At 42.5% G+C, this 243,582-nt stretch overlaps 5 protein-coding genes across 25 annotated transcripts; 4 read left to right on the forward strand and 1 right to left on the reverse strand.

Annotated features, from left to right (window-relative positions):
* The first annotated feature begins 9,329 nt into the window (after positions 1-9,329).
* Positions 9,330-84,001, forward strand: hipk2 (homeodomain interacting protein kinase 2). 3 transcript variants are annotated; one of them, XM_069161985.1, is made up of 15 exons: positions 9,330-9,666; positions 27,108-28,287; positions 60,593-60,716; positions 61,375-61,494; positions 62,956-63,042; positions 67,213-67,397; positions 67,531-67,693; positions 69,749-69,974; positions 70,533-70,654; positions 73,542-73,672; positions 74,602-74,781; positions 74,931-75,254; positions 76,059-76,303; positions 76,407-76,567; positions 77,641-84,001. In XM_069161985.1, exons 1-15 carry the CDS (start codon positions 9,648-9,650, stop codon positions 78,100-78,102), a joined length of 3,729 nt encoding a protein of 1,242 aa, XP_069018086.1. In that variant the 5' UTR covers positions 9,330-9,647; the 3' UTR covers positions 78,103-84,001. The 3 variants fall into 3 exon arrangements, with proteins under 3 accessions (XP_069018086.1, XP_069018087.1, XP_069018088.1); XM_069161986.1 differs by having other exon boundaries at positions 73,545-73,672; XM_069161987.1 differs by having other exon boundaries at positions 69,845-69,974.
* A 2,285-nt stretch (positions 84,002-86,286) lies between these two features.
* LOC138205799 (UPF0606 protein KIAA1549) lies at positions 86,287-127,924 on the forward strand. 2 transcript variants are annotated; one of them, XM_069162065.1, is made up of 21 exons: positions 86,287-86,408; positions 87,857-88,137; positions 101,490-103,517; positions 103,618-103,706; positions 104,531-104,690; positions 104,827-104,957; positions 106,237-106,429; positions 106,606-106,665; positions 106,766-106,911; positions 110,572-110,749; positions 111,367-111,551; positions 116,242-116,477; positions 118,117-118,253; positions 119,626-119,831; positions 120,330-120,559; positions 120,698-120,842; positions 120,934-121,257; positions 122,513-122,565; positions 123,277-123,425; positions 124,245-124,399; positions 125,334-127,924. In XM_069162065.1, the coding sequence occupies exons 2-21, from the start codon at positions 88,005-88,007 to the stop codon at positions 125,571-125,573; spliced, it is 5,178 nt and encodes a 1,725-aa protein (XP_069018166.1). In that variant the 5' UTR covers positions 86,287-86,408; positions 87,857-88,004; the 3' UTR covers positions 125,574-127,924. The 2 variants fall into 2 exon arrangements, with proteins under 2 accessions (XP_069018166.1, XP_069018167.1); XM_069162066.1 differs by lacking the exon at positions 86,287-86,408 and having other exon boundaries at positions 86,831-88,137; positions 125,376-127,924.
* A 1,492-nt stretch (positions 127,925-129,416) lies between these two features.
* On the forward strand, positions 129,417-214,751 carry mical3a (microtubule associated monooxygenase, calponin and LIM domain containing 3a). 17 transcript variants are annotated; one of them, XM_069162064.1, is made up of 49 exons: positions 129,417-129,512; positions 170,836-171,245; positions 172,224-172,431; positions 172,580-172,696; positions 172,845-172,946; positions 173,992-174,147; positions 174,486-174,586; positions 176,198-176,455; positions 176,599-176,714; positions 177,106-177,232; positions 177,434-177,527; positions 177,667-177,696; positions 178,242-178,389; positions 180,096-180,292; positions 180,467-180,585; positions 180,685-180,747; positions 180,891-181,067; positions 181,987-182,088; positions 182,404-182,487; positions 184,778-184,879; positions 185,303-185,365; positions 185,568-185,681; positions 185,819-185,917; positions 186,228-186,341; positions 186,674-186,775; positions 187,907-188,020; positions 188,474-188,660; positions 189,502-189,596; positions 189,854-189,950; positions 192,539-192,734; positions 193,061-193,341; positions 193,674-193,766; positions 194,438-194,599; positions 195,073-195,135; positions 196,305-196,379; positions 196,510-196,623; positions 196,716-196,795; positions 196,877-198,932; positions 199,174-199,268; positions 199,782-199,958; positions 201,084-201,134; positions 201,901-202,008; positions 203,160-203,253; positions 204,116-204,166; positions 205,167-205,217; positions 208,733-208,798; positions 211,419-211,518; positions 212,466-212,539; positions 212,633-214,751. In XM_069162064.1, the coding sequence occupies exons 2-49, from the start codon at positions 170,967-170,969 to the stop codon at positions 212,815-212,817; spliced, it is 7,737 nt and encodes a 2,578-aa protein (XP_069018165.1). In that variant the 5' UTR covers positions 129,417-129,512; positions 170,836-170,966; the 3' UTR covers positions 212,818-214,751. The 17 variants fall into 17 exon arrangements, with proteins under 17 accessions (XP_069018165.1, XP_069018148.1, XP_069018151.1 ...); XM_069162047.1 differs by lacking the exons at positions 195,073-195,135; positions 199,782-199,958; positions 201,084-201,134 and having other exon boundaries at positions 129,419-129,512; XM_069162050.1 differs by lacking the exons at positions 195,073-195,135; positions 199,782-199,958; positions 201,084-201,134 and having other exon boundaries at positions 129,419-129,512; positions 186,680-186,775.
* Positions 214,752-216,283: 1,532 nt separating this feature from the next.
* On the forward strand, positions 216,284-226,166 carry ttc38 (tetratricopeptide repeat domain 38). Its single transcript, XM_069162815.1, has 14 exons — positions 216,284-216,394; positions 216,865-216,942; positions 217,748-217,829; positions 218,821-218,992; positions 219,691-219,864; positions 220,520-220,595; positions 220,973-221,092; positions 221,234-221,293; positions 221,517-221,555; positions 222,092-222,173; positions 222,615-222,780; positions 223,834-223,993; positions 224,446-224,519; positions 224,912-226,166. The coding sequence occupies exons 1-14, from the start codon at positions 216,365-216,367 to the stop codon at positions 224,997-224,999; spliced, it is 1,401 nt and encodes a 466-aa protein (XP_069018916.1). The 5' UTR covers positions 216,284-216,364; the 3' UTR covers positions 225,000-226,166.
* Positions 226,167-226,268: 102 nt separating this feature from the next.
* tspan33b (tetraspanin 33b) lies at positions 226,269-238,461 on the reverse strand. 2 transcript variants are annotated; one of them, XM_069162817.1, is made up of 8 exons: positions 238,281-238,461; positions 235,000-235,057; positions 234,361-234,410; positions 234,032-234,106; positions 230,530-230,625; positions 229,999-230,127; positions 227,658-227,819; positions 226,269-226,369 (listed from the first exon to the last, which is right to left on the reverse strand). In XM_069162817.1, exons 1-8 carry the CDS (start codon positions 238,374-238,376, stop codon positions 226,301-226,303), a joined length of 735 nt encoding a protein of 244 aa, XP_069018918.1. In that variant the 5' UTR covers positions 238,377-238,461; the 3' UTR covers positions 226,269-226,300. The 2 variants fall into 2 exon arrangements, with proteins under 2 accessions (XP_069018918.1, XP_069018917.1); XM_069162816.1 differs by having other exon boundaries at positions 234,283-234,410.
* Between the last annotated feature and the right edge of the window lie 5,121 nt (positions 238,462-243,582).

Below are 243,582 nucleotides of genomic sequence, written 5' to 3' on the forward strand. Positions count from 1 at the left end.
GTTTGTGCGCACATGGGCACACATAATAACAGTGCCAAAAGGGAAATAATAACAGCGCTTTTAGTAGGAGAGTAAGTTGGATCAAAAGCGTTCCTACCGCACACAGCTTCCAGCCAGCTGAAGGAAAAGTGCTACATCTTAAGTGGTTAATGTTCATCCCACAATGGAGGAATTGAAACCTGGTGTGTCTCTTTAAGATACACCACACACAGCAGGCACTGTGCTTGCAAATAAGGTTTGCTGTAGCACTCAACAGTGTTCAGAGAGAAAGAAAGACTGCAGGGGGGGCTGCATTTGCTTCTTTGTCTTTTTCCAGTGGTGTGATCAATCGTCCGGGGCATGTTAACGCTGATTAAAACCTAGTTAACTTTTTCTGTCTTATTCAGATGCAGTGAGGTTGGTGTTGGTCAGTCTATACTGATTACAGCAATAAGTAGATTTAAGTAAGTAAGACTTGGACCCTGAATTCTCCTTTACAGCCTTGTCTGACATGCTGGCATGCAGATTCAATTCCATTTCCAGAGGTCAAAACACAGAGTGTGCTCAATAAATATATATTGTGCTTTTGGGACAAAAGCTCATGAGCTGCACATAAGGCCTTTCTGTATGTGGTGTCTGCACTTTTTGCTGGCATGTGCTGTGTTTGACATTATGGACAGAGCCTGTGGTAGTAGAGAGGAGTGATGTCACAGGCCTGTTGCCTGTTTTTTGGCTCCAGTCTCACTGCCACGCGGCAGCTGGCTTTGCTGGCTTTAATGTCGCTGGTCAAATTGATAACCCATCACAACAGTGACAAAACATTTACCAAGTGGCAGCCTTCTATGTAACAGAGCTGAATGTAATGGGCAGAGTACCAAATTTGTATCATTTTATGGCACCGACCAAATTGGTTCGGTTGTATCTAGCATGAAAAATGCCTTGTCATTCGGTGTCAAGTTTTGATTCATACGCAGCATCCTTCCCAACATGCTTTTGTTTGAAAACGCAAACCTTTTTGCCCGGTTTAAATAGGTGTCATTGGTGTCAGAGAGCCACAGCATTTACCATACGTAGCCCCTCACTCAGTTTCAACTTATGTAGCTTAGATCTTATATTACAACATCTCATTTCACTATTTTTAAATAGAGTTGTGCATCGCTGCAGTAACTGGAGGCTTCTCTGTGTGCAAGCAGAAAGCCAGCGTCTACTGACAGCATGTGAGGCGTTTATGGGACATCAGTAGATTGTAGCGCCGAGTGATAACTTGCATGTGAGACATTTAGGGGACATCTAAAAGAACCTGGTGACATTCTCCCCCTCTAAACTGCATGAAAAGTAAAAGTTTGTACTACAATGTAATTTAAACAACTTTCCTTCTCTTAAAATCAATTTGATAAATTGCTGTCAAAAAAAGTATAATTTAGGAAGTCCACATACTTAATACTACCACATACTAAATAATTCATAATGATGGATTTACTGGTTCTACTCTGACCATCTTTGGTTTATGTAATGACCACAGGGGGATATATATATCCAGTACCAACTCAAATAGTGTCAGATCATCAATGTCCCCCAGAGAAACAGCTCAGACCAACAAAAAGCAGCTGGTCTCGGCTGATTTTGCCAGTTAGCTCCAGGGTGAAAATGATTTACTCACCTGCAGAAATCTACGAGAAAGATGAGGAAGAGTTTGATGGACAACACACTGGACTCGCCACGGAATACATTTAGAAATCAATTACAGCCTCCATTATGGAAGAAAAACACCCCTAGATGTACATCGAAGAAAGACAGAAGGGGAGAAGACAAAAGATTGTTGTGAGAAAAACGTTGTTGCATACATGTCAAAGAAACTACTTGTAGTTTTGCATGTGATTGAAAGGGAAGAAGACTGTAAAGCAAAAAGATCACAAGACTGAAAAAAAACCCAGAATGAGCTGTTTATACTTCATGTGTCAACATTTGACAGATGACTGTGTAATGATTATGTAATGACTCAGCTATTATATTTGAAGTGTATTAGTAATAGCATGTACCGTACCTAACAAGCAACTTCTCGCTACTTGAAGCGAAGACAGTAAACGCTACTTTCATTCAGGTCGGGCTACATCTGATTGGATTGTGCTACGAGGCAGATTTGTCTCAATGCAGATTAGTTGTTTGGTTTCCGTGGTAACCTGTCCGTTATTTGTTGCAGCAGCTTTATCTGAAGTGCGGTAGAGCTCTGCCCCTCCTCCTCCCCCCCCCCCCTCCACTGTGACCCCGCGAGATCACGTCCGTCCCGTCCTGAGAAACATCATGTCAATGATAAACCTGTCAGGAGCATCCACAGTCCGTCACGGGCTGAGCAGCAGCAGCGGGAACAAGAAGCGCTAAAGAGGCACACGGAGACACGAGACAGGATGTTGCAACACAAAAAGAACACTTTGAGAAATACACTGCTGAACACTCAGAAAATGAAAAGAAAGAGAAGCAATTCAGTGTGCTCTAGATTTCATAAGGCATGACAAATTGTTCGGTTGTTGAAAAGTAGAACTGCATGCATTGGTGCGTGTGAAGCATATGGGATAATCATTTACAGCTTTAGGTTGTAATTTATGCAGCTTGTTTGTTGTTAAAGAAATACCGTGGCTCAATCAAAAAGGTACTGAGAGCCAAATTCATTGTCAGGCAGATCTAAATTCTGTTTACTCTGCTGAGACGCCTGGTAAACCACCAGTTCTCACAGGCAGGAAAAACATCACACTCGAACACACCAACAAAAACCACAAGATGGTCTTTGTACAAAAGAAAACAGCTTTTGTGTATAACTGCCATACATGCTTCAACTTAGATAGAAATTCTTGTACTTTGATTGTTTTATATTTCCTCTTTAAAAATAACTATATCCTCATAAGCATTGATGATTGAATGAATGTTGACATACTGTAAGTGGAACCCTTTTATTGAGAGGAAATTCATCAAAGTAACTCAATATTATACAACTAAAGCTACTCCACCCCTTTCAACGTCAACAAATGTTTACATTTCAGGGTTTATCTGAGAATCATTATCTTACAAATCTTACTTTACGTATGCATGGTAGCCAGATTTATTTGTGCTACACACAGAAACAAATTCCTTGGGGCACTGTGCCAAACTGGAATTCATCAGGCTTTTGTTTAGACATGTTTTTTCCTCAAACAAATCTCAAAACATTACAAACCAGTTAGGGAAAAGGCAATTCTCCCTTGGACATGTCCATTTAGAAGTGATTGATTTCATGCAGGTCATTGAAAAGCCCAGTCTCATTAATGTGTAATAGCTTCTTTGCTTATCACCATAAAACTTCCTCATTTCCCAATAATGACTCTAGAATTGTGAGATGTCTAGTAAAATTGACTTAATCATGAAATTTTAACCTCTAAAATAGTTAGTTCACTTAAAATGTTTCAATATAATCAGTTTCAACTATTTTTTTTAAGTTATAAATGACCTTATTCGGTTTTACAGTGTATACGTTTGAGACTGGGTTTTCGAAGACGAAGGTCATGTGATGGAGTAGAAAGAGTGACCGTGAAGGGAGGTAGGTCCGGGATGATTGGGTGGATTCATTATAGGACTTTCACCTGGAAAAGCGGAGTTCATTCAAAAGCCAAAGTCAATGTGGTGTTGCTTTTAAGTAGCGTATTAAAGTTATGTATTGTAACTTAACTTACGCCAGTAACATACTTCTTTAAACTCAAACCATGATCTTTTCCAAAACATAACTAAGTAGTTTTGGGTGCCTGAACCTGACCTAACATCAAGTAAACCAGACCTGGCCTGACTAAGCCCACACATTTTCCGTGATTATAGTCAGGAAACTTTGTTCGCACGATGGTTCGCTCAGTCTCCTTGAGGGGCGGACCAATCGGGAACCCGTGGCGGTCCACACTACTTGTGTAAAGGCTGCTTCAATAGTTTCAAAATGAACCTAAGGTCTATGCCCGGTAGGACGCAACGACTGGAAACAACTGTCAATGGAGAGTAGCCAGACCTTATCAATTCAACAAATGAATTTGGTTCGAGTAATTCCAGGCTAACCCATACCATGATCTTTTCCTCATTTACCTAAGGCACCTTATGCACATACATGACTGAGACACTAGCGGGCTTCTTTATGGTCACATGACCTAGATAGAGGCCAACAGAAAAAAAAAATAGGGCAAGAAAAACGTAGCCATCTTACAATCTCTGAGCCATTATTGTGAAACTAATATGTTTTTGTGCTGTGCATCAACGTAGCTAATACACAATTTGATGTGAGACTGGGTTGCATTGAACCAAAAACAAAAAAAAACAACAACCCTGATTCTAATATGTGTGCAGTGGTAATTGGACCTGTGGGACGCAGCAGTGGAGGGCAGCAGTTAGGGGTCTGAATCAGCACAGGTCTGCGATTTCAGTGCTAAACAAAAGGTTAGAGGTCAGTTACAACTACATTTTCCACTGACACAGGAGAGGCAGAAGGGGAAGAGATGATAAATGATTGGGCTTCTGGACTTTTAATTAATTTAGTGAGCATGAGGCCTAAATAACAAATTGCAAGATGTATTTATATAGGATCATCTGTGTAACTCAATTTTAGCAGATAATAAACACCTGAACTGGAACCGAGCAGTAGAAGATGGCCTGCAGTATATGAAACACACTGTACAGGTTATTCCTGCACAAAATAGAGCTGAAAGTGGATTCACACTGAATATTACTTTATTTCTTTCTCATTCAACACTTAACATTATGCATCGAAGTTATTTTCATTTTGTTTGATGTCCCTTGAGCGACAGGCAGGTTCTTTTGTGTACCCTTGACACAACCATACTCTAACCACACTTAATGTCTGTCTAGCTCGAGGCATATGTGTTAAAGTGTGTTGTCTATCTCTGCAGGCTTCACTCCATCCTGTCATCACAAACAGGAGCGTCCACTACTCACTCAGTAGAACTCACAAGTGAGTAAACACACACGCTATAAGTCTCCATAATTACAGTGGATTTAATTCTATCTGCTGTGTATGTTCCATGTTTTTCATTCTTAATAACAGTTTATCGTCTTTGCTCTCCCAGAGAGTACGTGTCATATGTCAGAGAGAGAAAACAGATCTTACTAGTAAGCTGTAATTGAACTGGGGAGATGTGTTTAACCAAACACGCTAAATGGAAACGTAAAAGCAGGTCTTAACAAGCTACAGTTTTATATTGTCACTCGTCTTGTTGTGATATTTGGTGCCTGCATACTGGACACAATTCAGTGGCCCTGGTTAGGTTTAGGCACAACAACTTGGATTGGTTTAGGGAAAGATAGTGGTTTGGGTTAAAATGAGGACTTGAGACATGATGTGCATTAAAGTTAAAACTTCCCTAAAGTTATGCAATCTTCGTTGTCATGTGAACAGTAAATGTAGTTTTAAAAAACTGTCCCGACTTGTGGGTTGGAAAGGGGAAGCGAACACCGGTTTCCTGGAGCAAAGTCCATCATTGTTTCTGATCTCATACCCAACCCAAAATATAGACATCATCTTCCCCGACCACCAGATTTTTGTTATTTATATGACTGCTGGGGGTCACTTAACTTTGAAATTTAGCTGCGGTTCCTAAAAAGCTACCTGACCTACGGTATGGTGTTATTTTTGGAGGACAGACTCACCTAATCACGTGTCCAGCAATGTTTTCAATTCATTTATGTTCAATTACTCAATTGGAACTCTTGTAAACATTGAAATTACATATATAAAAAAAAAAGAATATGTAGTGGCCAGTTGTTTGGTTACATTACCGGTGCATGATTATTCCTATTCTTTTCAAACACTTGTGTTTTCCATGGGACCCCGGTGCAGATGTCTTCGTTAAGCGCTCACCTCCTGTCACAACAAAAGTTTTAATCTTTTTGCAGGAGTCAAGATCAATCAAAAACTTCCAAATAGCGAGAAGACATTTCTGTGACAGAATGATAACCATCATGAAAATGCAAATACACTTTAAGACCATAAGTACCATACATAATGCAGACAGGTGGCGAAGATAAAAGATGTTGTATACAAGTAAGAGACAGTTTGCTCTCAAAGTGTGTTGTGTATGACGAATGAACCAACATTAATGATGGCCCTTAAAACGTAGTGACTCATTAACTTTTAGTTTGAAATAAAAAAAACTGAAATATTCCAGGAACTTCTGGCTAGTTTTAATGGTCAACCACCATCCTTTTATTAGCTATTAATCGACCTGATTTGGGGTGGAGTATAATAAATGAAAAATGTAACTCATCAACCTGTGTGCTCTCATCACACTAGGATTCGTAGCTCTGGCTCAAAATTGTCCGACATAAAGAACCTAGAGGAGATGCAGTAATCCAATGTAATTGCCCGAGACCATCTGTCTGTCTTTGTTCAACAATTCATCATATGTCCATCTGCTCCACACAATGTCTTCGACACCGCTGACTGGATTTAAATGAAACTTCTGGGCATGATTGCCGTGTTAGACCAAAGTGGGGTGCTGTAGCATTGGTTTAATTACCTGTTGCACGCCTTGTGAATGAAATCGTTCCAATTTTTTTTTCACAGCAGGGATCTTGCAGCTCCTGCTATTGTATCCCACAGCAACAGTAAAATGTTACACTCAAAAACGTTTCTCTGTTGAGTTACATTGTGGGAAACAACACAAGCAGTCCAAAATATGTTATAGAAGTTGCCAGTTTCACATAAAGCACATGTTGGGAAGTGACGGTTGCAGAGCTACATCCTGCCTCAACCTTGTCCTTGTGTCTACTTACATTGTTTAGAGTGAACACAGTTTTGCAAAAACAATAAAGGCCTGTAATCAATATTTCTGAGTGTCTTAACAGTTTTTTAATCTCTGAATAAGTGGTCCAAATAATCATAAACATTTAAGGTAAGTTAACCAGTTGATTCAAATATTATTAAAAACAAAAAATGAGTAAATACAAAAAGGAAAAACTTTCCTTTGTCACCTGTTTCCTGAGTTTAGTTAGTTCTTCAAATTGTGAATGAACTTGAGAAACATACATAAGAGAAGAAGGGAAGGATATATTTAGCAATATGCGAAATGAAAGTGGAAGTACTCGGGGGAGGCACAATGGAAACAGAATTTATTTGGTAAAACACAAGTAATCAAATGTTTCTGACTAAATTTACAGGAAAAAGAAGAATGATTTGTCACATTTCTCTATTTCAGGGTTTCCAAATTTCCTAACCGTGTGTTGTTGTAAAGTGCCTTTATACCACTCACATTTCCTGAAATGTTTTTAATTCTTCCGCACAACCTGTTGGTTTCTGCTTCAGCCTCAATTGAACTATAAAAAATAAAGAAAGATGTGTGACAGCAATTTCTTTGTTGTGAAAAAAATAAGCCCACTTGGTAAGGATGCTGGTTCCATGACGCATGGGTGAAATCGGTAGCGTCATAATCCAGTAAATAAAGTCTAACTGCGTCTTTCCTCACAAAATGGTGCTCTTTTACAACAAGAAAAACCAACAAGAAACCTGTAAACAGTTCAGGATTGATTAAACAACTAAGCTAAGTGATACATTCTATATCTCATATTCTGCTCTCGGTATTATATAGGCTCAATTATTATTTGATTAACTTTATGCACATGCTCAGTAAACTCAGCATTGAAGAGTTCACAACTGCACAGTATAAAGTCGGTCCTTTCAGAAGCATTGTAGTGTTTTTCCATTGAAGTATCATGAATAAACAATGCACTGCTAATGGGAGAATTGCATGACTTGGTATTTTAATGCTAAACAAATAGGTTTGCCCACCTCTTGGGCTTCATAGGCCTAATGTTTATGTCTATATCTTGCAGTTACATCATCACTTAGACATGGCGTGGTCAGTATGATGTGCTCAGGCTGCAGGCTGTGTGACATACTTAAACTGAATGAGTAATTGCATAACTCGTCGCAAAGCTGTATGGCCTTGGACTCGCACAGCATCTGCTGGAAACAACTCATCACTGATTGGTTTTTAAAAAATTACACAATGGAAATCTTTGAAATAGAGATATGAGTTGGGCCTATTTAGTTCTACAACTTTTCAACTTCCTACAACGGTGGCTCAACAGTGGATTAATTTATTTTCAGAGGACTATAGGCTACTTTTTGTCAGAGGTGCAGAGTGAAACTGCTCAACTCTGTGCACTAGTATGTTAACAACCGCCCACATGTCCAAATCGACATGTTTAAATTAGAGGTTGGTGCACGTATTGCTGTGAGTGCAGGATCGCTGGTAAATGACAGATTACTCACATTTGTGTGAGCCCATGTAATCCGATTCGAGTTCATTCTGTGCAAATCTCATGTCGTCATACTGTAGCCATCAGTGGGAGCGCTTCAGCTCCGCGCAGACGTGATTAAACGCCGACCGAATCATCCAACCCCAGATGCACTTTGCACGGAGACATCTGTTTTGACTACAGATCAACAGAGACTCGAGTCGCATCATGTCCGAGTAATTGCATCAGGTAGCATCGATTACCATATTTAGAGCTGGTGGAAGATTTGATTATGAGACTGTGTGTTTATCCTGCTGCCACTGCCACAGAACAGCTGTTCAAATCAGTACACCACATTGTTTATATTTGTCAATCATCTTAATGTAATATTCAACACAAAGTATAAACAAATACAACTTGTAATATCTCTTCCAGGATCAAAAAGGAGCCAGGAAACGAGAAATATCAATAACTCAAATCTTATATTTATTATTTTTATATGCATATTTGATAATTTCCTCTCAATACATCGTGGCTGAAGGCTAATTAGCTGCATCCCTGGTGTATTCTTGCATTTGATATTGATTTATATTATATTTGTTTTATTTTTCCAAGCGATCCTATTCTTAATACAATTTGCTTCCATTTTGTAACATTTTATTTCTTTTTTTGTGTCGTAAACATGATGATTATTTTTCTTCTTAAATAAAGCAATTTGAGCTGCCTCCGTGTTTGAACGAGAATATAAGCCATAATAAATTTAATAATAATAATTTAGTGGTCATAGAAAGGTAGATTATGTTATCGTTTCCCCTTATGTAGGCTACTTCTTTTTTTTTTTTTTTTTCAAGGCACCAATCATGTAAGCCTATTTGATTTGTTGTTGTTGTTGTTACTGTAAGATATTAAGATGATCATCTCTTTGTATTATATGATCATTTGGTGTTATTTTAGTCGTGGGTTATTTGTTTTGGAGCCCAGAGATTGATGCGTCTCCTCGCCGCCTCCCATCGACTCGCTCGTCACTCGACTCGCTCACTGTACACCAAACTCGCTGCGCTCTGACCACTGCAACTTTTGCAGAGACTCCTCACTCCACAGACATGTCGCACAATAGCTGAAGTAAACCTGTCATCGTGGCTCATCCTGTTGAGCCCGCAGAAACACGCCGCAGGTGGAACTCGAAGTGCACGGCCTCTCCTTCTGTCGCTTTTCCTCGCATCGGACCCTACGTTTGAAACCGCCTGGATATGAATTATGAGCATTTTCCTCACTAATGAACTGGGCCAGTAATGCAGGAGACCGCGGCGACCCTCTCATCAGTGTTTCAAGATGGCAGATTTTTATTGAGTTTTAAACAGAAATCTCGCTTTATTTTTTTGCCATGAATAACAGAAATCCTTGCACCGATGGCCCCTGTATACGAAGGTAAGGTGGTTTTGAAGATTTGCTGTTTTTCTCCCCCCCCCCCCCTCCTCCTCCTCCTGTGCCGCTGTGTACTGTATATCAATTGTGGCACAATTGAATCGCGGCTCACACGGAGGGGGGGGGGAAGAGATGCGTTGTAGCCTCTTTCCTTCTGTCAAAATCTGACATCAGCTTTACATTTTCTAAACCTAACGCAAGTAGGCTGTCAGATTCCCTGCAGCTTTGTGCGTTCGGCCACAGTTTACGAATATTACTGAATGCTGCTCAGTCAGATCGGAGTGCCAGTCTGTAGCTGTGTCCGGCAGAACAGCGCTGATCAGCCTCCTGAATGAGGTCAAAGACGAGCCTGTGTTTTTAAACATGCACCGGTCTCCATATGTCCCCACACCTGGGAATGTTGTGTTTTGCGCTCACGTCGGTTCCTGGTGGAAATTATAGCTCTGCCTGAAGCAGGAGAGGAGAATGAAAGAAGGTCGGAGACCGATCGGTCCAAGTCTCGCCTGTATTCATTCTCAATCTCCCACCTCCCGTTTATTCACATCAATTTAAGAACTATCTGACTTTTAATCTTTCCAGTTCCTTGATGCATTGATTCATATGTGTTGGTCTTCCCGGAAACGGAGCTTAAATACAGCATATTCGTTGTCGCTGCAGCATTGTGCCTGTGACTAATCCAATTGAGAGAATGCTACCCCGCATGCTTCTCTAAATTATTTGCTGTCATACAGGTTCTTTTTCTTCTTCTTTCTTTCTTTTTTTTTTTTTTAATTCTAAGAGACACAAACACGCACACACTGTGTTTGTTCTTTGCAGTGTCGTTGCAAGGTGGGTTATAAATGTAAAACAATGCAAGCGTCATTATAATCCGTTGCGTGATCGGGAGGTTTGTGAACGCTCCAACTGCAACTGTACACAAATAATACCTAAAGGTTAAACTGCGTGATAAAACAGAGATGGCAGTGCAGCCAGATTTCGTGAAATCTTGAGTTATATTTTTGATTTCATTCAGTTATGTATCATTCAGAAGTACTGTAGCCTGTGGAGATGCTCCTCTGACACACAGCAGGACAGAAAACCTCCAACAGTATTTATAAAGGAGACAGACGTGCTGATCAGATGCTTGTGCAAATTGAGTAGTAGCACAAGCAAATGATGAGCTTTGATGTTTCTCATTTATTTTGGAGCATGTTTTAATATCGTCTTGTCTACTCTATAGTCCCTCTGCTGGCATTAAAGGGAACCCCTGCTTTTCTGTTGCAAATTGAGAAAGAACTATTGAAAAGTAAGACTTTAACACATGTAAAAGTGACATGATAGAAATATCACGAGTGTAAGTGAGTCCTAATAGGGATATTTTGTTTTTATGATAGGCTCCTATGTGAGATACAGTATTGTGAATATACGATTGATACAAACTCTTCTCTAAGTGCTGTTTTGTCCCTATAGGAATATTGTAGTGATTTTTCATTAGGGGCGTTGAAGCTTAGAGGCATAGCCCGAGACGCCGGCGCTTCAACATGAAAAGGAAAGTTGAAATGAGACTCCTATGCAAAAGGTAATTAGTGTAAATTACATTCCCTGGCTTTTCCCTTCACTGCGAAGAGGAGGAGAAGGGAAGAGAAAGAGGCAGCAGGGGGAATTAATTACCTTGCCTGTCCTCCTCAGTGTTGGAGAGGGCTGTTATGTAGAGCAGTCATGGAAATGACCAAAGTCTCCGGTGGAAAATAGGTTTGGGGGGCCCTTCACGTCGCACCGGCTATTATGGTAATCACTCACCCATGGCTACAGGGCAGCTCATAACTTAAATCGATATGATTAACCACTTCCTTTGATTGTTTAAAGTTGAGCTTGTTGAGGAAAAAGACCTTGTATATGTTTGCTGAAGATTTTTTTTTTTATATTCATAATAGATTATATTTGTTTAAAGAATATTTTCAGGGGAATGCTCAAACTGATTACATTGTGTTTGTGTCAATTTGTGTCCTTTTTCCAGTTGGTCCTGCTTTTTTTTTTTTTTTTCTTTCTTTCTTCTTTTTTACATGTTTGCTTTTGGTCCCTCTTGGCCCAGACAGAAGGCCATCAGGCAGACCTGCTGGCAGGAAGGGTAGTGGTGTGATCACCCTGGGAGCCCGGTCTCATAACCCAAACTGACACCTTGATGGATGTCTGATGAACGAAGCCGGTCCAGGAGCCCCCAGCTGTGGAAAAGCTAATACTCAGACATCGCCAAAACCCTGCCTTCATGCCCGCCTGCCCTCTTTTGCCTGGCTCGATGTGGGTGTTGCGGCGTGCTCATCCGTGCATGCGCATGTGTCTCTATCTGTCTGCGAGTCCCCTGCATGAGCACCGTTGCCCGTTTGTAGGGCAGGGCCACGGGAGGATTACACAGCTGCAGAACTGGGCACCAGGCAGGAAAGGCAATTTCATTTGCAGATCTGCCTCTCACAGGTCAACCAGTACTATTCCAAAGTGGATTCATTCATTCCCGCCTGGAAAAATGAACAACATATGACTCAGAAGCTGATGATGGTGGTGGCGGTGGTGGTGGTGGCGGTGACAGGCGTTGCAGCATCACGAGCAGATTCATGTTTTGTCCATCCACACGGCCATTATGTGTTAATGCGACTTTGAATTACCTTGTGGTTTCCGAGTATTGGGGGAATTCACCCCGCCCTCGTCGAGTATAGAAGTTACTCCTCAGACAGAGAGAGCAAGACTTTCTCAGAAACTGCCCTCAACTCTCCTCGTCTCCCTCCCTCTTCCCCTCACGTTTGTTTGGAGCCGCTTGATTGATATCTTCCTCACAGACCACGACCCGGCTCAGGCTCCAAGGCGGCAGCTTTTTAAACTTAGATTAGAATTGCAGGAAGAACCCCGGGGGCCTTCGGGGGGCCACGGCAGGGCCACACCCCGTGGCAGAGTCAGGCGGAGACGCTGAGGGTCTCTCTTCCTGATTGTTATGACAAGCAGGGTGGTGTGTTTAGCGCTTCACTGTCCACGGTGAAGAAAGAGACAGGCCTGGGGAGGGAGGATAGAGCTAAACAGTTACGAAGAAATGGGCTGATGGTTAAACAGCTTGCAGGAAAGACCAGTCATCACTCTGCAAATCCTTATAGGTGCAGTTGTGAATGTTCATCTCTTGTGTTTCTCTTTCACTCAGTGGCCATTTTGATCTTCCTGTTGACCCGATTCATCATCTTATGGCTTGTTTGGAAGAGGGTTTGCTCGGAAAGGGTTATGAAAATGGATAAGATGTCTTTTACAAGTATCGCTTTTGCATTATTCAAAGCTTCCTATCTGAGAAAGTGAAATCCAGTGTTCGGGGATTCTTTGTGCTATTGAGTTGTTGAAGCATTTAGTAGAAGCTGAGGCTTTGGAGGTGGGTAGAATGTTTTATATGAAGACGGGGGAATATGTGAGCCCTCTGATGTGCTGAAATAGTTCACAGGTGTGATCTGAGGGTTTTGGAAACAGATGTGTGTGCGCGCGGGAAGAGGAGGGGGGGGGGTGGGGGGTGGGACGGGACTGAAATGACAGGTTAGTGGAGGCCAGACTGACACAGGAGGCCCAGCCTTCAGTATGAGCAGGATACTTCTGGCTATTTCGACAGGCTCAAATTTTCATGCACTCTTTTCAGCAAATTTCTCCGGAGTAGAATTGCCTCCAGTGCTCTCCGGCACATCATTCTTCCGGCTTTTTGTTTTTTGTGCATGGAAGAAATTTAATTGAGATGCAAGGGATCTTTGCAATTCTCATTTTCTCCCTCAGTCAGTTAGCGTCCTGTTTTTAGTGCCTCTGCCATATGCTTCAAACCGCTCTCAGAAACGACTCTGAAAGCTCCAAGGTCCTTGAGCAGGGGGGACCACATCAGTTGCTGACATTAGTTAGTTTTTTTTATCAAAGAGGAAGACGGAGATTGGCTGGGATGGAGCCTCAGCCCCTGTCGACTGCTTACACAAGGCATTTCCGTGTTGGTTGTCGTGCATGTGTGAAGGCTCTTTTTTCCCCCTGCACTTTTGTTTCACATTGTGTGTGGTGTCAGCTTGTTTGGAACAGCTGCCTCTGGCTCTGACGAGCGGTGTAACGACTCCAGGCTCTGTTAGGGAGGAAACTGGTGTAACTTGCATCTTGGAAGTTGCTTTAGCTGGATTTTTGCTTGGATTTAAGTTGCAGAAATGGGATACGTGCATTGAAACTTGATGGTACAAAACCCAATACACAATATTGCAGGTATTTTGTTGATTGCTTGAATTGCCACTTTGAATATAGAGAATCTATTGTATAAGACATCATTTTGCAGCTCTCGGTGACTAATGAGTCTTTCCAAAAACAATGTGTACCTCATGTACCACATGTCGGTTAGCCTCCCGAGTTTTTATTTCTGTAGCATCATTAGTTTAAACCTCTTGGCTGTGTCTTACGGCCATGCTCAGGAAAAATCTTATCATTGGTAGTACTACATAAGAGGTCAGCAGGCCAAAGGCGAATGTAGAAGTTGTCCACCTTTCAGTTAAATAATCTACTGCTATACCGTTACCGGCCGGCGGCGCCATTAAACGTGAGGATTTATTCACCGGGAGCTGGAAACTGGCAACTTTCGGATGCTCTGTGGTTCACGCTGTTTGTGCACCGAGGCTAACCGGCTAGCTCCTTGGCTAACTGTTATACGCCAGCTTTTATTACGCAAGCACAGTGTACGTCATACATTACATATTGACTCAGGAATCAGCGTATCAGTTTAGAAATGGTAAAATAAATCCTAATACTTTGAAGTCAATCAATCACTTCTCAGTGGGGAGGCATCATGCCTAAAAATCAATGCAAGAAAAAAAAAAAAAAAAAAAAAAGATACATGCCCATTTAGATATAAGAAACCTCCTCTACATGTAACATGGTAACCGCTCCTGCATAACTCCATCTGTGTAAGAAAAGCGTGATGCTGCGTCTCTGCACCTTATGACACATCCATTGCCTTGATCCGCCATGAGAGCCACGGTTCAAACAAAGGTTCACATTTTACTTCTTCTCAACACGGTACAGAGTGAATAAGGCCTTTTGTTAGCTCGGGCCTGTTAAGCAGTAATTAGAAAGGGATTCCTCGAGCATAAAGGGCACTTTATATGCTGACGATGTCAAATCATTTTTCATATACGTGAATAATATTGCTCGGTGCACCATGAGAACGATCTTCATTTTGCTCACATACCATTTATTGCATGCTCACTTTGCAATCTCTCATCATCCGCCAATGACCCCCTCCGGTTCCCACCCTGCGTTTCCCCGCCCCCCCCCCACCCCCCCACATCTATCTCTTATCTGTCCTTCCATCCCGCTCTGTTTGTTGATAAACCGAGAGGCCACTGGCCAGCACACATGGTGCCCATGTGACACTTCAGCAACAGCATGATGGCCAGATTGGAAGCCCCCATGTATGTGTGTGTGTGTGTGTGTGTGTGTGTGTGTGTGTAATTGAAGGCTGGTCTGTGAAGAGGTCTGGCTACTGTAGCTTTTTTGTTCTCCCTAATCATGACCTACCCCCCCCCCCCCTCACCCCCACCACCCCCACCTCCCACCCTAAAAGCCCTTAGACTTCACCCCCATTACTTTCCCGCCTCGCTCGGTCCCCTTTGGCTTGTCTTATTGCCTCATCCCCCCCCTAAAGCAAACCACCGGCTTGTTTTTGGTGCACATTGTCCCAGGTCTTAATCCTATTGTTTGTGATAATGTCCCGCCATACCAGTCCATTTTACATTGCACTCTCTGGAGGAGAGCCGTATTTATCACTGCCTCGTTTGGCACGTCGGCTTGACACGTCATAATGCACATGCACACATGATGCAACACAAAAACAAAAGTTAGACAAAGCCTCGAATGCCGTGCAAAGACAGCAGACGATGTAAGGTACTACATCTGGATGGTGAGCACCGCCGCCACACTCACTGCCACTTCATTTGAACAAAAGATCCTAACCGTCTCTTCATATCACATGAGCGCGGGGTGAAAAATGGTTTGCAGTTTTTAATCAAGCTTTTCATAACCTCCAAATTTTTTTCTCCCTTTCTGAGGGAAAGAGTAATGGTGGGCGGGTGAGGATAGAGAGGAAGAGGAGGGAGAGTGTTTACAGGCAGATATTAAAATGAGCAGAATTACACAGTAAGGTTAGGGCGCTGAGGTTGGGGTTTTTCGGAGTGTATGCGCTCGTATACCTCGCCACAGCTATGGGCTCCACCGGCCAACATGGACTAAGCACCACTGCCAGCCCCATCGCCACTCCTGGCTCCGGCCCCTCTCAGTCATGGAAGGGAAGCGGAGCGATGGGCGGCTGCTGGCGGCCCCTTCACAGATGGCTGCAGGTACAGCGCTACGCTTGGCTGATAACCAAAGGACTTCAAAGCCCATATGAGTGCTCAAGCCCATTTCTGTCCAGAGAGCCAGGAGGCAAAAAGGCACAGAGCAGAGAAAGGAGACAGCAATAGACAAGAACTGGGGGGTAGTCAACAGGCATGGAAATGAGCAGCATTAGCCTTTTCCTTTTCTTCCACGTGCTTTTGCTCTCGTATCCTTTCTCACAGTCATTCTCCGCTTCCTATTCAATCATTATAATCGCATAATTTTTTTCTCTCTCCTTCTCTACATGCTGTGTTTCTCATTATTCTGTTACCATGAAAGCAGTTGTGATGACACATCCTCACGTTTGCAAGAAATGGAAATAAAATGTGACGGCCAGTGTTGTAGATATGTCACCCCTCCCTCTCAAGTAATATCTTTAAAAAAAAATGTTGTTCAGATCGGGGACTTTCTTAGAATTCCTGTATTCCCAGTGGAATATCACTTTCAATAGGCGGTAAACTAACAAGTTGCACAGCAGAAGAAGCAGGAGACAAAATGATGAAATGTGTTGATGGAAATGCAGGGAAATATTCACGTATATGGAGAAAAGGATTTCCTCGTTACCGCTGAAGGCTGGAAACCAATCTTTTATGAGCTTTTAAGGGATAATGTAGCGAAGGAGAGATGATAAAAAGTCATTGATTCAATTAGACATTCCAGTGGCTCCTCTCATAACGCTCCAGCCCTGACATGAGAAAAAGCTGAATGTCCCAACTCTAAGAAATCTGTCTCCATGGCTGAAGCACTGCATGACATTTAGTAAAAATTCAGTTGCAGCATTAGTGAATTATCATGGGAATTTAATGGCAGTTTTAGCCTTTTTATTGAAGAACTGTAATATTTAAGACCTTTTGAATAGTTTGAAGAAATAATTATACTGTTGCTGTTCCGATGATTTTATTCTGAAAGATCCAACAAAGTACCTTTTCAGTCATCTTATTATTATTAAGACTTTTAGTATAGAGCCTGCACTGTTTGTTAAAAGACTTTTGTACCTTTTCAGTCATCTTATTATTATTATTATTATTATTAAGACTTTTAGTTTTGAGCATGCACTGTTTGTTAAAAGACTTTTGAGCTCACAAAACAGCAACAACAGTGACATTTATTTGTGTAAATGCTGCTCATATGGGTCTCATTTATACTCGGCCTATAATTCAAAAGTTTGAACATGTATTCATGGTAAACATGACGAAATAGAATCCAGTTATTGTTTATATTTCTGGGCCCAAGTGTGTTGCAATGTAGAAAAACAGGCTGCACACCTTTTAGATCCACTCCTCACTTCAAAGCCTCGGGCGCATTATGGCCGGCCGGCAGCTCTGCCTGGCAGCCTTTTGAACTGACCCCTGCATTCAGCGTGAGAGACAGAGATGGAGAGGGAGAATGGCAGAGAGATCGGGAGTGACAGAGCTCGGAAAATGAGGCAGAAATTGAAGGAGGGGAGGCGGCGGAGCCCGGGGTCGATGAGATGAATAACTTCTTCTTTGGGGCCCGTGAGCTTCAGCGGCACAGCCAGAGGTCAGGGGGTGTGGGGTGGTGGGAGATTGGTGCTTGTTTGGATGGGTGGGTGTTGTGGGCTGGGGGCTTCTTGGGCAGGAGCTCAGAGGGAGGTGGTGTTGATGGCGGCAGTGTTGTTGGGGGTCGGAGATCTCACCCTTTGTCTCGTTTAACCTGCCTCCTTCTTACATCTGGGATCAGTGTTGTCCAGCGAGGCGTCTGTCTCCTCAGCTCCCCTGACAGAGCCCAGCAGCTGCCAACACACACACACACACACACACGCACACACACACGCACACGCACGCACACACACACACACACACACACACACACACACACACACACACACACACACACACACACACACACACACAACTTGTTTGCACCCCTCCAGCACTTTTAGAGAAGGCTGGCCCAGAAAAAGGCCAAAAGTTGACCTTTAGTTATGAGGACCTGTTCTATTTCCTCCACTGCTCCACAACAGCCCAGGCCAGTTTTTTTTTTTTTTTTTTTAATGTTTTTTTAAATAGTTATTTCCTCATAGCATTGAGCTCTGCATTTGTAAACTTAAAGACATTTGGGAACAAACATGGCAGTATTAAGTTTCATTTCAATAGCCTGGAGAAAAAAATACCTCTCAGTAAAGCATCTTACAATACAATGAATCATTATTTACTAATTTACCATCTGTTAAAATCCCTATCAGCTACAGCAAAACTGGGAGCACAGAAACATCTCAGATCACAGCAGCAGACCCAAACTGGGCAAATTCTTCCAGGGCACGGATGTTGTTTCATGTAATTTACTAAACAAAGTTTATCGCAGTGTGTATGTTCGTAAAACACAGCTCCTGTTCTCTTTATGCAAGCCAATTGAAATGTGCACCTCCCTTCCTCAGCGTGTGGTTGTTAAACTGATGGTCCGAATAGCCATTTCCTGCCTGGTTTTGGCTGCTATTTGTGACTCGGAGGACACTGTAAATATAATCAGCTGAAGCCCTGATTTTCACGGTGAATCAGACGCGGAGGGCTGAGTTGGCCAGCCATATTTATTACCTCAGCTCCGTGGCCAGAAGGACTCAACAGCCATGTTTACGACACTCTGTCAGTTGGATTAAGGACACATATGCCTTGCTAAATTGGTATGAGAGCACGTGTTTTATGTGTGTGCGCGCTATAATCTTTTAAAAGCTGTTTGAATACATTGTGTACTGGGCCTCACTTTGTCAAAGGCAAAAACAGACAGGCCAAGAGAAGCTGGAAGACGTTTTAAAAGAAGAGAAGAGAGATTAAAACAGTTTATTAAGCATGCATACTGATGAGTCACCTGCAGTATGAAGGCAGGAGTACAACATGTCGAGGCATCTTAGAAGGAGAAACAGGCATATAGCCTAAAATATGTCTGATCTGTAGCCTTAATAGGCCCCAAGCACCAGATTCACACACACCCCTGAAATATCACACACTCCTGTTGCCTTTGGGAAGCATGTGCATCCTCCCCAGCTTGGATTTGATGGGGAGGTCGTATACTTAGGGAGGTGACGGAGAAGGAGGAGGGAGGGGGGAGGGGAGGGTCCAACCACATGTGGGGGTGATAATGATGTGAGATGGAAATTTGCCTGTTCCTTCCTCTGTCTGTCATCTCGGAGCCAGTAAAAAGTGGATTTCATGCACCGACATCCGCACTTATCATTATCAGACACACGTACTGGTCTGTATGCCACAACTTGCTGAAAATAACTGTCAGAGCTTGGTAGTTGTGTTTTTATTTTAATCATTGTGTTATCATTCAAACAAGAAAAATAAGATATGTCCAAAACAGCTATGAGTTTGCTGTTTGAATACAGCTGTGTTTTGGAAATACAGGAAGTGATGGCCCTGCTTGTGTGTGATTGGTCCCCAGGCGCCTGGGCAGGTTGGACTGGTTCCTCTGTTGTTGGGGTTCATCGCTTGGTCTCAAACGGGTGGGGCGTCAAATTAATCCCTCTGGGGGTGTGTGTGTGTGTGTGTGTGTGTGTGTGTGTGTGTTTTGGGGTGGCGGTTGGATGCTGCTCGTTACCACAAAGATGTCTTTATGTCAGACAGTCTTCAGATGGTCATAAAGTTACACGAGTGAACGCACATGGGGAGTATCAGAAATGCATCGATGTCTGAAGACACACACTTCTACACAAATGCAGTGCTCAGCGGGCGGTGTTGTGCACATCCGTGGTGGAGGTGAGCGTGTTGAGCCAGACAGGCTTTAGTCCAGCTGTCTCTGTTGGATATTAATGCAGCAGCAGACTCTGACCCCTGACTTCAAGCACACACCCAAAACCAATAGTTAGTCGTCTGTTCCCTGGGACGGGGCCGGGTGGCAGGGTGGGGAGATGATGCTGTCTCTTCTGAACACTGTCCAAGGCAAGACTCCCTCCATCTGACACTCCCCTCCCCCCCTCCACCACCACTGTCTCTGTCTTTCACGACTGAAATGAGTCCAGTTTACTTACTGCAAATACTTTCCACTCGTTTAGCACTTTGGGTTTGACAATCATACCGGGGTTGATACAATTCTGAACTTCACAAAGTGAATACCTGTTCAGAATACATTTGGCGTCATGTTGATTAGGGATAGGCATTTCAAGAATATATACTATTTGATATTTGCCAGGAACAAATGGCTATAATGTGCAGACCTTAAACTTATTTTTTTCTGGTGACAAAACTAACCTTTGATTGTAGATTAGATGTATAATATGCTAGCTGCAACTCCTTTTCATTTTTAAAATGTTCTTTTTGAAGGAGTTCCTCAAATAACTTTTTGATGGTTGTTCTCGTCTTTGCGTGTTTCTGTTGTTTGTATATTGTATCTAATCTCACAGCGCCACACAGGTTTTACTTGAGCCTGTTCGCAACGTATTCTTGACAGTTTTCAAACAGCTTTAAGGTGCATTATCGCCACCTTTTGACGGTAATAACACATTACTACCAGGCACTGGAACAGGAGAAAAAAATACAAGACGATAGTTGCATCAATGATTTTATATTTTATATTTCAATCATGATTGGAAAATACGAAGATCGTGACCCATCCTTACTGTGAATAACAAGAATTTCCACACAATGAAAATTGTGGTCAGCACTTTTTAGAACTTCTTTGCTTTTTCTCTATCTGTCGATCGTTTTTGTCTGAGAATGTAATTATGTGTATGTGACCAGAGCCTTTAGAAGTAAAATTAAGGTCTCCACCTATAAAAGGTTCCACAAGCCTCATTCTACTCTGGGCCTTTTGTCCCTTCAACATTAGTTTGAATAATGACTAAAATGTTGATAGAAGAGGAACCTGGCTCTTTGTGTTTGTGCATACGGGTACATGTGTCCCTGTGTGAACCTCTGCATCATTTCATTTCATTTTGTGTTTGTCTCACTCTGGCTTTTGTCCTTTCCTCACTGAAGTGCCATCCTTTCAAAAGCTCAGGTTGAGGTGCGCTGAAAGACGGGAAAACAAGGCCACCGTTCACATTCGCACTAAAAACCTCATACTGTCTACAGACTAGGGCACAACACACTCAGCAGGCAACAAAATCCATACTGCTCTGGATCCTCTCAGATCAATTTGCTATTGTACAATGTTTTCCCTAACATTGCACTCATCCGTGTGTCCTCCCCCTTTTGTTTTCTACGTTAGCCGACTGTTTCTTGCCTGTCGTTGTCATATGTTGATCTCATTATAGCACATTGTGTCCGGCTGTCACTGCGCGCTCTAATGACACAAGAGGAAGTGTGCTGTATTTGGGTGTTTCTTACTGTGTGTGAATGATAAGCGTTGTGGAGAGCGGCTGCTTATCAGGTGTGTGGCCCTGCGTGGCCCTGCGCTGTGTTTGCAACTGTAGTCACTGCAACTCAACTGCAGCTTGATGCATACAGTAGATGCAGTCAGTGCATCTACTGTGTAGTCTGGAGTTAACAGGTGTTGTTGGTTTATGGTTGGATTGATTGATTCTTTCTTTTTTTTCTTTCTTTCTTTCTTTCTTTCTTTCTTTCTTTCTTTCTTTCTTTCTTTCTTTCTTTCTTTCTTTCTTTCTTTCTTTCTTTCTTTCTTTCTTTCTTTCTTTCTTTCTTTCTTTCTTTCTTTCTTTCTTTCTTTTTCTTTTGTACACTTACTCCCCTCGTGATTTGATTAATAAGAAATCCAGCTTGAGCAGAGTGCTTCCCCCCCACCCCCTGCGCCTCCTCATGCCCCTCCTCATCTCCCGTTCCTCTTCTTGGTTCAGTGCCTGGTTAGGCTGTCCTGGCAGTATAAACAAAGCTAATGTTTTTTCTGACACCAGCTGTTTTATGACCACATTTACAACGCGAATAGTGGCTTCCTTATCTAATGACAGTTGTCCCGGTGTACAACGTTTTTCACCTTTGCAATTGAAATATAGCATTGGAACTTAAAAGTATCGTGGTAGACCATAAGAAATTGATTAGTATAGTCAGAGTTTGTGTGAATACGTGTAGCCCTATTCACTTCTCTGTATCTGTGCTCTTGTGTGCCCTTACATGTGGACATTTGTGCGACAGCTTGTGTGTGTCTGATTGCTTGTGTATCTATGCATGTGCATTTGAACAAGTGCTGACTGCACATGTTATCTCACACACAGCACGTCGCATCTGTGGCTGTTAGCTTCGAGGAAAGGGAACGTTGAGGGAGTGTCACATTTACAGTAGGCATGTTGTTGGTTTACAATCCTAATATTTAATATTTTTTACTGTTATTTTATTGCTTTCCTGTATCTATAAATGCTGCTGTAGCGAAACAATTTCCCCTTGGGGATTAATAACCTTGGGGATTAATAAAGTAACTATCTATCTATCTATCTATCTATCTATCTATCTATCTATCTGTCTGTCTGTCTGTCTGTCTGTCTGTCTGTCTGTCTGTCTGTCTGTCTATCTATCTATCTATCTATCTATCTATCTATCTATCTATCTATCTATCTATCTATCTATCTATCTATCTATCTATCTATCTAACAGTCCTGTGTATGTATTCCTATGGAACACCATTCATATTTGCTTTTTGGTCTGTCCATATGTCAGATGGAAATTCATCCTCTTTTTTTCTGTTTTGTATTGTGGACTGAAATCATGAGGCGATTCCAACTAGTCGAAATACTGTCGTCAGGAAGAGCATAAAGTCTGATGACCAGCATGACAGTATCTCCCCGCTAGCTTGTCGGATGCATTATTCTATAAATAAGCAGAGATGAGAGAGCTAAAAAAGCCGACAGGATGGTCAATAGTGGCCTTGAGAGGGAGAGAAAGGGAGAAAGAGGGAGGGGGGGGGGGACAATGTCCAGCTCCAGCTCCCCCACAGAGGACAGAGCTCAGGCAGGCGGCAGGAACACAAGGCTAAACTGCTCTGTATGGACAAGATGTTCCTCTTCACTGGTGTGTGTGCACTTTTCCATTTAACCCCAAAGTCTCCCCACAACAGGTTTCCCACCAGTGGATCTGTTGGCCATGATGCCTTTACACATGTGACATCACTTCAATTAAAGATGTATGTACAGATGGGGAACAGATTTGAAGTAGACCTGGTTTAATGAGCTGTACAGGGACTTATTGAATGATTTGATGACTACAAACATAGACGCAGTATGCTGTGGTTTATCAGTCAGATTCAGCGCTCTGCACTGCCATCAATAAAACACTAATTGGGGGAATGTGTTTTGGAAGAATGATGTTCGTTCCTTCATAGGTTTCCAGACATTTGGGGAATCTATGAAGGGGGAGAGTTGAACATAAGGTACAATGTTGGTCTTTTCTTAAAGTCTGTCCTTTATCGGTATGTGTCAGTGCTGAGAAAAAAAGAACAGAGGTGCGGCAACCAACCAACCAAGCAGCAGTGACGAGTGAGATAATGCTTTGTCTAGACGCTCAGAAGTCATTTCATTAGCCAGCAATTTGTCCCCCCCCCCCCCCCCCCCCCCCCCCACCACCACCACGAGATGCCCAGTAAAGAGACAGGGTCACTGGAGCGCCTGTGCTGATGTTGGTAGCCATTATGCCTCAGGAAGTAGTCCAGATCAATCCAGGTCAGGGGACATCGATCAGACAGATTTGTCTCGGGATAGTCTCCTGTAGATGATGTGCTATGTTCTCGGTATCGTGTCTTTCCACTCAGACCTTTTGGCGCAGACTGAACACTGAACAGTTTCTGTAGTGATAGATAAATATTCAAACTTACTAGCCTGATTTTGATGCAGTGCAAAAAAAATTAAATCAATTTATTTATATCTCAACCTGAAATAGTTTTAAAGTCGGATTTGTCTAAAGAACAGAACTTTGAGGACAGGCCTGGGTGAGTTGAATGAGAAGCAGGTTTTATATTAAAAGGCTATTTGTACTTACAAAGGACTACTTGGCAGGTTTTGGTGGCATCTAAAGGCGTCCTCATCAATACTCTGTCATGTTGTCAGCGGAGTATAAATGAGGGGTTTTAATAAAAGACAGCAAATAAGAAGCAGGTCACGGCGAGAATGTGAGGGCCACTCACAGCCCTGCTCTCCACGCTCTATTCTTCTTCCCTCCCTTTCAGTCCATCTCTCGCCCTCACATGGCATGCAGAACTGCCCTGATCCTCCCAAAAAGAAGATTAACAAACCCCTGACAGAGAAGTAATCTCTCTAAAAACATTGACTATTACCATTTCAACATGCTGCCTCTAAACAGTGGAAAATGGCTCTGTGGTATGCTTAATTGCAGTGTTTGGGACACACAGTGTTCCTTTAGGTATGCTAAATGGAAAGCCTTGGCTACTGAAGGCATTCCAACGTTGTAAATGTACAACAATGGACCTTTACAGTTTTGCGCTTGGCATAGAGTTCAGAAATGCAAATAAACTTCAAGGGGACATTTTAAAGGGAAGGTATTTTGCATTGTGTTGGTTTTGACAGCAGTACAGAGGGTTTGCTTGTTTAGATTTTAGATCATACATAGGTTTGAACTTCAATTTGAGTGAACACTTGATTCATGAGGACTAGCGGAGCTTTCCCAATGTAGTATAATTGGTCACATTGTTGCCTGTGTATGTTCTCATGAGATAACATTCCAGCCATTTGACCTCTTACTTTTGGTTCATTTAATTACTTATCTGTGTTCTGCACAAGGCTCTGAGCCGTGCTGCTGCTTTTAGTGTTGCGTCCAGACCAGCTGTGCAGAATTTCTGAACAAGCAAAAGCAGAATTTCAAGAGTTTCCTGTGCATTTCTAAAGATTTTTGTCAGCTATGATTCTGAGCTCTTCCCCAATGTTAGGGGAGCATGTGTGGCCTTCAGGCCACTGAACTGTGTAGGCAATGTTAAATGAACTCTTTGACCACAGTGCTAAAACTGACAGAGAGTCAATGACTGACTAAGATCAGGGGGTTGAATTTCTGTGATACAAATGCAAAGAGCAGGAGGCCTCAATCTGGCCTCGTAAAACCCCCGAGCTATCCATAATCATGCTGGCAGATAAGCAATGCTGGAATTTTCCATAAGAGGAACAGGCTGGCTCTGTGTCCGTCCATCCATCTTTATGTCCATCAGTCTGTGCTTGTGATTATCCTGTCGGGCTCTCAGTCACACACTGTTGACACTGCTCTGTGACGCAACCCATCATTCAAATTATTTTTAGAGTAAAATCCAGGCACAGGAATTGGTAATCCAAGGAGTGACATCTGGCCTTCAGGGCTTATGTGATTAGCAGAGAGCCTTGCCCCTAATAGCCTAGCGGACGTTCTTCATTACCTCTCTGGACCGGCCATACCTACGGCACTGAAGTGACCGGGCGTGGGCACTTAAAGCACACCCTGAAAAAAAAAGGTCCGAAGGATTGTTCAGGCACACACTGTGTGTGCAGATATCATGGTGCAGGCTTAAATAACTGCTACAGGAAGCAGGGAGGTGCTATGCTATATCAGCTACTGTGCAACACTCACCGAGCTTACAGTGAGCCCTCTAATATGCACCGCAGCTTCAATCCCGCCGCATTAGGGCTAAGACCAGATGACCACAGAGATAACTAGTAAGTCTAAGCAAGTCCAACAAAATTCAGACAACTAGGTGGAAGAGGTCGGGAGCATGTAAAAAAAACAAACAAACAAAAAAAACAACAACTCACAATTGAAGCAAAGTGTAATGGAGGGCTGCCAGCTTCAGACTGAATTAATCATCATCACCACTGAAAGTGCTAATAATGACAAAGTGACCAGGCATGTCCCCTCCTCTCTGCTCTCAACAATTACAGAAGTGGTCCCATCTCGGAGGGAGTGTGGTCCTTTAATTATCTTTGAACAGAAGAAAACTTCCCAGCTTTCAAGATGTCTAATAAACACACAAAAGCAGCAATTTCTTCCAGCTGTAAACAAAGTTTAAGGGCTGTTTGCATGAACGCTGTTAGTGTTTGTGTGCGCATTATAACATTCTTTGAATTGTGCATCAGTTGATCAGCAGCTAAGGCCTAATTGTGTGTGTGGGCGTCGGCGCGGCCAGGTGGAAGCTCTTACGTTTGTTAGCAGTAAACTTAATTTTGGGTTTTACTGGAAGCTGTTGAAACATAGCATTAACTATAAGTCTCATATAAGCCTTCCTTGTGCTGTAATAATCATTTCAATGCTACAAACAACAAGCCTGTTTACAAAAAGAGAGAGATAAAGAAAGGGACTATTTTTGGGCAGTTGTTTGCTTGGAGAAGCTTTTGCTTATTCTGAGGCAGCTCGTTCCCAGGAGTTCAGAGCACAGCCTCGCTGCAGTTTTGCTTTTGTTTTGTTGTCTTCAGGATCTATGGTTGAGAGGGAGTTCAGTGCCCCTTTTCTGTTTTCATAAGTTACTTGAACAAAATTTCCTCCACCATTTTTCCCCAAAGTGAATAATTGTGTACCAATAAATGCGAAGGCTTGGTTGCGTAGTGGGGAAGGAAATTGCAATCAGTCACTCAGACTGTTTTTGCGGTTGCCTATTTTTGTGTACGATTTTCTGTTGCTTTTTTGTCTCCATGGAGTGTCCTTTGAAAGGGTATTCTTTTAGTATTCACTCAGCCTATTTACTTTGCCGCAGATGGGAACAGTGGGGAAATGGCATTTCCTTTGCACGAACCTGTGGTTTGCATAAATACTACTCAGTCTAAATCTACTGATGTTTTAGCAAAACCATTTATCTCTATAAAATATCAAATATAAAAAGCAACTTTACCCTATATTATATTAACAAAAACACCCCCTTCTCGTGTTTTAATGACATAGTATTTATGATTTACGAGGAAGATACTTATTTATCGCACTACTCAGAAATAATTTACCACCAAAGCCACAATTCAGAAAGTTATTTTATATCTCTGCGATGATGTTAAAGAGTTCAGGGGGTCAAACTACTGAAGCAACAGCATATGCTTGATGTTTTAATGACCGACTCTGACCCAAGCTGTCTTTATTTAAAGCTTCTGGCTGCCACTCGTGTTTCAGACACTCTCAAATTCCTAACCTCTCACTTTCATTCCCTTCCTGTCTTCCTCACTCCTCCCCTCTGTTCCCCTCTTGTCACAGGTATGGCCTCGCAAGTGCAAGTGTTCTCCCCTCACACTCTCCAGTCAAGTGCCTTCTTTAGCGTGAAGAAACTGAAGGTGGAGCAGAGTTGCAACTGGGATATGACAGGGTACGGCACACACAGCAAAGTCTACACCCACAACAGCAGCAAGAACGTGTCGGCCACCAGTGGCCCCCTAGGCATCAACAGCTCCCTGCAGGTCGCCAGCTCCACCCTGCCCTACGAGCAGGCTCTCATCTTCCCAGCCAGTGCGGGCCACATCGTGGTCGCCTCAGCCAGCAGCACTTCGGGGGCCGTGGGGTCTCTGCTGGTCAGTGGGGGTGGAGGCAGCAGCAGCAACAGTAGTGGTGGTGGAGGTGGCGGGGGCGGCATTGGTGTGGGTGGCGTGGTCGGCGTCCACAACCTGACGCGCCGCAGCACGGTCAGTCTTCTGGACACCTACCAGCGATGCGGGCTTAAACGCAAGAGTGAGGAGCTTGACAACAACAGCAGTGTGCAGATCATTGAGGAGCACGGCCCGCCAATGATCCAGAACGGAGCAGCCAGTGGAGCCACGGTGGCCACGGTGGCCACCGCCACCTCCACAGCTACGTCCAAGAACAGCGGCTCCAACAATGAGGGGGACTACCAGCTGGTGCAGCACGAGGTGCTCTGCTCCATGACCAACACCTACGAAGTCTTGGAGTTCCTGGGACGAGGAACCTTCGGACAGGTGGTTAAATGCTGGAAGAGGGGCACCAACGAGATCGTGGCAATCAAGATCTTGAAGAACCACCCGTCGTATGCACGGCAGGGCCAGATCGAGGTCAGCATCCTGGCACGTCTGAGCACGGAGAGCGCAGACGACTATAACTTTGTGAGGGCCTACGAGTGCTTCCAGCACAAGAACCACACGTGCCTGGTATTTGAGATGTTGGAGCAGAACCTGTACGACTTCCTCAAGCAGAACAAGTTCAGCCCTCTGCCGCTCAAGTACATCAGACCCGTGCTGCAGCAGGTGGCCACAGCGCTCATGAAACTGAAGAGCCTGGGGCTGATCCACGCTGACCTGAAGCCAGAGAACATCATGCTCGTGGACCCATCTCGACAGCCCTACAGGGTCAAAGTCATTGACTTTGGCTCAGCCAGCCATGTGTCCAAAGCAGTCTGCTCCACTTACCTACAGTCCAGATACTACAGGTAAGAGCAGCAACTTTGACCACATAATGAAATGGATACGAAAGACTTAAATTAGGTCTTTTATGTAAAAGGCACAAAAATGTGTCCATCTGTTGGTTCCTGTTCGCTCTGTTTGGATGATCATTGTGCTTCCCGCATCTTGTTTGATTTATCACTGCTTTTATAGGAATGTTTTCATAGTTGAGTTGATTATTTGGCCAAACATCCAGCCAGATTTGTTGCCAATGTTATGAGCTGCTCTCTTCGTCTCAATTCTGTCTTTACTCCCCTAGTTAACCCTCTTTCAACGTGATACAGGGCAGTAAAACTCTCGCTGAGTAGCCAGCTTCATATTGTGGTTAATGGGATAAAATATGCATGTTTTAGTCCCACTTTGATGATTACAGCAGACCTGTTTAGTTACTTTGCAACTTTTTGAAGCTCTGGTAACGGTGTGATGGACCACAGGGAATATTTGAAGCTCTGACCTTGTCTTAGTGTCAGGGGAAGAAAGTGTATTTTCAAAAGAGGGTTTTTGAAAAGCTCTCAGAGAAACTCCCATATAAGAAGAAGGGCGCCAATCATGTAGGGTGGCAGTCTGCCCACAGGCCCCCAGACCCTCAGCTCCCCATAACCGTGGCTGGCTCCCATTTCCCTGAGGATAGAGATGAGGGGTCAGCCCGAGTTCTACTGTAATATGTGCTTGTAATCCACACCAGCGGGCCCTGCATTAGAACCAGATGACTCTCTGGGAAGACCTTTCTTTCTTCTCCCAGTGCTTTTAAAAAAAAAATAATAATAATAATAATAATAATAAAAAAAATAATTTGCACCCATAGCAAACAGTGTGTTTAGGTTTCAGCAGAGGCAGCATTTGGGGAAACTGTGCAAGGAATCGAACAGTGTCTGCACACAGAGAAGCTTTGTTTGGGGCTCGGGCCTGGTGTCGAAGGAAGAACAGGTGTGTGTGAGCCATGCTACCGCATACGTAAACACACACACACACACACACACACACACACACACACACACACACACACACACACACACACACACACACACACACACACACACACACACACACACACACACACACACACACACACACACACACACACACACACACACACACACACACACACACACACAGACAGACCAGGTGTTGGCTCTGCAACTATGCATAGTGCAAAGAAGTTTGCGGCCTCCGTTTAGTGGATTCTGTTGATGGAGCAGTTTAGATTTGTTATCTTTACAGTTTATCTCTGGCTTTTTAAATGTGCTCCACTGAAGACCTGCTGTATCCACAACATTAAAACGTTTTATCACACCTGACAGGTGTATTATTTTAACCTTCCTATCGTGTTTATGCTACTCAATTTTACAAACACTTTTTCCTCCTCTCTTAAAACTGTTAAGATATGTGCATGGGAACTGGATTGTATCCATGCCAACAGGGCAGTGCTGTTATATCAGTTTAAATCTGTCATCCTGAAGTAAACAGCACCAGTAGCTGTTGTTGCTCCTCGCTGTAGGTCAACAAGCAGGTTATAAAATGCTCCTGTTTGTTTTCTCTGGGAGTGACGAGCGGAGGAGAGCGGAGAGATCATCCCTTCATTTCCTCTCGGGGAGCGGAGTAGGGAAAATAAAGGCTGACATTGACCAGAAAAGTATCCACCACCAGCCACTAAAACCTACACCAGGGACTTGTTGACCCTGGTTCGAAGCACTGGGAGCAGTGAGAGAGAGTGTGTGTGTGTGTGTGTGTGTGTGTGTGTGTGTGTGTGTGTGTGTGTGTGTGTGTGTGTGTGTGTGTGTGTGTGTGTGTGTCTGTTTGTCATGGATCTTTCTGTACTGCATAATAACTGTGTGTCAACAGTGTGTGTGTGTGTGTGTGTGTGTGTGTGTGTGTGTGTGTGTGTGTGTGTGTGTGTGTGTGTGTGTGTGTGTGTGTGTGCTTTACCAGCATTCATTGTGAGGAATGAGGCAAGTCTTACAATTCGATTCAAAGAATGAGCTCATGGGAGATGAGTGCTATGGGTGTCTTAACATTTCGGGCAGCAAACAAACTTTGGCTGCGGGTGGAGTTCACGGGGAGTTCAAAAGCTTAGAGGAGAACATCAAACCATCTTTGATGATTTCAGATGAGGAGATACACAGTCGCAGGGTACTTTCTGTCTGCCTGTATACCTTCACAGGGTGGAACCTACGTACAGGTGTGCTCTCCCGGCTCCAACTACCGGACGCTGTGTTACTCTATATCCTCCACAATAGCAACCACACCCCTGCGTTGCATTCTTTAATTCTTGTTGAATAAAATATTAGTTTGTCCTCAGCCTGTTTTTGATTGATGAGCTGATATGACCTCAGAAAATGAAAGCAAAGAGGGATTCTGAGATCACTGTGTTCCTTCTTCACCTCTTTTTCAATCTTTTTATGTCTACTGAAGTAATTTGAAACCTATTTCAGACATTATAGACCTACAAAAGCCATTATCACTCACTTTCATCCATCCATTTGGTGGGAGTTTGATATCCCCCCCCCCCCCCCCACTCACACACTCACACACACACACACACACACACACACACACACACACACACACACACACACACACACACACACACACACACACACACACACAATGCTGTTCGCATTTCAGATGCCACAGATATTATTTGCCATTTGACGTTGCGTTTGCAGTAACGGCTTTGCAAACGAGTCATGGATTTTCCACAAGGTTGACTCATGCAAATAAAACACCCCTATTCAAGGTAAACAAGAGCAGCAGCTCCCAGGGTGCTTAGAGTTTCAACTTTGTTCGCTTCACTGCTTTGCGAATACAGGGTCATGTAGCCGAGCTCATCGATCCTTGTCAAACAGGCCTGTCTGTGTAGGACCGCTACACTTGGTGATACTGTGCTTTTAATACAGACAGTCTAAATGTATTATTACTTTAAACTGTTTAATCTGCTGCAGCATCTCTCTGTCCTGTTCTTAATGATTCTACGGTGTTTACATCGTCATTACATCACCTTGTGACCTAACTCTGGTCCTACTTTTTTTGTATTTTTGTTTTTTGTATCCTCCTTTCCTGCTCTTCCTTCTTCCCATTTCACCGTAGCTAATGATGTAAGAGGTAAGCTGTCTAGTCAAGCTTACCTTATGCCATATATAGGGATTGTTATTTTGTCCTAGTTTACCATTTTTGTCTTATTTATCTCATCGTGCAAAGGACGTTGTTTAGGTTTGTGTACAGTTTCGTGAGGCCGTGCAGCTGCTACGAGCGAGCCTCGCGGCGGCAGCCGGTAGTGGAAGGGAAGTGAAATGTGCTAACGGAGGGAGGGATTGGAGGAGGCACGTGCTCTCACCCTACATGACTGTCTGTCTATTAAGAGGTCTGCACGGGACTCTCAGACAAAACTACGAGGTTTCCTCAGACCAATATTGTTTTTAAAAGGGTCAATTCATACAAATGACAAACGCGTATCTACACTATCTACAGCCATGTTGGTTTTGTTTCCCAGGTTTTTGAGTTTTCTGTCCCCGGTACAGTAGAGATGAATGCCGTGCCGTTGCTTTGGATAATCCGACAACAGTCATTTATTTTCACGGAGACACTCTTTTTCTACGCTTTTGCTTTGGATAATCCGACAACAGTCATTTGTTTTGGTGGAAAGTAGCTCCAAAGAAAATCGTTCAGAGTATAGATATGTGGATTATCTGGAGTAGCAGGAATATTGTTTCCCATGAATAATAACGTTGAGGGCCACTAACAGAATTTTGTACCAGGGTTGCAGGCTGTAATCCCGGAGGCAAATGTTTAAAAACCACAGCGAGTAAAACCCAAAGAGGCTGTGCCATACTGTTAGTCTTCTGTCGAAAGACATTACTAGGACCCCCCTTCTTTCCCCCGGCTACATTTTAAAGTAAAGTGACCTCCAGCGCTCGTATAAATAATGACAATCTGGTGTCCAGGAGAAGTTACACCAGATGACATCTATGTAATGTGAGTTTTTCTTTGGTAGGAGGAAGCAGGTGGGCTGGATGGTCTGATATAACAGCAGACTTGAGGGCAGGACACCGCTGTTCGCATCCCATTTCCAATCACGAGGCAGGACGGTTTACTGTTGCCATGACGATAGAGGCTGCGTGGCTTCAAGGAAGTAGTCGCAACAAAGATCAAGTCATCATTTTAACCCAAACCTTTATCTTTCCTTAACCCTATCCAAGTGGGTTTTGTCCCTAAACCTAACCAAGCTAGTGCAACACTATGAATGCCTTCCAAGAGAAGGTTTTCCTGCACACACACACACACACACACGCAGTTTTCAAGCAGGTAGCTCAGTCCGTCATTTCCTGTAGTAATTAAACATTTTAATATTAACAGCGCCGGAGCTGTATTGAACACACTGCATACGTGTCAGCAGCTTCCAGCTTGTACCTGTTATTAAAATGCACATATCACAGATCTCATAATTAACACATGAATGAACAACACATATGGTACAGCTGAGACTTAATAGGTGCAGGTATACTGCAGGTACAGCCGGGGGAATTAGTCTATTAGACATTGCGAGTGAAAGGATGAGTCAACAGCGTCTGAAAGGGAGGAATAGGCTTGTTGATGTCACCAGTAATCTGAAGTGGCCAGAGTCTGCACTCTCAGTGTTATCTGTGAAGCGAAAGGCCTCCAGCGGAAGGGATCTTAATGCATCCAAATGGAAACTTCACAAAAAGCCCTTATTACGGAGCTCTGTGCGTTTTCTCCTTCTACTTTTAGAATCCATATTTTTTTTTTTGTTCATGTTGGCAGTAAAGACGAGTGCAGCTGATGCTACACTCAGATCCCCGACGCCCCCGGGCTTATGTCCTGGCCTTAATAACTGATGAAATATGTATCTATCTCCATCAGGAGATGGGCGCAGTCTCTGCTCGGGCTGAGGTGGCTGAGTGTAAGACGAGTCTGTGCCCCACCTGTCTGTCTGTCTATCTATCTATCTATCTATCTGCTGTTGCCGCCAGATAGACAGGACAGGCGTTCCAGCACATTTAGCCTGCCTCCGTGCGCAACTTCAAGGGGTATTTTAATGAATGAGGTTGCTATTAGTTACTGTTCTGTGAAGCGTGTGTTAAAGCTTATGTGCCAGAGAGAGGGAGAGAGAGACAGAGACAGAGAGACAGAGAGAGAGAGAGGGGTGGGCAAACGGCAGGATCAGGTTGCTCCAGAGGAAAAAAAGATGAATTCGAAAAGGAAGGGAAAGACAGATCCGCTCAGTGGCGACGGCGCCGGTAATATTGCAGGCATTGTTTATGGATGGGAGGGGAGAAAAAATGAGGGAAGAAGAGGGCAGAGGGGACGGAGGTGGGGGGTGTGCGCAAGGTTGTTGTTTTGCATTCCTCACCAGTACCTGGAACAGTGCGCTCTTTCCCCAAGCAGTGGCAGATTATTACTAATGCAGATGAGCTTTCATTAGCTTCAGCCTGACGGGTTGAACGTTGGTACTTTTTTTTTTTTTTTTTTTTTGGCTGACTTTCAACACGTTTTATATTTAGCTTTATATATTTTCAGCTTGCGGCCACTCAGGTGCCCGTTGTTGTTGTTGTTGTTGTTGACTGTAGATGTAGTCATTGTTTATTATGAGGCATATATAATAGAAAGAACCCTAAAATGCTAATCACTGCACAGTGTATTCACTATTGTGCTTTTTTTTAATTTTTTTTATGACAGTCATAACACCTTAGTATGCACGACAGGATCCTAATAACCTGCTTCTCATTTATAATTTGCCTCTGGGCAGCTCTTCCATGTGTCTCTGCTGAGCAGTCAGCAAGCAGGAGACATGTTGCAGCTAAGCTAATTAACTACCGGTAGTCGAGCATATGCATCGGGACATATACAGCAGTCTGCCGCTCACAGTCGTTTTGCCGAATAATGAGTGTGAATTATTTAACTCTTAGGGAGGAATGTGAACTTTGCCACCCAGCTGATGGATACACCTATCAATACACTCTGACAGGCTGCGCAGGTGTGCGTGCGTGTGCGCACCCCTGCTGGCGTGGGACCGTGTGCACCTACGATAAGACGGAGCTTCACTGAGTTTCCCCACATCGTTTTATCCTGGCTACTCGTCTTTGTTCTCCCTCACAGTTCAATTTCCATACATTTCCCAGGATATTAAGCTGACGGAAATTAAGCTGCCTTGATAAAACACAGCGAGTCGCCCACTCAGGCTCACCAAGGCAGCAATCTCTCTGCTCTGTATTGATTGGCTTATTCGAGACACAGGGTTTTTCCTCACCTAAGCTTTTTTTTTTTTTTTTTTTTGGTTGGTGTTTAGCAAATGATGGCAGCACCTAGGTTAAGTACGTGTTTGTAGTGTTGCTGCACAGCTGCGTAGGCTGGAATCACTTGAGTGGAAGGGTCATTAACGTGTCCAGGCTGGCAGGCTTGGGACCGCAAAACAATGGAAAGTATGAAAATTATTAACAGTACAGGTGAAATTTCTCACAGTAGTAGTGGTATATTAATTTTTCTGTTTGCCTCCAATTTGTCTTTTTCTTTAGCTGGAGTCAAGCGCCAGTGGGCTGGCAGGGTGATGGCTTGCCATCAGCGTCTGACTGGTACAGGTGCCCCCGGGTCTAAATAAATCATGAGGCCCTCCTGCTGATCACCTCCCCCCCTCCCTCCACCATTCCTGTACGCCAGCTATCCCTCCACAGGGAGCTACCAGAAAAGGGGGTAGCCCCCACCGCAGCATGCTGCCTCGGCTCCTTCCCACTCTCCTTCCCTTTCTCTTCTTTCCCCGCCTCCCCCTCCTCACCTTCCCTTAACCCCCCCCCCCCCCTCACCTCTTCCATCCACTTACATGAATATTTAAAAGCTAACACCACCATGGAAAATATGCAGCAAGGGCAATGAAGACTTGTAAAAGAAAGAAAGAAAAAAAAAAAAGGAAAAGAAGAAATGTTCATTTTGGGACCCTGAGTTTCCCTCATTTAAGGCAGGTCATGGGATAAAATTCAGAGCGGTCTAATTACAGAGGGAGAGAAAGGCAGTGAAAAACAGAGGGCAGGAGAGACAGGGAGAGAAAGTGATCCAAGCAATAGCTGTCCAGCTGGGGAGAAGACAGGGGGGATCGGAGAGGCCCGGCGGGGACCTACAATTGGCTCCGTCCTGGCTGTGTGTGCGTGTGCGTGTGCGTGTGCGTGTGTGCGTGCGCGTGTGCGTGTGCGTGTGCGTGCGCGCGTGTCCGGACTCGTTGCCACTGTGACAGAGAATGCCTGGTGTGCAGAGGCCCATGCAGGCTCCCATGAAGTTTTCCACAGAACAAAACAGATGCATTTGTTTTCTCAATTGGAGGAATTTGCTAATGTGCATATATGAGGGTAAATAGTTTGGCTAATTTGAGGCAGGCAAGTGGGCAGAGCACTCCGCCGCCCAGCCAGCCAGCCAGCCAGCTGGGGCCCCTGCATAGAGGGGGAAAAAAGAGGCTTTGATGACCCCCCACTCCCATATCCATCTCTCTTCATTTTAGCATTTAGCACCACGGCTCGGCACAATAATTTTATTTTCCTCTAACTACCATTTTAACAAATTTATCCGCTCGCTTTTATGTCCCGCCTCTCCCTCCCCTTTGTGAGCGCGTTCGGTGCGTTTCATAGAAGATGTTCAACAGCCCAGTTAAACATAGCTCACATTCACGCTGACAGTTGTTGCTCCATAAAAAATGTTGCTGTTTTTCATTGCAGATGGCAGAATTAAATGAGGCTCTGTTCTTACCACGCAGGCTATTTTCAGCAGCACTCACAAAAAGTCAGAAAAACAGCGTCGCCATGTGACTTTTAGATTCCGATTATTAATGCCACACTTTCCTCACATTTGTGGCACTCAGTTTCAGATCAGATCAGGAATTTTTTTTTATGGGGATTACATGGAAATGAACGGAGTATACAATGAAACTACAGTCTAAGGCATCTCAAGTCTGAAGTTTCTGCTTTATTATTCAAGTCATTTATGGGTCAACAAAGAGGCAAAAGGGAAGTTCATGACTAGATATCTATCAACACAAAGGATTTGATGTAGCCATCTTTTAGTGTTGTGTTGTCATCATGTGAAGTCTTACATGGCGATCTTGTTTAGATGTCACAAGGAGGCCCTTTCCACATAACTTACGTCAGCATCGCCATTCTTTGATTGAGCTCGTGTCTCCTCACACATGAACGTCTCCAGGGATTTCTGAAGATGAACCGGAGGAGCTTTTCATCAAAATAGTCTTTTTGTTTGGGGAATATAAAGGCCACTTTAGATTCTTTTGAAGCTCTTTGCTCATCATAAAACGGGTCTGAAACAAATCCTATTTCACCCAAGCTTGATAAATAATTTAAAATGACTAATAGCGCCTGGTGACAGAGAATATATCGCTGTGGTGTATCAGATTGCGGTGGTTTCGGCCCGAGGCGTAATTTGTTTGGAAAAATAATTACTCCTGTATTGGATCCTGGTTAAATATTAAAAGGGTTAGCATTAGAAATGGGGCAGCATCCAAGAGTGTTTTTAGTCTACTTGTGACATCACCGCTGCACGCAGGCTGCCACAGAAGTGTTGTGTTTTATTGCTTAATTCACACGACTACGTTGCTAAATTTCATAAGGAAGAGCTCTGCAAACTAATGAACTTTCTCTGTGTGCTTAACCACCGAGCGTTGAAGACTAATCCCTGTGTTTTATGAGCGAGGAGCGTCAGATTGTCTGTTGAGTTCAGCTGGTTATTGAGTGCACAAGCTGGGAGGCTCCAAGAGAGCATTAAGGCGCTATATATCAGCCCGTGGAGGAGACAACAACAAAAATGTGTTCCAGTGAGATTGTAGATAAAAAATAAAAATAAAAAAAAAAGAGGAGAAAAAAAAGAGGAGAAAAAAAGAAAAAAAACAACAAGAGATCAAATTAATCAGTATGAATGTGAACAGGAGCTGCTCAACCGTACTTGGCATTTTGGCGTGTGTGTTGTGTGCTAATTAAACAGAGGATATGTCCTGCACTGCTACGCAGAACTCCCTCCATGTTCCTAGAACCACCTAATGGTCCTGCATCATCGAACTGATTCACAACACATTATGAAGGTTTTTGCACGTACAGTAAACACATGCGACGTGACACCATGTGCGGCTCCACCTCCGGTCGCCTAGCTGAGACGACACGACATCTCAGTGTGTATTATCAAGCGTGGACTGGACATAACTCACATTGCCCCTTTAAACACAGCGGGGACGTCAGGGATGCAGCAGCACCACCACCACCACCACAGTCTTTCACTACAGCCACAATCTATATATCATCAAACAGATGGCTTCTCTTTAAACAAAGACAGTTGTCCTTGTACCCAGCGTTAGAGAATTACATGCATCCCCCTTCCTCTGTGGTTTGTTTTATGTTGGTATTTCCATATTCATACTAGCTTCAAGTAGATCTGCCATCAACGTACACACCATCCTTGTTTGTAGGATTTCACAGGTCAATTACCAAAAAGTGGAAGCCTGGATCTGGCACAAGCTGCTCTCAACAGACAAATAAACTAAAGCACAACGCTCTGATCTGAGTGAGAAACGTATTGAACGTCAACGCCTTAAATAAAATGTCCTTGCGTCCTTTAAAAGTGTATACAAACCGTTTCTACCGCCCCTCTTTTTTTTTTTTTTGTCTTTTTTTTTTTTTGTCTTGTGTTTTTTTGCTGAAGTGAATGAAAAACATTAACATGCATCAATTCTCGAGTTCTAAAAAAAGGGTCTCTCTGTTGCGGCCGTCGTCATGGCAACCAAGGCTCTTGTTCCAAAAATGGTCTGTTTGCCTCTGAAGGTCCAACACCTGAACTAGACCGGGGCGGTTTTGATCTTCCTGCCTGCCCCAACTGACAGCTGTGTACTTTAGGGACAGGGAGGGCCCTTGAGCCACACTCTCATCTCGCTGCTATTGTTTGCCCAGGTGGGCCAGAACGCCCCGTCTTCCCCTCCCACCCTCACCCTCTCCCTCACTCTCTCTGCCCAGCTCTCCTTCTCCCTTTTCTCTATCGTATTCCCACTCGCGATCTCTTCCTCTTTCTCCCTTCGCTTCTCTCTGCCTTTGTTCCACAGGGACCTGTGGTCCAACTGAAGCTCTCGGTTACACAAAGAAAACCCAAATTGTCTTTCATCTGTAGCCTGTTACCACCTGTGTACATTGTGCATTTGTGCTCCCTGTCTGTGCAGAGAAAGTATAGATTTTACCCATGACAGTGTTGTTATTATTGGCTTTGAGTCATAGTGCTCCCTGCACAAATGCTTCCTCTCTTGCAACTCTTTCTTTAATTTCTCATTAATGTCTGTGGCGTGTCTTTGTGCTCCCTTTTATTTGGTTTTGGAAGCAGGTTTAAAAAGCAAAAGTACGATGATGCTGAGAAACCTTCAGAACCCCATACTTCCTTCATTCTTCGTCAATTTGTGTGCCAAGCTCTTGACATAACACATGTAGGTGCTGGAGGAGCACAAAACCCCCTAAAGGCCTAAAGTCCCAAACCAGCCCTGTTATTCACAGTGTCACCATGGTGACAGTGAGGCTTCAAGTCAGAAACAAAGATGTGTTGTTGTTTTTTTTTAGGTGTCCTCCTGCCTCGTTCCCAAAGTGAAATGTGTGAAGGGGAGAAAAAGATGACTCATTTAGCTTCACCAGAGTTGCCGGCCTTGTATACAGCTCTGCTCAAGTCACAGAGAAGAACAGCTGAGAAAACAGCAGGGAACTTCCATTAGTGATCCCTACCCCATGTCCCCTTTTCCCCCCACTCTTTGCTTCTTCTTTACAACTTTCCATCCGTCCTGCTCCTCCCTCCCTGCTTCTGTCCATCCCTCCCTTCCTCTCTCCATTTCCTCCGTCCTGACCTCTTGTGCCCTCCCCGCAGATCTGCCTGGCATTTCAATCACTGCACCCAGAAGCCATATAGGATCTCAAAGCCTCATCCCTCGCAGCTGGCCGTAGGGGCGGAGAGATTCAAAATACGCGACGGTGCAACATTTCTGCATGGAGTCGTTGGATGTTTGAGCAGAGGCTTTGCATGAGCATGTTTGAGAACAGTCGACAAACCCCGGGGCTGTGAGATGCATTAAATTTCAAGGTTAGAGAAGAAATATCTCATTGAAATCTTTTAATCTCTTTACGTACAGAGCTGTGTGTTATTACATTGCACGGAGTAGTTGCAGATCACATGTAAATATGGGTTTATTCTTTCCTTTTTAGCACAGTAAACAGGTGGTTAGGGGGAAAAGGAGGTCAGATACTTTATTGTGCTTTCCTTTTGTGTATGTGTGATAACAGGTGTACGCTACACTGAAATATCTGTACCCACAAGCATCACAGGCAGCCAATGCTGCTGACGGAGTTAACTCCGCTGCTCTTGAATCAGTCAAAGGTGAGTGTTACTGCAGGAGGAGATACTTTAACAGACTCGTGCTCGTCGTATGCGCTCGTCTCTTCTTTTTAAATCGTCGGCACACAAACTGCAGCTAATATCAATCATAACTGCAGCACCTGTTCTGCAGAAATGCCCACATCAGTTAAAAAAAAAAAAAAAAAAAGGCCCTCTGTCTGTCTGTTTTGTTTGCCTTTTCTTCGCGGGAGCAGGGGGAAAAGGAAGGAGAATGCATGACTAAGTGCAGTGAATCATAAATGATTTGAGGAGTGTATCGGTGCATGGGAGAGGAGGAGGCTCAGTGTGTGGCACCAGCTACCTGTCACATTTCTGCTCTCTCTTCTTTGTTTTCAACCTAAGAAAGCTTCCCTTCTCTCTTTACTTCACAATCTTTACAAAGGCTTAATTTAAGGATAGAAGCCCTTTTTTGTGGGGCTAAATGCATAAAGTCTGCTGCTCATGCATCTGAGTACTGTTTGGAAGTTGAAACAGCCCTTTTAGATATAGAACTGGCAGCTGAAGCAGCACTGACCCTGGATCAGGGCAAATTATTGGTCACAAATGTTGAGCAGATGATAAGCCACAGTTTGCTCCCACCATGTGAGTCCAGTATTTATTTTATAGCAAGCTGGTTGAACTAGAACAGTGTAGTATAAGAAAATAACGAGGAGTTACAGATTATTTCCAAACTGTGTTCACTGCAACAACCACAAAGTAAAGAGGACAACAGCGAGCTCTGGCACAACTCCCGCCTCCTCTCTCCCATTGTTGAGCTGGATATGAGGAGTGCTATTTTGCATTACAAGGTTCCTGTGGAGCAGAATAAAACGCAGACAGGGCTGTGAGCAAAACGAACACTAATTGCAACCGGGGTGCATTTACTGATTATAGTTAAGTGGTTCAAAATGGTCCCCTGCTTTTCTGTCACATTGACCCGCTCCCTCTCCTGGTGGACGTGGTCAATAGCAGGCCTGTTGAGATGCCTTTCCACTGAGGGAAGAGAACACTGTCTCCTCGCCTCATCTCCCCGAAGCAGACGGGGGTGGAGGGGGGGGGAGGTTTGGCGGGTTGAGAGGGAGGAAGATTTCAAACCGGAGTTTACAGCAAGGTTGAACAATGAAGTGGGGACATCAGGAAGAACATGGATGCCATTTTTCTGACCTGACAAGCCTGATGATATACAATTAAATTAAGCTACTGATACCACATTGATTCTGCTGCAGCAGCTGAAACGCAGACAGTTTTTTGTGTTCCGTGCATCATCCGTCTTCAGTGTATGTGCAGCTCATGACTATTCATGTTGCCTTTGCGAAAACACGCAAGTGTGGTCAAATGGAAATTAATGGGATGCAAAGTGGAATGTAAATGCAGTTGCGGTGGGGAGGAAATGAGATCCCGGCTGAAGATGCCGGGTCGGCCGCCTGTGTATAAAGATGGAACCGGGGTCAGTGTGTTTTTGTATTCCCTCTCTTCCCTGTTTGCCTGAGTGGTAACAGGAGGTCCCGCAGTGGGAGAGCAGGCCGGGGGTGATATGACAGCCACTGGATCACACAGGCTTTGATCAACCTCCCCCCCACCTCCCGGAGTCCTGTTCGTCTACAGGATAGTCTTTAGGCCCACTGATGAGGAGGTGGAGATCTTACACCCCCTCTAGTGCCGGCTCACTAGCAGGTCCCATATCTTTGGCCTGCATATCAGTAAGTTGTGTTCTCTTGGGTTCTGGTTTGTTGTTTTCTTAATTCACATGCTGAAATATAAAGTGATGCAAAAGTTCAGTCTCATTCTGTTTTACTTGATTGTGTTTCTTGATGCCCCGAGCAGAACTGAAACACAAAGAGAAACAGTCTTGTTTAGATAAAAAAGGATGTGTGTCTCTCTCTCTCTCTCTCTCTCTGTCTCTGTTTCTTTTAAGGAGTTATCTCCTGTGTGTTTTTCTCAGAGAGTTTGAGTCTTACAGCAGGTCTGGTGTTTTTACATAACCCCGACACAGTGACGTAATTCCTTCTCCCCCTGAACGCTGGTGTCAGAAACACTCCTTTGTCCCTCCAGCAGTACAGTCTGCCCTCGTGTCATAATCTGTCTCCTGCTGGGCCCGATCCCGATCCAATTTACGCAATTAAGTGATGTCACTGCTCTGGATTGCTCACAAAGACCGTATCACTGCGGCCCTGATTTCTTCCAAAAGAAACAAATACTCGAGGACCTGTGGTCTATTAAGGCTGTTATTCACATAGCTTACAGTTATATGAGGGGAGATATTAAAGTCAGAAAATAACAAGCCCCATTACATAAACATGGAGAAGTAATTGGGGTAGAAAAAAAAAATTGTCTTTCATTATAGGAGCTAGAAACATTACTACATGCCAATTAGAGAGTTTTATGAGTTTGGCATGCTCACGTGGGGGGGATTTGTGTGTGTGCATATGTGTGAGAAAGAGGTGAGCCTTGTGTGACTAAAAACAACATACAATCTGTGCACAAATACTAACAGGAGCACATAGCAACCAGGGCTACGTCGCTAAAAAAAATACTGCTATCATAGCTGGCTGGGACTCCTTTTGTTTGTGTATATGACTGGCTGTTTGCACTCCTGTATGCACATCTGTGTGTACACGCACAAACAAACATCCAACTGTGCTGGATGATTACATTTCCTAGCCATGGTCAGTGGCTCGTGTGAGTTCATGCATCCATACAGTTTGAAGGGAAGGCACGCTTTCACCTGACCTACAAACAGTCAGACAGGCATGTAGACAGATGCTGAAACCAGACAGACCAACAGGAAGACAGACGGACAGACGGACTGACTGGCTGGCTAGTAAGGAACAGACAGATAGAGGGCAGGGTCTGGCTGCAGGGAGAGACAGGCCTTTTCAATGAACATTTAGGTTAGACAGGCTTGGTGAATGTGTCAGGCTTCACCAGTGCCCTCAGACATAGATCAAACATGGAACCAGCCATCCAGGGCACATCACACATCGCTCAAGGCCCAGTGCTGGCCCTCCAGACTGGGGCAGGGTGTCTGCCTCCCTCCCCTAGTGGGGAGGAGATCCAAGGACTTCTTCCCAAGTTTCCATGGTTGCATATCTCAGCTAGATCCGGCCTCGTTTGTTTTTTCGCCTGCAACATGCTCCGCTGCACCGACCCACATTAATGAAGTGCTCGCAGACTTAACCCTGAGGTGGCCTACTAGACGGCCTGAGCCAGCACGCACAGTTACACAGCACAGACGCCATTTGTTCTGTGTTCTCATTTCATTGCTGTGTGACATTTTAGCAAGCATGTGATGGGAAATGAGCTTGGTTTGTGTTTCCCCGAGTCCCATACACCGACACCAGATGATAATGAGGGAGAGAAAGGCCAGAGGAGAGGGGTGGGGTCAGTATGCTAATAGTGGGTGTACATTTTGATGCCTCACTACCAGCATGGAGAGGTTTTGGAGATATGGACTATCATTCTCCACCTCCTTTCCCCCTTATTATCGCCCTGCGTCTCTCTCCATCTCTGTCCTCCCCCATCCCCGGCTTTTCTGCTCTCATCCCTCTCCATGCCCTTCACTATCTTTCCCCCTGTCTCCCCACCCTCCCTCCTCCCCCTGCTCCATCTCCCTCCTGGTAGTATTCTCCGCCAACCCCCTCCCCCCTCCCCCCCAACCCCCTCACACACACACCCCCTCAAACGCCTCTCTCCCAGAATATGAGATACATTTGTTTTCCTCCGCCGGGCTGCAAGAGTGCGACTCGTGGCGTGCAAAGTGCTGATGTGTTGGTTTCTGGGTAATTATAACATCCCTGGTCTCCAAGAAAACTCTAAACTAATGTTTAATTTGCCTCCCCGCTCAAAGGAAGCCCTCCTTTTGTTATTGCTGTGGCAATTAGCCGGAGCCAAGGCCCAGGCATTTCCTGTGATTGTTGTGATTTGCATAGAGAGCGAATCAGAGAGAGTATCAGGCCCTATACCCCTCTTAGTCTCTCGCTGCCGTACATACAGCCACCACTCCTCCCTTTTCTGGCTCTCCCCTCCTCTCCGTCTGTCCCTCCTCACGGGATCTCCATCAGTGGCTTAGCAACTGACACTTCAACCCCGCTCGTCTGATACCTTTGTGCATTGTGAATGATTGACAGGGACGGAACTGACAAACCTGCAGGGCATCAGCGCAGTGTTTTTATTTTTCTCTCCAAAATAAAAGTGTCATCACTGTCTCTTACCTGCGTGATCCCGAAGGTCAACCTGTGTAGTTTCAGCCAGCAGCTTCTAATTAACTGCCTGTTTGGAACGTAGCTGGTGGCACTCCGCTGAGGACGGCGCTAATGGAAGCTGTTAATTGAAGGTATAAACATACTGTCTGCACCGTAGATGACGATGTCACGCCACATATGCAAGGCAGCCGGCCTTATACGTGCGTACTGGACACACGCACACACCCACACACACACAAAGGAGTGTTTTAAATGGGGTGCCGCAGCATGGAGGCCTGTTTGTAGTTAATGGCATTATCAGTCAAAAAGTAAACAGCTGCATGTTGGGGAACGTGCTGTTTTTTCAGTCCTGAGGGGAAAGCATTAACTAGCATTGCTACATCATGGTAGCTATTGTATTTTCTGCTCAGGCCACATAAGAAATTGATTCCTCCTGACTTTTTAATCTCAGGGTGAACGCAGCTGCCGTGTTTTATTACGTGCGTCTACGTGTCCAAATAATTCACATCTGGCATGTATTTCTTTCAGTGATATCATTGTTCCTGAATCTGAATCTCTGGATTTGAGTGTGCTAAAACTAACCTTAATGAACTATCCTTCAATGCTTAATTTCCATAAAAAAAAAAGCCCCCCCTGCTTTAGAAGCTTTGCTGAGCTTTACTTTCATTAGAATACCTGAATGAATTTGCATTGTCTTATCAGTACCTGCCTCTGTGTCTATGCTTACTGTAATGGTACCATTGTGCGATATGATATCTACATTTCCTGCGCTGCATCAGATTATTAGAACTGGTATTTTCCTCATTTGTGGGTTTAATGCTGAGAACTCGTGGCTTCAGGGAGCCTATTTAGCAAAGAAAGAGAGATAGAAAGACGAAGCAGGAAGAAAGCAAATGAGAGGAGGGGGGGGGGGAACTAATGATGAGATAGAGGGTAAACTGCGGGGGCTGTTAAACCTGAAGAGTGGTTTAATCCATGAGACAGCACTCTGCGCTCCTCTGCTCCGGTCTGGGGTGGCACGGTCGGCGAGTGGCACACCAGGACCCCAGAAGTCAAACATAGCCTCCTGATCTATATTTCAAAGCGGAGAGGAGAGAGGAATTCAGTAATGAGCTCCCATCTTCCTTTTGGTAGCAGAAGACTCTCTTTGTGGAACTAATTGAAAGTGGCATGTGGAGCACTGGGGAGCTCTTTGGGGGCTGCGCTGCATTTCAAGGGATGTGGAGAGATAAGCCTGCATGCCACTGTGGCTTTTGTGTCACAGGTCTGAAATAAACAGGTCTCTTCGAAGAAAGTGATGCACTTTACAGCTGCAAGTGTGTGTGGGGGAGTTGTGTGTCTTTTTTTTGTGTGTTTTTGTGTCTTTTGTCGCCAACAACCTGTGTCCATCGCTGAAATTTCACCCTCCCACATTCTGCATCTCCTCTCTCCTTCCCCTTAATAAATCTAGTTTTCTGTGTCAGCTCATCAGAGATGCAGTGTGTGTGTGTGTGTGTGTGTTTGTGCGCTTGTACATGCGTGCACATGCATTTTGTGCAGGCCAGCATGTGTTATCTGGGCTAGGTGAGTGCGACAGAGGAGCAGCCCTGATGGGAGATGGGCTTTCTCTATTACAGATATGGAAATGGCCCAAGACGTATGCAGTTAGACTGATATACTGCGTGACATTTACGGAAATGATTAAACACACCCTGGCCTTAAGTATTTACAGACACACACATCCAAGAACGGAAATTTATGCATGCAGACGCGCAGACCTAATTCGGAGAGGTGTAAATGTTTGGAAATGTACTGCCAGTGCTTTGCAGGTTTGTGGAATTAGCTTTCTCTTTTCTTTTCTTTTCTTTTCTTTTCTTTTCTTGTCTTTTCTTTTCTTTTCTTTTCTTTTCTTTTCTTTTCTTTTCTTTTCTTTCTCTTTTTAGTATATATAGAGTTTCCATTTCTCTCTGCTCATTTGGATATTAAGAGCTTCTGCTTTGATTGATAATTTAGGAAATTAAGAAATAATTATAACTCCTACCTTCTCAGTGTCTCTGCTGAGCTGGTAGAAAGATGGTTAGACCTGTGTCAGATCCCCAAACTGAAGTTTTGATGATCCCTTCTTAAGATCTTACCACGGTCCTCTTTCTGCGGAGGCTTCACAACTTGTCTCATACATTTATTTATTGCATTATGAGGTTGGTTTCATATATCGACTGCTGTTCACCGGCAACAAGATAGCCTCGCAGTCACAGATGTTATTCGATTATGTACTCTTGTTTGCTGACATGTCTTTTTCCCCCTGTCAACATGACACATCTTTAAAAGAAACCGACGCTGCAAGAGAATTAAACGATATTCAGTAAGAACTAAATTTGAGAAAAGGAGCTAATTAACATTCTGGCAGCTCTTTGTCATCTTGATCCACTGTTGTTATGGCCTCGGCCACTTCTGTCTAACCTCATCATATAAACTGTGAATGAGCTGATGGGAAGCGAGAGCAGGTCAGTTTCTCCTCCAGTACAATTTGAAAGGGTGAAAGAGGGATACGTTCTGTTTTGGGGTGTGTAAAGATGGTGAGCAGGAGGGAGGAAGGCGGTGGTGACGGTGAAAGTCTGCCAGGGAGGCAGAGAACAGCCCAGCTCAGTGCCCAGCTGTGGAGCTCCCCCTGGGGCCTCGGGAGGCTGTGGAATGTGGCTGATGGGATTCTGGACGGGCTGGAGATAGCAAAGGCCCGGGGCATGCAGCTGTGAGCAGTAATGTCTGGGAGAAGGGTGTGTGTGTGTGTGCGAGTCCTACCATCTTGTTAAAAAGAGAGGAAACGTAGAGATAATTTGTGGGTGCATTCATATCCTCCTGCCTCTGTGTGCATGTCAGCTTATGGGCATGTTTGTATTTATTCAACGCAGTGCTGTTTATGACCCTCTGCTGGCCACAGCTCAGGCCCCGTCCCAGGCAAAGGAACAACATTCAGACTCATTTCCTGTTTGAGGGTTCAGGTCACACTCTCGGGCCTGGCTCACCGGAGACGTCTGGAATGTGAGACAGGACCAGATTACAACGAGCTACCTCCCTCAAGGACTGGTCGGTCTTTGCCAGTCAGCTGGGAGCAGCTTTGTTCAGAGTGAGGCTGTCAGGAGGAGATGACAGCTCGCTTTTGTTCTGGAGATTTCCTGTCCTGTCCTGGGCAAAGGGTCGGTTAAAGTGCATTGAAGAGCTGTATAGCACTGCTCCCAAGTTCCCTCCCTCCCTCCCTCCCTTTTTCCCGCCATTTGAATCCCCACTGGTCATATTTCCCACCCACTGACCAATTATGCCGCCCTATGTGTCAGGGAGAAGTGATCCGATTGGCTGTGTGGAGGTGTCTGGGAGGTCAGATCTATGTTCATTTCACACTGTGTCCTTTTGGACTCCTTCCAGCAGCGGCACCCTCAGAGTGCTCAGACAGCGGAGGAATAAAAGTTGAGAGAGTGGAATAAAAAGGAGGAAAGAGGGACACAAATATAAAAGAAAGCAAGTTTTTCTGCACGCAGCCTTCAGTGCGTTATGATTTCTTGCCTGAGAAATCATAAATGTGTCATAAAATTCACATTGACTCCAGCAGGCACCTCCAGTGCTCCTGCTGCTACTGCTCCTCCTGCTGCTCCTCCACAATTTTGTTCTTGTACTCTAAAAATGTCTGTTGCCTCAGAACTCCACAACAAAAGGAAATGTTCAGAGCCAGAATGCCTTTGTTGTGTGTGTGTGTGTGTGTGTGTGTGTGTGTGTGTGTGTGTGTGTGTGTGTGTGTGTGTGTGTGTGTGTGTGTGTGTGTGTTCACTGAGAGGGGACGGTCTTCCCTCTGGGCAAGGTAAACGAAGACAGGAAAGCCCCTGGTTAAGAAAGGCAATCATCAGTTGTAGAGCTGTCACAGGACACACAGATGTGGAATGTCTATATCACACACAAACCATGATGAAAGCATATTTGTCATCCTGTATGTCATGGCATGAAAAAAGTATGTCTGTGTCCATGAAAAGAGTTGAACAATCTGTCATTAGACTCCCGAGAGCAGCGGCCTTCATGCTCAGGGGTTGCTATCAGTTCCTTTTGGCTTGTAAACATGACCTTTCCCCGTGTCTGTATCAATGTTTATAAGTTTTAATGATGAGGGGGGAAATAAAAACCGCAGACTGTCACGCTGAAGGGCAGAAAAACACCACGTTTTCCTCCATTCATTATCTCGCACGTGTTTTTGGCTGTGACTCAGTTAAGTTAAATTAAGAGCTAATCGAGTGGTCTCATTATCTAACTCTATATTGTATATAAATGAATCATTTATCAAGAAGAAAATGTGCAACGTTTCCTCGTTCCAGTGACTCCAATGTGAGCGTTTGCTGCTTTGATAATGGAACCGATAACGAAAGTCATCATCATTTGCAGCCCTGATCCTTATAGCTCTCACTTTCTAGTGTTAACCTCATGATCCTCCTCTCACTTGTCTTTACAACTGTGAACCCACTCTGTGCTCATTCTTACATGGATTTCCCCAACCCCGTTCTCACCCCAGACTGTGAAATGCTGCCGTTTTATCGCAGCCTGCCGGCGTCTCAGAGATGCGCATGCGGTGCTTTTGGTTTAAACACCAAAAACCAGGTGGTTAGTTTTTAGGAAATGATCATGGTTTGGGTTAAATGTCACACCGTCGCAGTTTGGTTTGGTTTACGCACCAAAACTAATGGCTGAGCAAAGGAAGATCTTGTGTGTATCTCCCTGATGCCATTGGTTCTGACAATATTTGTTGCCCTGATAATGAGAACGGGCTGGATTTCCACCACTGATATTGACGTGGCAAAGCCTAATTAAGCAAATACATGTCTGTCCCTTCCTGCCTTAATCAGACACATAAACATATCTTCAGATCCCTCTCTATGGAACAGCGAGGCAGCCTGGATAGATGGTGTAATCTGAGTTCTGTTCAAATTACTATTTAGATGAAATCAACTCTGTCTGCTGTCTCCTTGAGTGAAGCCCAACCAGCAGAAATAACATCACTTGGTCCATTATAATTGAATCTTCAAGTAGGGCTACATGAAAAGGATAATGCCATATTGATTGTTGCTGTACAGTAATTGTTTTCCTTCAACAGACAATGTATGGCATATTAAATGCCGAGCAGTGCCTTCATTGTTTGTCATAGACCGTATAGAGGAGGGAGAAAATGAACACTTTCTATATGACAGAGGGAAGGAAAAACAATACGGGGCTATTGTCATTGAAAGGTGATTAACTGTGACTATACTTACAAATGACTGCAGGGCACTGTTGCTTGGCCAAATTAATTACCTGTCATTGTGACTGATTGTTTTTGAAGACAGCTCTTATTATTATTATTATTATTATTATTATTATTGCCCGCTCTAAGAAAAGAGGTCACAGCATTTCACCATGCGTAAGCAGCACAAACACAAATGCTAGTGATTAAAGGCAAAATTACTGAAAATGATCAGACTGGTTTATGTGTGGCTCACACACACGCACGCACGCACGCACACACACACACACACACACACACACACACACACACACACACACACACATAGGTTAATTGTTAGTTTAAGAGGGACAAGGAAATCTGTTTGTTGTTTCTTAAAGGAGTGTTGCTTCGATTGAATGAACATCAGAGGCATTATCTGACTTTGTTTAACTTGTAAATGCATACGTGTGGGAATAAATTTGATTAATTTGGTAGTTTGTACACAAACCACGCGTGTGAGTGTGTCAAAAGCTTTGAGAAAGAAAGCTCAAACACCTGTCCGCTGCATGACTTCCAAGGCTCACCTCGACGCAAGGAACCGGAGCTCTCGGTGACGAGCAAACAAAAAAAAAAGCTCACCTCACACACAGCGATATCAGCCTCCCTTCATTTGTCCTAGAAAGGAAGCCGGTGTGTGTGATGAGGCTACGAGCGGAATGACCTATTTGTCCAAATTTCTCACATAAAGCCTTAATAATCCTGCTGTTGTTTCCTCTACGTGATGACATTTCTAATTCTTGTCAGGGAAGAATGCAGCGTGTCAAACTGCGTTAAGAGTGTCTGAAGGCGCAGCAGGCAGGCGGCACGCTGGGGCAGATAGAGGGACGCGAGTGTGTAGGATCTCAGGAGGGATCGACGGAGGCTTCAACTTTCCCCAAAGGACGCTCTGGAGGACACGCACACGTCGCGTTCTTCAGGATTTATGTATTTCCTTGCATGGTTACGTGATGGCTGTCATGCATGTGTGACGTTAATTGTGGCAGAAGAAGGTCGTCGAGGGGTCAGTCAGTGTGTTGGATTAAGACTTGACCACATCTGGGTGACAATCTGGATCAGCTGCAGTCAGTCTGTCCCATCCACTCTCTAATTAACAACAAGCCTGCTGCACTCCGGGGACTCACTGAAACACACACACACACACACACACACACACACACACACACACACACACACACACACACACACACACACACACATACACACACACACACATACACACACACACACACACACACACACACACACACACACACACATAGAGCACAAAGAGAAGAGAGTAGCAGCAGATAGACAGACACTAAGGCAAGCAGAGAAACAGGCAGATCGAAGGAGGAAGCCTGGGGAATCACATCCAGGAGGTCTTTCCCCGTGTTAAATTTTAGAGGGGCACGGTGAGCTGCTTTCTTCTATAGGACCGATGTGAGGTTTAGTTACAGCTCTCTGCAGCTCTGTAGCTTGTCGTGAAGCAGCGCAGCCTTAGGCGCTGAGAATTCATGTCACACACAGCGGAATTTGATTAGGCAGGAGATGGTATTACTGGCTGACCTGGCGGGAGGAAGGAAGAGGGTAGTCAAACAAGGGAGAGTGATGGAGGGAGGGGAGGGGTGAATGGCGGGGAGGTAAAGAAATGTAGCGCATGTACTGTATGTCAGTGCATGCCAGGGTGGGGGTTATATAAGGCGGGTGGGGTGGGGTGGGGAGCTGGGTGGGGGGGGTTTCAGTCTGCCTTGCAAATGTCTCCCCGTGCCCTCTTTCACTTTGCCCCAGAAATGAGGAACTAGTCAACCAGAGCAGCATTTATGATTGAAAGTGTGTACGCGCATGTGTGTTTTGTCTGCATGTTTGTTTGTGGCAGGGAGACGTATGTCATTACGACGGTAGGACGGCGCCCCCGTGGCTCCTGGCTATATGTTCCCAGGCGCCGCATTTCAAATGGATTTTCGGCGTCTGTTGTTTTATCACATCTCCAGTATGCACGGCTCCACCAGCCGACCACATCGACTGTGCCCCCTCTATCACTTGATCTCTGTCTTAGTCACCCTAAATCAACAGAATGGGGACGAGCCGACGCCGAGCCTTGCAATTTCTCTCCTCTGGACTGGACTGGACTAAAGCAACTGCTGAAAGGAAACTAGACAATACAATGACAATAATGCCAGACAACAGAAAATACAGACCAACCACAAGTGAAGGAGGGAGACAGACAGTCAGTCAGTGAAGCAAGCAGATGAGAATGTGTTTGGTTTGGCCAGCATTTTACATAACTGTCACGCTGGGTTTTTCAACTGAAAGGCTGCAATACAATATTATGATATGATATGATATTATGATATATGATATTTTGCAGTTTCTGGACTGCCCTGTTGTGGCTTGCTCTCTGCTGGACGAATTTCCTTTTCTTTTGACTGTGCGCCAATCTCAGATGGAGCTGAGGAAGGGAATAGATCTCGCTCACTGAATCCCTCGTACACTCCAATTTACTGAAGTGATGAAGCTCTGGTTTAAGCATCCCTCAGCCGTGAGCACACGCAATCTCCTCTGCCTGACTTACCCGCCTGCGCCACGTCTGTACGGCGCGTCTCGCCGCCCACTGTGCTGCTTTCCTGTCTGTTTCCGTGAACGTCTCGATCTTGGTGACGGGCTCACCGGCTGGTTAAGCTGGTTGACTGAGTGACTGTGCGTTAGGATGTGTTATCATCGGTCTGCGTTTCTGCCTTTTGTTTGGCTTTGCCCTCACTTTGCAAGTTCTCTTTGACCCACATTTCTCCTCTGGGTTTGTTAACGGTGACTAACAGACTGTGAGGATGCCATGGCATCATTCTGAAGGGTCAGCAGCTGCAGTTTAATGCTCTCCCAGAAACTTGCACCTGTTTTTATTTTATTTTTCTGAGATGTACTTTTTACTGCCAGAATGTGATGGCTATTACCAATTTTGTTAGGTTATTATTTGGAGAATCAAAGGAAAGTCTGATTTTCATGAAGGCTCAAGTTTGTCACAGCAGAGCTGCACATGCCTGAGGGTCGGGTCAGTATCATGCCAATGTCCGCCTGGCTGGCCTAATAATGTCTGACTGTCAGTCCACTACCCTAATAGGACTGCAGAGACTTGAGGCTCCCTTTCGGCATCCCCTAAATCTTCTCTCTAGGCTGTCTCTGCACAGTACCACTGTATGACAGATACCCATCATTTACCGATGGCAAATCCTTCCCGGCACTCTTCCCTTTTGACGAGAGAGGCAGAAGGGACAGAATATGTGTGGGTAGCTGGGTGTTGATCAAGAGGGCATCCATCTTCCATTGTTGTGCCCACCCCCGCCCTCTCCAATTTTACCCTCCCTCCTCTCCTTTCTGTCATTTCTCCCTCTACGTCCATCCTTGTTGAAGGAGTTTTGTCCCTTTGACCCCTGCACCAGGCAGCAGGGGGTTGGGGGCTATAGCGGGTACTGCTGGGAGATGCGAAGAGCCCCCTCATTGCAGTTGGAAATGAGATGTATTACCGCTGCATGCTGGAGAATAATAATAACCACAGGAAAGAGGTAATTACCTGCTGGGAACGAAAAAGCAGTGCACAGACGCCTAAACGAACTACTGAGCTTTGCTCTAGCTGCAGTCATTGTTTGGTTTTTGTACACGTTAGCATTACTAATCAAAGCTTTTGCGAGCAGACGGAGGAAGAAAGATAGCGGGCAGGTGATAAATGGTACTACACTGCTTCTCCAAGGAGGGACGGGAAGTCTCCATAGCAGCAAATATATTACCAGGGCAGTAAAATATGTGTTGGATGTTTTATGTTTCTTAACAGTAAATCTGATATGTTATCTAATGCTGCTATGAGCCAAAAATCATTTGAAAAGCAGCCTGTATGTAATAACAAAGGGTCATGGAGTGTGAGAGAATGTGCCATATCCTGTGTGCTAATATTGACTGTGCCATGCTGCGACAACAGGGCTCCATGTGACATGTGTGCCACAGTGACAGGGGTGGCTCACTGCCCACTGAATATTTCATTATATAAAATGCCTCAAAGAGGAGGGAGGTGTTCAAATGTGAGACTGGGAGAGGGAACAGAAAGGATCTTTGATTGTGCAAATGCTATCTATGTTAGCTCTCAGTTACACTTTACTCCCTCTGTGGCTAGTGACCTGAACTGTTCTTCAGGGTGTGTTGAATCAGCACCAGCACACACCCGGCTGTCACCCATATTTTACACTGGCCTGCTTTGATGAATTTGAATTGCTGTAATCACTGTTTCTGTTGGAGCGGAGTTGTTTCTGCAAATTTCCACATTGCTTTTTGCATTTTAATAACCGTCCTTCTTTTGATGTTGATCCCTCCCTTTGTAGGGAACATCCTCTCTCCTACTGTCTATCCATGAAGCTTTTCTTTTGCCTTGTTGTAATGTATCGCCAGACCCACAGGGAATGCTAATACTTTAACAGGTAAAACAGTGGCAGACTTGTCAGCGCTTTTTTCTCTGTGCATTTTTCTGAGAAAGAAAAAGAGAGAGGGAGGCCTTTTTTTTTTTTTTTCAAGACCTTGAACACCAGGAATGTCGCCCCTGCTTTAGGGAGTGAGACAACATTTCTCAAGGACTGTGTTAAAAAGTTTTCCTTGTCCAGATACCCCTCCTCCCCTTTCCACCTCTCAACCACCTGGAACATCCAAGCTCTAAATTTAAATGACATCAGCAGTCGCTGCCTGCATAAATGTGCATTTACACAATCTCTGCATCCTGTGTGCATGCCTTGTGCGCCGTACGGCAATTTCTGATGTGATGAGGGCAGGTGGAGCAGTTGGGGAGGTGTGTATGTATATGTGTGTGTGTGTGTGTGTGTGTGTGTTTGTGTGTGTGTGTGTGTGTGTGTCTTGGGTTGGAGTGAGATTCTACGAACCACAGGTGCACGGCAGGGGATGTAACTCCGCACATTGATTTCACAGCCAGCGACCACCGTGCAATATATCTAGAGAAGTGTTTCTCTACGGTGCGTCTTCAAAGAGGCTGTGGAGGAACCTTTGAGGGTATAAATATGTAGATGAATACCCACGGGGAGGAAGGGAGTCATTCACAGCACCAACCCGGGTCTTTTTACATTTAGCAAGGGCAAAGCGTGGGACGGAGAGCGGGGTAGAGGCAAAGAGAAGGGAGGAAAAAGGGAAAGAAGAGAAGGAGAAAAGTCAATGGCAGCCTCTTTTCTCATCAAGTGCTTTTTCCTGTTAGCATCGGACAGCTAGCTCTCTCCACAAACATCACTATGTCATAACAGTGCTTTTATTTTAGCCAGTATAAGATTATTCTGGCCAAGTTGGCTATCATACTTATTTACCTCGAGGATACTTGCTGCTCTTTACCCATAACTGCCTGGCTATTGAATAAAACATAGTTACATAAAGGCCAATGATGAAGTCTTTGCAACAGAAAGGAAAAAGATCAAATCCATTACCACGGACTGGTTGACCTGTGTGTGTGTGTGTGTGTGTGTGTGTGTGTGTGTGTGTGTGTGTGTGTGTGTGTGTGTGTGTGTGTGTGTGTGTGTGTGTGTGTGTGTTTGTGTATATACGTGTTGTGCATTTATGTCTATATAAATGCTACCGGGTTGCAGGGATCCATCAGTCTCCCCTCTGGAGCCGAGCTAAGGGAAGGTCAGCCTGATGGATACATCCTGACATGCACACAGCCTGTGATGTCAGCTGTGTGCATGTATCTGTGTGTGTGTGTGTGTGTGTGTGTGTGTGTGTGTGTGTGTGCGTGTGCGTGTGCGTGTGTGTGGGCTGGCAGGCCAGCCAAGCGCAGGCACAGTTCAACAGAGCAGAGGGTGGACAGGCGAGTGGAGAGGGGGAGCGCTACAGCCCGGCGTCCTAGTTTGAGGGGGTTTAGCTGGCAGAGGGGTGGTGAGGAAGGGGGCGGATGGTAAAGCAGGGTGAGGTGTAGGGGTTGGCTGGGCTGGCAGAGGAGGGTGGGTGAAAGGGCTGAGGTGTATGGGTGGTGGAGGAGGGTTGCTGGGGTGGCAGAAGAAAGGCTCCATTCATGAGTCGTGCCATCTCTGGCTCCCAAGGGGACTGGGGCTCATCAATGACCAGGCCAGCTGGGAGGATGTCAGCATGCAGACTCTCTCTCTCCCTCCATCCCGCCCTCCCTCTTTCTTTTGTCATGGGCCAGTGCTGTCAAAGGCACTAGCCAGAACACTGAGGCCTCTCATGCACTTGGGTCCCCTTTCAAATTCAGTGAAAGCTCTGGCTAGCCGGTGGTTTGCACACCGTCTGTACTGTATGTCACATGTATGGTGTGGAGGGAGAAGCTCCGCCACCGCCCTGAAAGAGGCACTGTGTGTAACTGTCATACCAGATGGAGATGAGCTACTATAGGTGGTGTGCAGCTCAGGAGGTGATAAATCAGCAGTGTCATCTGAATGGAGCATGCCCAGTTAGTGTATCCAATTCTGGATGACAAGATGTAGTCCTCTGTAGAGCCAAATCCAACTGGTTTGGCCCTACAGATGGCAGTACGGTAGCCTGGTATTACCAGACCCCAATTCACTGCGTGAATATATGGGTCTGGTCACGCTCCATTGAGGTTTGTTTCCAGTCGTTGCATCCTAATTAACCTCGGGTTAATTTGGAAACTATTGGAGCAGCCTTTAACCAATTGGCATTGACCACCATGTACCATATGTTGTGCGCTGAAACTCTACGACATTGTTAATACTACTTCAACATCATCGGAGCTTGTCACACCCACTGGTCGCTGATTGGCTCACCCAACTGGCTGAGCAGAGTTTCCAGGCTATAATCACAGCGAAGACTGAGCTGTGAGCCCGCCCAGCAATGTGGTGCCCTGATTTTCCTTTAGCACCATGAGATTTACATTTGTGCCCAAGACTCAAATGTCTCAAAAGCTGGATGGATTTCCATGAAATTTGGTAAAGATTTGCATGTCTACCTCAGGAGAAAGTGTAATGAGTTTGAGGGTTGTTTAACTATCATCTACGACCACGACTTCCTTTTTCATTTTTCTCTGGTATTGTTGACCAAATCCCTGCAAAACTAATACCATTCCCATTAGCATCAGCTGCACTATGTTTCGTGATAATCAGCAAAAAGGAAGCATGCTGCTGCACTTAACTAAGATGGTGATCCAAATAAACTTCATACCTACTAAACAACAGTATGTTAGCGTGCTGAAATTAGGACCACTGCGCTGAAATGCAACCTCACAGAGGTGCTAGCACGCCTGTGGCTCTACATTTTGTTCAGTGATTGACCCACAGGGAGACGATGACAGTCAAAACTGTAAATTTTATAGGCTTGGAGTGAGACGTTAAGGGGGGGGGGGGGGGGGGGCAGGAAAGGAGCAGGGTTTGCTGCGCAGATGTGCGCGGTGTTTATCATTGCCAGTGAAATGCCTGCATCAGCAGCAGCTGTGGGGCGCTTTGCATGCAATGGCAGAGGTGCATTGGTAGGGGCAGATTTGCATTTGTGGTTTCATATCACCAGCAGTGAAGTTACTCCCTCTCTCTTCCTTCCTCCCTTTCTCTCTCCCTTTCTCTCTCTCTTTCTCTCTCTCTCTCTCTCTCTCTCTCTCTCGCTCTCTGTTTCGCTGATCCGGAGGAGCTTTCTGTGAGCGGCAGAGGAGCAACGAGAGCAGCCTAAGTAGAGCATTGGAGCATAACCCGGAAAGGTTCAGGCTGAAATGGATCCAAGCATTACAACAACACTAGTAAATCTCTCAATCACACACAGGGGCAAAAGCCATGCTGTTGTCACAAACACACACACACGCATATTAAAAGCTAAACAAATAGCAGTAATTGCACTCTTGTTATGAAAGTAGTGACCGCATGTCAGCTCCTCTGTTTCTGCTTTGCTTGTTTGTGCGTATGAATTATACACAATATAGTGATTGATGTTGGAAGTTTTATGAGTATAAGTTGAAGGTCCTGTGGCCGCGATGTGTCACAGTGATCTAGAGAACTATTTGATGAAAGGGTTTCCTGCGTCTTTCATCTTCACAACGAGTTTTGATGGTGGAGAATTTCCTCAAAAACAGCCTCGACTTTTTCACAGCTGGCAGTGATTCATGCACATTTTTAGTTTCCTCAAATTTAAATGAGGTTTATGGAAAACTCATACTCATGCAAATAAGGAGGTATATGTTTTGTGCTTTTTGTGTCGCAATATGTGAATCCTATTTAGATGACAAATATACCACAGAACTGCTGGGTTGCTATATTGGTTTCATTTTATCATGAAAAAATGCATAGGTAATAATAATAACACAGTGCTGCCTGTTTCTATTATCAACCTCTTCACAGACAGTGTGATAAGCAAAAAGCTGAAAGTGCAAATGATAATATGGGATTATAAACAGAACACAATCCTAACAAACTTCTGGATATTGTTCTGCGTTTGTCAAGTAGCTTTTGCTATGATACAGTGTTTAAGTGACTTAAGTTCAGCGAATACTTCAAATTGACCTGGACTCTGAAACAGTGCTTTATAATACAAAGCTTTACAGTTCAAGTGTTTCACTCGCATTTGCAGCTAAAATAGATATGTGCAAACCTGAAACCGGATTTAGGAGTGCAGTGAGCGAGTAAAGATTACAACCTGATGTAATGAATCAGCTAAATACAAGACAACAGTGATTATTAAGTGTGTAGTGGTAACATAACCTCAGGCCTACAGCCTACAGATGTGTGTCTCTCAGAATACGCACACACGTACACAGACAGAGGGTGACATAAGAAACTTGTACCGGAGAACATGCTAAAATGCGGTGTTACTATTTTGTGTTCAATAAAACTTTCCAATGTAGTGCTCAGCGTTGTAAAAAGCTGTGTTATTGATTTAAACAGTATTCAAAGTGCCTAATTTCCTAAAAATCTGTTTCAATGCGTCAGATAGCTTTGTCAGTGTTTTTTTGTTGTTGTTTTTTTTTTAAACCGAGGCATGTGTGTGGAGTAGATACTGCAGTCTTCCACTGTCATACTCCTCCACTGGTTTTCACATCATAATTGCGCACAAGGAGAAAGAGCACAAACACACACATGCATTGAAAAATATATATTAAACTCTGTGTTAATTGAAAATTGTTCTCTCTGCTTCTAAATTTGTGTGTATGTGTTTTTTTCATTTAGGAACACATATTCTCCTTGGGAAAATGGTTAGCATTGATAAAAGGATGGTTAAGTGTGTTTATGAGCATGTGCATATGGAGTTTGATCAAGCTGCATCTTTTTCTGGATGTAAAGGGATGCACTTCTTACAGTTTAGACCTTTTTTCAGTGTGCCTGCCACCCTGTGTGGTGGCGTACTTGTCTAGACCTGGGAGCAGCTGTTATTCTTCCCCTCTTCCTCATGTACTCGGTAAAAACTCCAGCCAGCCTAACAAGCTGTTATAGCAGGATCATGCCGACCCCGGTCCTGGTGTCCATCTCTTCCCTTTTTCTACCTTCAGCAGACCTCGTCGTTCCCTCTGATATCACCTCCTCGCAGGCTCCTTTATGCCTCTTTGGCAGCCTTTTGACGGCTGTCTCGGCTCATTGTGTGTGATGTTGTCTTTGTGTTGGTGTGTAATGGTGCTCTAAGATACTGTTGCAAGAGTCTTGTCTTGGTGTCTGTTCCACTGCTGCCCTTGAGACCTCAATAACCACCTTCTGTGACAGGAGCTCTTCACTGAGCAAAGCACTGCCCCCACTTCTTCCTCTTGCTCCTATTTTGTGCAGAATCCCATTGTCTATCCTTGTGGTTTCATCTGCCTCTATACATTAGCCATATCCAAGTGTACAATGAGTCGCCTGTGCCCTCTCTTCATTTCACCCAGCATCAGCGACCAATGAAGCGGGGGAGGAGGGGGTCTACAGTGGGAATTTGTTTTTAAGTGTGTAAGATATGTTCATTCACCCCCCGCCTGAACCACTCACCCATCACCTCCCTACAGGTCTATAAAGTACTATAGCGTCCTCCACCACCCCCCATGCTGTTTTCCACATTCTCTGTTCTCTTGATATGTACAGCTCCAGCGGGCCGAAAGCCAGCAGACCCCCTCATTTCTCTCTCCATGGCCAAAACCCTGCCAGAGCCCGCCTCGGCCTGAGGGGTGGGGACAGGGGGATGGGATGGGATTTAACCATGGTCATGGCAATCAGCATTGTGAACTTGAAACTTCCCAACATCAGCCTTGAGCTCTTGTGAACTCTGTGTCATGCTGTTAATACGTTATTAATGGATAGAGATTTTCAGTACTTCAGTGTGGATTTACTTATTTTTTTAACCTTTTTTGCCCACTCACACACACATACACGCACGTGCGCACACACGCACGCACGCGCGCGCGCGCACACACACACACACACACACACACACACACACACACACACGCACACACGTGATGACAGCCAGAGAAACCTCTTGAAAGTGCTTTGAATTGTTAGCAGAGCAGAATCACTGTGTTCTTGGTTATTTTAAGTCCCATCAGAGACAGAAGTGCAGTAGTCTTTCTGACAAGACATCAAACGTGTTAAATGAAATTCAGGAACTGTTTGGGACGGCAGCGCTGCTCAAATAACTGAAACAATATTTCTTCTTTTTCATCAAATCAGAAATATTTATGTCTTTTACAACTGAAACAGTCTTTTACTCTTATTACTCTGTTTGTGTCTATGTGTGTACAACTTGGAAAAAAAAGCCTGTTTGGAAATTAAGGATTGGCATTTTTAATTTGAGTGTAGCTCACTAAAAGCCAGCATGAAGCGTGATGCACGGTCTGGTGAATATTTAGATTGGTTTTAATTTTCATGGCATAATTGCTTCCATATTGCTTTATGGCCGTGGACTGTGAAACTTTGTAAACATGTTTGACTCCCAGAGATGGGGCTCAGTGATTGGTGCTCCACGCTACGGTTATCAATCAGTTATCTGCAAGGTGCCACCTTGGAAACTGCCCAGACAAGAGATATGGAAAAGGGAACACCCTGCTGACTCCAACACCAGTGAAAGTAAACCTCAAGGCTGCACCGAGCGATCAATGTTAAGTTAACAAATCAGCCTTCAGACATTGTAGATTAATTGAATTGACTGCCTTGGTGAGGAACTGTATGTGTGCAAAAAATGTACACCTACTTTGTGTGTGTATTTTGTCCAATTACATCGTATTGGCTTTGGGATTGTTGCTCAGATTTGTGAACAGTCTCCAGCTCCCTCCCGCATATGCAGAGTGCATTATTTTACTCTTCTGACCTGCGTGTACCACACTGGGCTGCTCCCCATGAGCTCATATGAAGTGTGAAAAGAATATGACTTTGTATTGAAAACAAAGTCGTGTCACAATTTGTGTCTTTGTCTACTGGGATTGGATAAATACATTTTGTACAAGATAAAAGCATCTGATTTCTAACTGCGCTGTGTGTTTTCTGTCCTCAGGGCTCCAGAAATCATCCTGGGCTTGCCGTTCTGTGAGGCCATAGACATGTGGTCCCTGGGCTGTGTAATAGCCGAGCTCTTCCTGGGATGGCCCCTCTACCCGGGAGCCTCAGAGTACGATCAGGTAACACTGAATGATTGCCTCTAAACTGCCTCCTGACCTCTGAGCAGCTCGTGATTGCACGTGTTGTGGGTGCCAGCACACCCACAAACTCATTCATGTGCAGTTTTGTTTACGTGAACACATTTGTGTGTGTCCTCTCTCCATGTGAGTGTGCTTGGGAGGCTGAGATGCTTCTCCCTGAAATCCCCCTGACAGCCCCTGATGATTCTTGCGCAGCCTCCCTGTTTATCTGAACAGATGCCACAGAGCCACTAGTCCAATTAGCGCAGCCCCTGTGCTCCAGAGCAAGACATTGTCGCGTTCTTCTCTCGCTATCAAGTCAGATGGGGCTCAGTGGGGAAACCTTGAGCAAGTTGTGCTCCATCTCGAAACAAGCTTGTCTGATTTTTCACAAGCTCAAAAATTTAGCATGTCTGATTTACAAGTCTCAAATCAGTCCTTCACTCTTAAGCTGAGGTCATGTTTGACTGCTGTGCGTTTTCCTGCCATAAAAGTTTGGAGCACTTCATATCAGCTTAGATTTTCAAACTGCCAAAAGAACATCCATCCCAAAGTATTAGAGTTTTTTGTGTCATCTGCAGGAAATATTCCCAGTCCTCCTCAATTAAATGCAGCTTATGGTTCAATGATGCATGTCAAAATCTCTTCTGTTCTGCAGATCCGGTACATCTCTCAGACGCAGGGTTTGCCCGCAGAGTATCTGTTGAGTGCAGGGACGAAGACCACCAGGTTCTTCAACAGAGATCCAGACTCCACATATCCTCTCTGGAGACTTAAGGTACAGCTGGAGCGACACGGATGCATTCACAAATACACACAGAAAATCTGAGCCGGTAGAATTAAGTCCATCCTTCCAGGAGCAGGTGATGGTTTCACGAGCAAAAGCTTCACCGGTAAAAGCTGTTGTTAATATTCCAGAAACTCCGCGTACTGTGTGAGGCATTGACTGCCCTGTTGCTGGCTATAAACAAAGTGAGAGGGTAATGAGAGCAAAATGGATCTGTGTGCGAGGATTTGGCAAATGAAAATGCAGCCTGATGAATGGAGTTCAGAGGGTGCTCTAACCCCCTCTCACTGTTCCTCTATGTAGGCCACTCAATAGGAAACTCTGCTCTCTCTTTTTTTTTACCCTCATTAACTTCATTTGAACTTTTGTGTGCCACACAGAGATTTTGCACATTTAATTTGTCACTGTATTGAGCTGCAAATACTGATACTTTGCTGCATGGTATGGGGATGTTTCTACTCGCCGTTGATGAAGAGTTAAGTGCATTTGTTTCTCATGAATTCCAGTAACATACAACAACCACTGACAACAACTGATGATGGTGAATGCCTTTTAATGAATACAAATAGTAAAAGAGAGTACATAGTGCTTCCTCGTCAGTGGGGCTGCCCACAGGCTTTTAGCAGCTGTCAGCTAAAAGTTGCGCGTTGAACTTTTTGCTCAAATTTAAGAATTTTTCAGTCTTCTCTGGAAACTGTATGACCTTTGTGCCTCCGTGGCTTTTTTCAAAACACCTCATTGTCAGTTCAGAGCGGGGTGTTTTTGAGTTCCTCGCCATAACAGTTGACAGAAGCATTGTTGGGAAGATAGAGAGATGGATTAATAACTTGCACTTGACACCACTGCTGTAACGCCTCATGATTTTCTAGGGCCTTCGGTATGTGGAAAATCAAACATCAAGCTATCCTGAACACTTTTTTTTTTTTTCCCACTGAACAGTGTGTGCTCAGCTTTAATTTGACCTTGCCATGTGTTTCCATGTAACAGCAGCTGTATTGCCTTGCTGACTGTAATTCAAAATATTGTGTGTTTAGTCAGGAGGTTTCTATAGTCAGGTCCACACACATATGTTTAGTGTACTTCTGCATCCTGTCAAAGAGAGCAATCAAGTGTTTTTATTCTTGTCTGTGCATTTTCATAAAGTCACCAGAAACTAGCACAATGTAAATCATCTCAGTGTGTGTGTGTGTGTGTGTGTGTGTGTGTGTGTGTGTGTGTGTGTGTGTGTGTGTGTGTGTGTGATATAGCGTGTGCCTCCATATGCAGTCTCGCCAGTCGTTCTTGGCTGTTAGATGAGTATTTGTGTGCTACCCCGGGGTTGCTCAGAGGGTGAGCCGAGTCCTGCTGCACATCAACAACAAGAGGCCGTAATGAGCCAAATGTAAATAGTGCGTTTCCAGAGGGGAAGTGTCACGGGATTTGAGAGGAACATCTGCTTCTTGTCTCCCGCAGACTCCGGAGGACCACGAGGGTGAAACAGGGATCAAGTCCAAGGAGGCTCGCAAGTACATCTTCAACTGCTTGGACGACATGGCGCAGGTATGTCGTTTCAGTACCACAAAGATCAACTCTTCCTCTTGCCCCAAATCAGACAATAGATGTATTATTTGCTTTTTCTCTGTCTATTTTGCTTCAATCTTATCCACCTGCCTTTTATTTGAAGCCTCTTTGATGGGGCTGCTCAGGTCCCGGGCCAGTTTGATCCATCACATCCCGAGAATTATCTATCAGATATTTGAAATCCTTTAAAATATTTATCCTGCCAGGGTCTGATCTCCAGCTGCAGTGTAGCTTGGCTGCTATTTAGAACTTTACAGAGTGAAACGAAAGCAGCTGTTTGCCGAAACCCCTCCTCAACCTCAACCTCTGCCTCTGCTCTTCATTTTGCTTAACCACTAGCTAATAACTTACAGACAAGACATTTGAGCGGAACATGTGGTGTGGCTGGTTAACAGGTTTGATATGTACAGTTTGCTTTCTTATTTAAGCTGCAGTGCGTGTTGTGGTTATGTTCTCACTTTGCGAATTTTGCTGTACATGTAAGCAAGTCGAGGGCAAGGGTATAAAGTGAGACACTTACTCACACTATTCCATAATATTCCAACTATTTTTCCGGACTGGTTCAGTGGGATCTACAACACTCAGCTGGGTAGCCCCTCTCCCTGCAGCCCTGCATTTTACCTGTGGGACTGTGGTTGTTTAGAAGTTCTTACGTAACCCATGGAAAATGGTATGTACGACTTATGAGGTTGGATCAAAAAGTTCTGAGACTCTCCCTGTTGCGCACAAATGGAGCGCAGTACAGTGACGAGCAGGGGGAGGCCATTACCGTCGTGAGTCAGAGGTCCAAGTTACGTTTCTTGATCAACCACAGCACCTGTGATACACAAGTTTTTGTGACCACTGCTATGTGCACATTTACAATGACTTGAGCAGAGAGCGCAGATCAAGTTTCTTGTCAAAGTCAGGAAACACAGACCCTCGAAATGCTTTAGAAAATTTACGGCATTGAAGCGACGATTCGGGCGAGGTGTGTTGAGTGACATTCGCATTTCGAGAGGGGCAGAACGTCACTGTCCGAGATCAATAAATGTACATCAGGTCAGAACTGCAATTAGGTGGGTTTTCTTTGACATTCGTCCCCCAGGGTCAGACTGTCAAAGCTGAGTTCTACTGTGATGTTCTGTCGCGTCTGAGAGAAAATATTCAGGGCTAACAACCTGAACTGTGATGCGATGGCACTTAGGTTTTCCAACATGACAATGCACTCGTCCATCAGCACTGGAAATACAGGAGTTTCTCAGCTGCAACAACAAAACGGTCGCTCCCTTCACCTCTACTTACCAGATTTGGCTCTCCGCGAGTTCTTTCTGCTGCCCAAATATTTGACACAAAATTTGACGTGCTCTCTCTGCTCAAGTTTCACACACATGATGTCATCGCAAATGTGCTTAGCACCGGTGACAAAAACTGCTTCCCTTTACAAAAAAATCCTTATTTCAAATAGTACAAACTCTAACATTAAACATTTCTCTGAACATGCTGAGCCTCGTTCCTACGTAACAAGAACAGTCGGAGCTTTTTGATCGCACCCTCGTATACAGACTGGCTTTATTGAAGGTGTCTATATGTCCTTTATGACTCGGAATGAATTAATCTCTCCGTGGTGGGAAAGTTCACATGCAGCCATGACATTTTGATAGGACGTGCCTGACAGTGAGTGATAGTGAGTGTTGTTTTGTTCACTCTCACTTGGCCAAATACTGGTTCTGCTGGTGATTAAAAATATCACACTGATCTTCCCATGGCCCTTCGAATTTCTGACACTCATCATGCTCCTTGATCACGCCCCTGATCATGACTGTAGCCAAGCGATAGGAGCTAAGCAAGGGATTATTTTTTTTTATTTTTTTTTATGGACTATGGTCATCTTGATTCCCAACCAGCAGCCTCAGGAAATTGTCCATTTGGATACGCAACACATGTAGCTGCTTAAGTGATGGAGACAATTATGGTTGTCCAGTAGTGCCCAGGGCCGCTGTCAGGCGTGTCTGGAGTAACATGCTGTCGGCTGGGACAAGATTGTATCGCATCCCTGGGCTTGTTGAATTTACAGTTAACACACATACTCAAACACACACACACACACACACACACACACACACACACACACACACACACACACACACACACACACACACAAAGCACAGCGTTTAATGAAACCAACCTGCTCTGGTATGATATCCCCTGGGTCATCTCTGTCTTCCGTGCTTCAAGCTCTGTGTCCTGTCTCCCTCTGTTTGCAGCCAGACTCAGCTCAGTGCAAAAACACAGAGGAGATACCGGAGAGCCGCGCTGGCTTAATGTGGGAGAAAACTGCCTATTTTGCCCCATCTCACTATCCTGACCATATAAACAAGCCAGCATTGTGGACATCTGCCTCTGCGTGTATAATGGATGATATAGCTAAAGGCCCTGCAAGATAGAGGGGCTGGGTGCCAGGAAGAGATAATGAACCTCCTCTCAGTCGTGGGAAATGTGTGGAGGCTTTAGTCACAAGTATATCTAATTTGAGTAAATCAGACACCAACTTACAGCAAATGCAGGACCCCGCTAAGGGCATAATGTAGATGGAAGGAAGGCCGGAACGGCTCCAAAATGGATTCACTTTGATCTGCGAGCCTTCCCTATCTCTGTTGATAGGAGTGAAGCCTCAGCAGGAAGAGCAGCGTGGTCTTCACCTCATCTTTCTTTTATTATACACACTTGAAAATAGACCTTTTCTTTTCTTCAACTGCCCCTTCTTCTGAGACGTAAAGTGTTAAAAGTTCTGGATAAATCTGCTCGTGTTGTTGGAGACGACGGTCCTGCATCCTGCATGCCTTGTTCCACCTCTCCTGAGGCGCAGCCCAATCTGTCCCACTGCTCGACATCTGCCGTCCATGCCCTCGCTCCAGAGTGGCATGTCGGTGCTCCTCGCGACGCAGATGTGGTTCCATTAAAAAACAGGCATTTACATGTCGGACGCGCAAGGCTGGCTGACTTGAAGCCCCTTGTTTTTATGTTTTTCAGTGGTTTTAATTGAAAGAAAATGAAGTATGACGAGATCTTTTCCATCTGATAAATTCACATATCTTAATTTAATACATGATAGGAAACCTCTTTCTCCTCTTCAGGCTTTTTCTTATCCTGTCTGATAATTGTGGCACCGAACTGTGTACATTTTCCCAAAGTCATCTCTTCCACCAGCAGAGGACAGTGTGATTATTTCTTACCTCATTCTGCAGATTATTCCTTTATCACGGCCGGTGAAGATTGCAAGCGGAGAGGAATGGTTACAGAACCTGAATAACGTGCATGGAGAAAGAGAGAATTGAATCAGATTTTGCAGTGTTGACTGGCAGTGCATCTGATAGCCCCTGGAGCAGGCCTACAGATAAGGGTTGCGTCTTTTTGAAAAACAGGCCTGCTGCCGCTGCACGGCAGTCACAATAAACAAGGCTGCCTGTCCTCTGTCCTTTCGCTGCCTGACAATCTGCTTGTTCACCGAGTCCAGACTAGCTAATATCACGACCTTGTCCCACTTCCCTCATTCCTCAACTCCAAAAGCAAACCTAAACATCAGAATCAGTCCGCTGCCTAACAAATCAGTCCCTGCTAGCTACGTAGCATTGCATTAAAGCAGAAAATCTGCTGCTTTGCCAGGTATTTATCTAAAGCCTAAACCGCAATGTTTATTACAGATGAAGTAACACGATGCTCTGAGGCAGCTCCCCAGAAGATATTTAGGTTGAGTTGCCCCGTGGCAGCTTTTTCACTCGCAAAATGGGGTCCTGTGTGAAAGGGCTATTTAATGAACAGCTAATGGTTGTGTTTATTGGGCTCTTGTTTTTTGTTTGTTTTCACATCGCAGGAATAGATAAAAATCTCAGTGGAGGCGCCAGGAAATATTTCAAGTGGTGCTATGAATACCAGTGCAAATGTTTATAATGTCACCAAGGTGCAAGGTTATCACTAGTCTCTGTGACACACACAAACTGAAACCCTAACTTACAAGGCCTTCTGAGTGTTAGTAGGTCTCTCTATGGGAATAAGCTGCAGGAGAGATTTTTCTGTCGTCTGCAGGAACATTAGAGACCTTGAACAAAAAGCCATTGAAGAGGTGTTTGAAATGTTAAGTCGCTCGTGTGTTTGTTGTTGTGCCTTCAGGTGAACATGACGTCAGATCTAGAGGGGAGCGACATGCTGGCAGAGAAGGCCGACAGGAGGGAGTTCATCGACTTGCTAACCAAGATGCTGACCATCGACGCGGACAAGAGGATCACGCCTATCGAAACGCTCAACCACCCCTTCGTCACCATGTCGCATCTCCTCGATTTCCCGCACAGCACACAGTACGACCTCAACAGGCCCCTGCAGCTGTTGTTTATACACTCACCGCTTTCAAACAGCGTACGCTACATCTGTCTCGATCATGAGACGCAGTGCTCACTCCTTCTCTGTCTTCCTCATTCTCTGTCCACGCAGCGTGAAGTCGTGCTTCCAAAACATGGAGATCTGCAAGCGTCGCGTCAACATGTACGACACGGTCAACCAGAGCAAGACGCCCTTCATCACCCACGTGGCCCCCAGCACCTCCACTAACCTCACCATGACCTTCAACAACCAGCTGAACACTGTGCACAGCCAGGTGAGGGAGGGAGTAGACCTCATTCCTCATTGCTCAGTAAGCCGTGAAGTGACCGCTCATAGTGATGTTGGGATTCAAGTGTGTATGGCAGCTTCCAATTAAATTATGAAAGAAAAAATTATAGGTGGAAAAAAGGTGCAGGTGAAAAGAGGATTACATATGACTGTCAAAATAGAAGCATAGAATATAGTTTATAGAATATTTAACACCCGTATAGTAAGTTAGTATGTTAATGTGTCACAATAAGTGATTTAAGTAGAGCCAAAAATATGAACAATGCTGTTTTAATCAACTGTCAGCGGTTAGCAGCCCGTGAGTGGCTGTTTGTGCCTTTGTTCTTTTTTTTTTTTTCTGTCCACTCGTCCTGTTTGTCTGCCCGTTTCCATGCTTACTGGCCCGCCTCTCTGCCTTGGTGCATGTATATCTCTCTGCCTGCATTTCTGTCTGTGCCCCAGGTCCTGTGGGATTGTCACAAAGTGCTGATTACACACATGACAGGCCCCACTTCCTGCTTGCCTTGCATTCTGTGGCTTTCAGGCCTTAAGAATCCCTTTACCAGGCTTCCTCTCTTTTCCCCCTCCTCTCGCTGCTGTCCTCCTCTGTCTTCTCTTCTTTCCTCCCAATTCCCCGGGTTGAGCCCGTGGTGCTTTACCGCGACGCTCCCGTACGGTTTGTGAATCGAAACTGCTGACTTTTGGCTTCTGCCGGAATCACAGAGCGTCTGGTTGGAAGGTTTTTCCAGATTGTGCTTAGTTACAACTCCTGCTCTCCCCCCGCCTCGCCCCTGTCTTTAGTAAACAGACTTCTTTATCACCAACTATATCGAGCCAGCTCACACTGTGTAGCATGCGACAAAAACCCCCATCTTGCTGTGATTTAAATGGATTAACATTCCCTCAGCTTGTCTTTTTCTGCGCCCGGCTCTCAGGGCATATAGACAGACTTAAGTTAGTGATTTATTCAGCTCGATTCATTTGCGAGACTGGAATGCATCTTTGGCTTGTGTTTTGCTGCTCCCCGTGCTTGTTTATGATGAATGCCACAGTGGCGTATTGATCATGTTCTCTCCCCTGGTGTTCATCGAACACGCTAAAGAGAGCAAATGAAAAATGAAAGCTCTGTCTATGTATTTCCCTCCGACCCTACATACGCCTAATGAAAAGGGCTAAAATTAGACAGCGTCTCGCGGAGCAAATACTACTTACAAGCAGAGCAAACGGTGTCTCTTAAAAGCATTTGTTTGTATCTAGGATGTTCCCAGGCGGTCTCAGTATTCCACATGTCTTATTAATGGTCAAGACATGCTGGAGTCACCTAAGCTTACATAATTATGCAACGACTGCTGGCTGTGAAATATTACTCCTGTCAGGCGTAATTGATCTGGAGGCTGGATAGTGAAGTTGTGACACGAAATGTCAGAATTTGCTGCAGCTTTTTACATCATTATTCAGCAACATTTCCATTAAAACTGACTGATTATAGAATCTCCTGATGACTTTTACACCCATCATTTTAGTGAAGTGATAATAAGGGAGGTACTTGTGCTGCTGTGTGGTTTATGTTCAGTATATTGTCACTAAACTTCCTGTCTAGCAGTGCAGTATTCTAGTTGAGGTTTGTATGTCGGTAAACACTGAAAAATTATCAGTCTAAATTTGCACTCGCGGCATTTTGCTCATTGATAGCTGATTATTCTTAGCATTGTAGCATTGATTGCATCTCCACTCACCTTCTTTCTCTCTCTCTAATTAATCAAATCAACAGTCCGCATATTTTAAGACACGTTCAAATCATTCATCCAATTTCCTCATTCTTCCATCGGCTTTCATCATTGCTGGGTGCTTCGCTATCCATCTTCCTTTGATGTGGTTATTTTGCATCTTCATGTCTGCATTATTTTTGTTATATTGTTTCCTTTCTGTGTATTTAAAAAAAAAATTTTTTTTACCATGCCTGCTCTTCAGCCTTCCTTCCTTGGAGCGCTTCCACTTCCCTGTCATTCCCATCACTACCTCCACTCTCATGATTTTTATTTTGGTCCCATCATTCCTTTAGGCCACCAACCTGGCTCCCTCCTCCACCAACAATGCCACCCTTTCCTTTGCAAGTCCTGATGTCTCCATACTAAACTACCAATCTGCACTCTACCAGCCCTCCGCTGCCTCCATGGCAGCCGTGGCCCAGAGGAGCATGCCCCTGCAGCCGGGGGCTCCTCAGCTCTGCGCTGCCCGGCCTGACCCCTTCCAGCAGGCGCTCATAGTCTGCCCACCTGGTTTCCAAGGTAAGGAGGTCTCACCAGTCAGTGTGCATTTGCATAGATTGATGGGATTTCTGCTAATCTATGCAAAACATAAGATCTTAGCCGTGAGCACCTGCACTAGAGCAGTCTACGATATTAGGATATCTGGTACCACGCATACTGTGACAGTTTTAGTTCTATCTCTGTGCACAGACAGTCCTTTATTTATTTGCTAGCTTTTTGTCTTTTTGTTTTGCTGCACCTGACAGGCAGCGTCAGTTCCACCATACAAACTGTGATTCATTGATAACTTGAGGCAATTAATCCTTCGAGAGGAAATTGTGTGTATTTGTTTGTTTTACAATTTCCATGACTACTGTTTTTGTTTTGCTAAGTAAGATTGCTGTATTTGAATGAAACAGAAGGATTTCGATGTCTGTTGAATGCAGATAAACCACCTTGAATGTATATGACATTTTAATCTCTTTGAGCTAAGTTTACAGATCCCGTAAGCAATATTGTTTATAGGTGATAGATGTGTGGGGTAGTGCTGCACTTATTTGTTGACATCCTCCATGCATTTGCTTTATTTATGCACAGGGCTGCAGGCATCCCCTTCCAAGCACACCAGTTACTCTGTGCGGATGGAGAATGCTGTTCCCATAGTGACGCAGGCCCCTGGTGCCCAGCCACTGCAGATTCAGCCTGGCCTCCTTACACAGGTAGGACGGGACTCAAGAACCACAGAGAATGAACTAATTGAGATATTTGGATCGTCGATTACAGTGCTTGTCAAGAACATTTTTGAACTTTGAACTGCTCACGCTCAAAGCAAAGCTTTCTGCATTCCTTTCTTTTTGATATGCTTTCACAGAGAATAGTATCTATCGAAGGAGGATGGAAATCACTCAGTGTTCGTGGCCCTGCCCCTGCTGGCAGCTGTTTTTTTCCCTGAGTGCATTCAGGCAAGCTTTCCTGTGCATGGCTCCATGCCTCTCTCCACTCATATTCTCTCCCCCTCGCTTGCCCCCTCTGCTGCCCTGCTCTCCTGGAGGCTGAGGCTGCCACGGTCTGATGCACTCAAAGGCAGCAGCCTCTCACACAGAGAAGGCCTTTACTAGAGCCTGCATAGTGGGGCCAGAGCTTTAGTTGCTAATATACAGTTGTTGCAAGTAACACAGAGTGACTGTGCATCACTCTCTGCGCACACGCACGCGCACACACACACACACACACACACACACACACACACACACACACACACACACACACACACACACACACACACACACACACACACACACACACAGACTGTAGACCACTTCCATTGCCACACCACCTCTTTCCCTATGGAAATTTCCATGAAGGCTTTAAATATCCCTGAGAATCCAGGGAGTTTGAAGCACTCCCTTATCTCCAGTTAATCATGCAGTAGGCAGGCAGGCAGGCAGGCAGCAAAAGCACTGTGTATGTGTGTGCACATGTCTGCGTTTCTATGGTGGGTTAATCTGTCAGATACCAAATGGTGATTAGCTCCACGGCTGCTTCCAAGTCAGGCGCTCCAAATTACAGGCCTCAGAGGATCCTCGGAGGTCAGGGGAAGCTTGGATGAGGCTCTGCATGACCAGAGGACGAACAACATCACCATATCCATGGATACCATGTATCTAACAAAGGAAAAATAAAGTAAAACATCTACGTCTTAGGAAGGAAAAAGTCAAATGTATTAATTGAAGTGTGGATCACACATTGATGCCATGCTTTGCAGGTATTCACTGTAACCTCCGTCGGTACACATGTTAAACAAAGACAGGCAATAGTTAAGCAGATGGTTTATATAAGCCGCCAGTGAACCGCACACCTAATAACTAGGTGTGTGGTTAGTGTGTTTCTCTGTGTTTATTCCTTTGCTGTGGGAGGTCTCACAGGCTTGACTGGGTCATTGTTCGCCTCTCGGTTGCACTCTCCTCACCTGTGACTTCATCCACCCACCATTCACTGTCACCCATGTACGCTTTGCCCACCTCAGACCCATACCAAGTTTAGCCCCGAGCCACCTGGGTGTGCCAAGAGAGAGGGAGAGAGAGAGCGAGAAAGAGAGAGAGAGAGCGGAGTGAAGGAGGCTCCAAGGAGGGAGGCAGGGAAACCAGCGGGTCCTTTATCTGGAGCAGGAATGCAGAAAATGTGGAAACAATTGAGGAGTGAGAGCTGGGGCTTTGAAAGCCCCGAGGTGACAAAGGGTTTTCACCCAGAGAGTGTAGGTCGAGGTGGGAGGCGGTGGGCCGCTGATAGTGATGGTAGGCTCTGAGAAGAAAGAAAACGGCCTCTTAACTGGGTTACCATTTCAGGGCAGACAGGCTGGTTACACAACGCAGATGCCTAGTGAGAAAGGCATGTAGAGTGCCAGGAATGGAGATAGAGTGAGGAGGAGGAGGAGGAGCAGGAGATGGATGGACGTATTAGAGTCTCTTAATGGCATGTTGATAAAAGGCCTTGGATGTGGTCTGAGATGTAAAGACCATCTCCAGCACCAGAATGTTCCATTAGAGATGTCAGTCATCAGTGCACAGACAAGGCAGCCCTGCTAGCCTGCAGATGCCCCCTGCAGCACTGGACTCTGCATCGTGCCTCAGACAAAAACACTTCCACCGGCCTGCAGCCAGAGTACATAACGGAAAAGTTACTTAGTGTCAGAATATAATGGAAACAGACACAGCAAATCAAATGTGAATATAAAAGTAAAGGTTAAGATAAAGTTAAAAGATAAAGTTGCTCTCTGCTCGGATTAGCTGCTTTGCATTTTGTTCGCTCTCTTTCCTCTCCGTCTCTCCTTTTCTCTATTTAAACGTGTGTGTGTGCTGCGGCACATACTGATGCTGTTGTAAATAGATGTGCAAATGGTATTAAAGGAACAATTCATTAGCCCTGACATTAAAGTGCTAATCAATAGAACTGCATTAAACTATTAGGGTTACACACACAGTAACACACAATCGTGTTCAGGCATGCATGTACGCACACTCAACTTGGCACATCGCGGGACATATTATGCCCGATAGTCCTCGTGTTCTGCGTCAGAAATACAAAGTAGCCCCTTTCAGAGCAGCTTGAATAGACCTACGAATTTAATTAGAAACATAGGTTGATTTGACTCAAGTCAAACACATAATCGTACCACACACACACACACACATACGCGCGCCTCGCTCACTCATACGAAAGCACACAAAGAAAGGAGCTGCTGTACATCTTTATTAGGTCCTGGTCTTATCTCTTTTGTCGATGGATGACTCCTTAAGCTGGCGGATTTCATTTTACATGCCCAGTAGCAAGTTTAAATCAGCTGCTGTGCACTTTTGAAAATATACTGTAATTTATCACAACACCCACAAACTACTCTGCCATGTCCAACTAGTTTCCTTTGTTCATGCATTTATAATATTTTGAACCAAAAAAATGACAAAAAACACATTTTCGGGTCCTGCGACAGACGTGACAAAGTAAAACTCCAAGTTTAGATGCACATGGCAGCTGACTGTTTTTCTGTGTCTCCTCTTTCTGACCTTTAAATCTCTGTTTATCCCCCCGCTCTGTGTTCTCCTACCTCAGCAGGCCTGGCCCAGCGGAACCCAGCAGATCCTGCTGCCTCCGGCCTGGCAGCAGCTCACCCACACCTCAGTCCAGCATGCCACTGTCATCCCCGACTCCATGAGCAGCACACAGACTCTCGCCAACTGGAGGTGAACAACGCTGCGTTTTCTTTTCGTACTTTGATTTTTACTATTGCAGACTACAGTTTTTGAACCTGCACGACTCTCAAGGATTTAGCTGGATAAACAAATCTAATAATATATTATTTTAAAGCCTTTAAAAACAAAGTGCTTTGTTTCATACACATACGGTATTACTATGATCAAATCTGTAGCTCAGGTCAAATGAATGTATTTCAAAGAGAAGAAGTATTTTTTTTACTTTAATAGGTCAGAATGTCCGATAGAAAGATGGTATGGCATAAGACTGTACCTCCCTGACAACTCGTCCTTTATCTTCAGTGAATCACAGTCTCCATATGAGACACTGCTGCTTTTCTAAGCACAGATTTACCCCGGGAAGATGGGATGTGGTATGTACATGTAGAGACATCATGTTGAGTATAGCCTGTCACTGATGACTTGATAAATGGATGGATAGATGGGAGAAGGCAATCTGCAGGGAGATAAGGAGGATGCAGGTATATAATGTGCGTGTGCGGATGTGCTGCAGGAGCCATGTATGCTCGGATTCATTTGGAGCTGTCCATCGATGACAAGACGCCATCCTCCCCGTTTCTCCCTCCCTCCCTGTCCAGCGGCAGCTCTGCTGTCCTCAGAGAGACGATTGGGAAAGTGTCGCACTTCCTCTGCAGAGCTATCGCTCCACAGCTGCTGGTGTCAGCTCCTCTGCCCTCCCTCTCTGCTCTCTCCCTCACTTACTCCTTCGCCTACTCTCGTCTTCTTTACAAAAGTTAGCTGCTGCCACCCACTGGCCTCTGTGGGAAATACTTTTCCAATGTTGGTTTATTTTGACGAATATATCAGAGTATTTCTCAGTGTTTCATGCATTCCTACATCAGCTGAAGATGTCGTATTGCTTTCAAACTCTGCTAACGTAAAATTGTGTTGCATTGCAGGAATTCCCACCCTCATGCCAGCCATTATAATCCCATCATGCAGCAGCCGGCCTTGTTGGCTGGCCACGTCACGCTCCCATCCAACCAGATCAATGTAGGAGTGGCACATGTTATGAGGCAGCCCTCAACCAATAACAACTCCTCTTCCAAAAAGAACAAACAGCACCAGATGACTGCCAGGTACTTAAAATGAATCTTAGACTTATTATAAATCATCTTTCAAGCACCTACAGATCACTACAATAAATGTATTCTTTAATTTTAGGTGTTCAATCTTTTTGTCTTTTGCCCTCCATAACCACTCACGTCTATTTTTGTCTTCCTATAAGGAACATGTCAGCCTACGAGGTGTCGTCCTCTCAAGTGGTGCTGTCTCCGCAGCGCTCCAAGCGGGTGAAAGAGAACACGCCCCCGCGTTGCGCCGTCCTACAGAACGGCTCCGCCTCCAACTGCCCGCCCACGCAGGGTTGCGGGGGCGGAGGTTGGGGGGCGAGCGAAGCAGAGCAGGCTTCCAGCACCACCCGCGACCATCAGCACCAGCACCACGTCCCCAGACAGACCATCGTCATCCCCGACACGCCAAGCCCCGCAGTCAGCATCATCACCATCAGCAGTGACACGGATGAGGAAGATGACCACAAACAGAACAACAGGTCTGCTGATTGATGTGCTTCTGTTCAGCTGACTTACAGGCTAAAAAGTGTGTTTATCGTTGTGGTCACCAATGCTTTTTTTTTATGTTGCTGTGAATTGCAACTGATTAAAGAGGTTTGTTGGCTTGTTGTTTAAAATGAATGTAGTCTTAGATCAGTCCAGATAAAGTCAACAATTGCATCTGCTTTGACTCAGCTGGATGTAGATTTGTTTCTGATATTGCCAGCAAAGCTGGGAAGTCAATTTTCAATCATCTTATTTGTTCTGTCTTCCTTTATTTAGTAGTTTATATAGTAATTCAGGCACATTTTCAGTACCACATCCCAGTATTTCTGTTAGCAGCTGACTGTCTGACTATAAAACTGTGATGTGATGTAAAACCATGAGGTGCAAACTGGGCTACCCAAGGCCAGCGGTAATATCTTGGGTGTTTTGTGATGGTCTATCGATTCAAAATTTTATAGAGTCATTTGTCAGTGACATGTCAGTGACAACGCCTTAATAGTGTGATATGCTTTACAAAACTAGTGATCAAGAGTGGGAAGGGACAGAAAGTAAACCAGCAAAAATAACAGTAGCTCTAAACCTTGCACAAACAAATCAGATGTACTTTGTAACATTACAGTAATGCATTTGATTATTGGGTCAATTTTAGGCTGCAGGGTATATGATTAATATACGAATGTACAGATAGCGTTATAGTAAAATATCTTACCCATTGTGGTTTTAAATAATCCCAATTGGAACTGATTTGGTTGATTTCAGAAACTAACTTCTCTCTGTTCCCTTTCTATTTTCTGCAGCTCGTCTTCGAAACAGAGAAAGAATGTCATTAGTTGTGTGACGGTCCATGATTCACCAGACTCCGACTGCTCCAGCAACAACAGCCCTTACGCCGTGGAGTCGAGACCCCCCAACAACAACAGCTACGACACAAAGACCACCATCCTGGACAACTACAACAACGGGAACCCCCGTACCATCATCATCCCCCCTCTCAAAACCCAGCACAGTGATGTCCTGAATGAGTGTGGGCGTCTGATTCCAGGTGAAGGACCGATTCTTTCGAAAACACCGCCTGCTGCATTCGCTAGTAGCTGTTGTGTTGTTAGTATTTCCAATTAACCAAACTTGTATCTTCTACCGTGCAGATTCAATGAACCATCAGAATTCAGCTTACAAATTCAAATCCTCCAATGGAGTGTTGTCTGGCAATAATCACATACCAGGGGGCATAACTGGAGGCGGGTCCTACCGACAGCAGCGCTCAGGGCCACACCCCCTTCAGCAGCAGCCTCTCAATCTCAGCCAGGTACGTGAAACACAACTAACCACTGTCAGTGTGTGACCATGTGTGCATGAAACCTCAGCTCTCCAAATCTTACTTTAAAATAAGAGTCTCTTAATTAACTTTATTTAACGCTTAATTAAGCGTTAACTAACAGTTAATTAACAGTTAATAATCCTCTATTAAAGGAGATCATTTTAATTCAGGTATTAATTTATACATTATCTAATAGTTAATAAAGATGCTGTTGGCATTAGTAAATACAGTAAATGAAAACCTTACTTAACATGAACACCATTAATAGATGATTATTTAGACATTAGTTACGTGTTAATTAACTGTTAGTTAACGCTTATATGGTATTAACTACGGTTAATTAATGTATCCTTATGGTAAAGCGTTACCGGAAATTTTTTTTTAAAGATAAAGTTCAACATTTTGGGAAATAGATATATTCACTTTCTTGCCAAGAGTTAAGTTAGTAGCTCGATAACACTTTCATGTCTGCAGGATAAAGTAAAAAGTAGCTAATGTCTGTATCTGGTTAGCTTAGCTAGACCAAAGTATTACAGTTATTCTGAATTGCTAAAACACTAAACCCCCTTCTCTAAACCAAACACTCAGTAGCCTGAAACCATTTATTGAACTCTTCTGGCAAAACTTTATTCTTCACTGTACAAAAATGCCGAATCTGCTGAGTTATGAAATTTGTATGCTATTTTCATGGCATGCTGCATGAATTGTGTTTTCTTTTTTTTTTTTGATGCAATGTGTAATGATTGCTCAGTAGTGTTTTAATTTTGACTGGCTTGGGTGGGGCCTGATGTGACAACATAGTTTGGTCTAGAGCACAGATGAAACTGTTTTCAGGCGAAAGTTCAGTTTTGCAAGAAGAGTCAGAGGTTTTGTGAATGTAAGTTTGAAAATTGTGTTTTGTGCTTACAGTTTTGAGAAAAGGATGGGGGAGGTTTCAAGAAATGTGTCTTAGCGATTGTGAAAAACTTTAACAACAGGGGGAAACTAATTGTCTTGCTTTGTCCAAAAATAACAAAATCAGCCTACCAACACACTAAATCTCTCATCCTCTCTTCATCCAGGCCCAGCAGCACATGGTAGCCGAGCGAAACGGAGGACATCGGCGCCAGCAGGCCTACATCACCCCCAACATCGCCGCTCAAGCCCCGTACTTCCATCACAACAGCCCCTCTCACACAGGCAACGTCCACCCGCACCTGGCCGCCACACACCTGCCCAGCCAGCCCCACCTCTACGCCTACACAGCCCCCGCTGCTCTGGGCTCCACCAGCACCGTGGCACACCTGGTGGCCTCACAGAGCTCGGCGCGCCACGCGGTCCAACACGGAAGCTATCCGCCAAGCATCGTCCACCAGGTTCCCGTCAGCATGGGCCACCGGGTGCTGCCCTCGCCCACCCTCCACCACAGCCAGTACCAGGCCCAGTTTGCCCACCAGGCCTACATCAGCGCTTCACCCGCTTCCACTGTCTACACTGGATACCCGCTGAGCCCCACCAAGGTCAACCAGTACCCTTACCTCTAGAGAAGACACTGACTGACCCTGGAGAGCCTGACCTAGCGCTGCTGCTTCCCTCAACCCCCCGCCCCGCCCTGAGCCCTGTCAGCATCCCAAACATCCTCTCCTCGACCTCAGACATAAACAGAGACAGAGGAACATGCAATCCTCATGAAACTGTCACGAATAACTTGAACGACAGAGAGAAAAAAATACGATTCACAGCCTCTCGAGAAGGGAAAGATGGGGGTTGAATTTTTGAGGGGTACAGTTCAAGAAGTTTTCTTTCGATTTTTTTTCCTTGAAAGGGCCAGTTTTCGCTTTTATTTACCTATTCTTTTCTTTACCTTACGAGAAAAGTGATGTCTCATTAGTTTTACAGGGAAGTTTGAAGCAGGCCTTTTTGGGACAGTGGAGGTTTTCTGGTTTGTTTTCTTTTTAATTTCCCCTCTTGTATTTGGGAAGTGACTGTTGAACAGGGGTTACTGACTGGAAGTTTGGAATCCCAAGAGATTTTGGGAAGAAGGTGAAATACGGAAACCTGCTGCTCTTCAAAGAAAAAAAAAATATTGATGGCCTTGAACTGTCTTAGTATTTCCAAATCATTCATGGTGTGGGGAGAAAAAGAGAGGCAACTCCTCCCACTCCACCTTCTCCAGCAGAGGAGGCGTCTGGAAATATAACCAACAGAAGACAACAAACTTTTTAGTGTATTTATAGGTATTTTTTTCCTTTATGTTTCACCTTTATGATGATACTTCAGTTTTTGCTAGGTGTCTTAGCTGGGCCCCGTTCTTAGAATGTAGCAGTCTGCACTTGTTTGTTTTTAAGAAGAAAAACTTTTTTTTTTTTTTCCTGATACCAATAGATTTATTTGTTCTTCTTTTTTTTCTCAATGTGATTGCACAAAGTGGTTATAATAACATAGGCATGTACAACGTGATTGTCTGTGTGTGCTACTGTCAGCCATGCGTGTGTAGTCCACCTCCTCGAAACCCTCTTCGTCGTTAGGTTTTGACCATTGTTCCCTCGTAGTGCCTTACAGATATAACGACACAGTTTACTTGGCTTGGATCCTGAAAGCCACAAGAGACTCTAGCTATACTTAGAGAGACACGTTTCCCTGGTTTGACATCCTAATCGGGGCAGTTGTAGCTCTCTTCCAGGTGTAGGCTCAGCCCTTGCTGTTTCTTGTCCTTAATGACAGCATACATAGATGATGAAGATTAATGTCAGAGCTGATATCACGCCGAACTATTTTATTATGTGTGCATGAGATAACTTGCCTGGGGTACTTACCAAAGTCATAGATAAATTCTTGTTACATTTGCTCTGGATATTCATGTAAATATGAAATTGTACAGTATGGCTGTGGCTGTAAACCTCTTATCACAGTGACACCCAAAATGTGGCTTTAGTTTGGGATGTATTTGTTTCTTTTTAATCATACAAGGGAATTGGGATTACGGAGCAAAGGTATAAGCTCAGTTTTCATGTACAAGGAATGAGTTACAGTATAATGTTTGAGACACAGTAGAGGTCGTTTTTTTAAGGTTAAAAGCTAGTCCGAGAGAAGGGCCTGACAGAAAGTGATTGTTGCCATGAGGAGGGTGATTCTGTGAGGCCAGAGATAGCCTGGCTGCAGCAAAGAGGCAGAGTGTGGAGGGGTTGTACAAGAGAGATACTGTGTAGGCACAGAGCTAAGGGGCTGGTTGAAAGCGTAGGGTCAGTTTAGGAAGGGACCGCGGAGTGCAGGTTGGAACTCTCTATCTTAAATGGGACTTAAAATGGTAGCAAGTTGGCAATGAGCAGGTTGATAGTAACACTGAGCCTAGGTGGGTGGTAGGAGCCGTGGGGGGCACTTACCTTCCCTGAGTGCACACTTAAACTCTGACATTTCTTTTGTATTTTTATTGTTGTCATTAGTTGCTGTTTGTTTCTCCAGCAAGGATAATTTGGAAGTTCATTTGTTGCGCTCAAGGTTTTTGGGTAGCATCTCAGAGCTGCAAGAACAGCACAGAAGGGAAACGCCGCAGCATACACCTGGAAGGGCACCTTGTGGGATGGTTTTGTTGCCACTGTCCATTTGTCTTCGAACCAGGTACACCACAGACATCGCCACGCCAGCCAGACGGGGATACCTGAACACTTAGAGAACCAATAGGGCTGTCGCTTTGTGTGTTTGCTGCTTGATTTAACAGACTTCATTTCTCTCATAGCCAATAATACAAATAATCTCCCCTGTTTGTTTTTTTGTCCTCTTGAACGTGGGCACATCAGAACTGCTGGTGGTTTTAGTGAAAGCCTTCCCCTCTCCTTCATGGTATGCCATAGTACTTGCATTTGAAGTGATTTTCTTTCTTTTTTTAAACATTATCTTGAACTTTTTCACATGGCTGTAGTACATGTTGTGTTTATTTTTAGAGATTGTTGCAATAATTCTTGTGGATGTTTTATCAGAGTGTGTGTGTGTGTGTGTTTTTATTATATGTCCGGCTCATTTCTATTTTGTAACCTGGGGGTTGATGTACAGTAATATTTAGTATTCCATGGAGGTGGGTGCACCTGTGTAAAAGTGTTGCAACACTGCTGAAGACAAGTAAGTGTTGAGTTGATGATGATCCACCGGGGCCCTTAGAGATACATACTTGGCTTGAGGGTGCCACATCCAGCTTTTGGAATCTAACAACCCCTCGATGAGCCCCGGAGTGGTCGCTCTTTCATCCTGGTACTTTCCTGAAAAACTCTCCGCTCCCCATCAGCATGCGAGCCTCGGGTCCGGGCACTCAAAGATGTGATGACATACAGTAGTATGTTGCTGGTTACATCATTTGTCTGTTTTGTTGTTGTTTTTTTTCTTTTAATTTTATTTGATCTACTTAATTTCCTCTGGGTCATTGGGGCCTAAGCACACACGCATAAGGGAGATGATTTTCCATTGAAATCTTTTGGCTCCTCTGTTATGAGACAAACTACTGAAACATTCCACTGTTTGAGGGAATTTGGCATTACCCATGCTACACTGCTGTCCTGCCCCCCCCCCACTCTTGTCAGCATGGGGATAATGTTGTCACACTCTTGACTTTATTTTTATTTTTTATTTTTTTGCTCGTCCCACCAAAGAATTTTAACAGATTGACCATGTACAGCACAGCACGGTAGAGTAAAAGCAATCCTTCACAGCGTTGCTAGAGCAGTAAGGCAATAACTTCTGGTCTCATCTTTAAAAATGCTTTACAGGTGCTTGTTTTACCACCATGAAATACATATGTGTCTATAGTATACAAGTTCACCGGGAGGATTTAACATGCTTCATGCACACTCATTTGTTTTTGGACGTTCAACTATGAGAAGAGCTGCAATCTCTTCTAAAGCTTTTTTCAGTTTGACTTTCATGCATCCTCTCACTTTTGGCCCCATGTCTAGATTTAATCAGTAATCAATAATTGCCTAAACTCTCTCCAAATTATTTTCTAAGCCAGTTAGTTTTCAGTTTGTTGATGTTGTAGCTTTATTGGTGTTGCAAGAAAAATGAATTTGTAAAAAAGAAAATATGAAAAACAAAAAAAGTTTGTTTCACGATAGCGTGCCATGGAATAGAGTGAAATTAATTCATCAAAAATGTACCAACTATACCTTTAAAACCATGGTCACCTGCACAAAATGAATGTAATATTTTACCTGTGACATCTGAAATGGCTTTAGATCTCTCAGTGGGTGACCATTCATTTAATTTCTACACCATTTGTGGCCATGCATGATGCAATAATTATCCATCTGATCTCCAGCAAAAACCCATATGAGATCAATAATGTCAAATTGCCACTATCCTCATGATTAGAGGATATCAAACAATTACTATTTTCTCAAATAAAACGTCCAGTTAAGAGAAACCCTGTATACGCTACATTATGGGAAATAAGTTGATGTGTATGTTACTTTTGTCCATCATTGTTTCACATAACCAATGTTTTGTGTTTATTTAAAAAAAAAAAAAAGAAGGGGGAAATCAGAAATGTGAGCATTAATGTAGATTGAGTGACCTTACAATTACCAAAATGTGCTTAAGTAGAGTGTAAAGATGTTTTGTGTCGCTGAGGTGAGTGTAGCCTTCCCAGCTAGCAACTTTATTGTGAAGTACTGCCTTCCAAATAACCAACAATACCTCCAAAGCTTTAATGTGACATTTAAATTAGAGAAAAAAAAGACAAGAAAAAAAAAGGCAGCATCTCACACTCTCTCTATGAAGCCTGGCATTCTCCTATGAAATACACTCAAAACTTCCAGTTGTACTCATGGTGTTATTGTGCATACTCCTCGTCCTGGAGCTTTGGAAACACACTGAGAAACATTCCTGAGAGCATGGCACACAGTGCTACATTAGTCTTCTTCGAACAAAACTCCTCTAAGGTGACTTGAAGCTTCGCAAACAAAAAGACGACCTGCAACGTCAAAACCACACACTTGTAAGGTGTCGCAGCTGCTTCCAAAGGAGTTAAGGACAGGTGTTAGGTGGATAAATCATGTGCTGATGAGCTTTCTGTCACCAGGAAATTCGTAATCTCATTCCACTAGCATTCTCGAAGCCCTTTTTGGATTAGAGTGTATGTTTTTTTTTTTTTCTTCTTTTTTGTTTTTTTGTTTTTTAAACCTTCGTTAAGGGGATCTGTTCCTTTTGCTGGCTATTCCGTGGGAGAATTCAGGGTGAGGTGGTCATGGTTTGATGCCATCACTGATAGAGGGTGTCAGGTTACTGCAAAGTATGAATTTAAGAACCAAAACTAATTCAAATATGATTTCATTCCTGCAATCTTTAGTTACTACTAATTTGTGTAAAACCAGGCAAGGATATGGATTCATTTCTACCAGCTCATTTCTTCAATTTGCTATTTTATGCTACATATTTGGCTCCTATTTACTTCATTTGAAAATGTAGCACCTCCCATCTATTTTCAGTGAAATATCTAGATAAGAGGAGTTATTTTTGTGGTGTTAATAAGTGAAATCTGGACATGGTAGACCAAAGCTACATTCAAAGCCAGTTTTCTTGCTTACACTGCAAAAATAGTTATCATAAGATTGTTATGATCCCTCAAAAGGAAACAGTGAATTAGCGTAGCTGTAGCTACTTGCACAATACCATTTATGAAAGTGATAATTCAGTTTGCTTACATTTTCTAAAGACCTAAGAGTGCATCAAACCCTGACCCCCTTTTGTGTCCATTGCTGTATGGTTTCTCAATGGTGTAAAATCTCATTCTTTGTCGATAAAGCTAATGTGTGCTGCAGTATTTCCAAGTATACTTCTCTGTTAATTGTCTTTTCTTATTTACTTTTGTTTATTGGAGTGTGATGTCTCATTATTTCAATCTGTTGATGTAGCGTTCTATGTATACCCTGTTCCTTAGCCTAATATTATTAAGTATGTTATGAGAATGGATATTTTACTGGCTTTATAGAATGTTTAAATAAATATAATAATGACAATAAGAAAAAGGATTAATTAAACCTCCTAACAAGTTGAGTACTTGCTACTAAGCGCTTGTGTTACCATTATGATGTTGTGTGCTTCTCTTAATCATTTTCGTTGTAGAAAAATGGAGTGAATTTATATTAGGCTTCGAAAAAACTAATGATAGCATTGTAAATTTTACAGGAGGATTTTAACAGACAAACAGCTTCGTCAAATAGGAGAATATAGTTATTTTAATTGTCCTCTTTACTAACTGTAGGGTGAGAAGGGGCTCGCGTTGTGGTGAACTATGTTATAGCTTGTTATTCACTGTTACTTTTGATCATTTTTTCGGTCTCCGAGGTGAATCGAGTTATTAATGAGAATTTGTATGCTCACATATGCATATTGTATATGTGTAGAAATGTAATCACACTTTGTCTTGGATTTACATTAAACTGTTAAGTCACGGCACCAGTCTCCTGTTTTCTACTATGGTGTATGTGAATGCATGATTGATGTTTGTTGGGTGCAGCTATAAGCTTGTCATACATCAGGGAGATAAATTATGCAATATACAAGCAAATGTACTTCATACTCTTACCCCAAGATGATACATTGGTTTAGCATACATTAACACTTAACAGGCATCAGTGCAGCAATTATTGTGTTTTTTGTGATGTTGTGGTAAAATGGCCAAATGAAACATCCCTCAGCTGAAGTTTGCATATTGTCAAGTTGAAATAGTCTTGAGCAGGACAATGAATCTAGAAGTGGAAAAAGTATTATCTGGCCTTTAGTGAAATTAGAAATATTATCATGTCAAAGAAAACCTTGTGTAAAAATAGTAAATTATTAGGAAAAGTACTGAATTTAAAAGTAAAGAAATATTATCATCAACAAGAAATCTTGGCCCAAGGCTGTTCCAAGCATCTGGGAGAACTTTCTGTAGGCATTCCCAGTGTTTTCTGCCTTGTCATGTAACCCCAGACTGTCTACATGTTGTTGTGATCAGGGCTCTATGGGGGCCATACTGTCAGCTGCAGGACTCCTGTTTTCTGCTGGTTACTGAAACAGTTCTTTGTGACTCTAGTTGTATGTTTTGGGAATGGAATCCAAGGGCCTCCCTGATGGTATTGCATCTTCACAACAAAGAAGTGTCTAAAATAGTGCTGTAAAAATGACGATGTTAATGTTTGCCATTAATTTGGAATATTTTCTTGATTTACATTTTTTTTTTTTTATAGTAATGCATTTAATGCAGCTGCATTTTGTTTACTACCTGTGGCTGCTGACCTGCGACCTGTGCTACGGTGTGACGCCACGATTCCTCACTTGCTAAAGATGGAGAACCAGGAACTTTTAGGGAATGTTTCACTTCCCACAGTTTGCGCAGTTGCAGAAATAATTTGTCTTTGACATGTCACCTGAAAGCAAAACACCCTACTTAAAATTATCATGGGCCAATATACATTACAGGAGTGTTTTACTCATGGGGGAAAAACAAAACCTTTAAGTAAGATGGTAACTGATGATTTGGCTTGTTGAATATCTAAACACTGTCACCCAATTAACTGCATTTGAATTGCATCAGGTTCACTGACTGGAAACTACAATCACCAACTGTGAGTAGGGCTCAGGGAATGTGTTGATTATTTTCTGGATGGTTCAAAGTGACAGTAATTGAAATTGCTCTGGCATCAGCAAACATTAGTCGTACCCTACACTACCACTAGGTGGCGGTGTGCACTAAACCTTTCTCATAGAAACGGGCACTGACGTGATTAGGTTATACTGATCATCTCCCATTTGTTTCCCCAAAACCGTGCTCTGCACGATTTTTACAGGCTGCAGCAGAAGCACGCCATATCTTAGTTAAGCCGTGAAATCAATTTCTAATTTGGAGCGTTCACTTCCTCACAGACATGCATTAAGCAGCAATAGAAACGAACATTGTTATTGCTGATTATGCACACAGTGCGCCTTAATAGGCTTATAAATTGTGATGGAACTGCACATTAAAAGGCATAAGCGTACACGGTATTATTAACCAAAAATAAATAAATAAAATAAATTCAGAATAATAGCCATATAACTGTCACTAAAAGGTACAACTCTATCCAGTCAATAAAAGAAGCTGACACGAGTATATCCATCCATCCATCCATCCATATATATTGTTTAGCGCTTCGTTGCATGAGGCAACGTTGCCGTGGAAGCCGTAGACGCCAGTCGAGTCGGACCAACCTAATTTTAAAAGCCCACTCTGACAGATAAGAGCTTCAGCCAATGAGAGCGAGCGTCCATAAATTAGAAGCTAATCAGATCTGTCAGGGGGCGGGGCTAACACGTCCTCAGGACAAGAGAAGGTAACCGCTACCAAAAGAGTGTCAGACGAAAGCGAGCACGCGCCGCGTAAACATTCACGCTTGAAATAACTTCAAACGCGGGCAGGTGGTCGCGTGAAGGTTGATGACAAAGCTTCATCCGGCATTTCATTTCTTCCAAGGATATATATATATATATATATATATTTTTTTTTTTTTTTTTCCAAGACCTTCGCTGAGGAATTGACAGAGTTGGGGCTTCGTTTTTTTTTTTTTTTTTTTTTTTTTTTTTTTTTTCGTGTTGGTAAGTCTGTACGCAGCTATGAGCTGGCTGACAGGAATGGCAGGAGAAAAGGAGGAAAAAAAACAACTATGTTAGCACACCAGCTTTTAGCATTTTTTTTTTTTTTTTTTTTGCTTGTGACGCTCGTACGAGGGACGTACCTTGTGCCTTGTCTTTGCTTTATGAGAAGCCGACATGATCGTTAAAAGCTCCGCAAGTAAACGGGACGGGATGTAGGACAAGAGGCTGTACCGTACCACGATGAGACCCAGTGAGAGAGCGGCTCAAAGCTAACCAAACAACCGGGGGGGGGGGCTCTGCTGGCTGGCTGGCTGGCTGGCTCTACGTGCGGTCCTCTTCGGCCTCATGTGGAGTACATTTGGGTTTTGTATTTGACGGGGTGATGGTCTCTCGTTTGTGTTTTATTTCAACTGATGTTATTAAGATTTGAAATTGCAATTAGAAATATCAAATGTCAACGTTTCTTTCATAAACATAAACAAAACACTGCACCCCCCCCCCCATAATGTTATTTATTTTGACTTAAAATACATGCTTTTCCTCATATTCTGCTTTTAAGAGGAGATGCATTTGTTTGTGAGAGTAGAGACGGTGCTAAATCTATTATTATTTTTTTTCACATCCACAACAAACATCTATTATTTTGGAGTCCATCTTAAACCATTTGTGGAAAGTAACTAAGTAAATTTGCTCAAGTCGCATACTTAAGTACAGTTTTAAGTACTTTACGTGGGTGTTTTCATTTAATGCTGCTACATTTCAGAGAAAAATGTTGTACTTTGTACTCCTCTACATTTATTCAAGAGCTCTATTAGATCAAGATTTGACACAATGGATAATATATCACACCTAAAATGCAACACACAGCACATTGCTAAAGATTAAACAAGTGCTTTACAACCTTTTTGACCTCTGACATCTTACAAAAAGTATTATGTAGTCAAGGTCACGTTTCAAATTTCACTTTTCAAATAGTGATTCCCCCCCCCCTCTAAACGTCTCGGATGGTTTCATTTCAATAAATATGGAAATGTTTCAATATCTCACCAAAAATCAAAGATTAAAGTAAAAAGTTCAGAAACTAATAAAACAGATTTGTTCATCAGAACTTTGCTCTTTCTTTTTTCCTATCCTAATAATCTAATGATCGCCCTTCAGATGAATTTGGTGTCACAAAAACTGTATAAAAGAGTTCAAACTAGTTCCACCTGCTGCTGCTTTACACACTGGTGCTTTACTATTAATAATCTATATATAATAATACATCAGTCAGAGGGACCAGCACCTTTTGCTTTAATACTTCAACTATGTTTTGCTGCTCTTCTAATTTTACTTCAGCCCGATTTATTTTATTCTAGACTATTGCTTGTAATGGAGTATCTCCACATTGCTATAGAGGTACTTTAACTTTCATAAAACATCTGATTATTTCTTCCACCACCGTTTCAAACACACCAGAAACCTTTTATGAAACTCCCAGCGAATAACCTTTCTGTTGCTACCTGTGCTACATTTATTACCATTATTGTGCTATATGAATGCAACCGTAAAAAAAAATTAAAAAATGCAGGTTTTGAATGATTTAACCAGTGTGTGTACTTGGAGTGATACTGAGGTAGTAAAATTAGATGCGATTGCTTCGTCTCGAATGTCACACTGTTGCTCTTCTTTTTTTTCTTCTTTTTTTTCCCCCATCAGCTGCTGCAAGGACATATTATGGAAGGAGGGGCCTTAGAGTAAAGAAGACCAAACCAAGCAGCTAAAAAAACAAACTTTGGCCATCTCTTTGGAAGGAATATTCTCTTCTTAACTGGATGAAATGCCTTGAGCCTACCTCCGCCGTACCATGGCAGGTTTAGTCTCCACTTTGGGTTTGGTGGCGATGCTCAAGGCTCTCATGCGTGGCCACGGCCAACGTGCGGCGCTTCTGGGGATAACGGTGTTGGTAACCGTGATCGCAGCTGACTCACCTGTCGAAGGTAAGGGAACACCTTTCGCTGAATCGCACAACACGATCCTCTAATTTATACCTTGTGTTACATAACGGACACAGATCAGTATCTCGTGCAACATTCATTTTGAGGAGTAGCATACGAGTAGTCGTCATCAAATTTACTTCAAGCTGCACTTGTACGCTGACATATGCAAGCCAAACATCATTTTAGGGTAAAAGTACCGTTTAATATTCATTTTAGTATGAGAAATTGCCAATTCATTATTGGTAAAAGTTGTGGCAAAGGTATTTGAATACTTCTATGTAGATAAAGAGCATGACAATACTGGATTTTTGGGGCCCAATACTGATATTTGGAAGTCAAAAAAAGAAATCCAATATCGACATAACAACCACAATCAAACATGTGACAAAGGAGTTAAATATTTTACAGTTTAACAATAAACTTTATTGTCCAGAATTACATCATTGCATTGAAAAGGTGATCACCACTAAGAATGTAATAATTAAGTAAAAAACAAACACAAATACAACAATTTCTAAAACACCCAAAGCATCATTTTTTTTTTTATTCTGTTCTGTTCTGTGAAAAAGTTTTCATATCATTTTACATATATGCCAATACCGATATATCTATGATCAGCCAGCATAAAATCCGTTAGGTGTAGAAATACTTATCAATGAATAGCTGCATAAATTGCACTAAACTAAAAGTAAATGTCAAAGCTGCATCAACCTGTTGAGTGTGTGCATGCATTTTAATGTACAATGGGCATCTAAGATCCAACCTGAGATCTTTATCTGGCTGGGTTTGTTTCTGGTAATGGTTACCAGTGTTCATCCCGCAGATTGGGTTGGAGAGAAATCGGAAGCCTCGAGCTGTCTGTCCATTCTCTACTCTCAACACGTGTCCGGTGTAGAATCACGAGGAATTACCCAAAACATTTGAACCATCCTATTTCTCTTCCTGCATGTCCGCCGACGATGGTTGCACATTTTCAGCAGTACTAGACAAGATTACACACAGTCAAGGAGATGCTTTCTACAACTACACAACTGCCGTTTTGTCTGTGTGTTGCTGAACAGCTGCAGTGGAGGAGTTGGAGGTTGTTATGTGCCTCGAGCAAGGCCAACTTAACCATCGACCTTCCAGTCATAAACTTGCTTTTTCCTAATCTTTGTGCCACTCTTTTCAACTTTTCTTCTGAAAGCTTGTCACCACTTTACTAAGAAAAGGTTACGTGATGGACATATATATGTAATAGTGCAACTTTTCTTTGCTTTGACGTTAGTGTGTATGTAGTGTGTATATAGTTAGTTTTACAGAAACACAAATTTCTCCTTATGTTCGTTTATGTGGACATAAATTGACCAAAGTCTTGATTTCATTTGTACGATGTCAGGGCTGTTGCATGCGCTTGGATAGTAGTGATAGTAATATTGAGGACATGTTTGATTCAGGATTATTACAGGAGGTGAAGTGTCCCCGCAGCACACAGACTTGAGAGTTAAACCCATTTCCAGTAATTAGAGAAAGAGAAAGGGTCTAAATCCATCCACTTCAAGGGTGTTTTCCGTGAGATTAATTATATTGACAGTGACATTATCCCAACAACACCCCAACCCCCTACACATTGCCCAGTGAAAAGAACACGTTTTAAGGGTAGCCAAAAAAAAACAACATGATATTACGTGGTAATAGGATTATGTAGTAAATGCCAGGGTAAAAACTGAGCAGGAAATCAGGAATTAGTAAGACTTAAGCTTACACTTTTATGGTAGTACCTCCACTCACGGCCTTTTTAATTTGATAACCACCAGCCTTCTTCAGTTCAATGCAACAGATTTAGTCATTTTTCTGTCCTGCTGTCGACAAATTACTGTTCAGCCATATTCTAAACAGTTTTAGTTTGCAGTATTGATATTTGTGCATAAAGTGTGTTCCTTCCTGTTTGTCTGCATTTGCTCATCATACTCAACCAGCTTTGTGTTTGCTAAATGGTTTTGAGTTTAATATACTAGTAGAGGTAGTCGTCTTAAAACTCGGCCACATGTGCCCGGATAGTTTAACAAGTCCTATTACAAGAAACCACGAGGATGTTTTCTGTGTGTATTTGCTTCCTGTTTTGAGGGCATATTTACTTTGAGATATTTTTTAATATTGCGATTCCCTCTTGCAGATTAACAAGTGAACTTTGATGAAAATATTGTCACTCATTTAGCAAATTGCTAGATCAGTGTGATCGTTTTTAGATTTTATTCCAGCACATTTACTTCTGTGTTTTGATAGCAGTATTTGATTTCCTTTGGGTAGATTTGCATAAAGGAATTTATCAGCGTTGTTTCATTTCTGACAGGAAGATATCTCATCAAATCAGAGAAGCTGGTTTTGGTGATGTAGCCTCACGGTTTTGATGATGACACTAAGCTAAAGTGAACAACTTTGAGGACTATCTCAAAGACTTCTCCTGTGGTAAACTGTAAACCACTGCATCACATGAATGAATGTATTTATGAGGTTTGGACAGACTTCAAACAACTGAATGTTGTTCGTAATTAGCCTGATTCATTTGAAGCACTTCTATATTTATTTTTTAATGAATTGCTACATACTGGGAACAACAAGAGACATGCTTTGTATATTAATCGACTTATTTATTAAAGAAGAATTAAAGCATCAAACTTAGCACTGTTTCAATATTTTCTGTATCACAGTCCAGTCGAAATGCACTGCCAGTTAAGGGAAGGGCTCTGCATACAAAGGAGAGATGGTGTGAAATTATGGGATACATTATGTCTTTATTGCTCATTACTTCATTACAACAATATACAGCCACTAACTGTGAGCACAGCTGCTCTCTGCTGGTTGCTGTAACTGAGGATATAGTTATTGCTCAGTCTGTCTTTGAAGCTACGGTGCTATGAATACGACTACAGTAGCTTTTCTGTAAATACTCTTAAACTGCTCCTATTAACCTCAGCCAAGAAAGCATTGTTAAGCCACAGGGGGTCTGACACTACACTACAGTTCAGAAATACAGTAGGCTCACTACAGAGCTCGGCCAGGACAATTACATTAGTTCACGGCACACGCACTTGCATGTAGTTAGTGTTTCACCCGTATGTCACCGCCATATTCATAACGCCCAAAGCACAGCCATGCACGACCACAGCAACGGCCAAAACTATGTCGTCCCGTGGCTATAGTTATAATCACAACTTCTATACAGCATGTGTCATCAGGCTTGGCAGCACAGACTAACCCCGCTTGGTTAACTCGCTGCAAAGGTACAAAGCTGAGGCTGCCCTGACTCGCAGTGTCACAGCAGTGGTCGTCTCCTACATACAATACAAATGAGTCATAATACAGATCAGCTTTTATCTGCGGGGGTTTTGCTACATAAACCAAACTCAGACGAAAAATTTCCACCATGACTTTCTCGGGGTTGTGCAGATACCAGACAGAAACTTGGAAAAAATACTTAAAAAAAAAAAAAAAAAGGTTGAAAATTCAATAAAAAGTCATTAATACAGCAGTAGTGCTAAAAAAAACAACTAAAAAAACCCCTCTATCGCAACAGTAGTATCAATTTGTCCGTTATATTAGGTGTGTTATACAAACATAGCCGTAAGGCAAATTCCTTTTACACTGTTAGATTTGTAATCCTTGCTGTCTGTCCGAAAGTGTAATTGAAGGCAGAAACGTGATTTAATTTAATAAACTGATATGAACTGGCATGTTCAAAAAACAATCCACTCTGTAGTTCTTATCTGCCCATATATCGCTGTAAAATAAGCTTTCATTGTCCCACACTGTGAAGTAAACCACGAGAAAGAAATAGAGCCTGCTTTTAAGTCTCAATTTCCCCTGGTGGACCACAGTGTCAAAAAAAAAACAGTTGTTGCTGTTTGTGTATGTGATTTCATCTAGCACATCCATATTTTACATTTGTCACAATACCCTTGATGTGATATCACACACTAAGTGCTCCTCGTCTTTACGCGTTCGTATACGCTTCACTTTGTTTGTGAGCAGGATAAAAACTGAGTTTCCACAGTGAAATCACCCGTCATGCAGCTTTTCTCTCCCACAGTTTCTAGGTCAAACAGAGCATGGTGACCTACGTATAATTGTTCCTCCAGACCCGACATCACACTGTAATTTCCCCTTTACATCGTACACATTTTCCCATTTACTTCCATACTTGTGTCAGTCTTTCTTGGCCATTGCAAGAAATAGTTTGACATGTACGCTTTAGATGTAAAATTAAAAAAAATCTTTACTCTTTATAAAATATAATTATAAACTTTTTTTATGTAATACCATAAAATGCCCTTGAAATTTTACCTCAGCAGTCTCTCTCTCTGTCTCATCTCCCTCTCCCTCTCTCTCTCTCTATCTCTGTCTCTCTCTCTCGGTCCCTCTCTCTTTGTCTCTCCCTGTCTCTCTATCTGTCTCTCTCTGTCCCTCTCTCTTTGTCTCTCTGTCTCTCTCTCTGTCCCTGTCGCTCTCTCTCTGTCTCTCTCTCCCTCTCTCTCTCTCTGTCTTTCACCCCCCTCCTCCCCCCCCTCTCTCTCTCTGCACCGCAGTGGCTGGCAAGTTCAGCCCAGGGAGCTGCAGGCGAGCAGAGTCCTGTCTAATTACCAGTGCAGTCCGTTTCCATGTGAAATGTGATCTGTGCGGGACGACAATATGTCCATTAATTATTCATCAGAGCTGGAAGCCAGTTGCAGATCGATGAGTAGAACCTATCAAAAGCCAAACACGGGGTACTTTTGCACTCACCAGGCCTGCAGCCTGTCCACAATGATCTATTGGAAAGTGGCCATCAGCTGACTCTGCCTGTCCAGTCACTGGCCTGTCCCTGTCCAGTCACTAGTCAGTCCCTGTCCAGTCACTAGTCACTGGCCTGTCCCTGTCCGGTCACTAGTCAGTCCCTGTCCAGTCACTAGTCACTGGCCTGTCCATGTCCGGTCACTAGTCAGTCCCTGTCCAGTCACTAGTCACTGGCCTGTCCATGTCCGGTCACTAGTCAGTCCCTGTCCAGTCACTAGTCACTGGCCTGTCCACTGGCCTGTCCCTGCATGAAAGGGCTCCGTTGAGAGCAGTGAAAGCTTGTCTGCTGGTCAAGGGTGGCTCAATGATAGACGACTGACAAATATTCAAAACAACTTTCTAATGTTACCCTTCCTCTTGATAATCGAGTCCAACCATCCAGCCGGTGTCTGTAATGATGTTTTCTGAAATCACTTTCACAACTTTTATATAGTCAGCTATTCTACAACTGGCTGTAGCCTCATTTATGTAATTTTTTCCAGTTGTCCGCTATTACCTGCATCATACTTGTCTGTTGTGATGTGAAGGTACCACAGTGGGGCCCGTGAATGTACATCTGTTAGTGATTGTGTGTACCCATTTTTTGTGTGTTTTACCGAGGCAACTTCCCCCTGCAGTTTCAGCAGCCTACAAGTACAAATATTGTTTCAGAACAACAATCTTATTTAATTGAGGACTGAAACTCCTTACTAGTTTGTTTTGTTGTTTGTTTAGTGTTTGTGGTTTTGTTAATCCACAAATAATAACTAGTTATGAATAGGTTACTGGGGCATGGTATTTTTCCAACTGTTTTAATTATATGTATAATTAATTATTATTATTGTTATATATTAGTATTTACGAGCCTATATATTGTTTTACATGACGTGATCATTTGGATAGTATTTATTGAATGCAATGCTCACGGCCAGTATCACATTTTCTGTAGCCGAGTATTCTTTATATCTTGCTTATAAAATATGTATGTATTAATGTTTAGGTTTTAGCTAAATACATAAATAGCTTTATCATTGTTGATGCTGCTTGTCGCTTTAATCATAACAGTAAAACTGAGAATTGACCTACTTTTCTGACTCGGTCTGATCAGACAAGTAACAGTTCTGTTGTTAGTAAACAAGCCTTTTGCAGTAAACGATTATTGATTGCAAATACGTTGACCTGGCTTTGGTTACGGTTCCCAATGCTAACAGCCCGTCAGTATTGGGAGCTCGAAATGTGCAATGCAGAGTTCATGACTTGACAGAAGGCAACACTGAGGCCATATTGTGCTGAGCCCAAATCACAATGTGCTGTGATGAACTGCAGCTGATTATTTATATATTTATCAGAGCAGATGGTGTGGTTCAGCCTGGCCTCTTTTGAGCTTCTCCGGGCAAACTCATTTTGTTTTGGTTCTTTCAGCATCACAGCAACAACTCCATAAGCATTCACCTCACACCACACCAATATTTTTTTTTTTTCTTCCCACATTACAACTTATTTGAAAACAGCTTCCTTCCAACTTCCAGGAGATCTTAATCTAATCCAGCAGACGGTGTTTGTTAACCCAGGAGTAAAGTCTGCGAGTGGCCTGTGCTGCGAGGATTGAGACAAAGTAGAAGAGGGTGCTGAGTGACACCGTCCTCTGGGCCTCTCTGGTTACAAGTCTTTGCCTTCCTGTCTTTTAAAGGAAAAACAATCAGGACTTGAGAAAGTGAAGGAGTGTGCCCAAATTTAGCGTGCGAGTGCTCGTCTGTGTGTACAAGGCCTTTTCATAAACATTGACATGGTCATACATGGTCATAAACTACTGTTTGAAACTGATCATTATAACCATGGATTCTGAGTTGACTCCTGCTTGTTTCTGTGTCTGTTGTGAAGCTTCCAGGAACTAAAGTTCTTAAATTTGTTATCTGGTCGCCCCGCATGTTACAAATCCCCGAAGACTCACGGAAAGTGTTGAGGAAAGTCAGCTGTGCCTCGTAGCTAACTGTACATTGAACTCGGATTCCCTCCCTCTCCCTCTGGTACATCGCTTCCTTTTTCTCAATTGGACTCTCGTACTACTCCCCTCCCCCTTATCCTGATCCCCTTCTTTCTTACACTGCTCGTGTTTAAAACAAATATTCCCTCAGGGAAGCAAACCGAGGGTCACATGAATATTTTATGATATTTGAAGTGCAGGCATGACCTCAGTCGGGTCTTTTTCTTCTTGTTCATTTTTAGACAAATCGGACCTCTCAATTTGTTTACGGTAGATGTTGGCAGCTGCTCCAACTGCAAAACTTCATGTCGTGCTTTTCCTTTATTGAACTATTAGATCATGGGCAAGATTTGGATTAGCAGCGTTCAAACTCTGTTGCTGTTTCTAGCCCTCCCTTTATTGATTTAAATCTGCTCTGTTATCTTTTACCGTTTGATGTAGGCTAAATTCGACAAGCAAGTGCCCTGAAAAACAACTGCTGTTGGTTTATAATAAATGCACCCTTTGTAAGCTGAAACATTTTTTTTTTTTCTGTCGGGGGTCTGCTTGAACTTTGGCAAAGGTCTTGATCTAATTGAACTCCATTGATAAAAACAATGAAATCTTCCCCATCTTAAAAGCTTTCCTGACAAACCAAATGTCAGCGCCGGCGTATCTTGATTGTTCGGCCGCTCTCAGCAGACGCGGCTCCTGCCAACTGAAAAGAGCCAGTCACGCAAGGCGCTCGGCTGAAAACAGAACCATGTGTGGGCTTGCAGTTAGCTAGCATTAATACCAAAAAGACCCCTTTCATCTGACTCTTCTTTTTCCAGATTACACAACCATTAAATTACTTTTTGTTTTGTTTGGTTTTTTTTGCAAAAAGGAGTCTGGCAAACATAGGAAATGATATCATTTAGGGCTCTGTAATTGATGTCTCGGGTTTCTTGACACGCATAGGAGCGCATGTGTGCCTGTGTGCATTGTGCTGTTCAGCGTGCGCGTGTGCAGATGCAAGCACATGCCTGTGCATTGCTGCTTGGCTCATATCTGGTGTTTTCCTGATTTAGTACCCTTTTTCTAATAATTAAAAACAGATTGATTCCTATAAAATTCCCCCTCAAATCATTCAGCTGCACCTTATATGTTTGTGGTGCAGGTTTTCATTATTTCTAATTTGTTTGTCCTGAAACTAGGGTTGAGTAATGTTAAAAAAAAAAAAAAAAAAAAAAAAAAAAAAAAAAAAAAATTCCTACCAATACATTGACTTTGATCCTGGTTACTGAACAATATTTTTTTTTTCATGGCCAATTTTTATAAATTCCATTAAAAAAAAAATAAAAAAAATCCTCACACATTACAGCTCTTTAGTTTTAATGCAGTTTAGAAGAGGAGAGGTTAACAAATGTCACAGAAACTTCACATGCAATTTATCAATATTTCCGTAATGCTTCACAGTAGCTGCCAGCTCGGCACAGAGAAGCCTCGTCATGCAGCGCATGCAACTTAGATATGTGAGTAGGTTGAAATAAGGTGTTGTAATGTCAGATTTAAGTTGAAACGGTGAATTCATCCTTGTGTGTGACCTGCCTACGCAGAGGCGATTTATGTTAGACGCTGTGGCTCTCTGACGGCGATGACATTTACTTTTGCGTAAATGAAGCAAAAGTTGTGGGTTTTAAGAAAACATTTTTTTTTTTAGTTACTTTTTTAGTTTTTTAGAAACTAAATTGTTGTCTTTTTCATCTTCTGCAAATGCCCATGACAACGTAATTGTTGTGTCTGTCAATTCCCACATGGCCAAATATTTAACTGTTAAGAGACACTGATTCACTTCAGAGAATTTCACCGTTACCTTTTTCTGTAAATCTGAGCACAACACCTGGCCGAGTGAAGAGCAGGGAGAGGTATTTTCTATGATTCGCTTCCAGACATCAGCAAAGTGCTGTCTGCAGACCGGGTTTTAGACTTTGACATCTGTAGCCATGGCAAGACAGCAAAAGTTTGGAAGATTTATATCTGCTTGCCTTCATTATTTTATTAGGGCCAGAGTACCGAGTTATTGTTTTTTGTTGTTGTTGGTTTTTTTTTTTACAATTTTCTTACTTTAATTTGTACATTTTTCATTCAAAACAGAATTATTTTTCAAATATTCAAACCACTTAAAATAAATTATACTATATATACTATTATGTTCTTTCATGACCTGTTAAATATATAAACAAACAAAAAGTGAAACGGTTATAGCCAAATATTTTGTGCTCCCTATATTCTGAGATGTATTTGAACATATTTTGTAGCTTTGACTGTTGCTGGTAACTATACAATACAGTACAGCAGGACCGGTCCGTCACTTTTTATTCCATTGTGGGGAGTTTTATAAAGAAACATCAAATCAACCGCAAACAATTCCTCTCGTCAGAATCCTTTTTACATGATTGCTGGCAGCGAGTCAAGCCTGGAACTGGATGTATAAACGGAAGCAGAACAAACCAACCAGCCAACCCACAAAAAGGGCATTATTTTGTGCGTCATCACATTAAGTGTGGAAAAATGGATTTTTACTCCAGCATCTGTTATATATGGAATATGTTTACAGCAAAAAGATGCTGTTCTCCGACATAATGCTCCTACTTTGTTGCACTAAGCACCCCGCATCATGTGAACGATTAATTAACGAGAGGTACTGACACAAAAGAATAGCTCCCTATTTACTGCCACATATAGTAAATTACTATACTCTCCATCTAAATTTGAGGATTCGTTATCCCGTCAAATACAAATCTGACATGTACAGAGCAGATATCCATTAGACCAAGTTGAGGCTTAAAGACACACCGAAGCCTGATGAGGGCAAATGGAATCCCACTTACTTGGGATTTGTAATGACTAAATGTAAATATCACTGCATTATACTCTTTAGTCAGAACAATGGGACACATTTATGTGTTTCACAAGGTAACTTTTTCATTGGGAAGCGAGTTCAAATATAATTATTTATTTATGTGGTATACAAGGATAATGGCATCGGGTATTTGAACTAGAACTTGACCGATATATCAGCAGGCCGATTGCATCTCAGATTTATAGTTATCGGCGTATGTCTTGGCTGATATGTGCCAATATTAAAAAGTCCGATATCTGTTTGGCTCTAATTTTAACTTTTTCAGAAGTAAGCGGGATATAATATTCTTTTGTACTACTTGCAGTACAAAAGTCTATAAACTCAACATGAAGTTTATTTATGCTTTTTAAAGACCGCTGATGCATTAACAGCATGTCCATGTTTCTGTGATGAGTTTCTTTTGGCAGTGAAATGAGGATTTATCATGGAAATGATTCACCTTCTCAAGAAACAGAAAAAAGTGACTAAGTGATGGTGTGAGATTTGAAAGAGAGAAGAAAAATGTCATTTACTTTAGCTCAGTACTTGACATTGTGGCTCTCGTGACCTGACATTTGAAGGTGTCCATCTGCATGGGTCTCGGAGCTTAATTTCACAGACGGGTCTAATAATGTGCGGCCAGCCGAGCGTGACACACTCACGTTTCAGAGAACAGGTGGCAGCGCTGCACAGTCTACGAGGCCTTTGTCAGTTTTTGCCTCCTGTAATGTCAGCCCCAACTCAGGCGATCTCTCTCGCCCTTCGCCCGGCTGCTGTCTGTCGCACTGAGTTCTGGCCGTCATTACCAAAGATTAGCCGACAAGTATTAAGACCGTGCATGCTGAATTATTAACAACAAGCAGCTAAGTCTTAGTACAGTCATAATTCAATTTAGTTTGAAGGTTGTTTTTTTTAATGAGATTATACTATAACTATTTTTTTAACCTCATGAAACTGGAATTAAATTTCCGTAAGGATTTTTTTTTTTTTTTTTTTTTTTACCCTATACTGCATCGATGTTTTTATTTTTGTATTAATTTATTTTTCCACAGTGTATTCTCTGTCGTGTGTTCTTGTCCTTGTTCTTTACTACCGTGACCATTGTCATCATCGCTACAATTATTGTAATCAGTCACCTGCCTATGATTGTCTTAATTAGCTGGATGTTTTGTCATCCATTCATGTGTGTTTACTTGCCCTAAATGTGGCAATGAATGAAATAGTTTGTCACCACAGAGCTGTGTTGAGATGAGGTGACATTTTGGGGTCATGTAGGACAGTATGACCTCAAACATCAGCGTGCTCCTCCAACAAACAAGGTCTCCTGCAAAGCCTTGCTGCCTTTGTTTGTTCTTAAAATATCTGAAGCATTTCAAATGTGTTTTTTTTTAGAGCCAAATAAATAGTCAAGTAAAGAGTGCATTGGTCTTATCAACACAGATTATACAGCTTTTGGTTAAAAGATGCATCGAAGCCTGATGAATGGAAATAGATTAGCAGCATAATGTATGTTTAAGTGAACAGAGAACCACACACACACACACACACATTCACACTAATGACTCTCCATCTGTCCCGGGCTGTGCTTGGACTGGGACTTCAATACCAGTGCAGATGCAGAATCTTTCCCAAAATTACCTTTAAAAGACTTGATATTGTACCAAAGTGGCTTTTCCTTTCTTTGTTGTGTCTCTGAATGCAGCAGGCAGTTAAATGCTGCAAGTCCTTCTACTTTAGTTTTCCTCCTATTAATGGCGAAGCACAGTATTGTGTGTGTGTGTGTGTGTGTGTGTGTGTGTGTGTGTGCGCGTGTGCGTGTGCATCTGCCCAGTTGTGTGCTGCATCCCCCTGGGTTCAAACGCTTGGCACACAGCAGACAAAGAGCTGTGTGGCAGTTTGGAGAATGTGCAGCACAGACTTGCCTTCAGAGAAAAAAGTCTTAGCTTTCCCTTTCCAAGTCCTTTCCAGTGGGCTCTGTTATAGTAGCATGTTGACTTGATTAAGGTACCGGGGTAGGTTATAATTAAGTTGGGAGTTTTCTCCTGGGCCAAGCCAGAGGCTGTCTCTGCTTATATGAAGCGATGCGGTAAATTGAAGCTGATGCTCGAAAAGTATATTCTTTTATTTTTATATTTTTTTTATGCTTTTTATAAGTGATCTGTTCTCTGCTCCCAGTGTTAAAAATAGTCGTCTCCCTCAGCTGATTTTGTGGCTTTTTTCAAGGCTGCTTGATTCTGCAGAGCTTCTGTAAACTACAAAGAGCAGCTGCTGCTGAGTCACTATGTGGAGACTGTTGGTGGCTCGCTTCTCAATGACAATAATGGCGCCTTTTAAAGTCTTGTTTTGTTCAGGACCTACTTTCAAGGACGAATTTAAGACACGCAATCTGCGCTGAGCTCGTCGAACAGAGTTTGTTTATGTTTGTAAACTCTCAAATACAAAAATTACCCTTGTATATGGGTCATGTTGGTTATTTATAACCCAAACAACAATACGATAACATCTCCTTAACTCGTCTCCCATTATCTGTCCTGTTTATCTGTCATCAGCTCATGTATCACAGTATTGTGAAGACCACCATGTATAAAGGTTTCTTTTAGAGAACCATGAGGCTTCTGTTTGGGCTTTAAAAACTATTCTTATTGAATATTTATGACAAACATCTAAGCATATAAAAGAGGCAAATCAAGCCACTTCCCAAATGAAATCATACATGATATGTTAAGTTATGCAATATGGAGAGAAAGTCCTTTGGCTCTCAACTTAAGTTTGAAATGCATTGCGTGACTGCCATTTTTCTTTTCTACACTTCGACTGTTCTCATGTCAACTTAAAGGACTTTAATGTTGTGTTTAAGAGGTAGTTTGGCTTCCTGATGAGTTGAAAATTGCCCCGGCCATCACTTTCGGATCAGGCACCATGAATGAAGAATCATAAATGCTATCTCTAGGCTGCCTTGGTAAAATGCCAGACATATGGTCAGCGCATGCATGTCAGCATATTCCCGTAGTCGGAAACTGGAAGTGGGGAAAACCGTCATTGTCAGCTTTTCTCCTCATTCCACAGTGTAGCCTAGCATGCTTGTCTTATCAGCCGGTGTGTGTGTGTGTTTAGGCTACTTAGTCCTCCATGTTTGCCATTTACAGACCAGTGAGTATAACACTGTCCAACTAAAGCTATTTCACCGATGTAATGCTCGTCCAGTTCTACAACATAGCTTACAGTCGGGTGCCAGCCTGTCTGCCATGAAAAGTCCTGTTTACTCTCATCCTGCCTCTCTGATCTGCACTTTAACCACACTGTTAGCAATAAGGAGCGAATCGGTGTTAACTGGTCACTTTTACATGCGTGATGTTTGAAAAGTAGGGTGCAACATAAACGCTCATACGGTGAGTGATGGAATTACAGTTAATTCAATTTTAAGGCTAATTTGAGATACCAGCTTGTCAGGTTATTGTGTTAAAAAAACAACTGATTTTTTTAACTATTTTGTCCTGAAGTTTTAGCTTTACCTATCTTTCAAGGAGGGAATTAATATTAAAATAGTCCTTTTCAATATTAATCAAGTTGTTGTTGAGTAAAAGAAATGTTACCCCAAAAAGATTTGGGATTGCATAGAAGTTGCCTAATTTCAGTCACAGTCTCTCTCTTCTCCCTTTAATTGACTTTTGTTTTATTCTGTTAAACTGAAGAACTCTCTTTGTTCCTCTGCAGATGAGTTTCAGTTGGACTTTACACATCACCCCATGGGAATTCTGGGAGATATTCCAAGTCCCACAAAGTCATCACCATCAGCCTTACCAGATTCACATTACACTGCCTTCGATAGCCCAGACACACCTGGTACCCTGCCATCCATTCCTGAACCAATCCATGAAGCCAGAACTGCTGACACCAAGCTTTTTCAGCGGGGCACTATCGCAAATGAAAACCCCAAATCCATCATGCTGAGGGATGTTCTTGTAGGAGAGCAACATATTGTGACAACTCCATCATTAAGCCCCTCCAAACCTGTGCTTGGGCCTCGTCCACAATTTGAGGCACCAACTAAACTCTCTCTCTCTCTTAAAGCAACTTTTAGGAAGCAGCAGGATGGTGCATCAGAGCAGACACTGGCAATCCTGACTTCAAAACCTGGTCTGCCTCTTGAGCCCCCTAAAGAGGCTTTCCCTGAATCTTTGGCAGATGAATCTTATAGTAAACTAGTGGATGCAAACCAGCTGAGTCCCAGCAGTGCCCCCTTGACGGCGAACAAACCTGCACGTGACGTAAACATGCCACTCAACCCAGATGAGATTTTGTCTCGCGGCTACAATGTGCCTTTCATTGCCCCCCACCTTAAATCACCTTCTTCTGAACCCACTGAGCTCTCTCCAGAGGACTTCTACCCCACCAACACCATGGAGGTGGACTGGGGGTCTGGGGACTATTTGGAGACGATGTCTTTTTACAATTCAGATCAAGACGACTACTCTCTGGTCACCAAGCTGCCCTCTGATTCCTATGATCTGGAGGACTACACCGAAAGCTATGACACGTCGTTCCCTTCCAGAGTGGGCATATTCCCTTCGTCCTTGCATCCACTTCATGTCTCCCCATCTCCCAGCCTCATGACAACATTTAGCACCGTTGGTCCTCTTAAATCAATTCATCCTTCCTCATTTTCCACTACAGTTCAGTTTACAGTGGAACCTACTCCCACAGCTAACAGTGATGTCCCCGACTTGTCAGACATAGATTGGCCAGATACTTTTACAATTCAACCAACAGATGTCCTCTTACCTGACATGAACAGCATGGAGTATTACACCACTCAGCTGAACAAAGAGAACAACGGTTCAGGAACTGGAGCTGAACATAGAGGGAATGTTACTGTGGTGTCCATCGGTGCTACAGACGGCGCACCCACCAGCGGCCTCACCAATGATACTAAATTGACCGAGGAAGAGTCATCCAGTGAATTGTCAGGGTTTGACCCTCATGATGAATCAACCACAGAGGAAAGTCCTCAGTTGGTCAATGCCTCCGAGCCTTTTTTCGAGCCTTCCTTGGTCCCGACCCGGTTCCCTGATCCCTCATTGTCCGTCTGGGGTGGTCAGGTGTCCGCCACGGATTCTGTGGCACTTTCGCTCACCGTTGGCCTGGATAGCACTACAGTCAGAAAAACAGTGCAGCCCAGTGCCACACCTTTGCTACCAGATGATTTAATCTCTTCCACTTCTCTGACAGATGTCCACTGGTTTGTTACAGAGCCTTTCCCTAAAAGTACCACGCACGCAACTACTGTCGTAACCGCAACTACAGCCTCCACCTCTGTTCCCACGGAACCTGCTGCCAGCAACACTGCTGGTACAACAGAATTAACTCCCCAAGACTCTACTTTTACAACTGAACAAAATCCCAGTGTAACTTCAGTTTCAACGGAATCCACGACCCACAATGTCAGTGTGGTCCCCCCAGATGTGTTGGGAGATGAGGGGGTGACTGAAGATGGAGTTGACATCCCAGCCACAATGACCTCGATCCCATCCAGCAGTGAGGTTAATACAGTCTCTACTGCACCCACAAGTACAACTGTCACAACTACTCCCCATCAAGCCACAACTGGAATTACTGCCACCACCGAAGCCTCAACTAGTGTCAACATCATCTCCACCACCACTGGTAAGACCACCACCACGGCACCAACGTCAAGACAGTACCTCTGCAACGTTGACAGGCCTGACTATTTAATAAAAATAGGTAAGTTTGCTATTTCATTTTGTTTTGCTCTACTTGACAATGTATGACTAAATGTGAAGTATAAGAGACTATAACCATTAACTTATGCTTACACCACAAGGTTTTCCTTCTGGGGCCACAGTTGGATATGCCAAATCTCAAGTGAGAGACATACTGAAAGTGGAATTCAACAAGTCAGTGGAACTGCAGGTAAACTTATTTCTGTGTGGGTCAAAAATACATTTGATTCATTTTATGGTGTTAAAGGTCCCATGTTCTAAAATGTAGATTTCCTGTTCTTTTTTAATGATAGTGCAGCCCAAGTGCTATATAAATACTGTGGAAGTGTTAAAACGCTGAGTCCATAGAGAATATTCAGCAGCTGTACTGTTTGGATGAGCCATTTAGACGTCCGTGAGTTTTTTTGATGTCACAAACATATGCTCAAGTCCACCCACAGCAACGCCCTGTGACCAACTTTTTATCTGGAAGAAAGCACTGAGCACTCATGAAGACCTGTGGTTGGCCTGAGTATGCTTCACAGAGGAGATACTTTAAGATGCCTTTTGGTACTTAAAACCCCAAAAAATGTCTTCTCAAGACTGCCAATAATACAACCGAAAATTGTAAGAATATGGGCCCTTTAACCTTTTTTGGGAAATTAAGAAACACATGCATTGTTAACTTGAGCGCATTGTGACGTAAAAGGGTGTTCGGATATTAAGTGATTCTGGATTGAGTAGACTGTTGTGTATTGGCTCTTACATACAGTATGTGTAAATGTTGGTTTGTGTGAACTGTATTTTTGTGAGCGTGTCTTTGTGACCATTACAGTGGTGTCGACAAACCACGAAGGCCAGACCACTTTCTGAGTTCTTATCTGTGGTTCTGTAGTAAATACACCACAGTAGTCACATCAAGATCAACAGTAACCTACTAGAAACATCAACGACTCTTTTAACAAGAGTCACTTGGAGTAACTCTGAATTCATGACTCTAATGAGCGATTTGTTTCTTATCATTTGTCCGTGTAGGTTGTGGAACCCCCACCAAAATTTGTGTTTCGGGTGGTGTCGGGTCCGGTTGTGTACACAGCCATATCTGTCATAAATGCTCTGCGGAGGTCTGGGCGCCGCTTCCTGTCTGTCTCTCCCAACTGGACGACACCAGACAGTAAATATCAAGTCCACACAGGCAAGTGACCTTTCATCAAGCAGTCTTTCGAGGCTGTCAGAAGCACTCCGCTGTCAGCATTTGAAATTTTGTCAGAGCCTTAAGTTCTTTTTAAAACTCTCACATCTCAAACTCTCCACGCTCCTCCTCTGTGCAGTGCTGCAGTTTGTTCCCGGTCACGTAGACGTGCGGTTCTGCAACTTCAGTGAGAGCATTGAGAAAGGTTTGACCATGGCCTTTGCAGAAGTACGTCGGCGCTCAAAGCAGTCGACCAACTTCACAGTACATGTAAGTGGGACCAAGCGAGGAAAGGGAAGAATGGGCAGCTGCAAAAGTTGCATTTAAATTGAGGTTGTTGTCATTAGGAAGCTTTCGCTGCGGCTTTGCACCTCAGAGCTGAACGACCCCATGAAAATAATCTACAGCGCTCTGAATAAAACTGTTGTCTGTCAGAGTTGATTACTTTCAGTGGAAGCTATAGTTTTATTTTAGTGTTTTTGAGATTCATTGAAATTAAATAATATCTTGGGTTATTGTTATTCTATTTGTGCAAGCAAGCTAAAGATTCGCTGATTGTGTGCTGACTGAGCTGACAGAAGCGGCTTCACTCATTTCACCAGTGTGTCTCTGGAATTGCTTTTGCAACGCTGACTTTGACAGCGATATTGCTTTGCAAACAGGCGCTGTTCTATGTAATAAAAATTGTGTCGACATTTGAATTTCAATAAGATTACTTGGTGTCAGAAATGGTTGTCTGGAGTCAGAGAAAACTAGGTTATTCAGATTGCTGTTTTGATTCAGGTTTCCATCCATCTTTCCATTTCCCACTTTTTATTAGTTTTGGTTGGTGATATTTGTCTAGTAGCCCGAACATCTCTCTCTGTCCATATTCTCCAGTTCTTACTGGGTGTTCTCATCTTAATCAGATGCCCAGAACAACTCAAACGGTCTTTTTCAACACAAGACTGATGCTACTTTATTCCAACCTTGTTCTCAGTTACTCTAGAGGGTTGTGATCACCGGTGAAGGTTCAGACACCTTCAGGCTCAGCTCCTTCCTTCTTATGACTGTCCCTGTGGGAGACACACCACCTTCCCTGTCTACTTTATTCTCCATCTTACCATCAGTCACGCACAAGACCCCAGGGTTCTTTACATGAACGCTTCAATTTAAAGGACTTCACGCTCCAGTTGTTGAGCATTAAAGAAGCTTACTGTTTATTAATGAAAAGCTTATTTGGCTATATGGTGAGTTGGCTTCTGTAGGGTTTTGTGTAATCCTATTATGCTGATGTCTGTGTTATAGACTTTTAGTAGGAATAAATGTAAGGATTAAATCGAGCATTTGTTGGTTTATGGAAACGCTTTGTGAACAACAATCCAACCGTATGCTGGGCCACACTGCTCAATTCTGTCCCCTACTTTCCAAACACTGAACTCTTTTCAGAGCCAGAACCTATTTGTTACTCTTTGAGAGACAAACAAGCTTTCCCAGTAACTGCATTAAGAGTGAATGTACAAAACATTTGCATATGTTTGTCTGCTGTAACGGTCCACTTGTGTTTCAGATTGCAAACATCACAATGGGTGCTCCAAAAAAGGAGGAACAACGGTCAGTGAAGCAGCCAGTGGACATCACCTTCACTGTTCGTGGTTCAAGGGGTTTTGTGGCAGGGTCAGAGGTCAGCAACGCTCTGATGAAACTCACAATGGTGGAATTTAGCTATTACATGGGTTTTCCCGTCCTGCAGATTGCTGAGCGTGAGTACCATAAGGTCATCTCACTATATTTTAGCAATTTCATTTTATATATATATATATATCACCATTATGTCTGCAATAACTGGCACATTTTGAGCGTGTTCTGATTCTGATCACCGAAAAATTGACTTAGTTTAAACCTCACTCTACTAAATCATCATTTTTTTTTCCTATAGCTTTCCATTATCCAGAGTTGAACACCAGCCAGTTGCTTCGCTTTTCCTGGGTTAGAACAGGTATGATGGTTTCAGTTTTTGGCTGAAATGCTGCTAAGTCTTACAGTAGCTTTGAAGTAGTATTTTCACTGTATATTACTTCTGTTGTTTGTCTACACAGTGCTTCTGGGTGTGCTGGACCAGAAAGTGGGCGAGAGGACCTTTCAAGCTAACATGGAGCGCCGGGTGGCCATGTTACTCGGGGAGGCGATGGGACCAGTCAGACGGGTTAAAAGAGCCACCACCATAGGCAACAGCAGTGTTCAGGTACTGTGTTTATGGATTGATTCAATACTTTACTCATCTTTACTACAGCTGCATGACCCTTTTAGAATATCTAACATACATTGGATCATCTCCAAAACCTCAAAGCTATGAAGTCGACGATGGAGTCATTTCATGCCATTTTTATGGGTAAAAACACGAATCACTGTAGCTAATTTCATTTGTTTGAGGTAGTAGTCTGGAGAAAGCGATTGTCTTTATTTCAAGCTATTTTTAAATGTATTTATTTTTAATTCGTTTTAATAAAAAAATAAAATAAAAAAATGTCTTGGAATTTCTGAGAAGCTACTGGGTTGTGTTCCAGGGTGTTGAGCTGCAATCTGACATCTGACACACTGAGCAGGAGAGAGAAGGAGAAGCTAAGGGAGAGAGAGAGGCCATTGCTAACTAGCAGACCTGAAATAGCAGATTAAGTTTAGAATTAGCGAGAAATTTTGCAACACGGATCCTTAAACGTAGAGCGTTGTTTACAGTTTGAACTTTGTTACAAAGAGAGATTTAGTGTTGGTGAACCAAGATACACAGTATGAACTAAGATTAAATCTGTGAACAGTAGCACTGTAGTGTGTTTCGAACAGGAAGTGAACACAATATCAGGACTTCAGACATGACACACAGGATCCGGAATGAACTTGTATAAAGTTGGACAGAAGCCCTGTCTTGCAATGTGAATGCAAGTGAAAAATAATTTGTGCGTTTGCCCCAGCTCCAAAATGTATGGGTTCTTCCTTTGTCCATGCTACACCCTTCCACCAAATTTTATGAAGGCCAACAGTTTTTCTCTAATACTGCAGACAAACAAACAAACAAACAAACAAAAAAACCAGCACCAAAAACACAACGTTGTTGGTGGAGGTAATGAGATTTAGTCAGTACTAGTTCGTAAATTATTTTAAAGACACACCGACCAGTGTGTTTCACATGTTAAATTTCGTATTCATTCCGTAACAAAACTTATAAAAATCTTTTACAGGAAGTTTGTTAAAGGATTACTCACTAAGTCTTGAAAACGCATCCTTCCTTGTACCATTTATATCATTATTCCTGCTGTAAGCACTCTCTAACTACCTTGCCTGAGTACAGAGGGCTCATTATGTGAGCGTTGCAGTGTTTGTAACCAGTGAAAGCCTTAGTGCTTTACTAATCAGGCTCTAGCTTTTGTGGGTCCACTCTGCACCTGCTCATCTCGTCTCTAAGGGGACAGGATACGGCTCTGTCTCCATGGCAACAGCATCCCTTTCAGCCTTGGGGCAAGCCACTCAAAGACCACAACCTCATGGGCTCCAATTCTTTCTCCTCTTCCTCATTTCTCCAATCTTTTCACTTGATGGATCCTGTGATACGCAGAGCTGCTAAGAGCAGATCAATTATTAATTGTTTCTTCTTCGCTGTCTGTATCCCACAGTTGGGATGATTAAGAGTGTCTCTCTGTTGTTTACACGTTGGGCATTATCAGTGGGTTGCGCATGACACCGGTAGGTAAAAGATTCAGAAATCAGAACAGGAAGAGAAAAGTACTCGGATAAAAGAGGCTTGTTATGAGAGACGAGAGATGCATATTTGATTTGATCTCATGAAGTCTAAGTGCATTTGGTGGACTTTAAACAAGGGGGCTGTCAGAGTGATAAATATCATCCTTGGCTGAGTAGCAGTCTCACTGTTTCTGACCTTTCTGCCTCCTGCAGTGTTGTCTCCATAAATTCCACAGAGCAATTTAGAAAAACGGAGGACCATATTAGTAGTGAACCTTCAGTGTCTGTTTTTGTGCTAAGATTAGATCTCTAATTTTAGGCCCGGGCATCCTTTCGACCTCACAAAATGATATTTTTCACAGTATGAATATGTGTTAAACACAGAAGCCTCATTTTGTGCTTGTGTTCCTTCCAGCCTTGATAGAATACTGTCATTAAGGAAGCCTGGTTTGGATTTTTGCTCTTTTTTTTTTTATATATATATTTCAAAGACACTCCTCTTTGAGTGTCTGTTGGATATAATGAGAGTGGTGTGACTCAGATTGAGCATCTGAACTTCTGAGGAATCCTTTGTCTTGCTCTGTGGCACACAGACACTTAGACACATGCTGTATTTCAGGCAGATGCCCTCGACTGTCATGGCAGAATCGGCGTTGTGTTGTCTCCTATGAGAATACGTTATGAGTCTGCCCAGACAGATAAAGGAGGAGGTTGAACTGGGGTTTGTGCATTAAAACACACATTCACACTGCTCTCCTTCCACTCTAATAACCGCATGTGCATGGAGTGGATTAGACCTGAATGAGGGAGAGATGGCCCAGACGTTTTTCCGTGTCAGCCCAGGGATAACCTGCACTTTACTGTTTCCAGCAATACAGACAGCAGACTGTGCTGTGCCTCAGGGTGCTCAGAGGGACACTGCACACACACACACACACACACACACACACACACACACACACACACATTTATGTATTAGACAACGTGGAAAAATCTTTTAACAATGAATACTCTCATGGGAATACAGAATCTTGAGTTGTTTATATACGTCTGTGTGTGAATGCTTGTTGGTGTGTGTCAGTGAGAGTAGATATTTTTTTGTACATGCAAATAATGGAAAGGGCAGCAATACAGGCAACATGTTAATAGTTTGTTATAATGTGTTTCAGTACAGCATAGAGCAACTAAGGAGGCCAAACTGTCTGGGACTTAATTTTAGCTTCTGCAGTCACAGAACCTCAAAAATGATTAAGGGTCCACAGAAAATGAGGCACCTCATTTTTCATTAAAAAGTCATATTTATTATTGAAATAGTGACACTTTGCTCATTAACACCTTCATCATAAATTCCATCCTTAATTTAGAGAGCGTGGTGCGTCATCTTCCATGATTTCCGTGTTCATTTTTGGAAGCACTTCTTCTCCAGCTGCGTGAGCACGGCCTGTTTCAGACAGATGTTTCAGATGGGAAACATTTACAGGGCGAGGAAGCAAACGGGAACATCAGCACTCAAACATGGACTTTTCAATTGAAGCTCACAAGAGTCTGCAGCTTGCTGTGTGTGTCCTCAAAGCTAGAAACAAATTGGGACAAACTAAGAAAAGAAGAAATGTGGTCTTGTGGTAAAAAAAAAAAATTAAAAAAAGATGTAAAGACTGCGAACAAGATGATCACTGAAGAATTTCAAAACTATGAGGATTTAAACATTTGTCTCTTAGCAATGCAAATAAGGAACTGGGTTTATCTGGACATGTTAATGTTTTGAAAAAGTCAAAGCTGTCTGCCACCTGTTTGAAAGAGTGGTTGAAGGTATCCAACAGCCATCACAGCGTTGTCTGCTGATTAGCCTTTATGACAGCCAAAGATCCTGGCATGCCTTCCATATACAAAACAATGTTTTCTGTAAAACAATACCAATAATGAAAAGCTCAGAAAGTTTCTGAGCTTTTAAAAGAAAACAATCAGGATTTTAATGACTGCGTTCAAAGATGGAGTAAAGCCACTCTGATGGATGTCTTCACATTTTACTAAATATTTGTTTTGAGCCTGTCATTTATAATTTTCATGTGTTTAATGGCATTTGTACATTTCTCTTGACTTTTCTCTTCTCTTGCTGATGATTGGACAAGAATTGACACACTGCACCTTTCCTCTTCGTTTCAATTCCCAGATTGTGAGTGCGAGCCGGCTGGCGGGTGCAGACCACCCCTTAGAAATAGTGTATTTTGTGGAGGGTCCCAGTGGTCACAGGATACCTGCAGTCCAAACAGCGGACACACTCAACAGCCTGGATGTCCAAAGGGCTGCTATTGTCCTGGGCTACCGTGTACAGGGCATTTTGGCACAGCGTGAGTATCTCTCGCATACGGATAATAAAGGGCAGATCAGTGATGTAAGGACTAAGGAGATGGTCCTTGACATGTCAAACCAAGTTAAAACATTAAAATGGCTCAAGTGACATAAACAGACAAAAAAGAAGGTATTTCCCTGATTACAGTGAAATCATTTGTTTATTCTTGCTGCTGCTATCAGAGTTATTGCTGTTGTATTGTTATGTCTTGCGTCTAATTGTTCTCAAGGTCCAAATAAGAAAAGAAAACAAAAAAAAAAGGATACAAGCTGACTGACGGCTCCATGTGTTTCTTTGTATGTTTATAGCAACATTTGAGCTAATTATCCCCCTTTGTACACACTGTACTAAAAGCCTGTCTTCCTCATTAAGCGTCTAAACAGGGGATGAAGGCCTAATGAGAGCCCCTCAAGGGAGTTCTGTCTCTGTACCGACTGCGTTCTCGTACGCTGCAGTCTCAGAGGATGAAATGAGTGTTAATTAAAACTAATGAAGGTCTGCATTGAAGATTATAACAATGAGACAGTCTTAAGTTATGCATGCTTCAGCTGTTTGTGTATTTGAAGCTCAACCTTTCCACTAAAAAAACAACAACCCGTCACTCTTTCAATCCAGCCGTAGAGAAGGTGGCAGCCTCTCCCTCTGACACCGAGAACACCAACCTGTGGATCATCATCGGGGTGGTGATTCCCCTCCTCGTGGTCATCGTCATCATTTCCATCCTCTACTGGAAACTGTGTCGGACGGACAAGCTGGAGTTCCAACCAGACGCCATGACCTCCATCCAGCAGAGACAAAAGGTAGACTTCCACCCCGGCTTCACAGTCTTACTGGTGCTTCACTCTTGAGTGTTTGAAAATATTTGATGTCATATTTGAATTATCTGAAATAGCTGTAATTCCACCAGTCACCTTTGCAATGCTTTCGTGGGTTAAAAAAAAAAAAAAAAAAAAAGATTTTGTTTTTAGCACGTTTCTTTTTTCTCATAGTTTTAATTAAATTCACTAATTATGGCCTCGCGGGATTTGTATGTGAAGTTGTGTTTTTTTTAGGGGCAATAGTGAGAACTAGAGTTATAATAAAGTAGAACGAGCAAATAAATAGATAAACATCAATAGGCCTTTACATAAATGAATTCAAGATGTAAATATACTTTTTTTTTTAATATATGAAATTACACTTTTCAACAGTCAAATTTACTTGCCTTTATTGGGCAGAGATAATTATTGCCACAGTTTGAATACTTCCTCAAGGCTGATGAACAGTGACAGTATTCTATTGAATAACTAAGGTACACCAAAACTGTTTGCAGTTTGTTAATGTCCAAGACAGTTTCTAAACATGACTATATTCTGTACATACATGTTTAAGTCAGCTGAAGACCAGAAAGATGTGAACACTGTTAAATTTAAATGAACTGCTGATTAAGCAGGTGCATTTATCATTGCAATGAATGTGGACTTCAGAATTTCTTCTTTCGGATGGGACTAGTTAAACTTTAATGATTCCAGTAGAGAGGCTTACGAGAGTACATTTGCTGAGTTTCTTGTACTTGAAATTGTCTTGACTGCTCTTTTTATTTTATTCCAAACCTTTCTGATGTTTCCTCACACGCTTTTTTTTTTTTTTTTAGCTTGAAGCACCAACAACCGTGCTCTACAGTTTCACTTTGTCTCCTTTTTCTGAGAACGGAAAAGCCCCTCCTATTTTCTGTCTTCACTTGAAATAGAAATGATGCCGTTTGGCTGCACGGCGGCTGTGCTCTGTCTCAGTCTTGCCTCCCTCTTAGTTTAAAGCACATTTCCCTATTTCCCGAAGGTTAAACGACACACGAGAGATTCCTTCTGCTCTTTGAGGTCACATCCTGCTGAACATTTTGAATCAATAATGAAATGACTGCCAATATGTTGTATGTACAATATATACTAGAACAACAGTGGTTATTTACCGGTGTAGGCTCAGCTCCCACAGTTTTGTTAGTCATTAAGTTGCAACCCACATTTTTTTTATATGCGTTTGATATGTTTAAACAATTTTTTGCCTCTAACATCTCAGAAATGTTTAAACAGGTGGAAAAACACTTTCTCTAAGTACACTTTGGTTTACCGCGTCTCCTTCTCACCACAATAAGAGCAGTCGTCTCTCTAGATTTGCGCACCTGATTCAAACGTTCCTTTCAGTCGTACTAAAATACACACGGAATCACTTCTACTATTTCTACTTTCAGGTTTAGTAAATATCGTTGCGGGTGCTAAATGTATGTATTTGCATTTCCCCTCCCAGGATTTTGCACGTTGGCGTAGAAACGCCCAAAATGACATATCCATGCAGGCAAACACGCAAAACGGACAACGTGTGTTAAATTGCACATTTCAAAGACGCAATCCTCACTGCACGTCGTTGGTAGATCAGCTCGCACATGTGAAGTTTGCGCGTGACTTTATACACGCAAACGTTTAGTAAATCAGACGCTTAGTCTCCACTCCACTCCGGTTCTAAATATTTTTTTTATTTGGTGAGCTGATTTATACCACAGCCTGTTTCAGGGATTGTCTGTGTATGTTTCAGCATCAAGACTTGCTGCTTGATCTGTCTGTGTCTCGCTTCTATTCCCCTCCATTTGCATGGTTTTCCTTTTGAGCTTTGCTGTGAATGGAAATCAATCACACTCGGTCAATGCACTGAATCTAATGTGCAGAAGTAACTGTCACTCAGCCTGCCCTGTCTGCTCAGCACAATCACTTCATTTAACATCACTCCTCTTCTCTCAGTCCACCGCGACACTCCGCAAATCAAGGACTCCCCTTCATCAGCGACTCCCTCCAACTAAAAAGAACATTGAGTTTAGTGAGGATGAGGAAGGGGAGTATGAGGAGGAGGAGGAAGAAGAAGATGAAGAGGAGGAGGAGGAAGAGAGGGAAGAGAAGGCGGTTAAAAAGGGGAAGGTACAGTGTAGTGTTTGGTGGTTTGTAGAACATGTAATCAGATGTAGTTTGTGTGTGGTTGAGGTAGTTTGTGGTTTATAATTCAAATATTGCAAGAACAAGGCAGTAAACACATTTTATTGAGTGGAAGTCAGTTCTTTGTTTGTCTTACAAATTGTCATGTACAAATATAGTAGCATTCTGCCTCATCACTGGAACTATTTATTTTATCCATCATCGCCTACTAGAGACCAGTAGCTCTTCCCAAGAGCAATCAGAAAATGGACAGTGAGGAAGAGGAAGAGGAGGAAGAAGAAGAAGAAGAGGAGGAGGAAGAAGAAGAAGAGGAAGTGGAGGAGGAGGAGGAAGAAGACAAGGACAGAGACGATAAAAAGGATAAATTCAAAAGGAAAGAAATTCCACCAGTGGAGCAAAGAAGACAAGAGAGCAAAGCTGTGCTGAAGAAACCAGCGGGCATGAAGAAACCAGCGGGTATGAAGAAACCAGCGGGCATGAAGAAACCAGCGGGCATGAAGAAAGAAGAGAAAATGAAAGTTTTGTCTAAAGGAAGGAGAGTCCAGGAGGAGGTACATCATGTGGTAGACGTGGAAAGTCGTGCTTGTTTGCGTTGATAGACATCAAGTTCCTGGTTCCCCTTTCCCACATCCTTTCCCCTCTTAAGATGACAAGACACAGAAAATCCAGTATTCTACATATGACGGATTTCACTGTGGACTGTTGGATGTTTATAGTCTATAGATCCTGTTGTATATAAGATGTCACTGTGTTGTGCAGTAGTAGTAGTAGATGCAAGGTGCGACTAACTATTCAGAGACTGTTCCAGTTGCTAATCTACGTGGAGCAGGGGGAAGCAATAACCTCCATGAGTAAGTATTCCAGGTTATGTTGCTTGACCAACATCCACATACTTGTTACACATATTTGCGATGACCATGGACCTGAAATTTGAGCAGAAAGCAAACATCGACTGTTGTGTAAAAGTTGAGTGGGGCGGTGCGTCTGGGTTGTTGTGGGTGTCATTTGAACGTGCTGTGAGCGGGCACGCAAACCCAAATGCTCTCATGCCACAATTCGGGTAGTTCAGCTCCACATGTTTTACCGCAGGCACCCCTGAACCTCAACACTGTTGACAGTCTGACCCTGGGGGGGACAAATCCATGGTGCACAACCCCCACCGGTGTCACAGAAGAGCCACCTGGTTGTGCACCTGACCTCACGTGCTTATTCAGTCTCCGATAGTAACGTTCTTTCCCTTCTTGAAAAACGAAACGTCACTCAAAGCACCTCGCCTGGCTCACTGCTCGATTAGATGCGAGTTCTCTGCTCAAGTTCATGAGGAAATCGCAAATATGCACGTACCAGTGGTCCCAAAACACGTGTAACACTGGTCCCGATGATCAAGCAGAGTAACTTGGAAGACCTTCTCACAAAGGTGTTGGCTTCCCTGTCCTCCAGGTGCATCGCTGTGCTGTGCGCCATTTGTTGGCAACAAAGAAAAGTCTCTGAACTTTGTGATCGCATCTCATTCATAGAGCGTTTTGCATGTATGCAAACTTTTTGTTGAGTGATTCCCCAATTCACCATGAGAGTAGGCTAAGTAGCAATTAGTGAGTGTAATATGTGGGAGATATCACGAGCTGTGTGTTTGCTTTCATTCAGCCTCAGTGTTAATTATAATGAAACAGGGTTTACTGTTTCAGCTGCAGCTGTTTGAATGTTTTCCCTCTCAAACACTGGCCTTGTTTATGTGCCGTGGAGAGCAGCACACACACAGACGCACACACACACACACACACACACGCACACGCGTGCGCACACACGCACGTATACACACATATTCTCTCTCAGGATTAGCAGTTTTCGTACTGCCAGGCGTCACACTGGATTAGCAGTTTTATACCAGCAAGCCTCTTCTAAGCCGCACATTTGGCTTCAGTAAACCTGGTGAGTGTACATATAATTTAAAGAATTAACAGCAGCGTGTCGTGTCACTCGTCTCTTTCAGACACATTTCAGTGTCGTAGAACCGGAGTCTCACAAACTGCAAGCGCACATACTGAGATGTGACATCCTCTGTTTACGCCTTTGCTGTTGAAGTCCTGAGGGCTTCACACTCAAATAGTCGCACTGCTTCCATCTCCACCCTCCATCCCCCACCACCTCAAAGGAGCCCGAGCAGCTCAGTGTTTACCCAGATCTCTCCCCGTCCTGCTTTTTCGTAGACGTTCTCTTTATTCATTAATGTCTGTCCGTCTGTCTGAGTCTCCCTCCTGGACATCCATTCATCAGTCATGCAGCCTAATTATGTCTCAAAACTTGTCCTTCTATCTATTTGACCGTCACTTCCCTCATTCCATGCCATGATGCATTGATGTCATATCACAGTCCCAATCCACTTAGTTATGATGTCATTGAATATTTCCCAGTCATGAGATAACTATTTACAGTATGAGTTACATGTCCTCACTGTCTCTCCTGCGTATACCTCAGGTCCTTATTTCTTGTATTTGTCCTTTCTTTCCGTCTCCTCTGTCCCTTTCCTCAGCTGCAGGCTCCCAGTGTGAAAGGCTTTGACTTTGCCAAGCTGCACCTTGGCCAGCAGAGTAAAGATGATGTCATGGTGATCCAGGAGCCCGTCCCGCCAGGGCCAGGCTCCGGGCCCCTCCCCGTGTCCATTAAAGATGGCCTCAGTCCATCTGAGAACGGAGAGATCCCCACACCCATATCCAAAAGCTCAGTCGCCTCCACCAAGGCATCCCGCAGCGGGCGAAGGCGAGACAGGTCAGTGCTGCTGGTAGCTCAGAGCAGGAGGAGTGACTGTGCCTGAAAAAAAGTTGACATCATTAAATGACATCAGGTTATGTCTACATAGGTTTAGCCAACCGAGGTTATTTAAGAGCACACAATGAAATGTAAAGAAGCCTAAACTAATATCAGGCTATTTCATATTTTTTTGTTTCCACTTTGTAATGTTTTCATGCAAAAAAAAGTCCTTAAAGGGACAGTTTCAGTGACATTTGTTATGATCACCAGACCATTTTAATGTTGTGTTTTACTTACTTATGGTCATTAGATTGTTTTTATGCTGCATGTGGTAGAAAACTAAATTCACTCACAGTTGGAAATGTGTTCTGGTTTTAATCCTCCAATCAATACAGATATTTAACCATTTTAATTAGATTTCAAACTTGTTTTTATCCCTTAGAGGTGATTTACCTGAATTGGGACAATAAGTCAACCAGACAAAAAGCTTTTGACAGATCTTCTGATTAATTATTTATGCACTAGAGAGTGGGGGGGATCTTCTTTTGCTCTGAGTTATCTCTGTCCCTTATGGTATGTATATATATATATATACATATTATTTCACTGATTGCAGATTGTATTTAACCCCAGCCTTGTATATAAATAGTTGCACACCTGTGTTAGACAACATTATATAGTATATGGCATTTTGTAATGCTAAAGAAATGCCTGGTTATTAAAGGGTGATATCAGCTAGCTGACCATTAGTTAGCCAATATTAGATAAGGCAAACATTAGCGCCAGTTAGCTTAACTCTAATTTGTAGCAAAAGTTAGAGAATAGCTGACGTTAGCATCCATCTCTTGACGCAATCTAACTTAGAAACTCTGAGGGTAAGAAAGTAAAGTGTATTAAACGGGCTAGTTAGCAGCCACTTACTTTAACCTACAGTGTCTCCACTGGCTGCACGGGGCACGCGAGCATGAACAACAGGTACACTAAATGTTCAACTAACATGAAGGGTACTAAATATAATGGTCCCCTTTAGGGGTGTCTGAAATCGAATGCAGGAAATGTATTGTAACAAATAGGATGCATAAATGTCTTGAACCCGTTGAACTATTGTTTCACCTCCTTTGGGGACGTCCAGGTCTAACAAGTGGGGTCAGGAGACGTAATAATGTACACGTACTACATTTCCCATTTTCAACATTTTCAGATCGTATCATTGCTTCATTTGGGAGTTCTCAGGGTTTTTTTTTTATGACTTACTTGTATAACTTAAATGAGTATGTGCACCACTGCCAACATTTCCCAGAACACTAACTGCTCTTGTTATAGTCATATGACACCACAACATTAATATCGCTGCTAATGTGTTCCATTTCACCTGCCAGTTTTAGAGTTACATTGGTTGTTTCTCCTCACCTGACAGACATCCAAGACAAATTCAGAAATTGAATCATTCTGCCAGTAGAAATCTTTATTATCGTTTATTTCACCAAGCTATAAACCATATTATAATTTCTTAGAGGTCTCCTCACAGCTTGTACCTTTCTAGAAAAGCTCTGCTTTTGATTATGCATGACATTTCAGCATGTTAGTGTGTTCCTGGCCTTCTATTATTCATGGTAGTGTGTCTTTTTTTTTTTTTTTTTTTTTTTTTTCTGGGCAGGATCTCCCCGTCAGACGGTGACTCGGTGGTAAGTGACCATTCCAGTGAGCGGGAATCAACTGAGGAGAACCTGAGAGCTCACGCCACGCCCAGCGACAGCAAGCAGACCCGCAAGGTCCCCATCAATGTTTTAAATGGCAAGTGGTCTTGGCAACACTCAACATCACTTCTCAAAACAGAGTGACTATGAAGGTGGGGGAGGGGAAGGGAGGGGGGGGGGCAAAGGGACTTGGCTGACGTAAAGAGATAAAGAGAGAGCAACTCAAGCTGGCTTGGTTTGATTGACGAGAGGGCCAGCTTGAGTGCAGGGGAGACTGTGAAGAGATGGAAAACAGAGAGACGGTGAAAGTTAAAAAAAAAAAAAAAAAAAAAAAAAAAAAAAAATACCTGGTGGAGTTTCTATTCGGTGGTCGAGAGAAGCCCAGAGAGAGGATAGACGAGGCAACGGGAGGGGGGGCAAAAAAAAAAAAAAAAAAAAAAAAAATCGCTGAAGTTACTCTATCCGACAGCTTGTTGATAGATTCAAGCCTGCAATGCCACTCAGACACTACGTGCCAGAGCCAGACGCAGTCAGGCACACAGACTGAACCCTGACTCACCCACAGAGGAATGGTCTGTTTTGTTATTGATAAACCGCCGCCTGAGACTGTATACGATGTGCACAGTGTTTAGAAGTAGACTGTATACGAAACACTCCGTATTATGTAATGTGCCATCTTTCTTTTTGCTCATTTCAGTCTTTTTGAGCAGTGTGTTTTCCACTCATCAAGAAGCAGCTCCTTGTTTTTAGGACAAGTGAACTAAAGACCTTAAGAAAAGCTTTTATCAGCTGTGAGAACTTGCCTCTTCCTCTCTCCGTGTCTCTCTCGGTTATGTTTCTTTTCATTCATGCTGTCATGGTGCTCAGAGCTCAATTCACAAAGCTTTACTCTGACTTCACTCAATGCACGAAAAACACTTTTTTTTTTTATCTCCGATGTTTTTACTTGATCTCCTTCACACCAGTAAGACTCTCTCTTTCCTTTCTGTTGCGGTTTGCAGGCAAGAATAGAATTGGTAAGAGTTTGTCCACTTTCCGTCCGTGTCTCTCTAGACCTCAGGCTTGACCCCCAGCAGCTGTGTCTGTGTGTCGTCTGTCTGTGTCTGTTGTAGTTTTGTGCTCTGCTCGTTCTCACCATCCATCACTGTCTGCTGCGCTGTCAGTCACAGTGTGGAAACAATCAACTTCACAAGCAAAGGCCGAAGCCCCCGTTTGAAATGAAGTTTAGCCTTCGGAAATAGAAATCAATGTTCATTTCCTGGTACCCGCGGGAAACATTTGATCCAAACGTTTGTTTTTAAGTCACTCGGAATAAAATCGAAATGTTCTTTAATTGTCACGCAATAGTTGTTTGCCTGAAATCTGTTTCCCCTAGTTTAAATCAACATCAGCTTTTAGACCTGTTTGTCGTACTCCACGCTGACATTCTTACAATCTGTGTTTTCCTGCTTTCTTGTTTCCTTCCTTAGGTCCTCCCCCTATGAATGGCACAAACGAGCAGCTGTCTTCAGCCTCCATTTTTGAACACGTTGATCGAATGTCTCGGGCCACAGACGCAAGCAGGAGACTCCCCAATAAAATCCAGCTTATCGCCATGCAGCCTATGCCTGTCCCACCGCTGCACAGCCCCCCCATCAATGGGAAACTGTCGGACACGAACCAAATCAACAAAGAGGTTTGCTCATCTGACTTTCTTGCTTTGCTAAATGTGTTCTTTTCATCAGCAGTTCAAGAATCCAAAAGTCAAAACGTGTTCAGGAGTCGAGTGACTTTTTATTGACGATACTGAAGCGAGGTGACACCACTGTGATTTAAGACACTTGTTTCTGGAAATGAAACCATTGTACCCTCATTTGAAACCCCAGGGGACTTTCAACACTCCTGATAAAATGTTCCTCTCAATCACTAAATGAGAAAATGAGCCCATGCTTTGTCAGGTAGAGAGACTTAAACTGCTTTTCTCAAAGAATTCATAGGAGTATATTGAAATGTTTCAAGTCTTTCGGGAGATATAATTCACAGATTTACTTATTTAAATAGACATATTGGCATATTTATGCCTTGATGTGACTCCAGTTCTTGTCATTTGTTAAAAGGATTAATATACAATGTATGTGCAGTTAAATCGACCTATTTTTGGCCTGTTTTCTAAGAAGGCAGTTTTGTCCTCCAGATTCAGGTAGCATTGAGGCACAAGTCAGAGATTGAGCATCATCGGAACAAGATCCGTCTGCGTGCCAAGAGGAAGGGCCACTACGACTTTCCTGCCATGGATGACGTGATTGGTGGCCTCGGAGAGGCAAAGGACAAAGATCGGATCTATCAGAAAGCGCAGACACAAATCGATAAGATCCTGGACCCCAAAGCTCAGATGCCCTCCGTCTTCATGGAACCCAAGAAAAGGTATTTTTGATATTGCTGTGAAGTAGCCGATATGTGTGTGTCGAGCTGACCTTTTATTTCCGAGCCCGTATCAAACAGAGCAACAACTGAAACAAGAAATACTAGTGGTAGAAGACATTTCTCCACGTTTGCCCTCAGTGGTCGAGGGAGGCGTTCTCCAAAACAGAGGATAAAGGAGCAGCTGAATGGAGGCTTGATGGAAGCAGACAAAGACCACCTCATCACTGAAGACACCGATGCCGCTTACAGAAAGTGCCCCGGGGTCAACAATGTGGCCTACGTTGTGAGTGATACAGAACATTCGTAGCATTTGTCATTGACTCCGTAACTACTCTCGAGTGTCCATGCCTGTAAATGTATTGTGTTAATTGCAGTCGGATCCCGACCAAGGCCCAGGATCTCCTCACAGGAGCCCCTCCCCCACAGACGACGTCTTCCTCGGCCCCGCCTCCTCTCCCCCGGGCCATGCCCCTCCCCCGCCCCCGTACATGCCCCCACAGCCCTCCATTGAGGAGGCGAGGCAGCAGATGCACTCGCTGTTGGACGATGCCTTTGCCCTCGTGTCGCCCACCTCTCAGGGCAGCACGGCCGGGATCACTCTCCCCGGGGTCAACAGCAACCCCCCCAGCTCCAGCCCTCCAGGCCGTGGCCCCAGACCTTGGGGTCCCTCCTACCAGGGTCTTAGCCCTTTCCCAGGCGTAAGTAGCCGTCTATGTACAGATACTCTCGATAGAGCATCAACCGCTCGGTCAACGTCAAATCATGCAGCTCCCATGTTGTGCTGAACAACACTGATTGTTGTCTCCGGATATATTTCCAGGCTTTACGTTATATTCTGTGACGTTCATTTCACTAACGCGGAGAAAAAGAAAGAGAAATAGAAATTTGTAAACGCAGTAACCGAAACGTGTAAAGTCTTCTGTAATTCACTATCTCCTGCCTTTCTCGAGGTTTTCACCTCTCATTCTCAGCATGATGCCGATAGCTTCAAGTTTATTTGTGTCCTCTTAGCAAACTAATCAGTTAAGCATTCCTCCATCTGTCTCCCCCACGGAGCCGCAACCTCACAACCCCCCCCCCCCCCCCCCCCCCCATCAGCTCTCCACGGCTCCTAAGACCCTGCAGCAACGTAGCCGTGGCTTGCTTGATCTGCATTAGTTCCTGTTAGCGCAGGCTGCTTTCATATTACCACCTGGAAAGCTGTGCAGAACAGCGCCTCACAAAGAGCTGTTGACGCAGCGCCACCGTTTGTTCACACAGCAACGGTGCACAATACCGTCATGCACAACAACAGAGTGCCTTCACAGGGCTTCATGTTATAGGTGGAGAACACCGAGACAAAGTAGGAGATATTTATAGCATATCTATTGCGTTGGAATTGATATTGAAGGGAAGAGAGCTACGATAAAATGAATAAAGGCTTTCAGTGCCACTAAGTGTTATAAGAGTGGGAAACTTATGAGCTGTTAAGAGATGACAGTCCGTTATGTTAGTGGAACAGGAAATTGTAAAGATTTTCAGATTTGATACACACTTAATTTCCCCTCGGGGATTAATGAAGTAACTACCTAACCTAACCTAACCTAACTTAGCATTGTGACTGTTGGACAAACTCGTCAGTACTTTGCAGATGCAACCATCGATTCCTCACCCCTACTGGAGACCTTGTAGTGTTGTAGTTTAAGGATATTTGATGTCACTTCGTGGTCCAAATTCTAAAAAAAATACTCCTCTATTGACAAAAGTTCAATAATATGAACACAGTGAGGCTTTGCATTCATAAGAAATATCAACATCAACTGAAAACTCTCTCCACATTAATTGTAATATTTGTTATTGCCAGCTCTTGATACTGTATAAAAGCTAGTTTTTGAAAACACTCGAGATCTTTGTCATCACGATTACTTCTTCACTTGTGGTTAATCTCTGTGCGTCTCTGCTCGTCTCCCCCAGAGGTTCACCGAGCTGAGCGTGTCCTCCCCTGCAGTCCAAGGCCTGACACCGAGGTAAGAAGAACACTCGATGAAAATGGAGTCTTCACGTATGCATTAATAAATAATGTGCTTATTTGACGTTTGCCGCTTCCGACACCAAAAGGATTTGTCATTGATAATTACAGACTGATTTCCACCAGTGTGAATGTTTTCCTGAGGGTGCAGCCACAGACGTGGGCCTCATGAATAATACAAAAAAAAGTCATCTTTATTTTATTGGTTTAATGGGTCAGGCCCAAGCTGTGGTCTCCTGGCTGGCTCCAAAAAGACCATAAACAGACACACATTCAAGTCATAACTCGCATAAACACAATGGGCAGGAACAGCGCCAAATATTTACACCGATTTTGACTTTAGCTCAATTTATTTTCTAGACCGCAGAGAAGAAATTGAATAGGTTCATTGTTGGTCAAACAACTTGGCTGCGACTGAATAAGACGTTTAGTCGACGTCTTGTGCCACCGAGAAGAATCTGTAGAATCAGGAGGGATTGATGATGCTGTTGTTTAGCAAGGTCCTACATGTTGCGTATGTTGTCGCACCAACACAAACACGCGAGGCAATCGCAGTCGCACCAGTTCCACGCGGCATTGTACAACATCAGAAAACACGGAGCTGGACTCCGACGTTTTCTATTTTAAAGCCTCTGTTCCGTTGATATGAAAGCATATTCCAATAAATACACAACCAGATGAATGTAAATATCATTTCTCCGTGTTCCAGGCAGGGTCTTGGCTCGAGCTACCTGCCACCAGGAGAAGCAGCAGGGCACGGCGAGCCGCTCCAGCCGGACAGCCTGTATTCCAGCAGGGGCCTCTACGCTGATGAGCTGCCCTTGTCTGCCAGACCGCGACCAGTCGGGGGAACGACAGGTACAACAGGAAGTTGGACAGCGGCGCACGTGCATTAAAAACACATGAATTACTTAATTGTGTGCGTATGTCTTGTGTCTCGGGTTTCACCTTGAAAGTCCAGTTTAAGTCGGCAGTATTTCCATATTAAAAGATTTCAATAAACATTTCAAACAATAACTGTCGAAGGGAGGCAAACTCTTTTCAGAGTATTTATAGCAAATGTTTTGTCTGTGGGCACAGTTCAGTTTACATCACTTCTGGATGTGGGCCACAGCGCGGCGGCAGATATCATCTCTTACGTGGTGAAAAGAACTGCAGACATGCCAACGAACTGTTGACAGACTGGCTGCAAATCTACCACCACTAATAGTTAAATAAAATCCAATACTGCTACAAATACATGACACTTGTATGACGAGCTCCTTTTGCCCAATTATCTGAAGATTTGCGCCAGGACGGTGCACATTGGAATGAATGTTTGAAGTCATCAAAACAGATGTGTTTTTTTGGGTTTTTTTTTTTCCCTGCATGAATACAGAAACACACTTCCACCCCACAAACCTGTCAAACTGAAGGAGCTTTGTGTGTCTCTCCTAAATTATTAAAGGAGCTGATGTGATTCTGCTGCCGTCACGTGACTTGCACTAATAGAAATGGATTTTGGCATTTAGCATACAGAGTAGCGACAGAGTGCTTTTCAGACTGCAGTGATTGCATCAACGTATATTAGAGGGGCTGCTGAGGATTGAGTGTCAGGTAATATAACTCTGCTGTCGTGTGTGTGTGTGTGTGTGTGTGTGTGTGCGTGTGCGTGTGTGTGTGTGTGTGTGTGTGTAGGCGCCCAGCTCCATCATCTTACGCAGGTGGGTTTGTCCAGTCGGATGAACGGTTACCCGGCGGCGGTCCGGGCTGCTCCGGGTCAGAACGGAGGCATCGGCTGGAACCACTTCCATGATGACAATTTCTCCAGGGTGGAAGCGGAAAAAGAGGCAGTGAGTAAAGCACCGATTTAACTTTAAGTACAAGGTCTTGTTTTCTGTTCAAGCAAACCACAAAATGAAATGAAGTCATAGAATTTACGTTTCATTTGACCAAGAGGATTGGTTGTTTTTTTTTGTCTTTTTAAAAGGATGTTTTAAGTCTATGAATGAATTGATTCTAAGAACAAGTCCACTTAATCCTTTGAGTGGTTTTTTTTGTTGTTTTGTTTTGTTTGTTTTTTAGTGGCATTTGTGGCTGATTTGCATCTTCAACAGGAAAAAACTATTTTCATGAGAGCATATAATGTAGAACACCATACCAGTATGTAAATCACTGGTGATACATGTGGCGCCACCTGGTGGTAGGCAAGAGCCTTGCTGAAGGGCCAAATACTTGTAGTCCAAGTACAAAAAAAAATTGTCATTTCATCAGAGATAACAGATATTACATGTACATATAACAGTACCATGATGTAAAAATTAATTGTTATTCATTTTAACATATCAGAAAGAAGATTTGCCTCTGCTTAGCCATGTAGGGTGATGTGACATCACGTACAACATAGCATAACCCGAACCTGAGCTTGACGTAGTGAGATGTTGATTTTGGTGATACTTTAGTCAACCTTTATTTAACCAGCGACCAGGACAAGGAGCGGCACAATGTTGGTATCTGCTATATGAAGTGATATTTGGGAAATGAAGTTTGGTGAATGGTGGCACATGGTACAACAAAGTTTGGCGTAGCTTTTAACTTCTCTCTTTACATGTATTTCTACGTGTAGTTTTCTAAAAGTGAGGTGTTGTTATAACGGTGTACTCTAGTTCTCTCGCACTCTCTATTTCTGTCACTTGATACTCTCTTTATCTATTTGCCTCCCTTCCCCCCCCCCCCCTCTCCCTTTTTTTTTTTTTTCTCCTGTGTGGCCTTCCTCCCTGCCTTCAGTTCCTGGAGTGTCCTGACCACCCGTCCTCCTCTATCTTCCAGATGCACAGGAGTGGTCTCAGGGAGCCGACGGCTCCCCCTTCCCACCTGGACGCCCCGGGGGTGGGCTACATGACGGCCCCAGCACCCCTGGACACGTCTCCTCCCACCCACTCCTCTGCCTCCCTTATCAAGGCCATCAGGGAGGAGCTGTTGCGTCTCTCCCAGAAACAGGCAGCTGTTCCCAGCTACCACAGCTGAAAGCCGCGGCTTTCGGTCTCCAGCTCGAACCAGTCGCGTCACTGACCTCCATCCCCCCCCACCCCACCCCCCGCCTGCTTCGTCCGAACTGACGATGCTTCCCATGGAAGTCCCTGAAGCTGTACAGCAGAGAGATAGTCCTGCTAAACTGAAGTGTGGAGGTGGCTCGGTGAGATTGGCACCCGAAGGAGCCGGCCTCATGAATAGATGAATAACAGGATGGTTGGTGGGGAATTAGATCAAATCAGAGACAGTGTTATGAAAGGAAGAAGAACTCGAACAGTATATGTCAGACCAGAGAAGAGATGGAAAGGACATCTGTGGACTTGTCGTGCCTGTGTTTCAGTCCTGCACCTCATTGTGGATCGGGGAGGGATAATGTCAGGTTCTGGCTACTGTGGATCCACACGTTGGGACCTATTTGACCTATGTGGACCTATTTGAGATATTTTTGTTGTTGTTGTTTTTTTTTGCTGCATTTCCTCAGACTCGGTATTCTACATCATGTTTTCACGCTTACGTCGTCGCCTTCGCAAACAAAAATAACCCCTGAAACTCGCGTCATTTTAAGAGCTGTCTTTGTTCCGTTCAGCTTCCACAGAGTCGTTTCTTATTTTCCGTGCAGGCCCTTTTTTTTTTTTTTTTTTTTTTTTACCATCAGGTGCTACCTCCTGTTTCCTGCCATGATGAGCCATGCTATGCCTTGACACTGTGATATAGTTCAACTGACCACCTCTACTGTTGGAGCCTACAGCTAAGGTGTAGTTCACAGCCAGCGAGCCAGTTCAGATAGCAGGCACAAAGGGGCATCCGTACACGCTAACAACACTAATTAATACTACCTATTCTTTCCTTACTTATTGCAGTGGAACAGTGTTAGTCTGAGTTGATATTTTTTGACCTCTTAACTTACAGTACCTACTTGTTGTTTTTTTTCCTTGTACCTTGTTTTTAATGTGTGTATTATTAGCTAATTGATGGATAGAAAAGCAAGAAGGAAAAAAAAAAAAAAAAAAAAATGACCGCGAGATACAAATCTCGGCACTAAATTTCTGACGCAGTTTTTAAAGATACGAGCAACGGTGTGTCATAAAAACTATACAATGGTATCTACTTGACAATTATGGATAGTTAGTACTGAATGTACTCGGTATTTGGTTGGTATCCGATGCACTGTATGCAGACTACTTGGTACAGCTCAGGTTTTCCAAAAAAAGAGAGACTCCTCGCAGACTAATCAGTAAAAAGAGAATTTAAAAGGTAACGTGGAAGAACTGTAAATTAGGGGAAGTTACACACCAGTATTGTGTTTGAACAAGTTTCTGTATTGACTATATACTGAACACCTTCTCTGTTTCATGCAGTATTCAAAGTTTGCTTTGCCTTTTTCTTTTTTTTTTGTTGGTACAGGAAAAAAAGTGTACTGTATTTGTTGTCATTTTTATATGCTTTTTAAATTGCTTCGGACTGACCTCGCCTCATGTAACCGTGTTCACCTTACATGTCTCTTGGTTGGAAATCATTCCAGGGTTGTTGTTTGTTTTTTTTGCTTTTTTTTTTGACATGTCAATCCCCTGACATGTTGTGATGTTTTGGGGCCTGAAATGTTAATTTATTTAAATGATAAATAAAAGAGAAAAGTATGGATTTTTAAAGCAGGGCTTGAAAATATGTTGGGTTTTTTTTGGAGTGTTTTACGCGGCAGGTGATAAATGTTTCCAACGAAAGCCTTGACTTCTGGCAGCGAGTTGAAACGATCTACGGATGTCACCAGAGCGACCGTGCTTTGTGCCTTTTGGACTCACTTCAACTGATTAAAGCGCACCAACGGACAGAAAATGATGCCCAAATTATACCTTTTTTTAAAATAGTCTAAAATATCATTCATGTTTCATGGCTGTTGTCTGCAGATATTTTTTGGCAAACGGATTGTAAATGAATGAAGTAACATCCAAGTCACGGTGACATTGTCGTTTTCTAGCTGACCATTACACCTCTTCTGTTCCGGTTTTGTGTTATGACTCTCACGCCGTATGCCTCCATCTGCTGGTTCTGTACTGTAACTACACCTCGTGTTCATCCTCAGTTGCTTTCTGTTGTATTCTTTTTTTTTTTTTTTCCGCTTGTTTCTTTTTCTATATTTCATACTTTGTAAAAAAACAAAACAAAAAAAAAAACCGATCTGTTGGCTGGCCCAACTTTTACTTTTGATTCTCGCTGCATGTTAAATTGTTGTATTTCTTTAGGTTTTTTTGGGTTATTTTTTTTTTTTTTGCTGTTTCGAAATTCTTGAAATACAAAATAATCTGTCACTTGATGTGTCTTTTTGGGGTTTTAAGCACAGCAACAAAGTCAGAATGACATTAGATTTGATTCTGTTTTATCAGTTTCATTTGAACGCGCTCGTGTCACATTCACGCGATATCAAACACATGTTGTAGTTACCAAAAACAACCAGCGGGTGTCAGCACACGACAAGAAAACGCCCCTCGTGCGCAACAAAGACTCGCACTCTTGCTTTGTTTTTCTATCCAGTAAAAGTATCTATTAGTGTTTAGCAATGACATAAATTGGCGCCGGTGTTTATACAGTTACATGGAAACGGGCAACATGTCCACCAATATCAATCATGCAAGAAATTGATGAATCACCACAACTCGGTGTTGTTGTTGTTGTTGTTTTTTTTTTACCTCGAGTCCTTCCTACTCGTATATTATTGACTTCTGCCTCGTCCCGTCAGATGCTTCTCCTCTCTAATCCCATCACGGGCTCTGATGCAGCTAAATGTCCAGTAAATCTCCTGAGCTGACTCCACGGGAGGTTGGACTGCGCCGGACTGCGCGCACACAACTCGGTCCTCCCAGACCGCGCAGTGACACACGTGTTACCGTCCTGCGGCTCTGAAACGGGAGCAAATGCTTTTCCGGAAAATGAGAAATGCCGATTTTATTTAGTCGATGAAGCAAAAAAAAAAAAAAAAAAAGCTTTTTGAAAATCGGTCACTTGTTTTTGTTTTTTTTACTTGCGGTGTTGTTTCCTCGCGTCTGATCTGCCGCAGGTCCTCGAGATGTTTAAACTCTTGGCAACAGGAGAATTACGCTGCAGCAAAGAGATGACATCCCCCCCCCACGGTGTGTTATATTTCGGGCTGACGTGAACGTGTCGTTTGATTTATCCACGGATATGTCTCATAGATTGTGTCACGCGCGGGGTGAAGGTTTCGGTCCCTGCGGACGCGCGGGTTTTCCCCGCGTGACCGGGGGTGCCGTCATCTCCGCGTTGTCATTCACTCGCATCCATCATCTCTGCAAGAGTTTTTCAAAGAGCGTCCCATCCCGTCTCGCTGCCTCTCCTTGTGGGGGGGTCTAATCCCCCCCCCCCCAACTTCACAACTGTAATCCCGTCTCGTGTCTCGTCCCGTCTCGGCTCAGCAGGCCGAGTCCGGCTCTGAGTCCGGCTCTGAGTCCGGCTCTGAGTCCGGCTCTGACCCCGCCGAGGCGCAGCACAACACAACAAGAGCACACCCACGAGTTCATCTGGATCATGATGGTAATTACTGCCGGGTTGTCCAGCCCGGAGGAGGGCATTGTCCACTCAGGGAGGAGTCACGCAGGCAGCTCTACCCACTGACCTTGGGAGACAAAACCGCTAAGGGGGAGGGAGGGAGGGAGGGAGGGAGGAGAGAGGGAAGGAGGGGAGGGGAGAAGGAGGCACATCCAGGTATTAACATACTGACAAGAGTTTCAGCACTGCAGATCTCTCTCGCGTCTTCAGCCGCTCTTCGCTTCCCAGTCTGCCGGTGAAAGACGGAGGAGAGGAGGAGGAGGAGGAGAAGGAGGAGCACGGAGGAGCACGAGCGTGAGAGAAAATCCTTTGACGGATGAGAGAAGAGGATTTGGTTCCTGTTCACTGATCCCAGCACAGCATTTAGAAGCACTTGTGAGTAGACTGCGATCCGCTTGAGTGTGTGTGTGTTTTTGTGTTGTGTGTGTGTGTGTGTGTGCGTGTAGCTGCACGTGTGTGTGTGTAGCTGCACGTGTGTGTGTTGTGTATGACTGTAACACGAGTCACATCTCAGGAATTTATAGACGCAATTAGGGAGAGTCTCTCAACCAAGAGACGCTGTTTGCTTTTGTAACCGGGGGGTGTGGGGGTGTGTGTGGGGGGGTGCTTCTCCCGGGGATGACGGCACTTAATGCAGACTAATTTGTGCGCCGCGTGTACACATGACCGTACGCGTGTGTGTTTGTGTCACCGGAGCACGTGTTTGCTCCTCGAGCCGCCTGCGAGAGAAGATGACATTCCTGCGGTCCGGTGACGGTGAACGGAGCGAGTCGTTTCGCGACAGCCCGCCGCCGTCACGGCCGTCACGGCCCGTCGTTGCAGCGGGAGTTTGTGGTCCTCGCCCTCCTTGTTTACAGGCCATGGGGCTCTTTTCTGTTACGCAATCCTCTTGCGCGCTGCGCCGCTTGCGAGTTGCAGCTGCCTGCAGTGTGAATCGATGGCAGCAGCAGCAGCAGCAGCAGCACTGGCGGGCCACCGCGGGACGTCGAGCCCGCGGGACGTCCTGGCTCTGCCGCCACCGAGGGATGGATGTCACCGTTTTCACTTTTTAAGAGTGTCACTCGGGTGTTTGTGTGAATTTTACAGGGCGATTGAAAGGCTATATTTCTTTCTCGAATTCAATACATTATGCTACCAATTTTTATTTATTTGTCTTCTCTTCTTTTGACCACAAATCCAGCAATGATGACGCCTGCGGCTTCTTTTTAATAACAGCACACACACACACCACCCCCCCTCAACCTCCCCCCCTCCCCACCCTCCATCCAGCCTGTCCCATCGTCCTGCTCCTCCTCCACCAGGCAGTGCAGGTTATCTTTGCCCTGTAATTGGGTAATTTTCTCATTTCTCTGTCTGACGTTGATGTGAGGAAACGCAGCCAGACGCGGAGGCGTGGTGGATTTCTGAGCTGGAGATGCAGAAGGAGAAGGTTCTATTTTTGCGAGTGTGTGCGTGCGTGCGTGTGCGTGTGTGTGTGCGTGCGTGCGTGCGCGTGTGTGTGCGCGCCGTGAGCATCTGACGTAACAAGAGGAGTGAAACATGGACCTCCAGCATCGTCTGTGTTCAAAGCAGATGAACAAGCAGCTGTGGGAAAGAGAAGTGGAGGTTAGAGAAGGGTAAAGACTGAAAATGATTTTTGTTGTTGTTGTTGTTGTTGTTGCCGGTGGCTTTGTGTTGCCCTACTTACTGCTGCTGCGACACAGAACTATATTTGATCTAAGTTCAGAAGCAGGAGCGGCGGCCTCAGATGCGTCAGGTAACTCCTGCCGACACAAACTCTTTCACCCTGGTGTCCTCAAGGTCACAGCGCAGGTTATCTCTCCCTCCCTCCCTCCCTCCCTCCCTCCCTCCCCACCAGGCTCGACTGTATCGGAAGACAACAGTGTGATATTGTGCGCTGCGCCGAGTAGGAGGCGAGCGCTCGTGATGTTTCAGGGGGAGGTGAATAGCTGTCATTCATAGGAGAGCGTCCCGTTTGCTGGGACAGCAGCTGCCCTCTGCTGTGACTTCAGATGCTGATCCTGCCTGTCAGCTGCTGCCGGGCGTCTTCCACAGGCCGAACTGTTGTTGTCCCCCCCCCCCCTCCTCTTCCCGGGCCAGAAAAAGTTGACACATTTAAACAAGTTCACTGTGCTGCATAAGAGAGATGGTGGAGTGACGTGTGAAGGAGACGTGGGCTCTTCCGCTGTTGCCTTTCCGAATAAATGAGATGAATCCTCAAGTTACGGAAGATCGTGCTTTTGGATGTTTTTGTCTTTATTTCGCCAGCAATCCTGAAAGCACTTGAGAGCGGTTCGTTTGAACAAGACGTTCTTTTTTTAGAAAGCTTTTCGCTCCGGTCCAAAAGCTTTTATACCTCTCAAAATGAATAGAAATGTGCAAACGAGGTGTGCTGTGTTGTCCACGTACATGCAAAAAGTTCTAGGCGTCATGTAGTTCAGTGGCATTCTGTTAAACTTCATAAAGCCAGCCGGTGTGCCCCAGCTGATCCTCTGACAGCGTTAATCCCCGTTGGCCGACACTGGATCTCTCTGCAGTGCTGTCCTGCAGACCTCAGCCTCTGGATGTTTTCAGGCCAGCTCTGGCAGGACCAGCCCAGCAACTGTTAAGAGAGTGTGTGTGTGTGTGTGTGTGTGTGTGTGTGTGTGTGTGTGTGTGTGTGTGTGTGTGTGGAGTTAAAGAGTTGCACCTTTTTAATCCTTCAACAGAACTGCAGATTTAAAGGAAACGTAAATACGAAGCAGTAAAGATAATGAAGGAAGGAAAAGGGGGGGGGGGGAAATCTTATCCCAAAAAGAAGTAATTTCAGTAGTTTGTCTGGGTTGGCTTTGTGTTTTTATGCATGTGCAACAAATACAGCCCCTGTGTGTCTTCTATGTTTAGAGGCGCTTTAGAATTTGTGTTGTGGTTGTGAACTGTCCGGACGATAATCAGCATGTAATCCCCAGAAGCCATTATTTCTCTTAATAGCCGTGTTTTGGTCAGCAGATGGACCCCGCAGGGTGTACTGTGTCTCGTCTGGCTGCTCTTTGGGTGGCTCACGGTCGACGGCAAAAAAAACAAAAACAACCCGCACCGTGTTTTCTATCACGTACGTCATTTCTTTCTAATTTAGTTCATTTGGTTGTTGAAGTACGAGGAAGAGGTTATTACAATTGCAAAACGAAGTGTCATTACTGTGATCCCTGCAGACTTGATGCGGACAGGCCGTAACTTAACACCATCTTGAATGATCGCAGGACTTTGAATCTCTTATCTGATGGCGTCCGTGGAGCAACTACAGAATCCTAAACCTTTCGGGTAACGATGCCCCGAACCCGACGCGAGTTATGAGAAAGTAAGAAACATTCAAGCATTTGAAGTCGATTATTGATGGAAAAAAAAAAAGATTTTCCTCTTCCTCTTGTTTGCATTGTGGCTCCGGAAAGCTTCTTGTCGAGAAGGCTCCGAAAAATCTCTTTTGTTATCTGTCTTATTTGCAAGTGATTCCTTTTTATTTTTACTTTCCGCATCTAATTGACGACTCTCCTGTGTCCTTATCTCATCGCCTGCAAATCTAATCAATATTACCATACGAAAGCAGATACAAAGGGACCGAGGGGGGGGGGGGTGGACTGTCAGCTGTTTGTCACGCTGTATAAAAGCTGCCCTGCGGAGGAGATCTGGGAGCACTGCTGGACACCTCTCTTCGGGTGGCGTGTGTTTGCTCCTTCTTGCAAGAATAAATGTCCGATGCGTTTGATTTTGAACCAAGCCTCTTGAGTAATTTTTTTCAAACAATTATCTTGGGCCTCTGCATGATTTATGAAAAACTCCATTCTGTTGAACGGTTTGTTACTGCCATTTCAGTCGTGTTCCCACTGAGCTGGGAGTCGGGAGTTGAACTAAGCTCATCAGCCGACATCAGCGAAACGCTGCGTTCAGCATCCACTGCTGGGTAAAGGAGTAAAAAAAACAACAACAACAAAAACGGGAGGAGTCGTTAGAGAGAAATCTTGCTTTTTGTGAGAAAACATCACTCCTTTGATTTGGATTTGTACGGTATATATCTTTCTCCGTTTTGGCAGCCTTATTTAAAAACCAAACATTTTTAAACTGTCAGCAGTCAGAGTTGCAGTCATGAACGCCTCCCTTGAGTTAACGCATTTTGCAACCACAAAACATTCTTATTTCCTGGCACGAGTTCTCCAAACTTGTTAGTTTGTACGTGGAGAAACTTAGCATTTCATTGTAATGTATTTGCATACATAAATATGAAATGCTAAATAGTATAGAATAAAGATTCCTAAAAAAAATATTCACAGATAAGCTCAAAACACAGATTTTATTTATTTGCTGTATTCATTAACTCTGCAAAAAAAAAAAAAATGTACGGATATCAGCTGAAGTAATTCTTATTAGCTCATCACTGCAGAGGAAGTCACTGTTTTTGAGTTGTTGTTTTTTTTTCAATCTGCTCCCAAGTCGGTCATGACTTGACTTTGTTTTGGACTCTACAGGACTTGAGTTCGGCGCTCCACTTTGATCCTTAAAGCATGCATGAATGTTATTAGTCTCTGGGGAATGTTGAGGACACGTTGAAGGAGAACTGGACCTTAACACAACCTAGTTTCATTGTCAAAGATCAAGAGGATCTCTGGAAGTAGAACTGTAACTGTTGCAGAAATTTTAAGAACGTGTTTTTTTTAAGATGAGTTTAAAAAAAAATAACAGGTTGCTATTAAATAATAAAAAAAAAAAAAAAAAGTGGCCAATGTTTGATTATGAGCTGCGTGCTCACCGGACTGCACAGGAAACATATGGACGCCAGATGACCGTGTCTTCTGACTTCTGTATCGGGTTTCTGTTTGAATGCACGTGTAACGTCCACAGACATTTTTTTTTTTTTTTTTTTTTTTTTTTTGATACGACAACTATTATAACAATAACGCACGCTGGTAAAAACCATTAACCACGACAGTGACTTCACGCGGGGCTTCACGTGAGAACAGTCGTGCACGTCGGTAAACAAATGAACCGCGATCAAATTCAACGATGACTTGAGCATAAAACATCCTGGGGTTTTTCTTTGTGGTGTTCCAAACAGACAACGACACATCTGTTGTAGTTTACACTTCAGAGCCGTGAAATGCAGCTCCAAAAGATCTCCTTCTTCTTGTCTGATGTGTTTTCTGCCGCCTGCATGTTCTTTTGTTTAGAAGTCGCCACCGTATTTATAATAATCTTACTTTCACCGGTAGATAGTTTCACTCGGCGTCCATGTTAACTTCTTATTAACATGCACGGGGATTCCTATCTCGTAATAACAAAGGACTCGTGAGTAATCCCTTCACTTCAGTTCCAAAATAAATCCTGAAGTGACATAGCTTCATGAAACAGTTTGGGACCGCGATGTAAAATACATCAGCTGCGTGTTCTTTAAAAAAAGAAAATCAAGCGCTTTAAATTATTTTTAAATAACATTAATTCAATACGTATCGTCTGTGCGAACAAAAATGAACTGTAAGGCTGTCGTAACTCAATATGTGTAATCGAACACGTACTGTATGAGCAGAGTGACGCGTGAGAATTAGGCTACTAATGGATGCACTTCCCTTAAGACCACATTTTCCCATCAACCCTTTCTTCCCCGGTCACTTGTTGTTTTGCCGTTTCTCCCTGGTCCACCTGCATGCTGTTTGTTTTGATGGTGAGAGAAGTTGAGAAGTTGCTAAGTTGTAAGTGAGAAGGTCTTTTTTTTTTTAGTGAAAAAGTATGTTTTATTTACAAAGAGTGACTTTGTGCCGTAATACCTTCAGCAGAGCTTCTGCCTTTTTTTTTTTTTTTTAAAGTGGCGATCTGTGGAAATTCTACAAAATTGCAAGCCGCCAAAAATGTGGCAAAGATTGCAGAACAAAAGTGTAATTGGTGAAATCGACGTTTAAACACAGTGCTGTTCTGATCAGTATTTTTTTTTTTAACAATACTGTAGGTCAGAGGACAAACCTGCAACTAACCTGCACAGAAATATCACAACTATTTCTTTCAACAGAGTATTATAAAGTCATTCAGCTTGCCTTTTTGGATTTTACAGCTCCCAGCATTGACCGTGTTGGTTGAAGTGCTCGCTTATAGCACATAAGCCACATTCAACGCTACGAGGTAATAACGCCGTGTTTTTAGCTCGTTGGGCCGCCACCAAAAAGGACAAAAACTAAAAAAAACAAAAACAAAATACAAGCTAAGAATGCACATTTAATCACATGAAGCTTTTATGTTTTTTTCAGAAACATTAGTCCTATGCGCAAAAAAACAAAACGGTATGCTAGAGTGTCAGCATGAATTTCCCTGCGGGTGTGTGTGTGTGTGTGTGTGTGTGTGTGTGTGTGTGTGTGTGTGTGTGTGTGTGTGTGTGTGTGTTTTCTTGTCTGCCTGTTACATCATTCTGAACATGTACTTTATGGGCGTGTGCAGGTGAGTCGGCTGTCTCGTGTGTGAAGTAGGTCAGCAGAGAGTAAAGATTAGAGGCTCAAGAGGGCAGAGAGGCAGAAAACGGGACACGGCATCGCTGAACTGTGAGACGAGCCGAAGGAGCGATTTACACGCCTCGACACATTCACAGGCCGGGGGGGGAGGACGGGGGGGACGGGGAGCTGGCACGGGGTCAAGATACGGGGTCAAATGGTCATAAATAGATGCAACACACACGCAGACATATGATTCATGTCCACACACACACACACACACACACACACACACACACGCAGATGGGATAAGAGAGTCCAAGCTGGACCGAAGTCTTCACTGCAGCTGTCCCCCCCCCCCCCTTGGTTCTGCTTCCCAATCTCACGGGACTCAACTTTCGGACAGACGGCGTGTCAATCAAAACAACAAGAGTCACGCAGTGATGAAAATAACTTTCCGTTTTACTCGTAATCCGGAGGGTTAGATATCGACACCGAGAGAAAAACGAATGCCAGCCGATGCGCGACAAAAAAATGTCGACGAAAAGTGGTTGTTTTTGCATTTGAATCCGATGTTTAGGAGCGACAAGCGTACCAAAAAAATATCGGCGTAAGTAAATATAACGCACGAGACCCATTATTCCAGGCGGCGTTGTACAGTCGGGGTCAGCGTGAGGAACCGATTGTAAACTTAACTGTAGAAGTCACGCAACATGCAGCAGGCATCAGTAAGTGCTACTGACAAAACACTGACAGCGAAGTACTGCCATCCGTATATGCAATAGAATTGGAAAGAATGAAGTCATTATTTTACCCCTTTTATTTGATTAACCTTCAAAATATTTGTCTTCATAGTGTCAGCTTATTCAACAAAAAAAAAAATCAAGTCTTGTTTTCAGTGTCGTCTGACTTTTGTGCCCCGCTCTGCTTCTTGGACGGGGATTCTTCATCACAACAGTGCTAAACAAACATTCATGTAACCTAGTAACGATCCAAAATTACACAACGGACTGGTTTACTTGCGCATAAACTTTGTCAGGGTACAGCGTCGTTGTGGAGATGTGCACTGTGTAGACGAAGAGCTCCGGCGGAGTATTAGATTAAAGAAAGGCCGTCTGACAGGGTGGGAATTCCAGCTGGGCGCTCATGCGGGCTCAACATCTGACGGACGGACGGAGAGCTGACCGTGAGCGGTCCTCGGCGGGAGAAGAGGAGGGACCGTACAGAGAATAAATGTTCCTGCCATTTTCATAATCCATATCTCTGTACCTCCTTGAACCGCTTGAGCTGCGGCCAACTTGCCACATGGACTGTGGGAATCATCTTTGCCACAGATGTATTCTGTGTGAAGTCCTATTCAGTGTGGTTGGGTACTCTGGGTGTGGCTGGGCTCTTTTTTGTTGTTTTTTGATTCTCGCCTCCAGCAGGTTTTTTTTTCCCACACGTGGGACACTGGGTTCATTTCAGGCTACAGCACGGAGCTGTGCATTGAAGTACAGCCTTACCTGCTTCAGCTTGTCCCATATTAGTCTTTAAAGGTCCCTTATTTTACACTTCTCCAGTGTTTTATTTGCAGGATTGGTATCCATAAGAAGATGGATGTGTGGTTTAATTTCCCAAAAACACTTTTAGTATAGTTTTTGTCTCTCTTAAGCTTCTTTCTGGAGCTCTACCGAGAACAGGAGGTTTTGTGTCCGTTTAAGGTGCGTTGATATCAATGACCCTCTCTTCTGATTGGCTGTGTGATGCATGCCCAGGCCAATCACAGGTTTTCTTTGTTCTTAAGGGTTTCTAGTTTGGCAATTGAACAACTGCTCACTGTTTTCTTTCAGCCACAAGAGGTTGGTGAGCGAGCTCCGCTGAGGGCAGACCTATGATATGAGGGAGAGTTTGTGACATCACAAATTTAGGAAAATCCAAACGGCGCAGGTGCCGAATAATGTGCATTTCTCCCAGCTGAGCGTTTTGACACTTTCACAGTATTTCTAAATCACCCAGACTTGCTTCATAATAAAAAAAAAAAAAGAAACAGAAATCTGAATTAATGAAAAAATGGGACCTTTAATTAACGAGGTGACACGTGACCTCTCTGAAATTTGTCTGCGTCTACATCTGTCTGAGGCCGCTTTTTTTTTTTTTTTTTTTTTTTTTTGTCTCTCTAAAGGTTAGAGAAGAAGATCATATACGGTTTCACAAATCATAGCAGCCACAGCTGCTGTAAAAACAGCCGCACGGAGACGAGCTGCTGACGGGACCACTGTCCAAGAGCGCACAGTTACCACGGTAACCCTTCAAATGACACCACAGAAAGGCTGACTCGGGGATTTAGACTTACCCGACTTGACGCTCCACACCCTCACTGGATGATAAAATTATGGGATGCCTGCCCCAGTTAAGAGGAGTGTTGTTCTTTTGGGTGACATCCAGCTTGTATACAAGTCGTGTACTCTGTAATTATGTTCTTGTGCATTCAAACGAGCTGCATGCCAGCGCTGCCTCTGTTTGATAGGTGAAGTATACTAACTTAAAGTAAAGGGAAATCTATTGCTGTCGTGTAATTTTGGCTTCTTTGCTGACTCACTGTAAATGTTAAAATGACTCAGTGGAATTCTTCTTTTGACTGGAGGGGGTGGAGTTTGTTTAAGAGGTGATAATAGAAACCTCTCCCTTCCTCTCCTGATGATAAGCTCCACTCAGAGATGAGGGGGAGTACAGACTTGAGGTCAGAGGTCAGAGAAGATGTCAGGACAGAGCAGCGAGCCAAATGTGATTCACTCATTTACATCTTCAAGGTTCAAGTCTCAGTTAAACAGAAATCCACAGTCGAGGGATACGACTTGCAAAACTTGGCATTGTACACATGGATGCCAATATAATGTCCACCTACTGAAGCTTTTTAAAATTCATATGACTCATACGATTCATTTCCATCAGTTTGCCCTCCTGTAGCTGTTGTGTTGTGTTTTTTTTTTTTCCTTCTAAATAAAAGCACAGTATGAAGCCTGAACATGGTAACTAACCCTCTTGAAAACAAAACAAAAACTTATTTTTTCTCAGCTTTGCTGCTTTTGTAGTTGCTGTTCTCTACTTTTGTGCGGTAGTGTACGGTACAGTAGATCACTGTGCTGTGGATTTAAGATGACTCATAGCCATAATTATGACTCATTATTTGCTTTACCTTCACGCCAACCCTTATTTCAGAGTAGAAGGCATCATATATTTCAAACTATACTTATCTTAATTTAGGAGAAGATTTTTTTTTTCGGTAGAAACTGCTTTTGTTTTGTCTTATTTGTCTTCTTGAAAAGACCCTGCTTTCAAACATAATGTCACGGAAATGCAGTTTGACAGGAAGATGTATCGCAATATAACAAGCAAGCCTGTAAATCTTCTATCTCCAATAATTAGCTTCTCATACAAACTTGCTTGTTTCCAGTCTCACTGAGTCACATTTAGTTTTTAACCAGAAACACTGCTGTAACCCAAATGTGCCAGAGGTTCCTCAGATCCAGCTATTATTTCATACCTTCGTGCTGCGTGTGGAGCCAAGTCTGTGGAGCCTCATCAGGCCAGGAAGAAAAGCGAACATGACATACACCCTACAAGGCCTCTTCAATGAGGTCATGCCTCAGCTCTGGGATTATCAGAATAGCTGGACTCTGACGTGATTCTCTCTTCTTTTTTTTTTTTTTTTTTACTGTAATTAAAAGGTTGCATGCTCCGCTGATCTGTTTTTCATTTTCCCGTTAGATACGTTTGGCTGTGACATTGTTCGCATTGTCGCTTTTACTACACGTAGAATCGTTTAAAGTTTAAACAGTCGCTTATTCCAATCAGAGATATTTGTGTTGTAATCCTGCCAAAAGGTTTTAAAACTACATTCTGAAGTGTAAGTAACATTAATCATCATATACAGTACATGTTTTGTTTTTTTCTTTTTGTGGGTTCATAATGCAAGAGTCTGGAAGTTTCATGATTAAATGAACTTTGAATGAAATTAAACTGGGAAGTATTTTAATTAAAGTCTCTTAGCTTTTTATTGTAACCACTACACGTATAAATTGTTTATCCAAAAAACTGGATTGCTCGTCTTTCTTGTGTGTAAGCAGTCTTCATTGTGTTACTTTTGGCTCCAGCGATGGCCCCGTCGACCTATCACTCCATACAAATGGTTATTGTTTCTAGCGGATGACTTAATGTGTTTGAGGATCACCTGATTTTTTCCTCTTTCCCCACTTTGAGTTTGACACGTGGTTTTGAGTAAAATATCTCTACTACAATTGGGAAAGATCAGAGATATTTTGCACTGACATTCATGTTCTCCTGTATGAATTGTAACACTGACGATCCCGCATCTTTTAATCTGGTGCCACTATTGAGTCAAAACTTTCATTTATTTTATGAGTAAAAAAAACCTGCCAAATGAATCCTGATTAGCAAACACTGGCACGCTAGCATGCTAAATTGAATAGTGATATTGACATTTAGCTCGAAACAATGCTGTATTTTAAGTTTACAGCCTCACTAAGTTGCTTTTGGGCTAAAGTCCTGTTGCGCTGCATCTCCACAGGTCATGTGTCAGCCTCCATCAATACTGCTCTGAGCTCACCGGAGTCTTTTGCTGGTGAAATTTGAGTTTCTGTCGGTTCAGCTCTATTAATCCTAACTGTTGACCACGTTAAAGCACCCGTCCCGATATTAATAAGTGGAACCCCCAAATAATCCCTTCTGATTCTCAGTATCAGTTATAGGTGATGAAGGAAGGACTTAATGCCTGACTCCGAAATGGTGTGAGAGGGGCTTATAAAGACTGAGGCTTTGTCTCATTGATCCTCATCTATGGGTGTGATAGAAGCTGCAAAGAGCACAGAACACAAGCGTTGGCAGCGGGATGAATAAATGGCTCTGAATGTCTTGTCAAGGAGTGACAATGCAGGACAAACAGCAGAACAAAAGGAGTTTTGTTCTTTCAGAAGATAAGGATTTCCATTACTCTGCCTTCCTTTGATAAGATGTCTGTTCGCTCAGTGTCATGTTTATCCAACATATGGTTTATGCGGATAATGCTGCTCCTCTGATCTCCTCATTTATATTTATGTGATTAATGTGGGTGGTAAACTTTAAACAGTAGCAGACACTTAGTGTGACGACTTTCTTTTTCTAATTCTCAGAGGATAAGGGGCAACAACTTTGCATGAGGTGCAGCAGAATGCACAATAAATACACTGCTGTGTGTTTGTGCATGTGCCGAGAGTTGGGGACAGGCCTTAGCGATGAGCTCCCTGACCCCCCCCTCCCACCTAGTCTTTGTGTCCCGGCCGCTCATTACAAGCGCTCTTTGTGGCAGCCAGAGATCACATGTCACAATATTTGAACAGCTGCAGACGATACTTGTGTGTTTGCTCTTTATCGGCGACACAGAGGGCAGAGATCTGGTTCGATAACGTGCACTGTGAGAATTTGGAGAGCTGAGCAGTGGGAGAGGTGAGCGTACGAGTGAAGGAAAGCGAGAATGCAACACAGCTACTGCACTATTACAACATATAGCTCCAATACCAAACAATACTAATGTGGTTACAAATAAACCATTAAAAGAGTAACAGCTGAGAATTCACCCTGAGTGTATAACTCGTGTCTAATTGGAGTGCGATCAATTTGTTGCTATCGGACACCAGTAATGGATTGTGTTAGAAACCCTGTTAGGAGATTCATTGACAAAGAGCATTTATGCTGTCACTTATGACCTGCACCATTAACTGAAACCTGTCAATAATCAGACAGGGAAAATACCATCTGCTCCTTGCAGTGTGTGTTCTTTCTATGGTATCCCAGTATATAATGTACGTGTGCACAAAGTCATCCAGAACAAGACTTAGATGGGTAATTCTGATATATTTGGTCAAATAAAATGCTCAAGAATCGCCACAGGATGTTCAGTGGAAAGGCTTCTATCCACAGCATTTCCACGGCAGAAAACGTTGCCAGGTTTTTCTTTTTCGATGTGTACTTCAAATTTTAAGCACTGTAACCGGACTCTGCAGCCACCCCCATCTTGCAGACACGTCCTGTTGTGTTATTGACTCACAGAAACTGACTCAGGGGGCTGACAGCAGGAGGCGACTTCGTGGACGCGTGGCACAGAGAGATCTGAGAAAATCATTACGGGAACATAAAACGAACTCACCTCAAGAGTTTTTCAAGCATCTGAACTTCATGCAGCAAATGAATTTGGCTCTAATGTTGGACATAATAACTGAAAAATCCAAAAGAACTGTTAACGAGATGTAACACCGGAAGGAATACACTGGTCCCAGGAGCTGCTTGTTGTAATACTCAGCCTCTTGCAACAATAATGCAAATTTTGAATCATGGACACAAAAGCATGGGAACGTATCGGTGGGTTTTTTTATGTAAGCAGCAGGTACTGGCTGTGCATGAACGCATACGTATCACAGGCGTGCGTGTGTGTGTGTGTTTGTTTTGGGGTCTCTGTAAAGACAGAGGGTGGTTTGGTTTCTGTCCTCGGGATGTGTTCGTGCACAGGCTCATTGCGAGCGCTGTGGAACGCGACCGTCATGGCTGCTTTGTATCAAGTTCGGGACTGAAACCATGACCTCAGCATGTTGTGGAAGTAATGAGTCAACATGCGCACATATGAGCTGCAGTGAAAACAGAAGCTGAAAAAATGAAAACTGTCAAAGTTTTGGGTCGAGCGCATTTCACCTTCGATGCCGATTAAGAGAGCAGCACTTTCAGCTCAGTTTATGTTGTCTCGTGTGATCAGCTCAAGTTTTTGATTACAGATGGACAAAATCCTCCTGCAGATCCTTAAGTGTGGATCGATGTGTGCAGTATGTGGGAATTGATTTGTAAGCTTTGGGGTCATTGTGTAAACTGCAGCTGAAGCGCCGCATTGTCTCCAACTGTAATGAAAAAGCTTCGCTGCAGAATGTGTGTTTACTGACCGGTTTGTGCCTGCTGATGGCGAAATAGTCTAATGAGGGTGAGTATACAGCAGCTTCATCGTCACACTGGGAGAGAGAGAGAGAGAGAGAGAGAGCGTCAAAAAGGGGGCAGAAGAGGAGGGGGGAGGGGGGGAATTGGAGACAGAGTGAGGGCACCTTGGCAGTCCAGAGCAGAGTACAATTAAAATTCTGGTCTAGTCCCAAGCACAAATTGTTTAGAGTCACCAGTCGGTATTTGTTCTGTGACAGCTTAATCACACGCTCTGTAGGAAGCATGGAAAGTAACAGCGGCAAACGCTTAACAGGGTATACGAAAGGAATACCAAGAATACCCGCATGTAAGGAGTACTGCAGGTCTTAAAGTTTGGTGTTTCATAAGAGAGACTGAAACGTCAAGTTTCTTCTAGTGTGAGGTTTTTTTTTCTTCTTTTTTTTTCATTCTTTTGGAAGCAACTGCTAGAGTCACAGAACACATCACACAAATGTTGTACTCATTATGAATACCGAACTAAACTGTGAAACTGTGGTTGGCTCTTCCTTTAAGATTGTAAAAAGTCAAATTCAAATATACTGCATTCATATGAAATGATGTTATTGCAAGAGCAAGTATTCATAAGAAAATTGCTCAATGAAAATTGAGAACTTAATCCCAACGTACACATACGTACATGTGCCACATAATGCGAGAACATTTATACACTAATAGATCTTTCTGCAGTGCATTGGATTTAGAGGGTTATCATTAGTCAGCTGTTTTTTCTCAGAGAAGAGACTGACAGGGTTGTAATTTGCTAACAGGATATAGATCCACGTTCTTTTTCCCAGCCATCTTTTAGAAAAACATATTCCTTTATTGCATTAACATGTTTATTTCTAAGTACTTCAATAAAGAAAATGGAGTTTGACCTTCATGTGTCCTGACTGAGAGTGTTTGCGTGCTCTCTGTTGTCTTTGCAGCTATGTTTTCCTGCAGCAGCCAGTCTGTATACGACCAAACTACGTGCAGAAAATATCTGACTCATCAATATAACATAAAATGCATGGCCCGTAAAAAAAAGCATGTGAGCTTGTGTTTAATCACTATTACATAACTAGACCTGTGACATGACAAAAAGAACCATGATCATGACTAATTAACTTTTGTAAAGTTAACGTGCAGTTTATGGCTCATGTGCACTGAACCAGAATTTTGATTGTCTCTCAACCATTGTCACTATAACCCCGTAGGAAAATGTAATTCAACTCATTAAACCATCTGATTCCATGGATTTAGATGCAATTATCCATTTTCACGCACTGTTGTGCCTGGCTTGTTTTTACTCTCCCACCGTATTGACTTCAGTGAGAGAAAAATGACGGTTGATCCCATTAAATTAAGATGTTATGTTAAGGTTACTGCGTGCAGAGGAGAGCAGAAGGAGTAAAACAGGAATGGACCTGTGGATCTGTGGATGGGGCAGTGTACAACATGTTTAATCTTTGAGGACCTAATGAGCAGAGCTGATGCCTTCACTCCTTTTTTCCAGAACCAGGAAAGGTGTTTGTGTCTGTGTTGGCCAATATTTCGTTGTGTAAAAACAAAACACTGAGCTGGAAAAGTTTCTGAACGGACAGCGAAAGGTCAAACTTTTTTTTCAAGTTGGTATTGTATTTATAATATTAGTACATTTTCCCAATAACTTGTATCTTTCTGGAAATGGAAAGTAAATGTGACATACTTGGCTATATCTTAGCTAACGGGATTCCGAATGCTCACATTGGCTGGGGCAGGATGGAAATTGGGTTGCCACGGTAACTGATCGGGTTTCAAGCCTTATTTGTGCCAGCCCAGAGCTGCCCGACAGGGATTGGTTCGTTAGGTTGAGTCCTCGCAGGTACGTAGTCACGAAAATTGGCTTAAATTTTGAAGGACAAAGTCACTTACACACCCCTCGTGCTGAATGGAGTGCTCCTTCGTACGTTACGCACTAGGTGGCCTTCAGATACAGTTTAGTATTCGATGTGCTTCCTGCTTGTGCACAGATACAGAAAGAGCACTTCAGAAATCCCACCAGGACCACTGAAGGCTGCCCTGCCCCGACTGCGTTCACTACAGAGATTCAATTAGTGTCTGCACATCCTGTACAACCGACTAAACTGTGCAGGAAGACTAATTCTCTTGATGAGTGACCCACAACATTTCTTGCCCTGAGTGATGAACTGTAGCTTTTAGGACTGTTTCCTGTCGCAACAGCAAACATTTATTCTGATGAACTGAACAAAATCAGTCCGTTGACCAAGCAAGTATTTGTTCCATGTGCATCTGGTCTCGCCAAGCAGACTGTGGTTTAATCTGTTCAGGGGATCTGTCTTTGAGGTTTCTGCTACCAGCCTCATACAAAAGAGGTGAATGAAATTTGATTTGTGGTGCACCCAGAGTAGAAGACCATGCAAAGCTGTTAACAGTGAAACAATCCTTGGGTTATACACACGGTAACAGAGATGCACATTCATGAAGAGGTACGTTGCTGTTAAATTCATCGCCTTAAACTGAGGTCTGGTCTGTCAAATTGAGCGGATGGGGATTGCCATGAACTGTGATACAGACGGTTCCCATAAGTGTATCCGTCTAAGTCTGATGATTATTGCCTGAAATGTCCTTTCACCGCCTCTATGAGGCTTTTACATTTGTGGTTTTGAGTGACATGCCTCGACATTTACGTCCCCCTCGACCTCGCAATGCCTTTGGTCATCTCTTAATGCTAATTAGTTCATGTTAACGTGCCAAACTAAGATGGTGAACATGGTGAACATTACACCTGCAAAACAGCAGTTAAGCATGTTAGTAAGACAATGCAGACATCTACCGCATTGACCTTCGACCCCCAAAAAGGATCCATGACATTCAGCCACACTTAAGGCTTGGAGCGTCTGTGCGTTGCTAAGAGTCACGGCGAGGTCGGGGACGCCGGGGTCACAGGCGCGACTTTCGCCCCCCCCCCCCCCCATTTAGGGGTTTAGGAAGCGCTGGGTTTATAACCCGCCGTGTTAACAGTTCACGGACGCCGTAAAACGTCCCGCAGTGTGCGAGAGGCGGGTCCGACCCGGCCGCACCCCGACCACCGCTGCCGTTTCGGTCCTCACGCGGCCCGGTCTGAGGTCTCCCAAACACACGCAGTTAAATTTAGAGCGGCCCAGACCGACCGCAGGCGCAGCCGGACCTCCCGAAACCCGATCTCATTGTCTGCCCTTTCTCTCTCTCTCTCTCTCTCTCTCTCCTCTTTCTCTGACTGTAGACGCGTTTTCACTCACTGACTTTTGTTCACTGACTTTGTTCCTCTGTCGGACCCCCCCCCCCCATCCCCCCACCCAGGGCTGATTTACGTGGTGTTTGCACAGGGTTAGTGCTCACTGGTCCTGGAGGAAATTAAATGCTCAAGTCACAGCGCAGGCTGGATTCACGTTACCCAAAATACCGACGTGACTCTGAGAAGACCTTTTTTTTCAACATCACTTGTTTGGACTAAGAGGGTTCGCGTTGTGTTCATGTGTGGGTTATAAGAGCTTCGCGTGCCGCCGGCCTCGGTGAGCTGTCTGTCTGTTGGTGTGTCAGTGGTCAGTTTACTGGGAACCGGTGTCGTATTTATACATCTCTGGGTATTTGTTGGGTTGTCCACTAATTCTCTAATGCCTGCTTTTACACTAATGACAAAGCAATAAGAGGGCGATCGCACATTTCTGTTATTAGCAAGTAAAATGCGCCGGGCTGAACCAAAAAACATACATGCATGTTTATTCTTCATGCCTACAAAACCATGCCGTATCTACTCTGAACTGGCTCATTCTTTGTATCGTCTGTGATTGCTGAGGTGAAAGTTTCCTCCCATGTCTCGGCCTGCAAAGCATTTAGTTCATGCGCATTAGAATCGACAAGCTGATCTTCTTGCATCCCTCGGGTGCTCCAAAGGATTTAGGTGAGGGTGCTCTGAAAGGACCTTTCTAAGACTTTGATTATCTCCCAGGCAACATATTTTTTCAACAGGCCGCTATGATTTGGATAATTATCCTGACAAAAAAAAAAAAAAAAAAAAAAAATCCTCTAAACCAGGCTTTGTCTTACATTTAGTCCGATCTGGTTGAAATTCTTCATTTGGTTTCGTCCACACAAACTTTCTCCCATCAGGTTTTTGAAGGTCGAACTTGGATCCAAACACACGCAAATTCAATAGCAGCTGTTTTGTTGTTTGCATTCATTCATTGATTCATTGATTGATGATCTGTAAACTCGTTGATCTATGAAGCGAGTCTTGCTGCTGTTTCAGTTCTCTGCGGGTCTTTTTAAATTTGCCTCTGTGCCTCCTATTGAGTCATGAGTCTGTTTTTGAACTTTTTGACAATTTACCAAACTGCAAGATTTTTGCTGATCTGACAAATTGAGTGACCAAGTTTCTTTGTGCAAATAAACTATAAGTGACCTGTTTTCTGGGCCCACATCACTTGTTTTCCTCATTTTTTGCTTTTAACAAACCACTTCCAAGATCATTTGTTGTGGAACTTTTTTTGTTGCCATTTAGAGGGATATGTTCCTGCTTCTCACGTAACAACCTGATTCATTTATTTTAATGGAAATATTTTGTTGCGCTGAATGTGGTTTCTTTGGATCAAATAACAGATTATTTAACAATTCAATACATAACCATATGAAATATGGGAGTCAGCTTTAATCTTATGTTTTCTTGATTAATAATAATAAAAAAAAAAACCTTTAGGCCTACTCTAATGCCATGATATTTTCTTACAGTCAAATTTCATGTGCTTTAAAAAGTAAAGACCAAACACCAGGAGATATATACATTTTATGAGGAACATTTAATGGTGCCATTGCTCTACAAGTAGCTCTCCTCCTCCTCCTCCTCCTTCTCCTCCTGTGCAGCTCAGTGCTCACTGGCCCGTAACAGGTTCCTGATGGCAGGCCATGAACATGATGAGGTCACCTATTAGTATCCCTGCTCTCATCATCTCCTCCACCTCGTGCTCAGATAGGAAAACAGAAGGCAGTATACCGTGTAAGACTTGAGAGAATTGGGTAAAAATAATAGTGACAACCTTAATATGTGAATTTCACAGACAAGATGTTCTTTTTTATTTGGGATTCATTAACTGTAGCATATAAACTCTCATATAAACTAAGACCTGCATGCACACATGCGCACTCACCCACATAACAAGCACATTTTTCAAGCATTGGACTAAAAAAAAAAAAAAAAAAAAGTTTTTTTGTTGTTGTAATACCTCTAATTTAAGTAACCATTTTGTTATGTTTATGAACAAATCTCAGCATATCTTTCATTAAAATCAGGACAAAAGAAATTAGAACAGTGCTCAACAGTGTTTCTTGCAGCAAAGATTAAAACATACAGTGATTTAGAATGAAGTTTTTTGGGGATTAGAGTGAATAACACCTTTACGTGGGCAGTGTGTGCTGAGAGACACAGATGGCTTTCTCGACAGCCAGCCATGTTTTATTAATGAAGGTCACTGGCAAGTCATACCATTAGATGAGAAATGAGTGCATTATGCATAGAGCCGCTTGCCTTTGGAGAATGTTGTTTGAGCTACATTTCTGATTGATTCTGACAATGTTTACAGTACAATGGATTGAGAAAAGAGTCAAGAGCCAAGAACCGTCTGGAAAACACATTTACTTGTTTTATATTCACAGTGAAATTATGCATTAGACCCTATTTGTAGTTTTTTTCTTTAAAAAAAAAAAAAGCCCAATTTCAAGAAGCAGATGAATATTTTTGGTGTAGTTTTCACTTTAACTCCATATATTTTGTTTTATTTCATTTCAAATGTGTGAAGCAGAAGAGACAGAAGAAATATCTTTAGACACAAGTCAGCCAAAGGTGTGTATCTATTTTTGTCCATGAGTTAAACATGAATAAATAAATACAAAATTAAGCTATCCAGATGACCACCACCTTTCAGGACTGTATCAGCTCAGGATTAGTGGGACTTATTTTGAAGTTGCTCAGTACCTTACAACACTTGAAATCAGCTCAGAGGAACCAACATGATTCTCCCAGAACAAAATCATTTGTCATTTCTGGCCGAACCAGGACGGGTCCCAGACCGTTACGCAACAGCCTGCATAACAAGCCTGGACCCATGATTACTCATGTCATCGTTTGAAGTGAGCGTGAAATTGAGACCTACTTGCCCTCAAACAGCGTGTAAAAACCCTTTTTCTGATATTTTGTATTGCTTCAATGAACACAGAAAAGTTTCTTCTGTTTCACTATACAGCTAAATGCTGCTTTAATTCCTGCTGTCCTTGAGCCAAGTTTTTCATCTTTTCCTGAAGTCTAAAGTATGTGAAAGAACTTATCACTATGCAATTATAGCATTTAGGCTTTTCAGCACATGCCCGCAGCACTCTGTTAGTTTTTGTATTTATATCACCGTTTAAGCACCACATAGAGATAAGTGTGCAGTTTTGATGTTATCGTTTCATTCAGAAAAACACACTCAGGGCTTTTACTTGTTATCAGCACAGTAGCCTGTCTCTACAGTGTATTTCTAAATGACCAAAAAGTTCAATGGTTGTACTGTAAATGTTTTCCTTTGCATGCACTGTGAACATTACTGAGCCTGAGAGTGAATAACAGCAGTTGTGCATCTGTCTAGTTCCTGCAGTGCTATAAATAGCACCCTGCAGCTGCTGTAGGAAGCTGAAGTGCTGTGGTTCAGCAGGTCAAGCTGCCACATGTGGGTGCTCTTGTATGTCTTGTAACATACTCGTATTATGTCTGCATCCTGGCCCCTGGCAGTTTTGGGGAGTATTTCAGTGGGAGCAGCAGCAAAGGGGGAATTGGGAGAGAGCTGTGTCAGAGCTCGAGCCAAGACATCTCACATCAGCAGGTCAGGCGTCCTGTAAGTCAGTCAGTCAAGTAGGATCATCCTGACAGTGGAACAATCCCACTTCACATCAACCCCACCTTAAAAAGAAGCCCATTGTGTCTGTGTGCGCTCGCAAGCGGCCGGCCGAGGATTCCTCCAATCTGTGAACTGGTGGGCGTGTGACATCACCAACCCCCCGCCCCGTCTCCCCCTCCTTACTTCAACGCGTCCGGCGGCCAATCAGTGCTCAAGGAGATCCGGTCACATGAGAATCCCCCCCCCCCCCAAGTCTCGGTTACCATGACAACGAGCACTGGTCCAGGCAGCATCTTGCTGTGGTGAGAAGAAGAGGAGGAGGAGGGCGGAGGGGCGGAGAAAAGGCAGGAGGAAAGGCAGAAAGAGAAGGGGAAAGGGAGGAAGGAAAGAGAAAGAGAACAATTCCATTCAGAGGAATACATTTCCGGATCTTCAGTTTGGGTCTGTCTTCCCCTCGGTACAGTAAGTACTCCGCCATTATTATCCTCCTTCGCCTGCTCCATCATAAGCAAACGAAAGGCGATTTGATGCAGTCCATTGTCATTTGTATTTGATAATGAGAAATGACAGATGCCTTTGAAGATTTCAGGGGTGACATCATGTGTAATTCCTTTGTGATGCTGAGAATGTGTGCAGCCTGCCTCACCTTAGTTAGACAACCCTTTGTCTGTAGGTTTCATTCAGCTTCAACAGATCCTCAGTCAAAGGCTGATGACAAACCTCAATAGTGAACAGAGGCGTGGTTGGAACCAAGTTCATAATATTTCATAATATGGTGAAACTGATCTATTATGACTCCTAATGTTAGTCCTTTCCCCCCCCCCCCCTTTCTCTCTCGCTAATTTTCACACAGCTGGACTTAGTTGACACCCTGTGTCCCCCTGTGGCTGGTTTAATTAGTAAATTATTGCCAATACAACTGAGGCAGCTTGTTCTGATTGGAGGCCTCATGAGGGGAATGTCTTTGTGGTGTTTGGAACAGTGAGTTTTTCTTGATGCAGGTTCATTCAAAGTCAAAATGTTGCTGTTTTAGATGAGTGTAGATTTGAACCTCAGTACTGCAATAACATGTGAGACATATGAGGCAACGTCACTGTTTTCAGTTACATAACAAAGAGCTGTAGACAATAACTGCAGAAATGCTTTTTCATTTTTCCAATCTATGACCTTTTTTTTTTTTTTTATCATCCGAGTTACAAAGTCCTCCTTTTGACTCACAAAAATTATAGAGCTACTTTACAATTAAACATTAAACAGATAAGTTACAGGAGGAAGAGTAAAGTTTGATCATTTTTTAGGGTCCCTCAAGATAGTATTATGTAACCCTGAAAAATAAGCGTGTCTGGAGATGCACTCACATTTATTTGATTGGCTACCAAAGACAGACATTGCTCATGAGCAGTAAGCACAGTAATTATTATTATTTGAGGCAAACAACCTTTTTTTGCTGAACCAATTTTTTTATGACCTATTCATCATAATCTGGGTAGTATCTGGCATTATATTAAGCTCGACTTATTCCATGCCCCTGTATATCGATTTCCCTGTGCCTTTACCTTCATGGTCATCTACAGACGTGTGGGTGGAACAAATGTTTTGCAGTGAAGACATTTTAAACCACTTTTTAAAGCAAGTACCTGCTCAATTAACAACAACGATGATGCACAGATCCTGCCACGTGGCTGTGTTCAAGCTGAAGTTTACTCTGCATCTTTGTGAGGGATTAAATGAGCCTTGTGTCCCTGTGTGCTCCCAAAAAAAACAGCCATACCGGCCTATCTATCCACTGACAGGAGGTGGCATTAGGGTGTCTGTCTCGGATGCTTGAGAGGAGGAGACTGACTCTGTAGAGCTGATAGTGACAGAAGGGTTCCTCCTTACAGCAAAGGCCTGAGAAAGGCTCATTATAGCACTACACTCATTATAGAATACAGATAACAAGTGGATGAACTTTATCTCAAGTTGTCACCTTTTGAGAGTGCACTGTTTTTGCCAGCGTATAGAACCAATTGAACATTTGAACCACCAGTGGGTTTTACAAGGGCCTGCAAGTCGTTGACCTTTCCAATAGAATAATCAGTACTTAATCATAGCCTATTATCATTTATAGGTTCTTAGCATTTGCAGTCTGGATTGGCAGGTCAATAATGTATACAATATGCTTTTGTAGTATGAGGAGAAGTCCTGGATTGTGTTGTGTTTGAGGCAGAACAAAAAGCAGTGTATCAGAGATGCATATTTCTGTCTGTGGGAAGCACACTGAACTGTTTTTCATGTGATGTCTTGCCATTTGAAAGCAATTGTTTGAAAGTTATAATTTTCCCAAGTTGTAATCTTATGGTTTTTCCACTAAGGCAAACTTCAGCCCCTCTAAAACCACTGCACAATCCCTGTCTGTGCTGTTGGAAAACAAACCAATGGACTTTGGAATTCAGTGGGGAATTATATTGTCAAGATTTCATACAGTGGAAAAGACACAATGGAGGCATTGAGACTGAGGAAATATATCCTCTATGCCATGCAGCTGTATCCCTACATTGCTGCCTATACTTCTTCCGGGTGCCACAAACACTGCGCATTGAATCACTCTGATATATTAACAAATATGCCAACAACGTAGATTTCAATTTCTACATGATGGAAGTGAAGTTACACATACGTTTAAATAAACACAGTTTTCGCGATATCTTATTGAAATCACCTTGACAAATATCACCCATTCTTCTGTGCAATTATGAGTATTAATAGTCCATCATTAAGCCTCCTTTAAGGTCATCTGTAGTTGACAACTACCTTTCTAAACTTCTCATTTGACGTCGAGTTAACATTTATTTAGGCTACACAATGACGGATAAGGTACCACGGTGTACTTCACAGTAAAAGAGAATTATAAAATCTCAACAGTTCGGTTATCATGTTAGGTAAAATCCCGCCCGCCTCTCCCTGTTGTGTAAAGCAGTTTCAGTGTTTCTGACACCACGTGAAGGCAGCAGCACCGCTGCGTCACGCTGGAAGAGACCAATCGGATTAAACTGAGTTAAAACACGCAGGCTCACTCCAACGAGCAGCGGGGTATGTTCACCTCAGATTAACAAAGCCATTTAGATACATGCGAGCATAACATCGTTTCTGTTCAATATTTCCCCTTAAAATGTCGCGTACTCTTGTTTCAACACGCATTACGGTGACATTTTCGTTTACTGTATTATATTAACGTGTTGTTATTTATAGACCAGCCTTGTCCACCCCTTCCTTGTCGCCGTTATGGTTTCGACCGATCCCTCTCTGTCAGTTTCAAGTTGCGCCTTCTCCTCTGCTGTGTGTGTCTCTGCCCTGGACGCAACGAGCAGCACATTCAAAATAATACAGCCATACTTTGGATTTTTACCGTTACCTCGGTGTGTACACGGACATGGATTTATACCCGCCGTATACGAGTGGATTATAATCGCACGGGATTCAAAGGTAAGGACGTCCCGGTCGCTTGACAAACACCGTGCACATTTTTTTTTTTTTTTTTTTTTTTTTTTTTTTTTTGCACGTTACCGTGGGATCCTCGGACTGCACCTTTGCATGTTTGAGAATGTCACGCTCGGCCGATTTTAATAGAGCAACTAACGATTCAACAACGCGGGTCTGCAATAAATCTGACTTTTTTTTTTTTTTGATATGCACAGTACACGCACATTGCTCTGCTGGTGCATCATTGGTCATCTGATAACCTCGGTTTTAACGGGGCAGCCTGTGGAATGCAGTGGACGGTGGCAATAGTCACTCCTTCATTGAAATGTCCTCATCTTTTACAAAATAAAAAGCTCAGACGCGCGTGGGTATTGGTATACTTGATGAGGAAGGAAATCTGCGAGGTTAATTCAGAATATCTGTTGTTATGGGAGGTTAGTATGTAAATGCATGTATGTTTTGTGCATCTCTGTAACTCTATACATTAGGCTTTTTATGTATTTTCGATATGGGTTAAATGAAATGTAGAACAACATAAATAAATAGTTTCAAAGTTGTGTTAGGAGCCTCTGAAGTAGATGTCTGCACTCTGCTTTGAAGCCAGGTTTCCCAAGAAGCTTCCCTGTTGAAGATAGTGACCTTGAAAAGTTTTTTGTTTTTTTTCTCTCTCTGACTAGGTCACTGCAGAAGAGCTTTCATAAAGCAATTTGTTTATATTCTTTTGTCCAAGTCAGAAACTGCATTGTGCATATATCCAAGGCAAAAAAAAAAAAAAGTAGTCTGGTGTTGCTGCTTAAAGAGTCTAAAGTGTGCACTGTTGCTTGGATGCACAGCGCCACATTTACTAGTCCACAGTGCAGCCCCAACACCTGATCTGTGCCCATAGCGGTTTCACATTGTGGTTTGCCACGGGAGTCATGCAAATTCTCCTCTTGGCCCTGCATACTTTTATTTGTCTGTTCTTGGTCCTATTGATCGACTGCACACTGACTTCAGCTTCAATAACAAAACCGTATTCCTCCAGCTGACCCAGATTGGTTCAAACATCAACCCGCAGCAGCACGAGTCAGTCCGTGGTTAAATGAAGCGGGGAGGTACTTACCTGACGGGCGTTTTCCTCGGACAAAGCCTCTTATCCCGTCTCAGTTGACTGACGCGCGGCACCTGCTCTATTGATCACTGATATTGACCTTTTGTTATTTCACCAACTTGCTTCTTGCACTGTAGCAGCTCTGCTCCTTTCTGGACATCTTCTGTGAGGTGCCAGGGTGCAGCTGCTGGGCAGGCAGATGTTAATCAGAATGTCTGCTTGTGTTTATCATAACTGGCAGTTTCCCTCTCATGAGATCAGGATGTGGAGCAGGAGGAGGAGGAGGATGCTTGCTCGGTGGCTGACTCGGCACAAGAAAGAAGATGGAGATGGCTACAGTTTGGTTTTCTGAAGAGAAGCCAGTCAGACTTGAATCAGTTGGATAGTGTGCAGCATCCTCCACAACACTGGTGTTACTTGGATGTAAGGATAGTTGTGTGTTAGTCTGATATTTTTCTGTTTTCTGGTATTTCCCAGACTCACCTTTTAATCCTCCTTCCTTTCTTAAATGATTTTAAACCTCTGTTTGAGTTTTTGTCCCTCTCACTATGAATAGACATGCGTAGAAGAGGATGCTGAAAGTTGATTTCAGCCATTCTTCGTTATAGTATTTACACTGATGCTTTTCCTACTTTGATACCTAATCACTGATAATTTCCCCTAAAACTCGATAAGCCTACTATTATCTTTCATAATAATCTTTTGATACTTACAAAGCAGCTCTTTGTTTCAGGTGAGGAAGGGCTCTTTCACTATAAAACGCTGCAGAACCTCTGCCTGTTGTAGTATATACTGTATGCGTTGTGATAAATAATTACATTTGTCGTGATTTGAAGATCACATTGTACCATAATGGCTTCTAGTGTAGTCCATATGCAGGTTTATTTCCAAGTTCAGTATATTCTAACACCCCGTTGCTCTATAACTGACCCCATCATCCTCTTTCGAGTGATGAAATCATTTTACAGTAGCAAAATACTATTAAAATGCCATTTCAGTACGTCAAAACAAACCATACCCTCCTGAATACACTGTGTCTGAACGGCATGAAATTAATAAGGCAGAAATATTATTGGACTTCATGCCATTTATTCAATAGTACCTTCCTCTCTGTGGAAAACACTATGGGTGGGCGTTGGGAAGAGGTAAGGCTGAGCCACTTTGACCCTTTGCTGACTGCCTCTCGGAGTGAGAAGGTGATTCCTGTCTCGCTCTGACCCTCCATGACCCTGCAGACTATCGTGGTTTTGGAAACGGTGTTGGATGAAAGCAAAGAAGGAAGGAAGTCCTCTGAAGGCAGCTCCTGCTGTGTCCTGACAGACTAACTGTATCCCAAACTGTCAGGTTTTGCCCAGAGGTTTGTTGCTGTGTTTGACTCATCAGAAGTTCGGCTCCCGCTGATATGAAACTAACATTAGTTAGGCACATTAGAGCAGGTCTGTTCTACAGTCAGTCCTTAAAAGGAGAGATGTCTGTAACTAGATGCTAATGGCATGTTGTTCGCTGTTTGAGGGTTTTGTTATTCAGCAGACAATTACTGTAAGGAAATAAGTGTATTGAACAGTTACTATGGGTGTACTCGACTGAATGAGGTCACGATGATTAGTATGTTCCTGGGAGTTGAGTCAGACAGACATCGTAAGCCAAAGAGCCTGGTGGAAGACATTAGGATGCGTTTGAGGTTATTATGTCATCGCTTTTGGAATAAAATACACGTTAACTTCTAAAATATAAACTTGAGACCTATGTCAAGATATTATTAAAATTTTCGTTTAAAGGTCCCATATTGTGTAAATTCAGGTTTCTGTTTCTATGTCTACGTGTTATATACAGTAAATAGTATGAATGATGAGTCCACCGAGAAGTGCACGCAGCCTGTATTCAGCAAATGTCCCAAACTCACCCCCACGTCATATGTCTGTCCTTTTTTGATGTTGAAGAGAACACGGTGCGGTCATTCTGTCACGCAGCTAACAAGCTACAAGACTGAATAAAATCTGGGGTTGGCCTCGGCTTGCTTCACCCAGAAAAGAGAGATATCAAGAATGCAAATGAATAACCCGAAAAGTGTAAAATATGGGACCTGTAACATTTGGACTATTATTAATTTAAGTATCTGTCACCATTTCTTAAACAAAATATTTGAACTTAAAAACACAGCATTGTGGAAATCACATTTGCAGGACTAAGGCCCGGAACACATTGGCCGTGTGGCGTCATTTTATTTCGACGTCCATATTAATGAATGAGCGCATCCACATTTATAAAATAGACCCGACGCCTGTTTTTCACGCGGCTCCCAGCTACGATATACAGGGGAACGATCTGCGATCACGTTTGTAGTGTATAATCACAGCGGGAACACGGCGTCGGCTATGAACATGTGAGGACGGTACTCCACCAGCTGCACTCTCTGTCCTTCTCTCTCTGTGTCGGTGTGAGTTCTTGTGTTTGTGGGTCTCACCTCGGAGCGAGGGTAAATATAAACCGCCTGCCTGCTTTTTGGTTACAACTCATATTATATATATATATATATATATATATATATATATATATATATATATATATATATATATATATATCGACATATCATATATATCAACAGTAACGCAGGACGCCACGCTAGCAGTGTGTTCCAGGCATGATACAAAGCCACCGGTTGAAGTTGTGCGTCTGACCTGTAGGACCCTCGTCCATTTGCTTTGGTGATTTCCCACATCTCCGGATTAAAGACTTTCTTCTTGGCTGTTTCTTCTACCTTCGAGGTCAGAAGTAGGTCAGTATGACAACTGCATTCCTGAAGCCACGCCAACGAGACCGTTGACACGTTGCCACTCCGCTGACTCTTGAACACTGTAGCAGAGCCGTAATCCTACTTTTCCTTCTGTCAGCGATGAATGACGTGGATTATGTAAATATGTTCACAACACAGATTTACAGAACGCCCGTGCATTGTTATTGAAGGTTTTCAGTTCTTTTCTAAGCTCACTGTTTTGATTTTATGTAGCGTTGCCGTGGTAAAGACGAGGTAACGGCGCCCATTTTCCTTCCAGGGACGCGTTGATAATGTTGATGTGGGTTCAGGTTGAACACGAAAAAATGCAGTGACTTGTCCAAATGAAAAAGAGAGCTAGAAAGACAACTATTAGTATTTCAAATATAACCTCTGGCCTTGTGACTTTATGTTTGTCTCAGCTACTTTTGCACTAACTGCTTACAGTCATGTGTAGTGGATGCTGAATCAAAAGCAGGTCAGCTGTTTTGGTCTTCCGCTCAGTAGTTGGTTGTCAGCACTTGTATTCTTATGAACAGTTTTTTATCAAAGCGCTGGCTGAGACTCCCGATGTTTATGGCAATCATAGAGAACGACATACTGTACATAATTTTAATTTTTATTGGCTGATTTTTTTTTCCCCCTGTGTTTGCAGTTATATATTGGTACATGATTATTGGTAAACCACTAAGTGTTTATTTGTCACTGGATACCCTAAAAATACCCCTGAAATGAGCATAATTAGCCACAGTCAGACTATGATATAATGTAACAGGTGAATAATGCACCAGTTAGTTAAAGTTACATGTTTTTGTTTTTTTCCTCCCATGCAATACATTATCACCTGTTGGAGTCAAAACTTTGTATAGACTGGCCACACAATGAATAAACCATGTCTCAAGACACGAGAGAGCAGCAGCACCCGGGCTGTTACCGAGCAGCTGGTGCAGCATGATAGATTGAGGCCATACTGCAACCGTTCAGGTCTTATTCTGACACAGTTTTATATTCTTACACCCTTAAAACAGCTTTGTCTTTTTCAGCCCCAAGTCTTCGGGAAGCGTCTGCCAGCTGCTGAGCCTATAGCTGTTAACCTCCCTCCCAAGTCAGGCCCTTTCACTCCAGTAAACCGTTCCCCTCTCTCGACAGAGACCACATCATATTTCACATTCACTCTCAGGGCTGTGTGCGGAGGAGCCTCGGGGCCTTGTTATCTGCCGATGTGGACGAGAGACAAATTCCTCTCTGGCAGGCCTGATAGAGAAACAAGCCCACTAAATGTTCCTTTCCAGAAGAAAGTGAACAGACCTACACGGTCCTCGTCTTTTTTGGTCTGCTGCTTTGTTTTTTCCATCAGGGTGGGGCTGGAGATCTGTCTGAGCTGCCAGCACCAGGCCACAGCTACGCTTTTACTGTAACAACCTGCCATTCTCATAAGCATATGTTCGGGGATGCACTTTTACAACAGATGCTATGGCAAGCAGACACTTGGTCGTATCACTGTAATATAAATAAGGGAACATGTTTTTTTTTTTTTTTATATGTTTATGGCCCCATGGGGGATATACCTACTTATTATACTTGCTTATCTTGCACCTGCTCCAGGAGCCGTCTCGACATCAAAAGATAGTAGAACATTATATTTTTCCTGCAGAGAAGGAGCTTTCATTAAATGTATATTCTTAGGTGTGAAGGGTTTTGTTTCATTTAGGGATACGCAATATTGGATACACAATATTGGATATTTTCCAAGTCTTCTGGATGATCGCTGATACAGATATATATATATATACACACACACACACACACACACACACACACACACACACACACACACACACACACACACACACACACACACACACACACACACATATTTATTTGTTTTGGACCTAATTGCAAAAAAACTCCTGAAGTGGAATTGATATATTATTTTTCCTATTGTGATGTTCCATTGGCTGGTGGAGCTTTTTAAAATCTACATATTCACTGGGCAAAGAGAACTACTTCAGCTTTGGTCATGTAAAACATCCCACATCCCTTTTTATGTTACATTTTCTTTCAAATAAAACTGCAAGATTCATCCTACTTGAACAGGCTTGGATTGCAACATAATTGTGATTGGCCCCAGTGCAAATATTTTTACTGGGTCTCTCCCCTCGCCCAGAAACACCCCCAAACACAAGCACACTCTCGTGCTTATGCAGCTCATTTCTTGTTCATTTGCTGAGTAGTTTCTTGTTGAAGGTTGAACAGTTGAGAGAACAAATTGTCACAAAGTCAGTGCAAGTTAACCTCTGACGAGAGGCAGTGAGGTTATTGGACAAACAAACTAGAATTCCCAGCATACTTTCCTCCTTGGTAACTTTTGGGAATAATGCCTAAGTGATGGGTACAAATGATACAAGTAATATTATTAGATGGCCACTTTAAAGACTGAGTGCACAGATCGCCCCGTCAGTAGTTGTGTCAATCAACCGTGGATGATTTCAGCCCTGAAAGTCGCCACAACCAGGGCAAAAATGACCTATTTCATAAAATCAAGCATGGAGCATTTAGGGATAATTAAAGGGTTATTTCATCAGCCTGTCATCAGTAATGTGGATTTTGGGCTGATATTCATTTTGGAGCATTTATCTGATGATCGCAATGATGTGCATCCTTTGCTTTCATTTAATCAATTTGTATACAATGACGGTGAGATACACAGTATTTTCTGCAGCCATTTATTGAGTCTTTTTTTTTCTACCCTTTTGTCACTTTTCACCTTTGTGAATGAAGACTCTGGTCTTTAATTTAAACTCTGGTCTTTAATTTAAACTCTTTAATTATGTTTATTTATTGAAACAGGAGTAACTGCCGCTTAAAGCATCATTTTGTTTTTAAATGTAATCCGTGCTGCACCTGCCAAGCATGATTCCGCCACCACCTGCGTCCTGTAATCGGCGACGGGGATTAAAGTGTAATTTGGGAGAACTCTGTTTCCATGCGTTCTTCTGTAACGCTACCAGCATGCTGATGCCTCTGTGTGGGTGTTCAGTTACTTTCCGAGTCTGCAGCTCTGCACAGTTCACACAGCAAGGCCGACTTTCCTCTCGTCCTGGGTGTGCTGAACTATTTAGGAGAGGGAGGGAGATGAGATGAAGGCCACACTTGCGTAGTCTCACACTGCTGTCTGTTCGATCTGCGCATGTGTGCAATCTAGACTTTACTTGGCCACCTCATTCGTGGCGTATTTAGTTTTGTGTTCATGGGTTTGACTTGGAGATGGAGAAATGAACCATCTGGAGCTTTCTCAAGTGATCATAGCTGAAAATACAAACAATAATGTACTCTATAAATCATTTCTTAGTTATGCTGCTGCTAAACAAAAGAACGAGTTGAACGCAGCAGTGCTATAACAGTTAAAGCGGGAGATTTTGTTATAGACTGAGTGAAAGCCAACACTGAATAATGAGTTTTAGTAATATGCACTCACTGGATAAACCTCATACCAATGAGGGTAGGTCTTGGCCCAGCTGATATTCGTATACCTGCTCTCCACACTCACTGCAGCTCCTTCCCTGCTCTCTGACAGGCAGTCACAAATCAGATTTTTGCGGATGTTTAAGCCCCGGAGAAAGGACAGGCACTAGTTAGTCCGAAATTCTGCTGATTCCCTCATCTGACAATCCGGCAACTTGTTTACCATCTGAACTGCTCACTGCCGCGCCCGCGCACAGAGATTAGAGCAAGCAAGTGTGGATGTGACGGGATTAGGGTTGGTGCTGGTTGTAGTTCACTGTTGCATGTCCCATCAATGCTTTGCAGCACAGCCTTTTGGGTACTTTGCTCTTGTCAGATGATATCTGATCATAGGATTATTTCAAATGAAGTCATTGATGTTGGTAAATCTGGAAAGAATAAATCTCACGATGTTGAACAATGAAGGGCCAAATTCACATGTTGGATTATGACAGACATTGTTTAGGCACTTTCTTAAAAAAAAAATTGATATCTCTTGCTCTTCCATTTCTTATTTATACTTACTTTTTAAAATGAGCCTTTTCGGTTGCCTTTATCTTTTCTGAATGTTGGTGTTTTTGTTTAATGGCGCTGACAAACGTTAACCACGCACACTCTAAATGGTATGAACAGAATCGTGTGTGGCAGCTGGCAAGCTAAAGTGAGCCTTACCCAGCTCCTTATTGTTGTTCATTTGCTCATAAGCAGCTACAACAGTATACACAACTTTCAGTTGTGATATTAAAGCAAGTGCCACACGCAAAATTACTGACCTATCTGCTCATTACTGAACTAATGTTAACGTTGCCAGCTGGTTGTGATAGCAATTTTAAAATAGACCCACTAAATGCTCGCAAATTATAATTTTGTCGTGTATTTGACTTACCGTCTTGAGTCGAGTCTCAGAGAAAATGGCGGCTGAACTGTTGGTGGAAAAAGCCATGGAAAAATCTGATAACATCTAAAGAGGAATTTAACAGACGCACTGTTACTTTTACTGAAATAAGAACAGCAGGTTAAGGGAAGAAGATGTAATATTCAATTCATGTAGTCCACAGAAGTAGACTGCCTCCCCTCAAGCAGAAAGCTGAGCGAGACAAAACATTACATTACTTCAACTGCTACTCAAATGCACGTTTTACCATGTAAGGTAACTCGTTGTCCCACACGCACACATCCATTTTTAAAGTTAACAAAAGCTCATTGACATTTTTATTTATGATGATATTTTTCATCTGACAGGTTTTAGAAACGTGCCACAAAAGAAAGGTCTATTATTATTATTACAGTTATTTATAGTATGATAACCACGTTTCCATCCTCTCGGTTCAGTCATCTGGCAAAAATATAACACTGTGTCAGTAGCAGTTCATTTCTCATTCTTTCTTTGCTTACTTTCAGCCGATTTGAGTGTTACATTCAATCAGGAATTCTTGATGTTTGCTGAGCCGCTTCGAAGTCTAAGCATGAGCGCTGTAGTTAATATGTCTGAGCGAGGAAAGTTGTACTGTACTTTTCCCATGGCCTGACAGAATATAAAACACACTGGGGGTTAGCTTTTGTGTATTAAATGTGCGACCGACTTATGAGGCCTCTTAAGGTTAGTTTTCAAGTCACGGCCCTCCTGTCCATCATTCTTCATGGATTAACACACAGAGAGATGTTTGGTTTTTCAATAAAACTACAGAATCACTGAGGCGGACATATTAGATGATGTTGGATTCAAATCAGTGTTGTAATATAGGCCTAAATCCCATGTTGCTGTTGATTATGTAGATTTACATTTTCCGTCGGATTTCTCTTCTGTTACATAAATCGTTCACCCAGTTGGTTGTCCGAGGAGGAATCATCTCCTTTTTTGACTTTCTGGCTTTCACCTTCTCTCCTGCATGCCTCCATTCCACATCGGTCATGACTAATCTTTGGAGACTAGTCTGTGTTGACTGTGTGTTGCCTGCTGGCCTCAGATTACACTTCCTAGTTCTCTGTGAAGGATGGATCTTAGCGTATGAGTAACCAAATACGTGCATCCGTCTCACTGCACGCTCGCTCAGGTGTAAAACATACAAATAAACACCACAGATAACCAAATGTGAAAACACATGTAGATTTAGATGAGTTGTGCTATTAATAGCGCAGATGCAGTGAAAGCAGCGCTTTAGTGTCATTGCATTTTTCCACCATCCCTCTTGTGGTTCATTGTATTTATGACTGCATAACTGCGGTGCCTGTTCTACTCTTGTTATGAAAGGCATGAAGGTGGGAGAAGTGGCATTTGATTTGGGATTTAAGAGGTTTCCTAAATCAAATAGCTGCGGCGAGTGCTGGCAGAGAGCTCTAATGGACATCGTTTGACACCCAAAAGGCATGCTGTACGTAAACTCCGCTGAATCCATTACTGATGTGAATTTCATACCGAAGACCTTCTGTCGTCAGTAAATATTCCCGTGAGTCATATTAGAGAGACATTTTGACTGAATAATTTTATTGGCTTTTTGAAACCAGCTCATTTGAAGTTCCCTGTCAGGATTAGAAAGGTTTTCTTATAACCCAGTGGATTCGCAAATCTGATGAAGAGTTCAGGTCCAGCAAAGACCGGATTCTGGTGCCACACATGAGCAGCCTGGGACCAGTATTAATCCTGCTGTAAAATCACTTTTACCTTCTAGTTTAGAAAATTTGAGAATGTCAAGTTTGCTCGAATTCTACTAGTACCTTCTCTTTTTTTTTTTTTATAGGAAGTGAAAACTGTAGTCGAGTACTGGATGCAATACTGTGAAGAACATAATATTCAGATGATGTCGCAGATGAGCAGAAAACTCTTGACACTGATGGATGGTGCTTGTCTTGTTGAGATGGAAAGAACTCGGATCAAAAGGGCATCAAATATTTTCTACTAAAGCAGGGAATCCATCTAGAGGATTGTGCATCATTTACCGGTACCTCACTGTGTAGTGGTCAGACAGGAAAAAGAGAGACGATGACACATCGCACCGGTGACGGCATAAACAGGATGCCGCGTGCACATGTTCTCCTTCATGTCTCGGTTCACAGAGTCCCAGGACCCTGCAGACGTGATAAAGTTGACCGAGAACAAGATGTTTTTCCCCATGCGCCGCTGAGTATTGATATGTCAGTCTGTTTAGCTTTTAAAGAGAGGAAAACGTGGACTTTGCATGGTTATGGGCTCAGAGGCAGATCGGTTACTGGTGAGCTGGTGAACATTTGCATCAGTTGTGGGAGTTCAAATGAAGTGCTCAGCTGCACGTCGCAGCCCGACTGTCAGAAGCAGAAGTTATTCAAAAGCCAGATGGTTTGGGGACGGCCTCTGCCAGAGGCAAGTTGAATTTCGGTCAACAAAATGTTTGTGTTCTCTGTTAGCTCTGAAGCTTTGACTGCTATTTGAATAGACACAAGTGTCTCCACTCCTGTAGACTGAACCTCTGTACTTTAGAGGAACTTTAGAACTGAGTATCGCAGCTTGCATCGGCTCATGATTAATATACCTACAGGAGAACAAGTATCAAAGCGAGTTATGCAGGTATTCATCCACACTGTTTATCTAAGTACTTCGTCTCTTGTGATGATCCATCATTACTGTCACCTCGGCTAATTATATTTCAGCCACTTTTGATCTTCTGGATTAGTCAAACGCTTTGTACACTGTTGTTTGTTCATTCCTTTTTTTTCATGACACCTCTCAGGGATATTTATCGAACTGCTGCCGTTGAACCAGACCTGTTTTTTTGGAGTTTAACCTGAGGCTCCATATTCTCACCTTTTTTGTTCACAGCTATTGTTTGCAAGCAGTGATGATGGCAAAAGTTCCGTCCTTGGGGAGACCCGATGATCCAGTGGTTAGTCCGCATAACACATTGTCAAAAATTATAGCGTGTGTGTAAAAATAAATGAAGCCAATGTTGAACTGCTTTAAAGTGCAATACCACGTCACTATCAAATACAGGCATAAAAGTTCAGCCCTTTTGAAATATGAATAAAAGAATACACTTAAAGAAATTGTGAGGTGCTTTTAAGTATGTGGGGAAAATAGCCCAATTTTCTGAACAGAGGTTTTTTTTTTCTGCATCTTGAGAGCGCTTTTATTGTTATGCACAACTGTGCAGAGACACAGAGAGACTCCTTTGATGAGGATATTGTAGTTGGAGGCATCATGATGTCACTATGATGGGAGACTTTCAGTGTATATTTCAGAATTGGAGGGTCACAACATTCATAATATCTGAATTTGTGGTTTAAATAAAAAAAAATTACAGACAAATGGATGAGAACAGGAAATACCCAGCATCTTTTTAGTTGTAAGCTTCAGGCAGGTCATGTGTTACATTTACACTATGCTGGCTGTAGCCATCCACTCTGTTGACTTAAGCTGTGTATTTCATCCTTCTGTTGACATGCCGTGTTAATGTTTAGAGTGACAGTCCATGTGAAGGGCTGTAAACACATATTTGTACTGGGATGCTCAAACAAGAAGATACCATGGTCATATGGTTATACTATATATATATATGTTTTCTGGCAGTTCACGTAACAGAAAAGATTGGTACCATTCTCGTGTCTGTACATTAAATATGAAGCTACAGCCAGGATATGGTTAGCTTGTTTTGGCATAAAGACAAGAGCTCTACTGGATTTGTGGTTGATGCCGATACTGTTGTTAGGGAGTACATTGTGGCTAACATATACACCGATACTGTTTTGTCTGTGATAGGCCGCTGATATGTCGGTTGGGCTCTAATCAAGACTGAAAGTGGAGAAAACATAGCCTGGCTTTATCCCAAGGTTAGAAAAAATTGGCACCTCTCACGCTTAGTAATTAAAAAGGTCCATCATATTTGTTTCTGCTTTAAAGCTGAAGTGTACATATGACAAGTTATGATCTTACAGATGTTTGTTTCCCCATTTCCAGGCAGCAAATCTAATGTAACTGTCTCCAGGCTTTGGTTTTATATATACCGGACAGATGTCTAACTTTCAGCGAGAAAGCAACCGAGTGTATTTCTCAAAATGAAAAGCTATTCCTTTTAAAATCAGCCCAGCTTTGTCTTCTGTTTTCATTTTCATGCAGATAATTGTGACGAGGTTGGCATCATGGCCCTAAAGTAATCATAACATTTCAGGGAATTTCTTTAATAACTATATTCTTGTCAACATAACAAAATATTGAACAATCCTTTACTATTAAATTCAAAAACATGCAATTGCAACAAAATAATAGTTATAATTTTATCTGTCAGCAAAGGCAAAATAGTTTGCCTTCAGATGTTGAGTAAAGACTGATATGTCACTGTGGTTTGTTTTACATCTGATCTTCCACACTTCTGAAGTCTCCCTCTTTATGGAGCCAACCACTCCACTGTGGAGCAGCTTTCAGCCATGCTTGTTGTTGTTACACATGTCATATTATTATGCTGCAAAACGGCATGATGTCATTACATCAATGAATTATATTATAGCCATTATGTCGATATTGCTTTTTAAATCATGTTAAACACTGCACCGATATTATTGTGAACGATACAATGTGGAAAGGTCCTTGTTGTGACCATTTTCTGATTGATAGTTTAAGTACTGTGCACATAATGACCAACAAATATTGGTAAGGGTAAGTGACAGTTCGCTACTCTAATTTTGTTGTCAGTATGATTTATTTACAGCCTACAGGCAGTCCATGGATAGACCACACCTGCTGCTGCATTGCTCTGTAATTAATATTATGGTGCTACTATAGTGTTGCCATTTGCAGTGACTATCAGAAGTACAATGTTGGGGTGATTAACTGTCGAGAACAAAGCCAAAATGGAAGTCGTCTTAAGGCAAACGGGAAGACGCGAGTAGAAACATAAAACAGTCAAATCCAGCTGTTATTACGGGGTTTGGAAACTTGTGAATTGGTTGTGGTTTGCTGTGAGCTTGATGGACTAAATGTTGTGTTTGCTTTCCTGTGAAGATAATCACTGCTTGGGGAGAGGGAGCACACCGTGTCCTGCACTCCTTCCTGCTCTCTGCCAGGTCTCCTGATGGATGAGAGGAAGAGACAGTTTGGGTTATTGCTTTGATCTCTGGGGTGTCCTCCTCCTGAGCATCGGTCATCCCTGAGCTGGAGACTGGCAGAGGACAAAGCTCTTTTTAAGGATACACACTGACACAAGCTTACTGTCAGCCCAGTCATTCCAGTCATCCCAGTCATCCCAGTTATTCAATACTTCTGTAGCTGGTAAGGAATTTACTCAGCATGTCCAACTCGAAGCCTCTGGGTGTTTTTTTTTTTCTTCCTGTCTATGTCGGCATTTACGAAACAGCTGCTCTAAATCTTTCTGATACCCCGAGTAGTCTCATATTGATGGAGAAAATGTTTTCACCAACATATTATTATCTGTTCTCTGTTTTTTTTTTTTGTATATTTCTTTTTAAGTCGGTGGCTTTAATACTGGAATGAAAGTGGAATTAAAAATTCAGGAAAACAAACAAATAAACATGAAGAATCCCAGATGATTTTTGCAGTCATCAAAGCACAAAAGAAATCAACACAAAAAAAAACCCAGATTAATTTAGATTAATATTCTTGTATGGTGTACTTGTTTATCTAAACTGATATTTGGGGAACATCCGTTATTTATCTCTTCTAATAGTGACGGTGTTTACATAAAAGCAATGCTCACAAATGTGTAGCCTAGTGGCCTAATCTCTGACTCTATTTTTAGGTTAGTGGATGATGTAATACAACCAGTAAAAGCAAACGTGTGTGTTGTGTGTGTTGTGTGTGTGTGTGTGTGTGTTGTGTGTGTGTGTGTTGTGTGTGTGTGTGTGTGTGTGTGTGTGTGTGTGTGTGTGTGTGTGTGTGTGTGTGAAAGGGTTGGCATGCATGTGTTTATTTCTGTTGGGAGTTGTGTGAATGTGTGAAATCCTACAGCTCATCCAGATGTCACAAGAATCTGGATCTGGAGCCAAAGCAACATGTTTTGTTTTATATTTTTTAAAATTGTTTGGTTGGAATTTGAGTATCATAGAATGAAATGGGTGTTTGTTTTCATTATTTACTCGAACCTGAAACCCCGTACACCATTCTGTAAACACATGGTAAAACCTCTCCTGTTGAGGATCTGCATATGGATCGCCGGAGGCTACTATTATTCAAATAATAGGCCAGGTTTATTGTTGTCATTAAGCCGTGTTATGTCAGAGGAGTGTGACTGAGCTGCAGCATCTTTTGACAAGTCACACACAGACTGTGACACGTATGTTAGTCAATAATTGCAACCGTTTCCTTCACAGATCCCACAGTGTGTTAGATGTTTACCGTTAACTTTCTCATAAGTATGATTATTGCATGTCCCATGCTTGGCCCTGGATGTAACTCCATAAATTATGTGACTATCCTCCAATGATCCTCTGTTTTTCTGAAACAAAATGTGTTCCTTCTTGACTGTGGTTTCAAACAAGGTTGAGATGACCTGCTTTCTTCTACTTTACCTCCATAAAACAGATTCATTGCTGATGAATGGGGGTCTTTTTTCTCAATAGTTGATTGTCATCAGTGTGGTTAAAGAGCAGAGTTTATAAATTCAGGGAAGAAACTTCTTGCTTGTTTGTTGCTTCTTTGATGTTTGGGCTGATAGGATCGCTAATTTATAACCTGATACAAACTACAGACTGGTTCCTGTTCGGAGACACTTTCAGAGAAGGTTCCCACATCATAAACCCTCTGAAAGTAGTCATGTTGGTCACATCGGTCATGTTTAACCATGATATTTGGGTTTTTCGGGGCTGGGTGATGAAGCCCAACATTAAATCTCAGATGTCGTCACATCTGCAGGTGATACATTCTTATTGTTGCACACACTAAATCAATGAGTTTCTGTGGCTAACACACAGTTCTCAGTTTTGGTTAAAAAAAAAAAAAAAATGACAACCTTAAAAATCTGTCTGTTAGTGCCATGCTGTCACAAGCCCTCCCAGCACAGGATAGATGCTTAAGAAGCTGGAAGCATGATTGCATCTGCATCTGCATCTACTCTGCACTGCAATCAGCTGCAGCAAGCTGGGTTCTTCTGGAGATAAACGGTGACAAACTATTGTGACATTAATGTAGTTGCCCTCCCTTTTTCTAATCACACAATCATTACTGTTGACAGGAAAAATAAAGACCATTGGTTGAGTCATATGTAATACATATTGACAGTGTCCTTTGACACTCAATAAGTGAGAATTTACAGGACTAGCACATACTCACTCCAAACCACAGACGTTAACACAACTTCTGCCGGTGTAGATGGCCTTTACGGTTGTTGTTTTTTTACTCATGCATGTTCACCCATAGAAGTAATGATGTGTCTGTTTATTTAAATGGTTGTGTTGGTAAAGGGCCCCTTTCTGTCCATGCTGGCACCGCAGCCTTCAGTCCTGATCCTGACTGGCTGAGGCAGAGCCAAACCCCAGGACCTGTTTTCACTGCACCGAGCAGTTGGCAGGGTGTGAAAAGCAGGCCAGCTGACCTCTGTACCTGCCTCCCTTTCATCATGTGTTGCCACTGGGACTGGGACTGCATTGGTTTTCATGAACCAGCTCAACATCCTGGACAGCGGAGTACAAAGCTCAAGCTTTTACGGGGAAATGGGTTGATGTAAATATTCATGCGTGTTCCTCAGGAACAATGATGATGATAATATCTGAACTGGCACTCTTACTGGAAGTTTGGTGAAGAAATGTAGAGGTTAATCGGTGAGGTGCAAGTTAGCAGATTTTGTTACAAAACCACAGACCCATGCCAGCTTGTTTTGTCCCTTGCTTCCATTCTCTGTTTGATGCTAAGCTGACAGTTGTGACTGTAGTTTGATATTTACCTTCCAGACACGAGATGGTATCGGTCTCCTCATCTAACCTTTTGCAAGAAAGTGAGCAAATGTGCTTCCCAAAATGTCAAAGCATTTATTTGGGATTTGGTTTCTTGAACTGATGCTTTTTCTTTTTTCTAGCGGGCACAAATTCGTTGTCGTTCTATATGATAAATGGCAGATAGTTACTTAAGGAAACCTCCAGTAAGCCTATTTGCTGAGACATTGTGAACTTCAAACAAGCAAGACAAGTTTCTGCATCACTGACCTGAGGAGGTAATGCAAAGCAGAGCTGTTGCTTCACTATAAAAATGTATTAAGCAGCAAATAGACCGGAGAAGTTATTTTCTTTCTTTTTATTTGCGTCATCACTTTTCTCATAGATCTTTGTGTGCTATCATTTATCCTCTTCTTTTCCATTATCTCCCCTGTTTTTCTTTCATTTTTTAAAGACTTCTCTTAACTCAACTCATCATGACATTCCAGTTAAAACACCGAAGCCACAGATGCCAGTGAACATGAGCGTTCTCGTCCCTCTTGAGGTTAAAAATAAGAAAACATAAGGATTCAGTGCTGCAAGTCACAGCTTGTAAAAACAACAGAATGTATATTGGATAAACTAGCAGGAACCATCTAGCTCATTCAGAGACTCTTACCGGTGCCAGGTCATTTTCTTGGATGTGTAGGATTGTGTACAGTGTTTTGGGATAAACTGTCTATTTCCTGTGTCTGTCTGGAGTGATTCTGTGCCACATAGACATGTACTTATGCCCTTTTGGTTTCCTGTTTGGATTCAGTGCCTTTCCCATGTCCAGCAGCTCCATTCCTAGACAGATAAGAGGTTGTTTGAGGTCACATCACTGCAGAGGAATGAGAGCGAGACTTTAAATGACTGGGCTCTATTTTAATGATCTAAACACATGGTCTAAAGTGCATCACACAAGTGCACGCTTTCTAGTTTAATGACTGATAATCAGAGCAGAAAGTAAGACTCAAAAGGGGTGAGACTTGATGCCTTAATTAATTATTGGTAGGATTTTTGTGTAACATGAAATGAACCAATTACAGTGTCATCTTACATTTCTCTTTAAAGGCCAGGTGTGCTTGGACCTTGTTGGATTGCAAGATTGCCTTAAAATGGCAAAGCACCAACAATGCTCCTGACCACACTGTATTTTAGGGCCCATTCCGTTGGTGCTCAGATGGGTGCAAGTCCATTTGTTACGTAAACAATGTGGGTGCTGGACTCAAAAAAAGCAACTGTGCCGGTCTGAAACCAGCAAAGACACTTACGTTGCACTTGGGAATGTTTTGCGTGGGGGGTAAAATGGAGCCCCTTGTCTTTATCCTCAGTTGCTGCTTTCATGGCTTGTGGGACCGGCTGTCATCAATGGTTGTTTAGTTTGAGAAGTTTAGGGTCCATTTCATTTAACAGGCTGACAGAAGAAGAAAGAAGTCATAGCTTCAGCCTCAGCTCGGTTACTTGGACTTTCATAAACTTTGTTTTAATTAAAGTTTGTATTTATGTTGGATGAGACAGAGTTGATCTCATTCAAGCTTTTAAAAGCTCTGAGTGCCCGTTTGCTACATGTGGTAATGTTTAATACAATACTAAACTTTGCATGTGATGAGATGTTGAGTTATCTTCTATTATTCACTCTGTTATACGTCTTACTCCCTCTCTCTGACAGAATGAAGATGCTTGAGGCCGGGAGTTAAAGCCCTCCACCAGAGAGAGGGTGTTCTAGGGCTGGGGCTGGACCCAGAGACCCCTGCCTTCGGGGGGGTGAAGGGCCCTCACAGCCCTACGCGAGTCTGGACCATGGGGGACGGAGGTGCCAGTGCGACGGGGGGAAACGGGGTGAACAGGTCCCACGTCCTGTTCGACAACTTCGTCCAGGCGTCCACGTTTAAGGGCACGCTCAAGGCCTTCCAGGAGCTGTGTGACCACCTGGAGGTCAAGCCCACCGAGTACCGGGTCTTCTACCACAAGCTCAAGTCCAAGCTCAACTACTGGAAGGCCAAGGCGCTCTGGGCCAAGTTAGACAAGAGGGCCAGCCATAAGGAGTACAAGAAGGGCCGTGCCTGTGCCAACTCCAAGGTAAGCCGCCATCATTAGAAACTTGATGATTACTCCAAAGCCGCATTAGGTGGCTTGGTGGTGGCTTCGGCTCGCAGTGAGAGCCAACAGACTGAAAAATTCGATCCTCAGCGTCGAGGAATCATGTAATGTGATGCTCATGTTTACTAAGTAGACCAGAGTGGCTGGTTTCTATGAAAGGACACCACTAGGACACTTGACTACCTCGGTTGAGAAGACGCTTTGATTCAAACATTTAATTTGTTACGTCCTGTGAGTCGCAGCGTTTAAGTTGCTGATCCCAAAATAAGGGATAAGGCTGATAAACTGGCTAGTAATTCTGTTGAGAAAATTAATTAATGGTTGAATTAAGTGGCTGATGGCGAACTGTGGTTAAATAAAGTCCACTTATGATCACAAGCAAATTAAATTAAAAAGGGAGGATTAACTAAGTTGTTTCTTATTAATCTTAATTTTTTAAAGTGTGTTTTATGTAATGTTATTTTACTATATATTCTTATGGCTTCTTTTGATGTGTTTGGTTCTTTTATGTTATCTCAACCTTGTTTATGTTGAAGTCTATTGGGTTATGATAAAAACAGTATATATCTCCAACAAAATAAGCAGAGTAGATTGTATTTTTCTGCATATTGTAATTTTTTTGGATGTCACTCCTTGTGGTGAAACATTTGCAGCCATTCTGCCAACGGTTTGTTTCACTGTTTTCATCAAGTGGGAGAAATTTCCGAATTCTCTAATTCAAATGCTGATATGAATGGTTTTTAAACCATATGAAATTAATTCAGCATACAAGCATGTTAGAGAACCACATTACCGATCTTTTTTTTTAAGAAGAAGTGGGATGTTTCAAACTGCAGTCTGAACAGGTGGGTTTTTGGTCTACTTACAGGATGATGGGCAGTGATTTGGCTTTGCGTGTGCATTGTTTGACACCCTTCTTGAACCTTGTCTGGAACATCCGCATCTCTCTATATTTAGTGTCTGATCATTGGTGCGGGGCCATGTGGCTTGCGTACAGCCATCGAGCTGGCTTTCCTGGGGGCCAAAGTGGTGCTTCTGGAGAAAAGAGATGCCTTCTCCAGGAACAACGTGCTGCACCTCTGGCCCTTCACTATCCAGGACCTCAGGGGCCTCGGGGCCAAGAAGTTCTACGGGAAGTTCTGCGCTGGTGCTATCGATCATATCAGTGAGTAGACATGATACTTTTTCTCGCCTGTGTGTACACTACTAATATATCTGACATATTTGCACGTAGGGAGTGATTTATTGGAGGATGCATTTATAGGTTTTATTGTTCAGATGTCATTCAAATGATCTTTGTCTCTGTATTGTAGGTATTCGTCAGCTTCAGCTAATGCTGCTCAAAGTGGCTCTCTTGCTGGGCATTGAGATCCATGTCAACGTCGAGTTCAGGGGTCTTATTGAGCCCCCTGAAGACCAAGAGAGTGAAAGTAAGTGAATGAAGCTGCTGCCAGACAAGCCCAAGAAAAATGAATGGAAGGAGAGCTGTATGTTTTGTTAGAAAACTATCTGTCAGAGGCTCTAAGCTTAGCTCTTTAAATGCATTTCTGTCTGATTACACATGCTGTGTTTTCTTAGGGATAGGCTGGAGGGCTGAGGTCCACCCCCGGACACACCCTGCCAGTGAACTGGAGTTTGATGTCATCATCGGAGCAGACGGAAGGAGAAACACACTACCAGGCGAGTTTGCGTGTACAGATGAGGACCACTGCGCCAGTAATGTAGTTTTTCCTTCACTAAACAAGGCGTAGCACAAACAGCACTTTTTGTTTTTCAGACGGATTATGATCTCACTTGGGTACAGCTGTGGTCGAGTGTATGACCTCACTCCGTTCCTCCTGTATGAATGAGCAGTGTGTCTGTGTGTGTTTTTGTATCTCGCTGCTACATTCAACTTCAGAGAGTATTTGCTCTCCCGGCAGAGCAGAATAGGAATTGTTGAATTGACTGTCTGTTTCCTTTATGAGCGCTGGGGCCTCACGCACTGTCGTACTGGCGGAGGGAACCCCTGTGGAGTCGAGTACCATGACCTCTCTCTGTACTGCTCACTGCTGCATCAATGAAGGGAAGCTGCTGGCTCCCCTGGTGTTGGAAAAAATTACTCAGAGGCTTGGTTCAAAATCAAACATATTGGACATTTATTCTTGCAAGAAGGAGCAAATACATGCCAGCCTCAAAGAGAGGTGTCCAGCAGTGCCCCATGTCACTCCTCCGTAGGGCAGCTTTTATACAGTGTGACAAACAGTTGACAGTCACCCCCATTCCCTTTGTATCTGCTTTTGTATGGTAATATTGATTAGATTTGCAGGTCACAAGATAAGGACACAGGGGAGTCGTCAATTAGATGCAGAAAGTAAAACAAAAAGGAATCACTTGCAAATAAGACAGACAACAAAAGAAACTTTTCGGAGCCTTCTTGACAAGAAGCTTTCCGGAGCCACAATGCAAACAAGAGGAAGAGACAAATCTTTTTTTCCATCACCTGGAAATAACCTATAACCATGAACCACATTCTCATAGCTTGAAAATCTGTTTACTTCGTCATGATACAGAACATCTGTTTACATTTATGATATACAGTACGGATTTGAAGGGTTTGCTATGTAGCAAAAGCAAATATATGTTGGCAATTTTAACTGGTTTTGTGGTTTGAGTTTTTACTCTTTTTTTGAATTTATGTTCCTGACCTCGAGGCCGTGTCTGTTTCCTCATTTCTTTTTTGCAGGGTTTCGGCGTAAGGAGTTCCGGGGAAAGCTCGCCATCGCCATCACGGCGAACTTCATCAACAGGAACACAACAGCCGAGGCAAAGGTCGAGGAGATCAGCGGCGTGGCCTTCATCTTCAATCAGAAGTTCTTTCAAGACCTCAGAGAAGCAACAGGTCTGTCGCAGCTCTGTTCTACTCCAAATATTAGTTTTTTTTGGTATTGGTAATTGAAAGAAACCAAAAAATGAAATTAAATAGGACGCATAATCTGTCCTTTGATCACAGTTTTGAATTCATCAGCTCTCCCAATTAAAATACTTAAATTTGATGCCAAGCCTGCCAGAGTTTATCGCTGACATGACAATGTCCCCGGGGCTTTGGTTATGTGCTCTGAGTCGCATAATTGCCGCTCTTGTCCTCAAATGACGACAAGACAGTCTGCTGTGGCAGTAAGGAGAAGGACTGTGTGTTTCGTACGTAACAATGCATCTTTCTCTTGCTCCTTTTTTTAGGTATTGACCTGGAAAACATTGTCTACTACAAGGATGACACGCATTACTTTGTGATGACTGCCAAAAAACAGAGCCTGCTGGAGAAAGGAGTCATTCTGCATGTGAGTGATCAAAGCCCAGAGCTCAGTGTGCTGTGTGCATTTCAGAGACAATTGTTGAAACTCCTTCTGTCTCTCTGTAGTGAGCGCAAAGGCTGTATGGAGTACAGAAAAACAAAATCAGAAGTCTGTCTTTCTCTTTTTTCTTGTGGTCTTTTATTCTTTCAGTCTTTTGTTCTCACTGTGATCTTGCTCAGTTTTTTCCTAATGGTCCGACCAAGCCAACGGTATTCAGGAGCAAACTGCCAACTCAAGCACTTACTGAATATTTGTTTCCTCACTGTGTACGGTAGTTTCCTTTCCCTGGCCGCTTTCCACAGGAAGCCGGAAAGACCTTTTTACATGTCTGTCATCATGTGCAGACGTAACTGAAGGTGTGCTGGGGTTGCATGGTGCCTCTAGACGTGTCTGAAATGAGTGTTATTGCAAACGATTACAGTTCTCACTCCTCAGATGATATTAGCTCTCCTATATTTACAAAATAATTCTTCATATTTTGGTGGGTAGAAGCTATACATGTGCATGTAGGTGCAGGTCTGTGTGTTTTCATGACGAGCTGATGACTTTAATGAGGTTTTGGTGTACACTGAGTTCTGAAGCCAGAGGGGATTTGGATTATGGAGGTATAATTCACTGGTCTAGAAACTTGTGGAAGTTCCCTTTTAGTAAATGAGCAATGAAAGTGACTTTGTCCTGCCCCTCTGAAAAGGAATAAAGGAAGGGTGGACAGTCAGCACATTTCAAGGCAGCACCACAGAAATCAACCGCTTGTTCATATCTTCCACTACCCTGCCCCATCTCCTAACTCCCCACCAGCGGCCTGGCACTGGAGAACTAGGGAGCTTAAAGATGGAAGAATGTACCTCTCACCGCCCTCTATGAAAACATGTCACTTTGAAAGCATGCAGCGATTTGATGCTACATGTTAGAGAGACTTGTGAACAGCGCAGTTCATTCCAATGGAAGTGCTCGGGCCTCCCTGTGGTAAAAGGGGGGCTGTCCACTTCACTCTGTTCCTTATAGTTCACAGAGAAAGTTTTAGAATATTTGATACATTTTACTTATATTTATTCTTTCATCCTACTGATGAAATGTCTGATATATTTGCCACCAGAAATTTATCTCACTGACTTTTGTAGTGTCACTTTTTGCATCAGTCTTGAGTGTCTTTTCCACAAACAATACTTTATATAGTTGAAGGCAGTGTCTATGTTACTGTAATAACATGCAATCTGTATCTATTTAGTTTATTTGGAATTTGACATGTGATTCACTGAAGGCCTCAGAATTTACATCTGATATTAATATGCATTCCTAATGTTCTGCGTCTGGTGGGCGCAGGCAGAACTGTCAGACCTTATTTTTTAATAAACCCTCTGAAGCGCTAAAAATAATGGACTTGGCTGCACCTTCTCTCCTGTTTATGTCTCTTTGTCATCACTTATGTATCCGCATCTGTAGCTTCCTTTGTCAGCTGCCAAAATATTTTTTGCTACTTCAAAAACTGCTGATTATTCAAGTGATGATTGTTTCATCATATTTCTCTAGACATTTATAGTTTTATTAGTTTTTATGTAAACACCACTTGTAATTCCATCTCCGGTTCTCCTGCAGGACTATGCAGACACAGAGCTTCTGCTGTCCAGGGCCAATGTAGACCAGGCTGCCTTGCTGTCTTATGCACGCGAGGCTGCGGATTTCTCCACCAACCAACAGCTGCCCACGCTGGACTTCGCCATCAACCATTACGGCCAACCCGACGTAGCCATGTTCGACTTCACCTGCATGTACGCCTCGGAGAACGCCGCCATGGTGCGCCAACGCAACGGCCACAATCTGCTGGTGGCACTGGTGGGCGACAGCCTGTTGGAGGTGAGCGAGATAGTGGAGGATTTTTCCCACTCGTTCTTCAAACTTCATGTCAAAGTTGTGCTCCTTTTTTTATTTTTTTTATATCCTTGGCTCCTCTGTGGCCATATTTGGTTATTGAATGTGGTGTTCGCTGTTGTCTCCAGCCCTTTTGGCCCATGGGCACTGGCATTGCCCGAGGTTTCCTGGCAGCTATGGACTCGGGCTGGATGGTGAAGAGCTGGGCCCAGGGAAAAACCCCTCTTGAGGTGCTGGCTGAGAGGTGAGGGTGTGGAAACACTGATGCGTACACACCATGACTCTGTTCTTGTACTCACCCCTGCACTCGCAGTCACACGCATACGTGTTCTTTCTCTTCAAACACACCCTTTTATCTCTAAGTGGTTTACTACGAAATGTGCCTGAATGTGATTTAAAGCATCAGTCCCACCTCTGCTGGGATTAATGCGATAAGAGGCTCTCATAAGGCCTGAATGGAATGTGACTCCACAGCTCTGTAGTAACTCTCTCTGCCCCTTAATAACAACGTTAATAGGATTGCTTAATATATTGCCATAGTATCCTGATATACTTTCCTTCCCGTTCCCTCAATTAGACTCTTCCTGCTCGGTATATGGGAAGATATATTTAACTGTTTTACTCTGTGCTTTTAGGGAGAGCATATATCGTCTTCTGCCTCAGACCACACCGGAAAACGTCAGCAAGAACTTCAGTCATTACAGTGTTGATCCAACCACACGTTACCCCAACATCAGCCTTAACTTCCTCAAGCCCACCCAGGTGAGTGGGAGCTCCAACAAACCCCAATGGCCATTTATTTATCTCATGTTTTTTTTTTAGAAATTAAATGATCATTTTCAGGTTTTTCACGAACAAATTTAGTACTTCAATATTTTACAAAACAATTGACCTGTTGTGTTCACGTAGTCCGTACAATAAGTTTGGACTTCCAGATATGTAGTAATCATCTTTATGTTGCAGGTGCGGCACTTCTTCGACACAGGGGAGTGCAGGGAAATTCGCATTGAAATCGAGAATGTTATCAACTCGTCGACACCCAAGTTGGCCAGAAATGGTTCGTATTTCTTCCGCTTCATCTACACAGACAAAAATTGACTTTTAGTCGTAGTAGACATTAATGTGCTGGTTGATGAGTGCAGGATTTGCTGCAATCACTGTTGCTGAAATGTAACAATGAACTATTTTCACTCTAGACAATTGCCTGCTTGACAAGCAGTTGCAAGGTAACACAAAGTCCAAATGCATGGTGTTGCTTTCTAGGGATTCCTAACCGTTTTTGAAGCCTACCTGCTGTACTGTATACTCATGAATGAATATGAAACGAATAATGGAATGATGAATCTTTGTGGATGGACTGATCGTGCAGCCTCTGAAATTTCCTTTGCGTGCACTAACTCAGTCAGTGAACCTCTCATTTGAGCATTTAAAGTCACTTGTAGCTATTTTAAAGGTTTTCTATGAGTTCTTCATCCTCTCCTAACCCCTCATTTGCATCCTCTTCTCCTTACATCAGTAAAACTTTTACACGTCACGGTTTTCATTGGCTGGTTGATACTGGTACTAACATGGATGACGAGGCCATGGATGACAAAACTTTACGATCCTATGCTCAGCCTTGCCTGACCAAGGCCATGAGATTGCACAGCAAGAGACGTGTAATACTGCCCAGAAACTGTTAATATTCCTTTTAATGTTTAATCCAGACTCTGTTCAACCTGCTGCGTTAACAAGAAGCCTTTAATTTTTTCCCCATTTTTCCACACACCAGAATCCATAGCTCGATCCAGCAAGCTGCTCAACTGGTGCCAGAGGCAAACGGAGGGTTACAGGAATGTAAATGTAACGGATCTCACCATGTCTTGGAAGAGTGGCCTGGCCCTGTGTGCCCTCATTCACCGATACAGACCGGATCTCATGTGAGTGTCTAAAAAAAAATAAAAAAATACACGCAGAACACAGATTTATGCAGGACAGATGAACAGTGATGCCAAGTTTGTTTTTCATCGTCTGCGGTGCAGAGAATGACTGGCTTGCTGTGTTTATGTGTTTGTTGGTTGCAAATGATGTTTATTGTGTGGTCGAGATCCTGGTTTTTGGACTGTATATCATTTTAAATGAGGTGACAGCTACCAGTTATAATGGGCCCTTGGATCCCTTAAAGAAACTTTCCTCATATCCCCCCCCCCCCCCCCCCCCCCCCACACACACACACACAGACATGTAGACACTCTCTCTCACACACACTGTAAACAACACAGTCTCCATCCGTAAAGCCTAATGCAGTTTGTTGCCCTCTGGAGGCAACATGGCAATTAACATTATAAGCTATTAGCATCTGTGTCCTGCCTGACCTTTTACCAAGTAGCGCAGCAGTCGCGGCTGATTGGCCGGATGATGGGAGGAGGGGAGGAGGCAGAGTGGTGAGTGGAAGTACCTCGGGGGGAAACGGAGTTCACGTGTGCACATGTACGCAACGGATGGTTGAGAGAGAGTGAATAGAGGCTGATGTTCTAATGCTTTTAAATGGACGTTATGTCCAGCTGAGATGTATTGATGAGCCGTGTTAATGGAATTTTCAGCTGCAGTAGAATGGCATTTACAGTAATGCTTTCTATAATATGTAGAGTTCCCTGTTGTACAGAAAGGCTTCATCATTAGTGTCTGTGTTAATGTAGATCACCTCCATAATATCTGCTGGATAGTTGTATCTGGAAAATATCGATTTGGTCACTCTATTTTTCCTAAAATTAGAGATAGACATTTTATATGTTTTGTGATTTCATATTTCAATTCACACAACACATTGGGAGATCACCAGTCAAGAAATTTCGATTGTATTGACATTTTTTTTTAAAGCTGCTATTAAATCTGCAGAAAATTATTCCTTCAGCTATTCAGAACTCTCAGCTTGCTTTTGCTTTACAGCCCATAATGTTACTGTTTTGGTTCCCGCTCACCACTCTGAGTTGTTTCCAGCCACAACAGCCAATAAAACTCGACAAGCTAGATCATCAACCAGCAACTATCAACATAGTGGAGCATTTAGTAGCTATAGAAGCAGAGTTAAAAGAAGAGTCAATGTTGGACTTGCAGGAACACAACTCCAAATAAGTAATAATATGGTGCCATAAGAGCAGCTAACACATTTTCCACATAACTAATTATGTTTGGATTTTTGGGATATAAAATAAACTTTGTATTACAATATTCAAAAGTTAAATGTGTGATTCAATAATGTCAGGGAGTTCAAATCAAATATAATCCCCTCTCATTTATTTATTGATTTTGATGTGAAGTTCATTTTGTTTTTAGTTTTGATATAATCATTAATGTAGAATCCTAATAAATAGTAGTATTATTTTGTTCCTCAGGTTGCACTAATATAACAATAGAATTACAACCTAATTTCACGTCAAAAGTATGCAACACTCGGGAGCGAATCGCCCGTATGTGTGATCCATTTACAGGAATAGCAGATTACTGAGATGAGTGCTTATTGCTTTATGGTTAGCTTTTGCTAATTTGACCCTTATTTCTGAAATTACAATCACTGCTTCTGTCCTGTCCCGTCTTGCTCTCACTCTGTCCTTGGCCTCTCGTTCTCTTTCCTTCTGTCTCTCAGTGATTTTGATTTGTTGGATGAACGAGACCAGGAGAAGAACAACCAGCTGGGTTTTGATGTGGCAGAGAGGGAGTTTGGCATCTCACCATGCATGACTGGCAAGGAGATGTCCTCTGTGGTGGAGCCAGACAAACTCTCCATGGTCATGTACCTCAGCCAGTTTTATGAGATGTTTAAGGACACAGTGCCACCTGGAGGTAAGAGACAGTATAACACCAGAGGTCTGTAATAGTTCTATGATTTTGTTTCTGGAGGTGTCCAGATGTTCCGTAATCATAGCTACTGTGAAAACACAATACGTAATACTGACGTGATGTTGTACTGCTATTTTCTGTTGATAATCCTCCTTTTTTTTCTGGATATCTGTGCAGATAATCACAATTTGAGTCCAGAGGATAAGGCTGCGCTCATAGCCAGCACCAAGTCTCCCATTTCCTTCCTTAGCAAGCTGGGTCAGAGCATAGCAATCTCCAGGAAACGAAACCCCAAGGTCAGTGGCTGAAAACTGCCTTATAGCACCTTTTGCTCCTTTTCGAAATAATAATTTTTGTGCCAAAAATTTAAATAACTCGTGACATGTCATCAACAGGACAAAAAAGAGAAGGATGTCGACGGTTTGGGGAAGAGAAGGAAAACCAGCCAGTCTGAAGACGTGAGTGGTTCTGACAGCAAAGCGTCTCAGATGTTGAGCTTGTGATTATTGTTTGAGAACTCTATCCAACCAGAACCAATTTAATTAATCCCTCTAGACTGACAACAGACTCTTCTTTTTCTGTTTTCGTTCCTTTCCCACAGGAAGAGGTCTCCAGGTCCACTCGTGACGACAGGCCGTCTGTCGCTACCGTCCTCTCTGAGAGAAAGATGGACTGTGCTGCTGTGGGGAACCACAACAAAGTGAAGGTCATGGCCACCCAGCTGCTCGCTAAATTTGAGGAGAACGCTCCCGCCCAGCCGACAGGACTCAAAAGACAGGTACAGAGGAAACGGCATGATTCATTTTGTGGTTTTGCAGCTTGGGGGTGGTCCGGATGGAAATTAAGATCAAGCAACAGGAAAAAAGAGGCTTGAGACTTTTTGGATGTTGTGGGAGTTGAGTTTATTTTTTTTACTCTCATTGTGGTTTGTTTTTCCTTACAATGACTATTTTGATGAACACGTAGATGTTATGTTGTGTGACAGGGCCTCCAGTCTTCTGATGGATGAGCTGTAGGCTACTGTATTAATGAGCTGAGGTCCAGAATGCTAATATCGGTGAGGCCGGGTATTGTTCCTGGGTCATGTAGGCGGCCTCGCTGGGCTTGGAGGGCTCGGGTGAGCTGCTTCACAGAGCTGTGGTTAGCTTTATGCTGAGCAGTGGGAGGGTGGCGTGGGACTGAAACGCTGACGGAGAGAAACACAACTCTCAACTGTTAGTGTCTTGGAAGAAATGAAAATGTCTTGTAACTGTGTGCTTTGGAAAATCTACTTCTGATGAGGGGATTAGGTTCGAACAGAAGGCTTAAATGTGAGTAATAATTTAAATGCGTGTGACGAGGATTTATAAAGGCTCAACAGTGTAACAGTTGCTTGGCTCTGGTTATTTTCTGCTCACAATTTCTGTATTTTCCTGTTTCCATCTGTTGATTTACATTCTGCATGATAAGTCCGATTATAAATGTTTCCAAGCTCCTCTCTGCATGATCCTCTTATGACACCTCATCATTTCCTCCTTTATTTTTTTGAGCACATATTTTCCAGCCAATGTGACTCCATTCCATCCGTGATTCACTTCCTTCTTTCTGTTGTCTCTCCTCGGCTTCTCCCCCCATCGTGGTCCGTTTCATGATGCCTTGCGTGGTTACTCTGGCGCTCTTGCTGGCCACGCTCACTCATCTTTACCTGAACCATAAAGGGGGAGTCTCTGCCCAATCTGGACCGCCTTTTGCCCCCTTCCCCACTACAAACCCCTGTGAAAGAGCCAGTGCGCCTGGCACCTGTCCCGGCATGGAGAAAGGTAAACCTTATCCCCTTAGAGGACTAACAGCTAGACCGATCATCTAACTATATCTCCCTTGAGTGTGTCGCAGTGGGGAAAGCTGCTTTGTGGGGACCTGTTCTAGTTTGAGCCCCCGTCTTGGCGGTGCAGACTGTAGATCTGTTGTGAGATTTGGAGGAATTAACTCAATAGTTTGGCTATAAAATTGTGTGATTGTTTAACTTTTCAATCCGATAGCTGTGTAGCTTTGTGTGTGCGTGTTCATATTTGTGAGAGAGACATAGAAGAGTACAGTCATGGTCTTTCCTCTTTGCTTCTCCTGTCCTGGTTCAGAGGCGCACGCGGCAGCAGGAGCAGCTGAGCATTCGCTACAAAGAAATGATCAAGTGTCAGACATTGCCCAACAGAGGGGAGCAGGTATGGTTAGTTATGTTGCCTTGTAGTTCTCCACCTCCTCCAACCCTTAGGCATCCCATTAAGTCCTAGATCCCCTCCCGTTACAGATAGAAACGATGTTCAGAAGCCAGGAGAAGGGAAGGTACCTCAACAAGCTAGACATCATCCACTGAATTTATTTCACAGTCAATGTGATCAGGGAAAACATCCCCAGAGGAACCAGTTGGGCCTCATGCAGATCAAACACCAAGTGGAGTGATGGTTTTATGACTCCTAAACCTCAAAATGTCGTCATAAACATAATATGAAACATGATTCTATCGCTGCAATGACCTATTTACTGCAGTGATGATGAGCAGTGACTGATAGTCTTCCCAACTGTTTATGTGGACATTGAACTTGCTTAATTTGTGCACAAATGTAGGCATACAAAGCACAAACACAAGGCTTGAACTCAAAGCATATTGTGACGTCTTGAAGGATGAAGACCATCAAGTCATTCAAGTTTTATTCCATGTTAAAATTTGATTGAAAAGACCAATGACAGCCTGTGAAGTGGTGGATTCTGTCCGATCAGATGTAGCAGAGGCTCATATTGATGTTTATGCTTGCATTACCAAGCTAAAGCAACAGTTCTTGCTGTCTCACGCCACTGCTGATAATGCTGGCTTGGAAGAATACAGTATCAGGGTTCCCATTGGTTCGGGAATTGTAGGGAAAGTCAGGGAATTTGATCATTTTTATCAGGGAATTTTGTTTACGTGTTTAAATTTTAATCACCATTTATCAAAATGTAATATTTTCCATATATGTAGCTATAACGTTAGTTAGCTAGTTATTGTCAAAGTATATGTTTGGTTGCATTAGTGGTCACTGACAGAAATTGAAACGGCTAATTGCCGTTATTGTCAGATACATTTTTTGCCTCTACAACCAGTATTTAGTCATGTATTCAATTTCATTCAATATCTGCGTAAACAACATGTGCCAGCTCTGTTTTTAACAGAAATTTCGCTCTTTCTTGTCTGCTCAGCACAATGGCAGCCTGTTTTTCTGTTCATTTTAGGTCATGGAATTTCTGCTATTATTTACATAGACATAGTAATGCACAACTAGCTTCTTTTCTTTTTTTTTTTTTTAGAAGCACTTAACCAGTTAATATACCTTTTGTAGAAGTATTTTAGGTGCAGGCCTTCTTCTTCAGGGAAGAAATATGATATCAGACAAAGGCATTTGTATTTACTGTCCAAAAACCAGGGACATTTTATAGAGAAGAAACATCCAAGATGTCGTACTTCCCCTTCTTGCTGTGTTTTCTGTATCTGTCCTGACCAATGACCTCACAGCTCCAGCTCACTATAGAAGTAGATGCCATAAGGCAGATGTTGCCAGCCTGGTTGTTCCTTCAGCTCCTTCAGAGTCAGCACCACGACCTGCCAGAACCCGTTTCCTCCTGCTGATGCTTCAAAAGTTGCCCTCCTTTTTTATGTCTTGTCACTAGATTAGACAACACAGATTTAAAGCCTCAAGCTCTCCTGTTTAAAGGGAATTCATTCACTGCTGTTTTTAAATTTCCTCTCAGTAAGTCCCCAGCGGTGGAGTAAATTAGCTGAAAATCGATGCAAAGACTGCAAATAATCTCTCTAATCCTAAATACTTCTCTCGACAAAGTGTTGAGGATAGAGTTTTCTTTAAGCCACTCATGAACTGAGTGGTAAAACTTATGTATTGGGTAATTATTTGCTGTCTTACCATAAAGTAAATATCACATCGTTGTTTAATTAATTGTCTTTCCTAGTTTCTCTGTGATTAGATCCACATTTTAATTACCAGTCGAGGAGAATGTTTCTACACCGGACTTAAAAACTTGATTGTAAAGTTAATTATAGCACCAGTGAATTACTTTCCCTTTTGTTCATGTCTGTCTGACAGCCATTGGGGCACATTCATACACTGGCATAATTTGACATATGCACCGGGTGGTCTGGGTATTTTGGGGTGTTTGTATATGGGAATGCGTGTGCCAGTGTGTGAGGCATTCCTAACGTTGGTCGTAGTAAACTTAACCGAATGAAGTGGGACACCGCACTAATTCTATTAACCACTTAGATTACTGTTTGTCTCGAGTGTATACACATTTACGGTTAGATGTAGCGTTCCCTCTCCGTTTCACAAGCTCTGTAAAGCATTACAATATGATTGTAAACTACATTAAGAACGAGTCTGGATTTACTTTTAGCATCATCTCATAATTTTGTTTTTAATCATCATCTTCTGCTGAATCTGCTGTTCCTGTCCCTCATCTCTCAAGGCCAGAAATGCCGCAGACCATCTGTCCGGCTCGGGCGCTCGGAGCTGCCCAAAGAAAACCATTCTGCTCCCTTCTTCCTCCTCGCTCTCTCTTCACTCGGAGGTGACACACAGTCTGCCGTCTGTGTCTGTCTGTGTCCGTCTCTCTCTAGCCGCAAATCCAACGACAGACCCATTTAGTTGTCCCCTTTATTCCCCTACTCCTCCCACCTTCCTTCTTCACCTTCAGTCTTCTTTAATTATGTCTGCCGTACCTCAGATTTGGCCTCTGTTGTGTGTAGCTTTAATAACAACAAAAAGCTCCATTTCCCCGAATGAACTTCCGAGACAGGTCACAGTCTTGTTTACTTCCCCGTGAGAGGGCAGTGTCATAATCACAGGAGCGGCTTGTTTTCATGCTGACGGTGATGTTGTTGGGTTGTGACGGCTTGTAAATAAAGTGTGTGTGTGTGTGTGTGTGTGTGTGTGTGTGTGTGTGTGTGTGTGTGTGTGTGTGTGCGCGTATCTACTCATTTCTGTGTTCAAGCATATACCCAACTATCTGGAGGAAGAAGAACTTGAATACTACGAGAGGCCTCTGACACACGGGGTAGAGTAAATGAGTGACAACATTAATACATAATCAGCACGTCACTGCTCTTTCTGTTATTTGTGGTTGGCATTTTTAATGAGATGATCGTTGGAGGAGCTGTAAACAGAGCTCAGCAGGGAACAAACCATGCTCAAGTTAATGTATCAGCCATTAGCGGCACACACATCGTCATCAAGTCTCAACAGAGCTCCTTTGGCAGGAGTGGCAGCCGCTGCACCTAACGGACCCAGGACCCATTCACATACCGAGTATACAGGAGAGGGCCGAACGCCTTATATCCAGGTTTAAGGGCAAACCTGACAAACCATCAAAGGTGATCACCATGCATGGACATTGTGAGAGAACACGGTTTCTGGTGTTGTACATATCAAAACATGCTTTTGGAGAATTTAGGTGTTTCTTTCACGTCTAATTCTCCCTCCTTTCAACCGTTACTCTCCCTCCCTGAAGCTGAAGAAAAAGTCGTCCCGTTTCTTTTTAGAGCAGTGGCACTTGTCCCGAGGCCTGACTGGGAGTCCTGGTTCACCCACTATGGACTCTTCCAGAAAGGTTAGGTGTTTGGTGTTGTGGACTGAGACTCACCCGTGTTGCCAGTGTTACAAGTTTATACTACTAATAACACGACAATACTTAAAGGCTCACTTAAGTTTTTTCACTTTTACATCTCGAATGTAGTCGGTTGATTTGCTCGGTATTTGGGCTCTCAGCTGGAACACTGAAAACGATGACTAACACACCACCTATGGTCTTTTCTATAATGGCATGCTTTTTCAGAGGCAGATTGCAATTTTAGCAGTATTATCTACACTTTCCTCTTTGTACATCCTTTTGGTGATTGAATCATCCCATTTCTCTGCAGGAGCCAGAAAGGCCTCTGGACTCTGATGGCCAAATGCCCTTATATGTACTTAGTATTCAGGAGAGGGCCGAGCAACTTGCCTCTCAATTTGAGGGCAAACCAGCCAGACCGCAGGTGAATCATCTCTGTTGATGCAGACAAGCCGACGGTCAAATTATTTATAAATGTTGAGAAAAAGATTTGGGCTTTTTAGGAGTAAACGATAAAATAATCTATGTATTCCCAGTAGATTTATATAAGACTCATTTTTAAGTTGCACCCAATAAAAATATGAATGTGCAGTGTCAGCACGCTATTATGAAGCTATATATGCTAACATGTCAGCATAAGTGAAGCTCATGAAACGCTTCTAACGATAGATATTCACATCAGATTATTCTGTTGTATATATATATATGTATTTATCTTTTAATTTAACAACTCTCCTCTGTTCATCTTTTGTGGAGCCAAAGAAAAAGCCTTCCCGTTTTTTTATGGAACAATGGCGCCTGGCCCGGGCGAACAGTCCCCCTGATTCTCCCCCGTCCACCTCGGACACCTTGAGACAGGTAGTCATTTCACGTCTGGAAGGAATGGAGTGTCGTGACGCTGACAGACACTGTACGCCTGCACTTGTTTTGTTTTTTTCGGGAAGATGCATCGCCTTACTTGGTTGCAGAAGCTGCTAAACTCGCCTAAGACTGCTTGTTGAGAAATATAAACAACAAAGTCATTTTCAACCTGTTAATTGTTTAATGTGGTTGCTGTGATTAATGTGAGCGACTAATTTGTGACTGTCTGAACAGATATCAAAGTATCCCAAATTGGAGCTTGTTCGTTTTCAGTTACAATTCCCACGGTTATTTTTTCAGCTTGGCAGCAAAAATCTCGTCTCATGTAATTCCCATGTTGACTCGGTTACTATTTAGCAATGCAGTGGGACTGCAGCACAGCAAATGTGTTCAGATCTCATCCGCAGTAAAAGTTTTCATGGCTTAGGTTAGCCTCATGCTACAGCTGACCTCATTTCTTTTCCTATAGAAGATAAAAAAAAAAAAAAAAAAACCCTCTTTTTAGAGGTTTAATAGATTGAAATCTAATCCCGGTGTAGATTAATTCAGGATTTAAACTACAGATGGTTTCATATGCGGACTGCTCGCTGCTGAATTTGCTTTAAAGTAAACCACTTTGAATGATACTTTCCAGCATTCATTTATTGTTTGATACGCAGTAACAGTGCAGTACAAGTGTGTGCATGTGAATGAAAAATGCACGAGTGTGGAGGCACGTGTAGTTTCCATAAACGGTTTATATTACAGAAGCACAGGTTCGTACCCTAAATGTCAAAATACGAGTTCATTTCTTTCTCTGATGTCCCAAATCCAATAATGCTCTTTGTGGCAACTAAATGCACCGTGGAACTTATGAAATCATTTGTTTGACTGAAGGCAGAACTTACTTCGTTGGCTTCCTGGTTGTTTTTGTAAGTGGTTAGGTGGGGTCGCCAGAACATCTTAACACTTGATTAGTCAAGCATGGAAACACTGCTGTGTCATGTCTAAACTCCCTGTTCTGTGTTCAAGCACTTCTTGCTCTCCTCACACACGCCTCTTCCTTCTGTTTTCTTTCTTTTTTTATCTGTCATTTCTAATGTTTGTCCTCCTGTCTTTTTTTCCCCCCGCACCTAATGCTGTTGATAGCACTATCAAAGGATGTACACAGGGGGAGTTAGCTCATTGGCTGAACAGATAGCCAATCAGCTTCAGTCTCAGGAAGATCCCAAGCCCCCACATGTACCTGAGAAGAGGGATTTGGTAAGCACGCTGTCCGTAGGGTAGAAGACATGTGGCTGCACAAATCACAGCATCCCAGAGAGTGTGGTTTTGTCCAATGACGATTCATGTGGTTGATAAAGTGGTTTTCTTTTTTTTTGTCACAGTATAACTTTGATCTATCACCCTGTAGCTGCAGAGTGTGTGTTTGCTTAACACGTACCTGAAGTTTGGACTGTGTGTGTGTAGACCATCAGAGGTCCCTGCTCCTATTGATAAATAACCTTCCTGTATTCTGGTCTTTCTATTAGGATACAAATGACCTCAATACCCAGCATACATTTGTAGTGGCCTGGTTTAAGCTTCTGGCCTGAAACAAAAACAACTAAATCTTTGATGTATTAAGCCTACCCTCTCTCCTCCTCTTATCTCCGCTCCCAAATGTTTCCTTTATTTTTTACCTAAAGAGTGATTCACTCCCGTTTCCTCCCACAGGGCTCTCTCAGAAAAGAGTTCCCTGTCAACATCGGAGGCAGCGATGTATGCTTCTTCTGCCGAAAACGCGTGTACGTGATGGAGAGGCTGAGTGCAGAGGGGAAGTTCTTCCACCGCAGCTGCTTCAAGTGTGACTACTGTGGCACAACGCTACGACTGTCCTCTTATGCCTTTGATGTGGAGGATGGTAAGACTAACATCAAGATAACTTGTATTAACTGTTTCACATATATTTGGAGTTTGTCCTGGACTTCTGAATTATCAAGAACAGACTAAATATACTCTAAACACTCAGTCAGGGAAAGTAAAGTGCAAACAACAAAGATGAGTCTCTATTTTGATGCTTTGGGTTTTATAATATACATACAGAACAAATGTAAGCCAGAAAGTGATGCATTTTTAACCCACTGTTGAATATGTGCAGCTTTGGCGCCCTCCAGTGGCAGCATAAAAACCACCCACTCCACCACAACCTCCCACTTCACCCACGGATCTAACCCGAAGCGCACAGACAAATAGTTGAACAGATTTTCATCAGACTTGTTTTATTAATGTACACAAGAAAGGTGCTGAAGAAACAACTGATGACATTTCAAAATCTAGAGGTTTTAAATCAAAGACTCCGCTTTAATAGGGGACATTACATTATACATCACTGTAAAATATATATATATATATATATATATATACCTCCAGGGCTGAGTGCAGTCTTATGATGCAGTGTTTGTCCTTGCTGGGAGGTGTCTATTGTGCACGAGGACAAGCAACAAATTGTTCCCTGAGACAGAGTAGCTGTTTCTCAGATTCAGCTGTGGGATTAAAACCCACTGATGGTCTGAACTGAGACAGAAAGGAATTCTTTTAAAATTTTAAATAACAGAGACACAATCTTCTTCTACAGAACCGATAACAGCCTGTGGATGGTGAAATGTGAAGAATCTGCACTGTACAGCACCGTATATGTTTGTTTATTTATTGAGGCATTGACTTTATTTGCTTGTGTTCTTTGTTTCTCTTCTGTCCTGCAGGGAAATTTTACTGCAAGCCCCACTACTGTTACCGTCTGTCTGGCTATGCTCAGAGGAAGAGGCCTGCTCCCTCTCCTGCTCCAATCACAGCTAAGGTACCTGTTTTTATCTACTTAATGAAATCCTGTTGGAAATCATGATGGGCTGGCAAATATGGAAGAAATGAATTGTTTATCTTCTAAATTCAGTGTTTACATGGCGCCGGGGCTAACATGAGGGAAGCAGACTGCGTATTTGCTTCAGGCGCCTTTTATCCTTTCACCATTTGTTCTTTTATTTTGACCTTCTGCGTGCAGTCGGGTCTCCTGACACTTAGATGTAGTTGACATCACTCGTCTTTCTGCCTTTGCAGGAGAACCAGGCCCCCCAAACTCCCACGGCGACCGTAGATGCCCCCGGAAGGGCGATGGCAGCAGCAGCATCCCCGTTGGCCGAGCTCCAACCCTCAGGTACCCGACTTTCCTCTCTAGCTGTGGTGGCCGCGCCGGGCCGTCTGGCCATGGCTGTAGGAGTCCCTCTGCGTACCCTCCGCCGCACGCTCTCCTGGACCTGCCACCAGGTGGCACACAACCCCCTAGATTCTCCCTTCCTGTGTACCTACTGCATCTACCTCTTCTGCTGTTTCACCATCAATGTCCTGCTCAACCTCCTCTAGCATGACTCTCTTGTCCCCTCTTTTTTTTTTTTTGCCTTCCTTACTTCCTTTTACTCTTTGCCAACTAATGTCAGTGGGATTGTATAGATTTAGATTGTACTGACTCACTGAGCCTGCAAAGTGTTCATGTAAATCTTGTGATTCTTTGTCTCAGTGATTGATTTATTCCTTGAAGAGGCAGCATTCTTTCTAAGTCTTTCAGCAGCCAGACTTTAGATTGGCAGAGTCATTTAAATAGTGCTCTGGCAGCACAATTTTAGAAGTGAATGGTGCATCTTCAATCTATTTATTTTTCTTGGCTTGGAAATTAAAGAGAGCTGGTCAGGTTTCCTTCTGGTCAGCTCTCCAGGTGGCAGTATTAACCTTTTGTACACCTCGCCTCTACAGCTTCCTATTCTGGTTTTATTGCGAGTTGTGGCAGCTTTAAAGTTACAAATTTGGCACATAGCAATACGATATACCCTAAATTAATTTGTCTTAGATGTTGTTTTTGCCTGCCTGTGTTTTTAATCTTCTTCTGTGATTGTAACCTCTAGTGGCCTGTGACTGCTCTCCTTCAGCTCTACCGCCTCCTGTGATGTGTTTGTTTTAATGCCTGCTCTGTGATGTGTTTCTTTCTCTCTGTAAGCTGTTTTGCACCTCCAGTTATTCCTCTTACTGAAACTCACCGTACTGTGATGAAGTGCCTGGATCAGTGCTTTTGTGAGCTTTACCTTTCCCTCTCCTATCAGAGCATCTTAAAACTGAGAGCTTTACTAGTGCTTGAATCAGTGCCTGTGATTGGTTTTCATTTATTTTTTTTTTTTTTACTCCTCTGTCAGACCTTCTTAGCTGCCCTGCCCTCCTGCATCCCCCGACCTCTCACCCCTGACAGATTGCTGCTATAAATCACCTGTGTTTGCTCAATGAAGTGCATTGCTTATGCATAAAATGCTTTGCATAATATAGTTGAATAAAATCATGGATATTAAGAGTTGAAATGGGTTAACTGCTGAGCTTTGCAGAAAATGAAAAATTTAATTTTAAGTAGGTAAAGTGTAGGCCTGCTGCATTGTGGCAAGTATTATAAATTAAAATAGTGACTTAATAATTAAAACTGTAGTAATACTCTAAAGATATGTAACATTCATTTTACATTATAATCAAAGTAAAGAATTACTCAATATTTTGATATTAATACACACCGAAGTGTTTTAGGTATAATAAACTCACATCACAGTTTGACATGAAATCACGACATGGTAACAAGAGGTCAAAGTTTCTATCTTTGGCTGAAGTAATTCAGATGTTATATCGAGGACAACTGTTGGTAATATTCATTTAGATTCTAATATTGTTGATCACTAATTATAATAATTTACATAATTAATGATGTTCATGATTTGAGATGCTTTGAAAGATATATATTAATATATTGGAAAGCCTTAAACAGTGCAAACTGCATTTGTTAGGTCCCGGGTTGCTTTAGACCTTTAAATTTAGTGTTGGATTTGATTCAAATGGGAAATTTAAATTGATAGGGAAGTTTTCTCTTCATACATGTTGCCTTTTTCATGAGAGAGCTTATTAGCTGGCTTATCAACACACAAAAACACTTTGTCAGTTTGTCCTTAAAAGTACAAGATCACTTTGGTATAATGGGAATAAATACAGTATCAAATGTCACGCATTCATTCTCAGAGTTTCTCTCTGCTGAAGTGAGGGCAGAGCTGACAGGTGTGGTATTATCCCGAATTCGTATCAACCACTACCCAAAAGCAAATACAGTTTTAAGGTTTGCTTCTCAGGATGGGAATAAGGCAAGGCACCAACCTTGTATATTTAACTATAGCATAATGGAACCATTTTAGAGTGTTAAAACCTATTTGTGTTTGTTGAAATTATTTGTTGTAGGATTATTTTAATGCAATAAATTCAGTGATAGATCTTAAATCGGTGTGTCCTTGTCAGTTTGTCCTTAAAAGTACAAGATCACTTTGGTATAATAGGAATAAATGGGAAACTAGTTTAACTGACTGCAGATGTGTATGACAATGCACCAGTTTCATAGTTGAATGTGTGGTGGATTTGATTCTACCAGACTGATTAGTTCACATACAAACATTGTCAGAATTTCCATCCATAATCATAGTATTGTTCACAAATATTGACACAGTAGATGTACTTCAGTCAGGTTATTTCTACAGAGGGATGAATAGAGTTAGAAGATGAAAGTCAGTCCTGCATGGCTCCTGTTCTGGAGAGAGTTATGTTGTTCTGTGCTCCTCTTCTCTTTACTGTGACACCAAACTGATTCTCAGTTGCATTTTTTTGTGCTCTTTCCCCTCTGCTTTCTTACCGCCACCCCGACGTCGTCGTGTTGTGCTCCATCGTCGACCGCAGCACCGGAGGTCAACGGCCTGCAGGAGCCGAGCTTGCCTAAACGACTGCGGGGAACTCCGGAGCGCATCGAGCTGGAGAATTACCGCCTGTCCCTGCAGAGGGAGGAGGAGCTGGAGGAGGTGCCCGAGGAGACACTGGCAGAGCACAACCTCAGCAGTGTGCTGGACAAGGCCACAGACGCTGACCTGGGATCCAGGTAGGAAAATAACAGCATCCTGGCCATTTTCTCCCATTAACTTCAATTTCTTTGGGCTAATCTGATAGAAGATTTGATGATTGGTCCTGGGAACATGTGCTGACTTTCTTTTCCAACACTTAACAGCCTAAAAAACCTAAAGAATATGTAGAATTTTTTTTTTTTTTACTTAAATACATGAAATGGAAAGTTGGAGACCCGTCTGAAATAGTAGGAACAAGCTGCAGTGTATTCCTGCCCTGACATCACCTCTTGCCTTCAAACATTTCTGCTCTCTTCCACTTGTTCTAACACTTTGCTCGGACTCCTCCTCTGTTTTCCAACAGCAGCTCAGAGTCAGACATGGACGAGGAGGACGAGCAGGATGAGGTGGAGGTGGAGCTGGAGGTGGAGCTGGAGGTGGAGCTGGAGGAGCAACCTCACAGCCCTTCAGACCTCGGCGGCGTTCCCTGGAAGGAGGCAGTGGGGCTCCATGCCAAACTGAGGGGCGAGGAGGGCGAGGCCATGGCTGACGCGGTCAGCAGAGATGGGGAGCTGGACGAAGAGGAGGAAGAGGATGAGGAGGAAGATGAGGAGGAGGAGGATGAAGATGAGGAGTCAAGTGATGGTAAATTTGTTTTGCATTTTTGTTGTGATTACATGATGCTTCCTGTGTTGTTTTTTTTTTTTTTGTTGTTGTTTTTTAAATGTAAGTATACACACTGTCCAGACTCCATTTACCCTGTCAGGACACTTTTGAACTCCACCTGCTGTTTGTCAAAATCTGTTTCACGTGTTAGTGTCACTGTCTCAAACATTGTTCTCCTCATCCTCTGTTTCTGTCCTCCTTCTCTACCCCCTCCTCTTCATCACCCTTTAACTGTCCCCTCCCCTCCATGTCCATGCTTATGTATGTATCTGTATTATTTTGGGTGGGCCTTTGTCTCCCCCTGCTGGCAGAGGGTGATTACTGCCCCTGGGATAAAGAGCTCCATTCTGGCCTTTGGCTGGAGAAGTACCTTACAGATGAAGAGGATGTTGGTACATTTAAAGGTAGCCACAGAATGGCCTGCGGATGTGTGTGCAGTAACTTGAGACATAATTCTGGCTGGTTTCCTTGTCAAAGATTTCTACAATTCGAGTGTGGCTTTTGCTTATTTTTTTTTTGCTCTCTTTGTTTTTTGGTTTGTTGGTTGCAGTTGAGTTTTTAAAGGATTTCTGTGTTCATGCGTATGTTGTTTTTCCCCGTAAGTCTCATCCCATTTAACCTGCTGTTTCAAACGTCTGGTCTTGTTTATGGCTTTGAAATACTTATCTGATAAATCCCAGAGATTTTTTTTTTGTGTGTTTCACTCCCCAAGGCGCTGCAGTTTGATACTGAGTGGCAGATTTGTAATATTCAACAAATGTATATTATTTCATTCTTAAACCTTATATCTTTGAAGCTCATTTTATGGTTTGACTTCCTTGCAGTGTATTGCATGCTGCCTCCATCTACCTCACCTATTTGATGATTTTTCATTTCCAATGTGTAACTCTGCCTTCTTTCTTTCCTTTTTCCATTTCTTACCCCCCCCCCCCCCCCCTTTCTCTTCTTTTTTTTGTCTGTGTTTTTCAACCTTTTTTGCACTACTGCCCTCATCTCTCTTCATCGGTCTCTCCTCTCTTGATTCACACAACTTCTTCACGCCCAAAAAAACACAACATTGCAACATATTTTTTAGCCCGGAACCTGCAGCTCCAACAAATCCTGCAGCCCGTGGATCCCAACGCCATTCCAGGCTTGGTGAGAACCCACCTGGATTCTGAGGGAGACAAGAAAGGCCAGCAGGCCTCAGGCTCCCAACTCCCCCAACCCTCTGAGCTCACGCAGCCCTCCTTCACAGGTAACCCACCCAGAGGGGCTGGAAAGGCTGCGGGCCTCACCGTGTTCAGGATCAGGGTGTCTCATTTCCCCAGTGTGGCTGCTTCTGTTCTGTTTGTATGTCTGTGTCTGTGACCAGAAGATCCATCTCCCCGCCCCCCAACTAACTAACCCACGTGTTGTTTTTAATTATCTCTGATTTTGTACATTTGTGTAACATTTGCTTTTTTTTTTCTTTTTTTTTTCTTGGAATGTCTAATTTTGTGTTCAATCTTTTAATTTGTCATTCAGAGTTGTTGTTCCTCTGGGGTGAATGTAATGTTCTCCAACTACATCCCAGCGCTCCATATAACCCTCTTGTCAGTTCCTTTGATTTTGTTCTGCTTTGTTCTTTTTGTGTTCTGCTATGTTCTTTTCCCATGTGTCTAATTGCTTTACTGTTATTTCCCTGCCATCTATCCCCTCGTTGTTCTGTATCTTCTGGTTTGAATGTAGCCCCTGCCCACTCATCCGCCCGACACGAGGCTGTGAGAGTCTGGTTGGAGTCCATGTCTGGAGGTAGCACAGACTTAAAAAGGGATCCTGACATCCCGTCTTAGACTCGCATTCTCTCTGTTTACCGACTGGCCTTTTCCTGGAGCATGCACAAACATATGCAGAGACAAGAAAAACTCACAAGCATGCACGCTGCAAGGCTGTCACTCTCAAAGAGTTCTGCTGTCCTGGGATCAGATCAGCACCTGTATTTCATCTTTCTCAACCACACTTCTCATTCTCCCCTTCCCACTTCTGAAATATGTTCCTCTTTACTCACATTGTTTATTATACTGTGATGTTGTATAATCCAGATGATGAGCTCTCAAGGCTTGAAAACACTTAACGCCACAGTGTTTTTTGCCCTGATGTGTGAGGTATTCCATTTGGAAGTTGCTCTTACTTTATATTTGCGGATTACTAACCTTATTGGCACTTGTACTTGCACAAAGTTCAGAGAATGAGGCTGTTGAGGCAAAGTTAGCAACTCTTTAAAAGCTGAAATGAATGTAGGGAGAGTCCTACACATATATTTGACTTCATGCACAGGCCTTGAGTTCTGGGTTAAAAGCTCAGTAAAGATCAGACCCACGAGAATCTAATGTTCTTTCAGTAAGTGCCTGTCCTTATGCTGTATTTAGTGAGACAGAAGTGATGGTAAATATTGGGATATTATTTCCAGATTGCATGAATTAACTGTTATTAACGGTTCACTTCTAACGTTTCAGGTTTGTTTGGGAAAAATAGTTCCCCAAATATTTTTGTTTGCTGGCTGTCTTTTAACCAGTATCATTAACATTTTGGTCGTGCTTTTGCTTGGTTCAAATGTTATCCCTCTGCTAATTTAGAAATGGACAGCTGCATGTATGTCTTTACTAATACTAAACTCTGCCCAGTTTTTGTTCATATTTATCACAGACTGTGAGGTAATTTGTATGCAACACTGTTTTATTTTGCCAGAACACTTTCCTAAGGCTGTCTGCAGACAAAATGGAAACTATTCAGTCTTCTTCAACCTTTAATTTCTGAGCTCTACTCTTCAAAATTGGTCTTGGTAGCTTTTTAACCTGCAGGCAGAGTTTCTGAGGGAAAGTTCATTCAGGGTTGAGGCTGTTAAAGAGCCCAAAAAATGTCCACACTGTTATACAGACTGTGATAGCCAGATTCATAATTTCTATATTTCTTCATGGCAGAGCCCTGTGAAGATGAAGAACTGGAGGCAGAAGCAGACAGTCCAGATATGGAGCCTGGTACAGAGATGGATCAAGGTAAGCAGTCAAACAATTACAAAAAATAATAGCATTTTGTTTACAAAGAGCTCTACTCTAACAAACTAAAATAATTGAAATTATAGTTACAAAGAGTGAAATGTTTTATAATATTGTGTTCAAATTCCAGATGACATCCCTTCAGATGCAGAAGCTGAGGCTCGTTTGCACCAGTCGGAGCACAATGAAGCTCCTCCTGAGGAAGAAAAGAAATCAGAAAGTCTGGGAATGGCCTCCAGTATTGGTACATGTCACAAACCATTCCTAAAAAATTATCACTCATATTTATTATGCAGACATCAAAAGCAGTATAATTTTTGTTTTTTGTGAATTTAGAGCCATTTAGCGTCAGCCAACTGCAGAAGGAAGATGTTGTTTTCTCCCCGCTCAAACCATCCCCAGGATCTGCAACACAGGTGAGATGATTCCATGCTTATCAAGTTTGAAGCGATGTGATTGGCTTTGACTAAATCCTGAATGTCTATGTTCCTTTCTAGATAACTCCGGTGTCTCCCGGCAACCACTTTTTCACAGATCCGTTCGTTCCTGAGGAAACAAAGCCTGAGAAGACAAGTCAGTCTCCAGTCGCCAGTAGTCCACTGGGCCCTTCGCCTGCTCCTGTCCAGGATCCTTCTTCTGTCCCCTCTCCTGCTCTTTCTCCTGCTGCTGCTGCTGCTTCACCTGTCAAGGTCCCTGCCTCTCCCTCATCCCCTCTGGCCACACTCGCCAAATCATTTGCCGCCTCTCCAGTCAAGCCACCCAGCGAGTCACGTGTCAGATCACCCGTCAAGTCACCAGTTAGCTCACCAATCCGCTCCCAGCCCACTCCTCTACCAGAGACATGCACACCTAAATCTCCAGTCTACCCTCACCGCTCCATTTGCCCTCTCACGGGAAACCCCCTCTCCCCAATCTGTGCCCAGCCTTTGTCCTGCCACGAGCCCTCGTCGCCCCTCTCCTCTGACTCTCCCGTCAGAACTCAGCCCGTCCCCGCCGTCACTTCGACGCCCATGACCAGAACAGAGAAGGCCACACCTGAACCTTCAAAGTCTGCAGATTCCTCAACAGAGGACACTCCATTCAAGAAGACTGATATTATTGAGGAGTTTTGGTTGAAGAGTGCTGAAATAAGAAAGAGCCTCGGTTTGACTCCTTTGGACCGCAGTAGTAAAATCCTAGAGAAGAGTGACGTTACGCCTCCGACGCAGGACTCCACCCCTGCCAAGACACAGCCGCTAGATGTGTCTGAGGAACAGAAGCCTGCCTTCACTGGCCGAGCTGTCATCCGCAGACTCAACATCACTCTCGAAGGTCAGGTTATTACCCCTATCGCTCCTGTAGAGGCCAAGACTAGCGGCTCCGATAAGAAGGACGTCAGCAGCAGCTCGGGTTTGGGCTTGAACGGAAGCATGGCCACGAGCCAGCTGGCCAACAGTGACAGCTATAACACATCTGACTCTGCGATGCTCACCCCACCCTCCAGTCCGCCACCACCTGTGCCTGCAAATCAGTCTCCAGCCGTGCTCAGGCAGCAGAGACACCAAGTGTCCTGGAGCAACGGAACAGAAAATCTTCCATCTGAGCGTGCCAAAGAGCCAGCGAAAACTAAGACTCCTGTTCCCACGCCCAGGACCCAGCTGAGCCCCGTGTCTGTGCCCAAACCTGCACCCAGGAAATTCTCCTCGCCTACGGCAGCACCGGAACCAGCTCCAGTGGTTGTCATGAGGGAGAAGAAGAAGCCTCGGCCAGAGGCGGTGAGGAAATCCTTCGTGGAGACGGTGGAGGAGATTCCGTTTGCTGATGACGTGGAGGAGAGCTTCGACGAGCGGACAGCAGAAACAAGCATGAACAGGTTTTACACTCCACCCACCAGCAGGCCCAGCAGGGAGAAACCTCCCCTGCATTTGGCCCTAGCAATGGAAAACGGTAAACCCAACATCCCAATCAACCCGGTGTCCAAAAACCAGAGGGCAACTCAGTTCTCGCCAGAAGCCAAAGAGATTGCAGAGGAGAGAATAAGGGCCAGAGAAAAGTCTGTGAAGAGTCAGGCTCTAAAAGACGCCATGGCCAAGCAGCTAAACAAAATGAAAGAGTCTGACGTAGACAAGGGTGCTTCACCTAAAGTGGCTTGGAGCGTAACCCCGGATACAGCTGGAAAAAGTAAAAAGTCATCTCCAAAGACGTCGGCCGTGAAAGCTCTGGAGTCAAAGAAGACCGAGACTCTGCCCGAGCGTTTCTTCAGCAGCAACAAGAGCCTGGACAGCTCGGTGGCCTCGTCGGACGGCTCCTCTTCGGGAAAAAGCAAGAAACGAAGCTCCCTCTTCTCGCCACGCAAGAATAAGAAGGAGAAAAAGGCCAAGAATGACAGCAGCAGGCTCTCTGGCGCAGATGAGACGCCGCCCAAACACAAGTCGCTGTGGAAGGCTGTCTTCTCAGGATACAAGAAGGACAAAAAGAAGAAGGAGGACAAGTCATGTCCGAGCACGCCGTCGTCCAGCTCCACCACTCAGGACTCTGGAAAGAAGAGGACGTCACCTCTTGGGAGATCCTCCGGTAAGAGAAAGCATGGACGTATCTTTCTCAATATGGTAATTGAGGCTCCAATTTTCATGTCAAGTCAAGTCTACTTTATTTTTATAGCACCTTGCGTGCAAAATTGCAATACAAAGTGCTTCACAATAAAATACAAATATATATATTTTTTTTTAGGACGGATAAAATAATTAAATTAAATAAAAAGGTGATATAAAATCCAAGACAAATAACAAGCTAATTCCTGTGTTGTCTGTCACAGACTTGAAATCACGCAGAAACCTGAGCTTCTCTGAGGACTCAGACCTGTCTTGTGATGATGTTCTGGAGAGATCCTCCCAGAAGTTAAAAGCAGATGTAAGTGACACTGGACTTAATTAAACATGTCCCATCTTTGTCATTGAGTATTCATACATGTACAGCCTTGCAAAGCCAGCATGAGCTAACTGAGGTCATCTTTGATAGGATAGTTTTTACTCTGCAAAAACATCCGCTGCTAATCAGTGGAGACCAGCTCCTCAAAACCGGAGCCGGTTTCAGATGAGGACGCCACTCATCACCTCTTTAAAATTCTGAACAGCTACAGCTGGACTATGGAGTTGGAGGAGATTTGAAACTTGATATTCAGAGGTGAATTTGGTCAATGTTCTGGTCAAAGTCCGACTGTGCACCCACCAGTGTGGTGTGTTCATCCAGTTAGGTGTAACGCACAACAGCACAAACGTATTTAAAATGCCTAACAGTGAATGAAACAACATTTGCAGACAGGTTTTGCAAGGCCATACATGCCATCATAACATCCATTGCATCAGTTTCTGTTTTGCCTGCTTTCCAAAACACTCTTCTTCGTATAATTTCCTCCACTCCCAGCGGCATTCGGACATCTTTGACCTAGTGTCAGGCATGCAGAAGGAAGCAATAAAGGAGGAGAAACTGGACAAGGAGAGAAAGAGGGAGTTAAAGGAGAAAAAGAGAGTGAAGGAGAGGCAGAAAAAAAGGGAGCGGGAGAAGGAGGTTGAGCGGAAAAAGGAGAAAGACGATGAGGAGGTATTACGCTGCAGGGGTTAAATAATTTTGAATTTCAAATAAACATTATTATTATGAATTGGGCAAATTAGCATTACTAATAATTCGCTAACAGTAAGTTCACATAGTTTGCTTCTGGCTTTTAAGGCTAACCTCAAATACATTTTTAATACTTATTTCATCTCTTTTTAAAGAGGTGTTAGAATAAAAAAAAAGATGTCCTCTGGAGATCTCAGAACAACCAAATCCTGATTAAAAACTTATTTTAAAGGTCTGCAGCAACACAATATGACATGTTACAATGCACATTATGAGATCTGTTTGCAAAATTACTAAACCAGTGACTCCGTCAAAAGACTGGATTCATTCAATATGCTGGGTGCATAGATCATATAACGACTATGCAGAAATTTACCACGTAAAAAAAACCCCAACATTTTATAACACAAGCTCTTTTATTGGAATCCATTTGCATTCATTATGTTTATGGCTGAAATTCAAAATGATACTCTCCACTGCTGCTCAGTCTCTGTGTTTGTGTTTCTGGTGGTTTAGATAGATACAGTCGAGTTCAGGGCCAGAGGCATGAAGACTCGCGCTCTATTTTGTCTTTTTTCCCCTCATATAGACATCACATGAAGAATGAATTGACACTCTTTATCGATACCGATCTGAATTCTGACTTCATACAGCTGCATTAACAGAAGGTTAAAGCAGTGTCATGCCTCCCAGGCCTTGTGTAATTCAGTGAGCTCTTGAGATTTGTATTCTCTAGTGACTGTCATGGTGATAGTTTTCCAGACTTGTGAGTATTAGATAAAAATGTACATAGAGATTATAGGTTTAGTATTAGAAATAACAGACCCTTATTATAGAATGAACATTTGTAGTTTGACTATTTTTTTTTTATTGACATAGATGTATAAAATGTCACTGCACCCTTTCAGAATTAATTTTGTTATGGTGTGGGATATTAACATTCCCTGTTTTGATTGTTCCAGCTAAATTGTTACTTCCTGTTGTGCCTCTGTTGTTTTATTTTGACCGATTTAACATAATCATTAACCCATTTAATCATATCATCTGTATCATGTGTGTTTCTTCCCTTTTATGTTTTTGTTTTTTTTAATTTTTTTCTTCCACAAGTCTGTTTATGTCCCTCACGCACTGGCGTTCAAGAGATCGTACGCCACAAAGGTAGTATTACATATGTTCCAGTTGATAAACCCTTCCACCCCACCCCTCCAGTGCACCATATCTCCCTGCACATGTGCCGGTTTGCTGTCATAACACCCTGCGTACGCCTGTCCTTAAAGATAATAACTGTCCTTTCTCCGGATGCATGTGACAGTCAGGCCGCCAAGCTCACTCACTCACTGCTGGATATCCGCTCTGTTGAAAACATGACTTTCCCAATTTGCGCTTACTTTTCTGGTCACAGTGATACCTCTGCATCTCTATGAAACTGTGGGCTGTTTCTCTCTGACTGGTATGATATTTATCTGCCCCTTCTGTCACTGTGGCTCTGTATTTACTCCAGTCTGGCAACTGGAATAACTTTCGACGTTTTCCCTCAGTACTATTTTCTCTCTCTCCTGATTTACGCCAGCTTTTTTATGTCTTCACGCTTCCGCTTATAGGGGAAGCATCTCTGTATATTCACATAATCTATTGCCTTTTATGGAGCCTATCATAATGTGAAGAAAGATCATAGCAAACAGAATGTGTTTCAAAATGTTTTATTATAGATTTATAATTTATAGGCCCAGAGAAACCTGCAGATGTGTAGTGAAGTCTTAGATACAATGTGATAGCTAATCATCCCTCTCCTAGAAGATCCTGTCAATTTCCCCTCCTCTCCTGTTCAGTTTCATTGAGGGGACGGGGCCCCACAGTGCCACCTTCACGTATTAGGAGCTTGTGGATGAGAATCATTTGACTCATGTTTTTGTCATTCTACCAGAAAACCTACACAGAGGAAGAGCTGAATGCCAAGCTGACACGGCGAGTCCAGAAAGCTGCAAGACGACAAGCCAAGCAGGAGGAGCTCAAGAGGCTGCACAGAGCTCAGGTAATTGGCTGTCAGCAGCTTTCCATTGTTACCCAGAGACTGGTTCATGACTAGCCAGATATTTTGGAATTAGATAATCTTTTGACTGTTTTTGTAGCAAATTTTGGGGGAATTGGTTCTTTGTGTCATTTTAAAGATGCAGTTATTGTATGTATGGAGTATATTTCTTGTACAGAATTACTTTTGCTGCCATTGTTAGTCAGAGTTGTCTTGTTGTTGTTTTATACCATATGGCCACTCTGATGTGACTCAGCCCTCATGGACTGAGGCCAAATGCATCCTTTGGTTAGGCAATCCACTGATTGATGTTGTAACTCTGCAGTCGGTGCTCCCAGTCCACTGACTCAGCACTAAGCTGTCTCTTCTCCTGGAGTTGTGGTTAGCTGGCCTGAATTTTGCTTCCTTTTAGTGGCTATTTGCAGAACCGAAATAGGGTTTCTTTTTTGGCTCGTGTTGCTGCTTAGCGCAGAGGAACCTCAGCACTTTTTATCACTGACTTTTTGTCAAATATCAATGAAAGATGAATACTATTTTATACATTTTTCGTAGCATTGGTAGTTTAAAAGTAGGTACAAGTATCAGTGGTGGGATTTTGTCTCATTGTGGCCATTTCACCTGGATCACTTAACCAGTGAAACTTTTTGGCACTGATTCAGTCATTCGACTGAAGTCCTCTCCACTAGGAGCTTATTTTAATTTACATGTTTGATATTCATAAAGTGATGACCACATCAAATTGATAAATTGCATCCTGAGTTCTATACGGACCATTGAAACTCAGGCTGCCATTTGTGACTGTGATGTGGGGCTACATCGATTCCAATTTCCTGACAGGACCAGAGTGTGGTGTGGACCAAAGGGGATAAAACTTTATAAAAGATTCATGAAATAATATTTTGAATGCCGATATGTGCTCGTAGATATCAATATAGTTGTAATTATCACTTCTCTTGCACTTTTAGACATCTATTCCTAATGAGGGTAAAGTTTTGCTTCCATTCAGTGTTCCTAAGAAACATTTGGGACAAATCAGCTGGAATTTGTGTTAGTTGTTATCGCTCTGTGCACCCATGTGAAATGACATGTTTTACATTTGTGCCTCTTTGTCTTTATGTGCATGTCATTAGTAATGTGTCTGCTTGTGTGTTCAGATCATCCAGAGGCAGTTGGAGCAGGTGGAGGAGAAGCAGAGGCAGCTGGAGGAGAGAGGTGTTGCTGTGGAGAAAGCTTTGAGAGGAGAAGCAGGTAACAATTTGTCACTTACATGCTCATGCATTGTTTTTTTTAATCAATCTGGCCATCCCATCTGGCGTTATGTATCTGTTATATTACTGCAAATTAGACATAACATCCACATTCAGCGAGCTACTGGGTGTATTAAGTTTCATAACTCCCTTATTAATATTTTAAAAGTGCTTTGCTGTAGGTATGACTGATAAATCTTGTATCAGTTGCTCACCGTTGATGCCTCAGTGAGATCATGTTTTATCTTTATGGGATATGAGTTCAGCGTCTTCCAAAGGTCCACAGGGAATAGTGATAATATCCATGATTAGAATTACGTAACCCTATAAAACTTTCCCTTGGAGGCAATTTGTATTTGATTGGGCTGAAATCACCGTCCGCATTTACCATTAATTAACTTGTGTGTTGGCACGTAGCTTTATGCGCAGAAAAACACATTTGTTTCCGCAAAGTAATAAACCCAATTTTTTTTTTTTTTTTTTTTTTTACAAGGGACTATCACAGACTATACACAAAGAATAAATGATTTGTTAATTAATTATTTGGAGCTGTTTTTTAAGCATGTGAGCGTGAACGGTGCTCAGGAGTGATAACTTTGTTCAGGTTGATGTGGCTTTGCACTAGAATAAAGTACTGAGGTCTTCTTTATAGTGTTGATAGTTTATTAAATCCTAATTTACTCTGTTGTCACGGCAACGGGATGAAATAGAAACTTTTATCATGCAAATGCATTCACATAAGAACATTTATTTAAATTTGTCCATTTTGCCTCCAACCAAAATTGACTTTTCCCCATTCGCTGTTTTTTCTAATCGAATGTTTGAGGATGTTTTAACTTGTTTACTACTCTACTCTCTTAAAGGATTGTATAAAGGTACTTATACATTACCCAAACAGCACAAAAGAAGATCAGGTATTAGATTTACTGTAGTTTCCTTATGTTTTTTTTTTTTATTTTTTTTTTTTAATTTAATGACATGTGACACTGTTATGTAGGCTCCATCTGTGGTGACACACTGCAACAGTTCTCCATCTCTGAACATGTTGATCTCTGTCCGTTCATGACATTGTTCGCCATCGTCAGTCCGGGCTGCATGCGACCAGGAGAATGTGTGTCCCGACATAGATTTGTGTGTGCTCATTCTGGATGTGTTTTGTCTCCTTCACTGCCTCTCAATGAGGAGAGTTTCTTCACTCCGATCAATACTCAGATCACGTCATAGTCTCTAAATGCAATCCGAATGTAAGAAATCAAATTGAAATTGGTTCGCAGGCTGACAACTTAATTATTGGAATATTTTCTGGAAATATTCGTAGTGGTTGAGCAACTTGACGCAGATATTAGTTGAGCTCGTATCTATTAAGGCATCTTATCTTTTTTTTTTATTGTGGTGTTGAAAATGTAAAACAACAATCTGGGAGCTGTGTCTGTCTTATCTGTTGTACTCAAAGGTCTCAACACACATTGATTGGATTGCACAAAACTGGAAAGTTAGTTGTTGCACTATGAACTAACTTCCACTTTGTCAAATTAAATAGTATAAAAATTGAACAATATCCTCAACACGTCTGCACATGAAACAAAACAGAAGGGGCCTTATGTCAAATTAAGCGGCCCAGTAAACAGCAATACAGCAAATCTATGTAACGATCTCTTATTATTTTGGGAAATGCAATGTACTGTCGTAATGCACAAGCTGAATGCATTATGCACTGTGGGTGAGTACTGATGGACTCTCTTTCTTCTGAGAGTTGCTACAGTGTGTGTATGTTTTGTGTCTGTGCGTTTGCAAGAATATGCATGACTTGCTGTCTTTAGAGAATTTTGTGTGTGTGTGTGTGTGAGTGTTTGTGTGCCCAGTTTGGGGCAGCGTGAAATAACTCCTATCTCTAATATATCCCTGTCATTGTAGACTATTGGGGAGATTCTAATTACAGTGAAATCCTGGACTTGCATCTGGGCGGTATGTATTTCAAATCTGTCGCTTTAAAAACTAACCTAATTGCTAACCTAATCTGTCCCTCCTCCTTACCCTGTATTTTATTTTTTTTACTACTTGAGCTTTGTACCCCTCATCTCTGGCTTGATTGGCTGGCTGACTGGCTGGCTGGCTGGCTTTTAGCCTCTGCAATACTTTCTGCTCCTTCCCCTACCCCCCCACCCCCCACCCCGCCACCCCGGGGGTTTGTAGTTCAGACGCTCTTTACATCAAACAGACATCAGACACTTGGCCACATGCTGTCCTCTTAAGATCGTTTTTGATCTATACAAACTTGTGAATGATAAATGAATGAATTAATAAGTCACTTTTATTTGTCACACCACAGCATGCAGACTGTACAATACAGGCTGCAAGGAGAGATTTCAAACAGCAAAGAGAGAAAATGAATATACATTCTTGATATCAAAGAAATGAATTTAGGACATCTTCATCAGCGCCAGCAAAATAAAAGAATAGCACCACCATTATATAAGGACAAATGATGCAGTTAAATATTTGACAAATGTTCATTATTACATAGTTTGTTAGATAAAAATGTATACAAATTGATACAAATTGTTTATTAAACAACATCATGACAAGTAGCAGCATGACGAGATCGGAAAACAGTGCAACTGGTTTACAGTTTCAGGCTGGCAATATCCCCTATTCAATCCCATGAAAAGACCAAAGCCACCAATGAATTGATCCAACTAACAAATATTGTTTGTTAAAAACCTAAAACAGGTTAATCTTCTGTTGCACCTGTCTAAAAATACATCAGTTACTCACACTGTTGCACCATGTAAGCACGGCATTGTTGTCTAGTTTGACTTCATCCCACATGCCTCTGTGCAGCCATACAGGAATACTTTTCTGGAGCTGGAAATACTCCCCATCAATGCACTTGTTACTGTTTTTCCTGCTTTTTACTCCCAAGTTGTTTATAGGATTGTTCAGTAGGAATGAAAACATTTGGCCCACAGTGCAACAGACAGGGTTTGAAAAAAAAAACAAAAACAAAAAAACAGAAGGTATATAGGAATACACCACCAGATTGTTGGTATTGATCTTTTCATGGCTGTCTTTGAATTTTTTAACAATAAGAAAGAAAAAACACCAGCCATTTCCTTCAGGAACTTCTTACAAAGAACACACAACTCTAAAGTCTGTGCCTTACCATCTTCTTTTTACTGTTAACTGTGTGACATTGACATTGTGACATTTCCAGGGCTGCTTTGATATGATATTGTGAATAACCCTGAATTTTACATTATTCAATCTAACTCTTTAGACTTGTTTCCTCTCATTTAGTCACGTTAGGAATTTGTACATTGCAGCTAGATTAATCTCTTGCATACACAGAATTTAGACCCTCCTCTGAACACACTGACTGGTACTAATACTAAATACTGATACTAAACTGCTGGCCTGGCTCTTAGCTTCCTCCCAGAACTCCTTGCTGCTGTAGTTCTGGTATTGCAGTCCCAACAATCGCTCCCCTGTCTCTCTCATACCTGCTCAGTTGCATAACTCCCCGAGTATGTATGCGTGTGTTTATGTGTTGTGCGTGCTAACAAGCACTGAATCAACCCCTAAACCTCAGCTGCCGTGTCTGAGCTGAGGTCGGTCCACAGTAAAAGCGTCCACTGTGTTTGGGCGAGACATCTCTGATGTTATCTCGCAGACTTGTTTGAATATGAGATGAATGCATCCTTTTTTTTTCTCCTCCCGCCTGCTGTGAAATCAGCGGGGTTTGTTTGGAAGCAGTGTTTGTTTTATAGTTATTCACTGTCAGTGGAATGCTGCAGCAGGAGGGAGGAAAATGTGCATTTCCTCATATCTGAGCAGGGCCTGTGCTTCTCTGTGGTTCGGTCCTGCTGGTTTGTTGCCACCCGTCAGACAGGAGATTGCGTGGAGATTTGACATAAAGATGAATAAACATGCATCAAAGCGTTTCACCCGAGCTGGTTGACCAGGGGCCTTTGCAGGGCCATGAGGTTTCATCAGTTCAAATCAGACTTGTTTCGTTTAAATATTTATGAGGTAATTTATTTCATGTACTACGTGAGACTGCTAAAACAGTTTTTAATCTTTCCTGGTGGGTTCTGTGTGTTCTGAATGCCTCATGGAAGAGGATTAGCCTGCTGGTAACTTTGTTAGTTATTTCTGTTGTACACTTACTGTGTTTGGTTGGGTGATGAAAAACTGTAGCATGTTAAGTGCACCCCAGACTGTGAGGTGCGTGGTTGAATTTGAGCCCTGCAGAAAGAAAACTCCAAAAACTAAAGCCCGGTTATTTTTTTTTAGTTAAATTCTGCTACTTTTATCTAATGCTCTGAATTTTAATCCCCACACTTTGATGATTGCTCTACAATTTAAGATTTATCGTGCATTAAGTGCAAATGATGCATCTCATCGCCATATTTGCATGATTTGGGGAAGCCATACATATTCTATTAGGTTTCCAATCTCTCCAAAACAGATATTTTAAAGTGTAGTTTTTCCTCTGTGATAGTCCTTTGTAGTAATTATTCAGCATTTCACTCTCCCCATCTTCTTCACCCTCCAACCCTCCAACCATGTTATTTTCCTATTATGTCACGTGCAACTCCGTATAAATGTGTAACTATGAAAGATCTGCTATCAACGTCTTCCTGAAGCTCCTTTCTCAATTCTTCACTTTGCATATATTTTACAGTCTTTATTTTAGAGTTTACAAAGCTAGCTTCCAGTGTCTGTCATCTTAAACATTTTTTTGAGAAAATATTTTTTACTGCATGCACATTAGAAAAAGAAAATCATAATTTGCACTTCAAAAGTACTTCAAAACTCACCACACAGGCTACAAATTCAGGTGTGTGGTCTATACATTTTCAAGTAGTGTTTACGAGGAGAGTCTCTTTAAAGAAGAAACCATTATGTGTGTCTGTGAGTGAGATGGCTCTCTTGATGATCAATAATGACTTTAATAATGGGATTCAATTGTTTTATGTTCTGTGATAAACACTGGCCATACATGTAGGCTATTCCTAGCTCGTAATTAGGTCCTGCCGCTTTATTGAAAGATTATCTGAAGAACTACGGCTGCAAGATCAAACAGGAGGATTATTTTCCCTGTCTGAGCTCTGGGTTTGTTGTTTTTTTTCATATTTCCCTCTCCTGTTTTTTATCCCCCTTTTTTCACATCTCACACCACACAGTTTATCTCTCCCACCTCGTCTCTCCAGGTGATTTGTCTTCTCCCTATCACGGTGCTCCTGTCCCGAGTTGATTTTCCTCCTTGGTATTTTCTTCCTCACCTTGTCCTTCTCCTTCCCCTTCCCCTTCCTCCTCCTCCTCCCTCCCACTCCCTTTTGGGTCTTCGCCTCTTTTTTTTTGTCTCTATGATATCTCCGTTCTTTCTCTCCTGCATTATTTTCCTCCACTCTTCCTCTCCCTGACAATGCACCCACCTACCATACTCCCTCACACTCTTTCCCTCTGTCTTGTGGAAGTTGAGCCCTTTGTGGGGATGCCACGCCGAAGACCACTCTCCTTCTGCCCCTGCTGTTCCCCTGAAGGTAACATAACCTCGCCGCACCTGCTGACAGTTGTGGCAGGTTACCTTGGCAACCGTAAGGATCTCCAGAACTGGGCTCGCCCCTTGCGCCTCTCCCCATTTTCCCTCACACCCTGTCCTCACCATTTGTTTAGGCTCAGTAGATTTCCCCAGAAGCTTCCCAAAACTCACTGAAGTACTACGGCATTTATTATGAGGACGTTGCAGTTGGAAAAAAAAAAAAAATCTCAGAATTTACATTTTGTTAGAAATGTTAAAAGTTGTATCTTCCCCAAACCAAGTTAAGAGCAGGGCAAATGCTGTTGTTACTCTAAACTGTAAACTGTGGACCAGCATCTCCACTCCTACTGGGTAGATGTTTGAGGCCTCAATAGATTTTTTTTTTTCCATTAGGGTTATGTGACCTGAAACTTCACAAAAAAAAATATGATTATCTTATCGCGAACTTCTTTACCAGAGCTAAAATATTACCCCCTGTAGGTTGTAAGCTACTTAGCAGGCCATGCTAATGTTTCCAGCCTATAGTAGGGCAGACAAACATGTGCTATTCTTTATCCTTCGGTTCTTATGCATTTGGATTTAAAAAAGGATAAAAAAAAAAAAAAGACACCAACCCCCTAATAATTGAAATACTATAATTTAGCCTGATAGGTTCGGTATGCCTAGATATAGTTGTTATGCTTTACCTGACCCATCGCTGTTTGGGGGCGTGGTTTATATGATGGTCAATTGTAGCAAAACACAACGTGAAGAAACCTGAGCAGCACAATTCATACTGATTTATCTACTACTTCTGTTGTAATGCAAGTTAAAATGATCATTTCAAATTGACCTTTTAAAACAATGAAGAAAATCATGTCTCTAATATTCTGAGTAGCTGCTGCCACATAAAGGGGAAACTACTCGGCCGCATCGTGTCTTTAATCAACAGCATGTGTTTTGTTTTCTGTTTGTCAAAAATGTCTTGTAAAACTGCACTGCAGTTGTTTTTAGGAATTCTGTTATTTATGCCTTGAATAAATGGTACGTGTCATGTCTTCGTAAAATGATAATAAAACTGAGCGATGAGCAGCTGAGACATGGCTAGCTCGTGGGCAAGTTTGTATTTTAGGGATTGAGAAACTTGCATGGTGTGTTGATTTGTATATACATTTTCAAGTCTTTCCACAAAACGAGTGTTAAAAAAAATGGATGGAGCATCTGGTTTGCTTTCGTATCTAACACCCGTCAATGTAAATTGTGCCTGAGCTTCCAATCCGTTTAAAGAAACATGGCTTTGTTTTTGTGTGCGATCCGTTTTTTTTTCTTTTTGTTGTTCTTTATTGTCGTTTATGCCCCCCTGTTTCCCGCGTGCTCTGAGCCCTGGGCTGAGGGGTGGTGGTGGTGGAACAGGCCGAAGTTAGTTTTAAGAGAAAAGAAAAACACCTGTTGTAGAATAGGTTTGGAAACAGCCTGGGTTTTGTAATTCCTCCTTTGTCTCTACATGTTGTGTTCCTCTCCAGTGTGAGCGGCTCTTCCCCAGCTTTGCCTCTCTGTCCCTTGTCTGTCAATTAGCAAAAGCTAGTCCTCGAGACCACAACCATGCAATTTATGTGTGCACCATGTTTTTCCCTTTCCGTTTTGCAAGAACCTCCTCTTCCCCAGCTAAGTATGTCACGCTGCATCAAGGTTTGCCTTCTGGTGCTCCACTGAAACCGCTTGGCTCCACCTGCTGCAGTCGGATAAATGAAAGGGTTACATCGCCCCGGCAGCAGATATTTCTGAGCATGCCACATAGAGCGGTCTCCTTTTGCATACAGAAGTGGGACTGCAGGAGAAGTGAGCAGCTGCTCGGCGCTCTATGACTGCAACGCAACATGCTTTTCCTCGGAGGCAGACTTAATAGAGGAGTGTGAACTTCGCTCTTGGTCTCAACGATAAGTCATCCCATGAACATTTGAACTTGTAATTGAATATGTAAAGACGGTCAATTTCATACATTTTCTTTCTACCCTCAAACTGCCGCGCATGAATGAGGTCTAAAAGGATTTTATTACTGCTGGGAGGGTCAATATGTGGGCAGGGGAGGATGAGGAATTTCCATAGCTCCTTGGGTTTACTTCTCTGTAATGTCTAAGCTTCTGATTGGTGTGTTTTTTTTTTTTTTTTTTTTTATTGCTACCCACTCTGAAAAAAAACAACTGATAGGAGGAGGTAGTTGCTCCCAGAGAGTAGCTACGTCTGACACAAGGGCCCAAACTGGCTAACACAAACTTTCAACTTTGCAACAACAGGTATCATTTGTATGCGTGTGTGTGTGTGTGTGTGTGTGTGTGCGCGCGTGTGTGGGGTTGTGTGCGTTTGTGTGTGTGTGTGTGTGTGTGTGTGTGTGTGTGTGCGCACTTGCTAAAGTTGAAACCCGTAGCTCCACGCCACCTCCTGTGTGCCATCTCCCCAAGTGTGGCACGACTGACCACGTTGGTGTCGAGTCCATTCTTCCACCTCACCATCCCTCAGCAAGGACATCCTGGCTTGGCTGTCGTTGCATTGCCCGTGTCGGTCCTTGTCTGTGTGACATCAGTGTCCTCCCGCAGTCGTCGGGGTTCTCACTCCCGCTCTGTACTTCCCTTCCTCTCCTTCAGGTATGGGCAAGAAGGACGACCCCAAACTAATGCAGGAGTGGTTCAAGCTGGTGCAGGAGAAAAACGCCCTGGTCCGCTACGAGTCAGAACTCATGATATTGTGAGTACATCACTGGACCGATGGGATGGATGAGCAAATCGATTAACTTATCATTTCCAGAGAGCATAGCTTAATTGTGTGTCATTTGTTGCTATGCCAACTCCTCTAGTAACCATGCAGCTAGTTGAAAAACTACTATTTGGTACACTCTTATATTGATATACTTTTTTATGTTTTGACTTGAAAATGTACTTAAATGGACATACTTTGGTGAACAAGACATCTTGACAACATGCATGTATGGCAATCTGGTAATTTTTTATCGTTATTATCAAAGTACATATGATGCTAAAGGGAACTCAGCGGCTCATTTTATCCTCCATTGATCTGAAGTTCTGGTCAAGTGGAAAATTTGACCTGTGGACGTTGCGAGTGGGACACGTCATGGAGTCACGGTGATTCCTGGATTCCTTGGGCCATAATTGTCAGTAAAAGTTGTTCTGATATTTTACTACCGATCAAACTGAGCAATGAACAGACCAATAAACAACATTGTCACCCCTATAGCCCCCCTGCGCTAGCCTGATTAAAATGTGACGCAACCTGCGATAATTGGCCTAATGACGCAATAATATTCCTCATGTAAGTCAATTGTAATCTAATAGAGACCTTGCAGATGATGAAATAGTACACTTTTATTGTTATTTTATTAGTTTATGGTTGATTGCCTTTTCTGAAGTCATAATCATTTTTCAGCACAATAATATGAAATGTAATATGCAAACCATTCAGAGAAACATTTTGATAACATTCTGACAAGTCTTTAAATTATCCAACATGATCTCTATTAGTTACTAAAGGCTTTTAGTTCAACGATTCATCTTTGGAACAACTGACATATTTTAGTGAATTCTTTGTAGATAACTGTTGATAAATATTGATTTTGAAAGCTACAGTTCATTAGTGAAGCAAACTTTTCATTGTTCTTCTTTCTGTCTGTCCCCAAGTGCCAGAGAGCTGGAGCTGGAGGACCGACAGAGCCGACTGCAGCAGGAGCTCAGGGAGCGGATGGCTGTGGAAGGTGAATCCAGGAATGATAGTGAGCTTACAGCCCACTCACTTCGGCGCCAAATCTTTATATCTGTGTAATCTCTTTTGATTCTTCGTCTCTCAGACCACCTGAAAACAGAGAAGGAGCTCGCTCAGGAGAAGCAGATCCTCAATGAGATGTTGGAGGTGGTGGAGCAGCGTGACGCCCTGGTGGCCCTCCTGGATGAGCAGAGACTTCGGGAGAAGGAGGAGGACAAGGACCTGGAATCTGTCATGCTCTCCAAAGGATTCAACCTCAACTGGGCCTAAAAAGAATTACTTGCTCATCAAGTTTCGGGAGAAGGGTGCGACTTGTCATCTCAGCCATCTTTGATATGAATGGTCTGCTGAACACCGACACGGGCAGTCGGTCCAAACTGTTACACCTACAGCAGTGAATGTGTAAAGATTCCTCCAACATAACACACACACACACACACACACACACACACACACACACACACACACACACACAATGGCTGCATTAGACATTGAAGCAGTCGGCAGCATTTACATATCCGCTGCCCAAAGGCAGTCCGAGTTAATCACTTTGCAGTTTTTGCTTGCACTCTCTCTCTGTGGGTGGAGAGGCGAGTATATTCACAACTTTATCATCCCCAGCCTTGAATTGGATCCTCTCAGGCGGGGTTGGGGGCGGGAGGGGGCTTTGGGAGAATGTTTAAAGACCTCATTCTCAATTATTTAAAGGGAAGAATGCAGTTCGGTCCTGCTGATGTAAAGGAATTGTAAAAAAAAAAAGAAACTCTTTTTTTTTGTGTATAGATGTTTAGAATAAGTCAAATTTTTTTCAACAGATGAGAATTCTCCTTTTTGTGCAAAGGACTGCTACAGAGGTATGTTTAAATGATGGAGCAATGTCTCCAGGCTCAGTCTTTTCAATCCAATTGAAGGACGGACATCCTCTGCTGAAGCTGCCTTTCTGACTTCAGCATCATAACGAACCACAAGTACGCCATGAAAGGCCCTTTTTTTTCTTTCTTTTTTTTCCCTACAGAGTGTCTAGTGAGTCAATACTAAGAATCCATTAAATATGGCCATGTCTTTTGTATGTATTTATTATCTGTGTTTGCATTCAACCGTTCAACTTTTTTTGTTTTGCATTCACAGGAGAGTGCCCAGAATCTCATTATCTTGCACTCGTACATAACTCCCATGCACTCATAAGCCATTGCATGTCAGGAACGAAGGCTGCAGGCACATAGAAGAAACTTGCATCGTCTCCATCTACGAGTACAGACTTACAAGAGACATGAAACATTACGCGTGACTAGATAATGATGGGCCTGTCCGTGAGATGCCATTCACTGTATATCACACTGACGGTTAACGTTTACAAACACCTGTTCATATTCTGTATTTTAATGGTTCCTGCTATAGTAAACCGTAGTAAGGTTACACAACTGTCGAAAGGATTATTGGAGAGAGCTGTTTTAACAATGTGATTTTATTAATGACTCTGATGTCACTGTTGTTAATGGGAGAGCTCGTCACGCATTTTGTGCCACAGGACTTTCTCTGTTCATGGACATGCTCTAGTATCTAAGGAGCACACCGCAGGGCACACACTGCACAACACTTACACAACAACACATGGCAGTGTTAATACTTCACCCTTGAACGAGATGCCTTTTTCATTTTCATTATCTGTGCTTAAGTTTTATTTTTGTTTCACATGTTTTTGAGGTAGTCACATCTGTGTATCCCACTGGAACATTTTATCAAATACTTTTGTATTGCAGGTCCCCAAACAAACAAACAAACAACAAATACATTTAAAATGGGGGCACTAATGGCATGCAAAGTGCTTAATGAGTAACTTGCATCAAACAGGAATATTATGGTTCATCTGGTGGGTAGTCAAATCTAATAGCCTTTCTTGGCCACTGTTTTACAGCATAGAAACACTAGAGGCTATATTTATGACTTGGTATGAGCTGTGAATAAAAGAAAAGTTACATAGTTTTAAGGGTTGTTGTTTTAGATGGCGTGTGATAAGTTTGACATGATTGTATTGATATTTATTAACATGTGTGCAAATTGTATTATATGTAAAGAAAATGAATCCTAATTTTTAAACTCTTCTGTTGACACATGACTTGTAATGTAAATGCTTCATGTAGCTAAAATTCATAGGGGTGTTGGATGTATGCTGAAAACAGCAATAAAACAATGCAGTTCTTTTACGTGTTTGTTGACTTAAATCCAACTTTTTGTTGTGTGGTTATGAACATGTTTCAGCTAAGAGTTAGGGCCAGCATTGGCTGATTTCTCCCTCCTTTGTGCCCTGGTCAGCTGGAGCTCTTACTATACCTTTCTCTCTAATGTCATAATGAGCAGAACAAGTCTAAAAGCTGTTTATTTTGGCAGAGAACATTATGTATTGTATGTAGCAGGTTAGAAATTAAAAGTGGGGAATATGATAAAACCACGGCAACTTAAAACAGTGCAGCAATTTAGTGATGCACTTCCATGAAGTTGATGGAATTACTGGAGACAGAACAAAGAGAATTGCTGAAAGATAAGTAGCACAGGCAGAGAAAACTGATTTGGAGTTCCTATTATCAAACATCAAAAATGCTAAATTTCCCATAATGCAGTCAATATAAGCTTTGTTTGAACCTTCCTGCCTGGTATATGTCCCATGTCTTCTGTTAAATATTCAAGTAGTCATATGGAAGGCTGTTTTAACATGTAAAAGGGATACTGGATATGTATTACATATATCCATAATTCAGTTCTTCAGAGTACAAAAGAACATTTTAGATGTTCACAATCACATTCTCTCTGGGACAAATCATGTCACTGTTGTCATTTATGTATATGGTACTAGCTCTATAAGTGAATTATGACTAGTCTAAACATAAATTGTACATATCTGTAGTTACATTTTCACTTGGATGAATGAAAGGTAATGATATCTCCAACTTGAGAACTGTCTCATCTAAATGGTTAATATCTGAAACTAGAATTATAAGTGGTCGTTAAGTCAGTTGCAGGTATTAGCCATCGGAATTGTGGAGGCTATTAAATGTTAAAACGGCTTGCTTAAAGTCTTTAAGCACAAGCCGAGATAAATCATATGACATCATCAGGGGGTTATTCTCTCACACTCAATTGTTGATTTTTACCAAGTGGAATGAGTGGCTTTTTGAAATGGCAGCAAGGTCCAAAAAAAAAACAGTGGAGAAGCAAGTGAAAACACTGAAGGTAACCGATCAGAGAAACCTTTCAATGCAAAAAAAAAAAAAAAAAAAAAAAAAAAAAAAAAAAGGAGTCTAAGTGACACCTTTTCTTGCAAGAGACATAAATGTATATTTTTTTTATTATTATTTTTAAACAGTACCTTTATGTTGCTGTTATGTAGCTTTTCTAAAGCTACTGAATAGTTCATCTGAATTTTTTTTTTTCCATGTAAAGTATGTTGGTATCTGCAGGGGGAGGGGGAGGAGGGGTTGGTACAGAGTGGTTTATGGTCGGAAAAGTTTGGGAACCAGTGCTTTAATGAATAAGGGACGTTAACAAAATACAATTATCAAATAAACTTAAGTTAACAGCGTAGATTTCTGTCTCTTGCCATCGCATTACCGATGTGCACATGTAAACGTTGATTACTGAAAGTTATACTTCAACACAGATGCTTATGTAACGGTTTGCTCATGCACTTATTTTGAAAGCAAACCAACAAATAAAGTAACTTCCGGTGCTTTTCCTAATAATCAACAATCATCGACCGAGTTGATTCACATTCCAGTTTGGGGTTGAAAGTTGGAAGAGCTTCAAGTCACGGACTTTAAAAATGCTTGCTTCAAGTTTCAGGGATTGTGAGGTTAGTGACGGGACCGGGAGCCACACAGAGATAAACACTTTAGGACAGAATTGCATGAGAAAAAAAAGAAAGAAAAAAAAGATGATCGCTGTTTATTTGTTGTGAAATTAAGCGTTGCGGTTATGTTCGCATTAATGGGGCTGACCGCAGACTGAAGCGAAAATACGACGGGTGGGATTCGTGCCAAAGAAAATGTAGATTGATCCGGGGACAACGTGTGAATACAGATACGTGTCCGAGTTAACTTTCTTTTTTTGGGTTGTTTTTTTTTACCGGGACGTGCAGTTTTGTTTGCAGTAACCCTGAAAACTATTTATCGACTTTTATGAATACAGCTGTAACCTCCGCCCTTGAAGGTTGCAAACGTGTCCCAGCTGACTTGAAACACAGAAAAGTATAATTTACTCTGAAATGCAGAATAATTTTTTTTTTTTTTTTAAATCTGCATACTAACACTCTGTCGCTTACAGGCATGGAGGGCAGAGGGTCTTACAATGTCCACCAGCAGCAATGAGGCCTGCAAAATGTATGATGCCATACTCACACAGGTAACCTACCTAACACACACAACCTAACATACACATACAATTTATATAGAATATATATGATAGTATCTGCAGAAAGGGTGATAGAGACAAATCTTTTACCACTAAATCAATGTAAAAAAAACACCAAAACAAATCGAAATAAAATTGGCAGCATAATGTGGTTAAAGCACTAAACTAAAAGTACTGTATTAGTCCCTCTGACTGATATACACCATTACACCATTAGATTATTAATAGTGTTTGAAGCATGTTGCTGCTGCTGTTGTAGCTGCTGCAGGTGGAGCTGGTTTGAACCACTTCTATCTCGTTTTGTATAGAAAGGCAGCAGGTTACTCTGACGGGCCATGACATTATAAGTGGGAGAAAAGAAGCACACAAAAAAAAAAAATCTAATTTCTGATACACAAATCTGTTTTCATTTCTTTCTCTCTTTGATTTTTGGTGAGATATTTCACCATGTGAGAAGTTCAGAGGGAAAAATGACTCTTTGGTTTGACTGTTAACAAACTCCGAGACATCTGAAACATGCGCTTACTACTTTGTAAGATATCAGATGCCAAGAAGGTTGGAAACGTTTTCTGTTTTAAAAGCTTGTTATATTATCCACTGTGTAAACACTTCATCTTTGAAATGTAGTGGAGTAAAAGTATGAAGTAGCATCAAATAGAAATAATGAATTAAAATAAAAGCACCTTAAAATTGCACCTACTCTGCTTGAGTGAATGTATGTTCCACCACTGGCCTGCAGACTACTGTGTATAGATATGAATTAATTAACAACAACTCAATTGTGTTCTGCTCCTAGTATGTAAAATGGAAGAATGATGAAACCTTGGGAGGATTCGAAGGATGCATTTCTGCTCTCCAGGTGGCAGACCCTACCTTTGGTAAGTACATTTGGAGTCGTATATTGTCATTTCTTTAATTCAATCTTTAAATAAATCAAGTAAGTTCTGATTAAACATGGGAGCCTCTTTTAAAGTAGACATGGCAAGAAGTTAAGACATGTTGTATTCAAGGAGACAAAGGCAGATCAAGGTTAAAAGTTAAGGATAAATAAATACAGAAAGGATGAAGGTGTTGGTGCTAAATTTATCCACTGCTAAAATAAGCAAATTAAAAATGGCTACGACCCTGTATACTTTAAATAAATATTGCAGAGGTCAATTCCTCCAAGCCCTCTCATTGTTAGTTGTAGTCTGAAGGTTTGTCAGTTTGAGCTCTCATCAAGTGTTTAAATGTTTCCTTGTTGTTCATGCAAATTAGTCAGCCCTCTTTTGTGCGGTTCAACACTTAATTGATGCTTCTGAGAACCTGCGAGCTTGATTTTAATTTAGCTGATGAAAATACATGACTATGATGGTCTTAATATACGGTTACATAAGGAACTCAATTTGAGGTCAACTGGTTTAACATTGATTACATACTTAACATGAGTCATACAACAGGTCTGGAGATATATATGTATATAATTACAACACAAGTTTCTTTTCTGGTGTCCTTGTTTAAGCTCAGTCTTGGACAGAAAGCAAAGCACATAGATCTGGCAACATTATAAACTCATAATTAGACTCGGAGAGTGCATTTAAAAGTTTAATTTTTAGTCTAGTGAGTAACCAGTGAGCCAGCTCACATTGTCATGAGGGCACACAGTAGGGATGAAAACCTTTTAACATTAACATCATCTTTTGTTAAACATGAGCAGAAAAAGAAAGAAGAAACACAGGTAGTTACCTAAGAGTTTCCTTCTTCATGACTGGCCTCAATCCAAAAGGCAAAACCTTTACGAGGACACGCGATATCGCCATGTTTTTACTGTTATATTGCAGTGGGAAAGTTCAAAAAGAAAAGACCAGTGTTAATTGTTTTTTCCCGTAGTTATGGGTCATGTGATCAGCACGGGGCTGGAGCTGATGGCAACTTCAAGCAGCACCCGGCTGAATGAGAATCTGGCCAGCGCTGTGAGACGAACAGTGGATCTTGCCAACAGCCAGGACATAACTCCCAGAGAGAGGCTCCATGTCCAAGCTATGGAGCACTTCTCTCATGGGTACGATCCAGGTGCCAGGACACCACAGTACACGCAGTCGAAACAGACAGAGGAATAAGAATGTAAATAGGCCAGTTGTTCCCGAGAAAGAGTTTGTAATAGGGGATCCCAAGCAACATGCGAGTTTTTTTAAATAGAAGTATAAAGATTTCTTCTGTACAGATAATAAAACATTTTTAAGAGTGCTGTCGTATTTTTTTTTAATTTTTTTTAAAGGCAACATTTTAGAAGTCAGAGGGTTTGTGAATAAGTTATAAAACTATGATGGTTGAATAGCATCTTGTTTATATAACCCAAGATTTTTTTATTTACTTATCAGGCGACATTCAGCCATTCCCTGAGTTGCTCTTTGTCTTTCCCCATGTGATGCAATAACAAGCCTCAGATCAACAGCATTCATCTGTTGCATTCCTTTGTCGACTCTTTTGTAAGTTTCGGTCACAGTCTAGCAAGTAATGTTTGTATTTTATCTTCAGTGTCTTATTTCCCTATGGTATAGTCAGATATACTGTTATACTGAAGAGTCATTTTGTTCTCTCAATATTGTTTTGAAAGACACTTGAGCTTTTCAAGGGCCCCCTAATTCCCTCACAAAGCATATTGATATCTGGGATTCTCATGGTACACTCATTCTGTTGTCCTTCATTGCTTCTCAGAACTGCATTTATCTTTAACAGTGCCTCATATTTTTTTTGCAGAAATTCTCCAAAAGCCTGTGATATATGGGAAGATATTCTGTTAGATCATCCCACTGATTTGCTGGCTCTCAAGTTTGCCCATGATGCGTTCTTCTACATGGGAGCTCAAGCCCAGATAAGGGACTCTGTGGCCAGGGTGCTTCCCCACTGGAAACCACATACACCTTTATCCGGGTACAAAACACAGCATAAGATAACTCTTTGACTTCAATGTATTATAGATATAACAGAAGTGTATGGATGCATTGGGCTGTAATACATACAATGTATAATACATAAACTGCACATCATCATCATCATCATGAGATTATTTACAGTCATAGATGTAGTGCTGCTGGAGCGCACCTGAACTACGTTGAGGAAAAACTGCATTACACTTCCAACACTTCCTGTGTCTGTTTCAAATTAAAAGCCCTTCTGTTGACAGAAACCTTTCATTTCTTAACGAGACTTTTATGCTGAAAAGTGTTGTGGCTAAAATTGGACAATAACACTTATCCTAACTAATCCAGAACAACCATTGAAAATAACAGAGTTGCACAGTTGACTTTATAAAATGATTGACATTATATGTTACTTGGCACAATAGGATCAACCTTAGCCACAACTTAAGCCCATGTGTGTGCTTGTGTGCGTGCATCACAGTTGCGCTCCGGTACTTAAACAAATTGCACGACACACCCTGAGTCAATATGTAATACTGCGCAGTTTAATAATGAATGTGCCTGCTTTTAATCTTTCTAGATAAAACATGTGAAAGTTCTTTCATTTCTGTATTTGGTAATGTGTGTGTGTGCGTGTGTGTGTGTGTGTGTGTGTGCGCCCTCAGCTATCTCAAGGGAATGTATTCCTTTGGTCTCCTAGAGACTCGCTTCTACGACCAGGCTGAGAAAGTGGCCATGGAGGTGAGAGTTCTTTTCTCCATCACAGTCTGTACATGCTGTTGCCATTATTGAAGCCGGGTGTTCCCGGCTGTCTGTGCTTGTGCTTATTGTGTCAGTTCAATTTGGCGAGTAATTTGCTGTGAAAGACCAACAATAATAAGCAGCTCATCCAGACCTCAGCAGCCGAACTCTTCCCTGCTGAATGTGTAATGCATACAAAGTAGCTGTGGCATGAGGGTCGCTTGAAACAAGATTGGGGAACATCGTAGACAAAATTAACGACAGCAGCTACGAGTTAAGCATGCAGTTATTTTTTGTGTGTAATTGACTTTTTACTTTTTTTTTTCTGCATCTGTATTACTTCTTTTTGGTTCTCACTGGTACACTCTCTTGTGCAGGGCCTCGCACTCACTCCAGATGATGCTTGGTCTGTCCACTCCGTAGCCCATGTTTATGAGATGAAGGCTGAGGTGGACAAAGGCTTGAAGTTCATGGAAAGTAGAGAGAAAGACTGGCAGGTACTACTTTTGTTTGTTCCTGAACAGTGGGATTTTCTGATGGATTGCATCTGTGTAACCTTGTAGAGTTCCAGAGACATCTGAATTAATATTGAAATAGTTCCAGGAATAAGATTTGAAATCTGTAATGTTTAATTCTAGGTATCTGACGTGCTGGCCAGTCATAACTATTGGCATTGGGCTCTGTACTTCATCGAGAAGGTAAAGATTATTCTAAGTTTTTTCAGTCAAGTGAATAGTTGGCAACGGTCTGCGGAACTTGTATTCATGATGTTGTTTCCCGTGGGTAATTTGAAGTTTGGAATTGATTATATTGCGAGATCAATTCGTGTTTGCATCTATGCGGTACAATTAATCAACCTTGCTTATCTCTCCAGTCTGAAGTGATTCAAATTCGCCTCTCTCACCCTGTCCTCCTCCACAGGGGCAACATGAAGCCGCTCTGCAAATATATGACTCTGAGGTTGGTTTGTGTTGAGAGTTCCCATCGAGACTTTAATGGGATGCCTGTCTGAATCCTTTCAAGAGTCGTGCATGCATCAGTACACAAGGGATCTAGACTAAAAGCAATGTGTTGTGCTTGTTGTGAGTCAAGAGGGTAAGTGTGAGCAAATGGAAGTCAAATCCATGCGAAGATGTCAGAGCCAAGGAACCACCCACACCCATTTCAGTGTCAGCTGCCAAAGCTGATTATTTTTTTATCCTGACGCTCTAAAAATAGGAGACAATAAGAAAGTAGAGCTCTCTGATGTCCTGTACCTTTACAGGAACATCTCATAATGTTACTTACCACTGCTGTAAGTCTGAACACAACATCACTACATCAAGTCAGCTGAGATTCATGAATGTTTAACCGCTCACATCAGGGGAGTCCAGGAAAACACAAGTGTCTTTTTTTTTTTTTTCAAATGTTATTCTTCTGAATTATTCTGTGGCATTTACATGTTCCATCCTTCAGTGTTTACGGTGAATAGTGAAAGTATGCCCTGTTTCCCAAAGGTATTCAGACGCTGTAAAGCCTCAGGATCCATGTTGGACACCGTAGATGCCAGTTCAATGCTCTACAGACTGGAAATGGAGGGTAAGATACCAGATAGTTTGGGAATTCAAAAAGCATCTTGAATACCACTGAGCAGAATTTGATATAGATTCAGGACTTAATGCATGTTGTTGCTCGATAGGAATTTTTCAAAATAGTGCCGACTGGTCTGATGCTGCAACATTTGTTAACATGTTGGTAATGGGCTGATTTAAGACAATTTAAGACAGTGTGGTCTCAAGTGAAACCGCTAATGAGGTGAGATAATTTCAGTTATCATACTTCATTAATCTCAAACTCAGCGCAGAGTTTGAAGTAAGGATAATTAGCAGAATCCTTTACCACATTTTAAAAAAAAAAAATTTATGGTATCACTGTTTTGAAAATGAATGAATTGACTGTCGAATTCAGGAAAGTTACTTTTCCCACAACTTTTAAATCCCCTATGTGATGTTTATGTGTCTGTGTTGCTCTATATTTCAGGTGTGTGTGTGAAGGACCGTTGGAAGGAGCTGCTCCAGGTAACGCAGCCTCACAATGATGACCATGTGACCTTGTTTAATGACCTCCACTTCCTCATGGTGTCGCTGGGAGCCAAAGAGAGCCAGAACGCTCAACGTCTGCTGGAGGGCCTCCAGCAATTGGCTAAGTAAGTTCCGACCATTTCTTCTCCTCACTGCACACCTCAACACTCTGTCCACCTTACATAAGAGCAACACAAGCCTTATGTAAAATAGAGACAGAAACAAGGTTGAGCGTAGGATGTGAGATAGTGAGCGGATACAGTCAGGGAGAGCGTTCAGAGCAGCAGTGTATCTTGGGGAAAAGGGTCTTCCATCTGTAGCAGATGTTGTACCAGTTGCTGCTGCCTCTGTGGAGTTCTGCGGTTGTAATGTTCTGACTACAGACAGCATGCGCTCTCCATTTTATCCCGCCACAGAAAAGCCAACATTTAAAACCAGTGTTTAAAGTTGCAGTGTTTTTCACTGTTACGTAATAAATGTTAAATTATCTTCAAAGTGAGTTTTTAAGGAAGAAACTGCAATTTTCTCCTCAACACAGCTCTTGCTTTGGATCATCAGGCAAGCTGCAGCCATGCATAAACTTTGCATTCATTTAATTCCATCACTCGCGTACCGTGTAACTTTTATTATCTTGATTTGGAAGGGTGACACAGTTTTACATAATCCATATTTTTCCATAATGTGAATTTAGGTTCAGCGACTGTAATCATTATTTAATCCAAGAAAGCCTCGCAACAGTATGGAATCTCTGGCTTTAAAGGGAAGTGAATCCTTCCCAGATGTCTGTGCTGTCACGGTTCTGTTGAAAAAAGCCTTAATACCCATGTCAGTTTGTAGAAATAAACCAGCATTTAGCTCTCTTCCTAGATTTGGTTTATTTTCAAAATTTTGTTCTTATTTTTGTCTCGTTTCATTCAACTCGAGAGTTTCCTTTATTAAAAACAGCAGCCTGATTGTCTCCAAAGCCGACTGTGGCTGTCAGCCTTGTTCATATTCTCTATAAATAAATGATCTAAAAGGCTTTTTGAAAGATAATCTCAATGTCTGGTTTTCAGAAGGAACTACCGTCACAAATTGTTCAATAATGATACATTCTTTGAAATGTACCATTAGGAATATATGTTTCTTTATTTTTTTTCCCTTCTCTTCTTTTTTGAAACCCCTCCTTTCCATCACAGGGAGCCACGTGACAATCAGCAACATCAGCGGGCCGGGATTCTAGGCATACCAATGTGTCAGGCTATGATGGAGTACAACCAGGGCAACTACAATCAAACTGTTGAACTCCTGTACCCTTTACGCTATCGCATTGTAGACATTGGTGGCAGTGATGCACAGGTAAGGTCCACAGAAATGGGCAACTGTAGTAAGCCTAAAACAGAAGAAAAAAATTGCAGCTCTCTTCTTGCAGAGTTGAAAAGCATTCAGCCTTGATGCTTTACTTTCTTTGGATATCATTGATCATACTGTATTGTGTTTTCTTGAGTAAAACAGAAATCCCTGTTGCTATAAAAATGGGCTAGAGGTGTTTACGAGCTGCAGTCTTTCAGGCCATGACCATATCACAGAAACCATACCACCACAGTGTGAGAATGTGGAGCGCAGTGCATCAACATATAAATAATGAATCTCTGTGATGGATGCTGATGGACTTCATGCATTTTATGTTCAGAAAACGATTCTCCGAGGTGCAACAGTGTACATACAATATAACGCAAAAGGGTAGAAAGACTGTATATGGTGTTGGAAGAGGTTTTTGTTTACTAATGGCTTTGTCCACTTGTTTACAGAGGGATCTGTTCAATCAACTGCTTATTCATGCGGCAATGAAATCTGAGAATAAATACCACAAGAAACTGGGAAGGTAATGCACCACAGGGATTTCAGGTCAAACATATATCAGTGCTTTGCATCATGTCATCCATGTTTTTATTTAAGAATCTGCAGAGACATTGTGTGTGTGCGAGGGGGTGGAAAGAAAGATCTTGCATTGTAGGAACTACCAGATTTCATCATGATTAGTATAGCTGCTGTTGGGACTGCTCTCCAGCCCGGTTTTCTTTAGCTGCTGCCCTTCTATGTGCACACAGAGCACAAGCTGTTTTCATGATCTTATTATGTAACTGAGAATCCCTGTCTGTACACCATGTCATACCTTCATTATTGATCACGATAGCCTCTCAAGGGAGCTTGTAGTCTCTTTGAATCTGTGTACATCTCTCAGCACTGTCTTGTGTTGTGCTCAATTCCCCTCAGATGTCTCCTGGCGGAGCGCGATGCCGTGAGGCCGAACTCTCCCCTGACCCATCGTCTGATGCAGAGAAGTCTGGCTCTTCACAATTAAGAGTTATTGCAAGGTGTGCGAAGCAGTTGCCATGCAAAAACAAACATGACAGCGCCACTGTAATCCAGTGTGCCGGTGTTTGGCTCAAGGAGACTTCTTCACTAACTGGCAGGATCTTGGCACTGTTGCAGAGGCAGCTGAAGCCTTTCCTGCAGCACTCTTTTAATTGTAGAACTTGATGTCCTGATAGTATGGAGCCTGAAAGTGTTCAATGTTAGATTAAAAAAAAAAAAAATCATGGTATAGATAAAGACATGAACATTTGTAATTATTAGTGTAACTATAATCTGTGACATAATCAAAAAAAAAAAGATGTTTTAAAATGAACCTTTTCATTTTGTTTATGATGTCACTGTAACAATTTGTTGCTGCCCTTCGCACTTTTCAGCAAATCTGAAGCTACTTCGCCTCACAACCGCTACCAGATTTAGTAGGTTAAAACCTGCGAATTAGAGCTCCATTTTTCTGAATCATCTCTGGCTGATGTAAACACAGTAGATATTCATTAAACTTACAAGGCTTCCTATTCTGCATACCTGGCTCACAAGCTAATTTAGCAGGTTTTCAGCATCAATGTGAAAAGACGGCGTTAACGGCAGCGGTTAATGCAACAGCCAAGAAAAGCTCGCTGACACTGGCTCTTTACTTTGATGGTGAGAAATAAATGTCGCCAGTTGGTTATATTTAGCTTTAAAAACTAAAATATAGACGTTTAGTTACTGTGTCTGTGTTTATGTACAGTGGAAGTTAGCTGTTGATTGATAATTACTTAAACAGTGTTGCTCTTGCTTACATGTGTTAACGGGCAAAACCAAGTTTCATTTGCCAGGCTAAATATTGAAGACTTCTGGGCTCCATATTTTAAATTGCTAATCTACTTGGCACATATTTTATGGGTAACACCTAACATTACTCACAGGTTGCTAAATTGCATGATAAATAACCTTAAGATATAAAACATAATCACTTGCTTTGTGAGCCGATTTTTAACAAAACTGACACCTCGAATCAATATGCATCACATAACTTCGTCTTTATGGTAAACATCTTGTCTTTTATTAGCAAACGTATCACATTTAAATATAAATACTTTAAAGATTAAATTGTAATGTCAATATTAATACAAAAACCATGTTCAAAACCAATAAATATACATTTTGCACTTTGTTTGTGAATGACTATTTGAGTAACACAAGTGAATCACGCTTGTATGCCCGAAGGCAACAGCACATTGTACTCAAACATTGCAGTGATGCAGCCGCGGTCTTTTCTCCCCTCTCCTCCCCCGTGTCGAGCCACTTTCACAACACTGAGGTAATCTCATCTCGGATCTGAGAGATCAGGATCTGGGACAGCACGATGCCTGCAATCTATAGAGGACAGCAGCAGCCACTTTAGATTACAGAACAGATTCTCAGTTACTGTACAGCCTGTACCGAACATCTCAAGGTCCCTCAGAAGGGTGTTGCAATGCTTATTTGGCACTGAGGGGAAAACAAAAGTGTTCCAGGATAAACACTTTTAAATGTATTGCTTCCCATAGCACTGATCATGAAGTCTTTTTCTCACACTGAGAACACACACGGCTCTTAACGGAGCTTTTCAATAATTAACAGTTTGATGTGGCTTGTTATGCAGACAAATTCGGTAATAGTGTTTGGTGAGGATATGCAAGACTAAAAAGAGAACTTCATCAGATTTACAGCACATCAAAGCCACCGGAATACTAATGCAATTGTCTTGACAGGACTCGTGGGCAATTCACATGCTTCTCTCTTTGCAGAATCATCGGGGACCCAATCAGACAGACGAGAGTGAGAGAGTTCAGGCTAAAGAGCTAGAGCTGCATGCTCCGCCAGAATGTTGTGTGAGAGGACCTGAACCATTTTGGACTAATTATTTAGAGTCAGCGCCTGATAAGAGCTAATTTGATTTCATAGTCAATCTAGCTACTGACTTGAGTTATTAACAGTACTTAGTGCTGTGGGATTTGGGGTATGTTGTGCAGCCGTTCTCAGTAAGTAGGAGGGAATCGTCAATATCCTTCTTACTTCGACATATAACGGTACATTATTACATGCAGACTTCTACCTCGAGTGCACATTAACCTGCACATCCCATCTAGGACAGTGTAATAAATGAATAATGTGCAGTTAAATTTAATTGTCCTGTTGTGCCCAGTTATTGCTGTCTAGGTATAACCCTCCATTTCAAATCACTTCTATCTCAGTGGCCTCACATTAACCCTATCCCTTATTTTTATTGGATTTTCTTTTTCCCTTTTGCACAAAGAACAAAGCTATTTTTTGTGAGATCATCTGAATTTGTAGAGGGAACTCTCAGATTGATGTTTGTACGTGGGTTACTTCAGGAATGGTGCAAGGTCGTGATTGATGAAGTGTTGCTCGGACTATTTCGCAGTCGCGTCCAAATTCTCCATGCCAGTCTGCCTTTGAGGTCCAGTCAATATGTTGATTGCTAAACACTCAATTCAGTTAGCCTGCAGTTGATGCCTGTATTGACTCGTGTGTGTGTGTGTCTGTCTGTCTGTCTGTCTGTGTCTGAGCTTATTTAAGACAAAACTAGAGTTATCTTGGCAAAAGATTGTTGTCAATTAAGTGCACAGCTTCCTTTAACTACATGTATGTGTAGAGTTACCTGAGGCAAGGCCAGACCCAGGGTGAGGGCCCCCACCAGCAACAGATGAGACTCGATCCACATCACTGCTCTGTCTGCACAGCCTACTGGGTAGATTGACTTGTTTGCCTCCAGGTAGTTTTGAGTTTGAACCCCAAAACCGCACATCGTGTTGATCACTACCTGTATGCCCGATGGAGAAAGGCAAAGGCCGGGAGACAGAGAGACATTAGAGTTTAAAAGAGTATTTTAATTACCATTTAAACCCTGAAACGACCAATTCCAGTGGATGCTTTCATACTCTGCAAAATAACACAGGAGATAAAAAAAAAAAAAAACAGCATTGACAAAAATATTACGATTGTGACAGCAAGGATAATTGTTAGAGGCTGATGACTTGGAGTAAAAACAAGGGGGAAAAAATGGCAAGAGAGCGATACAACTACACCCATTTGATGTGACAAGAAAGACTACTTAGTCCCTCTAGGTCTAGGAGACATGCGGTTGCACCAGGCAGTTGCAGGCTGCTACCAGCAGGATGCAGCACTGCATCAGCGCTTTATGCCATTTAATTAATTGATTTTCTACCCATGTAGAAAAAGGTTGCTGTGATCTGTTTTCCATGTAGCATGATGTTTAATCAATATTGGTGTGATGGAGCTACATGAAGTCCTTAGTTTTTTTTGTAAGTGGTAACTCAAAAGCTGTGCTGCTGTGTCTGAACAGAGACAAGACAGGCATTTTGAACGTGTCTTAATGTGAGTGCAAATGTGCCTATTCATGCATGCATGAGTACAATATTTACATAATCACTGTTTGTGTGCTGGCATGCATTTTCCTCTGCATAATTTCATGCATGTGCAGACAGCTGCAGTGGTGATTCTGTGTACACAAAATATAAAACCCTCATGAAAGAGGAATTCTATGTAGCAGCAGGCGAATCGTTACTGTCCACATGCTATAAAGGCTGAATGTTACTACAGGCGGCATGTCAGATAACATATCAGCTCTCATTACTGTATGTTGGACATGTCGGTTATATTTATATTTATTGCAGTTGGTTGGCTTCGGCTTGTTTATTTATGTACTTTGTCTGGCTTCATTTAGGAGATTATTTCCCTAATCTTTATTTTATTTTGAACTTTTTAATAAATAGAAATCCCCTCATGGAACTAGCATGTGACTCTTTAAGTCAGTCAAAGTCTTCTGCAGATTCTACTCAAGAAAGAAACTGGTTTGTCATGAACAGACCGGTTCTGTGCAAAGGAAGGGAAAATGATACTGCAGCAGTGCATACCTGCAGATGTCAACATGTCGTCACCTCCAGGCAAAGAACCACTGCAGTTTTGACACTCGTGTACATATCCAATGTCGAAACTAATGCAAATGATGTCTGTCTCAGTCAAACAGTACTGGCTCTATTTCAGTATCCACAGATCATTAACTCTGATATGTTTTATTCTATCTTTTCTACTAGACAGCTGCTAGTCAGAGCATGCTGGATGGAGTGTTGACGTCACGTTCAGCTGAGCTAGAAGCTTTGATATTGTTTGCAATACTGTTAGCATTTCACTTTACATTCATTAATAAAGTGTTGATTTAAAATCTGGCTTCATCAAAGGATCCTTTTTTTTTAATGGTTGGCCCGGTATCATGCTGAAGCGTGTAATACACCCGTCAGTTCACAACGAGATAACGTGTCAGTGGCCCGCTTTGCCTCGTGTGAAAAGCACACGCATGTATGACTACGGACGGAGAATGCGGTCATGTGACGAATCACAGGAGAGCAATAAAGTCCTCATAGGAAAGAGGTTGAGAAACAAACACAGGACTTTAACCTGGGGAGACCAGCATTCAAGTCCGTAAGAAAACATAAATCAACGAAGATTTTTTTTCTTGGGAACTTAAGTAAGTTACTCACAAACGTAACGTTATGTGACATACGACAGGTAACATCCCTGATGCTACTTCTGCAAGATTACTTATTTTAACGCAAGCCACCCTAACCGTATCATTTTTGGTGGCCAAACCTAACCTAGCTTTTCATGCTAAAGTGAGGCACAACGTGACACTGACATGATATCCTCTAGTGGACGGACGGGTGTATTACATGCTTTGGTGTGTTGTGTGGTTGGACTGATACATCTCGAAACCTTTTGCAGAGATCTCCATGGAGGTCATCTTTTTGCTTCACATTCGACAGAAACCATTTTTCACAGCTAACAAATGCTGGTACCTGGCATTTAATCCGACGTAAGCCTTCTTTGAAGCTGTATTTTTTACATTTGAGTAAAATTAGCAGTTTTGCATGAAGCTATATTATTAGTTTGTATGTTACAAGGCTCCATAGAAAAGAACAGACCTCTCCGGGAACAGGAGTGCAGCAGGAGTAAGGCACGGCACAGCGTTCGTTGCTCGGGTTCTCATGTGTACAGTTAAAGTAGAGGTTCCAAGACCAGTCTGTGTAGTTGTTCCACCCACAACACTTGAACTAAGAGGAAGAGAGAAAGATGAGAGCTCAGCACAGGTATATATTTAGAAACATGGTCTTGGTCTGCACCGTACATCCTGCCAGTCTGGTCTTCTCCCATGGGAAAACCCAGGCTCACAAATGTGCCAATATGTGCAGATGGAGGAGGAATATCACATGAGGAGACCCACAGAGGATACAGGAACTGTATGTTGCATGTAGCCTCTCATGTGGAAAACCCCTCACCAAGGCCAGAAATAAATAAATAAACAAACAGTAGACATGCAGCTCTGTAGACACTTGGTTTAGTGCTCAGACATATTCAATAAACCACTAGCTCTGATCAATCTGAAGACTTGTGTGATGTGGATAGCTACAGACACAAGCACAGACACTCTAGCTAAGTGGAATTGGCCAGCGCACCTCTTTTTGGATGTAATCCATCAGGTTCTGCAGATCCAGGTCATCCCTGTAGTGCACAATTGCTTTCTTCACAAATTTTCCCAAAGCATCCTGTGTCTAAGAGAGAGGAAATGGTCAGATTAATACACACTCTAATATCAACCTTTCCACTTTTTAGACACATTGAGTCTGTTAAAATTTAATAACTTCATTAAAATTGCTAGAGGTGAACTATCTCTAACAATTGTCTTTATGACTTGGCTGCAGTGGTGCTAGGTGACATGATGAAACCTCTCAGGTTTTCGGCCTCAGTTAATTACTCGGGGTGCTTTTATGGAAAATAACAAAGGGCCTTTCTGGGAAACCTCCTCTGAGCAGATACCCTGGAAATCCTCCTGGAGCCTAAAACGGATCGTATCTGGGCTCATTTCAAATCAAGGTTAATACTGCTTGTCAGGAGTTTTTTTGGACCTTCATTGTCATTTGTATACGCAGTATTTATGTATGCATTGCTGCGTTGCACTGCAGTTGTTGCTAAATTATCTTTTAGGCTATAAAGCATATATTATGCAGCGTTAGTCTCTTTGTGGAATATCCTGTGCTCGTGTATATGTCTGCATAAAATAAACAAATAATTATGTTTGTTTGAGGGGGACACATAACATCCTCTTGTTTGCATTGTATAAGCATCCTGCGCGGTGTATCTTAACAAGACAGCAGCAGAGCAGGAACTCCTGTATGCTGCAGGATTGCAGCATACATTACAATAATAATAAAGCCGTTGATGCATTTGAAATCAATACATGGTGTGCATACCAAGCACAAAGCACACATGCACTATTTCAGCTGCAGTACATAATTGCTTGAACTTAGCCATTTGTGATTATAATGTGGTAATTGTCATCAGCTCCACTCAAGCTGAATAAACAAAACTTGGATGAAAAATAACTGCATTAAATCGATTATATAATCTGTAATGAAGATTTCAAACTAAGTGAAATGATGTCATTCTTGATTTTGTTAGCTTTTATGGTCCATAATGTTTTGATTTTAATTTAACGAGGCCTTGCATTATTAATATTTATCTTGTATGTCCTTCTGACCTTTAAAATTCAAAAGAAGGCCATGGTTATACAGACTGAGTTCAGACGTAATATATTCTGATAGGAGCACTGTATGCTAATAAACTGCTGAATTTTAGAATTTCAATTAGTTGGAAATGAACTTCTGTGAGCGGTTTGCTGAAGGCTGTGTGAATTGATCCCACAGACTGCTTTTGAACAGGTTATGTTGATAAATATTGAGCTCTATCAAAATAGCCCAACATTTTTTTTTTTTTATCTTGAAATAGTTTTACTAAATCGTGTGAAGATTTTTTTTTACAGCGTTCCCCTCGCCCTCACCCTCAGCCTCCCTCTGTTTCTGTGTTTCCACGTGGCACAGCTTGCTTGTGGGCTTTGGAGCCCACCGTAACACTGTGTCATTAGCGGCAAAGTCTCCTTCAAGGGATCTGTTGAAATGGAACATTTGGTTCCACTTTGAAGTGCCGAAGCATTTGAATCATTTAGCGAGGAAGGATGCTGAGAGGGTTGTTAAACTGCTCTGTTTAGCAGCAGGCGGTCCGAGCGATGACAGAGAACACATGGGAGAGAAGAGCAGAGGTATCATCAGGCACCAGCACCTCGCCACCACATGCTGACATCAGGGAGCGTTGCCGCTGCTGGCTGTTGTGTTTTTATCCTCAGCGGAGCCTTAATGGCATGTTACTGAAGGAGATAAGTGGATGTGAGACGGGGGATCCTTCCCATTCTTGTTGCCTCCAAATGAATCACTGGGGTCATATGGAGCTGAAACAGATGCACAGGCGTGTGCATATACAGTATACGTTCCCAGTCTCAGCGTGGATACCTGTTCTCATTCAGACAAGGCATTTTTATTGTGTGATATCCAAATCAGGGTTTTTGGAACCCAACCTACAATGGAGTTTTTTTTTTAAATAATCCAAAATTATTGTTATTCTTCCATGAATAAGTTACACAATTCTTTTCTCATTTAATTACCCTCTGAAGCCTTAAACTCATTCATATCAGAGGAAGTAATATTGCTCTTTGACCTAGTCGGTCCCTAGTCAGACGACGAGTCGTAAAATAATTAGTCAAAAGAAAAAAAAATCACATGTTGAAAAGACAATTTTGGCTTATTGCTACTTTGACGGTACTTTAACAATTCGTATACAAAATTATTCAGAAATTCAAACGGGGCAAAAAACACAACCAGACAGGCTGCCAGTAAGAATGTTGAGCCAGACTGTTAAACTCTGAAATCAAGCAAGAAAAAGGATTTCAGCATATTTAATATCATATTCTGTAGGAATAACCGCCAAACTCATCATTAATCAGCAAACTAGTCGGAGCTGCTGACACTGTCATTGTAGCATGGCTGCAAAAAAATATTTTTTCATTATTGACTCTTCTGTCGATTATTTCTTCAATTAATTGATCAGATGTTTGGTCTTTAAAATGTCAGAAAATGATACAAAATCAGAGTGTTTCTGAAAGCCCAAAGTGCAGCCTGCAGTCTTGTTCTGTCATGATGAGCAGCTGAAAGATATTCAGTTTGAAATCATTAAGCACTAAAGAAAGCAGAAAATAATCACATTTTAAGCTCAAATTTAGCTTCTTTTTTTTTTTTTTTAATCTTTAATAATTAATGACTCCAAACGATCAGTCGGAAGTTGATAATTAATTTCCTGTCGATTAATTGTTGTAGCTTTAGGCAACACGAAATTCAGTTCAGTTCAGTTATATTTACTGTTTTGATTCACCATGCAACCTGGTCCCAATATGGTTTACAATTAGAAAGGATTGGAATGATAAACCTCCACATTAAAACATGAATGTTGGAAAATGATTTAAACAGCAATACAGGCATACAAATGCAAATGCTTGGAGAGCATGTTAATGATGGACATGTCCAAGGTCCCTGACCTTCTGGCTACTGAAACAAAACCCTGATTGACTGCCTGCTTGTTTTTCTTGCCCTGTCGAAGTCGTTTTTAATAATGTCGCTTCAACCCCAAATTTCACCAATGAACTATGTGACTACAATGTTATTATAAATTGTAAAAAACCCAATTAATCTTTCGCTTTTAAAGTGTGTCCTTCACAGAGAACAGAGAACAGAGAAGATCTCCTCTACAAAACAAGCCTGAGACACACATTTTGGATGGCATAAAGATGGTGACACAAACACTGATTTCCACTGGAAACGTCTCTTTTTTTTTGTACTGTAGGCTCAGTGGGCTCATCTGTGGGTTCAGATAACATGCCTTATAAAGTCATATACACTGTAGTTCACTAATGTACAGAATGTACTGGGAAAGAATAGACTAAATCAATGGTGCTCGTGGTCGATGGTGGTGTCTCTGTGGAAGAGAATTGGAGACTGAATATGACCTACAAGTGACCTCAATTTATAGAATATCTCAGAAAGTGCACAGAAGTGTCAGGAAAGAGGCAGATACCTGATCGGAGTAGAAGAAGCCCAGAATTGCTATGGCCAGCTGGGTGAGGAAGACCAGTGTCAGGCTGAAGGAGAACTAGGGTAAGAAAAGACACAAATGTTAAACCTCAGTCTGACTAAGAATCATCACTGACAGATTTGTTGTTACACATAAAATGTGAGGCTTGGTTTTGGATTAAGTGTAATTTGAGCTGCCGTGTCGGAAGCAAAACACAGCGCCAGTATTAGTAATGTGTCTGTTCGGTCTATTACTGTCTTGAGGAGGCGAATGTTCTCTCTGAGGGCTCCGATACAGCCACAGAAAGTGATGAAGAACATGACCACCCCCACCACAATTAGGATGACAGCTGGGTCGATCAGGAACGTGTCCCGTACCGCGTCTGGCAGAAAGACAGGAAAACAGCCTCTGTTTAGAAAGCTGCCCTCCTCTGTTCTTTCCTTCACTTCCTGTTTTTTTTTTTTTTCCAATTTTTCTACCCGTATTTCTAAGCTTTACTTGAATTAATGCCCTCCCATAGACTATTTTCCTATTTTTTGCATGGTCCCCACCTACACCAGTGGCATTAATGCTCTTTAATAATATTGGTCTATTGGGGATTATGCACAGATACAGAGGTGTAATCAGTGAGATGAGCCCAGATTAGGTTTTTTTTTTCCTGCCCATCAACTTCATCACAAATTAAATGTGAAAACAATGACACCAGGTAAAATGAGGATAAAGCTCAAACCTAACCCACTAAACGTGACATCCAGTTGCTTTGTGTGTTTATAACTCAACAGGGGAGAGAGGCTGCCACTGCACAGATTGGAGGAACAGTTTATTAGAGTTCTTTTATTCATAGTGAGCACAAAGCTGGAACTAAGTGTGCAGAACATATAAAAAAAGAAATCTCTCTGTAGCTGTGCCATATAATAGAACATTTTCTGTAGAGTTTGAGAAACGTGTGGAAAATGTGCCTTCTTATGTACCTGTAGCTTTCTGGGCTTTAGCATACACTCCGATTGCAACAATCAATAAGGAGAAAACCTGGGAAAAAGAGAGAGGTTATTTTTCACACAGGTCATTAAATGATAAAAAAAAAAAAAAATTCAACAGCACATTCACCTAGGTTGATTTTTCAGTTGCAGCAAAATGTATAAATTGCACCAGACTTGTAATTTGTCCAGATTTATTCTTCATTTTGATGCGTGAAAATATGTTTCTGACAGAGTGCGGACTCTGTTTTGGACAGACTTTATTTGCATTGTCAGCCTGGCCAGGTGTGATCAGATTAGTGTTGGACAAGCCTTTCCTCAGGTGCTGAGTGTGCAGAGCACCTGTAGCCATGGTAACTGCACCAATTTATCTGTTTATGATAAACAAACAGATGGATATAAACAGGAAAAAAAACCCACAACATATGGATCTCAGCTTCAATCATTTAAATTTGGAGGGTGTTAACGCCTGACAACAAACAAAATAAATAAAATGTGGCCCACCTGTGATTTTAATGTGGAACCTCTAGAATTGAAATTTTTTTTTTCTTTTCTTTCAGTTTTTATCATGATTTACATAATTTCTGCAGAGTGGAACTTGACCTTGGATAGAGAATAGCGGTTATTATTCTCCTAAGCTTTACTAAGTCCTGTTTTGGCTGTGATGGCTCTGGTGTGTGTGTGTGTGTGTGTGTGTGTGTGTGTGTGTGTGTGTGTGTGTGTGTGTGTGTGTGTGTGTGCGCGCGTGCGCGCGTGCTGTATGCGATGGTGCTGCTTAAGGACGAGTGGTGAAACAGCTGAAGGTGTGAGTTCACAAGAATCCAACCAATATAACAGCGAAGTGGGTGGAAAACAGGTGGGCTTACTGCTTCCCGTCGATTGCGTTGTCAACACTAATTTCCCTCCTTTCTTTGACTGTTTTTCTCACCTTGAAAAACAATCTGTGTGGCTTGGCTTTCCTTCCCAGCCTCCACACTCGCAGGCATTCTCCTAATTGTGTGTCTCTCTCTCTCCCTCTGTGTGTGTATGAAGAATGCTTTGCGTTCATCCTTTATTAACTTAGATTTGTTCATTTTTTGCTTTGAAATGGTATGTTTTGCCATTTTTGAAAGTCTACCTTCACAGGACAATAGCTACAAAGGAAGGCATGGAAGAAGCACATTTTCTTTGAAACTACTGATTTCAAGGTTTTTGAAAGCACAATTTTTAAGGGGTTGCGTCGGATTGTGTGCACCTGTAGCTCCATTTGTCAGTTTTTCCACCACGTGTGTGTGTATGTGAATACGGGTGGCAACTTGCATTTGCAACAGGAGACACACTTACACAGTAAATGTATTCCAGCTCCGCTTGCAGCCTTTTCAAAAGGATGAATCAGGCTTCTCCCAGCAGATTGTGTGTGGAGGTGAAAGCCAGCTGAACTGAGCCATGGGGACGCAGGGACAAAGGCCTGATGGATTAGGGCTGCAGTGTTCACTTCTGAGCCCGTGTCTGATAAACAAAGTCAACACAGGCTGGTGTATGTGTGGCTGCTGGGGCTTGCAGTTATTGCTGATTGGCTGTAAATGCATTCAGAGCGCAGTACAGTGTTTGCCCTTCGCTGTTTTTGTGTAGGATCAGATGAACAGGGATACAACGGAGGTGTACAGGGGCTCGGTGGAGTTACAGATGTGATCTGTTTGCTCAAGAAGTAATGTGGTAGGAAAGTGAGGGAGTCAGAGAGCCTTAATGGTGTGTTTGTGCGTGTTTGTTTGTTTGTTTGTTTGTTTGTGTGAAAGCAACTGTTGATGGAGACGTGACGCCTGATGGATGGTTTAATGGTCGTATCGGAGTGTCCTCTCTACCTTCAGAGCTCTTTCTCTAACGATCCCAGTTGTCTGCTGGTCTCTTAGTTAATAACCACAACAGCGGAGTTTCTATAATTCAAGACATCATATGAAACAAATAACATGTCATAAAGAAGGCGTGTGTTAAGGCTCTAGGCATATTAGAAGATAAGTGAACGATCAGTTCTTGTGGTCAACGTGTTGAATGTGGAAGAAATGTACAGGTGTAAAGGCCTGAGGGACTTTGTCGACAAGATCTACATGGTTATGGCCAGACGACTGGGTCGGACCATCTCTTGTAGGTTGCTCGCAGTCAGAAGCAGGATATATGATGAATCGTGTGCAGAGCTTTTAGTAACCAGCTAAAAATAATGTATTACATTTATTTACTTCGGAGAAGTGTTGGAAAAGGCTTACAGTTAATGGTAAGCTAAAAGTAATGGATAAACATGTCAAACTTTTATTCTTTAACTTTCAGCCATTTTTACACTACTATAACCGATCAATTTGAATGATTTATTCATTATGTTTATCTGAATTTTAACAGTCTATCCATTTCTTTTAAGCTACTTTACTATTTAACTTTTGTTTTATCCAATTTATGTAAGCCTCAATTTCAAATGTAAACATCTCTTTGGTTTTTGTAGTAGAAAATGTTAGGTGATGCTCTGATTGGCATGAAACTTTCCTGTAGTTTGATCATCAAATTATTAACTGCTGTGTTATGAAATATCTTCAATTAGCATTATGTTTAAAGAATACAATTTGAGTGGCCCCTTCCACTTCCCAATGGTTTCTACTATTTTTTATAGTAATTTTAGCTGATGGTTTAGACTTTTCTTGACAGATGCTTTTTATACTACGTTATGATTTATGTATTTGAATGTGGTTTAGCTGGTCCTCAATGTTTCCGCCTACCCGTGGACAACTGCAGAGGTACCCTCCTCAAGTGCAAGCACCACTGGTTAGGAGTCTCTCCTCTACATAAAATGCAATGGACTCCAAATTTGGAGTCATGTTGTGAAACAATGCAGCCTAGATATCATTCAACAACAGCTTTATACAGACAACCAGCAGGCTTCCACTGCTGCCGGGCGTTTTGTAGTTTAGTGTGAATCAGTCCTCAACTGATGTGATAAGAATGCACCACTCAATATCCGCTACAGTGATCTATGGGCGATCAGAGTGTTCATATATAACTGTAGTAAACTTAAAATAGGAAGCAGCAAGGAGGCCAGGTGCTCCCGCTTTTTCCAACTTTGGATACTCGCCAAATTATGTGTTTTCATTTAATTTGTATGAGCTTTTTTGGCTTCCCTTCCTTTCAGCTCCATTTTTTTTGTATTAGAGCTACAACTCCCTGAAGATTTGCTCAGAAATTGTAGGAATATATGGTGTCCTGTGACTGGCAAAAAAAAACAACCTGTAACAGCGTATAATAACGGTACTCACCCAAAATAAGAAGCTGAAGAAGAAAAGAAAATATCTGATCCAAGGGTTGACGAAGGAGAACGTCTCAGCTCGGTTCAGATTCAGCTTCCTGTCCATTTTTTTTTTTTTACAGTCCAACCCGTAGACCTACAGTAAGTTTGACTTCAGAACAGTCCCCAGTTCCAGGCCCACCCTGCAGATACTTTGCCGCCATGTGAATCTGTGGGGAGAGTGTCGTTTGCAGGCTGGCTTAAAAAAAAGGGGGCATGGATTTGTGACACTGCCCCGCCATGCTGGTAGGACCCAGAACTGTCTATGTAGGCTATGGGTCAAATGACACAGAAAATATCTCTGGCTGACTGCAGCTGAACGCCCTATGAGCCCGGTGAGTATTGTGAGCCTGCTGTTAGTCATGCCCAATCACTTCACCCAATAAGCGGAGAAAGCAGCACAGCAGCCGGAAATTGGACTCTGTTTTCAGTCGGTGTAAACAATTTAACAGTGTAAACACATTTCAGCAAAGTGTTTGCACTGTACAATGTACACTTTTAACTAAGTTAGCTAACCAGCACCCGCCTTGTTTTGCTACTGACAGGTTCAAAGTGTCTGACAGTGTTATGGAAAGGATTCTGACAATGTTAGACTCTGTTTGATCAGAAAACAGCTGTGATATCCATCTGCTCGAAGCGACCAGACTCCAGTAATACAAACAGTAAATTCAATGTGTGGAACACTGGAGTTGAGTCTTGTGGCTTTGAATAGAGCAATATGGGACTATGGGTATGTGATGATGATGATATTGTTTTTTTTACATTTTGGGTGAAAAACGATATTCTGATTTTTTTTTTTTTTTTTTTACATTTTGGATGACAAACTATATATTGATGTTCTTATGACATTTTGGACGAAATAACATAGTATGACATTTTTATGACATTGTGGAGAACATACAACATTTTTGACATTTTCGAGGACTGTTTTTAAGACATTTTGAAGGACATACAATTGTATGTTTTTATGACGTTTTGAAGGATATACTATCGGATGATATTTTTATGACATTTTGGGGGACTACTACACTATGACAATTTCATGACATTTTGGAACACTTGCTATATGAAGACGTTTTTATGACATTTTGGACAACATACGATACGATGACATTTTTATGACATTTTGGACAAAATACTGTAGTATGAGATATTTTTTACGTTTTCGATGTCATACTATAGTGTGAATTTTTTTTTACATTTTGGACGACATGCATGTATGACTTTTTTCACATTTTGAACGACATCCTAGAGCGTGACTTTTTTTCATATTGTGGACGACATACTATAGTATGACTTTTATTGATGTTATGCAGACATCACAGTGGTCTAGTGGTTAGCATTGTCGCCTCACAATCCAAAGGTTGTAGGTTAAATTCCAACGCTGGACTTCTTTGAGTAGTTTGTGAATTCTCCCTTTACCTGCGTGGGTTCTTTCCAGGTACTCTGTCTTCCTTCCATCATCCAAAAAACCCGGATGTTAGGCTAATTGATTCTACAAATTGCCCTTAGGTGTTAATCGCCTTTGATTCAGTCCATCTCGATGTGTTTTTCACATTTTGGACGCTATATACAGACATACTAGAGTATAACATTTTGGAGAACATACTGCAGTATAACATTTTAATTACATTCTGGAGAACATGCTATCATGTTTTTTAGACATTTTGGACCCAACAAACTATTCTATGATGTTTTTATGACTTTTTGGACGACAGACATTTTTATTACATTTTGGATGACATTTTAATGACATTTTGGACAACCAATTATACTAATGTTTTTATGAAAATTTGGATGACATAGTATAGTATGACATTTTTTTTCAACATTTTTGACAGTATGCTCCTCCAAGACAACGGGATCTTAGTGTGGGCAAATCTCATTTGGACCCTCCCAATGTCGACATCATGGTTACGCCCTTGCCTACATGCACTGTCTCTGTTATTACTCTGTTACGTTAATGTTTTTAGATCCTTGTATCATATTGTCTCAGTATTAATGTTTATAGCTTCAGAAAGGGTCCTTGTGTTCTAGTTTACAAATTAAAGCTTCAAAGACAGACGTACTCCTGCAATAAATAAAGCAGAATGACAGTTGACAAAGACTGGATAATGGCATCCTTGAGAGGAGGAACATCTAAAGTAGTTAAAAATAACATCAGGAAAATGGCACACAGCTACATTAGAACCAACCCCTTTATAACATCGGCAGCATCAATATGGTTTAACCCTAGAATAGCCAACAAGCCATTCTGCTGGTATCAGTGGGCTAAAGCAGGAATCTTGCATCTGGGAGATCTATACAATGATGGCCTTATGGTCACATTTAATTACCTTAAGCAAAAATATAACCTGGCAAAGACAGATCTTTGGAAATATTTTCAGCTAAGGCACTGCCTTCTATCTGTAATGAAATCTGGTCCAGACCCAAATACAGAAATTCAAAGGTTATTCAAACATGCAGCCTTTAAAAAAGGAGGTGCATCAATCTTTTATGACCTCATCAGAGATACAAATATACCTACATTTGAAGGGCTCAAATTGGCATGGGAAAGACACATTGGGGAAACTATTGATAAACAGCAATGGAATAAAACAATATTGGGCTGGCACAACTCAGCTCGAGAGGTCCAGACACAATTCACCAACTATAAGATCCTCAATCAACGTTATTGGACCCCAAGCAGAATGGCTAAGCTCAAACTAAGACATGATGACCTATGTTGGCGTTGTCATAAAGAAATTGGAACAATGGTACACATATTATATAACTGCAACATGGTCAAAGATCTATGGGGGAAAATCACATCACTTATTAACAGAATTTTAAACCTGTACATGATTCAAACCTCTGCTATATGTATGTTGGGCATAATCCCTGACAATTTTAATGCATTAAACTTTGGTGCAAACTGTCTCTGTTAACATGACGCAGAATTATTGTGAAACAGTGGAAATCGGACACACCTTTGTCATTTGAGCACTGGATTGAACTAATACTAAATATAGCAGGTTATGAACGAGTTGTATTCAGACTCTCAGGATGAGGGGACCAATTTTTGAAAATACCTAGACCATTTCTGGACCATATTAACATAAACCAGTGGCTTTGACCTGATTCCATACCACATCCATTATGTAGTACAAACACCAGGTAAAACACATGTAACTAATGTATCATGGAAACTTGCTGGGAAAAAATAAATACATAAAAATAACACAATTGTTGCAATGTCTCTGCTTGTAAATCTGCTGGATTTCAGCCAAATAACGATCAAATGACTTGAGGGAAAACATGTCAGGTCACCTATTTTCTGATGAGATTTAGATGTAAAACTCTGAAAAATGTACTTGCAATGATGGATCATCTGTCAGAGTGACCAGAGGGATTATCTGAGGATAGAGTTCATTGTGAAGATAATGTAATATAATGAGATTCACCACTGGCTGATTGATTTTCAAACTGTAGTTTACATTTCAGAAACGTAGTCTGAACTGTCCTTGGCAGTAGGAATACTGTGTGTAAATACTTGATCACAGGGTTGTTGTCTTTTTTATATTATTACAAGCATCTCCTTTGTAGTGACAGAAGTACACAAAGTCACTCAGGAGACCTCAGTGCCTTGTCAGCGTAACATGAAGAATTAATAAGATTGATTTTTTTTTTTTTTTTTTTTTTTTTTTTTTTTTTAAATTTCAGATAGGATAAAATGATTGACTGTATATAAAAGTGGTCTGAAAAATGAGGCCGAAGTGGAAGTGCCTTATGGTGCAATCCCACCAAGTGCCACGAGAGGTTGGCTCCGAAAACCTCTGGCTTGAATCCGCTTGATTGACAGGACTGTGGTGCAGTCAGATTTACTGTTCACTCCTCCCTAGCTCATCCAAATTTGATCACTTCTGGCTCCAAACTGCTCCGAACTAGCAAGATGGCGCCGGCCAAACTCAGAACTCGATGCTTCATAACAGCCGTTCACAAACCAACGAGTGATGCCACTGTTGATTGCTGCTTGGATCCAACTCTGTCTTTACTTTGCACGATTTTGCTTTACTTTTATTTTGTTAAAGGAATAACATATTTTTGAATTCCTGCTAAGATGCTGTGTACAAATGGAATTGTATTGACCGTGTACATGAGAAAAGTCCAAATTAACGACCTCTCGTGGTTTTCACCACGTTGGAACTCAAAACTTTCTATAAGCCAGAGTTCGCATGTTGTGATGTGTTTACTGACGTTAATGGAAATGGCAGATGCCATGGAAGTTCATTTTTCATTCGATGTTAAGCTAATATATTGTAATGTTATTCATGTAGTTTGTCTTCAGAACTTAAATAATCGCCTACGTCTGGGGAAAATGTTGATCTTCCCAACGGTCTCATCTTTTCTCTTTGTGCCTTTGCATTTCCTGCATTACATATACTCACACACACTAAATTGTTAGCCTCAATGGCTTCGAGACGGCGTCCACGTTGCTGTTGCCAAGCAAAAGTCGTCTTTTTACGACTCAAACACTTGAACGGCGTTCATACGGTGTACAAACCTCATTTTGTAACCAGGAGCTCACGACTTCCATTTAGATGCAGTAAAAGATAATCATCCAGCTAAAAGGTGTAGCACATCAATATGCTGATTAAACAGCATAATTATTGCACAGGTGTGGTTTGGACTGATCACAATAAAAGGCCACTCTAAAATGTGCCGTTTTATCTGGAGAGTATTATGTCAAATTTCACGTATGACTACAGATATAAATTTTTTCTCTCGGTGGAGGATGGGCAAAAACTACACATTTTAGAGTGGTCTTTTATTGTGATGAGTCCAAAGAACACGTGCAATAATCATGTTGTCTAATCAGCATCTTGATGTGCCTCACCTGTCAGGTAGATGGATTATCTTTGCAAAGGTGAAGTGCTCACTAAAATGGATTTTCAAAAAAAATGTCAATCTAATTTGAGCAAAATAAACCTTGTCTGTGCATAAAAAAAAGTCCCTGGATCTTTAACTTAAACTCATGAAAAATCTGAACAAAAACTAAAGTGTTGTGTTTATATTTTTGTTTAGCGTACTATAATCAAGAAAAATCCCTTGAATAAATAGGTATGTCCATACATTTGACTCGTACTGTAGATCTGTTAACTTAAAGAGGAACAAATAGTAGGAAGTTACAGTAAACCTGCAGCATTAATAACCATCCTGTATTTACAGTCATGTCAAAAAGCCTTGCTGCTGGGATGTTAAAAAGATGGCAAGTTCACCTGCGGAAACACGAC

Source organism: Embiotoca jacksoni, unplaced genomic scaffold, assembly GCF_022577435.1.
Source record: "Embiotoca jacksoni isolate LCO1_2020_lvr unplaced genomic scaffold, fEmbJac1.0.p SCAF_3, whole genome shotgun sequence".
Lineage (NCBI taxonomy): Eukaryota > Metazoa > Chordata > Actinopteri > Embiotocidae > Embiotoca > Embiotoca jacksoni.

What these genes read in the sequence shown, in the direction of transcription:
- hipk2 (XM_069161985.1), top strand. An exon ending in CTGCCCACCTGGTTTCCAAG is followed by an intron (nt 69,975 to 70,532) that starts GTAAGGAGGTCT and finishes ATTTATGCACAG; the next exon opens with GGCTGCAGGCATCCCCTTCC. An exon ending in AGCCTGGCCTCCTTACACAG is followed by an intron (nt 70,655 to 73,541) that starts GTAGGACGGGAC and finishes CTCCTACCTCAG; the next exon opens with CAGGCCTGGCCCAGCGGAAC.
- LOC138205799 (XM_069162065.1), top strand. Translation starts at nt 88,005, where the DNA reads ATGGCAGGTTTAGTCTCCACTTTGGGTTTGGTGGCGATGCTCAAGGCT. An exon ending in CGACCAACTTCACAGTACAT is followed by an intron (nt 104,958 to 106,236) that starts GTAAGTGGGACC and finishes CTTGTGTTTCAG; the next exon opens with ATTGCAAACATCACAATGGG. An exon ending in TAGGCAACAGCAGTGTTCAG is followed by an intron (nt 106,912 to 110,571) that starts GTACTGTGTTTA and finishes TTCAATTCCCAG; the next exon opens with ATTGTGAGTGCGAGCCGGCT.
- mical3a (XM_069162064.1), top strand. Translation starts at nt 170,967, where the DNA reads ATGGGGGACGGAGGTGCCAGTGCGACGGGGGGAAACGGGGTGAACAGG. An exon ending in GCTTGACAAGCAGTTGCAAG is followed by an intron (nt 177,697 to 178,241) that starts GTAACACAAAGT and finishes TCCACACACCAG; the next exon opens with AATCCATAGCTCGATCCAGC. An exon ending in AGAGGCCTCTGACACACGGG is followed by an intron (nt 185,366 to 185,567) that starts GTAGAGTAAATG and finishes CTCCTTTGGCAG; the next exon opens with GAGTGGCAGCCGCTGCACCT.
- ttc38 (XM_069162815.1), top strand. Translation starts at nt 216,365, where the DNA reads ATGCTTGCTTCAAGTTTCAGGGATTGTGAG. An exon ending in CCACATACACCTTTATCCGG is followed by an intron (nt 219,865 to 220,519) that starts GTACAAAACACA and finishes GTGCGCCCTCAG; the next exon opens with CTATCTCAAGGGAATGTATT. An exon ending in TGCAAATATATGACTCTGAG is followed by an intron (nt 221,556 to 222,091) that starts GTTGGTTTGTGT and finishes TGTTTCCCAAAG; the next exon opens with GTATTCAGACGCTGTAAAGC.
- tspan33b (XM_069162816.1), bottom strand. Translation starts at nt 238,376, where the DNA reads ATGGACAGGAAGCTGAATCTGAACCGAGCTGAGACGTTCTCCTTCGTC. An exon ending in TCTTCAGCTTCTTATTTTGG is followed by an intron (nt 235,058 to 238,280) that starts GTGAGTACCGTT and finishes TCTTTTTCCCAG; the next exon opens with GTTTTCTCCTTATTGATTGT. An exon ending in TAAAGCCCAGAAAGCTACAG is followed by an intron (nt 234,411 to 234,999) that starts GTACATAAGAAG and finishes TCTTTCTGCCAG; the next exon opens with ACGCGGTACGGGACACGTTC.